The sequence below is a fragment of the Strigops habroptila genome, chromosome 12, assembly GCF_004027225.2.
Source record: "Strigops habroptila isolate Jane chromosome 12, bStrHab1.2.pri, whole genome shotgun sequence".
Taxonomy (NCBI): domain Eukaryota; kingdom Metazoa; phylum Chordata; class Aves; order Psittaciformes; family Psittacidae; genus Strigops; species Strigops habroptila.
In genome coordinates this window covers 13,434,455-13,684,721 of record NC_044288.2, presented here as the reverse complement: position 1 = coordinate 13,684,721, position 250,267 = coordinate 13,434,455, and the positions used below count along the sequence as shown (strand labels likewise).

The 250,267-nt window shown below is 43.9% G+C and overlaps 4 protein-coding genes and 1 long non-coding RNA gene across 6 annotated transcripts; 3 read left to right on the top strand and 2 right to left on the bottom strand.

Annotated features, from left to right (window-relative positions):
- Positions 1-12,029: 12,029 nt before the first annotated feature.
- LOC115615924 lies at positions 12,030-141,821 on the bottom strand. Its single transcript, XR_003994177.1, has 3 exons — positions 141,403-141,821; positions 109,204-109,352; positions 12,030-12,161 (listed from the first exon to the last, which is right to left on the bottom strand). It is a non-coding gene; the product is annotated as an uncharacterized LOC115615924 (long non-coding RNA).
- A 1,031-nt stretch (positions 141,822-142,852) lies between these two features.
- GLRA1 (glycine receptor alpha 1) lies at positions 142,853-182,904 on the top strand. The gene is made up of 11 exons (XM_030504836.1): positions 142,853-142,908; positions 158,361-158,491; positions 162,275-162,342; positions 170,921-171,144; positions 173,574-173,656; positions 174,290-174,427; positions 174,970-175,184; positions 175,860-176,006; positions 179,268-179,578; positions 180,199-180,332; positions 182,900-182,904. The coding sequence occupies exons 1-11, from the start codon at positions 142,853-142,855 to the stop codon at positions 182,902-182,904; spliced, it is 1,512 nt and encodes a 503-aa protein (XP_030360696.1).
- An 11,379-nt stretch (positions 182,905-194,283) lies between these two features.
- On the bottom strand, positions 194,284-215,764 carry G3BP1 (G3BP stress granule assembly factor 1). 2 transcript variants are annotated; one of them, XM_030504333.1, is made up of 12 exons: positions 215,632-215,764; positions 203,591-203,704; positions 203,194-203,275; positions 202,660-202,833; positions 201,910-202,000; positions 201,351-201,444; positions 200,825-201,029; positions 199,972-200,073; positions 199,272-199,383; positions 198,745-198,870; positions 198,528-198,658; positions 194,284-196,164 (listed from the first exon to the last, which is right to left on the bottom strand). In XM_030504333.1, exons 2-12 carry the CDS (start codon positions 203,683-203,685, stop codon positions 195,958-195,960), a joined length of 1,419 nt encoding a protein of 472 aa, XP_030360193.1. In that variant the 5' UTR covers positions 203,686-203,704; positions 215,632-215,764; the 3' UTR covers positions 194,284-195,957. The 2 variants fall into 2 exon arrangements, with proteins under 2 accessions (XP_030360193.1, XP_030360194.1); XM_030504334.1 differs by having other exon boundaries at positions 198,528-198,637.
- Positions 215,765-218,539: 2,775 nt separating this feature from the next.
- On the top strand, positions 218,540-223,585 carry ATOX1 (antioxidant 1 copper chaperone). The gene is made up of 4 exons (XM_030504636.1): positions 218,540-218,720; positions 219,831-219,906; positions 221,161-221,318; positions 223,362-223,585. Exons 1-3 carry the CDS (start codon positions 218,715-218,717, stop codon positions 221,292-221,294), a joined length of 216 nt encoding a protein of 71 aa, XP_030360496.1. The 5' UTR covers positions 218,540-218,714; the 3' UTR covers positions 221,295-221,318; positions 223,362-223,585.
- A 14,825-nt stretch (positions 223,586-238,410) lies between these two features.
- Positions 238,411-249,639, top strand: SPARC (secreted protein acidic and cysteine rich). The gene is made up of 10 exons (XM_030503612.1): positions 238,411-239,338; positions 245,300-245,369; positions 245,561-245,611; positions 245,777-245,861; positions 246,247-246,368; positions 246,608-246,728; positions 246,894-247,027; positions 247,184-247,332; positions 247,992-248,140; positions 248,328-249,639. The coding sequence occupies exons 2-10, from the start codon at positions 245,313-245,315 to the stop codon at positions 248,354-248,356; spliced, it is 897 nt and encodes a 298-aa protein (XP_030359472.1). The 5' UTR covers positions 238,411-239,338; positions 245,300-245,312; the 3' UTR covers positions 248,357-249,639.
- Positions 249,640-250,267: the final 628 nt, after the last annotated feature.

Genomic DNA, 250,267 nt, shown 5'->3' with positions numbered 1-250,267 from the left:
CTGATCATGCAAATCTCTAGTGCAATGAGCATGGCTGGCCATTAGGATTTCTGCAGCCTGTAAAACAGCTCCTCTGTCACCTTCCATCTGGACATGAGGCCAGAAGATTGTCTGGGAAAATTCTCAAGGCCATGTCTTCACTATGTGCTGATGATCTCTAGTTACTACAATCCTTAGTTGCTCCTGAGGGCTTTAATAGGCATACACAGAAAAACCTCAAAACCTTCCTGCTTAAGTTTACAAAAGCTGTCAGCTTGCTGCTAGAGAGACCCAGGTTTTTCAACAATGACTTCTCTCCCTCAGCAACACAGGATAACAGAGCACCACTAAAACATAACTCCACTAGACAACTGTTTTTGTGAATGTGGGCTGCCGTGCTCTGAGGAAACAGACAGCCAGCAGACCTTGGACTGACATAGCTAACATCTATGTTACTATCCCCGGGGTAACCCAGAGTAGAAAAAGAAATCCCCTCAGGGCAAATGCAGGCAAGAAAAAACTCTTTCTTGTTCCTCTTTCCCCCTTCCTCCCTCTTTGAATGCAGTTGGTCCACATAGGAAATAATCTGTGCTTTCTCACAAAAGTGTTTACACCCAGACCAATACGCTTAATGCTTTTCTGCACAGAAGAGAAGGGTGGAGGCTCCTCTTTCTCTCAGAAGAGGTCACATTAGGCAATGCAACGGCTACATCTGCCTCACAGTCCAGAGTGAGGGCTGGAAGCACGCTGCGCATCCTTAACCTGTGAACGTGCCCCAAGAGATTTGGCACTAAGTTGATGGCAAGCAAAACTACCTAGAGCCTGAGGTGTTACAGTTTGATTAACCACACATACCTTTGTGGAAGGATTAGGAGGACTCTATCATTATGATGTTTGAATCCTAATTGAAACCCAGTCCTTCCCGCACACACTGTGCTGGTCTGGGATTTGAGAGGAGAGAGGTGTGAGCATTTGCTTTTGGGCAACAAGGGGGTTTACAGCTCCAAAGACCCATGTTTACCTCCCATCGCACATCAAACCAGCAAACATCATGGGATTGTACAAGACTGATGGACACAGTGGGGATTAGAGCTAGAATTTCAATCGTCTATGCAGAGCCCATTTAGAAATCTGTCTGCTGTATGCAAGTGTCAACAAACACTCATGAAATTTCATCTCTGCATCAATTTGCAGAATAGGAAAAATGCTTTGTGAACACCAACATAGTCCTGTGTATACAGCTGCCAACAGCTGCCCTCTAGGGTGATTCATGTAATTCTCTATGCTTCTCAGCAAGATGTCATGTATCACAAAGACTATTATCCAAATATGAGCTAAGAATAAATCCCTAAGAAGGTCTATTTTCCTTAACCCTGAAACACAGAGGAGACCTGTTTCAGATATTCTTCTCTGAGTACTTAACTCCACTACGCAGCAAGGGGATCTACAGTCAAGAGAGTTGTGAACAATTCAGATTACCAGACTTTCATGCCATATACTGGTTATTACATGGTTATTACTACTATCTATGTGATCCTGCAACTAAAGACTACAAATCATAGTGCTAGACATTGTTCATGTCCCCTGAAATATATAGCTATATCATAACCTCTTTGTCAAAGGAATCACTGTCTCAGAGAAAAGGTAATGTCAGGAGGTAAAGATAGATGGGGATCATGAGATGATGAGAAAATCTTGACTGGTGTTATAGAATTTGAATGTACCAACAGCTTAACTACTGTTAACCAGCTAATTACAGATGCTAAAGAGGTAACACCCCTTCAGCTGATTCTTCAGAACCACCTGGACACATCACACACACGACTGCAAAACAGAGCTCTAGCTTGATGCATGAGGACAATGGCAGTACAAGGGGATGTGTTACAGCTCATGCATTTGCTTATGTTCTTCCTGAATGCATCTTCCTAACATTTGAGATCATTTGAGTATGAAAGTTTGCCAGTGAAAAGAGCTGAAGACCGCAGCATTTATTCTCTCTGTAAGGACAAAAGGAGGATCAAGTCCAAGTTATTTCTCCTCAAACCACGGATCAATTGAGCAGCTCTGATGATGTCACTATCCCTGGCACTGGGACCTAATTCAAAATTACCTCAAATCTGAAAGATTGATTTTCTCCATCAGTATTTAATGTATCTTTCTTTTCCCCGTAGAAGAAAAGAAAGAAAAAAAAGGGGAAAAAAGAAAGAAAGAGAGAGGGAGAAGAATTCAACTGGTTCAGATTCAACTGCAATTTAGCATTCATTTGCATTTTTAAATTAGTTAAGCTATGGACCGTTGCAAAGCAATGACAGAGAATTTTTGTAATAATTAGTCTGCTGGGAGCATAGAAATGGCTATGCAGGCAGGTTGTTCTGAAAGAGGAAGCAATACCCAAATGCTCAAACAGGGATTTTTGCACAGGCAAATTTAGTCTCACTCATATGGGTCCAGATCCAGCTCACCACAGACAGCTGCAGTTCAGACAACTTCATCTGCACTAGACACTGACTACAGTCAGTGGAGAGAAAGGAATGCTTTTAGACTATGATTCATCTTACCCTAAAGTAAAAACCTAATCAGGCCAGATGATTAGATACCTGAAGTGAGGTAAAATCAATCTCCCACTGTTGTTTTTCAGTATAATCTTAGTTTCTGCAGTCTCTTCATTGGCTTTAATCTCTCCTCAGTGAGCTCCACACATCTTACCCCCTTCTCCCTTCCTCCTGCAGTTCCTACCATGATTCTCATAGTGCCTGCAATGACATGTATCCCTCTCCTAACTCCACTGGAAAGTCATCATTGCTTCACGTCTCACAGCAAATGCTCAGGGGAGGAGGAAGTGGGGGGTCAAGTGGGAATGAAATAAAAGGCCTCCAAACTTTGCCATAGGGACCTACCTTCCCTCAGCTCATTTAGGAGGATACAAAAGTGCTTCGTTATACAGTGTAAATTGCTGCATATTCAGCAATCTGACTTGAGCTCACCTGTTTCGCAATGCATCTCATGTTTGTTGTTTGAGATGGGTGAATATTATCATGTCTCCTTCCTTGGATGGAAGGACATGGCAGCACTAATGCTCACTTTGCTCAATAATGGGAAGAGACCACTCATGACTAAGCATGACTTTAGAAACATTGCACACTCAAAAATCTTGAAAACAACTGGCCATCACCCATTTAATTCTCTCTGTCTTGCACCATTTTGCGTTTGTTGTCCTTTGCTTGCCCTGCTCCAAAAGCTGGCATCTGTTTCTCAGTGTGACTGCCACTTTTTGATTAAGTTTTTCCTCTGTGTGAACTGAAGCATAATAATCTTACAGTGAATTTCCTGAAATCCTTCATGTGAACTGAAACTTCAACCCTCAGCACATTTGTGTTTGTCCAGCTTCATCAATGCTTTGTCCAAAAATATGAATGCATTCTCTTCTAAAGAAACAATAGTCATTCCCAGCAATTTTCCATCAGCAATCAGTCAATACAAGATATATGGCATGATGATGTAATACTCTCAGTACAGACAAAAATTGAAATGGGCTAAAATATTTCTGATATCTCATTACAAATAGCATTTGGATCTGCCCCTATTCATCAGAGGTAATGAAATCTGAAGCCAAAATCACCAAATACATAAAACCCAAACACCATGTCACTAATTACATATCTATTCATCTGTAAAGGATCAACAATTCAAAGGACATATGCACTCAACTGCTGTCTGAACCTATGCTACAGAAAATTGCATGCACTATCCAGGGTAATTATTTAGAACAACAGGCTAAAGGCTGTGTCATGGAATGGTTTGTTTTCTCTCAAGCATAGTATGGAACTGCAGAGCATCAACATTTTACAGACACTTAATCCATAATGGTGTGTCATGTGGTTATGTAAGAACCAGCACTTGTTTTTCTAGAAAGTTTTAATTCTTGTCTCCTTCCAAAGAGGTCCCTATGACCTGAAAATCATTCTACCTGCATCGAATGCATTAACTCCATGACCGCAAAATAAAGACCTCATTATTCTGACAACAAAGTGAGTACAACTGGATTTCCCTGAAGGAACCCAAACCTTCATGGTTTTATTACCATGTCACTCTGAGTTTTCATAGGTGTTATTCACAGAGGTACATTTTGTTTCAGCATGGACTTAAGTGACATGATCTAAGCTATCTTTTGATAACAGAAGGGCAGGAAGAACATGAAAGCTAAAATAAATAAATGACTGTATTTGTATTATGGATACCAAGACCAAAATGTGCACTGTTCCACATCTGTTAGTAACTTGTGCAACTTTTGGGACTGGCATTTCTGGAGTGTGTTTATCCTTTCAAAGTTTCTGATATATTGTTACCAGTCTGCCTCATTCACATAAGTGAGTTTCAGCTATGACAACTAGCACTGCCTTAGAAAGTTCAAGTTTGTTGTGTGCTTACATGTCATTTTGCCACTATCACAGGTCCAAACTGAGGTGCAAGTAAGCACTTCCTAGGATCCTTTGTGCATTTTCCCTCAGAATATCGTTTATTTCTTCTTCTGGCAGAGAATAGTTGTGGGGTTCATGCTTTACAGCTGTGGCGTAGGCTCTGGAAAGGTTCTTTTAGCTTGTAGTATGCAGGGACACATGGGTATATGTAGCATACAGGGGCAGAAGGAGCAAACCTTCTGTCAATGCTGCTGAAATCTGGGTAGGATTCTTCTCAACTGAGCCTAGGCAGCTGACTGATGTCTCAGTTTCTATTGTATCACTGGAGAGAGAAACACTTCCAAGGACCATTTGTCTCTAAGACAGTTGACCAAGAGAAATAGGATCAGTTTCTGAAAGAGTCATTCTATTCTCATTATCTACAGAGCAAATCTATACACTTGTTTGGACTAGAAACCAACTTCTAGGCAGTTATATTTAGACTAACTGGAATGCACTCACAACATCTTTGTATGTTTGCCTGTGTACATAGGAGTGGATCCATTCCAACTGTTTATTCCCGAATCTTTTCACATAAGCATCACCTCAGAAATGACACTGCTTTCTGACAGAACCAAGCTGACCCAGATCTAGACTGAGGAGCAATCAGAAGACATCCACAGTCCTATGAACATAGACTCTGAGCTAGTCCTCTGGTTATGATAGGGTCTTCCCTGTAAGACAGGAGGCTGTGTAGAGACAACATTGAAAAGAGACAGAAAGGAGACAGGAAAGGACAGAAAATCTCCCTCACCAAATCCTTGGTGATGACAGATCTGTATTATAACCTCCCTTTCCAAAAGACTGAATTTTAAGAAAGCTTTTTTGAAACGTCTCTCTAACATCCAAAGTCTGCCAAAGTAGTTACAGGCAATATTACTTTGTCAAGCATCTCCTTTTGTTCCCAGTGTGCCGCTGCAGACAGGCAGACAGGCTGAACGCTGCATTGAGGTGCAGAAGGGGCTAATTCCCAGTGCCCTCTGACATGCCTTTAGACCTTCTCTCACTGATGTATAGTCATCTATAATTATCTTTGCTGGATATTTCCGTATGTGTAGCCAGCAGTTCAGATACCCCATTTCATGAAGGACTTTTCCATAAAAATAGATCCTGTAAAACTTATACCTTTAGACAACTCCCACTCCGAGATAGTCCATGTCTCCCTATTTTACAAAATAAAGGTTTGAGCATTCATTCTCCTGAGCCTCTGCTGTGTTATCTGTGCCGTGTTATCTGCATTATTTGCGATTGTCTTGGAAACCCAGCTCACCCTGAGGCCAGCTATTAACATCTTTCAGCATAACAAAATCTTTTATTGTCCCACTATTTCACATGCATCCTGTCAAGACAAGCAGATGAATGAGTTACCAGGGGGTAAGTTTGGGTATAAATTTACAAGGCCTCTACTCCATCATAATTGTCTGTATTCATATTCTCATTCTTCATGCTCATCGAGATGTACTTCGAAGTGATTTGTCCTCGGGAAAAAAAGGGGTTGGTTGCTTTGCATCTGCTCTGTAAAAACAAAGGAAAGAATGTCCTGGGGCTTCTTATGGAGAAACTGACATCCTGGGAGGTCACCCACTAACTTTTCCTGCATAACTGGTTCTTCCTTCTTTCGCCTCCATGAGGCCATTCCACATCACTAAAAAATGTTTAGTGAAAATATGAAGCAAGCTATTTAGTTTGAAAGACATTTTTCATCCAAGTAGCTGAAGTATTTCAGTTAGAAGGAAACATTATCAGGAAGAAAAGACTGAATAGGGTTTTCTACACTAAAATTCTTGACACTCTGCATATATGAGCAACCATCCATAAAGGACACGCAGTTTACATTACCATAAGACTCTTCTCCAAGCCCAGCTATAGTATTTGTCCAGAATCACAACCCGAGAACATTTGACTATCTGCATTTTTCCATGTGCCTCAAAGCTTTTGTCAGCATGACTATGAGAGCTAGAGGGTAAGATCTGCTCACATTCCCAGCTGACAGCTAGGCCAGCAAAATCTCATTGATCATACATGATCTCTGATTCTTTTTATTACTTAGTGGATTGACAAAGAATCCCTTAATGGCTCCAATGACTGTTGCGTTTTTAATGAAGCAGCAAATAATTGAAAACACTAAATACTCATTATAATTAGTAAATGACAATAAAATAATAGGCAGGCAAATATTAAAAGAACTTATCACCCAACTGAGGGCAGCCTAATAGAATAAAGATAATCTTCAGAGAAATACACCATGAAGGGCATTCATCTCTGTAAATGTGTTCAATGCACCCTCCTAACCTGTGGTGCTAATTCACCCGGAATAAAAACAAAGCTAAATAAGTTCCCTAAGTCCAGCTTGCACACACATTTAACTTACTTAGTGTTTATCTGTTATGTGAGTGTACACTGACTTTAGTCATCTTCAGGTCACGTCAGTAGCATTGCTTATTTCATTCTTTCTGGCTACTTACCCATTCCACCAATGCTGAATGCCATATGGTGTCCTAATTATTGCAGTGCTGCTTGTATTATGTTAAATAACCAAAATGTGGGGAGAGAAGCAACAAGGAGAGTCAAGCATTCTGAGGAAAAGGCTTGCTCAATGTACACCACTTAATGCAAACAACTCCAGAATGCCAAGAGCCACATCCAGGAAATGAAAAAAGCTGGGCATGAGAATACCAAAACCATCTGCCTGGGGTCTTACATCACCACTGGGATTAGATTTTGTTTCTCTTCTTGCTTCTATTTCCCCATGGCTAGAGAAGATGACTGTAGCTTATAGGAGTAGAAAAACATAATGTTATTCAAGACTCTGACATTGTTATTCTAATTTGCAAAAAAGGAGGAGGAGCAGATTCAAGGATGATACAAAACCCTTGGGCTGGATTCCCTTTCTGGCTTATATTGAAATAAATAACATGCAGGAGTGGAGAAGTCCATATTAACAAGAGAATCAAAATGCACTAACCAATTTGCATTGCTAAAGTGGTGCAAGGCTTTGGAGGCATAATCACAAAATCTAGGTCCCCCTGAATTTCCTCTTTTCTACTCAGTAACTGCCTTGGTCAAACTCTCTTCATTGTTCAGATTTCACCAATAAAAAACGACCTAGCTAAAGGCTTTAGAGTAACTGTGGGTTTGCACCATTGTAAAAGATAACAGGTTTTGCTCTAACAGCTGATGTGCCTTGTTCAGAACGGTGATGGAATTGTTGATGTTGAAGGACGGATTGGACAAACAACTGCAAGAGGAACCCACTGTGGCTTACTGAGAATCACATCAATCCTGGGGAATCCTGGGCTGAATATGCTCAGAGAGTAGAAAATGTTATGGAAGAAGATTTAACATGCTTGTCCTGTTCTTATTCTTCATAAGGTATCTGCTTATGGTCCCAGCTGAAGACCCATTACCAATGCTGTCAAGCAAAAGGCTCAAGGATATCTATTCCTCAATGGCTAATAATTTGCAGACTCAACTGTACCATGGACATCTTGTACACATCACAAGTCTGATGAGAAGATAGCTGGGGAAGATTATTTACTAGAAAGGAACTGTCTGCATTCCTGCTAATGCCCTCACAGCAGGAGACAGAGACAAAACATTATAAAAATGACAGACCTGGCCTTTGGCAGAATGATTCTCAAGGTTTTTCCACAAACTGGACATGTTTTACAAGACAGACAGAAAGAATCCCAGTGTGCCAAGTTCAGACATTTTATGGTGGAATGAGAACGTGTTCCTACCGGAGTAAAACATCTAATTGACCCATAATCTGTAAAAGCAACAAGAGAGAATAAGATTCCCAGTATAATTGGTTTATAAATCATTCCTGTGATACCAGGACCTAGCAATTTATTTTTGGTATTTGAGTGTTTATTCAGAGGAAGTACAGTGGTTTAGCTATATTTAAACTCTTTGGATGGTGGTTGGAGGGGAAAAATGACAATTGTGTACAGTGATTTATTTCTCCACTTTACTTGGATTGTAAGGGTGTGAAGACAAAGCTTTGAAAAAGCAGTCTTTCCTGTGGCCAACAAGCTCTGTGCAAGTGCTGTCTTTCCTGGCCCCAGCTTTCTGCAGAACTAGATTTCCACTCAAAGTGCTGCTGATAAGCAGTCACCTTCATCCTTCTCCTGTCATACCATGTTAGCTTTCAACTGCTGTTTGAAGATCATTTTACCAACGGAAGTTTATCAGAGTCAATTCCCTACCAAGGGAGCCCATATAGTAACAACCTGACTCACACATGTATATACAGTTTCTCAGGCCATGTATCCTACCTGTCCCTTACATTCATAACTCCTCTACATCATATGAATGTTAACACATACATTTAGCTGCACAGTGGACACAAGGCACCATCAGGGCCAGGTGAGATGGTTACACTCTAGTGCCACTGTTCGTGATGCTCAGCCTTCACTCTCTAGCCAAAGGAGCCGAAATGGTTTCCCAGTGCAGCTTCTGGAGATAGTCTTCAAAATTAGCAGCCTTCACAGGACCATGGAGTGGGATAAAGGCCAGACCTGAACTGAGGGTGAGATCAATAATCATGTTTGAAAATGTTTTCTGTAATTTTTGTCTGAGCAGAGGCATAGCAGATAGGAAAAAAAAAAAATTATACTCCCATTCTCCATGGAAGAAATAGAAAGCACCTGCCAACCCTTTCCCAAAAGCAAGCGGCCAGGACAGAGAGCATGGCTGGCAATTTCCTTTTCCTGACACATTTCCACATTCATCCTTCCACAAACAAAAAGCAGGGCCATCAGTGGATTTCTGCAGCTGTTCATGTCTCACTCTGTGCCAAAAGAGCGACCTCAGTGACAGCAGACAGAAAGCAATACAGTAATATTCTGTGCAATGGATTCACAAGTATGAACCATCTTCTGCGACTAGCTTTTCATTAGCAGAATTGCACAAAGAGAATAGCTGAGGTTCAGGCAGTATGTGCATATCCAAAGCAGACAGAGGGACCTAGCTACTTTAATCATAATGAGAGATGCTCTTAACATACAACAAGGCACTGTTAAAAGAGAAAAAGAGGGAAAGGTAAAATTTTGCACTGTGCTGTTCTTCAAAGTTATCAAAAGAAATCTGGAAACACTGGGCTCTGATTGCAAATTTGATCATGGAAACATGGCTTGGGGGGGAAGAAAAAGAAACAAGAACTAAAGCTATATCTCCCTTTGCTTTCTAAAAGTACTAAGTAGCAATGCAAAGAGATTCAAAAGAGCAATGGTCCTAGCCCCAGTGCTAGAGCCCCAGCATGACCATTTGACTGAATGGACAGACAAATAAAGATATTTCACTGCAAACATGCCTTCTCCAGACAGAAGTCCCAATGAAGGGGAGATTCCTTACATAATGACTGCAAGATCAGAAGACAAGATCAGAAAATATTTTAGCATGCATCCTGCCCCATTGCTTTAGCACATATTATTTCTCTCTTCTAAAGCTATAAGTAGAGTAATGCCTACAGTTGCCACACTACTGTGGAATGGCATCACCACACTTGAAAAGCATTAAGGAGCATCTCTGATTTAAAAAATATTTTATTTTCTAATAAAGTCATCTGTTGTCTTGATTTACATTTTATCTCAACAGCCATGAAAGCATCTGAATAAACACTTACGGAAATTAATGTTCTTTGTTTAGTTATGTATAACATGCAGTTCCTAAACCCTCCTATATCTTTACTGAAGATGGGTTTCATTGGGTCTCCTTGTTTCATGACACAGTATGTATCATGAAATGAACCTTCACTTCCAGTCCAAAGAATTTCAGCTAGCCTCTTGCTTAATGGAGGCAGGGGTAACTCAGCACAGCAATCATCATACCCTGCTATTGCCTTCTCCTCTGGCTGTAGCACATGGAGCTGGTTTTATTTTCAAAATCTTCTATTTGGTTCATCCCCTGGACACCTAGGACACCACCAGCTGGTCCCTATAGTGTAAAGACTACTTAAATGAGAATGAGATATTGTTCTTAGTCTGTTAGCTACACCTGGGTAAGCAGAGGCAGGAAGGCCCTGGGGAAGATACTTAAAGAAGGAACTTAAGCTGAAATTCTCAAGCTCATCCTAGTGTGTTCAGTAAGTAAGACACCTCATGAGCACCAATTTTACATGATCTGGAGAAAGGTTTTTGATTTTCAAACACTGGCACAAAGTTAATCTCTGCAGTCTAAGCTTTGATCTGAATTAAGATCTTGGAAAACTGGTGGGTACAAGTATGTGTATGATCTGACTAATTTTTGTTGCCCGATTTGGACATGCTGCCTAGAACTGTATTTTTAAGGCACAAAATCTTGACAGCACATCTCTTCTGATTAGCCCTTCAAAAGAATATTCATGCAAGTTGGAGCTGCAGCATCTCTGCTGAAGTATTCTAATAAAATAATAGATCATATATATATAAATACATAATTTTCCCAAGTGAAATAAGTCCAGCTACTTAGGGTAGGTCAGATCATCAAGTTTTACTATCTCTTAGATCAGAGAGATCCTGTTTAAATGCAACTACACTCTGTAATTTCAATTTGCAAAACAATGAGAGAAATATGCACAACATGGTTTGCTGATGAACCAGAATTTTGGCAGAGTAGGACAGTGTTAAAAGGTTTACCCTGAGGGCACCAGCTGTTTTCTGAAGTACTGCTAAATGACATGAAGATACACTTACACACAATACAAGGAAAGGCAAAGAATAAAACCTGGAAGCATTTTACTTGTAAATAACAGCACAAATACACAAAATCAGTGAGTCCACAGATAGGATACTGATGATAGTGAGATTCATCATCATATATGCCACTCAGTCAAGAAGGTAGCAGAGTATGAGACAGCAGCTATTTTATCCTTTATCAATATACAACAACCAAAGATGCTGATGTTCAGAATTTACCTTTTTATCTATTATTTCCAATGACTTTTTCCCCTCAATACTGCAAACAGAAACTGCTTTTTGTAACATTGTGAATGATGTTTAATACTTAGATTAAATGAGAGCCGTGGGCAGAGAAGTATTAAATGTAGAGATCATGCTGCTTTAACAGTCTGCTGGCCTTTGTTCTAAGTAAGCTATCAAACTTAGACCCAACAAAATCCATTAGGAGAATAGCAGCTTTGCCAGCAGCTGTTACAAGAGGAATAGGGAATAATTTTAAATCAAGACCAATAATTTCTATTGGGATTAGACAAATTCACAGATGGTGGAACCACCAGTGGCTATGCAAAACAGGAGTCCACATGTAACTACTCACAATATCTTTAACTAGAAAGGAAGGGTGAGCAGAAAGCAAGCCACTTGGACTTCTTTCCTTACTTGGTCTTCAAGGCGTAGCTTTTGTGGAAAGGAGGTAGCAGAAAAGGAAAGCAAAGCATGACAGTATCTTAGCTACGGCAGTAAGTTGAACTTTCTTATCCCACATCACTCAAATCTGTGGTGTTGATGCTGTGAAAGGCATGCCATTCTAGACCTGAGGGCAAGGAACCAGGAACTCAAAAGACAATGGAATAAAGATGTACAAGAGAGGCAGAAGACATGACAAGGAAAAAGGAGCAGCAATGACCTGAGCCAAAAGAAACAGAGAATCTCTTGCCTGAATGGACTTTTGGTCCGATACCATTTGTGAGTTCTGTTCACATCAGCCAGGTCTCCAGGAAAGACAACTCCTTGTGCAACATCAGCAAATTAGTCCAGTCTCCAGTTGTGACTAATGCCTGGTAGAAAGCTGTAAGGAAGGGAAAACATAAATGTAATCTGGCCAATTAAACACTGAAGAAAATAGGGAAAACAAAAAAACAGAAAGCATCTGAACCTGCAGGCGTCAATACAAACCCAAAAGACTGATAAGCTTGTTTGCTTAATGTGGGTTCTGTGGCATAGTGAGCACAGAAAATGGGAGTTAGTCCTACAGTGTCTGTTTGCAGGAGGTCAATACATGGCAGAGTGATCACCTCGAACATTATACATGAAGGCAGAGCCACAGGGGTTCCAGCACTTGGATTGTTTTCTCATTTTTTATCTGTGATGGCAGCCACATGGGAAGAGCCAATTACTTTTCTGCCAGTGATTGCACCATATCCTGTGAAATACTGTATCACTTCAGTACCTCACCTCAAGTACTCCAAAAGCCAGGTCAGAGAGTCTGAGGCTGAAGACACAGTAAACCCTGTATGCACTGAGTCACAAGAGGAAACTACTGCTTTATGGACCTATCTCAAGGGTTGGAAAACCCCCAACATATTTTATTCTCTCAATTTTTTCAGCCCACAGCACTGTGCAGGAGAAGCACAAGCGCATCAAAAAAGACTGCTGTAGTAGAGCTGAGCATCAGTGCAAGCAGTCACAGGGACTGATTCAAAACACCGGCTTTGAGGCCTGCTGTTACAAGGTACAGCTCTGTGGGTGAAACAAGAGAGACTTTAGAGAACATCTTCTTGCTGTTTGTGAAGAAATGAAGTGTTACTGCCCGCTGAGACTCTCTCTGTGTTCTGCTGTTCAAGTACAATTATTACTCCACCCTTAGCAGTGCTTCTGTGCTTGTCTCTGATAAGACCAGCGGTTTCTTTGCCTGCTGTATCTGATCTTGCACTGCCACACAATCCACAAGAACTGATCCTGCCAGACCTCAATGGGCCATATAGCACAGATCAGAGCTATAAAAAGCCAGTGCATTTCCCATCTCAGAGCAAAGGGAAAGCCTGGAGGGAAGAGAGACTGCCAGTTTTTCTCTACACTGATTCTTTTCACGCTTTCTCCCTCAAAGCTCCACAAATACCTGCAGGGTCAAAACACTCTCTTCAGGAGTTGGAGTAGTGACCTGGATGAGTGGCACAGCCAATATGAAGTCTTCTCTTTGGAAGAAATTGCCCCCAGTATAATCTATTGCTCATTCAGTCTTTCTCCTTCAAGCTAAATCTGCCAGAACTACTTCCAATTCATTTTTTTTTCCCCTTCCTCCTCTCCTTTTTATTTTGTGTGTTGTCCCAGCCTCCCCTCTCAGAGGTGCCTCCCTGGGGAAATTCATGTCCCTTGTACTTTTTACTCTGTGCGCATAATAGAACATTATCCGCATAATTTATCTTTCACTACATGTTGTCTTCCTTCTGGCTAAGTGTTTTTCTAAAATAAATATGTATATGTTCACTGTGTGCACTGAGAAAAGTGCCAACGAGCCTGTCCTATGTGAGAACTCTATGATACCCAGAACCTGAACCACCAAGAATACATTAGTTCAGTCGTTTAGGTCAAAGGCAACTCTAAAGTTGGTCTGCCTCCTGCCTCTCTCTGTATTTTTCAGTGTTCCATTCTTTCTGTTGATCTAATGAAAGCATCACTGCCCCCTTCTCCAAGGCTGAATCCAGATAAAATTTGGAATTGAAATGCAACCCACAAAACAAGGGAATTCAATGAGATAAGACAAACAACCCTCTGCCTTTCATCACACCTCTGAATGTCAGGGTATGAAATGATAGGAGATGTATGGAACTGGATAGGATATGTAAGGGTAGGAGCATTGGTCATTGACTAATTAGTATGACCATAACATCCAGACTACATGTGACAGGGATGTTGCCTCTGTACACGCCCTCCAGAAGCACAACTGCCAGTACTGCCAGCTAGTACATATTGCAGCTTACAGTATGCAGGGGAGCTGACAAAGCATTTGACCATGTCTTGAAGTTAAATGTGCTGGGGCAGTTGTGGTCCAGTCAACACAATCTTCAGTCAGCTTCTTTTACATTCTGTTAAGCATGAGGACAGCACAGTGCTTTGCTGATGCTGTTGGGATTTCCAGGTATTTATAGCTATGAACAAGAAAATTCGAAAGAAAAACATAACAAAGCAGATTCTTTTCTATTGCAGCCTGAGGTTAACATCCCTTCCAACCCAAACCATTCCATGATTCTATGACCAGTAATGGGAAGGAGTTGTCCCTATGCTATATCAGCACCGAGATAATTTTGCCAGCCTGGCTTTCCTTCAAAGCACACAAAACTATCTCCAAAAGGAAGTTCAAAGGATAAGGTGAGAAAAGCGGTCAGCTGGCTCAACTGAAAGCACTTGTCCGATATCAGCCATCTCATTGACTCTTAGGGGACAAAAATACCATAAATCCACCTCCAAACACTCTAATTTCAAAGTCAGGATCTGTGAGACTAGGCAATTATAGTGCAACTCTGATTCTTTGGGAACAGCTATCAGCACCTACTCAAATGTCAACACTCAAAGCAAAGGCTGATATGAGTATGGTCACCTTGTTAGCTGCCCTAGATACTTAATGATGTGAATAAAGAACCTGAGTTTTAATAAAACTTAATAGCATCATCTGAAAGGCATCAGTTAAGTCTAAATTGCAACAAGGAGAAAATAACTTTCCATTAATTTCTTAATTTTTGTACAAGTGTATGGTGAGGATGGGAATATGAGCTGTAATTGAATGTAACTGATTTCTCCCCCTCAACCTGTACAAGTAAAACCTCAGTCTTATCCACTTTTAGGCATTGTACTTCAAAAAAACGAAGTGGAACAATTGCAGACATTTCAGAATAGCGGTACGTGAACTGTCAAAGATCAAAGCCCATCATCTATAACGGAGCAATAAGGTAGCTGGTTGTTCTGACAAAGAAGAGTAAAATGATGGAGAGCCATCAATTGCATAAGGACTGTTGGAAAGAGAAAGGAAATAATCTGTTTGCCATGACCAGGATGGCTCAAGTGGCAGCAAGAGATATGAAGGTTAGACATCAGGAAAAACTTCCTAGCAGTGAAGGGAGTAGGGGACTGGAGTGGATTTGCCTGTGGCATGATAGAGTCTCACTGTTGGAAGCTTTTAAAGAATAAACATCCATCAGAAATTACATATACAGATAACTGATCCTTGCTAAAGGGTGAGGAAAACAAGAAACCTCTTAAAGCCCTTTCTCTCCTGTTTTTATTCTGATCCTATAAAGCTACTAAAGAGACTCCAGCCCACTCAAAATCCCAAGGACGTAGTCAAAGGCAGCTGTAACAAAGCCTCCTGAACTGAAATTGCAGAGTCCTTATAAACTTCTCAACAAACGAGAGGGTTGCCTAGAATAACCTGCATTGTTACACCAAGGCAGCAAGTGAAACTCTGCCATTTTACATGACATTTAAACAATGGACCAGCTTCCATTGATATAGTTAGTTACACTGATACCTCCAAAAGTACCTGCATGGTGAAGGTTAGGTATGTCCTTGCTGAATCAGAATCTAACTACAGCACTATGTCCTGGCCACTGAAATACACTCCTCTGCCCATGCAAAACTTTGCAGAAATTTCTATATCCTGGTGTAGCTTCATAATCTAACACACAAGGGAACAGTCCTGCCATTATCAGATAAGGCCCTATATGAGAAAGGCAACATTCCCAAGATTTGGTGCCTGTGGCCCTTTGATTACTGCAGTATAAATATGTTATTGTTTGTCAGACTGATCTTTCTCAGTCTGTTTCTTCGTATCAGTGGTAGAGACAGGAGCTCTCTAGGGTCTCTGAATGTGATTACTTTCCTTTCTGTGTGGGGGAAGAGATTTTCTTTCATTCAAGAGTGCTGTTGTGTGCAGCCTTAGTTTAGTCACTTTTATCTATATTATAAGAAATGTAGACACTAGGAGTTGTGCCAAGCATATCTTGCGAGTGAACTTCTTGAAACTTCATGCTGTCACCTATGAAGGGCAAACAAGGTTTGCTTTATCTTCTTCCAGAAGACAGGAGGTCCCTATGGAATACTCTCCAAGGTTTCTTTGACCAGTCACTGTGTTGATTTGACCACTTACACTGGCATAAACATTGTTCTACTTTACAATGGTGCTTAGGACCTGAAAGCCAACCTGTAGTCATGTCAGGGTTACAGAAACGTAAGATTATATTCCTTTGCAAGGGAGATGTTTTTCCCTTGCTTGCTAGGGGAATTATCCTCTGTCTTCAAGTTCAATGTACCTTATTTTTCTTTTTACAAGAGTTTCCTTGGAACTTGCCCTATAAGAAGCCGGGACCTGCCGCACACCCTGAAGTGCTCGTGAGACCTCTGCCATGGAAGCAGGACAGCTGGTGATCCAGGTTTCACCATCCGGTACATGAAAGGGAATACTGCACAAAGTATTAGGAAGCCAGTAGCTCTAAATATTTACATAGTTGTGTGCTTATCCCCGAGATAAATTCAACAGGACTCTACTTAAGGTCATAGACTTGCCACAGTAATATTGGAATGAAATCTTCTCCTTTTTACTTCATTAAAAGCCTCAGGCAAGAGAGATCAAGTTTGACAGTAGCATCATTTTGTTTCAAACACTGTACAGTAATGCTGAATGAGCTGGAAAGAGAGGTATTTATTTAATGTATTTATTTGTGTGGTATTATCAAATTTGAGGCCCAAAGACTGAAATCCTGCTCTTCGCAGTACTGTGTACACATTGGTTAATATAGATTTTGCTCTGGGAGGAAAAACACGTTGAGATATGCTAGATGGCAAAAGCGTTTATTATCGTGTGCAAAGCAGCAAGGGGCAAAAGAGGCAGAATGAGAGAGAGAAAAGAAGAGAAATCAAATTATATATCCAAGGACACTCAGAAAACGCATGTCACAGCAGGGAACTGAATTCACATCTGTTCTGTTCCAGCTCAGCACCTTTTCTACAAGCAGCTTTCCTCAATGCGCTTCATTTCCTTTTCCCCCTGAAGAGGGAAAAGAAGAAAAAAGAAGAGGAAATATTGCATGAACTTTAATCCCACTATTGAGTATTTTTCACTGTGTCCAGGTAGTTAAGCTTAGTCTTCAATAATGTATGACAGAAAGTAATGCAATTTAAATCAGGAGAGGCAGACAGCAGGGCAGGAGATGTAGAGGTGAGTGCTGAAGCGCACAAGCAGAAGTAGAAAAAAATCTGTGAGCAGTAATAACAGCTTTTCTTAACAGAACCTAACTAGGTTAGAGTGACCTCTAAGAGGTGCCAGAATTTTAACAGCCAAATTCTAATGTGAAGGATTATGGATATTTCTGTATAAATTGCCCTTGTTTTACAGAGACCGTTTTGCTGAGCACAATGTTAATTTTGCAGCTCCGCTGGAGCAGCAGCTTATAAGAAGATAAACAGAAAATGATGCCTTTAGCAGCTGACAGATACCTTGGCTAAGAGGGATGATAAAACTATTTACATGAAGATATTAAGGCATGAAGGTTGCACCTGCTTTTTAACAGTGCTGCTCTGAATGGGTGGGGGAAGGTGGCAATAGGTGGGAAAGGATGACTTCACTCTAATTTTTACCCAACCCACAGCTATAGCTAAAAGAAGACTTTTCTTCTTTAGCTGCATGTTCTTCTCTGAATTTCATTTCTTGCATAATTCTGAATTTCCATCAAAGGTGAAATCTGAGGTGTGATCCATGGTGCTCACAGAGAAGGAAATGGGAAGTTGAAGGGAGCAACATATTCTGGGAATGTAAACCTAACTGCACTGGAGTGGCTGGAACAGAGATTGTTCATAAATCCCCATGTTTCTAGCCCCTGAATCTATGGACTTCTTGATGTCTGTATTTCATCCAGACCCAGTAAAGATGCTGAAGGTAAAGGGAGAAAGTAAAGGGATATCAGCATCATGAGGTTCAAGCCAAGATTGAGGACTACCCAAAAGCTGTGTCAGGACATGTAGAGTCTCCAGCTGTGCCTAGGCCAGTCCTGCATTGAAAGATGTACCTACTTCTTAAGGGACAGCAGATGGGATAGAAAGAGAAAATTTGAGTCTGAAAGCAAACAGTAACTTCTCAAAGCACCACTCTCAAAAACTCTGCAGCCGTATCTCAACAGACTTAGAGTTCAGGCTGCACCAACTGTGGCACAGGGGTGGGTGAGCAATCAGGGAAGATGCTTGATGAAGCACTGGGATGTGAAGACAGAGGAAGGAAGAGGTAATCATTGTGCCTGGTGGGGTAAATGTCCCCCTGTCTCTCTGGCCTAAGTGGTTACAAGCTCCAAGGTCACTCAGCCACAAACTTTCTCCTTGACTGGTCAGCTCCACTTGGCCTAATTTCAGGTAGTAACAACCTAAAATGTGTATATTTAAGACCATCTATTTTCTTCTCTTCATACTTGCCTCTCATTATCTTTTTTAAATGTGAAACAAGTGACTTCTTTTCAAAGAGAAGAGAGTAGCATGGTAGCCACACATAGATTTACCTGCCCAAAATGGTAGAGCTCAATTCAGTGGTTCACACCAAGGTAATGTTAGCTCAGGTACAATCCCTCAGAACCCCACCTGGCCGCAGCCATAAATTCCTTCTTCTGTTATAGCTTTGCCAATACCATTTCCATGCTTGCTGCACACCAGCTTTATCGTAGTATAACACACATTTCACAGGAGTGCAGCAATAATGACAGAATGGGGTTAGGACGTTAGAAAAGCCACATTATTTTTTCATCCTAGGAGCTGCAAAAGGAGGTAGAAAAGAAAAGGGCAAAGACACCAAAGGCTCAGCTCTAGGCTGCTGCTGCAGTAGAGAGAAGAGCAAGAAAGACAGAAAAGGGCCGTGCTCACTCATCCACTGTAAGTGTAGGAAAGTTTTTCAGAGATATTTCCCACTAGTCTTTCACTTATTATGTATCAAGGGCAGAGCTGTCTCCATTTTATTGCACTCTGTCAATCAGAACTAGGCTAATCATTGCTGCTGAGAATGGAGACTGCTGGTTGCAAATCCATCTTTTCAAGTGTCCCTTGTGTTGCTCATACACATGCCGCTGCCCTGACTCGAGCTATTCTGGTGACTTTGGAAAAGTTGTGTAAAGGATACAGTGGAAAAAAGACAGGTATGTATGACAAAGGAACCAAAGGCAACGGTGCTACGTTCTGAGCTTGAGTTAAGGTATCTAGAAGCAACCTTGGCTCTGATCTCCTCAGCACAACTTTTGTACAAGTGTTGGGGCAGAGACTGCCAGGCCAAGGAGATCACCCAGTGCCACACAACCCTGTGAGGACACAGCAGATTGCGTTGGAAGCAGCACAGCCATCTTTACCTCCCCCAGGGTGAAGTTCACAGTAAGGTCTCACCATCACAGCTATTGAGAGAGATCTGGGTGTAAATTTTAAATGCGGAATTTTTCAGGCTGCTAGGAAGCAAGATTGGTTAGAGGTCATGACTTAGAAAATGTCAGGTCTGGAGGAGCCGCCTCATACCTTCTAGCTACCCAAGCAGCAATGTCGGAGGAGAGTATGAGGCCATCATCCTCTCCTGACTTTTCCAGGCAAGGAATAAATGTGCAGATTTATGTTGCCAAAGAAATAAGAGGAAAAAAAATACAGATTAGCTTCTTCAAGGGGAACAGGCACACCTTAGGGTTTAATTCACGGGAAGACAATTGCACAGAGGTTGGTATTTGTACTAGTCACTTGAGGGAGACAAAGAGCCACACTGAGTTTGCCTGGATTTCCTATGGTCAACCTTCAAGGTAGAAGGAAAGAGAACCATGAAAGCTTAATGGTGAGCACAAGGTCTGGAAAAACCTATTAGCTTCTGGAATCAAAAGAATGAATAACGAAATGGAAAAGTCTACAGGGAAATAGAGAACTAAACAGGACTTGAAAGATCTCATAAGGCACTTCAGAAAGACTACCAAATATGAGAAAGCTGGTCAGCACAGCTACAGACAGTGTTTGTTGCAGACAATAGCAATGGTTGGGATAGCTTGCCTGAAAGGATCTAAACTCACTGTAACATTTGGTGAGGGGAAGAAGGCCTGAGAACACAAAGGTCATTTCAATCAGCTCAGCATGATCAAAGTCTCTGATGCATCTGCTCAAACCAGCTGTGGTGTTTAAACATCTGCTCCAGAGTCAAAATATTGGGAAACAGAAAATATCAATGTACTGTGCTCTAGAGAAACCACAAGTAATTTCCTTGGTAAGTGCTGTGATCAGGTCTGTGTCACAAACCTAAGAGGAAATGGTAAAAAATAAACACAATTTCAAAAAGGATTGTAAGGATAATAGAGATTTTTCTCCATGGAGAAAAGCTACAAAAATGATGGCTATTGAATAGAAATCAGAAAGATGAATGAGATGATACAGCACAGGCATGCTCACAGACATTAAATACCATATTTGGCACTTCTGCTTTTCTGATGACATTTGAGAAAGCAGTTTGGGACAACCTGCACGATTAAAACAGAAATTGCTAAGACCACCTATAAAGAAAACACTTTTAAGAGTTTAAGCAAAAATAACCAGTGGAACTTTGTGCTGTGATACAACTGAAGCAACCAGCTATAGCCTTCTGTAACCTCCAAAGAATAATTGTGGCATACAATGTGATTTCTAGCATGAGAGATGGAAGAATATTTTTATTTTATTGCCTCCTATTGCCTTGTTTGGGACAAGTTTCCTTCCTCTCTTCGTGAAGATGAAACTTGGTTTGTTAACTCATCCACGAAACAGATCTTTGTGGAATGTTTAATCTGAAAGGGCTGAGCCACCTCTCAGCTCAGAGTTTTCCTGTGGAAACATCACTCACACTCAGGACTACAGAGGGAGCCTCTCTTGCCACTGACCAGCATCACCACCTAAATTCGCTGACCAACACCCTGTGCTGTGAATACCCTCAGAAAAAAAGCAAATGCATTAGAGGAACTTCATTCAGCCATTAAATTGGGATCTATTTACCTCTTTCTTAGGGGTCACAAATGAGCTCAATTTACCATAAACCTCTAGGGATTCTGCAGTACCAAGGCAGAGGTAGGTAAATGTTTCAGCTCTCTGTAGAAATTTCTGGTCTGTTTATCATTGCAGTTTCAAAGCACTTAACTGCTAAACCAAAAATAGTTTAGCAGCTCAATGGAGACAGGCAGTCACTGTATCCATGCTGGAGCAGATACGTGTGTGTTAGCTGCATCACTGACGATAATAGTGTCCTTAGATATAAGTGCAGTATTCATGTGGTCTTCCAGATGACATTTTAGTGTAATTCTACACTGGTAAAAGTACAACTGAAATATCAGTGCAGAATCCAGCTTATTCTAATCCACTGAAGCTGAAGAAACATTGTAAAAGTCCCCCTGATACTGTGGGTTAGAGCTGGGTCAGACAGAACTGTACATCAATGGGTTAGAACCCAACTGCACTGTCCACTCTGTTACTACAGGTAGTCGATCCTTGAAATGACGACAAATTGGCTTGGAAATGCTCTGATGCACCTGGATGATTTTAGAAATTTAAAGGCCTGGGTGATTCCCTTTACAACTGGAACGGGAGATATATTTTTATAAAAACCAGTCATGCTACTTTTCTTTTGTTTTCATCACTGAGAAGTCTTTGGTGACAATGAAAGCAAAAGATGGAGAGTCCTGGGGAGAGCCAGTATCCCACAGTCAGGCAATAATCAAACTTGTCTCCTGAGAGCTTAGTCCGTGGCTTCAGTACAGAACAATAACCAGTTTTCATCCTTTCCTTACCTAAGGCAATCCACTCATTACCTGTGGATGGACTTGACCTTGGTTTAGACCATTGTCCATTATCTTGGCCAATTAAATAAGCAGAGAAATGCCATAGCCTTAAGAGTGTTCCCCATGGCTTGCTGGGATTAGCAACTGGAAAGGAAAGAGCAAGTAAATACTAAACCAGATTATAAATTCCATGTCTCACTCCTAGACACTTCCAGGAAACATTCATTTCTTAGCTTTCACAGATCACCTTGTCCCTCAAGCAAATATAGCATTTTCTTTGCTAACAGAAGCATGAGTTACTTCAGGCCAATACTGGGATCAATACCAGCAGCCCTGAGACTTCCAATACAATGTTGACTGTATAACTGGGTTATTAGCCTAGTACTCTGTCTAAATCAAGGAACAGCTCCTAAACTTAAAAGTTAAATATCCTTCTGCCCAGGTGATTCACAACCAAAGATCCAGAGCTGGATGTCCAATACAGAGCTGGTTTCCTCTCAAAAGCTGTTCCTCTCCCTCTTTTGACAGCTTTTCAAGTACTGGATTGAAAAATACGAACCAGAAAGTAGTTTCGAATCCGGGGCTTACCCTGACCCAAATTATCACCTCATTCCCGCCTCTACTGCAGAAGTGAAAACCCTTCTCCTTTAGGAAGGTCACACTGGAGGAGGAGAAATTTATCCTCTTCTTTAGAAGAGACTCCTGAACGTTTAACAGCATATATAATGATCCACTGATGCACTTACTAGGACATAGCCCAAGGAAAGCAACAGAGACCTAGACCGCAATGAAGTCTCAAGGCAGAGCTCTGTGGTTTTGGCTACAAATTCTTTACATTCATGTTTTCTGCTTTATTCACACTGGAGATAACTTCAGAGACCACCACTCATTCATCTTCCCCCCACCTCCTTCCCCTTAGAGATAATTCACTGAGGGGTTTTGACTGATGTTTAAAAAAATGGGAGCAGCACGAGGTCATCTGTGACATGGTTCTTGAGGAGAATTAGTCAGGAGCTGCCTGGAGAGGCTCTTTCAAGTTTGCTGATTCTCTGAGCATGATGAGGTGCAGAAGAGAAGGATGGCAATGCAAGGCCAAACGGCCTCCTAAAATCCAATGAGCTTGGGAGGATAAAGGGTGTGTTCCTTTGCTGCCTTTATGGACACCTTTCCTCTAGCAGTGATAAAACATATGTTCGGAGCCCTATGGGGAGGTACTGTTTTCCCTTATTGTTTCACTTCTAGCCTCTGCCCAAGAGCACGACCAAACATGAAATATAATTTATGAAGAACAAGTTCCTTGGGTTGATCATCCTTCTAGATCCCACCTTTCTTCACTTACTTAGACAAAATGCTTTCGCATAGGTGCCTTCACATAATTGATGGAGCTGAACCTCTTCTCTGCTCCTGTAGAATCAAGTTAATAATGAACTGCACTCCCTCACCAGGCAAAGTTACCACGTCAGAAACTCCAATCAGACACAAGAAAGCTCAAAAGGATAAAACCAGATGTATACAAATTATATGCAATATGACTGATTTCAGCCACCACTAGGACAGGGACTCCTTACATAAACCCCTCCCTTCTTGCCTGCAGGTTCTTCATCTCCCCTGTTTGCCAGAGACAACAAGAGGAACCTGTGTTCAGCTGTTCCCTCTGTGCAGAGATTAATTCATTGACAAGGCTCCTAGGAATGTGCCAGCTCATTAATTACCATCAGAACTGTGTCAGCAAGAAGTAGGCAAGGTGACTGCAGAAAATGGTCAGAGAGAACCATCTATTAGTACTTGCTATCCTGGCCATTACATGCCAAAAACCAAACCAATAACAGTTGGCAGACGTTTCTTAACTATGAAATATCACAAATTGCACACTTTACTAATATAAAGCACTCATGTAGATCAGTGTTGGGGGAACAGACTACAAGGAAATTGGCCCTGCAAGCTAGTCAGCCTGGTTCCAAGGATGAAATTATTAGGTTACTTCCTGTGGGCACAATGGAATCCTGGGAGTATGATGGGTCTCCCAGTAGTAGGATGTGGCATGGAAAAATCCCACCAGCTTTGACATGCCACCTCATCTTTGCTTCTATCTTGCTGCTGGGAGAAAATTCATCTTTGGTAGAAGCTTCTCCTGTTATTAACAGGCAGGGTTGCTGGAAGGCTGTCTCATAACAAACTCACTGGACATAAGGCAGAGAGAGACCAGGCTCAACAGGCTAAGATCTCAAATGCAATGTCTGCTTATGCAAGCAAGTACTTGACTCACAATCCTGTGCTGTCTACAAAGGCAGAGAGATGGCCACAGTCCATATAAGATATCACAGCTGGTAGCTCTGCCTGATGCTTCCCTCAGAGAGGGAGTGTGACCACCAGGAAGTCTCTGATTTGTTATTAAAGTTCACCATTCTTCTTGTAATGCCAACACTGAGATAATGCACCTGGGATTAGACCTAGGAAATCCATCAAGGCCCATACTTAGTCACACTCAAGTGCTTTTATGCCAGAGTTGCTATGAGGAGCAGCTTCAAAAACAACCCCTTAAGAAGATCAGGAGTGCAGGGGGCCTCCCAACTGCTGTGCACCTGAAGGCAGGGCTCTTCCCCAGGCAGAGCCCATGCATTTTCAGTAAAGGGGCATTTGAATGTCAGGCAGTGGGAGGCAAAATCTTGCCAATGCATCAAAGGTTTTGCTTCCCTTGGCTCAAGGGGAGTTAAAGGAATAGAGGAAGGAATAAGCTGGAGAAACTTAAGGTTGTTTCAACTTTCACAGAGCTCAGAAGAGCTCTGGAGTATCTGTAAGAACAAAAAGGAAGATCCAGGTTACAACTTCTCTTTTCTCATGCTTGTCACAAGGCTGGTGAATTTGTACCCCGACAGGAGAGTGCTAAGAGCTATGGCAGCATTTTGCCACATTCCATATCATCTACCCATAACCCTTTCCAATCAATGCACTAAATCACTTCCTTTTGGCCTTTTTATTTCCCCCTCTCTCCCTTTTCTTTAGCCAGTCTTACTGAAGGCTGTAGGGCTAAGAAACATTATTTTCATCATCTGATATAAAAGGGATATGACAGACCCATGCTGTAAAATGCCAAGTGCCAAGCCATGAGGAATTCCACAAATAACTGGTGAGATGTCCAAAGAGGGGAAGCAGGATATGGATGGCTCCCAAGTGCATGTGTAAGTCCACCAGCACTGCAGAGAGAAATGTGCCTCTGCCCAAGCTTAAGAGGATTTCTGGAGGTCCTTGAATGAGTTGAGAACAAGACCTGCCAGAGGACAGACAGGCAATGCCACCACCCAAGACCTTTGTGAGAGGTCTTGCAGAGAACCATTGCATTGGGGTGACAGCATTAGCTGTGTCACATACCTGAAGTGATTGCCTTGAAGAAATTGGCATTTGCTGATGGAAAGCACAAAATAAGTGACCTGGTTTTCCCTAAGGGGTATGTAGTGAAGTGTGGGAAGAAATTAGTAAAGAGAGAAGCCCCTGGCAGTAATGAGGCAGGAAGAGGCTGACACTGAGCAGCTGGGGGAGGTTTGGTGCAGACCAGGGAGAAAGCAGACTGAAGTGCTGAAGGAAAGAGGAGCTGCTTTCCAGGGAGAATGGGGGACAGTGGGATGGGAGATTGAAGAGACATGTAGAATGGGGCAGGAGGGTGAAGGACGGTGGAGGGGGAAGCATAAATAGAGGCTAGCAATTCAGATAAAATGGATTAGATGGGGATAAAGGCAGCTGGGAGGAACTCAAACATGAGATTAAGCAGCACACAGGAGAGCTGATCAGTGATCAAGGGAAATGAGAAAGCAGGATCGTCTGGATCCTGCTGATGGCTTTTAGAGGAGCAGAGTCTGAATGGTTTGAGAGGGAAATGGCCACAAAGCAGAACAGATGTTCATAAAATCCCAAGGGGACCACAGAAAAGCAGGAGGACTGCTAGACCTCCTGAGTATCCACTGGGATCTGCAGATGTCAAGCTTAGAAACAGCACAGTTTGAAAAGCACAGGAACTCAGTGATACCGTGAGACCCAGCTGCATCCAGGGCTGCCAGGCACTGTACACATTCGTGGGTGATATTAAATGGGGTACAAACACTGTGCAGGAGCTTCTTACATTTCAATCTCTGTTTAGCAACATGGTCCTGGGCCAGCTGGACTTAGATCAGAGCCAGCACAGCAGACAGAGAGAGCTAAATGAGAGAGACAACTCCATCCCTGGGGACGTGCCACCACCCTGAGGGAAGGCTTCAAGTTGCCCCAGCGCAAGATTCTATTCCCAGGGGCAGCCACGTGCTGTGGCTCCTTCCATGAGCCAGACAGTGCCATGACCCTGGCATGCTAATCGTCACGTGGGCATTGCATCACTTGTCAGACACTGGGAAAAAATGGTAATTGAGAGGTCTGAATTTTGCAGTGAGCAGATGACAGAGAAATAGAAAAAGTGTTGGCTCAATTCCTTGATCTCTTTTCTGGGCTGGGAATCAACTCATATGCCAGTTTGGTCAGGCAAGAGCAACCAGGCTGCTGCACCCCAGCTCCTTCCAGCCTACATGTCTGTTTGCTTTCTCCTGCCATTCTTCAGCATTTGTTAACAGATTCTTGCACTTCAGGTCCTGTGAAATGGGCTGAGCAGGTCCTTACCTTGAGAGACCAGCTGCAAGACCACAACCTTCACATAGCAGTGAGTGGGGCTGCAGAATTCACTCCCTCATCAGGGTTGTAGACTGCTTGTGAATGGGCATGTTACCACATAGAGCAAAGGGAAAAATGCCTCTGAATTGAGCAGTAGATAGTTTGACTGTAGGCCTGCTTATAAATGCATGCACTAGCTCAAGAACCAGTGCAAGGACAGAAACAATCAGCCAAAAGCAGTAGTGCAGATGGTGCTTAAGTCCTCCTAAGATGCTGAATGAATACACATTTAACTACAGCCTAAATTAGATTAACTTGAGGTCTTTGGTGCTATGAAGATCATGTATTACCCTGTGTGAGCTGCTTTATCTGCTAACTGCCCAGCCAAGTGTGTAAATAGTTAAATCACTTTATAAAAGAGTTCATGATTCTCGTGTTGCTGAGGAAACCTAAGGAAGAGAATAACAAAGGCAAGCAGAAGCCGAATCTGCAGACCAATTAATAACTCTCCTTATTCTTATCGTAGCTGCTCCTATTTTCTAAAGGCCCTGCAGATACAGTCACATCTGAAGGGGCCAGGCAACAGCCCAGCCCAGCGGGCTGCTTCACAGGCAGGTCACATCCCAAGAGCAGCAGCCTCCTCCTTCCTCCCAGGTCCCTGAGCACACAATGTCCCACAGCCCAAACAAGCACAGAAGCTTATCTTTTCCCTTATTCCTGACAAACAAAGAAGGGAAAAGATAGGAGGAAAAAGAGAAGAAAAAGGGAAGAAAAGATGAACAAGAAGAACCTACTTCGAGCAATGGGGGTTAATCTGACTCAAAGCCTAAATCCATGTTAGCAGTTAATCCAGTTAGTAAGGCTTTCATTGGGAGCTTTGAGAAATCCTTTAACCTCTTGCAGTAAACCAGGAGCAGCTTAACAGCTCAATGTTCATGAGAAAAGCCTGTCAATAATGCTGCTAAGCAGGTGTTTAGCAGGATTTAAGAAACAAGCATGTGACAATGCTTCTTTAATGAAGCAATTGGGCTTCTCTCCAGGAACCAAGTGGTCACTATTTCCTTTAGTCTTGCCTGTGATCTGCTTTTCAGGATTCGAAAGCTGAGATGCAGCTACTGTCTCTGTCAACTTGAATAGTATTCCTTCCCGGGGAAAGCACGGTAAAAAACAGATATTGCTAGCGGTTTTTAGAAATCTCATGCATTCTTTGTCCTAAGAGATCTTCAATGAAGCAGACTGCAGTAGTCAAAAAATTAACTTCCCTGCAATTTTGTTTTTTCCCTTTCAGAGGAGTCAATGCTGTTCCAAGGAAAGCAATCTGACAAATAGCTTTAATGTTAAAGGTTTTTTACCCCAGTCTGAGTCTAGCAAGATCAACAGTAAACCAAGATTCTTACCACCTCTCTGCAAAGTCATTACATATTCAGTCTACCTGCAAAGGCTGCCTAAATATGAGTTAGCTCTAGTCCAGAACCCATGCTATCACACATAGCCTGGTGCTGCATCGTGGCTCCTGGCAAAAGTGGAGTGCAACCATGTCTGGGAGACACTGATATACTGCAAGGTAAACTTCATCCCTGCCCTGGACAGATGGGACCTGGAGGACCAGAGGCAGGTGACTGCCCAGACTCACCCACCCTTGGCTTATTCAGGTGCTCAGTTGATACAGGGCTCATGAGGATGCACAGCTATCCTCTGTGCTTACTTATCCTGCTGGCACTGGTCACAGGAATACCATCACAGAAGCTTTCGTGCACAATCACCTCAATTATCTGTGTGGGTTGCTACAAATTCTCCCAAAGATAGGTGGTCCAAGGTGGCAGTATCCAGTTTTTAATATGGGAAGCCCTTTTCAAGCTGCAAAGCCCTCTGGGAACTAGCCATGTTGGATAACAGGACAGAGATTCCCTATGCTGCCATGGTGAGGACCTCCATCAGTCTGGAAGCTCCAGTAAGAACCAAGATTTTCTGTGGTGGTATCCCAGCCACACCATTAATTCTGGAGAACAGGACAGTTCTGAGCTACAGGGAAGCAAAGACAGAAGGAAAGAGAAGGGATATGCATGTCAAAGATTTGTGACACACGTACAGTGAATGAGACACAAAACCCATGGCTTTTCTCAGCTATCCCTTCTGGTTTACACCAGGACATTCCGCTAGGGGTAGCATTTCAGTGCCTCTTGGATTCCAAACATAGACAGTCCCATTTCCATTCGCTTTCACAGATAAAAGGTCATTCTGCCTTTCTCCCCTCTCTATACCAAGGAGAAACATTACATTACCTTTGCTATCTGCTGTGTTCAGCTGGCGTGGGCTGAGAGGCCCATGCAACATTAATCAGGCTTTACCACAGCACACCCGGTGATGCTCAAAGGGAGGCAGATCATTGCGATTCTGGCTGTTACCTCTAACACGCAAGAGTTAGGAGTGCAAGCAGGGTCTTCCAGAGGAAAACACTTGGCAGCTCTCAGTGCCTGAATTCAGTCCTAGAGCAGGTTGAGAAAGCCAGTGTGTAGGAATATACAAGAGAAAATAACTCCTCTTTAAGTACCCAATCAGAATCTCAATAGTATGCAGGTTTTGAGACACTCAACAGTATTTCCACTTCTGGTCCCTTTAGTATCAGACTTTTTCTGCTGATAAGAGTAAAAAATTTCCATGCACGCAGACATATATTAAACCACTTACAGAAGGATTGTCTTTATGGGAGTCCTACCTAATGAGGCCATGATCCTTTGTGAATAACTCCGGTAGGCACAAGGACAGCGCAGATACTAATTAACCTATAACACTGCCATTAAAAAGTCATGACGTGAGTTAATGCACTGACCAAGATAGTTATTTTTCCTTTCATAAATTATATTTTCCTATAGCTCAATTAAGTGTTTTCAACCACTGCTCTTTCCTCAGTCCTGACACTGTGTCTTTTCCAAAAAGACAGTCACAAGCCGTTTTAAGAAAAAAGAAGATAATCTTTAAAATAACAAATGAGTGATAAATGCAAGTGAGCTCCCACTCAGTTCAAATTCCAGATCAGGCCTTGTTGGCCAGGTATACTGATAGAAATGGGACCTTTTATGCACCATGCAGAGGCAACTTTTCACTGAAATATGTACTTCAAACAGATGCAATGCTAGCAGAGACTGGGATACTGAGCAATTCATTATCCAGTTTACTGCAAAATAACCTGCTGCATCTAGGTTTGCTGGTGCTGTGTTTTTACACTCTGGTTTCTTATGATAAAAAAAGACAAAGTGAATAAGGGTAACATTTGTTTGACTATAGTCACAGCTGTATTGCAGCATCTGGATGCAGAAGGTAAGGTTCACGCTGAGGAATTTAACTTCATAAAAGCTGCATTAATGACACATAAGCTCTTCCTCTTTAGAGGAAAAAAAACCAAAAACCACCCAACCCTCAATTCCAGATAATTTTCGCTATGATACAGCCACCTCTGGCCCTCAACTTCCACAGAGAAACACCACCTGATTTTCATCCTTGTTACAATTCATTCCCTTTCCAGCATTCAGACATTTGTGGCTTTTCCTGCTCAGTTCATGTACTGAGCCAGCCAGGGCATGCAGAGCAGCAGCTCATGGTCTACCAGAAGCCCCAGCCACTGCTCCCAGACCTTGTCCTGCCAAGGAGGGCAGCAGCACTGGCCAGATGGTGCCTGCATCCCTCCCAGTGTCGCTACGGACCATGCTACTAGCAAGGAAGGAATGTGCTGGGGTACGCACCGCGGATGGGGTCGGTGCTGCTCCCTGCTTTCCGACGCAGACCTCTGCTTGGCTGCATCCCAGCACAGTTTGTGCTCTTTAGTCAGCGTTGCCCTAGGGGTTACCTCCAGCCATCTGCCTGACACACCATCTGAGCAGACCTTCTGCTAACCCTGCCTCCCAAGGAGGAAGCTGAATACCGCCAGGCTCCCCGTCACTCGACTCAAAATAAAGCAATAACAGGCAAACCAGAAGAGCCGCCGCTCTTTTGTTCTGATGCAGTATGGCAAGGTCAGCACCGATGCACTGCTTGGAAAGAGCCAGAAAAATGACAGGGTCCATCTAGCCTGAGAAAGCCATCCTTGCCGAGGCTTTGCAGCCAACACTATGAGGAAGGAGCAAGGATGCTGCAAGGTATTATCCCCATGGCAGCACCAGCCTGCAGAAAAGATGAACTGTGGCCATTTGGAAAGCTGCATAGGACTTCAGAGAATCTCTTCTTAGGATGGGTTGTGGTAAACACCAGGATTATCTTTCCTCAGGTAAGGACATGTTCTAACTTGGGGCCTTCAACTCCTACCAATCAAGAATGAAAAACAGGTCTGCAGAGCAGTCAGAGGACACAACATCCAGGTCATCTGCCTCCTCACCACCAAGCAGATGCTAACCATTGCCCTGTTCTGGAGAGAGGGACAGGAGAGCAAGGGAAGCGCAGATGCAGAAAAGCACTAAGCTTAGGCAAGGCTGGAAACCAGCCTGGAGGCAAACACACATCAGAGCCTGAGGCTAATTTCATAGTTATTAATGTAGATATCACATAATATGGTGATGTTACTGGAGTATTTGCACAATCAACCTCCATCACATCAGGCCTCTGTAAATCCAAGCTAATGAACTCTCTAATACATTTCTAGGGTCTCCAGTTGCCTCCAGGGACTGAGAGCCATTGCATAGGGCTGTTTATAAAAAAAACCTGTGTAGACACCCCTCAGAAAGGTGGTTCAGGAACCACCTGTCTGCTCACACCTCACAAATGAACAGCAGCCCCTTACCCCAATCCCTTTCCATCCTCTTCTGCCTAAAGAAAAACAGCCTGCAGAGCCTCAGACCGGGGCTAACTGCTGAAATGACACTCACTGAAGGGGGATCATTTTGCAGATTAGGCTGGGAAGATCTGCAGGAGATGGGCTCCAGGATGGAAAAGTTTTACAGCAAAGCTATGCAAAGGAACAGACTGAGTCAGAGCCCCTCTAAAATATCACAGTCATGCCACTTAGATCAAACACCTTGGCTATTGTTAGCAGTAACTGGCTTTCAGTCTTGCCATCATCTGGTGGCTGGCCAGCTCATCAGCCATCCTGAATGGCAGGAAAATGATGGTGGTGGAATTAATTGGACCCTTCTCATTTTGCTGCACAGCCTCCCTGCCTTCCATGATGGCCCCAACAGCCAGTCCTTCCCCCAGGAGCTGAGAATCACAGTTCTGCTGAACCATCAGAGCAGGGGACAGCACTGCAGGTGCTCAGCCTCTGCTGAAAGTAATCAGGTCAAATGCAGATTGAATGCACGAAACATGGGAGAGACAAACTGGGAGAACATCAGGTAATGCAAGGCCACAGGCAGAGACGAATGGCACAGAGTTTCCCTGCATCAGCCTTTTGGTCCCAGCAGGTTAAGGTACAGCCGCCCTGGCAGATGCTATCATCCAGCTTGAAGGGATTCAAATTAAGGTCAAAAGCGATAAAGCAATGGTGAGCAAATAAGCATGCTGTTCCTGGCTCAGAGTCATGCCCAGATGCACGTTCCTCATCATTTATGAGGATAATTAAAATGCATCATTTGCGTGTGTGTGCGCGCGCACACATTCATGCATGCACACACAATTTACTTCTTTGGAAAGGAATACAACCATAGGAACTATTTTTTTCACTCCCTCTGTAGCAGTTGTCTGGATTTTAAGTCTGGGAAGAGAAGAAGGAAAATGGGAGGGGAGTTTAACCTTACCAGGAGAGGAGGACAAAGCTGCCCACAGCTTTTCAGTCCTGAGCAGGGATTCAGTGGCACACTAACTGTTTATGAATTTTGCATTTGCAGAAAGCAGGGTCTTGTGGTGTTTGTGGATGGAATTGGGCCCAGGAGGGGCAGGTTTGCCCCATCTCCATCACTCAGCAGATTAATTAGCCATTACTCTGTAATGTAATCACAGCCCAGATCTGCAGCATCAAACTCTGAACTCATCCCAGAGAATAATGCCAGCTGTGCCCAGCTCTTGTCCAACAACCATGAAGGTCCTATATGCCAGGGATTCCTTCCCTCCTCCTCCTGGTCAGCACGGCTTGCAGCTGTGACAGATTCTCTTTGCATCCTCCTATATGCTTTCCATAGAAGCTGGTCAAATGTTCATGTCTAAAATCGGAGTCCTAGGAAACAATTTCTTCCGACGCTGGTGCCCAGAAGCATTGTCTGGACCTAAAGGCAGATGTACTCAATGCTCTATGAGGGACAGGACTATTCTGGCTCTGTGAGGCCGCTGGACATTAACAGAACCCTATTCCTCAGTCTTCCAGCTGAAGCAGTGTCTCTATGCCTTCCACAGCAGGATGTACTTTCTCCTAAGGTCGGCAGACATTTTTCCCTAGTCTCCTAAAGCAGAAGAAGAGTGTCTGAGCACTGCTTTATGCATAAGGTTTGTAAAAGCTATTTAGGCTGGCCTCAAATATTGTGTTAGTGGCTGTCTGTGGATATAAAAGCACACTGAGAGGGCTGAATGCTTTTCACTTTGTGATGCTTGGGAACTTGTTTATTCCTAGCTAGAAAATGCTAAGCCCAACAGTTATGTCCTCACTATTTTCATCATGCCATCTAATTTATACTGACCTTCCAGTCGGAGCACTGCCCTAAATTGTCACAAACAGTCAACTCTCCATTACACAGCCCAGTGGAGTGAGGGGTAGAGACATCTGTGTGCACGAACTCAGTGCTGCGGTGTTACTCAGCACAGGATCCCCAGCCATAATTAGCCCGGACATCACTCTGAATCCTGGCTGACTCTCCTGCAGGCCTGGTCTCCAGCTCATAAACCTTTCCAGAGTGCCAAGACACATGGAACAGAGATAGTGCTGCAGTCTCCTGCTCACCTCTGGCATTACCTGCATCTGCTAGTGCCACTGCCTTCACTCTATGCTGGTTGGAGGGCTACTGCCACCTTCTCACACATATCTGATGCTGCGCTGCCCATTGAGCTAGCAATGTAACTGAGGCTGCTGCAAAGCCCGTGCTCATAATTCTTGCTGGACATGGGCTGGCCCCATCCCTTAACCTAACAGCCCCTCTACACCACCTGCCTCTGCATCCTCACCTCTGGAAGCCAGGGATGAGGGACAAGCTGGGAGCTAGCAGAAGTCCCACCAGTTTTAGTAATTTAGCGTCTCACTGCTGAGTATCTGAATTATGGATTCTCCATTAGGGACTTGACCAAGATTGACTGTGAGATGAGAAACAGGCATCTTCTAAGAAGCTTGGGGCCCATCACTACTTTGGTGTACTTCAGGATTCGGTTCTCAAGCAAAGTTGTCAGCAATTAACACAGATGTATTTTAAGTCTGTTTATATACGTCTTGCAGCTGCACTGATGAGGAGCTGGGCACAAATAGCAAGTGAGAGAAATCTGTTTGGGCTCTTTACTGATGCAACTGACTCTGGATAGACTCAGACTTGTTTTTCCTTCTTCCAAAGGCTAATAGTGTCTTCAAATCTGTGAAAGCTGGGATGTGGGTAGGAGGGGAAAAGGCATCATCCTGACCTTTGAATACTCATATTGCTCAGACATCATGACTAACCCTGTCTGATAGTGGGATCAGCAGAAGCTGGCCAGAAGCTCTCTCAGAGTTCAAGCACTCATTAATGCATCATATTCACACAGGGTATTTGATCACAACGAAGACTAACAAGAAGTTAAGATCTCCAGAGACCCTACAAAATAAAGAGCATGGGGACATTTATCTTCTGTCTTTCTACTAGTGACCTTCTGCTAAACATCACATCCCAGAATTGCCTGTCAAGACCTCAGATGTTATCAATAAGTCTGTCCACCATTTGCCTTATGACATATTTATCTCCAGTGGTAAATCAGCACACCACCTTCTGACCAGCTGCACTGACCCTGGTTCCCCAAGCTTGGATCTCCTTCCCCAGGCACACCATCATACCTCAGGCACTGTCACCCAGAGTGTGCTCCCTTCTCTCTGATGCATGAAATGCTTTGACACTGTCTTTGTAAATGGAAAGCAGCCCAAGATGCAAGTCTCAAAATAAGCAGCAGAGGGTATAGCCTAGGCTGGTACCACAACATTAACATAAAAAAGAAAAGGACATATCCCTGCTGACACTCTACACAGCATCAACCTCCTTGGCTTGTTTCACTCTCCTGCTCAAGCACCTCTGTGTTTACTGGTATCTGGGAGCAGAACCTGACTTACCAGCCCCTCTCAGCTCCTCCTGCCATCCCCAGTGTACTGCTGGCTCTGTTACCACTGCCACAGCCATGTTAGCTGAGCCATGCAAGGCCCTTTTGCATCTCCCAAACCAGCACAGATGGACAAGCTGGCTTCAGCAATAGAGATAGCTTGAAAGCACTAAAAAGTGGCGAGAACAAAATGAAGCCCCCTGCAGTGCTGCTGCCATTAGGAAAGCAACAGCACCAGCAAACAAACAGAAAAGTGCATTGAAATTTTTGCCAAGGCAGCCCTGCATGGGAAATGATGTACATACACAGTGCAGCAGGAGCCAGGTGCAAAATAATTCAGGCTGCAGCTTTAAAGTGGGTCTTTTAAGCAGTGTAGGATGCTTGATCCCATGACTTAGATTAAAAGTATGTAAAAAAAGGGGCTATTGTAAAAGCCTTGTGGAATCAGGACTGGCTATTACAGGCAACTCTGCTTAAAGACACGGTTAACTGCTGCACTGAAGTAATCCTGCTGCTAAATCCAGAATTTAAATGCCTCAAGGGTTTAAGGGCTGTCAGGAGCCAGAATTCATTTCCAGAAGTTTTATTTAGTCGCAGCAGTAATTTTACCTGAGGGTGACAGTAAATTTGAGAAATATGGGACTAACAGTTCAACAGAATCTGCTGCGGTATTCTTTTAAAGACACACAAACACAAGCACACAAGCTCGATGAAATGAATTCTGCACATTGTGTGCTTGCAAGTTTCATTTGAATGAAAATGCTTTATGGGAATATAAAGAAAAAAAACCCACAGCACAGCAACCAACCAAATCTGCTCTGCCTCCTAAAGGTCAGAACAAACCTGCCTCCTGATTTGGAAATCATCTCCCAGGACATCATCAGATTGCTTCTGCATCCACCACCTTTTGCCGATCCCCGCTGACAGCTGCTGATTCCTAACACCCCAAGCAAGCGGATGGAGCAGTAATTAAACACATTCGTAGCCAGACATGCAGAACATGACCAGAAATAGTGATTTACACCACTGTCTCTCTAATTTCAGAGAACAATATTTGCCTGTCTGTTCATCACCATTATTTGTAACAAAAAAAACCTGAGATCCTTTACTCAGTACCTCAGTTCAGCTTGGAAGATGCTTCCCCTTAGCAAGAGATAGGGATTCAGCATAGCATCAATGGGGAATTCCCATCACCAGGAAGGTAAAAGAGTATAACAGCTCACAGGAGGCTCTTTTCCCATTGCCTTGGTCCCAGGCATGAGCAGAGCACACAGCTCTTCGCCCCTTTCCTCTGTGTGTAACAGCAGTTTGGCTGGGCTAAGAGATGGGAACTTCAGCAGAGTTGTCCCCACGTGCTCTTTCAGGGAGGGGAATGAGTGATCTAGGGGACTAGGCCCAAGAAGGGAACTAAACTTAGCAGCTGTGAGGCTGTCTTACAGAAAAACTCTACAGGATTTGGAATCACTGGTATCTTCCCCCCTCACCCTCCATTGTTATTGAGAAATATGTTCTATTCTGCATTTATAATTAGGACAGAACAGATGGCGAAAGCTTTTGTTTAATGAAATATGTCCATTCAATTAACCCATGCCACCAGGGATTCGGCAATGCAAAAGGAATCCACGTCCCACTGCTGTAATGGGGTCCTCCTGCCCAAACCTGTATACTTCGGTGAGGACTGAGATGCTCCAAGGCAGGACATGGAGACATAGGTCAGACCTGCTGAACCTTGCTCATGTGTCATTCCTGCTTCCCTTGTGCTCGCTCCTTCCTTAAGAGCACACATAAAAGGCAATATCTGGTCTCTATCATTATTGCAAAAGCAAAGGCTTAGGGGTCCAGTAGACATGGAGCTGTACCAAAGGGAACCAGGTCACATCGCCAGCTCTGCCACAAACCTCTGGTGAATGGAAGCCCATCTGTGCTGATGAATAGCTCTTCATATTCAATGAACACCCCAATGTGTGGTTCACCAACAGTCTGAAAATTGACCATCAATCAACACAGCTTCCAGAGGCAAAACATGACATTTTATCTCAGGTCTTTGTCTGAAAGAAAATTTGGCTCCTTTAAAGGAGGGGACAACATTTGGAAACACACATTTAAAAAAAATTCCTCTTTTTTTTTTTTTTGTTTTTGTCCCATTCCACAAATAGCACACTGACCACGACAAACAGAGCCAGAAGATACAAAAGCCTAGAATTAGATTAGTTGAATCTGAAGTATTTTTATGCAGGTAGAGAGTTTATTTCTAAACCTGCTCCCAGCTTCCACTGGTGCAGGAGCAGAGGCTCTTCAGGGCTGTGACAGGAATAGCTGCAGCTAAAGAAAATTAATTAAATGTCACCTGGACTTATTTTACCACTTTAAGACCAAGCTATTTCAGATTTTCATTCCCAGATGCTGAACTGGTACATTTGCCAGAATAAATTACTTTGGTGTTTCGGGGGTTTGGTTGGTTTTTTTTAGGTAAGTGAGGAGATCAAAAAAACCCAGAACCTGTGGGGAACGTTGTTTTGGTTTGGGTTTTTTTCTTTTCTTTTTGTTTTCATTCAGATCAGGAAGGAGAGAGAATGTTCAGCTGCTTGCCATGCTCAGACACAGTGTGTTATTGATCTCTACAACGCAGTGAGGAAAACAAAATACTTCTATGGGAAATACCTATTCTCTTCAATTCTCTCATTTTGCAGAAAACCTGAGTAGATTATTGGTCCCTTTGGTTGTGAGGAAATACCTTTGGACAGAGATTCATTCAGAAATCAGACTTATGCAGGCAGAGGAGAAATACAGCCTGTGACACCTCCCAACAGGCACCAAAGCTCCAGCTGAAGGGTGACACACATGATGACATGTAACACAAGCCTCCCTGGGGAACGTGCCAGTCAATCTGTGCACGCATGAGGGAGCACCTGACGTGCTCTCTGACATCCAGCAACCTCAATGAACCCAGATCCCTCCAGTCCTCAGCTGCAGCAGTCACTAGCAGTCCTGCCGTGGTGGGAAGGCAGCTCCTGCAGCTCTAATAGCACCTGATTCCTTTTAGGTTCCCCAAAACACATCCTTCAAACATTCCCATTTGTCTTGTGTTATGATCCAGCTGGTCTGTGTTCCGCCTCTTTTTACCCATTACAAGGGATAGGGAATACCTCTGTTGACCACCTTTGGGCTGTTTTATGGACCCATGTGCCTCCCAGCACTTATTACTACTGCTGACACCAGCCTCTCCTTGGTGGCATCACAGGCACATTTTCTAGCATTTGTGACTGTTCCCACACAGTCTTGAGTTAATCTAAACAGTTGCCAAGTGCAAAGCAGCATGACTGAAACTCCTGCTAGAGTTTCATAACGAATGAGAAGTTGTCAGACAGTAGAAATTCCTAACTTTTTTCTCCAAATCCACTTACCAATGCTAATCAGCCAAGATCAGACAAGTCTTCCCATTTAGACTTGAACTACATTCTGCTTTCTTTATTTTTTTATTACAACACCACAATTGTATATCATCATATGTGAAACTCAGTATTTTATTAACACAGTGTGCTAACTCACAACTCAGACAAGACATCAGTTGCAAAAACAACCAGGTTGACTCATCTCTGTTCATGGCAGAAGTTTTACAGATGCATCCTAGGTCCTGCTGTAAATAGTTCAGGCCTGAGCAGCCCTGGATGCAAACTCTCTTTGGGCTTTGAACACATTCTGATCTAGCTCCAAATCTTCTGGTTTGGAGGGCACAGCTTTTCCTATGGTATGTTTCAGGAGCTGAATCCAATCATTTGGTGGTTTTGTAATGTGCTCAACTGGGATACCACAGGTGGACTGTGCTAACATAACTGCTGCCTTTGACTATCACAGCTGGCTAACAATAGGACTCCAGATAAGAGGATAATTTTGCAGCTCTGAAGTGAAGGCATGCTAGATAAAATACCATAAAAAATTGAAGCCTTCTCAAAACACCAGATTCTAGGATCAAAGCTCTGCATCCACTTTCACAAAGGCTTATGGGCAGGTAGAGATGCCTCTTTGCCCAGGGTGCTGGTCTTGGCCAGAGTGAAGAGCTGGTTCTGCATTTGTATCTCCTTCATAATAATTCCAAGTAAGAGATGGTTTCTGACAGCTTGACCACCTCTCACTCTCACAAGTTGGCTGCCTCGTCATTGGCAGAGTCCTCAAGCAGATCCAGCTGCCCAGACTGAATTGGCTCGTACTTCGAAACATGGCAGGCAGCCAGAGCAGCAAAAAGACGTGCTGGTTTTTCCCTACACAATCTCTTAACAAGGAACCCTGATGTTCCTGGGCACAGATTTCTTTCCCTGGGTAGCTCACACCACCCGGCAGTCACTCTGATTATCTCTGAGACTCCCCTTAGCAGGAAAACAAGCAACCTTTTTTCTTCCTTTCTCTCTTGGGATGAGCATAAAAGAAAACATCATTAAACAGAAATTTGTCTGGAGTGGAGAGGCAACTCCAGGACACTGTTAACAGGGTGAATTCTATCCTTGCTATTTTAACATCTGGCCCTGTCAGGACTCGTGCTTTCACTTAAGCCATCCAAGTCAGACACACACACCAGCTTCCATGGGGAGTGAGCCCCGTCGAGGGTGCCTATTCATTTATCCGTTGGGGATGGACAAAAGATAATATTTCCATTTCTTTTCCAGACATCCTATTTGCTTTGACCCAGATGGTGGCCTAAACCATCTTCAGATGGTACATTCTGCCCAGATATATATCACTTCCCCTTCTCTTACAATGCCCAAGTTTTACAAAAGCTGTCTATGCGATTGCTTTCTAATCCCCTTCAGACACAACAAATGGATTACAACAAGCAGTTTAATTCAGACCTCTTTGCTAACCATTCTCACCTTTAATGGTGTAAGCAGGGAGCAATCACAGTTCAACACCATGAGTCAAAGGTTTAACAAGCCACTGCGGCAACGACCATTTCAGCCAGTTGAGAAAGACCCAGACATGTAGTCCCCAAAATCCTCACCACTTTCCCATCTCTGAATTCTAGTCCAGTATGGAGTTTAGGAAAAAATAAGCAGCAAAGACCAACTAATTGCACCCTCAAAATAGTGCTTTCAGCTTGCCACAGAGAGTCCACAGTATCAAAACACAATTAAGTAGTTGCACATCGACAGACTCTCCTAATTGCTGCAAGGAGCAATTCAATTATGTTTTCAACACTGAAATGAGTCATTATCAGTCTATAGGGGAAAATTGTGTTTGTGGGGTCGTGTTTTTTTATAGCATGTGCTATCTTCTTCCCAAAAGTTAGCTATTTTACTGCTGACAATATTAATTTTGGATAGTTTCTTCCCTCTAGAAACTGAGACATTTCTAGTTACAGGAACAATGTTGCACCATGGCTCAGAAAAGCCCAAAGCCATACTATTCTATCTAGGGTTATTAAAACAGAAATTTAAGGTCCCATCTGCCTTGTGAAATTCCATTGCTTCATAATCAGATTATGAATAATCATACTTTTACTCCTACTTCATTGTAACTCTAGTCTGGATAAGACCCTAAACACAGTTTGGCTAGTACTCCAATAGATAGTTTTCAAGAAAAGAAGATATAATTCCTATTACAAAAGCAGCTGGGATGAAAGGTGGCAAAGGTATTTTGAAGATATTCTGAATTACAGATGCTGGAAGAGTTAATACAGATGGAGTACCCTAAGAACTGAAGCAACTTACAAAATACTTAAAAGAAAGTTGAGTCAGGTTAGGTCTAGTACTTGGGTGACTGAGAATGGTTAAGAGCTACAAGAACACTTGAATCTTTCTTATAGAGAGACTTTTTTATTATTCTTATTGTTCCTATAGCAATTTGAAAGCAAGATGATTGCAGAGTGGTGAGATTCAGCTGCCCTGAGTAACTCCTGTTTTGAGAGCTCTGGGTTAAACAGCACTGATTTAGATGTTCATGCCTGCACAGTAGCTCAGCAAAGATAACAGGTTGCAGTAGCCACTTGGTAATTGACCTATGGTGATTTAAAACCTTAATTTGCTTTCATGCTTCCTGATTTAAAGTAGTGTGTGCGCTTGGGCATAACTGCCTTAAGAGGTCTAAGCAATATTTTAGCCTGGATTCCTCAGGAAACAAGGCTTAACAGAGCGTACAGACTATCCCTCCTAATAACTTCTAAATGCATTGGCCATTTTCAGCCAAATTTGTGGCAAGGTTCAGAGTCTCAGTGTTTATAACATTCTCACAGGTTTTTGTGAATAGCCAGAGCCAAAGTCTGCTCTTGCTTAGTTTGAGAGCAGATTGTTGGTTAAGCAGTGTGGGCAGCTGTGATTTGGTCACAATATGTCCTGTCTTTTCTGTGGTGGGTACATCGCACGGACATGAAGCAAGAGCTTCATGGTGGGCTACTGTGGGGCTAGGTCCAAGATGCAAAAGGGAAAATATAGAAGTCTAGGCTATATTGGACCTACTGTTTGCCAAATGCTGGTTTTAAATAGCTGTTACAATCATGACTTCATGACATTCCCTTTACATACAGCCATTGACACAGGAGCAAAATGCCATTTTTTAGTAGAGAGACAAGCAAGTAAAGGGGTGAAGCAGATCTTCCTTGTGTTAGCCAGGTAATGCAAGAGGCACTGCACGCTGCAAAGCCCTAAGTGGCATCTACAGGCAGGTAACGAAGCTCCCTGGGCGATTTGTAGGCTCTGAATAGCAAAGCTGTCACTGAGCTGCAGTGAATCTTCCTCGGGCTGCACCTTTGCTGAGCTGATTTATTGAATGTGTCAGTAACAGAAGTGGGCTGGGGAGCGGCTGTAAAGTTCAAAACATGAATTTCCTGTGTGTTCACACTCCCCTCCACCTTGAGCACTCGAAGTTTCATCTTCAAGTTAATTCAGGATCTGGCTGGCTTGCAGGGGCAAAGAGCTGCTGGAAACAAGCCTTGCTGCTTTATCTGCACTGGGTAAATCAGAGGATGCTCATTTTCACAGACTGCACACTTAATAGCTGGTTTAAGTTAGCAGGCATTAAAAGGCAGCTTGGTCAAGCAAGCAGGGAAGAGTTGGAGTCAGAACATCTAGCCTTCTGCTGTCCATTAAATAACCATATGCATCTTTGGGCCATTGCTTCCTCACTTAGAAAAAAGGGTCAGTCCCAGTGTGCTCTGGTCACAGAAGGACAGTGAGCATTTCAGAAAAGCGGTGCTGCATTTTCATTATCGTTCTTCTTATATTAAAATTTAAGTGCTGACCAAAAGCTCACTAAATTAAAAAGCTATAGACTTCAACAAAATATAAGGTACCCCTCCTTACGCTGGCTGACAAGGTCACAATAACACAGAGAGAGGTTACAAGAAACACCTAGAATGCTCCAGAACAGTTACACACTCAAAACCATGCTGCTATCTGCAACCTTGAAACAGTGTGAAGACTGTGTCTGTCCCACTAAGGCCACACTGCATGGTGGTGTGACCCCATCAAGACCAGCAGGACTCATCTTCTGGGCAGGGAGCCCAGCCCATGAAGGAAAGTGCTAATAGTTCAAAATAAAATAAAATAAAATATGTCTAGATCTTGCAGAAATAGATACTTACCCAGGAATAAAACATGACTTTGAATAAATGTTTTATTCCATTACACATTATGAAAGGCAGTGAATGTGATTTGGGGACCTGTCAGAGAGGGGAGCACAGACATTATACATGCACTGCAGACAGTATTAATAAGGTTTTTTAACTGAAACACAAGGAATTGAGATCACTGTTCATTTTAATCCCCTTTTCTTTAGGTTGTTTTTTAGTTGGTTGGGGTTTTTTTGTTGGGGGAGGGGGCCTTTTCATGTTTGCCTTCCTATATGGCTGATAGAACATGGCCATCAAAAGGTTTATTAGAAACTCTTGCACGAACCAATCCATATGCAACTACATAGAAGGTAAGGATGCATCCACTGCTCAGCATTTCCAGCAGATTAACATCAAGCTCAGCTTGCAGACAACTATTTGCTTTCAGAAGTAGCGGAAAGGAGTCACTAGGAAAAAAATTACGGACAGTTCTCTAACCCAGCAGTTGCTTGAACTGGTCTGATCCGTGGGAATACCTTTGCAGAGGAGCTTTTCATCATTGTCTGTGTATGGCTTAATAGTGGCTGTCAGGGGTATGGAAAACTGTCAGTCCTGTGTCAATCAGACCAGTTATCACCCCCTATGTTCACTAGGCAACTTGTGAGCATACTGCACAGCTTGTACCAGCACGGGGGAATAAGACCAGTGTCTGCCACATTATCTCCTTTCTGGCTGCTAAAGCCATTTTTAGGAAGGGATTTGCTCCAGGTTTCATTAATTGCTTTAATAGGCAGAGAGTATTCTTGTTGATAGATTAGTTTGTTCCTTCAGGAGGAACATGCTCCTGCTTGCCAGATAAATCTTCCCTCTACAAGGCTTGGAGAGTCCCATGTGAGCAGTCATGTGTGGTTTCACCTGGTTTACTAAAGCTACAAAGAGGCTTGTCCTGGCAAAGCAGCATTGTGGTGCTATTGAAAGAGCAGAATGGCAACAGGGCATCATCTCCAGCTAATTGTTTCATCAACTTGGAGAGCAACAACTGCTTGCTAAATAAGGTATTTTTTTTCTGCTTTGCAATTGTGCTCTTCCATCTGCCAAGAAAAGCTCTGACACTGAAGGTTTCTCAGAGCCTCTAGAAACATTGCCTTTGGTTTTAGTCCAGAAAGACAAAAAGCAAAACTAAGAGCTGCAAATCAGAAGAGACAAAAACTCTAAGGAGATTTGCCCTCCTCCCACCTATGTGAAACCCATATAATCAGTAAGCATTGTGGCTAGAAGAAATTAATTAAGAATTAATGAAACTTGTTTGCTACATCTCCCTGAGAAAATGTTAATGCTCAGCTAAAGAAAATACACTTGAGAGTTTCCTCAAATAAGTTTATGTTTTCATTTGCTTTTGGAAAAACAATCAAGATTGCATATTTTTACAAAAATATTGAAAGTGTTTGACTCTTCCACATTACAAATCAGGAAACTGAAGCTATTAAGCCAGTCCTATAAGTTCGGAGAAGAAAGAAAGAGCTATTTAGAACTAGTTATTGTTCTTCTTAATGAACTGAACCATCTTTTTTTATTATTATTTATGTTTTCCTGTTCCTGAGTTATCTAGGAATCAAACATGATGTGAGCACCTATTAGTTCAGTACATGCTCATGCATGTTGATTTCCCTTGTCTCAAGCTCAGCTTATTTGCAATTTAAAGCATCAACAGCAAAACATCCCTGCACTAAGAAGCCATATCTTTTCACCTGTAAAGCCCCTTCCTGAATACACCTCCCTTCCATTCTGGCATGTCCATTTGTTGGCTGTCTTTAAACTTTTTGCCTGAATTTCAACTTCCTTCTCTCCAAACGGGCGACCAGGGAGCAAGCCAAACATTGCTGGGTGCCAAACTTGGCATCAGTGCTATTGGTCTGCTGTCAATGGGAAAGGTTCATTGGATTACGCAGGCAGCTCCAAATCTGTAATCTTAAATTTCTGAAGCACGTCAGTCAATAAAATCATTTAAGAATCAAGGTCTCCTTGCAGGACACAAGTGCAAATGAGTAGGCATTTCTCACTCTTGCAAAAAAGAAGGGAAGAAATCATAGGGAGAGAGCCCAGGGCTACCTGTGAAGCGGCCAGCCTGCTTACCAGAACCCCAGGGGATACTGGTAAGAACAGATGTACCCAAGTGCTAGACACATCTATCAGCATGCTTAGTTCCTGTATGCTGAGTCAAGCCTACCTGCCAGATTAACTGTGTGCATGGAACAAGCCAGTCATGATGAGGAATTCCTCTGGTTCTAGTTGTGATTGACAAGAAAAGGAATAAGAAGATAGAAGCTGAAAAGCTGTGTGCAGTAACCTTTCCCTTTGTTAGAAATGTCAAACCAATTCCTAACAGCTCACTTTAAAAATGCATTTTACATCCTCCTTTTGACATCTTCCCGACCTCCCCAGCATTGCCAGAAGATACAAATTCACCCAGACAGCCAGAAGAGGAACAGAAAACAAGAAGAAAAGGAAAATAAAAGCAAATCTCTAAACCCTTCCTAACCATCATAGAGGACAACAAGAGTTAGTATAATACACTCACTGACAAATCAAGCATGAACCACCTTCTCCCCACAAAAATCAGCACTAATCAGGCAAGAAAAAGGTTATTTATCCTAGCAGGACCCAATGATTATTTCACTGCTAAACACTGACAGCACTTTGTAACATAGCTGCATCAGGAATATTTTTTTTTTTTTACTGTCTTGCTCCTATCACAAACTCCTCCATTCCCTTTCTCCATCATGTTGACTTACAGAATGAGATGCCTTTGTATCAGGAAAGCCTTGCAGCTTTAGTAATTGCTGCTGAACAAAGATGTATATCACACAAAGAGAAAAATAAAAAAGGAAAAAGATCCACAATAAAGAGAAAATGAAGAGTTTAAAAACTCTCACATCTGCACTTTGTGACTTTACAGGTGGACTCCCTTTTACCTAAACTTACATCTCTTAAAAATGAGATATCTAGTCTCATTAGCCAGGGGCAAGTCAGAAGAATGATTCACCATAGCTTCTTCAGAAAGCTATTTTGGGATGGACTAGATCATTAGAGAATTAGACAATTAATATAGACTAGATGTCCAACTTCTACACAGCTACAGTGTAAGTTGTATTATTGTCATGACACAAAGAAGGATAGTTTCAAAGACTAAAAGATAATAGACATCAGTGACAATTTGGTTTTAAAATCTCTGGGAAGGAACAGACCAGGGAGAGAAAACACTTGTTCAAGGTCACAGAGAAGGTCACTACAACTGCTTATGTCTCCTGAGTGCACTCCAATGTCCTGAATAAAACCTATTCGTTGATCATGCAGGGAATAAGGTTTAGCAAATAACAGTCCAAATGCCACATGCAAAAAATATCAGAAAGAGAAGCATGACCTTATATTGGCACGTGTTTAACTACAGTTTCATTTACATGAGCAGAAGCACACCAGTTGCCCCAAGCTTTTAAGAGTATTAGTAGTAGGAAAATAGAATCCCGTGGATTTTCAATAGCTGCTTGCATTAACAAAAAAACAAGGCACAGGGTGGTATCAATGAACACATTACCCAACCAAACCTAAAGTAAACACACTGCAGTCTAGCTAGAACAGTTCTAGCTAGAACTGGGGCAAAAGCTGTAGCTGGCTTTGGGCTAATTGATGGGAAATACTTTGAAGAAATACTGCAGGTAGCAGCTGCACACCAGTGTGGGGATGTCCAGTGGTGTGCAACTTCCACACATGAAACCAATAAGACACCACAGGAGGCATGAGAAACCCAAGGAACGTTCCAAGGACCTCTGGGAAAAAGAAGGTCATGAAACATTTGGAGTGACTACACTATGAAAAACAAATAGCCCTGCATGGACTTGCACATAAATTGCCAACTGCAGCTGTGCTCGAGACAGCAGTCAGCACTAAAAAATGCCTCTTATAATGTCATCATAGAATGAAAGAATAGTTCAAGTTGGAATGGACTTTAATATCACCTAGTTCCACAATCCCCCTGCCATGGGCAGGGACACCTTCCACTAGAGCAGGTTGCTCAAAGCCGCATCCAACCTGGCCTTGAACACTGCCGGGGATGGGGCAGCCACAGCTTCTCTGGGCACCCTGTGCCAGCGCCTCACCACCCTCACAGGGAAGAATTTTTTCCTAATATCTAATCTAAATCCCCCCTCTTTCAGCTTAAATTCATTCCTCCTTGTCCATGTCAATGTAGAAAAGACCACATGAAGCTGAAGGATGCTTTTAATCTTTATATCAGCACACCCCTTTGGACTTTCTTTTAGCTGCAGCCACTTTCTTAGAATAAGAACTGACTGCCAGCTGAAACTGTGCTTCCCCTCCTCCTCCTCCTCCAAACACTTCATAACCACAAACCTCAGCTGCACTTACTCGCTTCCTGTGTTTACCCAACAGATCATGGCAAAAAGGGACAAGACGAAGGAGTTTATAATAGGAAAATAATCAATACTGACATGCCATCACTGTCTGCAAGGCAATCATTAGCAGCTCAGGAGAGACCTCAGGGGCTTCTGTTTGCTCGGTGTGTGATTGCCTCCTGCAGAGAGCTAAGTTGCTGCAAAAGACTTCAGCAGGTGCCTTTTCCGCCTCTGTTCCTTCTCAGCCCAGGGAATTCAGTGTAAGTCAGGCAGCTAAATTACACCTCTGGGTTATTATCAGCAGTATTAATTACTGTGTTCTCCCTAATTATCCTCTCTTAACACACTCAGTTGGTTTGCAGGAACAATGCAAGGTTAGCAAACAGTGGCATTTAAAAATGACTGGGCCAGAGGCTCAACTGATATAAAGCAGCGCAGCAGGTTTATAGAAAGGTCAGTTTATGCTAGTGGTGGAGTTTAGCCACTTTTTTTATGGGGGTATGAGCTGAGTTGCGGCTAGGCTGACATGCGCTGGCCAGCTGGCATGAATGGAGACAAACAGTTTTGGGTTAGTTGTTCACTGGTCTACCTCATGACCTTGTGCAAAGCACTATTCCCTACCACAGTTCTAATGTGACTTTCTGACCTACATTAAAACAAACAACAATATCATCATCTAGAGTCAGCACATTCCTTTTGTCTCCTGTTCCATCCTGCATGAACTGCAGATAAGCTTGACAAACCCAGGGAGACGAATATGTTTCAGCTGCCTATCCTGTTCTTGAAATAACCAGACCTCAGTGGACTCATACTTGGATCACTGACACATGGAAAGTCTCATTTGCAACATAAGACAACTCAGTGGTCCCCTTCCCTAATTCCTCACTCTTCCCAGGCTGGATCCCCCCTTCTTGAATGCAACTTCTGTCTGGGGTACACAACACAACTCACCAGATTCAATCCATCTCAAATGTGGTTGACAAGGATAACTGCTCAGTGGCCTGGCAGATTTGCTGCCTTGGAGCATGACAAAGCTACCTCATCAAAATGTACACATGCCCCTATCATATACATCTATTCCTGAAACAGCACTAACAGTCAGATAAAGTGTAATAAAAAGAAGAAAATTCTACAGTCTGGAGTGCACTTTCTTAAACTGTGATCTTTCAGCAGGATCCTTTAAATGCGCACGTGTCCATAACCTTGGACCAGCACCTCTAGCTGTGGAATATTTTCTTCCTTGTCCCTCAAAACATGTTTCTGTTTTGTTCTCACTTGGTGACTGTGAAAATCATGTCTACCTGGTCTTCTGTCCTGTGGAAGACATGACATACAATATGACAGTGTTTGCACAGATGGACTCTGAAAATGTCACTCTGCTCTCTACCCAGAGCCAACTAAAGCTCTATTAGTCCCCTCTTGCCAGCCATGGGATATCAAATACTTCTTGCAAATATCATCCTACTCCTGTGCCCATCTGCCTCGAGAGTTCAGAGTTTAAATGAAGCACTCAGAAAATACAGATCCAAGCAGGCAAGATACATTTCCCAGCATATAGAGAGAACCAATAGAAATCTCATTTTAGCAAACTGTTCTCTAGCTCAGAGAATGAAATCCAGTCTGGTAAAGGTCAATTCTAACTCTGTGTATATCATTTAAGTCTTTCTTAGGCCTGTAGATGTCACAGAGGCCACACACTTTTGGAAACATTTATCCTGATAGAAGATCCCTATGTTTTTCAAGAACAGATAGCAGCTGCTACATTTTTAACACATTCTCTACAATGCAACCATAATCAGTGCAAGATGAATGACACCCTGCTCTAGGCGCTCACTGAGAGGGAACCAAATAAGTTAAATCTGCCCATTTCTTGGCTAATTCCTGTTCCTGCAGGAATCCAAGAATGTCTGCAGATCCACAGCACTGGAGAAGGAGGGGCAGAGATGTGCAGGTAGAGGGACAAACCCACAGGAGAATGAGATGGTGCCTCAAACATCAAACTCTCTCAGCCTTCCCCTGTGTTTCCATCTACTTACTTCAGTTACCATCTCTAGCATGAGCTGGTGGTACTAGAGCCAGAATCATGCTTCTTTCTGAAGGATATCAAAGGCTTTTCTTTCATTTTTGTTACATGAATGTAGTTCCAACAATGTCATGGTCAGAGGTACCTAACAGAAAACAGGGAGCAGCCATGTCCATAAGACAGAGTCAAGGCACGATTAGGATAGGAGTATTACAATGCTGAAGCAGCTGTCTCTGTGTGAATTCATTAATGACAAAAATAAATCTGTCCAACAATATAGCAAAAGAAGAAACTAGGACATAAAGAAAAACCCCCTCTCTTACCCAGCAAACCTCCAATCCTTTTAAATCCCTTCCATGAGTGCTCTCTCAGAAAATAGCACTGTCTTGTTTCACCAGCAGTTCTGCATCACAAAGGTGACCTTCTCCATGATACTGCAAAATATCCAGGGAGTAAAACGTGATACATAGGTTAGGGTCTGATTCTGACCTGCCCTGGGCCATTTTACATAGTTCCACAGCCCATTTCACTCAAAGGTAATCTTTCCAGCAAGCTTTGGATTAAGCCTGGCAAAAATTAGACCTCCCAAGGCCTCCTCAGTTTGGCTTTTTTCTGGAGGAGAGGGTGCAGGTCAGAGTTTGTGCTGATGAATAACTTGGCATTATAGTAACAAGGTGCAGGAGATCCAAAACCCTGCTGCTGTTAATATACATGAGTCACCACCATTGTGTGTGCCAAACATGCTTCCAAACAGAGCTGCAGTTTGCCCTTGGTTGTTTAGCTGGGCAAAGGCAAGTTTGCAAAACTTGGTTTTTTTCAGTGATTCAAGATACTGAGACAACAGAAATCTCTGTCTCCATCTGCTTACCGGCAAACATCAAACAAAGACAACTGTTGTGTGTTTGCTTTTTATTAATAGTTTACAACTAGAATTTTTCTTCTCTTTTGTTCCTGCTGATCTCACAAAAAACTATAAAAATACATATATACATGTCTGCCAAATAGATTTCTTGGAGGAGAGCAGAAAAGTGTGAATAATAGGTTCTGAAGTATGGATAATTAGTGGATCAAATAACCCCAAGGACTGGGGAATTTTTTCATCATCTGCAGATACTCACCGTTCCTATTTTTCTAAATAAATTATGTCTACCCTCCAGGTACATTTTTTCTTCTAGTTCATATAATAAAAAAGTGTCTACTGTGGGGGTAGGTGAGGCTATTTAATTTAAAGTAGTGCTTCTGATAGTGAAAAAATGACAGCTCTGGCTGCAGTTAGGAGTCATATGGGCTGTACAAACTTCCTGACCATAGCACATCCACCCTGACCTTTCCACTCCTACAAAAGGCCGCTGTTCAATTTAGTTCAGTAATGCCAAGAAAAAGAAGTTTGCCAACATCAGCAGGATGGTCAGTGGGTAATAGGCACACAGCAAAAGTTGTGGACCCATTTCTCTCTGGGCTGCACCTCTCCTGTAGGGTTCCTAGTCATATTCCAGTGGTTTTTTTTTGTAAATACTGCCTTACTTCTTATTTACTTGCTCTGCTTCTCAGTACACCCAGAAACAAGGAATATACAAATCTCCAGCAACACAAAATCAAAGCTAATTACTTCTCATCTGAAGCAGGGCAAGGCCAGAACACAGGAAAAGTCCTTTCCTCCTTAGCAGACAGTAGTTTGCCACTGGAGCTGCTCATCACAGCTGATATGTTCTCTGGAAGGCATGTGCAGCTCTGCCCATGCATTTTTTGAAATAAATAAATAGATTAAAGAATGGTTGCCCCACTCACATGCTCAGATGCCGATTTGTGGAAGCAGCCAGGGACTGATCCTTAAAAAAATGGATAGGACTCTGCTGCAATTTAGGAGTTCACAAGAGCAGGTTTTTCATAGCGATTCTTTTATCAAAAAGTAGAGGGACAGAACTCTGCGTTCTACTAAGATTACAAGAAAAATGATGCAACTGTTACTTATTACAAATAAACCTAATAAAGTGTTTCAAAACTCCAGCTCTCCAAATCTTTTTTTCTAATGAAACACTGACATCTTAGAGGCAAAATAAAAGCCTTCCCTTAGAGACAGTAATTTAATAGCAGGGACATTAATTAATTTCATCTTCACATCAATGCTCTGTTTTATTTAAACTCCCATCCTGCAGCCACTGGGGTGCTTGAGCATCTGCAAAACCTGCAAGAGCCCTGGACTGCAGCCAAGGGGAGGTTTGGTGTAGGTGGCAGACAGCAGACTAATGTAAACATGACAGAGCCAGCTCTAAGCTAGTTTGCTCGGGTAGCAGTAGTTACCAACATGGTGCTTAGCCCAGGAAAAGAAGGATAAATTACAACCATTCATACTTAGTTCAGGCAACAGGATGACCATGGATCTTCGTGAGTAACAATGAAATTATGGCTATTACAAATAGGCTGTAAGTACTCAGATGCCCTAAAACCATCTATTCTTCATCTTTGTTGGTGAAAATTTGCAGGAGTGGTTTACCAGTGACTCAGAATAGCGGTTCCATGTGTGAATGATGGTATTTTCCCTCCTTAGAAATCTCACTGGACTACAATAGTAAACTCAGTAAATGCACCCAACGTGCACGCAAGCTAAATCCAATACCCAGAACCACAAGGTTAGACATGATGCAGAGTTCTTTCTAAATTCTTTAGCTACAGCCTGCTGAGGCCTGAAAAACATAATTTAATAGCAAGGAAAGATGTCATGTAGCACTGTCACACAGATGTCTCTATCAGTAGCCCTATTGAAAATCAACTTGATCTTTCATTACCTCATGCAATTAACCTATGCAAATATGTGCTAATGACCACTTCACTTGTAATTCCTTTCATTCGCCCATCAAGCTACATGAAGACACAAGCAAGCACTGTTCAGAAAAAGCACATCTTTGGTGACCATTCCCTTCCAGCCTGGAAGGAAAATGCAGGAAGCCAGTGGTGGAGTAACACCATTGACAGGACAGCCATCTTACACTTCTATCTGTGAGCAATTTCTGAAAGGTAAACAGCAATTTGGTGATGCTACAACACTGGAAAACTTCTCCTGGCCATTCCAGCCAGTACTGTTGCTGTTAGCCATCTTCTTGTCACTCTGATCTGTTAATCTTCACAGTGATAAAGAAGGGGTTGGAAAGTTGCCTGTCTATGTATTGTGCTGTTGAAACAAGGAATGGCAAGTTCCACCCTAATCCCTGCCAAGTAAACATAAGTGAATGGTACAGGAAGAAGAGGGCAGCAGCGACAGTGACTACGAGGCAGCACAGAGGGTTCCTAGAAATAGGAAGCCATACTGGTTTTCCTTGACTTCACTCCCAACACATTGTTGATGCCCTGCAGCTCATGCTCCCACAGACAATATGGACTGTGTATCTTAATGTCCAGACATCCCAGACACAAAATGACCTGCTCTGAGTCTTCAAACAAGGTAGATCTGATGCATTAGCCAAAAAGCTCATACACCGTTTAGAGTAGAACTGTTTCTATCTCCAAGGCCTTAAGCAAGCACACAATGCAGGAAATAAATCATCCTCCCTCTTTTTCAGTTTCAACAGTTCAACTGTGCCAATGTGGCCAGACCAAGTTTTCACCTCATTTGAATCCTGTGTGTTTGAAAACAGGAGTGCCAACCACTTAAGTGGCACAGACCCACACACTCTCTTGCATCATCTCCCAAGCCCCTTCCAATAATGCAGTCAAAGCCAAAGGAGCTTTATCTGACCACACACTCCTTTCCCTTTCTGGGACTACCCTACAGCTGCTTAGAAAGCACTACATCAAACTTGCCCTCTCTAAAAGCAATTATTCCCTACCCAGTCCCTATACAGACAGCAGCAGGGCGATGAAGACATGAATCTCTCCATCCTACTTCACAGTAGAGCAAGAAGATACAGTGATATCTTCTCACCTAGTGAGACAAACATCAAACATTGAGATCTCAGAGGGGAATCAGAGATTTTGATGCAACCACTAATCACTCATGGTCTGGTGGGTACATTGCAAAACCCATGGCCCATCTGAACTTCACATGCAGGGAGACCTACCTGATTTTCTGATTCTTGGGGGTTTTTTTCCCTTCTAGTACAGGCAACTGGTAAACTGACAAGAAGAAAGTTAAGCATTGCAATTTTTTCTGCAGAAAAGGAATGGTACTGGGTCCAGCAGAGGCCTGCTGAAGCTTAATTTCTTAAAGAAATAGGATTTGTGTGATAAGGCTCTCTGTGTATAGATACACAGCTTTTTTTCTTTCTTGTCCACAATAACTTAAGCACAATAGCTAGTTCAAAGCCAGTTTCACTGAGCAAAATGAGTCTCCAAAATACCACATGGTTGACAAAAATGAGTAGGTTAAAGAAAGATCCTGAGAGGAAAATGAACACCTCCACCCTTTGTTTGACATTCATAGAAAGCCCAGCCACTGGAAAAGCTTTCATTAGTGCTCATCATCAAGAATGAGGCCCAATCCATCTGAAAAGCCAGTGTTATTGGTCTTATTGCTCACTGTACTGTTAGACTTTCAACTAAGGCTATTTTTACAGTGCAGCCATTTACCAGGAACAACCCCAGCTCAGAAACAGAGGCAGAGCTTTGCATCGGAGGGGTAATGCCACAGCTTTCCTATGACTTTTACCAACATACTCTAATGGCACAGCCCCAGGCAGGAGGGGGATCAGGGCTGAGCAGTCTTAAGCCTGATGCCACTTGAACTGTTTTATCTGTTACTGGCTTGGACAATATGAATGGGACTTGATTCTTAAGTATTATTCTGACATGGAAAACCATATTTCAAAATCACATGTGGGATCTGTGGGATCAGGACTGAATCTCCTCCCAGTCTCCATGACATCAAAGCATTGGATGCCAAGCATCAGGCTTCCTATTAGAAGAGATACAGCTTTGCCTGCTGAGCAGGGTTGTAGTAAAGGGATTTTATTTCCTTAAGCAACAACAGACCTTGGGAAATATCAGCCTCAGAGGGGAATAGAAGGGGAAGGGAAGACATAACAGCAGGGAAATAGCCACAAAAAAAGTGGTAAAAAGCATGAAAAGTGAGGAGCTGCATTAAGAGTATGGTTGAAAGAAACAAAAATTACAACAATGTGTTAGAGTCCATCAGGATAAAAACCAAAAGCTTACTGACCCGAGAAAGGCTTGACCCCTGAATTCCCTTCCCATTTTGGTGGTTTCCCCTGTGGAAGCCTCTAAGAAATCACTGCCAACTGTGCTGAGAGCACCACAGACGGAGCGAAAAAGGGCTTCAGTGCCTACTTTGCCACCTACCATCAAGTGGCCCACAAACAAGCTTCTCCTCACCTACCTCCAGAGCTGCCACACTCCAGTGCCTCTCCAAAGCCACAGTGTTATGGGGCACCCACAATAGCTGTAAATGAGCCCCAGTTTTATAGATTGCCAGTTGCCTTCAAGATCTCAGAACCCTCTGGAACTTCAGTGCCAGATGTGGAGTTGTCACCTGACTCTGTTACTCATCAGTAAAATAGCAATAGTAGCAACCTCTCAACCTTAGGTACTACTATTCTTGTGGTAGATGCTCACATTTCTGATAGCAGCTGGGTGCACACTCAGCAAGACAAATCCCATTCTCAGAGTTCTTTGCCATTAGCAAGTGAACTTCTTTAGTTTACTGCATAGAAACACATTGATCTGGAGAACCAAAATACCCACACACTCCACAGAACCCTCCAGAAGCACTGCAGCCTGTCATCCCTACAAACACATATCACAGACCACAGTCCTGTATCCAAGCACCACGCACTGTAACATTTTTATGTTCTGTCAATAATTCTCTCCAGCAGCTCAGCAAGTCTGGCAAAGCCCAAGGCTATAGCTGCTGGTTTTTACGAGCATAATAAGCAGAGTTTATTTCCACACCACAGACATAAACTTTTCCAGGATCCCAGCCACATACACAGGGCACCTGAGACACCAGCGGCTGTCTCCAGCTCCATTTGACCCCCTGAAAAAGGAGGCATGGAAAATGCTATCCCAGCAGGCATTAACACAGGTTAATTAAACCCAAACTGCTCAGGGGGACACAGTGAGTTGAGAAGCGGTGATTCTGCAGGCTGCCCAGTGCACCCATCCCGCTGTGGCATCATCATTAATGGTTCTCACACAAGCCTCAGGGCTCATTTGCTTGACAAGAGCAAAGCAGTAATTTTACTGTTGAACACTTGCAAAAATGATGCCCTGACTGTTATGCAAAGTGACAGGCAAGTTATGTGAGCAGTTAACTGAAGGTTACTTTTTAGGGCCAAACCTCTGAATAGATCAGACGTCAATTAGCTCATGCATGGAAGGTGGAGGGGAAAGAAAACATAAGTAAAAAAAGGAGGAAGAAAATGGGAGAGGAGAAAAGGATCAGCAGTAAAGAGATGGATTCTATTGATTTCCCTGAACCAGTGCTCTGAGGGGTAGAAAGTGGAAGACTTTAAGCATGGCAGCTGCCTGTGTTCCCCAGGGAACTCTGACCATACCAGTTGGTTGGCAGCTGCTGCAGTTCAGGCAATACAGCTGGGACAATAGGAAGAAGCTGAGGTTTCAGCACATGCAGGAGAAGCACCCTTCAATCGGTACCTCCCACAAGGTTTTGGGGCTTTTGCTTTTCTCCACATTCCTCAAGTGAAAACCTTATGAGAAAACTTTCAAAGACCAACAAATTGCTTTGTTTATGGTATGGACACTTGAAGATGAACAAAATCATTCACAGAGAGAACGTACCTGGGCACCCTCCAATGTTTGTTTTTTTGGGGGATTTTTTTTGTTTTGTTTTGTTTGTTTTTCTCCTAAAAAAAAAAGTCTTTGAGACTCTGGAAAGTGTGAAAAACTTTGGGTTTCGACAAAGTTTCCTTAGTAAAAAGAAGTGAAGTTAAATATCCCATTTGATTTGCTCTAAAGAGATGGCTTTCCACCTTAAAATGACTTTTCCTTTTGAAAATTTTAGTTATACTAGGCTAAAAAAGGGAAAACTTAAAACAAGGATGGAGTCCAAATCTGCAGCCAAAGTTAAGCCTTTGTTTAAAAATAGTGAGGGGTTTTTTTTTGCGCTTATTCAAGAGCAAAATGGAGCAATAACTTTTCTTCTGAAACACAAAATAGTGGATGGACTCACCTCTCTCCACCCCCCAAAACATCCTTTCTGTCCTGCTTCACCTGATGACAAACGTGAGGAAAAGCAAGAAAATTGAACTCACAACCTATGAGCTGACTCATGACCAAAAGCTTCGCGGAACCTGCCTGGCCCAGTCACATCCCCATCACCTGCAGGATGAGGAACCAGAGAAGTCTTGTCCCTGCCCTGTGTGTGCGTGTTACCAAAGGGGTTAGCTGCTAATAACTGTTACTGCTCCAGCTGTTAGATGGATAGACTGCTCTGCTGGAATTCTTTAAGATGGTGTAGCACGAGCCCAGTCATTCTCTGAATTTTTTGGAAAATAACATTAATGAGAGGAAGAGAACAGGGTTCCCCAGGATTGAGACCTGGAAGAATTAAGCCTGTAGACAACAAAGGTATAACTAGGGGTTTCCTTGCACTTAATGGTTTTAGAAACAATCTGGGTAATAGTTTTAGAAATGCTTTCTTTAACAGTAGGAGAAAGAAAACCAGGCTGCAGTCTTCTCTGTCTCCCTCCCAGAGCAGCTGCCAACAGTGCAGGACAATTGGTGTCAGCTAAGCTTACACAGGTGGGCTGACAGGCACTCACTGTTGCCTTGCGGGTACCCCCACGGACACAAACCCCGAGCCCCAGCTCCCACAGCCCCATACCAGGCACAGACCCAAGCCACATCCCACCTGACTGCACAGTGCTGGAGGGACACCAAGACAGCTCACTGGCAGCCAGGTTAAAGCATACTGTTATTGAAGTCCAATTCTGGACCAGTCGACCTTGACAGGACCATAAATACTCACCTGTCTGGACTCAGGCTCAGTGAGTTTGGGGTGGAAATATTGCAGTTGGGAGCTTATTTGTCTAAATTCCCCTCTTCACCCCACTGCCGATGTTTTCTGATCTTCCCAAGAAAGATCAGCATTTTGTCCTACTGGTTTGCTCCTGGAGCACACCCTGGCTTGGCTGGTGTACGCAGACTTGATGCAAGCAAGTAGTAAGCCTTACAGAGAGAGCCCGTTGGTTTTCTGAGCACATCCCAGGCTGGCTGTCAGGCTCCAAAGGCAACAGGATTTATTGCACTGAAATGCAGCAGCAGCTGCCTGTGAGGAGCCTACGGAGCTTCATGCACAGGAATAAAAATTTCAGGGCCGCTTGGAGATATGAAATATTTCTTAATTACTTTCTGTTCCAGCACAGTTCGAGGATTTTGCTGCTTGGGGCTTATTTGGTAGTTTTGACTTTTTCTTTTTTTAAAGTGTAACTGGTAGCAAAGCAGTATTAATGCCAGCTTCCTTGCTGTGTGTCAAAAAGGACTAGCTATGGCTTTGCTTAGGGACTGGCTGCTCATGGAGGATGCTGGCACAGAGAGGGTGCCAGCCTCTGTCAACATGGGATCATTTACCTCATGCTGAAGCACATTAAAATCTCCTCCCCTGAGACATTTCTCCATAATGGCTTTGTGGAGAGGTGCATCACTGTAATGCTGATAAGAAGCCTAGACAGGCACCTTCGATTGATTCCCTTCTAGCCCTGCCAGATCATGCATTTCACTAATGCCTCCCTGCTCAGTAACATTTGTCCCTTGGGCTGTGATTCTTAAGGCACAATTTTCCCAATCACCCCTAAAACTTAAGCCTTGCTCCTCTCCTCTTCCTCCTGCTTAATCTCAGACCCTTAAACAAATGAGATGTTTTCACTGTCCAGGCCAACACCTATGACAAGAAATGTCTGGTGGGTGCTAAACTAGTTTCTGGGCTGCTGATGCTCGCTGGGTCCTAGGAGAGAAAAGGGGAGAGTCTCCAAGGCAAATGAGAAAGCCCAGAAACTGAACCGCATTCCTCCCAATGTTCCCACATTCTCAGATGTTGCCTCAACACACGCAGCCCCTGCAGTCAGGTCTGCAATAGCAAAAGAAAACTGCCAGGGCACAGGGAGCTGCACCTTATTCACAGCTCTTCTCTCAAAACCAGCACAAAAATCTCCTGTTTTGCACTGGTCATTAATCAGTAAAAATCCCCACAGCTGAACTGCTTCAGTGAATGGACCTTTTGCAGTAGGTTTTTGGGGTAGATGGATGCAGGTACCAGGCTACAGGGGGTATAATGAATGATGGTTGTCTCTTCCTTGCCCCAGGATCAAGGCCAGTTGGGATGTGTCCCCAGCCAGACCAGAGGCTGCATGTCCTCTTGCTGAAGCCATTGACACACACACCTCTTTTTGCTTCCCCCACCCTGCTGCAGGACTCTATGTACCACTGCCATGGAGCCTCTTCTACCTCCCCAGAGGCCAGAGGAAAGGAGAAAGGAGCATATTGCTGTAGTATCCCCCAGTTCAACCCCTCCCAGCAATTCTCCTGGATTGTGCTTTGCACCAGTCAGATGCAATACCTAACTAAAAGACTCCAAATCCCCTCATTCTGTGCGACTGAAGGAGAATGACTTTTCATCACTTTTACACATCCTTTTTCTTCTACTTCACATGTGAACTGAGAACAAGGCAGTACTAGCAGTACAAGTCTTCCCACCCATGCCACAGTTTGTGCATCAGTTTTCAATCAGGGGAAATTGGTTCTGTGTAATTATAAAACAGCAAGCCCTAGACAAGACCTTAGAGTATTCAGCCTTCAAAAAAAAGAAGTGGCACAAGCAGGATTCGTTTCCCTGTTACCAACATACTCAGATCTTTGCTCCTAAAAGTGACACATTTTCTTCCAGCATACCAGGCTGGGGAGGACAGCAGGAGTGGGCAGCTGGATGGAAAAGAGAATGACAATTTTGCCAGGACAGCCCAATGACCATGGTAGGTCATGTTTTTTAATCTTTTCTAGGTTAAACACAGGCAGTTGTGTCTTGTTCTATTACATTATATAATATGATTTGCTGATATAGTTTGATAGGTTGAATCCAAGAACATTCTGACTCATGTAGGAAATTGGAAGCCTTCTTGTCTCCAGCATAGTGTTTCCAGAAGCTAGAGTGAATCAAATTGATTGTATTTATTTAGTTATTGTCACCGTTTAGTAAATAGCTATTTATTAAGTTATTTTTAAAGTCTGTAAGGAAAACGTCCCCAGATTGGAGAGGGGGAGGGGTGCTACAGGCTTGGGTGCAACAGATTCTTTAAAATAAAATATTTTAAGGAAATATGCCAAAAAATGGAGCAAGAGGGGAAGGGGATGTCATCAAAGGTGGGTATTGGTACTCCTGGTTTGCAGTACCGACTTCAGAGAAGGGCAGCTTTTCCCTGTGAAGCAGACTGGCTGCCAAGGAGTTCCTTGCTTTGGGAGCTGAATGCTTTTGACAAAAAAAGCCCGAGCTTTTCTAAAATCCTCCCCTCTAACATCTGGCCATCTCAGTTTGCCCAGACATAAAGATCCACTTCACAGTAGCATTGTAAATCTTAATTAAGATCTGTAAACTATAGATGAAAAGGATTACATGAGTACACAAGTATCAGTATCAGGTACCACCTCTGAGAAGCACAGGCTTTCATGCTGTACCATGCACAGCGGCATTGAGAAATGTATGAATGTCACAGCATTATTGATTTGGGAGCTACTAAAAAGCTCCAGGATCCCTGGCAATAAAAGCATGATAATGAGAAGTAGCCAGGATAGCGCTATTTCTGCAAACAGTATTTGCATTCTCTGGGACTAGAGCATAAGCTGTATGTATCAAAAGAGAGGTGAGCACTGGTTTGAATGCAAAGGATTAGCCAAGTTCATTTTGCAGAAAACGTGGTGGCTGTGGTTTATCTTTTTAGCACTGGCTGCAAGAGATCTGTAAAAAAGAGCAATTCACCCAAAACTGAATGCTGCAAAACAAAACCAAAAGCTATCAGAAGAGAGTATAACTGCTCATTCTCAACAGCTAAAATACCAAAACCTTGGTCTATTTATACTCCAGATGTGCAGCAGCACAACTTCATTCCAAGGTGAAGGAAAAGCAGAATGTTAAATCACCCTAATGAGTAGTTACTATGTAATGAAAAAGAAGATAAAGTATTACTTTAAGAAAGCCTGAAGTGTTGGAGATTTCTCTGGAGAGGGCTATATAATGTAATTAAGGCCAAGCACAGTGATGAAAAGAGCTACCTCAATGGTGTATGTCACCTAATGCTGCCTGCCCCACATTCACCCCCTCTGGTCTCTGTATAAATGAGGGCACAGTTCTAACATTCTATGAATTTACCATAAGCAGGGTATTTCCAAAAGCAGGAAGAACACTTAGTAAACACCATTCACTCTCCTACTGAGAGAAACAGGAAAGATGCTGCTGTGCTTTAACAGAAGCCATGTGAAACAAATGTCTGCTCTGCTACTGCAGGTCATTAGCATAGGTACAACCATAAATTTTGTTGTTCCTTACTGCTGCCACTGCGGTACGGCTTTCACTCATAGAGCAGAAATCCTCCTGAAACTGTCCTTGGAGCTCATGACATTTTGGAAGGAAGGCATCCTCGCCATGCACTGGGGACCCTATGAAGCCTCACTTTCCATCTTTACATGTGGGGACACATAGCTGGAACTGCATCCTCCACGTCTCCTCTGTGAGGTCCCATGTGCTTGGCCCCAGTGAAATGGTTCAGCGCTCAGGCTCTGATGGAGATGGGACAGTTTCCCTCTGATATTTCAAAGCTTGGAAACCCTATTTTGTACTCGTTGGGTTTTTTGGGCTTTTTTTTTGTTGTTGTTGTTGTTATTATTAAATGAGTTGTTCTCTCTTCACTTATCTCTTTTCTGGATGAATCTGCTCTCATGGCTGTCACTCACGTTTCACATGGCAGGACATAAAGGATAAAATTTCCTTTGGTAATGCTGTGCAGGCAAAGAACTTCTGTATTGTAAGGAAAGAATGGCAGAGAGCAAATTCCTCCAATGTTGCTTGTCTTGGAAAAGCTTGCAAATCCTGCTGGTAGAAAGTTTATAGTCCTCTGCAGAGATCCCAGCTGGGTGATATTTTCCTGTCTCTCAGACACAAATACCATGTAAATTCTCTTAAATTACTTGTTAACTAAGAAAGATATGCTTGGCAAATACCCTATCACTACATAACACAGTAATTACATATTCTGCATCCAGGTACTAATTATATTGCCTCTTGATTACTCAGTGATTACCCTTTGAAGTAATTGCCACAACACCTATGTACTCTGAGTGATAAAGTAGCAATAATTCTGTATCTGTTCTAGGGGAAACTGGCTTCCCAATAAATGCCTTCACCCAACAATTTGTATCACAAACAGCTCTAGAGATCTCCCAGGGAGTGAGGCTGTGAGAAAGGGAACATGTCCTTCCTCCCAGCATACTGGTGGGCTGCAAATATTCCTCCATTGATCAACACTTGAAGATCTCTGAAAGCGAGACACTCATGTAATGCCAAAGGGAGCCAAAAGTCACCAGGGCAAAAAGCATGGTAAGGAGACAGGAGGCTTTGAAGACTAATAAGAGATGATATGGTGGCTCCAGAGAAGTCACAGAGCAAGACAGCTAGCAAGTGTTCAGCGTGTGGCAGCACTAAGTGAGACAAACTAGCACTGTCCCACATTGCTGCTCTACTCACAGCAGCAGTCAACCCCCCATGGCTGCAGCTTAACTGCTCCAAAACCAGAGGAGTTTGAGCCACGTGGCTAAGCCTGACATGCTCCGCAGAGTGACTGATAGCATCAACTCACATGATATGTACCCATGCTATCATACAACCACAGTACAGATGAATCCCTTAACCCAGGAACACCAGGTTCAAAAAGCTCACACTTGCAAAGGCACTGCTTATAGTCATCATCCTCTCAGAATTCGAGTAACTCAATCATATTGTTAGTACATGTTCAGCAAGTAATTTCTTCAAACATGGTATTTGTCCAGCACTGCTGAATAAATCAGAGGGGAAAAGGGAAGAAATGATTTTTTTTTTTTTTAAAAACAAAGACTACTGCCACCTACTGCTCTTGCCTCGCCCATCACCTCCTGAAGCTCATTTCTGACCATATACATTACTCCAATTCCCCCTACCTCCCAGAAAGGTGATCCTTTTTAATTGCAACAAGTGTTAGAGATCCACTTCTGCAATCTTTTCAGATCAGTTCTGAAAGCTCAGAAGCAACCTGCGCAGCATTTTACGAGCTCAGAGTTCTGGCACTATCCCCTAACAACGCTTAAGCAGATGCTAATAGGTTAAATATTGCCTCTTTCTTGCCTGAACTAAATGAGAAATATTTCACTTACAGTATTCCCAAGGAAGATCCCTACCCACTCCAGTCATTACAAGCCAGGCTGCAATCATCACATACCTTCCTGCTCTAAGCTAAGATCACAGCTCTTCAGAGTGTTTGTTTTGTGATTGCACTGTGCCTGATCCAGGACAGGGGATCCTCTTGGAGATCATGACGCAAATAATAAAATCGTCCAGCTTTCCCCATTCTATGCTAGAACAGTGGTCCTCCCAGCCCATGGGACAACCTGAGCTCTTGTTTTTCCCTAATTAAGCACAAGCCTTACCTACAGTTTGTTGAAACGGATGGGAATTTTCCACCGATTTCAGAGTATACAGGTTCCAGCCCCTAGAGTAATTTCCAGCTAAATAAAGTACTCAGGGAAATCATCAGGAGAGTTTATTAATAAATCTTACGATGAGTTTATAGCAAACTGTATAGGGAGAGGGAAGGAAGAGAGAAACTGCATACTGCCTGAAAAAACATGCAATTCCCTGTTACAAATACCCTTCCCTCAAGAGCATAATAATTATCAGTGAAAACTGGCCAAGCGTGTGCTCCTGTAGAGCAAAATTATTTGATACTCTGCAGTAAAAAAAAACCTTTTACTGGGCTTGTAGTTCTGCACCTGATCACAGCTTGGTCATCTGGCATCACCATGCCTGTAGGACACGGCTCCAGGAAGAGATGTGGAAGCCAATACTTTGCATGGATGATGATACTATGATACCACTGTGAAGCTAGATAATCTAGCTTCTGCTAGAAGCTGTGAAGGTGATAATCAGGTCAGTTCAGACCTCCCTGACTTTCCTTCCTCAAATGGCAGCATCTTGTTTATATGCCTTCTCTATATGTATCTGCTTTTGCGGTTTGAGTGAGACCGTTCCTACTAAAAAAAGTTGCTAGAAGCAAGATATAATCCACATCTGGGATTTACAGAGGAAGTTCTCCATTTTGGACTTCCAAAGGAAACAATTTTCATGCAGGATTGTTTCAGGTTGGAATTCCCTTTAAGATTAAAAAATAAAGCACAGCAACCCTATCAATAGAGATACACAGTGATACTGTCTCACAAAGGCCTAATTAAGAACATTCTCCTCTGCTTTGCTGGCCATATCAAATGTAGTAAAAGTTCTGACCTTCTGCTTTGGCAAGACCTGGAGAGACTTGGCTGGCTGAATGTGAACAGTAGCTTCTTCCTGCCCCTAACTATGCTGTGAGGAATGATGAATGCTGACATCTCCTCCTGCACTTGGGATGACCTCAGCCAACATTCATCCTGCTGGGAAGCCTCATCACTTGCGGCAATGATCAGAGTTGAACACAAACCACATTTTAACCTACTGCGATGCTTTCACTGAGATCTTCCCACTCTCATGTCATAATCCTCCAGAAAAAAAAAAGAACTCGAGACCTGTCTGTAGAGAAGAAAATTTTCTCTTTATATACCCATCAACAAGAAGGTGGCATTGCTTAAGGTTCTTGCCACCAAGCTGGTGTAATTCCTGTCTGGGTTCTGTCAAGACTGAAAGCCTCCGGTCAGCTCCTCTTTAGCAAGCAAAAATGAACCGGAAGGATCCAGCCTGTGCCTCTGCAAAATGGACAGCAAAAGGCTCCGTGCCTGGAACATGCAGTTTCACCCTTTGTGTCAAATGCATTCGGCCCTATTAACGTTTTATCTGCGTGCCAGAGCAAGAGACTTGGCAACCAGCCAAGAATAATCTTTCCTGGCACACAGTACCCTGCTGCAACAGCTCTGATGAAATTAGAGACAGCTGATTGGCAGCAGGGAAGAGATGGAAGATGGAGATATGGAAGGTGGGATAGGGAGGAGGGAGTGGAAGGCTCAGAACTGGGAGCATGAGATTAAAAGACGTACACGCGCATAGCACAGGTCTAATCTGTTCAACACCAGAGAATCCTGGCTTCCTTCAGTCACTGGCTTAGTAAATGGCAGCTCCCTTTAGGTCACTGGTCTCTAAAAACAGAAGGTATTAGAACTTATCTGCTAAGTCTGATCATTGGCCAGTGTTCACACAGCACTGTGAGATGAAAAAGCTTCTCCCACCAAAATATCCCTCATCCACAAGAACCTCAAAGTATCTTAGCTCAAGAGAAATGGAAGACAGCAAGCGAAGATGAGACAGTGCAGATGCCATGGATCAGAACTGATGACATGCCCTATCTTGGACAAACTCTGTAACAAAAGGAAGGGATGGCTTGCACTCCATCATGAGATTTAGCATGGCTAAATCAAAGGAATCTGATAGAAAAAAAATACCTCGTTTTATTTACTTTCAACTGAATGTCCACAAAACATACTCACAGGAAATTATTTGGTACCCCAGAGTCAGAACAACAGAAAGTGCAAGCGATCAAATTTGAGATGCACTGGGTAAGTATCAGGAGTGAAAACAGGTTCCCCCCATCAGCTAAGGATTAGAGATTCAATTCCTCCATGGACAAGAAGAACAGGTTAAACATAACATGCACCAAAACATGCAGGCTTCTCTAGGACCCATCTTCAGAGACTTGATTCAAGGTTTCTTACATACCCAAACGTGAAATTAAAATATAAAATATATTATGAATGGTCTCTTGATATAGCCAAATACCCTGGCACTGGACTGGGTGTGATTAGTTAGCATAATTTCTATTCACATTAATTGGAACACCTAGAGTTTCAAAAAATAGCTCTGCAATTGCACTGCTTAAATAGCGTACAGTATTACCAGCTAAGGCAAAAGGGAGAAATGAAGGAAGCTAGTGATTAAAAGCTATACTTTAATGAGACAGCAGTCCAGATTTTACAGAATTTATCAGGGATAGTGGTGAAGAACACCCACATTAGAGAAGAAAAAAACAGACTACAAGGCCAAAATGAGGTGAACCATCAGTGTCAGGCATGCAGACTGTCAGCCAGGACAGCTGGGTTACAACAATGTTGTGATGACAGGAGGGTCAATACCTGCCACCAGCCGTATGGCTCCCTGAACTCGTTAGTGTAATAAGCATCACAACAGGAAATTGCAATAGACACCAAAATGTAGAAGGAGAAGAGGAAAAGCAAAAAGTTGCTTAGAAGAGCATACTGATGAGGAGAAAGAGACGAGTCTGTATAGCAATAACAGCTAGAAGCTAAAGCACACATGGCCCACTGCAGTATTTTCCTACTGGAAATAAGCTTTCATCTTGCCTGGTTTCCTAAGAAAATTACAATTACACAGTCATGCTCTGTGTGTCTGTGTCTGACCTACCTCTATCAACCCAATTCTACACAGTGGCACAGTCTCAAACATGTGGGCATCCCACTGTGTTTTGCAAAAACAGAAAGACAGGGATGTTCCTGGAGCAGCTGGATTGCAATGAGGTTACTAAGAATGAAGACCTCAGATATTCCTTACTAGTCTTCAGAGAAGCCAAACAGTTTGACTCCTGTGTTTGATTGCTTGGGGAACAATAACTTTTCTTTACAGTGATTTCTGGGAAGCTCTGCCACATCCCTGTGGCCTCATGCAAGGGATAAGAGACTCTGCTAATCTGCACCTTGGGAATCCTCAACGATACGAGGAGTCACTGCATGCTGCTGTTAGAGGACTTACTAAGCCATGGAAGTTTCAGCTTATGAAGTTGAAGAAATTACCAGGTTCTCCCAGATGAGTTTTTCCTGGTGAATTAATAATGTTCCAGCATAAGGGCAACAGAAAGTATCTGCCTTTAATTTCTTTTTCTCACTGATTTATTAACAGCACGGAAGCATAAACATGGCACAACATTATGGTGAACTCCCAAATCTCAGTTCTTCTTATAAATCAGAGAAATTACCTTTTTTTTTCCTAAGCAAGGAGGTATCAGAATCAGTTCCAGCATGTGAATGTGTGGCCTGGAGATCCCAACAGCTTCGGAGCAAGGCAAGTATGCTTAACACATAAATTACTTTTGATAGCGTGCAAGAGATCACAGACAGATTCCACCAAGCTGAATCCTCCTCTCAACACAGCTAATTCAATCCAAACACTGCAAGCTAAGTTCCTAAGAAAAGAAAATGCAGTTCCTTACCCCATCCCTAAAAAAACTGTTTGTAAACCGAATATATTTATCCTCCCGGTGAAACAGAGGAGCATCCCCTTGCCTGTTGTGCTTATCTCCTGTCTTGCAGCTCAACTAGCTTCTTAGCTCTGTACTTCAGCACGTAGGTCCCATATCATCTGTGCTGAGATGGGAAGCATCTTTGAAAACATACTTAAGCCTAGCTTACAATAGCTCCTCCTCAGCATGCCTTTTGGCTGCTTCTCCAGCCAGCTTTCCTCTATTATTTGTCCTTGTCTGTTCTTCAGGATGCAACTCTGTCCCATGCAGTGATTTCCCTGTCTAGGCTGACTTAGGGAGAAGGTCTGGAATAACAGCAAAAGGCAAGAAGTTCCTCAAAGGAGGAAGATAACATGGTGCCAAATTCAAAATTCAGTTGGCCTGAAGCTTTTTCCCATACCCTACTTGTGTGTAATGAATCTGCACCTTCCAATTGCAATTGCAGGCTCACAAAGTTTCAGTTCAGTGTTTCCCTTTTATTCACACTAATGATAATACGACTAATTGTAGTCTTCCTGCCCAGTGAAAATTGAATGAAGAAGGAAATCTGCATACTGACTGAACATGCTGCCAGTGAGAATAATAAATGAAAATCAAAGGCCCGGTTCCCAGATGACTGTATGCAAAAGAAATAGTTTGCATGAGCATTCACACTTTCAATCACCACTGGAAGTCTGCCGTTGATGGCATTTTTCTGGTGAAAATGATACAAGCATTTGATCTTCCTCAGAAGAAAATGTGTGATGTTCAAGAGCACACAAAACCATACCCCTTCTCAAAGTGCCCAGGCAGCGGGGCCAGGAAAAACCCAGCACTGGATGCATGAATTCCACATGCAGCATCCCTTGATATCAGTCTGATTGATGTGAAGACTTTCCGAAAGAGAGATAATTATGTAGATTGGGATTATTTATTTACAGAGCCTTGTCACTTTTGGAATGAAACCGGAGCCCCCAGTCTGCTTAAATTCCCTTCATAGCTGATGTAGAAGTTCCCTGTCAGAACAGATAGAACGTGCGCCTGTCACTCTGGCTCTCTCTGGAAGTGAAAGGACATTATTTAAGCATGAATCAGTTGCATCAAGGCAGTGTCTCTCTCAGAATCCTCTCCAGCTCCAAGCCAGCACGCACTGCTGCTGTCGGTCACGATGGCAGCAGCCACAGGGGTTCTATGAGGAGATTTGGAAGCATGGTTCCCTGCAGTTAGCCACATGGACGTGCTGGAGATAGATCACGCCAGCCCATGATGATCTGACAGAATCCTGGTGCTTGACTGGTCTTTCAAGAGAAAGGCAGAATAAAGCAATACCACAGCTCAAATGCAGGTTTCACAATAAGATAGCATGAATGATGTTTGTATCCCATTGCCATCTCCTAAAAGCAACATGACCAAATGCTGGTGTTGTTTTTCCCATACAGACTGGTTTCTGAAGTGTCTCTCTGCTAGTTTTTGTCAAGAGGGCACACATATAACCTTCCCAAAAGTCCTCTGGAGCCACCTTCCTCATCTAATGATCTATGTCCTGCTGTGGGATGGCTCAGAAGCAAACAGGACACTCCTCACTTTGCAAGTCTATAGCATTTCCCGTTAGTATAATTGCTCCAGAGCTACCAATTCTCCCTACTTTTGAAGGCTTCGGGCAAAAGCAGGGAGGGAACTGGAGGTGAAGTTCCTGATACAACAAAATGCAATGCTTTTTTAGGACATCTTGAATGTGAAAGGTGTTCTACAGTCATTGTTGGGTTATCTTTACACCCTTTCCATCCCTCTATCCATCATCCTGGGCATGCTGGACAGAGCAGCCATTAGGCTGTTGTGATTTGTGCTGCTGAAAAACGGCTTTTTGTGATTTCAGTATTCAGATCTGTTGAATTGCAGACTGGCCTGGACATTTTCTTCCAGCTTTCTGCTCATTTATGCAAGACAACATCTATTTAACTCTTTAGATCAGCTGTGTCTCCTCCTGGCATCACTGGAGCAGTGCCAAGGGGATAGAGCTGAGGCTACAGTCTGACCTTACACATTAAATACAAGTCACATGAGTCAGTAAACCATTTGTCTCTACAGGGGGGCCCTGCACCTGCCAGAGAGGAGCAATTAAATGAGAAAGTGCCCAGAGATCTACGGAAGAAACTGAATATATTTGGAGGTGTTGGAGTAGCCTTCTTCACGAAGTATCTGACAGTTCCATTCCTCATTAACTTTAATTCCCTCCAATCAGCCCTACAACCCAGTGAAGCAAAAGGGTGAAAAGCAGAACCAGAGCAAGAGTGAAGTGCAAGATTCCCAACAGGGAGGAAGTGTTGATCTCACACAGAACCTGCCTGCATTAGGAGGGTAACTTCACCTTGGGAGCTGGGTTCCTGTGTCCACTGACTGACATTCCCTCCTGCATCCCCTCCCGTGTTTGCTGCCCATGGGCATGCTTGCAGCCTGTTACTAATTTGGACTTGTCTTTCCAGTTCACTTCATTCATTTGCTGTGGGGGGAGATTAAAAAAAACAGAAGAAAAACAAACCTATAATGGAATATTTTTTTTACTTGGTGCTGGACAGAGCTCAAGCAGGAATGGGACATCGTCTAAACATGTATCTTTCTGGAACTAAAAGAATTGCCAACACTCTTCCCATGCACAAACATGGGTGGGGAGAGGGGGACCACACTTTCTAATAGCTAAAAGCATTTCTTTGGCTTTAAGCCCAGCATCAGGCCTATAATGAGGGTCACCAAAGGGCCAGTGTTGGTAGACATCTGTGGAGGGCATGCTTCTATCCACCTGAGAAAGCAGCACCTACCTGGCGCTTTTCCAGTCATACTCCTTTCCCCCTTGAGGGCCTACTGTCACATCCATCAAATTCTCATCACAACAAATTTCGAGCAGCCTGTTGTGACAAGATCAGTTTGAGTGCTGCATGTGATGTTCTGGGTCAGGGCTAACCTGCCTCTGACTCGGATGGAGGAGAGCCTGCTCCTGTTTTGTTCCCATCCTCCCCGGGCACATAAACATTTCGTCTAACCATGGAAATAACAATACAAACTCTCCTTCCCTGAAAGCAGATGGGGGGGGGGAATAAAATCATCAGCTACAAAACGTGTTCCTAAAACTAGCTTCTCCAAAGAGGGAAGTGTATAATTTCTGATCTTTCCTGGCAAACTCAGGAAACTATTTCCAATATATATTAAAAAAAAAAAAAAAAAAAAAAAAAGTTGATTTATTTAAATATTTTAATTCACTATTTGCCCCCCTTCCTCTCCAAAAAAATATTGATTAGGAATATGTGGTACATTTCAATTCAACACTGTATATAGATTTGGTTTTATTTTGGAACCAAAGGATGGGAGTGTTATGGATTACATTACCTATAATAAAACATGGCCTTTTCTTTTGGATAAAATCACTTGCTTCATATAGACCAAACTGAGTATTTATGAAAGGGTTTCCAAAAAAATTCTGTGAACTTATCAGCATAAGATTCTCCTTCATTCTTCTTACTCAAAACCAAAAACCTGTCCTTTTAAACCAGCCTGTTAGCTATTGTTTTCTCTTCCCACTTCCATGCAATACAATGCTTACTTGGAAGAGGCATGAATTTGTTGGTAGCACACCAGTCTGGAGAATAAGAAAAGCTTTGAAACACTAAGGGAAGAAAAAGCCTCCAGGAAGGCTTTCTGAGCTGATACCACCATAAGCTAAGAAAAAGAGTGAGCATGCAACAAAACCACACCAATAAAATAAAGGCAGGGGAAAAAGCAAATAAAAGGGGGGTGAGGGGAGTCACAAGAAAAAGGTGTGCAAAGCTTTAAAAATTCAAAACATTTCAGCTATAGCTTGAATTTTTTTTAAGAAGAATTGCATCTGAATAGGACATCCAGAACTCCCGTGAGAGTAATTCTGAATTGTGGAACATTTTATACTCTTTTGCCAGAATGCTGATTTGTACACAGAGCACTAAAACTTCTATGCCAGTTTTCATTGTGTGTTTTATCCCAAGATGGGAATGGCTAGCAAGCTTAAATTGCTAGAGCTATCTGCCAACACTTTTAATAAAGTAATTCCTGTCCTCATGACTATATGTCATCACAGTTCCATTAGTCTGAGCCAGTTGTAATAAAGTAATCTGCAGAATGATTTCCAGGCACATGCAGCTAAAAAGAAACCAATAAGTTTCTCCTCCTTTCCTCTCTTTCTCTTTCTTTTTCTCTCTAAATGAATAGACAGACAGACACACCAATATCCACCCTAGTGACTGTGATATTTCTTCTATTTTTTTTTTTTTGAAACATTTTCTTTCATATTCTTTCTGCAGTGCAAAGCAGGCCTTCCTCAGAAGCTGATAGATGGCTACTCTATTTGGGATATAACTGGGTCAGTGCCTTGTGCAATCAGACACTCTTGCACTGATCTAGTCATGATGGAAGTTAGATGTGTTGAGGGCTTCTTTCCTCCCAGTGAACATACCGGGAACCTTAGCCTAAACTCAGTGTGGAGGCATAAAGAAGAGTCTCTCCATGCAGGGTGGTCATTCTGGGTTAATGCAGCTTCAGGAGGGTGTTATTTGCTTGTTCTCCAGGGCTGGCTGAGTGATTGGATTATTTTAGTTGTGGGTCACCCCAAAGTTATCATCATAAGCCTTCATAACTAAGCAGTTCTCCAGCCATGAGGGAAGGAATGATTTTTAGTCTAATAAATCTGATCTGCATCTGCACTGAAAGAAAAGGTATTTATAATAGAACACCTAACCTAATAGGCAACCGGTCACTCCCTCTGACTCTTTCCCCGAGATGGTACAAAGTCATCTTGGCAGAGCAGAGGTTGCTGTAAGAGAAGAATGATGTGTACTAGCACTGCAGAAATTAGCTGTTGTGACCAAAATGCCAGGGGGAGCAGCGAGCTGCAAACAAAGCACCTCAGGCAAGCCATGAGTTGAAGACCAGCCCTGCAATAACAAGGGGGTGCTGCAGACCTCTGAATGACTTGACCAAGCAGTATGGGAAAAACCCCATGCAGCATTTCCCAGATGTCTAGTTGCCTCTAACTAGCACTATCAGCCTCTGAGCATCTTGAGCCAAACAGCACTTGTCTTGCTCCTGCTGCTGCTTTGCTCTGTCCCACCCAGATGATGCAGAATGCGCCAGTTAAGAGTGGAGAAGCACCATGGTTGCCTAGGCAATGCCTTTGCCATGAACAATAAATAAACTAAAAGACAACAGTTTGGGTTTGCAGCATCCAGGGGTCTGTATTGCACTTGCCACTGCAATACCTCCCTATGGAAAAGACTGCTCCTCCCTCAACACATGTACACGTAAACTCACACACACAACTGCTGGTGCATTCCTCCTTTCACTGCGGGAAACTGCCTCCTCCAGCTCACTCGCCATGTAAAAGAGCAAAAGAGGGAGAAGAAAACACATCCAAAACCACATTCAACGGAGCCCACTCATTCCTGCATCTTCACAGATGACTGACAAATCGTGGGAGGAATCCAAGACCCTAAGGCAAGGAGTTCAAGCCTCCAATAATGTGAACCACTGCAGTGCAATCTCTTATTTAAACGTAATGGGAAAGAGTCTCATATACACATATCAAAACAAAAAGCAAGCCACCAGCCCACCACTCTGCTCAAAGTGGGTTTGTAGCAAAGGAAGACACTGCAGACCAGCGCTCGCTGCGGGCAGGCAGCCATCGCCTGGCCAAGCGTGATGGTGTTGCTCGTTTTTCACTCTGACACCACTGCAGGCTCCACAAGGATCCTTGACTTGCAAGGTGATCAGAATATTGAGTATGATACTGCAGTGGCGAGCCTGGCACCCAGCACGGCAGCGGCGTGAATACTGCCTTCCCCTCCCCGCCCCCTTTCTCACTCGCATGCAAGGAAAAGAAAGGAAAAGAAGGAAGAACAATCCCCCCCACCATGACAACGAGATTCCAGGCATTCAACGCCTCCTCACAGATCTTCGGAGAAGGGACCTTGGCTCCATTGTTTCCAATCCTCCAATTCACTTCACAAATGCCAGAATGTGCCGGTCAGTCCCCATCCCCATGCACACAAACCCTTTTTAATATGCATGCTTTTGCTAGGGAAATGTAACCCCGGCAGTACATTGTAATGATGGTCTTGCTGCAGGGACACTGCAGTCCTCCTCTGCCCGTTACTATGCAAATAAAATTCCTGGACAGAGCAATAAGTCATAATCTACCCCATATGATAGATCCCATGGCTTGGGCCAGCTGCTAGGGTCAGATCCTGCAGTGGGACCAGCCTTGTCCTGCTCGCTCCATTCACCTTCAAACTCGTGACCCTCAGTACCCACTCCTGAGGTGGAAACAATACTGTCCTGATTGACAGCTTGAAATCCCACCTTAAATGTGAATCCACTCCTGACTAATACCAACAGAAACCCATGGAGGTTGAATTTTAGTCAGGGAAATATTGCCAGACTTGAATCTCAACTAGTAGGGATTGATTGCCACAAAACACACCCTAAAAGCACAACATCCATGAACCTGTTGCCCTACTTCTATGGATCTTTTCTCCCAGCCGCCACCTCTCCCCATGCTGTCCTTAGGTCTCTTGGGCCAAGCCTCCTGTCTTGTCTCCTGTCTGCAATATACTTAAGCTACAAGCTTCATTGCTGCCTGCAGCCCTCCTGCAATGGCGGTTGAGTCATCAAAAACATCTTCATGTAACATCCCTTATACTTGTGAGCTTCTCTACCTCATTCAGTTGGGCAGGTTCCATGCAGAACAAATTAAGTTTCTTATTTCTGAGATTTCTTAAGAACTCATGTTCATACTTATATTCAGGATCGGAAAGTCAGTGAAATTCAGTCCTAAAAGGGTCAAATGTCCTATAGTCTATTTTCATTTTATTTCTGAGATGCAGAAGCATCCTGAATGATCAAATGTTTTCAGGGTACTTAAGCACAGTCCCCGCTCATCTTGGTTCTTTTTACTTATTTATTTTAACCAAGATATTTCTGAAAAGCATTTAAGTGTACATAATGTGAAGAAGAAAATTTCATGCTGCTACCTGACTAATCAGTTACACGCTAGCAAACCCAGCAATAACAGCACAGCAGAGGTGCAATTCTCTTTCCCTCCCATTGTATTACTTCTTTTGGATAACTTCTTATCAATCGGCTGAACGACACAGCAGAAATTTCCATTTCAAATTAAAAAAAAAAAAAAAAATAAATTTCTAATTCAGTTTTAGAAATGTTTGTAATAGGTTTCAATGTCAAAAAAGACATCATTTCATTAACCAGTCAGTTCTAACTCAAGAATATGAAACTAATGCATTCTGCTGTTACTCCTTTCAGTGGCAAAAAAGTGTTATAGAAATGAAGACTGGAAAAATAGATCATTGTTATAAATATCTGATAGCAGGTATTCTAAGCTCATAAATGTCTCTCTGATGTGAGCTGGGGATTGACAACATAATCAGCACTCTGCCTTTCTTTGGCAAAAAGCATGTTTGTGTGCACTACAGGTCTCTGGTCTCCTCCTTCCCACCTTTGGAGTTCCTCAGGAGAGCTCATTGCTGCCTGTGGTGAATCAAAATGTGTTATCATTAGGCTCAATGTGTTATTGAGTTAATTAAATGTCACGCTTCTGATAACATTAATCAGAAGCGTTTCAGGCTCATCTGAACACACATCCTTCACAAAACCTGAAAAATCAGTGCTGATATTTTCATCTGGGTAGATTTTGTTGCTGAAAAACAATCCATCTATTTATTACTAATATTCAATGCATTTTGTACATCCTAAGGTACCAGGTTCTTCCTTACTTTTTCATTCTCTACCAGACTATAGGAAACACTTGCAGCTTTCGACTGTGTCCCATGTTTAGGGCCTCACATTCCCAAGACAAGGCTGGACTTGTACTTCTAGGACATGGCTTTCAGCATGTTGCACTCCTCAAGTCAATGACAGCAACTTTAGGCTGTGGGCTGTCCACGCCACATGGCCTGAGACCTCAGAAAGTCATCATGAAGGTTAATGTTGCACAGTTCAAGGATCTAGTCCTTTTCCTACTTAGCATGAAATTCCACACCTTGAATTTGAAATGAGGAAAGGTCCTAAATGAAACCAAATCTCAGCTCAGAAAATCAATGCCTTATTAGCTATGGATAAGACAATTTTCCAAGCCAGGTACTATACTATCCATAAATTCTATATGCACTGCAGACCTTTTCTTGGACAATACTGCATTTTCCTTTAGCTCACCAATCATTTCTTTGTTTACCTCCCACATGGCAGCTTAATGCTCACCACACAGCCATCATCCATGTTTCAGAAGCAATCTCAAGAATTTCCTTCTGAGGAATACAAACCCAAAACTTATTTCTCAGGTTTCACTTCATGATGTCTCATGCTCTCTTGAAACCCTGCCATTGCTGTTCCATCACAGATTGGAATGACATTTTGCTCCTTAGCAGAAGTCCATTTTGTCATTTGTTGCTGTATAAGGGACATGAAGTATCATGTACCTTCCACAATACATGACAGGTGGGTGCTCTAGATGTGAACCACCAGTCATACATCTACTAGTAACTGCTGGGATGCGTCCCTAAGTAGTCACTTCGGTTTCCTTGTTTTTTGAAAATCATGTGACTGGAGAACAGACAAATATCACCTTATTAAGTTATCCATGCTATGAAAGAGAAGTAAGGCTAGTAAAGTAAGATAGAAACAACCTTCGCCTCTTCTCTATTTCCCTGCCAGCTGGCCAGAGCCTCAACTGCAATGCACACTCACAGTGGACTTTTTCGTGAAAGTCCGTCATCTTTTATTTCTTCATCACCATGACATTGTTGGTTTGTTGTGGTCATTTTGTACACTGCTTTATTGTTTTGTCTTAAAGCACTGTGTCATATGGCTGACACATCAGGTGTCCCATAGCATCTTTCACTAAGCTTGACCTTGGCCTTCAAAAAAAAAATGAGAGGGAAGTGTTCCTGAAAGCTATGGCTGAAAAGAGAGGGAGAAACCGAAAGAAAAAGAGAGTCTTATGAGAGCTTTTATCAGGCAACTGTGTAAAACACGCCATTTGCTATTAAAATGATAAACTGGAATAGTTTCCAGAGATAAAGACTATGACACAATTCCTTTAAGTGCTATAGCATTGCTCTTGGCAGTAGCATACACTGAAAACAATGTAGCCGCGATAAAATGAGGAGCATAAGAAAATTTTCACCGAACTTGCTGCAAACATGAACAAGAGAGCAACACAGGCAATAATATCACAGTTTCGGCAGATTCTATGCCACATTTAAATGAGACTTTGAATAACATCATGAAATTGTGATAAATAGCAATAAAATGTGTGAACAGTAAAAATCTAAACTTTTGCATTAAAATTTGACAATAATATGACTGTTGGGAGGCCATCAGAATAATTCATTCAGCCTGAAAATGCATCCAAACACACGAGGATGAGGATTTCATGGTTCCTACATGACTTCAGAGTATGTCTTCACCACTCTAGGTTTGCTGGAAAGTTCGCGCACCTTTCAATAAGCCTTGCACAAATAACCTGACAAGCCTGTGCTTAGGTTAGACTTCCACTGCAGAAACTGCCACTGCCCTCACTGCTGTAGTTCATCAGAAGATTAGCCACTGCTTAACTGGCAGTGTTTAACTTAAGGCAGGATTTAATTGTCAGTTAAACTAACCGTTTAATAAAAGAAAAGATAATCATAAGAATCTGGAAAAGAAAAAGTTACCCTCTGAGGCAACACAGATGGTCCCCTCAGAGCAAGTCAAGTGAAGATACTGGGCCAAACATCAACAACCTAATTCAATCAAGAAAGCCACAGATGGCAGTAGTGCTGGGGGTTAGCTGGCAGCTTGGAAGTGCAAGATGTGTCTGAAAGATGTGTTTGAGAAGTCTCATTTTGACATTGTCCTCCCATGCATGCCCTGCTACAGCCTTTTTTTTTTTTCTTACAGTTTTTCACTGCCTCTGTGAAACAAATGATAAGAAAGACAAATACCCAGACTGATATCTAGAGCTAGTGAAAAGGTTCAGAATTGCAGTAATAGAAATGAATGTTTTCACATCTTTCAGAGCGGATAGAAGGTAAATCTAAGCAAGCTACCCCCATTACTGTTACCCTGTCAAGGCTAGACTCTCCACTGGTCAAGCTGGAAACACATCATTTGCACTGACAAATGATGAGCTCACGCAATACATTTCTCTGCAATCACCAGCATGATTCACAGTAACTTCACAGTCTGGCCTCAGAAGATCAGTCGAAATGGCCTATCCTATCTTTAATGTCTTCTGCAGCCTCTGAAAAGAAATACATACTGGGAAATGGGCTTTCAAGAACACTTCACAGCTACACAATCACCTACAATCTACTCTGACCTTCACCAAAAACTTCCTCTCAGGGAAGGAAAATTATATCTTTTAATTTTTTCTTATGTTCTGGTTTATTGTTTTTGCTCCTTCTCATGCAATATAATTAAAATAATGTCTTTAGAGTTGGAGGATACTTACAATAAACAGCTTCTGTGGAAGCTGAACAACTCAGCTATAGTGCTTAATCAACTGGAGAAGATGTTTATTGCTGCATAGGCTCTGCTGGTGTGAAAACTAGCCCTTAAACACTCAGTTTCTAAACAAGAGAAAATAAAAATCCAATAAGAACAAGTTAAGGTCCTTGACACACAATAGGGAAGTGAAGGCAAGAAAGAAGGATTATCTCTTGCACAATAGGAATAGTCTTAGGCCAGTTAGTGCATTGTGGAATGAATTACTAGTGATAGATGAACCACAGCATGCATAAAATACTGATTTCCTTTCAGTAAGAGTCCATGTGTAGAGATTCTTAAAGCTGCAAAATTTCATTCTCCTTCACCTCTCCCAGCGCTGACTGCTTCAGAGATCAGAAAAACCTATGGCTGCAACATAGGTCATATGCTTATGTTGCATAGGTACAATATGCATAGGTCATAGGTCCTATATGCCTACAAGAGGTCCAAACATAGCTATTTCAGTGGCTGAAGAACACATTCTAAATAAACACAAAGGGTAGAAGAGCAGATGTTAGCAGCAGTGATAAATAATTGGGAAATATGCTGAGGGTCAAATGTTCAAGAGTCCACAAGTACAAAATAAGCTTGTAACTGTAATGAGCCTTATACTTCGGAACCAAAAATGAAGACATGGGAAGAGTCGATGCCTAGTTCTGCCTCAAGTGTAAAGAATTGCATGGCTTTAAACCTTTTGAGGTCCTTCCCATTGCATACAAATAATCCAATGTAATTTCCTGAGTTTCTTGGATTAGGCAGGATTAAATGACAAAGCTTATCAGTGCTACTGTGACGATCAGTCTGCAGATCAGGCATGGCTTCATTCAGTGGGACTGAACTGGGCAAAGGCCACATGACTGTAGGAAAGATGGCAATTTAGGGTATCTGGAGAACTGGAGAGCTGTAACCCCTCAGAATGTGTTGTGTGTTCCTCTCATTGGGAACTTCTGAACCATTCAGTCAATGGTGTTTCTGAACCAGTACCTCACTTCTAAGCACGGCAACCCTGCGCATAGAAATCCGGCAAGGCTCAGCTGAGGCAGTCCTGTTCAGGAAGGCTGGCCTTTGGTGTATGTAATTTTATGAATCAGCTCCTGTATAATTAGCCAATTTTTACTGTATATGCATCTTTCCAGGGAACAGTTTTTATATCTTCCCTATCATATATTTCTGTTGGAGCCCTTAAGTTGAATAAATTACCTTATTAAAAGCACTAATAGTAACAAAGTGAGTGATTGGTAGGAATTTCATTTGGCATGCTAGAAATTACAGTTAGAGATGTGTTTTAAATGTTGATAAACACAAGCAGAGGACTTACTTCGCTAGAGAAATAGATTCTCCTTTTCCCTCCTCTTGTGACTGAGCCTGAAACATTACAGAATTATTTCTCTCTGCAATGTGCAGCCCAGTCCCCACACCTTGCCTCTTCCTTCAGCTTTGAAAAGCTTTCGTACTTTGACTTATCTTGCCTCCACTGAGCTACTGCACACCTAGATATAGTGACCCTATAAACCTCCAGCAGTAAATTGTTCTAAATCAGAAAAATATAACAGAAAGAAAAGGAGAGCATTTGATTTCTTTGGGTACCAGGGAGGAATTAACTCACATACATAACACAAAATAAGCACCTGGTTAAGGATTGCCTGTCATAAGGAGGCAATATAAACTTGCCAGAGGAATCAAAGAACCAATCATCAGATTTTATTTTCCCTAGCTGTGCAAAGTAACAAATGCATTCTCTCAGAAATCACTCAAAACATAGGGGAACAATCCTAAGGACTTATGCATTAAGAACAAGTAACAGGTCTACATTAGGAACACGCAAACACAGACACCCCTTTTTCTTTCTTTCTTTCCTTCCTCCCCCCCCCCCAATTCTTTTTTTTAAGGTGAGTTAAGAATGTTGAAAGAACATGCTGCAGACCAAACTCCAGCACTGATATAGGTGAAAAGCATCTGTATAACATGAAGAGAAACAGGAGCAAAGTGTCTGCAGTTTCTGTTATTAAACCACCTAAAACAAGGCAGGAAATGCTTTTTATTTTTTTTTTATTTTTTTTTAATGAATTCATTGAAGTCATTTTTGTGTCCTGCCATATTTAAGGGTGCTCTAAGTCAAGAAACTTGTAAGTGGTCATGTTTCTAGGACAGACACCTTTCAGACAGAGAGCAAAGAAAGCTTCCAGACAGCGCTTTCTGAACTTGTCAACAGAAACATTTGCAGTGGAAATTTTATTTCAAGAGCTGTATGCATTCAATTAGAGAACAGAAGCAGTGCTGTGTGAGCTGAGCAACCTGGAGCACAGCCTAATATTTTCAGCTCTAAGTATACAATGAAGTGGACTCTAGTACAAAACCAGTAAACAGCTTGCGAACCACGTCAAGCACAAATAATCATAAGGGAAATGCGATTTTCATGGATAAATCATGAATGAAAGCTTTCACCTACAGGAAAACAGAGATCTAGGCTCTTGCAAGAAAGTCTCACTGAAATCACAGCAACTATTTCTTCCTCTCCTGAGCATCCTTCTCCTGCCAACCAAACCCTGCCGCAATATTATTTAAACTCGAAGTATCGAAGCCTGTAAGGAATAGAGTTCTCGGGCTCCCCATCCATCACCACACATAACCACGTGCTTATTTTTAACCCATTTTGAGTGATCATGGGGAACTACCAACCTGAGTGTGTTCAAGGACCAGAGTGCCAGCACCTTGCAGGACCCTCAAGTCTGAGCCTCCACTGAATTTTTGCTTTGAGTCCTGGCAGATGGAGCTGGAAATACACCAGCAGCTCTGATACTGGCTTTCTGTTGGCTTATTCAGACATCAAAACTCCCTGACAAATCTAAAGTGCTGCCTTCTCAAACAAAATCACTACCACTACATTATTGTATTGTAATCCCCTGGGATGCCAACCATGAGTAAAAATCCAATTCAAGGATTTTCACTGGGAGATGAAAGTGTTTCCTCAAACTCACCCCATGTTCCTTCACCCTCAGGCAGGCACTGAATAACTCTGAATAGGATGTTGCAAGGAATGAAAGGAGAAAAAGATGTAAAGCCCTAGTGGTTCTCTCCGCTGCAGGCTCACACAGGGAAATGAAGGACATGAAATACAAGGGAAGAGAGGGAAATTATAAGAGAAAAAGCCTTTATGATCCTAATAACAAAAATTCATAATCCACACAGTCTTTTGTTCTGGCTCAGAAGGACATTTTCCCTAAGGGACAACATCCAGAAGAAAGAGATGCAGAAACAGAAAGAGAGGGGGAAAATTATTGAAGACGACCGAGGAAAACAAAACCTGCTTTAGGCATGCAGTTTACAGCAGAACATGCTTCACAAGCTCGTTACTAATTCTCATAGTATCAGGAAGCATTTTGGAAACATTTTTCACTGAACAGCAGACCCTCTTCTGATAAATCCACTGCAAATCCCATAGATTCTGCAGAACTCCCTTGGCCACCGAGCTACTGCAAACCTTAACATTCGCTCCCTAAGTCTCAATGGGGTACTAGTATCTGTTTGCATCTCTCTAGCAAACTGATGGCAAAGCTTTCCAGCAAGCAAACCTGTTCAACCTTCTATCTTTGATGGCTTATTTTGCTTAGGCAAGTGGATGTCAGCTCTGTACCTGCTGGAGTTTTTGGCCAAACATTTGGAAAATAGCAAGTGTGTTAACCAAAGAAAGTTCCTGCATATCTGGAAGGTTTATAAATAGTGCACAGATTTTGTGCACAACAGCTGTGTTTATAACCTTTCCTCTTTCCATTTTCCCTTTCAAACTGCCTTACCTCTATGCTTCAACGCTGCCCCAAATAGATGCCTTCTTGAGATTGGCTGTGTAATAATTGATCTATTTCATAAAGATCTTGCTGTCTGAAAGCCTATCACGCCACTCTGGTCATCCTGCCCCATTCAACTGGTAGTGAGGACAGACCACCTAAGGTACCCAGCTGCCAGCATGAACTCTGCAAATCAACTGAGTGTGTCATTCAGATGTATTTGAAAGTGAAAGAGTACTATTTAAAAAGCCAACATTACTGGCCAGTAGCCACAACCAGCTAAAGCGCATGGATGTTATTTCTAGCAATGAATGAACTTCTGTTTATCCTCAGGCCCATGGGAAACTGAAGAGGCCAAGATGTGAAACGGCCAAGACACACTTGGATTTTTTTGTCAATATTGGCGTGTCAATATTGGCTTTCACTCAGGTGCAGTAGATGGGAAAATATGGAGAGACACACACAAAATTAAATTAATTTTTTCAATGAAAGCCTGTTGCAGTTGCTGGGAATTTTAAAACTAAATTAATTGGGACGAAGATTTTGCCTTTCGGTTTCAAACATGAACCAGATATGTCAGCAGGTTTGTCTTCTTCTCTTGGGTATATCCAAACATGGAGAAGCCACTAAAAGATTAAGTGCTTGGTTCAAACAGACCGGCACATGTCTGAGTGCTCCTGTAATCCTCTTGGGCCAAAGCTGTCTGATAAAAATGTGCAGAATTTGACTCAAAACAGTACAACCTGAATGTAAATGGCTTTGAAAGAGGAAATTCTAGAATAAAGATAATTGTTCTTTAAAAGTGGCAGTGCAATACTGTTCACAAATTCTGATTGCTTATTAAATTTTAATTAAATTATGCTACTTAAAACACTGCCTGAAGGACAGTGATGGGGCTACAGCCCCTCTGAAACAACTCCTACCAGCTTCCCTGCCAAGGCAGACTCCTCACCAGATGCGGCTCTTAACCAGCAGTGGGAAATTACCACCTTCAGCAACCTCTTAGTCTGATCAGTAAGGGTCCAAACAGAAATAAGACCCTGATGCAATCATAACAAAGATGACCACAATATTATGAAGATAAGGACATTCTAGATTTGTGATTGCAGCTAAAATGAGAGTATTATGGGCTGTTATGCCTTGTTATTTTTCTTAGGATGCTGAAGAAAGGATAGAGGTAAGGTCAGATTTCTCAGACAACTCTGTATCCCAGGAAATGAGATCACAACATCCTTTGTGCTCCTTGCAACTTCAGTGTGCAATCAAAGACTGCATTCCTGAATCACAAGCTCTAATGGTCCAGCTGCTTTGTATGGCAGCAACCGATACATCTTCTCCCATTGACAAGCCACTTAGGTGGCTTTACTTCAGTAAACACCATGTGAATTGACATAATGATGACAGAGTCATCTCAGACTTCTGCCAAGCCCTGAAAGGCATGATCATCTCACTTAATTTAATCATCCAATTTTAGCTCATCCCTTTCTTCACAACCTACCAGCCAAAAAGAGTCCCCATATCTCCATCAAAAAGGATTGTGTTGGAGTGGGAACATGCCCATGGCATTGCTTTTCTCCCTCCCACAAAGCATTTGCTCAGACCCTCCGGTCCAACTAAATTTAACAAATGCTTCAGGGCACAACTGGTGCCAGCAAAAGAGGCCCACCAGCTATAAATGTTCTTGGGACTTCACACTCCTGCCTACTCGTTAATTGCACAGCTGGATCAAACCCAGAGATGTTTCCACTACAATTCAGAACACTGGTAAAGCAGATGCCTGATACTCTTCCAACTAGATTTTGGGTGCATGATCCATAACTTCAGAAGATACAGTGGTAAAATTCTGTCTGGTTTTGGTACCATCAGTCGCTGCTTATATGAGGGAATGAACGTAATGGAGAACAGGAAGAAGGCAAGATGAACTGAGCTGGTTGGAACCAGGGCTAGGAGCACTCACGGATGGACATGCTCCTCTCACAGCTTCGTTCCCTGACAGCAGTACAATCTATCATGTGCATTCAACATAACCCAGCCCAGAGCTGACTCTCCTGCATACAGATTTGCCTTCAGCCCTCAGTCTCCTGGTCCCTTGTCTGTCACCACATGCACTTTTATCACCACAGACTGGGTTACTTTCTTGCCTATAGGTCTGCCAGTGTGAGTTTCAGGTAACTATGTGAACCAATAACACTCAAATGTATAGTGAAGTCTTATAAAGACAACTTCATGCTGAAGAGACTAAGATGGGACATGAAGTTTTTTTTCTTAGCAAAATCTCTTAAAAATTAAGATTATTGCCCCCCCCCCCAAAAGGGAATGTCAGTAATGTTAGAAAAAGAAAAATCAAAGAAGCCATTCAATGGACTACAATGAAAAGCAGCTAAGTGCAATCACAGCAAATTGCACAAACTCGATCTTCTTCTCAGAAAGAGAACTTACAATTTAAAATATACACAAGGATATGTATTTTTACATATGGAGCAAAACACAGTTCTATGCAGAGAGCCACATGAACTGAACATATCATGGAAATTTTACCTTATCATGGAACTTCACTGCCCAACTGCAAGCCCAGGTGCCATATTTTGCCACCAAAATTGTTTTACATGCCCTGTTGACTTTGCAGAGGAGAAAGAGAGGGAATGGTACTGCTAGAACAGCCCAGACTGTTCTTGGGAGATCTGTGCTCCTAGAGTCGCTGTGTGACAGCAGATGGAGAGCAGGAACAAGTGGGAAATCAATTGTGCTTGCAGGAGGTTAAACAGACTTGCCCACAAAAGTATAAAAGCTGGACCAAGCAAAGCCTGCAACGCGTGCACTATGTATGAGGGTGGCCTTCTCACGGCAGTCAACTTCTAGCAGCATTCCTTCAGCAAAGGAGAACAAACTATTGCTAAAGGATATGTTTTAAAACCAGAAAGATTGTAAAAACTGCCGCAGGGGAAGGCTGCAAACAGACATACAAGAAAAGGAATTTGTACAGGCTCAGGGTACATTTTGTCTGCTTTAGACTATTCCAAAAAGGAGAACAAAACATTAATCTAATTTAGTCAGCCAGTTATATGAGGTTTAGATGCCTCCTTCATATCACCAGTCTGGCATACAGCAACTGCAAGTGCACAGGTAAATCAATCCCATAATTTCCATTTTAGCTTTAACAAGTTATTTTACTGTTTCTAGGTGCTAAACATGTGTATCTGATGACTGCAATACACATTATGCAGCGATGCATCCTAAACAGATACATGAATATTAAAGGTTGCTCTGTTCTGACAGCTTATTCTAGAGTTTGCCTTATGCTGGCTGAGATTTTCAGTTCTTCTTAAACGTAACTTGCATATCACTGTAAACTCTCTCCCTCCTTTTGACAGGGTGCCCTTGTAGATGGTAATTTCCCAAGTAGGGAAGAAGAGACTCACAATTCATCTTGGATTGGGTATCCTACAGCAAGACATTTTTGCAGAACATAAATATGTATCACTAGATATAAAGCTTAGGCCCATTCTTACAGTATGTTGTGATTAAATATGGAAGAATATTACTGATGTTATTGTGTCTACAGTAATGTGAAACTGGTACAGAAGAGGCCAAAATCAGGTGAATTTAGGAGTCCAGTACAAAGAGTTACTATTAAGGCAGAGTGAATACAAGGCAGTGATAAAAGAGAATCTGCTTTGGTGTGCTCTAAGCGATACCGTAATAGAGTAGACATAATAAAGCAAGTAACTTAAGTAAATGAACTATAAAATAACATTAACTTTGTCTGCACACAGGACTCTTCAAACAGTAGACTCTTGTCTGACTCCAGACTACAAGAAAGTTCCACTTTGATCTCATCTCTGGCATCTGCTGTCTCCCATATTCATGTCAGAGAGCATCCATGTCTTATTATTCTGCCATTCTCCTGGGGACTCGCTACACTTTCCAGTCCACCACAATGCTTCATGGACAGCAGAGCCTGCAAACCACTACTATCTTCTATATATTCTTCTTTTTCACAGGTAACAGAACTAGGTGTCAAAACCCTGTATTGTACCCAAGAGATGCAGCTATCTCATTGCTAAAGGTGCTTTTAAAAATGCCAGCCTATACCTGCAGACTTCATCAATGTTTTTAATTTCTTTCCCTTTTGTTTTCAAGAAAAACACACAAGGTAGAGCAGAAGAAAGGAAACAGAAGTTGGAAGGCCTCTGAGTGGGAGGCTTTTATGGGTGTATGACAGGACAGAACAGGGAATCCCTACTAGGAGGTCAAGAAACCTGGCACAGCCAGGAAAGAAGCAAATGAGGCTGTAAACCAGGAGACTAGTGGAAGGCTAGAGAACAGCTCAGAGAACAGACATCTGCATTTATTACATTTTTCTAGCTGGGCTTAAATTGAGTGGCTTGAGTCACCAGGACCTGTATTGCAGACACTGAGTGCAAGACAGCCCCTGCCAAGCTGAAAAGCAGATAAGCTTGGTTTGGACTAAAGCTAGAGTTAAAACCTGTGTTTAAATGTTGTGGAAAAAATCAAGCAAGTTAGAGCTGGAGGTTAAGCTACAACCCCTAGAGAACATGCCATACAAAGGCCATGCCACATGCAGTACAGCCAAGCAGACTACTGCCAATGGATGAGGCTTCTTGCAGACTGAGAAGAGGATCACTGCACAGGATAAATTTGAGGAGGGAGAAGTAGGCTAAAAAGGGAAATAATCTGTTCTTTGTCTGGCTTCATAATACTTCAGCACTTGACTGCACTGCTGCTTGAGGAGGGCACAGCTTATTTTATCCCAGACAGCTCAGGGCTTCTTTCCAGCTTTAGGAGGAATGGGGTGCTCACATTTGCTTGCAGAAAACACACAGCTCAGGCACAGCTGCCAAAGGACATGCTGTTCCACTGCAGACACTTACTTTGTACCCTGTAACATGCTGCAAAGTGCTATGGCAAATCAGCCCAGCTTCCATCCCAACATGCTCCCTTCTCCTGCCAGTACCCCAGAGCACACTTGCTACACTGTTGCAGAACAGAAAATGTCATGGAATTACTCAGCACACTGTGCAGGCCACTCTGCTGAGGCACATCCAGCAGGCAGCCTTCCTCCGCACTGCCTCTCCTCGACTACCTGCAGCACCCTGTTAACACAACTCAATGTAAGCCCTGAGGCAGCTACTGCTATGGAAAATTCAGCAAACACTGTTTGTAAGTGTGCTAGAGTTTTCCCAGTCATCTAGGATTTACATCATTTAGCATGACTCTTTCAAGCACAACTTCCAATTATTTCCTAGGCTGTAAACAGAACCTAATTGCTACCACAAAGCATCCTCTGACTTTCAAACTGAGTCACAATGAAGCCTTAGTTTCAAGATGTCGATTAAAAGCCTAGATCCAGCCCCAGACCTTGTCCTGGGACCATTGACTGGACCCAGTCTGGGGCTGGAAGAGCAACCCCCACACATGCAAATAGTGTAGAGCTCAACTGAGAACACTGATCTGGTCCTTGAGTTGGGAACATCAGGTTAAATTTCTTCCTTTGGAGGAGTTGCCTCAATCCTTTATCTCTTCCCTTAATTTGACACAAGGTCAAACAAATGACCACAAACTGCTGCATTTAGCTCCACAGCAGAAACAGAAGAACATTTTACAATAAAACATTTTACAAATCTTCTAGTGAGGGGGAAGATTAGCATAAAGTATTAAAGCTCCAAGCAATAAAGTACAGACATTCCTACAGAGTCCAGCAAGCCATGATATAAATCATATGAAATATTAAACGGCTTTGGTACAAGTAATGAAACCCACCTCGCCCCTCAAGCCACAGATGTTATCTATTTAGGGCATTATCAACAGCAGACTGAGAAAACACCAATCTTGAGACTTAGTCCGTGTTTTCAGCAACTTGAAAAGGGAAAACTGCCCTGTTATAGACTCACTTTCTCAGGAAAGTCTGCTGTCAATGATGCTGAAAACACTGTAAACCAGAAACTTCCCCTTAAAAGTGATGGAAGCATCTGTCTTTCCTCACTATATGAGGTAAATGAATCTGCCTCCTCCTTTTATACCTGTATCCATACAGCACTTAGCATCACAGCCTCAGCAAAGCAAATGATCTGCAAGATTGCTGTGTTAAGATGTCTCCACGTTTTGCTGAGAGAAAAAGCAACTTTCATTGAAGGGGAGAAGACACAAAGAGAGATTAAGCAATCTGCCCGAGGCATTACAGGAAGCCTGTGGTGCAGCAGAGAACTCCAATCTGCTCAGCACCAGTGTGAGGACCAGGAGACAACCCTCTGGGTCCCTCTCCAGGAACAAAGACCATCTCAGAGGGACTCAGCAGACTTCACTGTGGCAAAGCTGTGAGAAACCAGCTGCTCAAACAAGCGAAGCAGGTGGGAAAAGGTGCCAAGACTCTCCTCGAAGTCTCCTTTCAGGACAGCTTAATAACTGGTATTGTGTTTTCACTGCTAGAGACTGTAGGAAGCAAATGGCTTCTCCATCTCAAATACTGGGTGGCATACAATCCCTATCACCCTGCCTCTACACTAAGCACCTTCCTTCCTGCTGAATTCAGGGGAATGGGAAGCTTCTAGCATTTCTAAGAGATATTTGCTTGTGGTAGTACCAGGGACTCACCTGCTTTACCCCGGGGAAAGATTCAGTCTTTTCAGGCCAAAATTCCCAAGCAGAGCTCACTGTACTCAAGACAAGATTTTGGTTCCCAGTAATACGTAAGAAATGCAGCCTGGGCTAACAGCACTTGCTCTCTAGAGATGAGCATGAATTTCCTGAGATACAAGTAAATCCGTTAATTGTTTCAGAAGCAAAATTAATTAAATACATCCCTTAAAAGAAACTTAACATCTGTATGTCTTCTCTTTATTTTGGATGATCTTAAGAGTGAAATAACACTCTACAGATTTTCCATGTAATGAACCTTAATTGGAATCTCCTACATTTGGCTGCAATTGAAGAAAACCAGTTGTAATTAAGCCAGGTTATTAATGATTTTATATCCAATTATAATAATTAGATAAGCCAGCATGTGACTTAAGCTAACTTTGCTGAGAGGGTCTGAGATATGAAAGGTAGCCCAGCTCACTGCTGCTTTCCCTCTATCACAGCCTCCCTGTGAGCTCTGCAATCACTGCTCCACTGCAGAGGAGAGCAGGATGCAGCCTTCACTTGTGGGTAATCTGGGCTACAACTGTGGCTGTGGGGAACATCACACAGTGCTGCTACTCACCATGGGAGTTGTGGGTACCTCTGGATTCTCTCTTCTCTCTTTTCCCTGGGAATGTGGTGTTCCCCCTCATCGTTTTTGAGAGCTGCAGTTCAAACCCTCCCCACCTCTCCTGAAGAAAGCATTATAGACTGATATGAGAACTACTGAAATTCCCACTGACATGTGCAAACAGCTCATGGCATGTCACTTGGCATTTTCCACTTCATTCATTTCTCTGAAGTCACCTTGTTTAACAAAGTTTTGTGATTGCTTTTCTGAGGTTGGCATCTGCACTTGTGCCTTGCTGAGAGAAGAGGTTAGGACAGGTCATAGGGTTCCTTCCCTGGAGAACTGGAGAAACCCACAGGAAGCACAGAAGATAGGAGAGAATTTATGAAAACTTCTTTAGAAATACAGAGTCACGATGAGACAGCTCTGCAGCAGTACCTGGCAGGACGTTGAAGCCAGTGCTTTTAATGACCATAAGAAACCGAAAATCTATGTATGGCTTCCCTGCAACTAAAGGAAGCAACTAAACCCAGAACTTAAAACTCAGAGCATGTAAATTCTTCAGAGTGGTAGAATTTAAAAATCTTATTCCCTTTGGGGGACTTTTCCTATTTTAGGCGCACGCAAAACAAATTGAGTAAAATATTTTCAATTAAATCTTGGGACAGAGCCCCAAACCTCAGAGCATCTGTTTTATTTTCCCTTTGACAACAGTGCCAGTGAACAGAACACCCTCATGAAGAATAGGCAAATACCAAATAAAAGGACACATGTTTGAGCAAGTGTCCTGAACTATGGCAGAGGTGCAGAACAGAGATGCTCCCGCTGCATCCTTATCCAGAAGTCCACAATATACTGAACCTCGCATCACTCCGGGCTGAATTAAGGTTAAGTATAGGCAACTGTTAATCTATTTGGTTTTTGGAGCTACTTTTTGGTTAGTACTTCACAAAAACAGTAACCAATTGCTTTTTTAAGCAGATCTTTGAAAAACTTTGCATCTCTAACTCTTAACTAATGCTGCAGTTCAGGTCCAAGCTCCATTGTGTTGCATTTAAAACCAGCTGGACAGAGCCTTGATTCACTGATTTCCTGTTTCCAGAACTCCAGCACACACCGCTCCCCACACAAACTCAGCAAACAGGAGGGGACAAGCAAGACAGTCCCTTCAAAGCATTCCCCTTAGGCCAAACTAAAAAATCAGAGACACACCTCAAAAGGACTTTTTCAAGATAAATTCGCCTCAGATCTCTTTGTCTCCTCTACTGTAAAGAGCCTGTGAACTCCAAATTGAGATGAACAAAAAGCAAAATCACTTTTCCCCTCAGGAAAAATGGGATAATTTATGCAGGTTTCTCTGTGTTTAAGCAGCACTACTGTGGCCTTAAGCAAACATCCACTTAGCAGCCACAGCAGCACACACCAAACACTATATTACCGTGACTCTCTGGATCGTGTAAATCTGCCATAGATTTCCAAGAGGCCTCAGCAAACACCTTCGTTAAATGGATGGGAAAGGTCACACATCACTGATGATGTGCTTTGGTCCTGGCTTGCAGGACTGCTTTTCTGCCAAAACAGTGCATCATTTTCTACAGCAGCTCTAGTGCACAAGACAGCCTGCAGGTTTTTGTGGCAGCTGCAGACACTGTTAACAGGCTCTGCCGTAAAGCACACAGCCCTGGGCTATATAGTCAGGGTTAGCTAGGATACCAAAACCTCTTGTTTCTCTTGCTAGCAAACAGCAGAAAAGCTCTTGCTGACAGTGTGTGGCCACCTGGGCAGCAGGATGAGCCCTGGAACCCAATATAGGTGAAGTCAATAGTTACATTCACAGCAGAATCACATCCAGGACGATAATATCAAAAAGTCCAAGCTTACGTGTGCACAGCGCAGGACATTCAGGCATGGTTTTCTCAACCTTCCTGGCCTCATTAGCTCAAACGAGCTCCTGCAGTGGCTGGGATGGAGAGGGAAATAGTATATGACAAACACACGAGCTGTTTCTACAGACACAGGCATTCAGATCCCCAACACGACCTGGAGGAAATAAATTTAAAGCACTTCACTGGCACTTGACTTCTGCCCACAGTTGGTGAGGATCTGCTGTCAGGATTTGCTAAGAGGATGGTTTCAGCAAGAGCCTTGAGGTAGCTGATGCACATTGCAGGGTGTCTGCTGTTGGCAGGAGCCAACACGTAACTAGCTTTCCTTACAACTGCCCCGTTTTCATAAGCACTTCTCTATTGCATAAACACAACCCATAAACCAGTCCAGAGATAAAGCTTCCGTCCTCAGGTGCTTTTATGTTTCCAAATCCTTTTAGGAAAAAGCATGAAGGATCCATTTTACACACCAATTTGGATTACATTCTCCTTTTATCAGGATCTTTTCCTTAATTACTTTGGCCATTCAGTTTACAGGTCCACTCAGGTACCAGAGAGCTGAGCTTTCCTCCCTGGAGACTTCGAAACATCGTTGGGAGGAAGGCAAAAGCCTAAGTAAAATACCAGTCATGTGTGCTGGACTATTGCAAGGGAGTCATCAATTATGCAGGGTTTGGAATATGTTATACTACCCACAGCTGTTTGATAGCTGGGCGATATGATTTATGAGAACAGTCAGGATTCAATTACTGATTTCCCATAAATTATCTGTACAGTCCTTTCATCCTATGCCAGGTTATGAAGGGCTCTGAACAACAGAGGGGACTGAGGAAGGGGTTCTCTGACCATGAAATGATCTGGGATTTTCGAAGAGAAATCAAAAGGAAAGAAACAACAAGTGATGTAGAGCCAGTGGAAGGTGTCGGACTTCAGATACATGAAATTGGACTGTTGTTCCCAGGCAGGCATGGGAACACTTTGTACAGATGCACTGATTCAGCCAGTATTACAGACTCTCTATTTGTCCTTGACTTCTTATCATGTGCTTTGTGAGAGGCAGATTACAGCTAAAAGGAAACAGTGCATTTTATAAATCTGTAAATATTGAGAGAAATCGGTTAATAAGTGCCTGCGGAATTTTAGATGGATGCACTGACTTAGAAAGGATTTTTTCAGAGCACAAAAAGCAAGACCGGTCCCTAGGAATAATAACATTACAGAAGAGTCAAAATTATTCTTTTTTTTTTTCTTTTTTTTCCTTTTTTTTTTTTTTTTTTTTTTTTGAGCTAAAACTGACCATGAAATACCAGAACATGTTGGTCTTAGGAAGTATTTGGGAATCTTGCTTGGAAATTGTGAATGAAGTGCAAATGAAGTGGGAAGGAACTGAAGGAACAAACCTTGTTCTTATCACCCCACTATACCAATGGCTCTGGCCAAGGTTCTTCCCTGCACACGGCCAGTCAAAGACACAACAATGCTCCAGAGGAGAACAAAACAATTCTTTGATTACACTTTCGAGGATTGAAAGAAAAAGGGTGGAGGGATTGCAGACAAAAGAAAAGTTAAATAGGAAATATTGGCAAGACTTCTCTATGCACTCAGGGGTTATAAGCAACAATCTTCACCTCTCTATATAGCAAACGGAGAAAGACACATTTCTCAGGGCCAGTACAACTAGGCTTGAAGCCTGGGCTCCTAGTTTAAGCACACTGGTTTACTCCCCAAAGTTGGGTATTTGCATTTTTCCTGCTCCCACCATTAACTTTACTCCCACTCAAGATAACTCACACTTACTCTCATCATTGTACCTAGCAAACTATGGAAGTTCAGGATAAAATACCACTATACTCTCTCTTCTACAGCTCTTTATTTTCTCTTCTTTCTTGTATCCCTCTTTCCCTGCCCTCTTACAGCCCATCCCCATGAATGTAACAGAGGCACAACCAGCACAGCCCTAGGATTCTCTAGACCCAAAATGAAGTGACATGGCATGAGTGTCTCCAAAACTCCAGCCAACACCTCCTCCTCCATAGCACTAATGAGACCAACCTGAGCAGCATCAGGAAATTACATGTTTCTCATTATCATCTACAAGTGCATTCCATAATTCAACAGTAAAGTGCTCACTCTCCATTCAAGCCTGTGGATCTCTTCCATGTGGGGACGTAAAAGTCATCGCATCAAAAATAAGCAACACCATATGCTATGTGAGACTTTACTTTTTATCTTTTACTGGAAGACTCCTCGGGCAGGGAATGAAGCAAAGCACTGAAAAATAACTTCAAAAATGGATTTCAAGTTTTCTAGATCTCTTCTGTATTTGCTCTGGTTTTGTCTTTTTTCCCCTGAGCATATTTGTTTTATTTTGCATAGATCTGTGCCAATCCCTCCCATGCTCACATATGAGGGGGAGGAGGAGACTGAAGCGAATAGTTGTTTGTCTGTTTTTAAAATAACAGAGTGAAAATGAATGTGTTTCCTTGTTTGTGAAACAAAAGATCCAGCTGGGGCACTGCTCTAACAGAGCGGCTGAGGGAAATGGATTTTATTAGCCTGGTTTCTAATCCCTTTACTTAGCTGGTTGGTTATTACATGTCTATCCCCCTTAAATGTGCAAGCTGCTATACAAACAAATAACAGGTGAGACCCGTAATGACAGGTTGTTACAATCCAGAGCACTCAACTGGCAAAACAATTCTCAGAGCAAATTGTCTCTGCTAACCTGAGTAAACCCTGTGAGGCCTCCAAGGCTCGGAGAGGAGCATCAGCCAGACTGTGTTCTCTGTGCATGGGATGCAGCAGCCGCGTCAGGGATTGCTTTTGGCATTGCAATAGATACAGCCCAAACGTCACCATCAGCACCAGTGAGGGTCAGTCCTGCTCTGAAAGAAGCTCCCATCTCTGGCAAAGGAGAATAGAGTGGGAAATGACCCACCCCAGGTCACAGTATCAGTGTCTCCACAAACTGTGGAAAACTCCCTGCCACAGTCCAGCATCTTTACCACCAAGTGACCCATGAGGTTCTTCTCTCCTGTGCGTGCTCAAGAGAGACTTTCCAGCAGCTGTCTGTCATGGCTCTGGGATCTAGCAAGGAATAGTGGCTGGTCCCTCAGCCCATGTACTTTTTTGATGCACCTTCTCCTCAGACATTGTCCTATTGAGCATTTTACTGAGAAGTCTTTGGCCAGCACGCCTCAATGCTTAAGATCCATGGTTTGCTGATCCAGGACTAGTTCCCTAGGTCTCTCTCTCACTTTCAGACAGGGAATAGCACATAATAGTAAGGCTTTTCCTTGGGATGACCAGCCAACAGACTGCTGGAGTCTCCCTTATTCTCCAGCCTCTTGTTTTCTTCCTGTAAATGTCTGAAATAATTAATTTGAGATTTAAAGACCCAAGTTACTGTAGCGTGCCCAAAATAATAAATGTCTCAGAATTTCAATTACCCTAAATGTAGAAGTGTTGGATCCAGTTTCTGTATCTAATGCGTCACACAGAACCATTACCCCACTATCCATTAATTAGAACAAGGTCAGCATATTCCCTGATGACTCTTCATGATTACACAATGAACAAGCACTGCTTCTGCTGTGGGCAGAGTCCAGTCACAGATATACAGCTTTCCCACAGGACAGCTACACTTTGGTTACCCAAAATAAGAACAGTGCTAGGGTTTGGGGATAAATATACCAGGATAGAACAGAAGAGGACAAAGAAGACTAAGCTGCCTGTGTGTCTTTGAGCCTAAAAGAAGCAGCACAAAAACACATTGGTTTAGGAAGATGTGCAAAAGAGCCATAACTACACCAAAGAATAGATCCAAGAACAGAAAAAGAAAGATTTCCATGAAGATTTCAGGAAATAGATAGAAAGTGGGAAAAAAATTAAAAAGATGGTTTGGGCAAGGTCTAGTCCCTCTCTATTCATACATACCACAATCGTAGCTCAGATCTGCAGCCAGTTCTATCATGGTGGGCTCTTCAGCATGAAAATGTTGTGACCGAGCTCCTCAAAAATCACCCCCACCCCTCCCACAAGGAAGGAGTTACTGGACAAAGGTGGGAAGGAGGTTAGGGAATAGGCACAGTCTCTCTCTAAGCACCAGCTGTTCCTCCAAACTGTTCCCAGATATGGGGTGCATTAATACCACTAACCAATCCCTGCCATCCCCTCCTTTGTCAAAGCATTGTCTGCTTCTGTCTCACCCCATATCTGCAAAGACTCTCAAGACCTCTGTATAATCCCCAAGCTCTAGTTGCAATATGGCCGTTCTAGCACCTTAGATTTGTAAACATTCTCTCCTCCTGCCCTTTGTTTTCTGGGCTTCCTCTGCCTGGTTTTCATTTTCAAAGATTCCAGAGCTAGTATTTTATTGTAATGGGTTTTATTATGATGATGTACAACACCCTTAAGAGCTTTGGTGAAGGAAGAAAAAAAATGTTGTGCTATAAATAAAATTCTCGTCTACAATCAAATGCGCATAAATGATGGATGTATGTGGGTGCATGCACACATCTGCCTACAGGCAATTCCTCTGTTGGGTGGTAGCTGCACCAGCAAGAATGAGGGTCATTGTAAAGATGAGGGTATTTGGCAGTGGCTTAGTTCCACAATAAGTTACTTACGAGAGGAATTCCCTCATAAAAAACTACATAGCATCCTCTGGACTAGAGTCAGAAAGACCACTGAAGGCAAAGTAACATCCACAGCACTGTTACAAGACAAGACCCCGTGCTGTAATAGGTGCTTCTCTAAACTGAGCTTAAAGACTTGCAGGAATGGTGACACAGCTGTGTCAGATGCTTTGTTCTAGCACTTGTCTCACAATACCAGTTTTCCTACTAAAACCCACATTCCTTACTGTCATTTCAGCCCATTTCTGATTGTCCTGTACCAAAAAGAAATAAGGAATGGTGATCACCTTCCTTTCTGCAGCTCTTGTTCATATGTTTGAAGACCGCTGTTGTACCTCCCACCAATTTTCAGTTTTCAAAGCAAGGGAGTCATTTGACTTGTGCTCCCACACAGAACTGGCCTTTCAGCTGGTGAGAGGGAATCTTCAGGAAAGGTGAAGCACAGCAGTGTTTAAGGCTCTCAGAAATATCCATTTGATCAGGCAGCTCCCTTGGTGACCCAGCCCAAAAACTCTTCCCACAAAACTTTTCACAACAGTCCAATGGCCAACCAGGCTGGGATCCCCAGCTGCAAACACACTGTCCATGTTGTGTTTTCTGCTGTTGACTGACATAAATGTTTCTGTTTCCATTGCATTAGTTATCCACTGGGATAACTAATTCTTGCCCCTCATCTCGGTCTTCTGCCCATTCGAACTGGTCAATATACATGGTACTCCTGCTAGAATCATTCCCCAATGAAACACCTCTCTATACATCACCAACTGTATTTTAAAATAGGGTTAATTAGTTTAAAGGGTTGGAGAAATTCCTGCAGCAGGGTAGAGAGCAAAGAAAGTTTCCAACTCTTTATATTATTCTCCTCTGAGCTACACTGTGAATGAAGGGAGCCGGAGGAAGACGATGGAGAGGAAAAAAAACAAAGCCAAAATAGATATTTAACACAGAGAAGAACAGAGGAGGAGGAGGGCATCTATCCTGCAGCTTTACAGACATTAGCATCTTATTGCCTAATGAGCCATAGATGTAACAGACACCATGAAAATAAAAAAGGGAGGGAAAAGCAAGCATCAATAACACAGAAAAACAGCCACAGAGACTGCTGTTAAGTGAGTGTCACTTTCCTCACACCCTCTGAGCCTTCCCAGCCAGCTGCCCTCCTCCTTTCCCAGATGCTTCTGCTCTGACTCTCTTCTAGCTCTTTATCTCTACAATCATTTGGTTATCATTGTGTCTTGGGCTTTAGAGTTGACAGCAGCCATGGGGTAAAAATTCAAGAGTGGCTCCTCCGCAGGGTCCTTCACAAATGTTAACATCTTCTCACAGTGCAGAGGGATGCTTCAGCCTCACTAAAGTTATGAAGGGGACACAATGATGTTTACCTCTCAGTATGTTACGGGTGGGTTTTTATGCTCAGGAAAAGCAAAGAGACCAGTGCCTGTCAGCTTGGGTTAGCACAACCATGTTTGGTGAGACAGTCTTTTGATTTGAAAGCCCCATGCTCACTCACAGAAGCAACACCAAAGCTTTTAGAACAGCATCCATCATCCTTAACAGTTATTTTCCTGGTACAGCTTTTAGGCAAGAAGCTGGGCAATGATAGGAGTGACAGCCAGGCAGAGGCCTGACACTGCCCCATCCTCTCACCTAGGAACCTTTGCCAGTAACCTGGACATAAAATGCTGCTGGCTCTCAGTTAAACTACCTTTGCTCTCTTTTTGGACACAAAGGAATATGCCCTAGCCTGTTTCTTTCTCCTTCCTTAACCCATTAGTCCCGCCTCCTATCTTTTTCATCTACAGCTCCTGCACCTGCCTTCAAGGTTTATTCCTTTCCTGCGGGATTATTTGGAGGTTTGCTTGTGCAGCACAAACAGCATTTCTGTAATAAAGCCTCAGCCACATTCCATTAGTGTCATTTCCATCTGCAGAAGCGAAGTGTCAGCTAATTAAAGGTAGCACAGACCCCTTGGGCAAGATAAAATGAGAGAGCAAGAAGGAGGGGAGAAATATCTACTGTCTAATATGGGAAAATGATAAATGTCTTTCCAGAAGCAGAAGCACTTGGAATAGGAATAAGGGAGCACTGGGCAAAGGGGAGGGGAGAGGAAGAAAAGGGTATATTGTCTGTGCTGAGCTTTGTTTCCGAAAGGTCTCATTAGCTCAAAAATCACCAGCTACCCATCTTCTCTGCACACCAAGGGCAACATCCAGCCTCTGCAGGGAGGTGTTAATGTTCAATTATTGCTTGCAAGCAGTAATAGGCTGGGAGAGCCATGAGGGCTGTGCAGCAGGGTCCAGCACAGCAGGCAGAGAAATAAACGCAGGCTGTGCCCTGTACAGAGCCTCGTTCCTCCATGGGGATGAGAGAAGACAGGGTGTCACTGGCTGTGCCTGAGCTGTGAGGCCCGAAGGCATTTCTCAGCAGCCAGATACAAGTTTGTCTGACTAAGCTGTTCCCTGACTCCATGTTAACAGGTCTCCCCATTCAGATGATCCAAGGACAAGTCCCTGAGGGTGCATCACAGGGTGCACCTCCCCTGCAGCTCAGGGGCACATTTATGACCCATTTAGTCCCTGTCTACTTCCAGTACACAGAAGGGAGGTGAGTGTAATGCTGTTGTGGCCTCAGTGTTGTCTGCTAGTCCTCACCAGCCCCACATGCCTTGCAGTCAAACAGGCACATCAGTGGTAGCCCATCTCTCCATAGCACTCTTCCCTCTGGGCAAGGACAGAGAGGCCCAGATACCATAGGGAAAAAAAAAAAAAAATTTTCTTTTTAAAATAATAATTTAAAAAAAAAAAAAAAAAAAAAAAAAAAATAAGTTTAGTCAGGAACAAGGGCCCATTTTATTCCTGCAACTAAAACATGTCTACCTGATCTCAGATGATCCATGACATTCAAGCTTTCCAGGGTTTGATTACTACTACTCAACTTCACAAGCAGCTCCCAGCTCCATTAGAGAAACACAATCATAAAGAGCGTCTCTGATTAGATTTGTGCAGCAACTCCTACTACCATAACCTATGTAGCTAGCATAGGCAAACATGATCACACAAAAGAGGTCAAGTGTGCCATACCCCAGGGTTGTTGGGTCTCCCGCTGAGGTCATTGAAGCTATTGGCACATCCCAGAAGACAACAGCCTTCAGGCTTTTTACATCACCCTGAGGAATACAGTCAGTCCGGACTAAGCCCAAAGGCCATGTTACAACGTTATCATGAGCAGAAATGTGCATCTCAGCTACAGACATTTGTTCTATAATATGCAATGCGCATGCACACACACAGTTTTTCTCGAAGTATCTACCATACCTTCTTCAAGTTTGCTCTCAGAAACAGGGCTGTTGTCCATTTTGTTCTTAAACTTACCAGCACTACTTTACTGTCAACATTTTGGAAATCAATCACCACAAAAAAACCCACCATATAGGTAAACACAGAGTTGTAGTATTTAAAGGCCTCAAGTTCTCTTAGTTGATCACCCAATAAACTCACAATAAAGTGGAAACTTTCCTTTTGCTTTTAAATGGAAATATTACCACCTGGTAGCCACAATCCTCACTGCTTCGGCTGCATATGGATTTTTTCCTGCACCAGTATCGAAGCATCATCCCTGGGGACACTAACAGGGTTTTTAAGTCTGTGACAGACAACCGTGTCCCTCCAATTTCCTGGCTAAAATTGTCCTAAATTTACCTAGCTCAGCACACTAGGGAACCAACTGGATAGTGGTTTGCTTAATAAAAGTTGCCTTTATACAAAGATCTAAATCCTATTTTCCAAGAACTGCCAGGGGATTTTCAGGGTGTAATCCACCTACTGCTGACCCTCCACAGCAAAGAAACTTTTATGTTGCTGGGTAGGATTTTTTTCATTTGAGAACAACACAGGCTTTTTCGGGTGGTGCTGGGAGAGGGGGATATCAGAGCACTTGAGGATTGCCACAGGCAGAGGAAAAAGGTTGGGCAGTATTTTCCACATCTGCTGTACAGCCGGTTATCAGTTACAACAGGAGAGAGGAGGGATCGCTGGAGAGGCTGCAATTCTCTGAAATTATGCTCAGGGAAATGCCACATTCAGTGTGGAAATCTGAATGAATAGACTGGTCTCTGAAGCAGCTTTTTGCTGCTTAAGAGGCAGACTCTGCTATGATCCTATCACTGTGCAGAGCATCCAAGTTGCTCCCAGGCAAGCCCTGGGGACTCCCAAGAGCGCTGAGACATCTCCGTTCTGATGTGAATGTGCCACTATCTCATTCTCCTGCCACAAGAAACAAGCATCTGGGTAAAAATGAGGCTGTCATGACAGGAATGATTAAAGCTAGGTACAAATACCTATCAGTGATTCAAAATATTTGAGGATGATTTGCTTGTCTCTAGGGCTCACAAAACCATACTGTACAAGGCTCCTCTTCCCGAGAAGAAATTCACACTGGGCCTTTAAGCCTCCAAAACATATGGAATGGATTATTAACAAATGTGAGTGGAAGGGTAGCTCAGTTTAATGTCACCTTTGTATATACATAGGCTTCCATCCTTTCTTCACAGAAAGATTATCCTCCCCACAGATAGATGCTGGAAGTCATCCAAGAATTTAAGAACATTCTTTCATTCACAGGTGTTTTTGGAGCTTACAACAGCAGTGCTTATACTGGAAGATGATGAGGGACAGAATTGCTTTGGCCCTTCAATCAGCTTTTGCCCATTTCACACCAAATTGCAATCTGATAATACTCAGTACAAACTGAAACACTCTAACACAAACAGAAAGAGCTCCAGCAGCCAGAATAAACACTAATGACACAAATTGAAAGACACCAAATCATGCAAAACACATCGCTACCCTGGTGGACAAGTTGAACATGAGCCAGCAATGTGCCTCCATGACAAAGCAAGCCAGCAGCATCTTAAGCTGTGCTAGGCAGAGGGTTGCCAGCAGGTTGAGGGAGATGTGGTCGCTCCTTTTTGCTCAACACTGGCAAGATACGTCTGGAGTCCTATGTCCAGTGCTGAGCTCGCCAGAACAAGAGAGACATGGACATGTTGGAGGGAGTCCAACAAAGGACCATGAAGATAACCAAGGGCTTGGAGACCTTATCGATGTGTATATCTGATGGAGGAAGTAAAGATGACAGGGCCAAACTCTACTCAGTGATGCCCAGAATCAGGACAAGAGGCAAAGGGTTTAAAGTGAAACACAGTAAATGAGCACCTCCTGTGGCTCTTTCCTCCTTACAAAGCAATATCCCATGCAGCAGCAGAGACTGCCTCATGATCATGGGACTGGCACTGGAGAAATGATCTCCATTTCTCACCAAGCCATTTCCCCAAGATCAGAAATAGGGACGAGAAAGTCCCTATTCTCCTTGCTCGGAGGTTCAGGGCATGAGGTTGAATTCACCAACAAAGCTTCAGCAACAGCAGACAGAATATTTGAAAGTGCATTTAGTTGCTGACAGCAGCCTAACAAAGGATCATTACAAAGACATGCAGAAGCTGTGACAGGGATGCATCAAGTTAGTCTGGGACTGAGAGACCTTCGCTACAATAACAGGATAAAGAAGTGGGGCTAGTATCCATAGAAGGAAAAAAAAAAAAAAATATGACCTGAGTGATATCAATTCTAGAGGGACTGAGGAGGGAAGAGAAACTACAAAGCTACTTAAAGCTGTATCAAGCACACAGTACAAGGGCCATGAACTTAAAGATGTGGAAAGGTTGTGCCACAAAGGAGCAGAAGTGGAAATCAAGAGAAGCAGAAATAAAAGAAGTGCAATGGAGAGAGCAATAAGAGTGAGCAGGATTAAAAAAAAGAAGCTGGACAAGAATACTGACAAGTCAAACCCATTGATCTGTGCTTCCTTAGCCAAATAAGATTGGTAACAGTGCACTAGTTGGGCTCTGGAGAGAATGGAGAAACTTCAGACAACCCACCCACTGCTCCCTCTCCTCCAGACAAAGGCTGGGCATCAATTGCACACTGTTACGTTTGCAGTTATTGCTGCAAGGTGTAGATGTTTGACACCTTGCTGTATCTAGCACAAAAGAGGGGAAACTAAGTCACACTAGGGAAGAACCAGATTTTTAACATCTAGAGGCACCTGAAAGTACTTCACACAATGAGTCACATGCAAATAGTGCAATGACTCTGCAAACAAATACATGCTTTTTACTGTCTTATTGTTTTTTTAGTGGCAAAGAAAGATGGCCTGTGCAACCAGGGGGTTTTTATTCTCACTTATTCAGCCCCAGCAGATCCCCACTCCACCTGAGAGCTCAGTTACACCCCAACACCTCTAGTAGTCCATGTTTCCCAAGTGAGTGCCAACATAAAGAAAGAGAAGGGATAAGAAACCCATAGGATTTTCCATTCCAGGACAACTGGATTGTCTTAAAGCTAGTGTTGAGTAAGTGACATAAGCTGCCTTTTCCGGCCTGAGATATGATCTCCTCTCTCCTCTACATCTATTTCATTAGGTCTGAATTACTCCTGTTGCCAAGACATTTGGAAGCAAATTGCCAAAAAGCTTCAATTGCTATCCCCCATGTCCTGATTCCCCAACAGCACCCAGTACCCAGCCTGATTCCCATTAAGACTTGATTTGTAGACACAACATCCTAACCAGGACTCAGCAAGAGGCACTACATAAGTCAGGAAATATTTCACACAAAAAAACTCATCAAGACTTAGTAGAATCAATTCTTTTAATTCAGAGGTAACTTCTGTATTCATTTGGACCCAAAAAGTATACCAAGGAACAGGAAGCAGCAATTAGGGGCGAAGCATAGGATGAGAACACATGTGTCTGATATCGTCCCACATCAGTGACTTTGACAGGACAAAGCTTTGCAGAGCGTTTTAGCCACAGATGGAGAAAATGCTGCTCCAGTGAATCACAATATGGAGAAAATTAATTAGCTGCTGTTAAGTCAGCTATAAGCATACACAGCTCCATGCACACCCAACATTTCATCATTGTTATAGAATCACAGCATAATCTGCCACTGCAGTCTTCCCAGACCAAGGCCAGGACTGAAATAGTAGGGCCTCTGGCTGTGGGAGCATGCTGCCATGGTACATGTGCACAGGGAGGGAGGCTGCTGCAGCTGAGAACAGAGATGAACCACCCCCAGCAGCCTAGTCAGACATATCTCTGCTTCCAGAGAAGGTTTTTGACTGAGAGATAGATACAATAGCAGGACTGTGAGGGCAAGAGGCATCCAGCGTGGAAGAGGGGGAAAAAAGAGATGAATCTGGGGATAAACAGACTATAATTTCAGGAAAGCCAAAGAAGTCAAAGCTACCATACCTGCAGGTCATATCCAGAAGACAGTAATTTTGCTGCAGATGCCACAGGCTGGAGCTGAGGCATATTTGCAGACTTGAATGGGAGATTAAAGTACACTAAGAACTTGGCTCAAGCCCTTTCCAGGTAATGGAAGAAAAATCTCTCTTACTTGTGACAGTTGACTAAATGCTGTAGTTTCAAGCCTGATTTACAGAATTGAGTCATCTTCAGAGGAGACTGACAGTCCTGATTTAGATTGCTTTGGATGGGGGTCAGCTGGCTGCTCCCAGCCACTGGCAGCCTGGACTGCTGTATACCAATACGTGTGTGCATTCACTGTTGGGTAACATGTGGCTATTGTTCTACTTACATCAGAAGTCTTCCAGACTCATGGTGTATGATTACTGGGTCCAGAGTGGGGTCCTCAAACTTCCAGCTTTTGCTTGTCATAGCACTGAGGGCATCTAAAGTCTTCTTAAATCTTGTTTCGGGCAGGGAAATATATGCCTCAGGAACAGCAGTCTCCTTGCATTACAGCAGTGTGTTCACCATGCCCTGCCTCCTTCTCTTGCTGTCTAATATTTTTAGCTAACTCTGTGCACCCTTCCTCAGGAGGCAGCCATCCAGCTCTGTCCTACACCAGTGTTTAAATATGCTGACATGCAAGGCGCATGTTTCTCTGCTTTCAGGAAGCATGCTGCATAATGAAAGACTCTCCCAGCAGGAGGAACAGCACCTGTGTGCCAATTACCTTGGCACATACCATGCGATCAAATGGGGCAAAAGCACAACAGTAGATACAGCAAAGCTGAACATTCCTGCCAGCCTCTGCTCTCAGCTTAATACTGCCTAGTAAATGAAGTCATTTTGGCCTGCAAGACAGGCAAGCAGATGGGCTGTCATTTAGGGGCTATCGTCTGCACCATCTCCCTTCCTTGCGGTTTGAACTTATTAAGCTCAGAGTTTTACAAACGCAATCAAGGAAGCAAGCTTGAGAGATATTATGACAGCAATAAAAGTGTGTCCTGCTTCATCAGCACTTTTGAAAAATTAGTTTAAATGTCCTCAGTGGCAAATAGCATTTAGTGCTGCTCAGTGCCGGAGAGGGAGGCAGGAAAAAGACACTACACAGGATTTTTAAAAATAAAACTCCAAGCAAGTTTGGCACAACGAGTAAATCACAAGCAACTGTCTCCCTACAGTGCCCCGCTGCATGAAACTCCTTCCTGATATAAATCAGTGCCAGATCTAGCCAAATAAAAAAGCTGTGCCAGCCATTGCTGCATAGTTTACCTTATTCCATGATATTAGCGAAACCAGCATCTTCATCTCTTCAGACAACTGCAGCATCTCACCTTACGCTGCACCATGCAGCCATACCATGGGTTTATTGCTTATAATACCACCACAGCCACTACAATGCCCAATATCGTGGTATCATCATTCCTATTTTACATCTTTTTTGCCTGCACTGCCATAGGGACTTGAGAGCAAAGTCCATGGTGAACCTTAAAAATCAATTCCATTACAGAACCTCCTTTTCACTCCTTCCAAAATGTTTTGTTTCTAGACAGACATCCAGATTTTGCCCCAAAATGAATTTTCCTTTCTTCTTTAAAACAAAATTACAACAGATGATTTTCAAATTTGTGAAAGGGTCTGAAGAAGGACCAACAGGAGGAACAACATATATTCTCACAGCTTTTCTTAAAAATAGCCAGACAAATAAATAATAAACTCAACATCAGTCAGTGGAAAAAAAAACGCCTCAAGGCTTGAAACTGGGCAGCATGGCCCTAAAAGACTGGTTTGATTTTGCTGGGAAAAAGGGCAACTGAAGCAAAAAGAAAGTAGTTCTGCATCAGCTCTTCAGAGCATCCTTCCACTGCAACTGATCCAGTTCCCTCCTTTCCAGGTAGAAGAAATCACACCCCCCCACATTGACCTCGCTGCACCTCTCTCTGCCAATCCTTATAAGTTCATGGTCTACTGTCACTGGGCTGCTGCTGTGCCAATTTACATGAAGAAAACTGTAAATGTCACACTGAAACATGCAAATAAAGCTTAGGACCAGTAAGCAAAGAAAATTATGCCCACAAAAGCAGTTGTAAATAAGCAGCTGACTGCCCCACTTAAAAACTATTGTATTTTACCTCTTTCTATGGGAACTAACTACGACTTGTCTACATACAAATCCATTGTTGATGAGGGACCATCAGAGTCTCCACAGCTGCATCAGCCCCATAAATAAATAAGAGTCCAAACAAATAATTTCTGTTAATTGGCACAAGTCACTTAGCCCACGCTACACCAGCAGAGCACACCAGCTTTCTGACTCAGTATTCCCTTTCCTCTCAGGCTTTCCCCAGTATGTCTCCCAAGACTGAAACTTATTATGGCTCAATGGAGAGTAAAACAGGAAAAGCTTATATCAAAGTCTTGTGACCAGACTCTCAATGCTACGCACAGCCAACTGTAAAGAAAGAAGGTGTTTTATAAGACCCTGGCAAGGGCCAAAACTACCTTGAGTTAAATAATTTGTTCACCTGCTTCCTGAAAGTTGTTCTTCCAAGTCAGTGATGTTCTGAATGAGGTTTATAGTGGATATTTTTCCCCTCTCAGTGCAAGATCGCTTAGCCCTGGCAGACACATCCTGTGATTCCTCCTGCATCAGAGACAGCGTTAATAACATTGCTGCACTAGAGATCTCAGCTCAGTGGGCTCAGAAGCAAGCTAGGACAGTGAAAGGACAAGCTTAAGTGGGACAGGATGGGCCTATCCCATCTCTCCTACCAGAGGGAAGACTAATTCCTCTATATGCATCTAAGCAAGCCCAGGGTGTTAATCAGCTTCTCTCCCCAATTTCTTCATCAGTCCCTTTCCTCCTAAAAAACATCTATCTCTTCCATATCAGTTTTCCTTACAATGACATCCCATAGCTCAGCGTGTACCTAAGCTAAAAGCTCCTGAGAGCACATAAAAGCACGGGATTACATTTCAGTAAGCAATAAACTGAGATTGTGATCAAGGTTCTCCACTTTATGCAAATATACAGTGCTGGATAAGTGATTATGCAAAGCCAGCCCCAAACCGGGCAAACTATAGTGCGTATTATCACAGTGCCATTCAGGTAATGTTGAACCATGCTCTCTGTTTCTATGACCTTTCCCTCCACAGTATTCTGGTTTCCAAGCTAAAGAAGAACACACAAACAAAAAAACAGCCAAACAAGCAAAAAAAACAACCAAACACAAAAACAGAGCAATGAATCCATTCCATTTCCCCAGAACTTCCCAATATATAAATTTTGGCCCAAACCCCCTTCATGGAGCTACTGTACTGCCTTCAGCAGCTAGCAACCTCTTTGCATCTCTGGAGACATTCAGCTGCACCAAGGCCCTTCCAGCACAAGAGCCTCAGCCAAGGAAAAATAATTTCCTTGTGTCCTTCTTCACCCTCACCTTCACACTCTGAACAAGCAATAGCTTGGCCCTGAAGATGCTGCTCTGAGGAAGGAGCTTCGGCAATACAAGATTGATTCAGCAGCTTGGCGCCTCACACAGAAGCACTGGGGAAACATGACCTGTATTTGTTGGGAAAGAGGAGACTCAGAGGTGACCAAGGTAAAACATAACTCTAAAGATAATGCATGAGACAGTATGAAACTATTTAGGGCTATATCAAATGTGGGAAGCAGGTGGCATAAATGAAAAAGCTCAGGAAAGGTCAAGCCTTGGAGGAATTGAGCAAGAATCTCTTCATGAAGGGGAGAACTGATCTGAAGCAGCCTCTTGCCAGAGGCAGCCAGGGAAGAAAAATCAAGTCAATAGCTTTGAAGAAATTGAAGGATAGAATTCATCTCTTTTTAAGCATCAAATGATGAAGTATGTAACCCAGGCTTGCCATCCAGGCTCCCTCAACAGTAGAAAGAGAGAAAGACACATTAGAAGACAAGTAATCCTGACTAGCTGTGAAAGTGCCTGTTATCATGGATTCAGGAACTGGCTCAAGCATGCTCAAACAGATGAAGTTAAGTGAGGATAATCTCAGCCTTAATCACTGCAGAGCTCCTGAGAAGGTGACAAACATTTGTTAACATGAATTTAATGAGGTGTCTCCTTGAAGTGGCACCCCACCAACATGTTTTAAGAGAGACCATATGAATGTGAGGCTGGCCAAATGCCAACTTCAGCTAACCAGCAAAACTCAGCAAAAACAAAACAAAACAAAACAAGATGGTCTTTACTAGCCTTTAAATACCTGGGGTTTTTATTGAAAAAAGATGAAAAAAAAATACAGGGAAAGATGATGAATACTAATGCAATAAATGATGAAAATACACTATCTTCAATTCCTCTTTGCCTGGATCTATAATAATTTCAGAAGGAGTGATTGGATTAGGAGATAAATTTCATTTATTCCTGATATAAGAGCAATGCTACATTTTTTGACAAGTGTTCTTCAATATGCCACCTGGGTAGTTCTAGTAACAGATAATAAAAATGAAATATTATAGGATTCCTAAGAAGATCCCAGCAGTTAACAGGGGAAACCGTTTCATAACTCCTTCTTAGGAGGTACCTGGATTTCCTAGGGATAACAAGAAAATTTTAACCAGTCCTTTTACAAAGTGTGTGGGGTAAGTTTTCAGGATGCAGCTTTATTCCTATCTTAGCTGTAGACATTGCTTAAGAATCAGCAAAGTAATATCAGAGGCATTAGCTGGATAAAGGCAAATTGCCTTTAGAGCTAAGTAGCAGTGGAAAGTGATGGTGTAGGTAGTCACAGATGGAAAGACAGAGTGAAATTTACTGTGAGCAGCAAAGGCTTGAAGAGAGTTGCAGATAGGAAAAGCATATCAGCATCTGGCTTCAGAACCCAGAGTCATCGAGAAGAAATTTTCTCTGCTTTGCCACTATAGTGCCACTAGCACTATACTGGATGCAAAGGATAAAGTGTTTTCAAGCTTTCTCTTATCCTATGAATTTATCATTACTGGAAACTGGTTTTACTCCACTGTCCTGGGTCTAGTTCTTATTTTAGGTATACTGACAAATGTGGTTTTAGCTCTCTGTGACCCATGGACTGAGCCTGGTCATAGACCCACTCAGTAGACCCAGAGACCCACTGTTCTCTAAGCAAAGGTCTTGCAAAGCCCAAATTCTGTTAGCTCTCCATGGATTTACATTTGCACAGTGCCTTTTATGGGATGCCATGAGAGCTGGCTGTGAAGAAACAATATACATGAGACACTTAACCAAACCATTCTTCTATGTATCAACACTATACATTAAGATATCAAAAGAATAAAACGCATCAGATCTGCTACTTCTTCTCTTAGGTCAGCTTCTGTTTGCCTTTGGCTTTCGTATTCATTTCTCCTTGCTTTTCAAATGCATTTCCACCTTCCTAGCAGAGCTGCTCCACCACTAAAACCACAGTATGATCAGACTGTAAAGGAGCCAACAGAACAGAAATGCTGTGAAAAATGGGAATGATTGTGCAATACATAAATCATAGGGAGAATATTTTCTCTCTACCTTTGCACAGATTCCATACATCACCATGACTCAGTGCAGTTCTCCCAGTGGGGACAAATTTCAACTTCTAATGCACTTTCCATCTGATTCCTCCATGATAACAGATGGGTTGCTGTCCTAAGATGTTGCATTTTGATAGTAATATATTAAACACCTCTGTGTTTCAGAACAATTTGGTTTGGGTACCCAGTACTAATCCCATTTCCATCCTAATACCATCCCAGTGGTTTAATTGTGCATTTTACCACTGATGAGAGAAAGCCCCACCCCCCTCCATCCCAAGTCCAATGCCTCTTATCTTACCTCCCCTCTCCTCTAGTTTTCCCGATTCTTTCACCAATCTTCCAGGATGTGATAAATCATGTAAATTTAATTTAGAGATTATACCCCTGACTTTGAAGGCAGACAAGGTTAGCTCTCTGCTTGTAGCTTGTAGCCCACTAATCTTATAAAATTCCTCCATTCCTTCTTGGCTGAACTGTTACTGGGAAGTGAGGGGAGAGCAATATCTATTCTACAAAGTATTTGGGACTTCTGTTGGACACTTGCAGATGGCATCCTGGCCACCTTCCAAACTCGCATACTGCTGCATATGGACAAATGCTGTAATCCTGACGTTTTTGTAAGCCCCCCTGTATTGCAAACTTTATCTCAGCAGTACCAAGCTGGTGCTGCTGTTTCCAAACTCTTTCCAGCCTTTCTGATCAGTTACAAATTTCTCTCAGCTACAACATTTTTCCAAAGACTAAGCAGTCCCCAAGTCTGTTGCACAACCTCCTTGATTGTGCTTGTCTGTGATTGTTGCTGCCTTCTTTCTGTAAAATTGGAGGCCAGCACTCCTTCACTAAAGCACAAGCAGATCTCCAGAGGTATATGAAATAGGGGAATCCCTGCTATCTGCAAGAAAGCACTGCTTCTTGCCTGTAAGGAGAGCCTTTGGCCCCAAGCTGAGGGTCACAAACAGTGACCAAGCACATTACCCATGCAATCTTCCCTTTCTAAGTTATAAATTCCCTTCTAAGGAAACATGTAGAATCAGCAGGGGATTAAAATCAGCTGTTTCATGGGTATCCCAGGTATCCCAAGATGCCTTTCATCTCCTTTCCTAATATTTCCTTTAGGCTTGGATAGTTTCTATCGGGTTTTTTTCCTCTTTGCTCTTTCCCACGCCTGAACAGTTCTCTGCTTTGGCAGGCACAGAAACAGCAGTTTATGACATACATTTTTTAATGTAGCAAAACATGTTCTTTCATGTTCTTTTGATTCATTTTTTAAAAAGCAAATTCTGCTCACTCAAGGTTAATAACTTTCCCACTTCAGCTGAATGTGGGACAGTTCCAGATGTTGCTGAGAATTTTTAAACAAACTTCTCATCTTCAGAAATTAGCAGGGAAAAAACAGCAGCTTCTTAGATACCCCCTAAACCATGAGAAATTGCTGGATCTCTACAGGGTGGCCCAGAGTATTCCTTAGTGGTGACAGTTTGGCATATTTGATAGAAGTTTATGTGAAGTTATGATAGCTATAAGAGCTCAATAGCAGCCACACAGAAAATTCACACTAGCAGCTCTTTATGGTTTTGAGTATCATATATGCAGGAAACATTCTGAAACCAGATGGTGAGCTCAGATAAGCAGCATGTAACATTCCCCTTAACTTAGTAAGTCATGATTTGTATATCCAACACTAAGAAACAACTGTGTCCAGACAAAAATCTACATGCTCTTTGCTGGGTAACCATCTGAGGTGGCCCTTATGGAAAAAACACAAGGGAGGAAGGAAGGAAACCATCATTTCAGCCAGCCTCGACCACCCAGAACTCTTCCAGATACTGCACCAGGATAGTGCTCACTGCTGGTTTGCCACAGCCATCAGAGGAACAAGGAGATTTGCAAGAAATTCACGTTTTCTTTGATCTTTCACACAAACTGAACAATGTCACTGGATTTTAATCAAGCTCTTCAGAGCCTTAGGCCACACTTTTAATGCACTGAAGTGAGGCATCTCAGCTTGTTTCAAGCTTTACACACAAGAAGCTAAAAATTCTTTTGCTTTTTATTTTTTCCCTTTAATTTGATGAAGAAAGTTATGAATGAGGAAAAAACATTTTGTTTTACCATTTCCAAAGTGGATTTCCCTGGGATCTACCTATCTACTTTTATGACTTTTTAAGAAGGATTGGAACCTGAAAGGAAAGAGACTTACCAGACAGGACTGAAGATAGCATCTCATGGATGGGAGAAGGATGTGATCAGGCACAGTAGAGAAGTCAAATTTTGCAATGTGGTAGAGTGCAGAGGAGCACACAAGGAGCCCAGGTCAACAGCATCAGTAAGCATAGAAGGATGGAGGGCCTAGAAAACAAGAACAGGACATTTTTATTTAAATATCCACACAGCAGATTCAAAGATACAAGCCAATGTCTCAACTGAACAGGTAAACTGGCACCTTCATACATTTTCAGCCTAGCTTCCGTAGTGAAGCCAGTGGCTGAGCACATGTAGATTAGTAATCCTTCTTAAATTTTTGGACAATTTAAACCACTTTTGAAAAGAGGAGAATAATCTCAAAGATACCCAAATCTGACTTATCCCCCCTAGGGCTGGAGGCTAGGCAGAAGACAGACTTTATTGATACTCCCACTGAAGAGAAAATACAGTGCAGGTTTAGTCTTGATTAGAAGCACCCAAGAATCTGCAACAAAAAAGGGGGACTGGACCTATATATCAAGCTTAGTCAGAATTTTAAACCAAGCCCAGGACATCAATCATAGAATCATTTAGGTGGGAAAAGACCTTGAAGATAGTCCAACTGTTAAGCCAGAACTGCCAAGTCCACCGCTGAACCATGTCCATAAGTGCCACATTTACACATCTTTAAAACGCTTGCAGGGATGGGGACTCAACCGCTTTCCTGTGCAACCAATGCATGAAGAAAGACAGCTTCTAGCATCTTCTCGCTGCACAGTGCACATGACTACTGATCTAGATGCTCCCTGAGCTAGGCTAATCCCCCGTTAGTTTCAGAAAAGTTTTATAGATGTTGTAGGTCATTTGCTGACAAGGGAAGGATGATGCAAATTAACCCCAAAGCCAGAGACTGGACAGACAACAGTGCATTACTAGCCAAGCATGCTGAGAAATAAACATGACAATTTTTATCACAATACGTCACAATTTTTCATGGTAGCGCTCAGAACTAAGTTTTATGTCAAAGTTGTTCTCAGCTTCTGCTTTCTTTACTCAGAGCAGCTGATTTCTTTCAGATCCTTTGGAAAATCCCTCAGCTTTGCAGCTATCACTGCTTCTCCTATCTTCCATCCTCCTCCCTTTTTCCAGGGAGGAGGAGAAGAGCTTTTCTATCTGAGGACAGCTTTAACCAGATCATAAAACTTGAGTAAGTCATATTCTTTTCCCTTGACTCCACACTCAGCTCACCAGCAACTGGATATGATGTCACAAGTGAGGCAAGCTGAGCAATAACTGAGAAGCGGTAGCAAACCGTAAGCAGAGTAACAGGGCTAGGAAAGCCACCATGCCCTGGGCTTAAGAAGGGCTCACAAGGGATGCCAGAATTCACTCAAGACGTCACCTTTGTTGTGCAAGGAAAATAACTTCTCCTAATACCCCGAATCTTTTTTTGACACTTCAGTGTCAATAGATGCAGATAAACAGTTAGAATCTGACTAAACCAGCCTCTCTGCAAAACACATTTTCTAATACAGCAAATCATAAACTTCATAGAGAACAAAGGAATAAATCTCTGTAAAGAAAATACCAGAAAATTGTGAAACCATCCTTTAAAAAGATATCGAAGACATGAAAATAAGTCACATGAAACTGTCACAAATTACGTTTAGATCCCTTACAGAAAGGCTACTATGACCTCAGCAGCAAAGATCTCCACAAACCTGAAAGCAGAGTTAATGACTGCATGTTACCCAGCCACACTGAATTTCAAAGGGTGCTTGCACAGGATGTTACAGAAAGAGAGGGAAAAGAATAAGCAGAAAATAAACTCCTTACGTAAAAGCCGCCTCATGTAGAAATATCATCTCGAAATTAACCTGTATGAATTTTTAAAGTGGAATTTTAAGTAGCATGATAAAATTTTAAACAAATTTGGCATAAGTCTGTCTCTTGCCAGTTCAGCATTTAGACACTTTCACCTATGAAAAAGTTCTATTTTGAGTAGCAGCCCTGACAGCAATGGAGCTGAATAAGGGTAAATTTAAATTAGTCAGAAAACCATCATGCTTAGATGAGAACAAGGTTCTCCCAGGGGCTGGTGTTTAAACGGCCTCTGAGATTTCTGCAGGAAGGACACTGCTCTGCATTGCTCCTTATAGGAAAGTCAGTAGCCTGAAGAAAGATAGGTTATTGTTCATAACATCTATAAAGGCTTTTATCAAAAAGTATCATATTGACAGGGCATTTGAGGCTAAGCATCCTGAGTTTAGTTTCCTCTCTAGTCTATTTCCAATTGCTGGGAAAGCTGGATAAAAACGGAGGGGTCTGTGTGAATGCATGAAAGTCACAGAGCAAAAAAAAAAATAAAAAGAAAAAATGGGGAGTAGCACTTTTCCCGCTGCCTGGAAACCACTCAGCCTTACAAGAAACAGCCACATCCAGAATTTTGTATATAGCTGTGCCTTGTCTACTTCATATCCAATGCGAACAGAGCCTGTTTTAGGGCAAAGCCCCCAGAAGTCGAGATCACTTTAAATTTGGGTGTCCAATGCTTCACAGAACCCAGCATGGACAGCAGTTACTTGTGCCTTCCCAAGAGTTCCCTGTGATCTTTAGGGCTGTGAAGCTTCATTTTAGCAATGCCAGGAACAACAACTCAACCAGCAGAGCAGTTTCAAGTAATGTTTCAGAGCCTAAAGCCCTCCTGGGAACTGACAGTAGCTCTCTGGACCAGAGGCAGAATGGTACAAAGAACCAGATGCTCAGTACAAGAGCGGCTAGCAGATGGTCAGTAAGGGAAGGCAAGAGGGCTACATAAGAAAGTGCTCACTTTCGTGGTTTTTTTATTATATTTTTATACCCAAACTTGATGAATTTAATTTTTTGTCCTCTTACTGATGGATGCACTGTCCAGGTACAAGCTTCCTTAAGAACAGCTTGTACTGCTAACGGAGTCAGCTGTACATGAGTGAGTTTAGAAGCCAGTAAAAATTATCACCCCAATCTGTTTCACAGTTTCAATAAGCAACAATGACCACATACACTACCCAAGCCACAAAAACCCCTACTCCATCTGAATGTTTAACTAACCCAACCTATGCTTCTTGTAAGAGATCAATGTATTTGTCAGAAACAATTTCCTCAATTTCTACCCTCAAAACATCAGTGTAAAGAAGCAATACTTAAAGCGCCTATAAACATTTTGCTGATGGGGAAAAGTTGCCATAGGAATGAGGGACAAAAGAAAAAAAAAAGCCCAGGTGTGGAGCAAACCCCAGTTTGGAAGAATGATAATTCTTTAAGCAACTAATTAACTGAACACTCAAAAAAATTAGATTTCTACAGCAACTTCTGCCCTTGAGAACAGTCACAAATTGAACCGCACCAAAGTTTAGTGGAGATATTATTCCCATTTTACAGCTGGGCATGCTGAGGTACAGAGCTCTGAAATGGTCATCATCATATCTTCCTTTGTGTCCCCTTATACTCCCTTGCTTCCCCTCTTGAAAGTATGGAAAGGAGTCAAGAAAACTCTTCCCAGGCAGTCTGTGGTTCTGGATAGGTGCAGAATTAGCAAGGTAGGGATATGGTCACTGAGCACAAGCAGAAGTCCCAGAGGAGAGACTCCTCCTGTGCCTGAAAGGAAGACAGCTGCCAACAGCTGCTGGGGACAAAGCTCTACATATGGTAACACCAAAAAAATCTGCACAGGGCAATAAACACACCATGTTCATTACCCTGGAACATCCTTGAGACATGGCATTTCAGGAGGAGCAAGTCCTGTTTCTACTTTGCATTGTAATCCACCTGTAATTCCAATTAAAGAATATGGGGCAACTGGAGTGTTTGGAGGGGTTTTATTTTAACAACGTGAATCAAACTAAAGACATCTGAACCTAGCCTAAATTCACCTCAAGTCCTCAAGCCCAGTGTTTCCTACTAGCTAAGCACAGCTTTAGTAAATAGGGCCATTCAATGCCATCCTAGGGACTACTAGGCTAATAGAGATAGGTGGATCTTAAGACAGATTAACAGAGCCTAATACCCACATCTCACTAATTCCAGCATTTGGATTACTCTAAAAATGCCCCCTGTGGTATCTGCTAGCAGTGCACTGCCATGGCCCACTCTGGAAAAGGTTCATGGAACACCTGAAACAATGGCAGAGCTTGAATCACAGTCAAAAGATTTGAACACAAAAATTGGTGTTTACTACGATAGCCTGATGCCACTAGGAAGTAATGATGCATCAAGGCAGAGGACAGGGCACACAAGTACTCAAGGTGGGCGTCAAGAGGCTTAAAGAGCTTCAAGGACAGCAGGGGACTGGGCAGATTACTCTTAGTTGACATCATGACCGAAACATCACAACCTTCTGCAGCAGCTCCTCTCAGTAGTGCTGGGCCATCACAAATACATCCAAGTTCTCCTCACTCGGTCGGTACAGGTCCTTACTCCTTATCTTCAAGTTCAGTGACACACATGCATGCTACCTAACAGCCTCCTGAAGTGATCACTGCAGCTGTGATCAGCAACATGTCTTGTGTAGGTAACAACTTTCCTCTGCTCTGCTTAATCACTACAGTATTAACTCTCATATGATGTAATAATCCTCACAAACTAAAGTTTTTCTCCATTCTAGGGGGATAATTTGTTTTTGGTTTTTTTTTTTGGCCTGGCCTTTTTCTAGCAAATATTTAGCCTCCCATGTGCACGTATTTAAAAAGAATTCCTAACAAATCACTCAACTGACGATAATTTTCCCCTGAGGAGGGAATGAGTGAACAAACACCTGCCAATGTGAGTCACACTGTTCACTGCACTCCTGGATGGCACTTGGATACTGCAATGCTAAGAACAGGGAAGGAATTGAGGTAGGACACAACTACCTGTGTTACATTAACTTAATTTTCATTCTGTTTTCCTACCGGGTTCATTGCTGCAAAACCAGAACTGATGAGGTTTCATGGAAGTGGTTTGCAAGGTGAGAGGATGGCAGAACAAGGTAAAGAGAAAATACCAGTTTTGTCATTTATGTTCACATTTGTTTCAAAACTTTTGCATATCAATGGCTCTGGTTATTGTTATAAAGATATTAATACTGCTTTTTTATATCTGTCTTGTGGGAGTTTAGTTTTAGCTGGTCTCAGTCAACTTTGCAACATTTTCATTTCAACAGATTCACTTTGGGAAAGCTATTTACACAAAACTGATTTCTATGTTTCAGTAATATTGTACCAGTTTCAATGAAAAAAATAAAAACCAACACTGGATATTTTTGGAATCTGTGCTTTGGGATTATTTTTTAATTTTATTTTGAAACATTGACATTCCACTCATTTTATATTACTTCCACTTTTCTGTTTTTATATGGACATATCATGAAATCAACTACAGATAAACTTGCTGAGGATGATCATTTGTGACAAATCGTGAGGTTGGATTAAAATATTGGTTTACTGTAAATCAAAATTACAATGAAACAACACCACATTTTGAAATATCATAGATTAATATAAAAAGGCTAAGAAAAATGATTGCAAGAAAAAAAAAATGCTAAATTTCCTTCAAGGAAAAATTTCAGAATTTATTTAAGAATTTGGAGAGAAAAAATAATGAAATGTCAACACTCCCCATGAAAGAGAAATACTGAAATCATCCATGTCTCTCTTGATGCATGGCAACAGAGAGGAAAGATGTATGTTAGGGTACTAGCCTGGAACATTTCTATTCAAATTCCCAAATGGCCAGATTTTTCTGGTTAGACTGTAGGCTTTTCTGTGTTTCACTCACTAAAGTTGTGAAACTCAACTAGAAAACACACCGTCTAGTCCCCAATACGGTTACTATGATAAGAAGGAATCATAAATTCCTTGGATAAATGCCAGTTCCTTCTAGCCACACTCACCTGCTCCCAGCAGCACAATGTTTACTGATAATAATTACAAGCTGAGATTATCAAAGATGCCTGGGGCATTTGGGTGCCCACGGGAACCGGCAGCACTGAAGCTCTGATTGATTGATTTCTCCCCCCACCCCAGCAGCATTTCCAATGCATACAAGCAGAACGGCAAGAATATTTACAGAGATAACATCTTCATGTTGGCTAGGAAGAGAATTCCGTTGTGCTAGAGACTTTACAAGCAGGCAATAAGTAAGAATGTCCACTCCAAAAACACCCCCACATAATTGCAGTTCTGATACACACCTTTGAACAGGGAAGATTCCCCAACACCACTGTGCAAAAGACTTAGAAGCAGCTGAAGAGCCACACAAATTCCAACAGCTTGTTCACAGGACCTTCCTCTGCAACTATGAAAGTAGCTTTGTCCTACTTCTTTCCAAAAATAAAATCTCAAAATTCTCTATGCAGAAAAACATGTTTCTACATTATCACCTTTCTAGTACAGTATCTTCTCCTCTCCCATCAACAGAATTGTTAGGTTTGTAGCTGGTAAAAAAATCAGCTGTTGTCAAGACAGATAAGATTTTCTGTCAGGTGGAGGTACAGAGTTTTCCAATGAAGAGCAGCAGTGTGGGAAAGGCACTGACTCACAGCACTGTCCTTTGCTTGAATAAAAGCTTCCTTGAGGAATAACAGTGTCGAACTAGTGGTGCCCAGAGGTCAGGTGGAGAAAGTTTTGCTGTTGCCTGGTTATTTTTATTCTGAATCTTTAGCTCTCCTTCCCCAAACCCAGTGGCTATAAACAGAGTCTAGAAAATTCCTCCTGCAAGAGGTGAAGGGAGGGATGGTGAGAGGGAGAGCAGCGTATTCCCAACTGAGGCAGAGATTTTTTTCACTTTTCATGCACATGGATCCTGGCTCAAGTCTTCAGCAACAGCCCAGACTTTCACTACCTCAGTGACTGGTTTCCTACCAGTCCTAAAAGAAATGAGGGAGCCAATGTCCCTCAGAGAACAAGAGGAGGGGTCCTGGTTTATAATTTGTCTGCAGACAGCTTTCATTGCTCTTCCATCACAGATCCTCCCCACTCAAGATGACCTGGATGCTCCATCAGGTGTAATTAACCCTATATCCTGATTATGGGCACAAGCCAGTCACACTCTTCACAGAAGTCTTTGTCAAAGACATGAAGGCTGATGGAGTTATGTGTTCTGTTCTGATGCCCACATGCCTTTCACCCTCCACTGTGGCTATTTCACTTTAGCGGAGAGGGAAAGGACTCTCACACAATGGAAGACACCTTTTAATCCAATTTTTGTTTCCTACTCTTTCATTATTGCTATGGATTTTGGAAGTTTCTTGCTGCACTTACACAGTCCTCCAATTCTGGAGAGAAGGAAGCCTTGTCCAGGACAGCAAGTGAACAAATAAATCAAGTGCTACTTAGACCAAACAAGGGGGAAGAGAGAGAAGGCTGAAAGGAACTACACTGCCCACCCCAGCCTTGTCTCCTCCTTTGCTTCTTCTCCCTCCCAGGGAAGGCTTCTGTTCACCATATCTCCCCTGATTTTCTAGCAGAACACACAATGGCTGCTAGAAAAGAAAACAAAACCCTCCCCTTCTATGGAGGAGCAATTTGCTTACACTTCCCAGACTCTCAGAGGGTAGGAGACGGATGAGATCCTCTCTTTGTTCATTATTGCTTGGGATATTTGCATAAAAAGAGACTCTCTGTTATTTAAACACTCATCTGCTCCCACTGCTTAGTCTCATTTTGAAGTCATAAGCCTCTATTAGCTACAATCACACTGCTAGCAGGATGATGGCCTGGAGAGTAGACTCTGTAGTGCAAGAGCCGAGGTTTGAGCTTTCATATGCATGGGGATCTGCAGACTTAAAGGTCCTCCTTTTTCAATAGGTGTGTTTGAAGACTGGGACCGATACTGGTATCACTGCTATTGTGCCACAGCTAAGAAGGCTGGTGTGGAGGTAAGCAAACCCCTCCAATGGCTGGCAGAGCATTGGGTGATTGCCCATCCCCGGCAAGCTACAACGGAATAGCTCCAGAGCAAAGCGCACCCAATGCACCTCATACGCTGCACAGATGATTTCAGAGCATGTTTTTCATCACCTCAGTGACCTTGTTCAGACTGGGAACAAGCAAGGAACATTATTGGCTAGATCTAAAGATGTCTTCTCGTCTTTTCCAACACAGGCAACAACAACTTCATTTTCTTCATATGTAGACAGAAAGAGGAACAAATCCTCAGAAATTAGTGTCATGAAGTCAGTGACAGATACAAATCAGACCCCCTGAGTGCTGAGGAAAGCACCAAAAGTTTTTAAATTACTTCTTTGAAGCCTAGTAAATATTTATTCTGTATTTCATTTCACACAGGAACACTGAATAAACTTGATTTTCAATATACAGCAGAAACAGACTCAGTCCTGCTACAAGGAGATGAAATGGCTTTGCTATTGTATCTGGGATTCCTTTGTTCAAATAAGGAAGAAAAAGAAAGCTTAATTAAATGCATTAGTAATGACAGGGTAGTTAAATGTCAATTGGTTGTTAAAATATGGAGTGCAATAAAAGCCTAAATAATTTCTGAATTATAAACATAAGTGTACACATCAGAATAGGTATTTTCTGTTAAAAGGTGGCAATTTTCTTCTGGAAAACTGCCCCCATTTTGTATTTTTCTGGGGTTTGGTTTGGTTTTTTTTTTTTTTCCTTTTCATTAGGATTTTCAAAGATTTTTGCTTAAACCATTTTCAGAGTCCTGGTTTTGAATGAATATTGTTGTGCTGTGGTTGGCACATTTCTGAAAATAAAAACCATAAAGGTAGCATTTGTTTTGCTCAAAATGTTGTAGAAATTTTCACCAGAATCTAATTCTGAAAATTCAGACTAAATTCTTCATAAAATTGTTGCCCCTTTTTTGACTAGTGTTAGTTATGCATTTTATGGCATCTAAAAATTCCTTTCTCTTGGCAACTGTCAGGATAGAGTTTGAATGATCATCCCAGAGAAGGGTGATGTTTTTAAAAACACTCCATGGCATCATGGACAATTTCATCTTACATGAAGTCACACTCCCTGCAACTTCAGAGCTGCTTAACGTCTATAGCTCCATCTCCAGCATGGTGGCTATAGAAGTAGAAAAAGAAAGGGATTTTAGTGACTGATTATTATTCATCAATTCTTTCCTTTTCAATTCTACCATGCTCAGAAAGGGTTTGGGGAAAGAGGGGAGAAAAACCCACCAAAGCAACCACTATCATGTTTAGATGATTTTTAGAACAAAAGAAAATCTCCAGCCCAGAATTGACCTCTTCTAGCTATGTGCAAGCAAGTGCAACCTGGGAAATGCCAGGATAACAAATAGTTCCAGAACACTGCTTTATCCATGCGTCCCACTTTGTAGAGGATGCTTTTCCTCATAGGAAGGAGGTATTTGCCTAGTCTGAGAGTCCCCAGTTAACCTCAGAGAGAACACAGGTATTCTTGGTGTGGATTTGAACAAGATGAGCAGTGGTTTAGTAGCACCATTCCATGAAGAAATCCTGTCCATCCCCTTTCATTTTTTTACTTTAAATTAGATATAATCTTTTGCTGAGTTTTAGTGTATTTTGTTATTTGGAAGGATTTATCCCCACTTTCAAGTAGGGTATAAATGAAATCCTACCAGAAGGGGTTAATAAGGCAAAAGAATACTTCAGGACTTGGCATAACAACATGTCTTGATTTCTGATTCACTATCAGCTGATCGAACCACTAGTGTTCACTGCCTCTGAAATACCAAACAAACCATGAAATTAAAAATCCCCTGTGCCCTACCTTTAGCACACTGAAGAAATCAAAGGATCCCCACAGGGGCTTAATTCCTCACTGATAAAGGGAAATGGCTTTTATTCAAAAATTCTTTTTGAAGGAAAAATCCTGTATTTGGCATGAGGAGAAAATAAAAGGATAGCATAGTTGCTGTGATTTAGCTAAAAATATACTAACTCATAAAAGATACAAGCTTGGCATTGCTCCTTTGAAAAGTTAAATATTTTTGTCCCAGGAAAAGAAAAAACAACAAGCAAAAAAAAAAAAAAAACAACCCAAAAATCAAAACCTAAGAACATTTTGATCCCAAAGGTAGTTCTAAATTATTTTGGAATCGAAGAGTCACATAATGGCAATAAATTCCCAGTGCTGGGAAGTGTCTAAAATGGAAACTTGAAATATGACTAAATTTCCCATCACCTGACCCCAGGCAGTCCAGACACAGTCTTTCTATTTGACAGTGTGGTTTATTCACCTTTAGAAGTCATGCCTATTCCTGTGTTCAGTCTGGTCCAGTAATGAACATGTTTTTACCTTCACAAGTCATTGCTCCATTTCCCTGCATCTTGCTTCGTGCACGAGACCTATGTATGATGCTGGTAGCCAACCTCCTCTAAACGCGAGGCTGCAGTTGCTTCTATCCTCATTATGTCAAACCTACATCCTGGCCTTCACCAGTGTGTACTAAACATGGGCAGGATGCTCAGGGAAACAAAAACAACCTTTTAATACACAGAGAACTCTTCATGGTAACTTCTTGTGGCAAAGGAAATGACAAAGTTAAAAAGGTAAATAATCACATCCAAGTGGAAGGAGGCAATAAATGCAAATCTCCAGCATCAATCTCCTGATGTATAAGTGAAATCAAATACCTACTGAATTTGCTACTGCCTCTGAGTGCTCTAAGTTCTACCTTCCGTGCCACCACTAATGACTGATAGTATATTCAAATGAAACTCTGCCTATGTATAATTTAATCTTGCTCCCATGTTCGTATAAGGAAGGACTACTTAACTTTCTGATCTCCGCTGCATTCAGGGCTGCTGCATCACTTTGGCCCTTCAGTTAGTTTAAGGAGCCTGCATTGTAGGGGCTGGACTCAACACATCCGAATGACATCCAGAAACCTGGCATGGAAAAGGCTTCAAAAATATCAGCTCTTTTAATTGGGAGGGAAAAGGGGCACCACTAAGTTAAGAAAATGTAGACACAGAAGCTCGGTGGTTGGCAACATAGTAGAAGCAAGGATAAAGCAAACAATGATAGAACTGATGTTTCACAAGAGTCAAGGGAAGTGTCCTTATCTTGCAGATCATGCCCTAGGATCTGTGCTTTCACAGCCCTGCTTTACACGCATCTGTGGGATATAGCATGTACATTTAACTGCTTTAAAAGCAGCTTTTGATTCTCCTAGGAGGTTTCATGCTACCAAAAGTCATTATTGCACAGCAAAATGCCCAGTTAAAATACAATAAATCAAATCTTAGTATATTTTTTCATCATCACGGGTGCAAATTTACATGCAGACTTGGGCATTGCCTATTCCAGTTTTCCTTTCCTCAATCTGAGTTTAGGATTACCATCATGTTGCCATTTGACAAGTCGGTAGTTTGCTTGTAACTCAAGGTGTGTTTGTGATGTGCCTATGATCGAAAAGCAAAAACATAAATCCACTCCACTGACCAGCTCAGCCAAGATGAAATCTGAACCAAGCCAAAATGCAGGCACTCCACAGAGCACTGCAAAGTTAAAGACAGTATTTACCTGCACACAGAGAATTAATACTGAAACAAATAAAGAAGTCTGGTTTAGCTATGTAATGTTGAAATATTAATACTGTTGGCAGAGAGAGTACAGGAAGCTATTATTTTGCAAAGTGTGGCTAAATATAGTGAAGGCAAACATTGAATAAGTAACTAGAAAATCCAGTTCTCTAACTGGTTTTTCTGATGCCTGTAGCCAAACACACAAGATAGTTTACTCCATTCTGCTTTTATAACTGGAACAGATTTTCCATAAACAACAACCTGTTAGGCAGTTTTTAAGTGTAAAGAAAATGTATTTCAAAAACCTAGATAATTTCATTTCCAACTACGAAGGCATATCTGTTGAGCTGAGAACTAGGGGACATGGTTGTTTTCATCAATGGAAGAGGTTTGACTCGGATCTATGGAGAGTAAAATATGGCATAATTGTCCTGAATTAATTTCTTACAACAGTAATGTCAAGAGGGTTTGACTAGAGACCCCCAATCTAAACTGGTATAAAACAGAGTAGCTCCACATAACTACCACCACTGATGCTATTTTCTGACTAGATCTTCCTGCCTGTATTGCTTGCATATAAAATCTTGTAGGAAGGGATCTCTGCAGAGTATCCAAGAAATAAGATATATTTATCATTCCATACCCATGTTTATTGTTAATCTGAATTCGTTTTGAGGAGGAAAAATATTCAGTGCAGAACAAGAAAAAGTAGAATGTGGAATCTCATTATGCAATCAGTGAAAAATGCCTTGATCAATGCAACTGAGCCTTAACAATTGGATAGAGTTAAATAATTCTCAGTATCTCACCAAGTACAAATACTAAATTCATTAGCCAAACCCCTGAATTCAAAAAGAATTCATGAAAGGCAAGAACTAAACACAACAGTGGACACAGTCTATCAGGTTATCAATGATTCGAGCCATATGCTTTAGATAGGCATTAAAGGCTGCACACATCAGACAATAAGATAACAACATTGTTTGCTCTCATGTCCTAGACCGCAGACAGAGGACCGGGATTCAGTTCCCTCTTCTACCTAATAGCATTTGATTCTACCTTTCTCAAAAACACTTCAAACCACAAATTCCCCAAGGCTCTTGCTCACCAAACATGGTATCTGGGCTGCTCAGAATATGCAGAACTGCCCTACACAGGGCAGAGACACACTCTTTCCCTTGCTGAATGTTTAAGTATTGACCATGAAGTACAACTACTGAAGCAGGAGTTATTACCTTCATTCACATACAAAAATATTCTGTCTACAACCTCATCAGTAGGGAAGTCTTCTGTAAAACAACCAAAGCACGTTTGAACCCATTCAGCCAGAGGAAAGGACTGAACTTAGGTCTCTCAAACCATAGGCAGGAGGGCTGTAGGGAAAAACTGCTTATTAAAATAATCTTTTACAACCACAAAGATAAGTTCACAAGTAATTACCTAATGATCAAAGATGCATTTCAATATTTTCTCTTTTCTTACAATCACAGTGAATAAAAGAGGATTTTGTCAAAATTGGAATTTTGTATATTTGCATTAAGCCTGTAAAAGTACACAGCTGTTTGGCCATAAGGATTTGGCATTTGCTTCTCTGGAACAGAAGAAAGCTCACTATGTATATATCCAGCTTCATATATGTTTTTTCTTTTTTCATTGTTTATTGCTGCCCACAGACAGTACCTTGCATGGACAGACCTGCAGACTGTCTCTGTATAGCCATTTATTTAGGTGTTCTTACATCAACAGCAAACAGGATGGGTTGGGAAATAACAGGGAGTTGATATTCACTTTAGTTGGAAGGTAGAGTTCATAAATCATGATCCTGCAACACAGGTGTAGGGTTCATTTCTGCTGCTCGCCCTTAACCAGACCAGAAGTCCACAAAGCAACGTAGGCTAGTTTTAAGTTTCAGTAAGCAACACGAAATGACCATATGCAATTTTGAGAGGTACAAAGAGGATCTGTCACTGCTGCTGCTTGAATGCAGGCCACCTACATCCCTCATTTTCACTGTGACACAGAGGTAAATGGAGTTCCTCCCTCCCTCACATGGGGAAATAGAAAGCAGAGGATTACAGTTATTACAACCACCTCTTGTTTGAAACAAAGTTCAAAGGCTTGTCTTCTTTCATCAATATTCCAGCAGACTAACAGAGCTGTACATTTCACTTTCGTGGAACCAAAGTACTAGGGCTAAATCAGAGTTTTTCCCTCTGTTCCCCTTCTCGAAGCAAAGCACAAGCGAAAGAGCTCAGATGAGAAAGTTAACTGAACTGACAGTATAAGCCACACCACTTTCTCTGAGGAAAGCAAAAAGCAAGAGGTAGTAAAACATCTTGGCTCCAATACCATATGCTGGCAAAGCACTTTTGGCAGTCAGATATAATGAATATTCTGCAGTCTTGGGGCATTGTGGTATAGCAAAGTGCCTCTGTCAGGGGAGCCATTTCTGTGGGTGAGGTGAGAAAATAATGGATGTCCACTTGGCAGATGTAGCCACAGACATGTTAACTCGGAGCACAGAGATCTCCCTGGGTAGTGCCCTGCTGGAGATTATTAATGAGTGCATTAATGAGTCTGTTTCCACTGCAGTGGAGTGGGGAAGGAGCTTTTAGCACATGTTGCAAGTAATCCTTGGAATTCTAGGTTCAAGAAAAAAAATGAAGAGGGAAAAAGAAAAGGAACATTCACAAATTAGAGTAAGAGCGGAGACTTGTCTAAAAATATTGTGCTATTGAACAGCATCCACAAACATGCACAGAAATGTCTTCTTTCTTTTGTCCACAGAGCTAGTCACAGACAGCAAAAAGCTTACAAATCCGCAGAGATGGTTTCAGAAGCATTGCTAGCATGAAGCCATCTGAAATGCCTAATTTCTTTCACCATCTTCGTAATAGCCCAGACATAATTTAGTCTGGATTTCTTCCAGACTAGATTCACTAATGATACCATGGACTTTAAATGGCTCCTTAAACATCAAGAATAATGGATAATAGAAGACCTGGCCAAAAAGAACAGTTTGCAAATAATTTAGGGGTCTGTATAAAACTTAAAGAACAAATTTAGTTACAATATTCCCTTATGTTATCATTATTTAATTCTACACACTCATCCCTACAGAAGTGTCCCCCTCCTGCACAAAGCACTCCTCTAGCTGTTGAATTCCCAGAAGGACAAGGTAATGGCTCATATATGAATGGAGACTGAAGAAAATCTGTGTTTATTAGACTCTGATGGACTGCAGTAGAAACTTGATTAGAAAATAACAACTCTCACACAGTATACATCTGTTCTACAGAAAATCAAAACATTCAAAACTCAACCACCTTTTCCCCCTCTACAGTACCACATCATCACTACAAGTTACCTGCCATCCCACTCTGTCCCTTACAATTCCTCTGCATGGGAGCTGCATGGCAATCCTGCCTTTAGTACTGCAAGGCTCCAGGTGTTGGATCACCCTCTCTCATTTCCGGCTCATGGTCTTGAGCTGCAAATTCTTGCCTTCTAGAGGGTGAACAAGCCCCTTGACTACTGCAACATGTCCTCTCTGGATGCTTGACCCAGTAAGTGTGAGAGCAAAAATTACAGTTGCCTGATTGACATTCAGTTCCACAGAAGTTCAGCACCCAATTGTTTCTGTCCTCTGCCCCACTAGTTTGTGCAACCATCTCATAATGTGAAGAATTTAGCCTTGTTTGTATTGCACTGGGCTTTTTTCCTTCTTTTTCCTTTCTTTTTGTATAAATCAGCTCTTAACCTCATTTTCCTTGAAGGAAATATAAGAAAGCACCGAGTCATGCTCTGCTTTCCTAGAGGAGAAAGACATTTTCTGCATTACTCTCCTGTCAATTTTCAAGCATTGCACAGGAACTAGACCAATATAAACCATCAGCTCAGGCACATCCCCAGAGGTTGGGATATTTGTAGAGTTACAGATAGCTATTATCAATAAGAAACTTGTCTCCTTTCCCCCTCTCCACTGTACTCTCAGAGTATCTCTGGAAACAAACAGCTCAGTGCTGCAGAGAGACATGACTTCAGACACCAAATTGATTAGGAGTTTTGTGTTAAGCCAAGGATGGAGAGGAGGGACAGAGAAATAATGAAGGAAGCTGTAGGCTTCTCCTGGGACCACACAGGGGGATGTCTGAGCTAGTGCTGCACCCAAACCTTGCAGTAGTGCCTCTGCAGGGCACCAGGTGAGTTCCACAATGCAGCAATCACTCTGTCAAGCCTCCTGCCCCGTAGCCCACTGCAGCACAGTCACATCTCCAAACAGAAAGATGTGTCCACCACTGTGCAAACTAGATCTCACCAAGTCCTCTTAACATTAAGTAGCTAAGAAGAGACAGAAAGCTTTTCCCTGCTTATGCATTTCCTGAGCTACAAAACATCCTGAGGAAGAAGGGAACTGAACTGCAAGCTCAAGGTACTGGACTAATGTTAGAGTCAACCAAAGCACTAGGGAAGGGCTCCCATCTCTCAAGCCTGAAAACACCAGGGACGTGCAAAGTGAGAGACTTTCTCCACCCAGCACCACCCAGTTAGCAGAGAGATGATTCCACAGAGGTATCCTTGAGTATGACATACTTCATCATTTGCAAGTGCCAAACTGCAGATATAACCTTTTCTGTCCTACACATTAGAGGATTAAACCCATCTGAGGACAGTGAAGAGTTTCAAGGGTGTTCAAGAGAACTCTGTAAGGATCCTGGCATACCTATTCATGCTTCAGTGCTACCATTACCCATGCTATGGAGAACCACAAGAACTTGGGTAACATCTGCACAACCTTGCTACACAGCTCTACCTACAACTAGACTTGTGCTCTGGCAGCCAGTGAACCTGTGCTACAGTCTTACAGTCCTTGTCTGCCACAGGGTAGGGGCATTTAGAAAGGCACCATAACATGCAAGCTGTCATGCAGCAGTCCTGTTAATGCAGCAGCATGGAGACTAGCATCAAACCACTGCAAAATGTCCAACAGCTACAAAGATCTAACTAAGTTAATTTAAAGCTATCTGTGCTGCAGCACAGGCATATTCAGAGAAACAGCACCATAGGGAAATGCATGCAGTATTGACACCATCTGACATTACAAGTTCTTCCAAATTTACATCCATGGAGATAGGCCAGTGTCTCTAAGTACAGTATGCAACAGAAGAAGCACTGAGCTGTATGTCCTGATTCATACAGTCAGGTCCAGAGGATAACAGACCAGGAAGCGAACTTCACTAGAAGGAACAATAAGGTTTATTTCCCTGTTATACATATAGCCTGGTTATAGCAGGGGTTTTGTCAATCACTTTGAAGCTGTGCCTCTGTCTTCAGAATTCTGCACAAATTCTAGCATTTATCTGCTGAGAAAATCTAGTTCTTCAGTAGCACTGAAGGAGCCCAGCTGCATACCAACATCTCTGTTGAAGTTGATATCTGCTACCATAATGTTTCTCTGAGGTGAGGAGTATCTCCATCACGCGGACCTGTCAAAGGCATTGTCCAGTTACTAGGCTGGACCTTGGGAGACTTGATGCTCCTGAAGAAGTGAGGTAGAAGACTGTCTTTTATGCCGCAATCATATTCTCCATCTCTGGAAAAATTATTTTGTGAAAAAGGCAACTTCTACCACACCTCCAGCATTACCAGCCACTCCTTTGCAGTGGGCTGCAGGCATCTGTGGGTCTCCTCTGAATGATGTCAGAGACGTAGGGGGACTATGTCAGATGCTGTGGAAGGCATTCAGCTGTGACAGCAATGGGAGTTATACAAGTGGAAGACACAGAGCTAATTGAGTAGCCTTATGGATATTTATGTTATCCATAAATACCCACAAGCCTTAGTGATGGTGTCAAATCAGGTCACAATGCCAAGGAGAGCAACATGAGGCTTTGGCTCCTTTCCAGGCATGAGTGACTGAACGAGTGCCTACATGTGTCTGGCATTTCAAGGGAAACCAACCTTTAACGGGCTGGGAGAGAACTCTGTTCATACTGCTGAACAGAGACATTCCCTTCCCTCCCCCTGTGCAGATCAATGTGACATCTAGATAGAACTTACCCCTATTCCTTCCGACTACTCCATCAGAGCCAGTTACTGCCACACAGGCTCTCTGCAGCTCAGACAGCAACTGCCTCCTGGTGAGGGTGCCCCAGAAGAAGAGGAGACATAAGACAAGAAAACTCCCATCCAGCCTGTACAGCACCATTCACGCTGGCTCTGGCCAAGCCCTGTTTTACACAACACACTTTCTGCAATCTTGCTAAGCATCCTGAGCCTCTGCACAAGAAATACCTAAGCAGCCTAGCACTCAGAAGAGAAATAGCTGAGCAGGAGCATGAAATTTATGATGTTGGGCAATGTAAAGAAGGAAATCGTTCACCATCTCTCCCAGCACAGTGGTATCAGACTAGCAAGTGGCAGTTTCAAAGCAGACCAGAGAAGCTTCATATCGCACTTTGTTAAACAATGAAGCTCATGGTTTAACTGTATAAGATTATGGGAAAAAGTCCCATCAAGACAAAGACACTGTGTCTGGTTTAAAGCAGCTGCTGAGCTGCAAACCACTGTAAACCCTTGCCCTGTTCTCTTAACTCACCCACAAGCATCCATTTCTGATACTGTTGGAGACCAGCATTTCATAGCTGGACCTTTCTCTGGCTCAGAACAACTACTGTAGGATCACTAAGGAACAGAGAGCACCAGAGCAGGGGATTTCAAACCAGTCTCAGGACAGCTACTGACGTTCAGACACACAGGGAGAGCTTGCAGTGCTTTCAAACTGCCAAACCCATGGCTGGCCATTGGGCTGAGGTTCTGTGGAGAAGTAAACTTTTCAGAAGTAAACAGGTAAAGGATGGTTAGAAATTGCCAGAAGGGTAGTGTGAACTAGATTTGCAAGACAAAGAGCACAACTGCATACTGATGGGAGGTGCAGGAGAAGAGGAATGATATCAGCTTAAGTTTTATCTTATTTGCTTTAAATGCATTTTAAACAGACACTGCTAAACGCAAGATGACTTAAACTAAACTAAGCTGATTATACTGTTATCAATAATTTACATTTAAAAAAAAAAAAAAAAGGGACTTTAAAAGCCAGCTGTGAATCTCCACAGAGAGATTTACATTTCTTTGACAAAAGCAGTTCAAGTTTGCACTGTGGTTTTGATGTCCGGTCCACATCCTGGCGCATAGAAGCCTTAAATAGATCTCTGATGTTTCCTCTTCTGCTCAGGGTGTTTTGAATTACCCCGCCCCTACAAACACACTCCAAATATGCTCTACTCATGAGTCTCTGCTCAGACTCCAAGCTGGGCACCTGTGGCTCAAACACACAACTTCTGCCACTTGAAAGAAACACACCAAAAAGCCTCTTTCAAAGAAAACCCTCCAGGCAGGTGTGTTTGAAGAAGCAGAAACAAAAGCTTTTTCAACTAGTTCAGTCTTCAGAGACTTTTCTGGGCATGAGTCTAAATGGCAGTTTTCCCTGGGGAAAACAATTTTTCTCGTTTCTGCATCACTTTCTGCAAAGAACTACTTTGTTGGCTGCTCAGCCAGGACTCTTCAACTCAGGCAAATGAAGTCCAAACACATGTTCCCTGCTATGGGAGGTTATGCTCCTCTCCTTGCTGCTCTACACCAGGGCAGTTACTACAGGATACTAAGCACTCAACTGAAGTCCAGCAGAGAAGGGCCTCCTTGGAAAACAATGTGATATTCAGCATAGCTGCAGCTGAGGCTTGGGATCACTTCCACACAAGACTTTTCTCACTGAGCATATCCAGCACTGACCTCTGCCAGCCTGTTAATGGTTCCCAGAGCTAGTGTTGCTGCTAGGTCCATATGACTCAATGAAGATGTATGTGCATCTCACCAGTGTAGGTCCAAGTGCAATCCGAGTGCCAGCATACAAACATGTCCAGGCATCATTCCTCTCATTTGTCCTGCTCAAATCCCTTTAAATTTTCTCCCTCCAAGTGGTTCTGATCTACAACAGACTGCAAGAAAAGCATGGGCTCTTTCGGTGAGGTAATAGCATTGTAATCTTATTTCCTCTTTATGCAAATGTCACTTATCAACTTGAGTAATTTGGCTTTGAATAGGCCACTTTTTCTCTCTCAGCCCTTGCTTGTACCACACTCCATCCTGTTTTGGTCCTAATTACATAGAATAATAAATCCAGCTACACAGTGCTTTTCTGAAGAGCAATTTGGTTTGACTTTCCTCAGCACTAATGAGTTCATTAATAGAGGGATTTTCCCCTCTCCCTCCCTTCTTCTAATGTTTCCTTAAATAGCAGCACACACGTCAGCAGCTTCCCCATGCTGCAGCAGGTGGTGCCTCCCTGACCTATCTTCTCCCTGCCTCCAAAGAAAAGAGAGACAGAGTACTGCACCTCCCAACCTTTTCGTTCTGTCACAGGAGATGGAAAGCAAGCATGATCAATAACTATTTGTTACCTAGCACCAGGAGGATCACTCATCAGCTCACAGACAGAAATGCTGCCTGCTTTGGTCAGAACCAGCTCTGGGGCTTGGAAAGCAGCTGAGTGCTGGGGAACCTGTTTAGCTGCTGGCCCAAACAGGACAAAGACAACACACAACTCTTATAAAAATTTGGCTTTTTTTGTTCACCAAAACAGAACTTTAAAGAATCTCATTTATCTGCCAAATTAAATCTTTCAAGTGGCCTAGAGGAAAAGTGTTTCTCCTCAGTCTCTCCTGAGAAAAGAAAATGTCTTGAAGGGGTAGATGTTCTCCAAAGATTAACAGCTTCTGCCTGTCCCTTGTTCAATAAAAGCCCTGCCTGAAAGGGGGAAACACAGATTCATTTTTTCTCTCAATTTGGAGAAATAAGAACTGTGTCTTCATATCTAAGCAAAATTTCTGAACAAGGACTTTGTCAGTGACTTTGTGAAAACCTCACCCCCGATTTTTGTCCCCAGCAAGTTTAACCAGCATTTGCAGGGTCAGATGTTAAACTTGACAAGTTATTATTAACCTAAATCTAAGAGGAATCCTACTTCAAAAGGTACTGGAAGGAAATCCATTACATGGATGACTTTGCCTGCACTGTCTCTACAAAGTGGATATCAGGCCCAGGAATTCCAGATACTATTTCCCATATGAAAAATGAAGTATTTTGTATTTTTCAACTTACAGATGGGAGTTTTGTCAGAAACAATTCCATAAATTCAATGCAAATTCGTAGATAGTTTCAGTTCCCCTCACTCAGAGTATTTTCATGCCTGTTCTGGGTCTGGAGATATGTCCACTGACTTGAAAAGCATACAGAGGATCCCTGGGTATTTCTCTTCTTGGACCATTTATAGTATAAATCTAACCTAAAATAGTAAATCTGAGGTAAGGAGATAAGGTCCTTGTGGTGACGTGTGGGGTTCAAAGAGATAACAATGGTTCTGAAGATTTCAGTTCTGACTTCACACTCTGCATTTCCCCCCCCCCCAAGTCCCTTATTTGACAAAACTATTTTCTCATATCTCTCTGCAGCCCATTTATTATCCTCTTCTATTAATAAACCTTCCTTCCCTGATGAATCACTGCAATTTATCATTAAATTAGAAGATGAAATGGGTCTTTTTTTTTTTTAAAAAAAACAGAAGATTAACTACTACCAACAGGATTTCTCCATTATAAAGCTCCATCTTCCTCATCAAATGCAGGAGTAACATTGTTTAAAGCAGCCTTAAGGTGATTCAAGGTAGGAAGGACAACCAGAGGGGTGACATCTTGCTATATAAGTATATGGGTCAATCTGGAAATGGCTGTGAAAGAAAAACACATGGCATTGTAACCACAATTGGCTCTGGAGTTTTCTGATAGTACAACTGAAAAAAAGCTTAACTTGTACATAGATGAGGCTGCAAGTAACTGATGTGACAAATCACAGTCTATATAACAAAAACCATCTCTCCATGCATTTACCAGTGATTAATCACACAACAAAAGGTCCATCAGGAAAAGCATTCCATTAAATATGAAGCAATTTTCTGCTGGAAACTCATGCCAGCCTTGTCCCTTAACAGACTACTGAAATTTAACAGAAGTGCAAGCAGAGAACGTATCCTAGCTCTGCTGTGGCCAGGCAAGCAGGTTTGGTCCTTGCGAGCTCCTCTGCACCATTTCATCCATTGGACACCATACCTCCATGAAATTAAAACTGCGTTTACCACAATGGCTTGGGTACGATCTGCTGTATGAGGGCAGTGGCAAAGCCATAATGTTTCCTGGGGCCTGTTTATGTCCCAGAAATGGTGCCAACAAGAGGTAGATCAAAGCTTGAGAGGATGAGGGCCCCTGCACATCACATGCTTCTCTCCAGGAAACCACTTCACTGCAAGGGCTACACTTGGCTGCTTGCCTTTCCTCCTACATCCAAACACCTTTACTGCAAAGGACAGCCTTGGTAGGGCTTAACAGAAGTCAGTCAGCACTAGGCACTACAGAAAGCAAAGATCTCCAGTGTCATTCCCTATCAACCCTCAGATCCAGCCTCTTCACAGACCTCATTACTTGATTTCTATCTCCAGAATTTAGGAAGTTACTTTCATTCTCAGATGCTAAGGAGATAATCCAGGTCTGCAGTACAGCGACAAGAAAGAATTAGGATTTTATGTCACTGCTTCTCTGTGATGAACTTTCTATTATAAGGAACGCAGCCAAATCGGGGCAAAACCAGCCCCACCGGTACCCTTTCTACGTATCATTATTACACATCCGTATTCCTCTGCTCCAGATGTGATCTCTTCTGGAAAAACACACTCTGGCTAGGCCATTCACAGGCCTGTGTCAGATTCCTGCAATGAAGGAATCTATCAATTCCAAGTAGGGGCTCATTCTCTAAATAACTGCTGGTAAAAAGGAACTGATAAAATTGATGTAATTTAAAGGTCAGATGAAATACATTCTTGTTCATTCTACTTAAAAGGAACATCACTGAGATGCTTCATCAGCAAAAGGGCATTTATATGTTTTGAGTTTGTAGTGTGTGGGGTTTTGTTTTCTTTTGTTTTAAGAAAAACTGCTGATCTGTAACAGAAACTCTAAACATCTGATAGGAAACCTTCCCACATTAATCTACTCAACAGCTGGCATCTTGCTGCCTGCCTGGGTGTCCCTTTCTGGAAATTAAATCTCCTCTCAGCTTTTTATCACAATTTGGAGAAAAGAAATGGGAACCAAATGCAGTGCTCACATGAGCACCAGAAGCAACAGCTGAAACTGATAGGACTGCATTAATCGAAGCATACAAGCGATGAGTATGAGACAAATTACTGCCACACCTGGACATATTCTCCCCCTTCTCTCTGTGCCAGCCCAGTTCAGCTGCCCACACCTTTTGCTTGACATTGGGCCCACAAGGCATACAAATTGGCCATGGAACAAAATATCATGTATCTTTTACATCTGTGTTATATTAGGTTACTAAATGAAAATAAATAAGTTTTCTCCCTTTTTTTCAACAGATAAGTTATATCAGAGAAGAGTATTTAGTACTGCAACAGAAACAAGCTTTCATGGTAGGCATGAGCTGATGCCACCAAGGAATCTAAACACAAAGGAAAAAACTCCAAGGTATTGAATATGTTGGACCAGAGTTTTTCCCCCCTAGTACCCCGGTTTTGGATCAGAACTGAAATACATGATTGTTGGCAGGCAACCACTTCCAGGGTATTTGGCTAACATTGTCAAATAGCCCATTGAAACCCTGAAGTAGTAATATGCTGAAGAAGCCTTTTCACATTCAGAAGGATGTGGCAACATTATTGCACCAAAGTAACCTAAACTCCATGTGCTCTGTTAAACTTAGTTTTGTTCCCACCATTTGCATTCTTTTGAACATCTAGAGGCAGTCCATATGCAATGTCAGGTTCCCTGGGTGTCTGGTAATCTGGAGAAGCCAGCTGACCCTCTTCGTTCCACCTTTTCCTTCTTCATCTAGAGGTCAGTGATGTTCTGTGTGCTCATCTTGCCCAGGACATAGTAACTGTTGACCATCACCTGATAAAATCCACCACTGTCATGCAAAGACTTGAGTGGCTGATGGTCGTTAAATCCACCTTGGGGTGTTTGTTTGGGAATTGGGCCTAAGGACAATTAGGCTTTTTGGAAGCATTCAAACAGACAAAGCACTGGGACAAAGGATAAACAAGACCACAAAGAGAAGTAACAGTAGCTGCAAATTGACGCATCTCGAGGCAAAGTGTCCCGATGCAAACGAAAAGCAGCAGAAAGCAGCACAACAAAAGGGGCCAAGGGACAACAGTTGGTATCCCTTTGAGCACTGGAATCACTAGGATTTTTGCCTTACACCCTTTAGATTGTCACACATATTTCTCCAGGAATCCTGCAGATTTCAGGCAGTACCTTGAATTGACTGCCTGCTTCATACTCCCCTGCCTTGGCATCCACTATTGGCACCTGGTTGAGACAGAAGTCTAGGCTAAAGTTGGACTTAGTATAGTGCTTCCAATGTGATACGGTTGTGTGTGTTGAGATACACCAGAGCCCAAGCAAACAGACTTTCCATGCCATGAAATCCAATCAACACAGTTTTCCTCATCTTTTAGACACCCTATTATTTGCTAACTGAAGTCAGCAATCTCCAATAACCCCCTCAGGAATACACAGAGAAACAGGGTCTGTCTGCAACACATGAAGGTTCTCTGCTACCAGAGTTCAACTTGTATGAGATCCAGATAAACCCACCGTCACTGATCGAAGAGACAGGGCTCATCTGGCTGCTTTGTTTCCCACTGCAGCAAGAGACAGTTGCAATCGAATTGCTCCTTCCCTCCAGACTATTCTCTGCCTCCATCCTTCCCATGCTCCTCCCCAAATCCCTGTAATTAATATTAAATGTTACAGTTTTGTCCTATTAACACAAATTGCCCTTTCCAGAGGCAGATTAAAGAATTTCCACTAGGGATTTCTTCTCTTCTTTACAGTTTTGCTTCTGCGATCAGTGCTAGCTGTGTCTCTCACTAGCTCCTGGGGGAAAGGAGTGGGAGGGAAAGAGAAGACAAACACTTATTAGCAACTCCTTTGAAGAGCTGGAGATTGTGAATTAAACTGATTATTAACCCCATCTTTATCAGTGAGGCAAGGTTCCTCTTTTCTCCCTCCTTCTGCTCCTCCTACGGGAATGGTAACTGGGAATTGCACAAATCACATGCATGAACTTTCACCTAAGTGATTTATTGGGCAGCATAGCATATAGACATGCAAGCGCAGGGGTGCACATGCATTCCCATTTGCATGACCCTCACAATTTAATTCTTGGAACAGGAAAGAAACACATAAGTTGGCCCGGAGACAGCTGTAGTTCCCTTCCTAGCTAGAGATACTTTATCCCTGAATTTTTAAAGGGCATTTAGGGACAGACCTGACTCATCAGACATATCACCTGCATCCAGCTGGTGAAGGGCTGAATGAAAGCCCTTCTGCCAAGGGCTGGCAGAAAACACCCATACTACCATCATCAGCACACACACTACCACACCCTGTGCACCACCACAGCCAAACTGCTCCAAATCCTCACTCTGACTCCTCATTAACAGTAGTGTCCAGAGGTACCACAAATCGAAAAGAGCAAGAAGTGCTGGTACCTGTTAAAAAATCCCATTTGCCACAAAATTCTTTGGCCCCCTGCAAATTTGGTAATCTGTCAAACTCCCCACTCACATCACTTGTGCTTTTCCAGAGACAGCTGGGAGACAGCCGAGATTCTCCTTCCTAAAAGCACCAGCCCCAGGGGAGAATCTGACCAGCTGATGTCATTGAGGGCTTGGACAGAGAGTAACACAATTCTGAGCCTGTCAAGCCAAGTGAAAAGCAGCATGTATGCTATCTGGTTTATTAAAAGACTCCATAAGTAAATGACTGTTTAAGGGGCTGTGATGGTAAATGGATAACTGAATTTAGACACACCACCACCAAGAAAATCTGGACAATGAAAATTCACTATGAGAGCTCAAACTAAAAACCAGTATTATCATGAGATTTAAAATCTACGAAATAAGATGCATGCTTATTTCTAATAAAATAAGCTATTGACAATCAAGATGCATTTATTTAATGTACAGCAACCCTCTTATAAAATCTGAATTAAACGCAGAGCTACCTGTAGACACATAGCATATATTTAAAATATTTAAAAGAAGCTTTTTCAGCAAAGAGAACTGAATCAGTCCTTTGAGCTTTCCCTTCTCCTGCTAGGACAAGGAAAGTGCAGCTGTATTGATTTCAAACATTCAGCATTGCCACATGAGCTGTTTTATTGGGCCAACAAACTGCTTAACCGACAAGGTCTCAGAAGTCTCAGGTTTTATAGAGGAGCATAGACACACCCTCTATAGATAGCTGATGTAACGTTAACTTGAATTTACCAGACAATACATCATATACCCAGTGCCAGGAGCAGAGCTTATACTTCAGATTGCCTGAAGTTCATTCATAACACCCTCTTTAATTGCTTATTCCTTTGTCCACCTTCCTTCTGTTACAGCAATTTCTATATTGGATTTCTCCTTAGATTTCCACCAAAACAGTGCAGACTTTTTGAGGAAAATATGTTGGTTTTACCAGTGCTAATAAAGCACTAACCTGTTCCAAATAATTCTGAGTGAAGATTTAGATTCAGTAGGGCTGGGAGATGTGCCTCTTGCACTTCCAGTGAGATCTGCCCAACTTCAGCCAAGTTTTGAGTCCTTGGAAAGCCTCAGTTCCCATAAGCTCAAAGCAGTTCTCATTGATTTCTACTCAGCTGAAATCAGACAGATGCTTGGGCACATTCTTAGGACAGCAAAGTCACACCCAGATGTAGGCACAGATGTAGACATTCCAGCAGTCTTTAAGTTCTCATATCCAAGACATTTGGGGCTTTCTGGAATGCTGAGACTTGCAAGAAATTTTTCTAGGATTCCCTGGATTTGCCAGGAATTTCAGTAAATAAGCTCTGGCCTTTGACAGAATTCTTCCACTTCAAACAACGTAAGTTGTACAAAGAGTGTAATATGAGAAATATCTCCAATGCTTTGCCCATACAGAAGTCTGGTGATTGTCACCTCAGTTCTGTTTCTCCCTAATATTTGCACTTCCATGTGCAAGTAGAAACGTGCATGGACAGACTTTAGCATCTGCCACATTCGGACAACGAGCCAAAGGAGAGTATGACATCGCCAGCTTCTTTGGTTCCCATTGAAAGATGCCCATTTATTTGATTTATTGGCTTTTGTTTCCAGACGACAGCTTCATAGATTTGGTAATCAAGCAGAAAATGCAAAGTGAGGCCATGTCTGGTCATAGGCATGGAGATTTAATGAGAGGATTGTGATTCCCCATGTCTCAGCCAAGCTGTTTCTCACCCTCAGTGTTCCATGTCTTCCCTGAAACCTAACAAAGCCTTTTCTCTCTGCACAGCCTACATAAATCACTTTTGTCCAATTCAATTGCCTTGGTAGAGAACTACTTTCATGGGGAGGGAAAGCTATATAAAAGAAAAATGCTGGCATGGTGCAACATCATGAATCGGCTGCAATTTATTTTCTGACTTGTCCGAAGGAAATGCATGATTACACTTTCATTTTTTACCATAAAGAATTGTATTGATGTTTTTGGGGAGTGATATCAGAACTAGCATTTTTACCCCCAAAAAAATCCATGCTGTTTACACCCTGGGTTTTATACTTCCATTCGTTTTAATAAATACAGATCACTGATGCTTACAGGAATTTGCAAAGGCTTTGCAACTTTCATCTTTGCCAGGCATGCAGCAGGCGAAGACAGCAACACAACAACATTCCAAAACTTGTAAGCACTAATACTTTAGTGCCTTTGCATTAGCTGAACTATAGACAGATCCTTTAGATGTCTGACATAGAAATATTTCCATTGCCAAAGCTTAAAAAAAATAAAAAAAAAATAAAATTGCACCTTATTTCTTTTACTCTAGCATAAATTTCTACTTGGTCCTGTGAATTAATTGGGGCATGTAAAAGGATGTTTCAGTATCTAAACACGGACACTGAGAAGCCACTTCAGCATCACTGGCTGTTGTCTCCTGACTTGCTTTCTGAGCCTGCTCTTTGCAATCAAAGTTTTCCTCTAAAGGGTTCTACTTCATGGTGTCTCTCACACACAACCCTGTTGAATTTGCAAGACAAATGAAGCGATGAAAGCATGCAACATATTTGTTTCGCTCTTTCTCTTTTATAGTTTTTGGTTGTTTTTTTTTTAAAAACACATGACAACAGGAATGAAGAGGGTGATGTGAATAGCTCTAGGTCTGCCCGGCATGCTTCTGCCTCTCTGTAAACATGTCACAAAATCTGGCTCTTGCTCACCTCAAAATAAATAGACGGTTTCTTTCATTTACAAGCAAGGTACAGAGTAGAGAAGTTCCATTTCCCACAGCACTTGAGGGCTGCTAAGGCAGGAGCAATGGGCTTTGCAAACAAGGCTAAAATAGTATCTCCAACAACTGCACGATGTTCAGCACCTGGCAAGTTCTGGCAAGGCTGGCTGTAAAAGCAACTTTCACTTATTTTATATTCACACAATAATGTAACCAACAAAGTTTTATTGGCCAAGATCTTTGAAAGAAATAGTACTTCTGGGTTCTCTGGGATTGCCTTGTAATTATTCTGTACAGGTCGTAAAATAATTAACTTATGACCTGCAAATCAAGCTTTTAATGAAAGTAGCAGCGAGGTTTTTTAGGGCTATGAGGCCCATGCTGCTTGCTTTCTTTCATACGTAAATTATAGTGGTGACAAGCTGATGATATGCAGCAAGACTATTCACAGCTCAAGTCAGATGTCATTATATGACATCTGAGACACAGAAATTAATTAATAAATCAGTAATGCTATGGGGAAAATGACCATTTGTTCTTTATTTCCTCTTCTTCAAGGATTACTGCCCTAACCCGATTAATGCACCTGACATGGGAGGCAAACAAGCATTCAGGGGTCAGGAAGACCCTAATGCTGCGCTCAGCATGTACTTCACTTTGCTTTCTACAAACATATAGTCAGTCTGACATGAAGTCATCCTAGCACAGGGCCTCACACCGTTTCTAAAGAGTCTACGATCACAGGTTGGGTACCACTAGACTCATGTGTACTGTTTCCAGCAATGAGAAATCAATGCATTCCTTAATATACTTGTCAAGAAATGTATTGCACAAAAGCCAACGACAATCTAAATAGCTGTTCTTTTTGTAGACAAAGACATAGGGCAGGAATCTTCATGTTTAAGACATTCAGCTTACACTGTATATATGCCCTTACATGAAGGAAAAACTTATGTGCACTGGTACAAACAGGGCAACGAACTTAAATGCACCATGTAGATACTTCAAATGAGTACCTCCTCAGAAAGAAGAGGATATGGAGACCTCAGCAGTTCTGTACAGGTCACTTCCACTTGACTATTACACATATTTCTGAGAACACAAATATTGTATATAGCAACAACGCACCTTGGGTGGGTGGATGTGGGTGTACTGGCTCAAAGTACACCTCAGAGTTTTGCACCTCTCAACATTTCTCATCCTGGGTGCAGCTCCTAAGAAAGGGTCCTTATGAAATCAGGAGATAATCTTATAAGGATATACCATGCACGATGGAGTATTTCATAACCAATAAGTTCCAGCGTATTGACCAAATTCAGCTTTGTTCCTTTTTCTAAGAAAAGCTCTATTTCTATGGTTAGACCTATCATTATTTAAACAAACGGGGCAAAAGGACTGTTAACAGTGATATTAGGTGTAAATTTCAGCCAAAAATATCAATCATCTACACCACAAATCCCTCAGCTTCTTCCATAGTGGCCTTCTAACCATAGCCTGCAAGTTCTTCTGTATTTCCTATGCAAAACTCTCCAGTGCTTGTTTTCCACAGATCCACTGCTTATCAAAACTGAATTTACCCAAATTTTCAGAGTTCAGTTTTAAACATATTTATGGAAATATGGATAAGATGAACCTTTGCATTAGTTCCAGAGATATCTTTTTCATCTATATATATTTCCAGTAAAAAAACTTCACCAAACACTTAACTTTACAAAACATTGCAGAAATATTAGTGGTGTTATTCTAACAACAATTATTAAAAAAGAGTGTCCCAGGTTCTCAAGTTTCTAAGAAAATTGTATTTAGTTGAACAATCTTGAGCAAAAATTGCTTGCTACATATGGAAATCAACTAAATAGGAATTTACTTTATAGAATATTCTGTAAAAATTCCCTGAACTTTAATTTAAAATTTGTTTTTCATTTGTCTAGCATCAAAAGGCAAGTAGTGCTACTGTAGCAATTTGAACCCGTGTCTTGGGAAGCACAATCCAAGTTCTCAGGGCACTGCTTCCTCTTTAGCCATTGTCCAAAAACCAAACTGACAATAATGGATTTAGTATTCCCAAGATAAGTTGAGCGCACTTTCCTGCTATGCTAGCCACTTCTTCACTGAAAATCCTGGAGTTTATCTGTGGGAGGACAGCAGTGTGTGTGCATGTTCCACTTGAAAAAGTTTACCCTCATATACGAATTTATTGCCAAAATTTTAATTCTAAAGAGGCAAGGAAAAGAAACTAAAAATGACTCTACTTGCTGTAAAATACAGAGGTGAAAAACAGATCAAGAATGAAATCAACTTGCAGTTGTGAATGAGGCCTTAGGTTAATTCTCAGCACAGGGTGCATATTCACCAAAGATGAAGCAGAAGCTTCCCAGACAACTTCACCTACAGCGAGTTTTACAAGACTCATCCACTTTGAAACAAACTCATGAAAACAACAAGGTTTATTCACAGCAGGTAATTCTAATTTTAAGAGCCTCATTTGACATCATGATAAGTTATCTTCAACTCTGTCATTTGTATAAATGCACCAGATAAAGATAAACCACCTTTCAAAACAACTTGTACTCTGCTGGAAAAATAAGAGACCTGCAAGTAAAGCCTCCCCACCCAAAAAACAAACAAAAAAACACTGCTTAAAAACAAAGCAGAGAGCAAAACCCAATATATGAGCAAGCCATGACAGATCCAGGGAGAGGAGATCTGCCGACCAATACCAGATGACAAGGGTTACTTAGAATTTCAGCAATAAAAATGACTTCCAGACATTATTAGATCTCCAGACCTGATTTCTGGTTTATCTGCCTTTAGCTTCTTGGAAACAAAAAGAAAAATAAAAACCAGGCAACATACAGAACCAACATGGGTAACTTCACCACAGATATCCCTATAGACGGGTTCCAGGGGGACTGGTTGGCTGTTTCTTGAATCACCTGGGTTAAATCAGAGGATGGGAACTCCAAGAACCTGGATCCACCCCAACCAAGGTCTGACACATGCGAGTAGCATATACAGGACACTGTACCAAGGCAAGCTAGTAACAATTGCATTAGCACCAGGAGGAGATACAAGTGCATATTTTCTAGAGGCAAATATCTGCTTTCTTGATCTAATGGACAGGCACCCTGCTCCTCTAACCCAATGGAAGTTATGGGAACACAAGCTGGGACAAAATGAAACAAGTCCAGATTCTTTTGGCATAACGGAGATCAAACTTACAGCCAATGGAGAAATCATATGAGACAATCATATCTTACACAGCCCATTTCTAAAGAAACCAAAAGACTGACTAGCCTCCAGCTTTAACCCACAGATGCCAAGAGATGATTCTGCCTCCTGCTCTTTGTCCTGCTCCCCAATAAACACACAGGGAAACAGCAGTTCTCTCCTGCTGTGCTGGTCCTGTTAACACTCCCAGTGTGGATCTCCTCCTCTGCTCTGTCAGCACACTGGGGGCTGGAGAAGCACAGTGGCAGAGGCTCATCATCCATATGGAGATAACTATTAGGAGAGAAAGTACAGAGAGGACCCAGCAAGCAGCAGGCAGGAAACACTGCGTGAAATCACGTCCCCAGGAATCTTCATGAATTGAAATCAGAGCCTATTATTAATCTGGCTAGACACTGAGACCCAGTAGCTGGAGTAAATCAGATTAAACTCCTTCAGTATCAATGGCTAGAAGCCAAGCAGGTCTTTCTTCCCTGTTTTTATTGAATGATAACCCAAAGGATATTTCTGTCATCTTAGCTAAGTAAATATCCTGCTTTAAAACAAACAAACAAAAAAAAAAAACCAAGAAAACACCAAACAAACAAACAAACAAAAAAAACAACAGGCGATGAAAAACATCAGGTGAATTTTAGTGTAGCAGGAGGGTCCTTTGAGATACAACCCAAAGTGAGAAGAAAAACTTGATTACCTCCTAGCCTGGAGGGGTACGGTAGTGGTGGAGCAAGCAGCCCATTTCACCTCCACCCACCCAACAACGTGGGATAGGACAAGCCTTTGAACAGATTAAAAACAGCTAAAAAGGGGTTAAAAGCGATTCTTTCTTTGCCGTGGGGAGTTTTGCAAAGCACAGGACAAGTAAAAAGAACGGAACTTAAAAGAAGAAACAATCCCATTTCACTGGGACAAAAAGAAAGAAATCCTAGATTGTTTAGGAGAGCTAAGTTTTAATTTCAGTTCTCAGAAGTTGAGAAGCCGAGCAGAGCGACACGCTGCTGAAGTGACTAAAGAGCCCATTCTTCCCCACCTTCCACCCGACCACCACACTCAGCACCCTGCGAGCACAGCTGGAGCTGAGCTAAGTAACTGCTAAATGCTCCTTACCTGCCCTGACCTTGATGGCTCTGGTATTTGCCAAACTTCTCTGCAAAACCAAATGGAAAAGGGAACAAAAATGATCAAATAAAACAAAAAGAGGAAAAAAGAAAAAAAAAAAAAAGAAGAAAAAGAAAAACAACCAACGAACCAAAGAAACAAAAAAAAAGAACCAAACGCAGAGATGTTCCTTAAAAGCCAACAGCAACACATAGCAACTGCTAACCAAGCAGATCTTCCACGAGATGGAGACTTAAGGCACGCTATGCTTGCCCTGTCAAGGGAGACGATTTCAGAGACTTCTTAAAAAAACAGCAAATCGTGTAAAAAAAAAAAATTGAAATAAACCAAAACGTATCAGCGCTTTAAAGGTTAACAGCTGCTGCCGAACAACATGCGTTTATCCAACCGCGTCCTAGAGTAGGTTTTTCAGCCCCGAGACCAATGAGCACAGCTAAGAGGAGGGCCTCGGGATGGTGGAGAGATCGAGTTCCCCCCTCCCCTTCCCTCTTCTCCACCTCCTCCTCCTCCTCCCCCCCCCCCTTTTTTTTTTCCCTTTTCTTTTTTTTAGTTTAGTAAATTAATGCAGCAAGAAACTCCCAAGATCTGGCGAGTCCTGGCAAGGGAGAGGGGGCAGAGGGGAAATGAGATGCATTAGGAGGACACTGAGCCACTTTCTTTCTGAGCACAATGGGAGTGCTTCCCAAGAAACTTCCCCTTCGCTCCCCTCCGCTCTAGCCCTGAGCAATGGGACACCTTCCCTACAGCAGCAATAACTTATTCGGGAGAAAAATAGCCCAGGAAGCAGGAATCAACAGCAGCCAAACGGCGGGCAGGAAAGCGCCACAACCGCGACTGCAGCACGGCTCCACACTGACAAATTCCTGTGGATGTAATTAGGAAGACACCCCGGCTAGCAGCGGAGATTAAAGCCCTGGGTTGTTGAGGGTTGCCGTCCACCCACCCCCTCCCATTTTACCCCTCTCCACCCTGATGGCAAACCTACACTCCCTGCCTCTCCCTCTCTCGCCAGCCTGATGTCCGGAGAGAGATCCCGCTGAAGGGAGATTTCGGTGCGGGAAGCCTGGTCCTCCGGCCCCGAGCACCACTGCAGTGGCGGTGGCACCGCCGGAGCGGAGGGACGAGCCGAGGCAGCGCCGGAGCGGAGCCGCCGGCAGCCCCCGGCCACTCGCGGAGCGCCGCGCACGGCCGCTGTCCCGGGTGCTGACCGGGGAGCGCGCCAGACTCTGTCCAGGGTTCTGATTGCAGCCAACCTCCCCTGTTACTCTCCAAGGTGCTGAGCAGAGCCCTCGGCCTTCCTCTGCCCAGCCTGCTTCGGGAGGGGTGGCTCGCTTCCCCTACCAATTCTCCCCAAGTGCCGGGTTACTTTATTGGCCAACCCCACCGGCCCACCCCTCACGGAGTACAAAAAAAAAAACCTACAGCGAGAGCTGGAAAAATGTGCAACGTCAACGCGCTTGGAGTCTACGTGTGGGAGACTATCGTTTTCTTCAGGTAAGGCTCGGCTTTACGGGAGGAATGCGAGTACACCGGGCGCTGCCGGGCTGGACTGCCGTGCCCACCCCGAGCTCGGGGCACAGCCCCTAGGCAGAGCCTCAGGCTTAGGACGGCGGCTTTCCGCCTTTCTCGAGGGGCCTTTTCACCTCCCCTCGGTTCCCCGAGGCTGTCTATCGCACAGCCCCGGGCTCGGGACTTTCCGCGGCTTTGGGAGTTACTCCGTTTAATTAGCACCGCAATCTCTCTAACCGCAGTGCTGAAAACACCGACCCCGGCTGGTTGCAAAGTGACAGCTAGTGGTGGCTGGGAATGCTGCACTTGAATTTGCCCGGGTAAATATTCCCACCTCGCCCCCTCCCCATCCTCAGATTGCAGGTTAAGGTGAGTTCCATGGGATTCTTTCACTGCTTAGGTGTGTTCATGTGGGAAATCACAGGACTCCTTTTCAAAGAGGGCTCACCCTCTCTCCTCGGCTTGCTATGCTTAAAGTCACAGAAAGCAAAGAAATTCTTCCCAACTTTTTTTTCTTTCATGTTGTTTTCAACATCTTTACCTTGCAGAATCTAAATGAAAGCCAAAGGAGATGTGGGGAGCTTTTTGCAATTATATCCATTATTACTTAGCTGTATGTTGATTCTGGTTGAAGTATGTTCAGTTTCTTATGAAGTCTAAGGTAGAAGAGGAACAGGTTTATCCTTAAATAATGTTTCTGGTCCATCTCTCCCTGCACTGCTTTTATTCAATGGACAAAAGCAACGCTATTGGAAGTTAGCTCTTCTGTCTTTGCATGAATAATGCAGCCTGCTGTAGTAAGTGTTAGATGCCAGATACATGCAACTGGAAAAAACCTTCTTTCATGACATGAACTTGCTCAGTCTTTGACTTATTTCAGTTGCATGGCTCTTATTTCTGCATTTTCGTATTTTAACAAAGTCTCATCTTATATTTTAATGTGAAAGAACAAAAATTATTTACACAGGCATCAGTGGTGCAATACTTATTATTTAATGAAACATAGTAGCAGACCTGCTGATACTGGCCAGACTTTTCTAGCTAGCAGCATCTTTCCTTTTGAACACTAAAGTCTTTCCAGGCATAAAAATTAAGACGACCCTACTTTTTATGTAATTCCACTGAAAAATCAAAGGTAGCAAGATCATGACATGAATTCAAAGCATTTAGATGTTTATCTGTTAGGTAAACCAAGAAAGAATTTCTAGAAATTGCTACAGTCACCAGTATCTGAAAAACAATGCACAACACACAATATTTCAGAGCCATCCTTTCCCATTTTAGTCAGCCACAACTGTATAGCAGCACTGCACAGTACTGTGAGGTGGACTAAAAGGAAGCATGTATATGTGCAAAAAACTCTTTAGTTAAATGATGTTGAAGGGTACAGATTAAACAAGATTAAACAAACAAATGCTCTGGAATGTTGTCCATAAATAAGCTACAAGGCAAAAGGAAAATAATGAAAATTAAGAGCATTTACAGGCTGGAGTTTCTTATGGCCCTGGCACTAAAGCATCTGTCTGGCTTTCCTCTGAACTGCCTTAACAAGGGAAATTGATTGACACTTATCTTGCTGATCCTGTTCTATGATGCATGCTTACGCATCACAATACATGTGAGCACTTACAGGTTCTCAGCACATCAGTTAAAATCCTGGGCATTCAAAATCTTGGTAAGCCAGTCACTTCAGGTTCTAATGGTGATATTTATACTGTTAAAAATTATATACATACGCATACATATATGCTATATACAATTATGTCATATTGCATATAAAAGCTATTTCTGGAAGTCTAATTTTCCTCAATTTAAGAAAATTTGAAAATGCTTTAATTCAATTACAGGGAGATGTTGAAATCAAATAGTTTTCTGTAATGCAATCATTTTCCAAACAAGACACAGGCAATAAGATCAAAAACCAAAAAACTAAACCAAAACCAAAGCAATTCCTGTTCAGAACTGACTAAGCAATGTTTTTCTTTTTACTCCCACTTTGTGTTATGCGTTTAGTTTATAACAGGCCAAAAATCTACCAGCCTTTCTGGTCCAGGAATAGCTTTGCTATTTCAGTTTCAGTAAGAGAAGTTTATTCATTAACAGTCATTCATAAATTTAGTGTGCCAATTACTCCTGCACTCAGTCATATACAACACTTAAAAAAAACAACCACACAAGCTGATAATCCAATAAACCATAATATGAGCATGCATTACTTTAAATTATGGTGCGTATCACACTATTGTCAGCCTGTCAAAAATATTATGGAAAGAGAATCCATTATATTTTAGCACATACACTGCAAAAATAAAGGAAAATCCAAAGTCCCACAGGAGAATATAGAAAGTAAGACTCGACCTGTTGCTTTAGAAAAAAAGATGTCCTTCACCAGGCTTTTATAAAAAAAGATCCTACGGGAAAGAGTAATGGTTAGCCTGTGACTGCAAATGTTATGGCACTACCAATACGATATTTATTTGTTATAGTTGGGGTGTTTTAGAAGGCATTTGCACCAACAGGCTTATTCTGACATGCCTTTATTTATGGAAGAGCATTTCCCATTTTGCTACCTACCTTCTCAGACTGCAGTCACTTAGCTGTGACTAAAACATTTACTAAGAACCTGAATAGAGGTAGGATGGAAACTGGGTTTGGGTGGGAGGTGAAGAGTGTTCTGACAGGCTGCTTGACCAACATTTGCTTACACATATCTGTGTAAGGCAAAATGCTTTCTTGAGAATAAAAATAGCTTGTGCATTATTTACACAGGGACTTCCAGATGTCCTGCTTATATCTGTGGAGACATACAAACATTTTCCCAGAGTCTAACTACATACACTGCACGTTCATACCCTGGATCAGTTGAGAATTCTTTCATGGAGAAACAAAAGTTGTCTCTACCCTGTGATGATCTTGCCTGGACTTTCTGTTGTACCATCATATTTTAACAGCTGCTGTGGTCCAGAAACACCACCGCATAAGCCTGGGGGTAAGAATGCACCTTGCACAAGTTAGGAGCTAAAAGATAGCCTAGAACTGGGACCTTGCCCAAGTGAAGACTGTCCTGTGAGGCTTTGAAGTTGTTTGGGCCTGATTCTTGTCCTAATTGCACTCCTGTATATGAGGAATCAGCAGCATGACCTTCACCAAATCAAGAACAGAGTTGGCCCCTCCTGAACAGCAATCTGTCAGCTAGGAGGAGTGATTCAAGGCTACTGCTCTAAGTGACTCACAGGCTAGAAGTTGCTGCCAGCCTCAGACCTTATTGGAAGGCTCTGACTGACATTTTCATGCTCCCTCCTGTCAGTAACAGGACTATTTGATTCAGGTTTTTAAAACAATAAGATGTCATTGTGGATATGCCGCCTTAACTTTCAGGAAAAAGTGCCTGTCTTTCCATAAACAGACTTGACAAGTAGGTGATTGGAAAGCTGCTGATTTCAGCCCCTTGAAAATAAAATCAAAAACAGAGGAAGAAAAAATGCGAGTAAAGTGCATGTTATCTCTAAACTTTCTGCTATAGTTCTGCAGTGTTAAATAACATTAGAGATGCACCTGTGAACGAAGCACTCATCAGAGACATTCAGAGCCACAAGCTAAGCAAAGTAGCAGATATTCTCCACAGTTAACAAGTATTTTCCTCACACTAACTAAAATCTACTGCAAGTTGTGCCTTTTGACCTGTTGTGCTTCTGATGAGTCTGTCAGCTCCTCCACGAAGTAAAAATGACTTAGCAAAGGCTTGGACTAGATAGCTAGCTATAAGGACACTCTTCGGCTTCTTCGGTCTGCCGAAGAACCTGTAATAGTCCCATTAGAGACCCTGGTAAAAGCCTTTCATATTCAAGGTTTGAGAACATGATGAAAAAAATCATCATTAAATCATTCCACAAGGAAAAATTAATTTGGTGTCATCACAGTAGAAGCACAAAATGTTCAGGATCCTGCCTTCTGCTGGGACTTTGATACACACTTCCATCCCTCCATAAACAACTCATTTGCATGTAAGGCAATAAACACAAAGCAAAGTATGCAAAACATTTTCTAACGCAGTCTAAACTTAACTCTCCTCTCTAAACAGCTGCCTGCCTCCAGACCAGCAATTTGGATAGACCAGAACGAAAGAAAGGCTCCACAGATGTCTAGGCAAAAAACATATTCCCTCCTTACCTTAGATACAAGGAACAGGAAACCTATAGATAATCATCTTGTTTAAAAACATTACAAATAACGATGCTGTTTCTCGTATGCGCTAATAAAATACCCTTTGCCTCTGAGGAAGTGGTGCTGTGCAGATTTTAGGTAGTACTGGCTTTCCACCTTGATTCCCACTGAACGTTAGCTTATACTGCAGCAAGTCCCTCTGGCAGAACATGTATTTACTGTTCAAATACCCGAAGGGAGCTGCTTTGGGAAAGAGAACAATATGTGGAGGGAACAGTAGGGTCCTGCCCTTATCTGTGACAGCAATAAATCATATGAATTGTCTGCAGAGACTTCCTTCAAGAATTTAAGCATGGGAATTTTATCCCCCCTCATTCCTCTTCTGCCATGAAAGAGGTGTTGGACACCCTGATGTATGAAGCAAGTCAGCAGCAAAGGGCTCTCTGACTCTAAGTGTCTCAGGTTTAATAGCACAACCTAAAGGCTAAGAAGTTCATTCTGCTACTGACCAAGAGATTGAAGTCAAAAAGGAAAGCACTTGTAAGCAACAGCACACTGCAGTTGCCCTGGTCTTGGACAAACACTTTCCTTGGTGGCTTGTGAAATTCATCTTACCAAATCCTCATGAGCTGACCTGGATAGAAGAGGATCCCAACACCTGAATTAAGATGTTAATCAATGTCCAAAATTAAATTACTTTATTATCCCAGCACCAACCAGTGATCATTCATCTGTGATAGAAAACCAGCAGAGAAGTCTATTCTCATTTCATCCTAGCATGCAGGTTAAAAGGGCTCTCCAAATTTCAGTGCTGAGAACAAGATGTTAGATCACCTAACGAATATAATTGCTATTTAGGTACTGATGAAAGACAAGGGTTTAAAAAAAAAAAAAATAAAATAAAAATCATGCTTAAAAAAAGAATGAAAACATCCACATCAATCCCACAACATTTAAATATGTCAAATCATCTAAATCTATTCACCAAGTTTCTACTGCTCATTTTCTATAACCTGGAGCTTTTCCAGGAATCCCAAAGTGACTGCTAGTATTATGACGACAGACAGGCTGATAATGCATTTTGACGTCTATCTGTTTTATTTACCTGTATCAGCTCTCACTGTTGAGGCACATTAAATGAGGGTTTCACTATTTCCAGTAAATTACCCTTTTGCTACTGTTACCTTGCATACTTTGTATTGACCTTTATCTGTCAGCAAGAGCACAATGATTTCTATCCTTATGAAGGATGGTTACACCTGTGCATCTCACACCTTTCAAGAAAAATGGCTCATCATATTCTTTCACATGCTTCATGTCATTCCAGCACACCCTCCCCACCATGGCTTGATTCAATTTGTTGATTGAAAGTCATTCCAAGCACTTATGATCATTTCAGTTTGGAGAAAAATAAAAATTGGGATAAATGAAGCAAAAAGGAAGGAGTGAGAGAAGCAGGAACTCCTGCTGCTGCTTCAGTGCAAGACACTGGAAGGATCGTTAGCAGCCGTGACCAGACAAATCAACACCAGACTGTCTGGCTGTTGACTTCTAGACCTACTTGCACAGCCCAGAAAAGAGCAGCTTTTGCATTGCACTCAGCATAAGATACTGCTCCTTCAGCAGGTCAGTTCCCCTTATAGAGGCAATTAAAAAAACCAGCACCTCTTCTGTTTCTCTTACCCTTCCCTCAAATTATCCAAAAAATTTGCATTTGTGTTTATAAAGCCAGACAACAGAAACCATTTCCCTCTAGGGGAGGTGGTTTACATTGCCATTTCTTAGCTAAGAATATGAATGGTTTGTTCACAATTACATTGGACCCTTAACCTCTTGGGAAACTGCTGATGTGCTCTAGCTGATCCGGGCCTGATGGTCTGCATGCTTTGATCCCACTGGTGCTATAGATCAGATAGACATACCTCCAAGCTACTCCCAAATATCTCCCGATACTTCAAGAGACTGATGCACAGAAACTCAAAAACCCAGAATATAGCTTTTATCCCCTCAGTAGGGACAAAGCCCAGAGAGGGCCTGCAGAGAACAAAAATAGATGGAGACAGATGCACCCATCATTTACACATGCTGAGCGGTCCCCATTATGAGGACAATTATTTCATCCATATAATGCACCACAGTAAGCTGCTGATTTGGGGACTGCACCACATCTGGCTGGTACATAAGCACAGTTGGCATCCTGTAAATACATCTCTGCTGGATTTAAGTGCCAGCTGAGAAAAGCAGGAGAAATCTTAATTTACTAACCCCCATGAAATTTGGATTTTGAGAGGGAGGGGGAAAGAAAAGAACACACTTTTGCACCTGCTTTCCTTTTGATTTCTCCCTCTTCATCCTTCCACTGTGGCTCACAGCCTGCTAAGGAAAAACTAGAAGGCAAAAAAAGACAAAAATCCCAAATGCCTCAGCAGACAGCCAGGGAACTCTCTTGTTTTCATCAGTGCTTCATTGCAGGGTGGGTGAGGAGGGAAAACACTACCAAAAGGTTGCCAAGACAAGGAGTGTCGCATGCATGGAGCGGCAGGGCTTGCAGTGCAATCAATCATCGCACACACCGCCTTCAGCTGAAAGCTGCCGGCAGCAGCCCCCTCATGAGCCTGCCCTGCAAGCAATGCCTGTCCCTACAGTCACCCGCCCAGCATGCAGATCCTGTCCCCCAGCCGCAGCAGGGCTGGAGCAAACACACAAATCAATAACAAAATCAAAACCAACAGCAACAGAAGTGGGATCAACGGTGGGTAGGACCATTATCGCATGCGACTGGTTCAGCAGCAAGATGGAGCCGAGCCAGGAATCATGCAGAAAATACAACAAGATTCGTGACTTCTCACTTTTACTCCATTTCCTTTCTATTTTTCCCTTATTTTAGATGACGCAAGTAAAAAGATGCTTTGTACAAAGCCCCAAGCACAAAGCCCTTCTCCCCTTTCTTATGGGGGAGGTACAAAATCTCAAAAGCATATGATGGTCAGCTGTTATCAGCACCCTTTAAGAAATCCTTAGCTCCAAATGTCCTTGTTGGTGCCAGAAGCCTCTAAGCAAGATGGGCCAAGTCCCCCATTCCAGCAGAATCTGTGCACCACATGCATTAGCACAGCTGGGATTAGGGATTCAGATGCTCTGAATCCCCAGGTGAGGCAGCCTTTTCTTATCTTTTAAAAACCACAAAGACAGGCTGTGGACAAAAATGTGACTTTTTTATGAGGTATCTTTACAGTCTTGCCCCTTTGTTCACTCGCAGTGTTTTCACTCTCAAGAAGCACTCCTGAGCAGGGCAATAGTTCCTGCATATCCACATACACACATACACACACACAGGGATTCCCCCCCCCACCTCCCCCACTGCACCAGAGCTCCACAGATCTGATTTACAGACCAAAATGCATGCATCCCACCTCTCCTGCCACCCCATGTGCCTGAGAATTGCAAGCATCCTCCAGCTTCCAGCCCCATCCATCACACCCTGACGTGGAGTTATGGCCTTAGAAATCATCTCCCAGCGACATGGCTGACAAAGCATAAGCTTCGTCAAACAACCTACTCTCCTGCACCAACATGGGCCCTGCAGCACTGCCAGGGTTGAAGAAATAGGGGTTTTATGAGGGAGCTGAAGAAACTAAAGTCAGAGGACAGCTGGGGTCGAACAGAGAAAAGCCATCCTGGGTAGGGGACCTAGAGTTTAGCCATTTATTTCAGAAGTTACATTTCATTATAATTCATGAATAAACTGATAAATTACACCTGGAATCAGACAGCACAGAGAGAACATTCATCTCCAGCAGGGTATTTTTCTTGCAATGATAACTAATTCCATCAGAAAATATCATTTTACACAGCACAAAATACACACAGAGCACCCCAGTTTTACTGTAGGACCCGCAATTTTGTAGGCAGATTTTGCACATTAAGTCAGGAGGCCTTTCAAAGGATCTGCAGCAAAAAGTTTCATAAAATAAACCCCACAACCACTCTGCACTGCATGTTCTAGCTCTCAAAAAAGAATTCTATTCATATCACCTCTGATTTATCAAGAAAAAAGCAGTTACAATATTCATAGCCAATCTTAACAAGCAACATAAATCCTTACACTAAAAACTAATTTTTAAAAAGCTGCAGCAGCAAGTTATTTGAACTGATGAAAACACGACTGATAGTGCAACTGCAGAGCTATAGATAGAAGAGGATCCACGATTTCTCGTAGATCTGACACTTGTCTGATCTGTGATCTAAAAACCTGACGTCAATTGAGGTTACCACCGCAGCGCTCTCTGTCCAAACACTAAATTGAGAACACATCAGTGTAAAGAAGATTACTACCTGGAATATGAAGCCTTGTCTTGTAAAGACATTTCCCCCCCTTTGTTTACTGCATTTAGGAAGGCTGTTTATGCACAAGTTTAAATATCCGATTAGACCCCTTGACTTTAAAGGGAATATTCAGTGTGTGTGAAGCTAGACACATGCCTTTGTCTTTGTAGGGACTTTTTTCCTTTGTTTTTTCCAATGAAAAAATGCATTTATAACTTTTTCCTTTTTAAACCCTTCAGTATATGCACATATAAGAGTCAACACTGGTGTTTGCTGGCTTTATTTCAAAGTGATTAAAACCTGAGCATTGACTTGTGCTTCTCCAATGTTTGAGTTAGGTTTTCAAACCTGTCTCAGTGGCTTAGGATCATACCTTTCCAGAAAGTCACTACTTGCGCTCCAAGAGCTGTAGATGCTTCTGGAAGAGGGATTAGTTGGGAATGCTGCTAGAGAGAATGCCTGCGGCTCAAAACGGGGTTTGACACACACTTTTTTTTTTTCAATATGTAATAAGCAAGAGTGACCATGCACTATGAGAGAGTTTTGAACAACAACTCTTGTAAGAGCAGGGATCTTGCAAGTAACTGAGCGCTATTCCCATGCAATTTGTTGGTCTCCCTGTGCTCTTCCCATCTCAGCTATAAAAAAATGTGCAGATTTCTCCCACCCAGCTGTCTAGTCATTTATTATTTTCTTATTCCTCTGTTCAGGCAGCGTCAGCAATTGTTCCAAGTGCTGGTGTCTTTCCATAGAGTTAATCAGTATAATTGGGATGTTTTATAGTTCTGGACAGGGTGTTTTGCCATGTGGCATAGGAGCCATGGGCTGCAGGAACGTGACAGTGGAACACAGACATCAGAATACTGCAGTCTGAAGAAGAGGTTTTTTTCCCCTCACTCCAGTAAAGTTGTTGCAGCTTTCCCAGGTGGGAATAATCACAGAGGGTTAATTCCCTGAGGGTCGTGGAAAAGCACCTCCCAGCTCCTCTCCTCTTGTACAGCCACAGGGACAAGCAGTAACATGTTGTGCAGGACCTCAGAGTGTTTTGGGATCCTTTGAGTTAAAACTTTAACTGATTACATTCTGCCACTACTGCAATGCAGTTACTTCTGGTGGAAAAGCTAGAATTGGTTTAAACAGCTCACAGCAACAGAGCACAACCAGCCAGGACAGAGACAGCAGCATTAACAAGCCTACTTTTTCTTTCCCGTCCCCATGCTCCCTCCACGAATAGAGATAAATCATAGCTTATTGCCCATTTCTTTCTCAGAGCGAGATTGCTTTCTTGCAGGTTCTCAGAGTCCATATTACACCAGTTTCACTGTACATGACCATTTTCTTATCCTGTCCCAACATCCAGCTCTGCTCCATGCCTTGCTGCATAAGGTCTCAGCTGAATAAAGAAAACAACCAAATCCAAATTTCCTCCCCATCTCTGAGAATTAGTTCTGCAAATTCACCCCTGTAGCACACCCCGTATCTACACTGCAGGGACAGTAACTACCAGCAGTTGAGCACGACCACATGGATTATAATCAGTACTGTGCAACCAGCACATCTTGAACACTCAAAGCTCCTTGTACTCTGCTCCATGTCAGGTCAAAAATGAAGCATCGGGGCTCTCTTCTCCCCACACACCTTCACTCTTTATCCTGTCCACCTCTGCCGCTGTAGGCCAGGAATTCAGATGTGGCAGAAAAACACACAATGAGTTTCATCTTTTTTAATTGAATTGCATATCAATATTGATTGTGCTATTAATTTTGATAGTAAATTTAATAATTTAAAAAAGTCTGCTTGCAGTCTCTGCCAAGCTTTCCCAGGCCAGTGTCTGACAGCATTTCCCTCCAGATAACATGATGTGCAGTCAGAAATAACAGTCTGGGTAGTTTAGAGCTGCCTCTTTTCCTTTTCACTTGGAAAATGTCTCATCTGTCCCTCTTCCCTGTATCTGTCTGCTGAGGACAAGATGGAGACAGGCAGCGTCAGCAGAGATTGAATACAGACTGGGCTCTGCTGAGCTCCAGTCCCTGCTCAGGGGGTTCCTCAGGTGCCATTCCCAAAAGGCACCACCTCAGGGACAAGGGAGATGGATAAGGAAGAGTGGAGAGAGTTACCACGGTTAACACTCATTAATCATGGACAACACTATGCCTTTCTATACCCAGCCATCTGATGTTCTCTTTGTGACTACTCCTCTCAGTTTTAGTGACTCCAACAGGCTCCAAGCTGATTAATTCTCCTGTGTCCCCAAAATCTCATGCTGCTTTAGCCCGGCTTTGAAGGTAACGAAGGAAACAATTATACCAGATACCTCAGCCTGCCTCAAAGGCCCGATGGCTATTCCGCTTGCCTGGGATACCTACTCAGAGAAACCATCACGTTTGAAGAATGCTACTCCCAACACATCCCTTCCAAGTCTTCTGGTTTGAATTGTGTTTCAAAAATAAACAAACCACTTCAGAAACCTTTGCTGAGCAGCACTGAACCAGGGTAAAGCAATCGGGTATCTATTTCCCAGCATGCAAAGCCCAAGCACAGGAATAACTCAGCACTGTTCAAGGCACTGATGTTGCAGCAGTTTACCTTCACAGGGACCTGAGCCTTCCACACTTTGCAGAGAGGTATTTCCTCTGCAAACACTTGTTTTCCGACAATTTGTGCTTCTGCTGCCAGACATTGTTTTTCACCTTCAGAATTAATGATTAACAGTTAAATAATTTGACAAGGGAATAGAGGCCCTGTGCTAATTAAATTCCTTCATCATTTCTCTTTGAAAAGAGGAAAAATTGGTGTTTCTCAGTATCAGCATTCAACCAGAACAGGGCAGTTTGTGATGTTTGACTTAATTAGATGGACAACCATGGGCACAGCAAAAAAAAAAAAAAAAAAAAAAAAGAAAAAAAAGCAAGAAAATATTGCACAGGAGCCATAAACAGCCAACTGGGGAGCTGGAAACCAAGCAAACCAACATGAGCCACTTTCTAAACCAAATTACTTTTTATAAGAGTATAACATCTGTTCAGCTGAAACAAAAATAAGCAGTGCCTCTATAGGGTGGGAGAAACCAGTAATAAGTGTCCTGCAAAGCTTGACTTCTCCATTTTAAGGAATGCAATTCTGAGTAGCTGGGCTGTTCATCTCCACCAGCTTTCACCTTCACATGCCTGCTAGCAGGCTGGACCTCCTAGGGGCTCAGTGGTGCCCGCCTTCATGCCAGCATTAATACCACAAAAGATTATGCTAGTTCATCGACCCTTTGAAGAGATCCTTCCCATTGTTGTTGCTGTGATGATTGCCTGATAGCACTTTCTCTGCCAGATCCGCTAGGGATTACACCAGCATAAATAAGATAAGCCGCTGTCTGGCTGCTATTAAAATGCACCAAGAGGCTCTTGGCTCAGACAACATTCTTGCACCAATGCAAACTACATCCTCAGTGGTTTTGTTACATGTTTTTCCTCCTTTTGCTTATTCAGAGAAGGAATTTTCTTTCTGAAAAACACAACAACACACCCTAACATTCCAATTCTCTCCTATTGCAAATAATTTTCAAATCACTTGCTAATTTCCCTTGTTTCCATTGGGACAAGAGAGGAACACTCCTATGGAATATTCAAGGGTGCTTCTGTAAGAACAAAGGGATACAGAAAATCCCAGGAAGCTCCCAAGGCAGCACACACAGAAGGTCAAGATAGACCTGAAAAAGAGCAGAAGCCAACAGATTTTTTGGGTGCTGTCTGAGCTAAACTGCTGTAGCAAAGCTCAGTTGTCACAACCAGAATGAACATTTCAGAGTTGTGTTAGACGCAATCCATCCTTCTGAAACATGGTGGGGGACAGCCTCCCTGTAGCTCCCAGTGGCATTTTCTACTCTTACTTCTGAGCTAGAGAGTAGATACATCTGCCTGCTGCCCATAGAGCCTGCTGCTGGAAAGGCTTTGCTATGCCCTCATCTCCTGCTTTCTTGCCTTTTCTATTAAATCTAGGGTGGGAAGTTGTTTTAGGAAAACATTTAGTTACTAACAGAAGAAACGCTGAACTCATCATTCCTGGGTCACTTGGGTAACACCACGCAGCAGCCAAACAGAGCTTCTAAAACATGCACCAGGAGGAAGGAAACCTTCCATTTGACATTTGACAGTTTCAGTACATTCCCAAAGGTGCTCACAGAAATCGCTCATGGGGATGGGCATGAAGCTGCAGAAAGTAGTGGGGCTGTGAGAGGGTGGTCCTCTCCCAGGTGCTTATGGGATTCATTTATCCAAGTATACACTTTCAGGTAGGAACAGAGCCCATCAAACTCATTCACTTGCAACTTCAGTGCAGAAAAAAAAAAACCAAACCAGAAAGTGGCACCCAGGAAACACCAGCAGACCCACTTATTGGGACTGGAGTGAACATATTCAGCATAGGCTTTCACACTGAATTGACAGGAAGGCTGAGCACCAATTTCCGCTTTTAAAACAAATGCCAGGAAAATTACAGTTTCTAATTATCTTGTTGCACTTAAAGCCTATTAGATTTGTACTGTCTCTTCCCCCCCACTTTTTCACTTCCATATACTTCCTCCAGTCTACAGTTAATAAGAAATCAGTGTATTGCACTATTTGGCATCTTGCTGCTGAAGTGGCAGGAGTCTTTGGTTACCAAGTCATTTGCTGCTTAATTGAAAGCTTTCCTCTCAACTCATTGCCATGCAGACACTCTATTGGAATGCAGTAGTCAAGCCTAGTATTGATTGTCTTCCCACTCCCAGCTTTCCTCTTCTGAGTTTCCAAATCAATTGCACCCTGTTGTTTTCCTTCTAAGAAAAAAAAAAAAACCACAAAAAAAAAAAACCAAAACACATCACCCATTCCACAACCCCATTTACCCCTGAAACACACCGGTTTGGCTTTGTATAGTTTCTTAGAGAAGAGACAGGAACAAGACAAGGAATGGCACATGGCTACAGTAAAAGCTAGATTCACACCATGTCAGATCATCTCCAAGCATGAGTGTGCATCAGCCAGGTCCAGTGTGGGAGTGGATTGTGGGCATATAAACGGTGAATGAAATCGTAGTTTTATACTCTCACTGGAAGCAATCTGGAATTTATCTCCCTTCCTATTGCAGAAATTAAACCATTTTTAACAGTTAAAAATCTAGTAATCAGAGAACCCTAATGCAGTAGCAGCTTGCAAAAGTAGCCAGACTGCAGTTGTGAGTTTGCAGGACTGAAAACCAAGGCTTGGCAAGCCATCACTGCTAACACTAGAGGAGAGTCAATGAAATACAGGTTACTACAGACATCCGATTTTCAAGTTATGGTTCCCAAGTGCTTTTGAATCCCACCCATTTTTAAAGTCCTGAGGAACTTGGTGGATTAAAATGCTCTTGTCAAGGCCTTGTATAGATAATAGTTGTCTCAGCTCAAACTTGCACTGTAGGAACAGGTCTTCAAGGGCAGGGTCACATTAAGGCCACGCACAGTAACTGCCCCTAAATTCTTCTTGGTAGGTCTTGTGTCAGTACTCAGCACTACTCTTCTGAAAGACAGCAGGTTTGACTACTGCAGTCTCTCAAGACAGGTAATGCAGAACTTCAAGATGAGGTCCTCATGCTGTAAGAGGACTCCATGATATCATTTGTGAGAGCATACATAGCTAAATATTTTGTGCCTGTTGTAAACATGCTTAGGCCTCCCAGCTGCTCTGCCACAGTGGCTTCTCACTGTTCCCACATAGCCTTTGTACTTTAAAAAAATTCAGGGGGGTTGCAAAGCATGAATCAATGAGCCTCACTTCCTCCTGAGCAGCTTTCTCTCACTTACACATTTTCATTGCAATACTGCCTTTAGGCTTCATCCATCAGCAGGCACCTGAACCCACAGGCAGAGACAGCTTTTGCCCTAAACACACTGCATGTCACTTATGGATACATTCTTTTTGCTAATCTAGGCAATTTTACACCATACTTTCAGCCTAGGAACAGATCTGTGTTTGAGCAGAAGCCTAATAACCATAAGGAAAGAACTGAATAATATCTATGCCCACCCTGAAAAAAAATCAAACCTTTCCGCAAAGTTGAGAATGAGCACCTAATACCAGGGGCCACTTATTCCTTCATAAATGGCAACAACTGAGACTTCCTAAGCCCAAATCATCACCCTGTAGATCTTGTGGACTCCCTTAGAGTTAGAAGGCACATTGCCAGCCTCAGATTTTCATCTTCTGCAGATAAATTGGTAATTTTACTCTTTCTGCCCCAGAGGCCATACAGGTCCCAAAAAGATTTTATTCCCTTTCATCCTCAACCCAATATGAGTATCATTTCAGGGTCACACTCCAGACACCTCCCAGTACAGAGACCGTGTTGCTGTATTGAACTCAGACTCCTGCATTGCAGGTACCAATAGCAAATGCCAGACTGGCCAACAGGAGGGAAGCAAAAATACATTTATCCCCTGCAGACCCACAGTCTCTGTAGCAGCTATACGGTCCTCATGACACTCATTTAAGCCTTGAATTCCAGATTGCTCTAATCCTACCTGCCTTTGGGAAAATTAGGCTGTCAGGATACAAAATATGCTCCTTGCTATTTGCCATGTAATTAAGCAGAAATTGCTGCCCAAGGCTAATCTCAGAGTATATTTTACTGTGGAGCTCAGTGCCAGAGTTCAGATTTGTAATTTAGTGGCATGCCAAGGAGCTATACCTGAACTCACAAAAGGATTTTCTCCACTCATCATCTCTCTGCTACTTTGGTGGCAGCTGGGATTCTGTATTCAGAGATGTTTGGGCTGGGCAAACAAATTAGCAGAGACCAGCCTCATTAGGAATTCACATGGGTACCCATCTTGCCTCACAGCAGGAATGAGATGCTGACTGCTCCGTTTCTGGACCCCAAACCCTCCCCAATATGGGATGTTCACTAAAATCTCCTCTTTCTTTCTACTCACGCAGCCTGGCAGCCTCCAAAGAAGCTGAAGCAGCTGCACGATCTGCCCCCAAACCCATGTCTCCTTCTGATTTCTTGGATAAGTTGATGGGGCGAACTTCAGGATATGATGCCAGGATCAGGCCAAATTTTAAAGGTATGCAAAAAACTCTGCTTTGTGGCTTTGTTTCAACTTGGGACTGAAAACTGCATGCAATCTTCATGAATGCCTCCCTAGCTGCATATGGAATACGAACAATTGTAATTCATATGAAATATGTATGATAATGAGAGATTTGGCACATGGATCTCTTCTAGATGCCTGGTAAGGCACTTCTACTCAGAATGAAAACAACCTTGTAACAACTTTACATGCAGGAAGAACTTCAACAGAGAGATCAGGGATCCTGCCAAACCAGGTAGTGACTGGCAGGGAGCAGAACATCTCACAGATAAGGAGAAAGTTGAAGTTTTTCTCTGAAAGTCACTGCCCACAGCACCTTCTAATAGTGGGCAATGCTCCCTCCTTTGACCCACTGAAGCCAAAAGGAGTCTTTCCCAGAAAGGAATCCAGTAAGATGCTGGGGCAGCTCTGACCCACCACTGTCCCCACAGTAACAGGGCTATAAATTAGTACCCAACACAGCTCCATTTCACACCTGGATTCCCCAGTTCACTCTACAGCCAAGCAGCATAGAAGGAGACCCCGGGAGAGGCAACAGAGCCTCTCTTTACTCCTCAAAACACCTCTTCTAACAGGGTGGGATTTATGGACTCTTTTTGGTGGGTTTTTACGCCTGGTCTAGTGGAAGCTGTCCCTGCCTGTAGCAGGGGGCTTGGAACTAGATGATCTTTAGGGTCCCTTTCCAACCCACACTACTCACTGGGGTTTTTTTGTTTTCTGAGCTCATTTTTCCAGAGCTATTTGCCCTTGCATTGCACCCAGATATAAAGTGGGACCTGCTCCCTCTCAGCCACTGTCCAGCCCTCTTCAATGCTCATTTCATTCACTTCTTTTGTTAACCTACTACCAATTCCTCCTCCCTCCTGAGAGTCACAGGTAGTGCTAACATAGGACTCCTAGGACCCATTAATCACAGTGACAATACTTGTTATCCAGCTTCAAACAGTGAGCTCTATACTGGGCTTTTAAACCCAAATACAGGTGGGATTCTTATGTCTTAGTAATCAATTAGGCAACAGAGAACACTACTGGTTTTGACCCAAATCACAGAGAGTTAAAAAAAACCACCCTGTAAACATGCCTACCACCAAATTATGCACACACAAAAGAAATTAAACTTTAATATTTAATGAAATGTATACATTATCTTCCTGCTGAAGGCAGCTGTATTGCATTTTTATTTGAGATAATTTAATTTCAGTTTTATTTCAATGAACCACACCTTCCCCACAGGGCAATTTTGCTGGCTTAGCCTCCTACACATAAATCAGTCTCCAATTTATATGGGAGGCATAGGAGGTGTTTTACAGAGCTTGGGGTTGTAGCTCTCAAAAGCACATCATTTAAATTAACTGCAGTAACTCATAAGGGCATTTTAATGGCTTAGATCTAAATGAAAATAATACCAAAGATCTGCATCGGATTGATTTTTGAGGAGGGGAAGATTAACAAAAAGAAGATTGCAGCTTTTCCTTAAATGCTGCAAGGTCTGGACTTAGCTGTGGATTCACATTCTGAGAACAAGGAAGAAGCACTTGGGCTTTGGTTTAGGTTGGAGGAGGAAGCCAGCAACTCAGACAGGGACAGAGTTGAACCCAGCAGGCGTGGACAGGGGACCTATCACCCAGGCTGTACTCTTAACCCCACCGTTGGTAAGCTATACTCCTTCACAGCTGCATCCCCCTGCAGAGGTGGCACATTTCAGTGGTAAGAAGGGAAGTTTCTAGAGCCTCATACAACCAGCCAAACTCTGCAGAATCCTCACAGCTCCCTTTGGACACAATGGGAAGGGCACAATGTCTCAACAAGAGCTGACCCAAGGAGAGCCTTCTTCATGTGCACTGGGTCGAGTTCATCCCACACTCAGCTTCACATCAGCACAAGAGAAGGAGCAAGACAGCCAAAATCCTCTATGCATGTCAGTCATGAGTACATGCAGTCATCCAGGAGGTCAGCTTAATATTCTGGATAAGCCGTTTGGAGAAGATAGGCTGGTGAAGGGAGAGATAGAAAAGACACCATTTTGTACCTAATATTTTCACCCATACCTACGTTTAAGTCTGAATGAAGAGATGCGCAGATTGAACAGAGCTGCTACTGAGCTGGCAAATGCCTGTCTGGGAGCTGGATAGACAGAAGCCTACTTGGATTGCCTGGGACTCACACCAAGAGAATCCCAGCCATAGAGAGTATCACTGTTCTGTGGCTGCGATCCTACTCCTGCAGAGGACAGGCACAAAGTTTCAGAAGAGGCCAAAACAGGAGAGAAGGAAAGGGAAATGAAGAGGAACAAACCAGGCTCCAAATGTTACTTAGTAATCAGAAAATTCCATTAATTTCCACACAGGAGGAAGTTTGCACTGATTAGAGGCACAAGCCTCTCGTTAAAGCCATTCCTCCACCCCCACCCCCCCCCAGTATTTTATCTTGCAGCAACTGCCAGACTGCAGATGTGGCCTTATAACTGGCAAGCATCACTCCCCCAGTCAGGCTGAGCCATCAGGCTGTTTGAAATGCTGACACCATCCCTGTTTCCAGAAAGGATGGGGGAATAATCTAAATATCCAACCTTGCCACTTCCACATATCTTATCTTCCCAAAAGCATCTGTCACAGGGATGATACAAGATTAGTTCACCCAGCATTAAAGGGGGACCTTGGTTCCTGGGAGGGGTGTTCTCTGGTCTCTGCTTTGGCTACCTTTCCCCACCACACACGGGGCAGTAGAAAGGCCCCTTTTGCTTCACCCCTCTAAGGCTTTAGATATCTTCTCTTTATATGTGGGTAAGCCACTGGTTTGTCAGGCACCAGATGTGGCTCTCCTTCCAGAATGTTCTCCAGCTTCCTGAATTGCACTGAACTGCAGCTCTTGGCATCACCCTTGGTGCAAATGCAACATTTGACCTCAGATTCACCAGGCAATATTGTGATCCACTTCCAGTCATACCAATACCTTTGGGCACCAGCACCACATGAACAGACTAACCCCCATGCCCTCTAATCGCAGTCTTTTAATCCCTTAATCTCCACTCCTCTCCTTTGGTGGCCCCCTAACTTTTCTAATATGAGCAGGCTAAGCAAAGCTTCTGTCTGAAAGGAAGTAGAGCCCAGGAGAAGCATGGTCCAAAGCCTGGGAGAACTCTCTCCCAAAACAGGACAGGCAGAGAATTTCCGCTGGCAGAGTCCCAAAATCTCTTATCCAGCTGTGAGCCTTAGCAGACACCACTATTACCACATGGGGTACTTACTCCTTTACCCAGCCTGATCCCTACAGCACAGGCTTCTGTACTGACTCTGAAGGGAGCAGATAGTCCTAGTTCAGAAACATTTAGATGCTTTATATGAGTATTTTAAGAATATAGAGCTCTAAACAAGAGGGTCTGACAATAGTCTATCAGCTCTTTTCTGGGTTACATTGCTGTTGTGTTCAAGGTGAGCTTGCCACGCATACAGCAATGCCAAGATAGCTGGAGAGCTACCCTGCCTGGCTGTGATCTATTCCTTTTCATCAAAACAATTCACAAAACAGATATATAAACACTATCCTAAACAAGGGAACAGAGGTGAAACAAGAGCATTGTTTGATGTCAGACTGGCATCAGAACCAAGATAATTAAGCTAGGTCATCCAGATTGTATTCCCATACCCACCCCTCAGTGACCCTGCTCCCACAATATGTTTTAATGCTACAGAGTGGAAATATTTTGTCTTATAAGCACACGGTAAACTGCTATTCCAATCTGTATTTGTCATGCAGGCCCACCAGTGAATGTCAGCTGCAACATTTTCATCAACAGCTTTGGTTCGATTGCAGAAACAACTATGGTAAGTACAAATCACAGCACAGCTGCTCAGCTACTGGCTCAGCCTCATTGCACTCCCAGCTAATGCAGCATCACCCTCTTCTTTAGTGTGACCAGAGGAAAACATTGTCTCAGTGTTTCCAAGTTTATCTAAGCTTAGAATAAATTAATGGTCAACACAAAAGACTCTCATTGCATGTAGTTGAGGATCACACAGTCTCTATCTGCATCTCTACAAAAACACCGTACAAAGTATAAGAGTCAGAAAGGGAAACAAATAGTCTTTTCTGAAGATATGCCTAAGCTTCCAAGCTCAGAGACATTTGCAGACACTTTTTGTTTAAATGCCTATAAACCCAGAAGTATGAATCAACACTGTGTGAAGGGAAATCAGCTGAACTCAGATTCAGTCTGCACCAGATTTCAGATCCCCAGAGATTACAAGAATCACTAGATTACTTTCTTGGAGAAATTCTGTAGACAATGATTTTTTTAATAAAAAATTCAAAACCAATATTTGCAAGTTCAGGCTCACTTCAGACAAAAATCAGGGAACATGTCTAAAGGCTGCATTTAATTGGCAAGATCCGAGGAACAGAGTATCACTAGAACAGAAGATAATTACTCCATCTGAAAACTATTAAAGATTGGTTGTGACATAATCAGTGAACAGCAAAGGAAAAACTCTGGAGGTACAGTGCCTTACCTCTGTGCTAATTAAAGCTAATACAGAAAGATGGTATTTAATTACTCTTTGGTAATTCTTTTCCTAGAAAGATGTTGAATTAAGAATGCAAGACTCCAGTTCAGGTGTTTTGTGCTTTCAGGCAGGACGTTGTAGGCTTTACATATAGATCACACTCTAGACTTGAACAAGTTATTTGCCATGCATGCCACTGTCAGAGGAGTAAATAGCTTTATATCTGAGGTTGTAAGTCTCTTCTGACACAATACCCTTCTTCTGGAAATGTTTGGGGTTGGGGAGAGTTCAGTTACAATAGTAGGAAAAACCCTGTTACTCTGTCCAAGCACAAAGAAATACATTTTTACAGTTGGATTGCAGAGTTCATAGATGAGAAGCATATTCATTTGTATATAAAGCAAAAAAAGAACTAGAACCAAAATACACATCTGTTCCTAACGTACTATTCTATTAGATACCTCCTTTGGTGTTACAAGCAATAAGTATTCTGTTCCTGCACAATCTAGCAGAGATGATCCAGAGTGCAAGGGAGAGAGGCAGGCCCACAAGGGATCCCTGTGTAACACACAGAGCACATTACAATGACATGTTTTTTAATATATCTGTTCTACATTGCAAGATGCATTGGAGCACTCATACAAAGACACCACAGGATCCCTGTAAACAAGATGCTTCATAAAATCAGCATAGACTAGCATGAGAAAGATATGCAGTTTACCTCTAAGACATGCTGCAGGGACTTGGTATCCTCTCTAGATGCCACTCATTTCATAGTCTATCTTCCATAGAAAAAATTCCCATGGGAACCCAAAAACACCCTGTGGGCACATTGCTTTGTCTAGAAATACCCAAGCCGGCTCTGACAAGCTAGTCCAGATGTCAGGCTGACACAGCATTGCACACAACCTAATATAATGCACTTCTTTGGGGACAGCAGTTCCGCTTGTAAACACTGACAAGAGCACAAGCAACACAAGTACTGAAACATCTAAAAACGAGAGCTCAGCAAGTTAGAGCAGTCTCTGAGATTTGCTAACCTGGGATTTATTCTGCAGAGAAGCCAGTCTCTCCCCAGTGTTTGAGGATGCAGCAGGTCAAACAGGCAGCATCAGCTCCCACCGCAGATTCTATTGGATAGAGAAGGTCCTGTCATGAAGAGAGACAGACCTGACTACTTTGAATTCAAACAAGTGATCAAATATCTGGGGGGAATAGAGGGAGGAGGGCAGCTGAGTTGGAAGGGAAGAGGCAATTCGACCTTTTACTATGAAGAAAGCAGTAGTCTATGATTGACCCCTGAGACTGACTGTAACACTCCCACAGCTGCTTCACTTGCCAGAAGACGAACAACAACATTATGGTTTAAACCTCAATCATTAGGCATTCTAAGCCTAGCCAAGTTCAGGTTCTGAGTGCTACATCATCTTATACTTGGTTATTATTGCACTACTACCTGCAGGGGAGGAATCATAGGTTTTTATGGATATTACACATGGAATTAGAGAAGATTTTAAAATGTCTCTCTAGTGAGGCTGGCAGTTTCTGCAGACAATATCACTGTTACCATTTATGTTCACACTGCCTGAATCTCACAAATCAGTGTAAATCATGGAGGTTACCATGCTGAGGATTAGAGAAATTGGAGGTGAATGCTCATTTACAGCTTTAAGCATCATGGAAGGTAGAGAAAGAGAAGTGAATACAGGAAAATAGAAGAGGCTTTTGATGGAGCCACTTGGGTCTACAAGCCTCAGAAGGAAGGATAGTGACTTGGGACTGAGAGAAGGCATAGACTTCCCAGAGCAGGGAGAAAGCTGATGGATGCCTCACAATGGTTCAAAATGAACAAGGCAAAAAAAACTGAGATAGAAAACTGCTGCAAGGTTAGACAAAGTCATCCACCAAACTGAATTCCCCAAAGCAGAGCTGACTTAAAGCAGGGAAAGTAAACTCCTTTAAGCATCCTGCAGAACCGGAGACCCAACATAAGAGCCTCTAGTAGTGCACATAATTGATTGGACACTTATGCTAGATTGCAGCTCATAGTTTTATCCATCAGCATCACTTGTTATCAGCTCTAAGGACAAGAGAGGCTACGGCTGGGAATATATCCTCATGAACCCAGTAAGTCCCTTCAAGGGGAAGGATACTACCAACTACCAGACAAGTGCAGACAGCCTCCTTCCATCCCAAAGCATTACTGCAATGATGCAAAGGATTCCAGAGGACAAACGCAAGATGCATCCACTCTACCTGCTTATTTCTATTAACACCTAACAACCCCCAACCACAAGTTGTTAAGTCCCTTTTCACTCTTCAAAAGCATAAAACACCTTCCCCACCAGGTATATCAGAGCAGGAAACCTACAGCAAAGCTACAAATTCTTTATTCAAAATGAAACAGAAGTCATGCTCCTAGGGAATAGGGTCTTGGTTTTAACTGAATGAACTGTACCAGCTTTGGTTTTGCTTTGTAGTATAAGACAACTAGTAGCATTATCTGCTCATTCATCTAACAAGTTTCCTGGTGTAAACAGCAAGCTTGGAATTAAACAATGTCCTCAATCTCTCTTCTAATGGAAGCTGCAGTTTCATGGCACTCCCACTAGCTTAGGCAGTTGGAAGCATTTCGTATAGAGAAGGCACATGGAGAAGGAATATTTTTATATCATTACCCAGACTTGCTAAGAGCTGAACTCAATGCTCAAGATGGCCCCTCCTAATCTCCTGTTTTAAAAAGGACCTATGCACAGCAAACAAGAGAGTGTGAAAGAAACCCACAAAACAGCCAGCACAGGCTCCCCAAGGCACAGCGTATACATGCAAAGTTATTTTTGCTGCTTTCTTGCCATAGTTATCTCATCTGAAGCAAGCAAACCAAATGTGACCTTCCAGCCAGCTACAACACAGCTACAACTGGTCTCCCAGCATCTCCTAAGGACAGGAGGAGCTGAAGGCTGCAAATGCCCAAATGTTATATACTTTTTCAGACATCAGCATAGTATATTTCCAGTGAGATAAACCATCCTGCAACATAAACAGATTGAGCAACTCACTCCAGGCTCACAAGCCAGAGTGCAGCAAATAGCAAATATGACTGATTAAGCATACGGGTCACACATTTAATACTGGACCCACGCACCCCAAGATATAAAGATGCACATCAACATACAAAGCCTGCAGCAAAGCTAGATTTTGAGCTCAATTTTCTGCAGTCATTCTTAAAACCAACCATCAGTCTCACAGAGATGATGAGCACATAACAAGTCACACAACACAAAATGAAAAGGTCTTGCACAACTTCCCACAGTCTGCAGCAATTTCAATATTAGACCTGCAGTGTTTTGACTATCTACGTGCTTGGAGTTTAGTTTTGCACCAAATGGAGAAGGAAGGAAAAAAAGCCACCATAATTCAAACACACGTACGCACAAAAGCTGAAGAATAAGACCTCAATAGCAGATTCCTGAACTTCAAATTCAGGATGCTGGCTACAGCCCACCTTCCAGCAGCTCCATCCTTGGCCCAGAGACATATACTTTCCCCTCCTTTTGTAGGGAGACCTTGAAAATATTCCCCCTTTAGATTCCAGCACAAACCCCCACATCTACTAAACACTAGGATACTACTCCCACCCCTCAACACATGCCTACCTTCCTTAAGCACCAGTCTTCTTTCTCCTCCTCCTCCTCCTCACCAGCAGCACCTCCAACACAACAACTATTCGCAGCACCTTCTCCCCTGCCCCAGCTGTGACTTTCACACCAGGCTGCAAATTGGCTTCTTGGCTACAGCTGTGACAAGGTGACAAGGTCTCTGATTAACCCTTCCAAGGTGAATATGATCCTGGTGTGTTTAGGGTTTGTTTGTGGGGGTTTTGGGGGGTGGGATTTTTTTGGTGGGTTTTGTTCGCTTGTTTTTTTCCCTAATCAGTCACTTGTAGTGCTCTTTTGCAGGGCAAGTAGCCTTAAAAATTTTGTTATTCCCTTGCTAGAGAATTAACTTAATGCTAATAAAGCCCATTGTGTTCTGCTGCCCAGGTGGATAACAGAATCCCCACCTGAAGGAGTTCAGTCTTTACCCTGTTTTTTTTCCATCAGCAAAATGTAGATGTATCAAAGTGAAGCCTCTCATCAAAACTGTTCAGAGCAGAGGCTGGTCTGACAGAACCCCTGAGTCAGGAGCTGGAACCTATTGAGTTTCCTGACAGCCTCCGTCCCTTCCTCACAGCACTACCTCCAGCCTGCTGCTGCTTTCACCAGCTCACACCTCATCAGATGCCAAGACTGTGGTGTCTTGGGAAGAAGAGACGTCAAATGATCTTCCATTTCGCCAGCTCCTTGCGAGGTCATTAACTAGAATTTCATTTCAGTATTATCAAACTGAACTATTTTGATCACTTCAGTCACTTTCTTCCCACCCTGCGTCACCTCCCCCTGGGGAGTGAAATGCCTTTGTGCCAAATTGCAAAGCTCCTGAATGCTTTCACAACACAGAGCTGCTGTTCTTCACTTCCAAGACAGCCAGAGGAGCAGGCTGCACAAGACAATCAATGCCTGGATATGACTGGCACACAAATGAGGAACTCAAATAATAATGATATAAAGAGATTTTTTTTGCTGAGTTTGCAGGCCCAGTAAAACCTTTTTTTTTTCTTTTTGCTTGAAAGTTCACATCAGAAATTGGTCCATTCTGTCCATCATTTAGGAATAACTGTGGATTTCTTGGTGGTGCTAATTAAGATCTCATACGATAGCATCCAGGAGAAATGCCGTATATCTCCAGGTAGCCAATAAATGAGTGTTTGTTTGGCTCATCACCTCTCAGCTTGGCTGCTATGCCTAGGCTCACAGCTTTCAACACACAGGATCCTTCAGCTGCTACAGAATACTGTGACCCTTATCTTAGGCAATGGCACAGCCACAGACATACCCCATTTGCTCTCCATGCCTTCTGCTGACTCCTCAGGCAGTGCCATGTCCAGTTTGCTGTCACAGAGTTTGTTTTCTCATTTATGTTCAAATAAGCCTGGACATAAAATATCTAAAAGGCTGCTCAGCACATTCAATACTATAGTGCAATGCAGCTGTTTGTCATAAGGGAAAAAGCGTCTGGGAGAAAACAACCATTCTCAGTGACCAGGCTAAGATTGTGGAATAAACCTACTGGGAAGGAAGATCTTCATAAACACACACACAGGTGAAATATTAATGCCATAAAATGGCAAAGCAGGAGTATTGCATTCAGTCCATGTATTCTATTTCTTTGTCCTTGCCTTTTTTTGTATCACAACATAAATGCTCAGTTGTCTATATTCCAAAGCAAAAAATACCCACCATAAACACTTGTCTCTAAAGAAGGAGCACAAAGAGTAGCATGCACCAGAGTTACCACACTGCTGAGCATCTCCTGGACCAAGGCAGTGCAGTCTCTCACACCATACACTCATGACATGACCTTGGACATGAGTACAAGACACTTGGTCTCTGGAGATGAGTTAGAAGGAGCCTTCTCACACCCATCTACTGTGAGAAGTTAATTTTCATTTGTCCCACAAGCATGTGATTAAGATCCCTCATCATGGTGACGAAGACTGTGGCAGTTGTTCTGTCTATGGCCTCTTATGCCTGCTGTGGTGGCAATGTAAACCACACTACACCTCCCTTCTACCCTTTCGTTCAGCAAGGTTTGGAGCTGAAGCAGTGAATTTAGTCCAGCAACAAAGCTTACCCGTGGCAACACAGGCTATTGCAGGAAGAGTGGTTCCATTTTCCCCTGCTTCCAACACTCCGTCAGGCTGAGAACACTCCTGGGCAGCTACCACTGTTTGGAATTTTCTTCCAAACATGAGTTTAATTTGTGTTGTACATGACATAAGCGCCCATCTGGAGCTGACCTGCTAACATCTAGCTGAATAAACATAACAACCTTTCGCTTTCTACCTGTTAGGTCAGTGACATTGATTTCCCTTGACTGCAGTGGTGGCAGATCTTAACACACAGAGAAAGGGAGAATTGAAAGCATACAGGTTGTTCAGGGAGCTGCTGTGTGCCATGGGAGGTGGAAATTCAGGGTTGCTTTCCTTTTTCACGTTTGTGGGACTTGCCAATCCTGCACTAAGGCACTGGTTCCTGTCCACAGCTATTCACATTTTCTCAAGACACATTATCCAGGGTCAGCAGAGATGAATAATTTAGTCAGAGAGATGCACTAGGACTTGTGAAGGTGACATTTGGAATATCAGCAGAAGGAGAGAGTGTTGCAACTCTTTTTCATGTTCAGAGGTCTGGTCCTTTTAGCATCAAGTCCTTGGTCCATTTGCTGTTGTCACAATCATTAATGTCATTAGCAGCTTCTGTGCTCCAAGGATGTAGATGGCACTAAGTGGCCTGAAAAAGATTCTAGATCATGGGCTTGGCTATGGACTGTCCCATCAAAAACACAAGGCTCCCAAGATGTGGGAGAGGCACATCTTTTCCCAGCCTTCCAGTGGACTCCACAAGAGTCACATCCTCCAGGACAAGAGGGTGCAGGTTTATAGTCAAGCAAGCACTTGAGGCAGCAACTTCAGAAAGACTGTCCTCTACATGCTTCTTTTCACCTCCAGAGCTTTGTGTTCTCCAAATGGAAAGAACAGACCTGATGGCAGAGTCAGGGACATCCCCTCAGAGGTGCCAAACAGTCTCACTGAAAGAAAGGTCCTAGTGCCTGCAGCAAATATTAGATATCGGCAAGCATGTGAGACACCCTCCAGTAACTGTCTCCTAGTAAAAGTCTTCGAAGGACATTACTATTAGAAAGGCATCAAAGAAACTCTTCAGCATGATAGTAACTATTAGTTTGGGCCAGGGCAGTAAAATTGGTTTATGATATGCTGCTCTTCAGACACAGTCTGCTTCTGTACTTGGTAAATGTCAATTAATTTATGGACATGGAGGTTTTATCACTCTCCTCATAGTTGGCACATCCTCTTCCCATTTAATTCTGTTGGTTCACTTTCTTATGTGAAAGTCAGCAGAGAAGGGGCATGCAGGTCACCCTGGGAAGCTATTGGTCAGACAGGGAGAAAAGAAACTACCTTTAATTGTCTAGGAGAGTGTCAGAGGTCAACCTCAGCAGCCGGCCTTGGCTTGGGGAGCTCCAGGGAGCTGTAAGACACGGTTATAAAGCAGATATAATTTTGCATAGTGCTATGGGACCAGCTTCAATTAAAGATGGCCATCCAACAAAATCTGTAGCATTTATGGCGGTTTGACATTAGAGAGGGGAACCCAGACCACTCACTTAGAATTAGGAGAGCAGACTTCATGCACATCCCTCTCATGTTCACATACTCTCACCAAGGTCAGCTGCTTCCATCAGTTCATACGAGTTACCCTTATATTAGTGGTCACACACGGAATATCCCTTCCATTGACTGCCAGTCTCACTGTGCCTTTTCCTTTCACGAGTCTGGAGGAAACATAGATAGACACAATATGGGATGGTTCAACACTGAAAGGAAGTTAGCTTCAGTCTCCTTTTCCCCTTAATCCTCTGCAAGAGTTTTCTTGCTGACACTAGCCTTTACAACCTCTGCAACTGAGCATCGCTTCTCCAGCCCCAGGGTTCAGACTAGAGGCCTTGACACTTCACACACAGCTGACAATTACTGTGACAGGGGGATGCAAGGATAGGCAGCTGCTCCTGCTATGAGATAGCTGTAAGCTACAAAGCTAAAAATCAACAACAGCTCCTTGAGAAATAATGTCTAAAATGCTTGCCATAGCTTGGGAACATAGGCCTAAACATGGTTTGGTTTTGACAATCATTTTAGTACATGCTCCCCAGCTCTCAGCACTTCCAGCCTGCTTTGAGCACTAACAGTGTTTCTCTGCTCCCTGCTTACACCGCACAGGATTACAGGGTGAACATCTTCCTGCGACAGCAATGGAATGACCCACGGCTGGCGTACAATGAATACCCTGATGACTCCCTGGACCTGGACCCCTCTATGCTGGACTCCATCTGGAAGCCTGACTTGTTCTTTGCTAATGAGAAAGGGGCCCATTTCCATGAGATTACCACAGACAACAAGCTCCTGAGGATTTCCAGAAATGGCAATGTCCTCTACAGCATCAGGTGAGGTGACTCAATGGGAAGAGCTCCACCAAGGTAGGGGAGGACAGAGCTAAACTTTCACTGTTCAAGCCTAAAATGAAAATGTGGACTTTGAGCATGACATTGGGTAAAAAAATTTAGGGTTTTTTAAAATAGGAAATCATACAATTCGCAGTATCATAGCAACATGGTGGGAAGGGACCCTCTGGAGGTCTCCCAGGTAACCTCATCCTGATGATTGACAACAACAGACCAGGTAAGCTGTGGCTTTTCCTGGCCAAATTGAGATATTTCACTTCCAAACTCATCCACTCTTTATTTTAAACTAATGAAATTCAGATCAAACTTCATGAGCTTAAAGAGGGAAAGTTTAAGTATATTTTGAAGATTTTTTTTCACCTCCTGTATAACGTAAGTTTGCCTAAGATATGCACACTGCATCTCACACTGCAGCTCCCAGTGGCAGCCATGGGGAAGAAAAACCAGCATGGAGCTATAAACTGGAAAATAGACAGCTTAATGCTGCAATGTAGGCAGCTTCCATCAAACATCAATGTGGTTCCAGCCCAAAGACCACCTCCCTGATGGCCAAAGCAGTAAGAGAATTGCCATGCGTGTCGGCTGAATGCGGAAACCTCACATTTCTCAATTTCTAAAAACAGGCAGGCAGTAAAACTGACACCAGCAGCTTGGCAGAGAGCACAGGGTCCTGTTCCAGGTGGGTTTGCAGGAGCACAGAGGGGGAATACTGGGTCACCCCAGCGCTGAGGATGCTCTGCAAGACAGAGCAATAACTCAGCAGGGGACATCAGCAAATGGCTGATCCCCATTTTCAAGGCAAAAACTTGAAAACACTTCGGTTATTGTTTTAAAAAAAGAATTTTCCCATCTATCTCCCTCATCTCCAGATGAAAATATAGGTTTCTTTTTAAGTACATTTTCCTGTGAAAACCAAAAAGAAAGAGGACATTCATGATGGAAAAGCACAATGTAAACGCAAAGTTTCTAAAAGGAGAAACAGTCCTTCCCTTTTAAAAAAAGCTTCCATCTCAAGTGCGCTGCTTTTTTCTAACTGGCTTTTTGCTACTACCATGTGCAATACTCAAACTCTAGTCAAGGTACTTACAAGAAGGTGGACTTTGTCCCATGGACCCAAGACTCAGCATGTTCAAGAACTGGGTTCACCCAAAATCACCGTTTAGAATTTCACTCTTTGACCGCTTCTCAGCGCACACTTCTCCAGCATGTGCTCAGCATCTCCAGGCCTAGTCATAGCCACAGTCACCCATTTCACATCCAGCAGTAAATTCTTCTCAAGGGGCTTGTCTGAAATTGAAGGTTTGTCTCTCTGATTGATCAGAGGTGGAGTCCCCTGCCAGAGATGTGATGAGAGAAACGAAGTGAGCAAATGCTACGAGTGACTCTCTATGGTAAGGTGTTTGTTTAAATACAGAAAATGCAGTTGCTTAAAGAGGAAACTTGAGCAGATTGATTCTTTCTGCTGTCACATCTTCTGTCCCAACATGCCTCTAAACTTAAGCGAGAATTTCTTCTAACATTAGGATTCAAGTTAAAGTATCTTTCCCTCCTGCTAAGTTTCTTGTAGGTCTGAAGATTGAAAAATTCAATTCCTGTCCCCCCGCAGGCGATTCCTCTATTTCTACATCAAGGCACAAAGCTGAAAAATCTAAACACTTCAGGGAACAGCATTTTCAGTATTATCAAACCAAATAGTCTAGCTATCTGAATCAAATCATTTAAAATCAGCTTGTTGAACCAAACAAACACTTTGAGTATAGATCATGATATGGGCAGAACAGCAATATACCACAGAAAATGCAGGCTGCACCTAGTGAAAAACGGAGCTTGACAGAAAAAAATTGGGGTCTCAAGTTGCATAGCAGGAATTCAGGAAGGTACAGAGGTTTATATTGACTTACCACAGGGCATTTTCCCTTCAGAAAAGTCTTTCCCACCAGTCTCTCTTTTCCCCCACAGCAACGTGTGATTTTGACCAAACTTCTCTTTTTTTTCTGACACAGAAGTGTTCTGTTCAAAGATTTTGAAACAGTCCCAGTCTCTAGAAATGAGATGTCCAGAGGATGGGTTTCTCTTGATGCTAATCCAGACTGTTGTGAATCTGAGGCAAGAAATGAAGACCAAAGCAGCAAAACTGCTGTGGGAACTCTTAGCACAATCCAAAACAACATAACAAGGAAATGCCATCTGCAGCAGGCAGCTCTGCTGGCACTTATATCACAGACCCAAATGCTCAGCATTTGGTGCTTTCCAGCAGCACATATGAAAACACAGGCAGGGAAGAGGTGAATGATCAGTCATTCCCGCAGCACACCAGTGTGTCTTGGGCAAGGTACCTGTTTGGAACATAGGGTGTCTGAGAAGGTTCACCCCCTCACCAGTACCACAAACTGTCTGTCTTCTCTCCTCAGGATCACGCTGACTCTGGCCTGCCCCATGGACCTGAAGAACTTCCCCATGGATGTACAGACTTGCATCATGCAGTTAGAAAGCTGTGAGTCCTGAGCACATCTCCATCCCTACCATCTCCCTCCCCAGCTGCAGCCAATTCCCAGTTCAGCCTTCCCTGAAGGTTTGCTCAAGAACCACTTGTTCAGGATTTTCCATTCATTCAGCACATGTGACATCTCCTAAAGAAGCCAAACCTTAAAAGATCCCTCATGAGGAGCCCTGGCTTGCTGGTATTTACATTGGCCTTTCACTTTGGAGGAGAAAGGTGAAAGTCTTTTCAGCCGTAAACAGGGTTTTTCCTCCCTGGATGAACATTTGCCCCTTGTACATGTTGCTTGTTGCAAAGGAGGGAAAGATGATGAGCAACTTCTTTCAGAGAAAGAGGTCAGGTTTGAAAAAATAGCAAACAGCTCAACAAGCCAAATTCAAGAAAAAATGTGATTTATTGCAGACGATTCATTGCACACCATCTCAGCTCCAGTGCAGGTCATTACCCTGGCTTTTGTCACATGCACAAGCAGTTTTGCCTCAACCCAAGTGCTATTCATTACAACATTGCCAAGGAAGGCCAGGATAGGCCCCTTCCTCCAAGCATAGCTCTCTTCTACAATCTGACCCTTTCCAGATCAGTGTTTAATATGTGTTTCACATGGTGTTTGTCTCTTCCTCTCAATAGTTGGCTACACAATGAATGATCTCATATTTGAGTGGCAAGAAAAAGGAGCCGTGCAAGTTGCTGATGGGCTGACATTGCCTCAGTTTATCCTCAAAGAAGAAAAAGACTTGAGATACTGCACAAAGCACTACAACACAGGTCAGTGCTGGTTACCTTTTACTGCTGGGATCATTAGAGAGGAATTCAGAACTCTGTATTTGTCAGAGTCTTTTGCTATATCCGATGGTACTCTGGTGATACAAGCCTCGTCCTACACTTCTAGGGACAACACACATATAAATACACATAGATATGTTGCCAGTAAATATGCACATATATAGCCAGATATGTGTGTAAACAAAAAAAGCTAACAGATACAAATCTGTGGAACCCTCCTGCCCCCAGGAACATCTGCATCACTTCAAGGGTGTTTGGTCTGGACCTTCTGTCCCAGCATCTTCTTTTGTCTTTGATACAAGGGAGCTGATGAAACTTAAGTGACAAAGGACATACTGCCAAGAGCTTTCTTTTCTATGACGATGTTGAACATTCATATTTCAGAACTGGGCAACAGCTATTAATTTCCTTATTTAACAAGATTCTGGTTCTAGGCAATGCAAGGGAAGTCCCCAGACAATAGCTGAAAACAGGAGGCTCACCATTCTTTATCAATAATCCCATGTATCTCTCATCCTTCCCAGGCAAGTTCACCTGTATAGAAGCTCGTTTTCACCTGGAGAGGCAGATGGGCTATTACTTGATTCAGATGTACATTCCCAGCCTCCTTATTGTCATTCTGTCCTGGATCTCCTTCTGGATCAATATGGATGCTGCACCTGCTCGTGTTGGCCTGGGGATCACCACAGTGCTCACTATGACCACGCAGAGCTCTGGTTCCCGAGCATCACTGCCCAAGGTAGGGAACCCGCTCATCTTTGCAGAGGGACAAAATGTGCACTCTCTGGGGACAGCACACAAGTAAGTCACCACACAGATCCTCCTGCTCAACCCAAGAGGCATTTAGCTGCCACTGCACTATTCCAGTTTAAGGGCAAGCAGAACAAATTCCAGTCCCCTCCTGCAATTTTAGCAGTGTTTCTCTGTCTAGCAGCAAAACTTCCCTTGAGATTCAGCACTCACCCCAAGATCCACCACAGCTCCCAGTAGCCAGGAGATCTGTACCTTGCCAATCCCTGCAACAACCACACATAGATATGTACTCTACTTTCTAGCCTTTTATTCACTTGACCATCATACTTTTAAAATAATACTCAATTTCCCTGTTATGAAGGGCTTCTGGTACGATCAGATTGGATTACTATTTTCCTTGCACATAAAGCATTACAATCAAGACCAGGATAAATTAAAAAATGGGTAATTATTGCTACTTAAGAGCCCAGGAGCAGTTTCAGTGGCTTGATAATAAATTCATGGTAAATGAGCTAAATTTTGGTATGGAAGAGCAGTTGTCAACCATATCATGGCTTCGTCAATGCCCTCCAAAGTCCTGGGAGAAACATGTAAAATGGCAAGCAAAAAGGCATTTTGGTGAAGAAGCCACCCCATCTCAGCCTCTCTCTCTGGCTCCTAGGTGTCCTATGTGAAGGCCATAGACATCTGGATGGCTGTATGCTTGCTGTTTGTGTTCTCTGCACTGCTAGAGTATGCTGCCGTCAACTTCGTATCTCGGCAGCACAAAGAGCTGCTCAGGTTCAGAAGGAAGAGGAGGCATCATAAGGTAATACATAAAGCATGAAGGACACTGCTGAAATCTGTCCCAGCAGAACATCACTACATGGTCAATTGAGCTGAGCCTCTAGCTCCCAGGGGAGTCCTTAGTATATGGTCAGGTGTCAAAGAGGGTCACACAACAAAAAGCAGGGCTACCTCAATGAATTGTGTCTCTTCTAACAGTCTGCTGACCCCAGGAGTCTAGCAAGCTGGTTTTTATTAGCTAGCCAAGTGGCCTAAGCCAAAAAGGTTGTTCTCAACTGAACAGCTGTCACACAGCAAAGTTCTGGCCTGAGTTCTCCTCAGAAGACACAGGGAGGGCTGTGGGGAGGCGGGCAGGGAGGTGTGAGGGATGTCTATCAGAGAAAGAACAGCATCCCCCAACAAGACAGCCTACATTAGCCTGGAGGTAAGTGTCACCTCTTTTGTCTCTGTCCTCTCTGTGTTCAAAAGCATCTGCTTCTCAGACTGACTGCAAATTCCTTTCAGAAGGAAAGAGCATTATTCTCAGCCTTAGCCTTGCTCCATGCTTACTCGCCATAACTGACGCCAATCCAAGCATGCATGCCTCATATAGACACACATCTCCTGCAGCCTGGACTCTACTAGCTTTTAGGTTGAGGTACCACAGCAAAGATTTTACCTCACAGGATGCACTAGAAAGAAACATTAAGGGGACTGTGATGACAAGACCAAAGGCACTTAAAAATTTTCCTTAATTAACTGGTAGAATCGGGTAGGTGGTATCACATTTTCTGCCCCAGGCTGATAGGCTGCTCTCAAGCTGGCATGTTAAAACGGTACACTTGCTAAGGAAAAAAAATATAGAAAATTTTGCTGATGGAAATCTCAAGAGAGCCCTTAGGAGAATGCCAGGCTCTGCCTAAAATATTCCTCATAGGTATTTGTCTAGCCTCTATTTTAAAGAGTCCTCTGTGATCCCTCCTATTCAGAGACCTCCCCATTCCATGACTTCACTGTCCCAGCCATTAAAAGTCTTTCTCTTGGGTCTAACTTGTCCCACAGCAGTTCACAGGGTGTGCTTGGAGAACAAGTTAAGGAGCAGAAGTTCCTGTCTTTTTATAGATTCGCCTCTCTCTGCTTCAGTTATCCTACATGCAAAGCAGGAGATAGCTGTTCACTTGTACCCAACCCAGACAGGACCAGGGATGAAAAGTGCTGGCAAACACAAGGAAAAAGAAGTAACAGATGAGACCATCAGCACCCTGCCATCTCAAAACCAGCTGAGGCAGTTTTGGTTCAGAAGATGCAGCCTGCTTGATAGAGCCAAAGTAAAACCACCCAACACAGGTGCCTCATAGTGCTTTTATCTCTTAATCTAGACTCAGGCATCCTGTCTCTGGAGCTATGCTGTTGTATGCAGATCGGTCTGTTGATAAAACAATAAGAAGAGAAGAAACACTAATACACAGATGAGTTTAAAAGGTATTTTCCAGAGATGTTCCATTGAACACAAGGCTGCTATTACAATCCCTGCTCAATCTCACAGCAATTTGATTGGAACAAAGCATAAACAAAAACACTTGCGAGAGCAAAATGAACAAGATTTGCAGGCTTATCAGAAAACTAGGAGCTGGCTTCAAATATGCAAATGGATTAGTGCAGCTGCCAAAGAACCTAATTGCTCTGTCCTGATGTCCTCACTTGTCTGTGTAACTCTGCCTTGTTTAGGCATGACACGCCAGGCTGAAAACAAGTGAGAAGTTGCAGTGCTCCATGATAGTGGAGGCAGCTGGGGAGAGGATCAGCCCATGCCCACATTTATTAAGTCTGCCCAAATCAAACCCTACTAGCCATTCTTCACACCTCAATGTGCTGGACAACGTGCCATGGTCTGGCATCAATACGAGTGAAACCAGACAAATCTGTTTCTTAATTTCCTCAGACTCAGATGTAAGCTGCTAGCTTATTCTCATCATTAAGAGTCTTTTTTTCTCTCTAAAAAATCAAAATCTAATCAATAAATGTTTGTTGCCAGGTTTCAATTGACTCTTTCCATTTCTGAGCCACCTCTTGCCTCCTTCCCTCTGAAAGAACACAACCAGAACAGGGAAGGACAAGACTTAGAAATATGTAAGCCAGTTGGTAGGTCGCACAACTCACCAGATTGCCACCCTCTCCCAAAAAATACAAAAAAAGAAGGCTTAAATTTATTTGGGTTGTTTTGCTTTGCTCAGATATGCCAGCGTGCTCTCCCTTCTGCTCCTGTCCCCACCACAGTGCCTCCATCCCACGCAGCTACCTGCTCCATACAGAGGCCATCCAGAAAAGACCCTGCAAAGGAGGGCAAAAGGGGCAGCAGAGCACATTTGGCAGGCAGGTTACGAGGGAGGGGGCTGGTAGGTCAGTGTTGGGGGCCTCTGTGACAGTTCATTAGTGCCATTGGTCTAACAATTAGCCTTGGTGACCTCTAGTCAGGAGACACGGGTTGCTGACCCTGCCTCTGCAACTCACTGGTTGCGTTACTTTGGTCAGACTTGGTTTTCCCTGTGATTACATCCCCGTGTTCAATAAAATAGGGCTGAATCATCCTGAGAAGCCTGGAAGGCCTTCACCAAAACAGCAATAGCATTTGCCATCAGACTGGAAAGTAAATTAGTCTTTTGCACAATAACTGGAATTAATACAATGTCTTGTGTTACCATTGTCTTACCATTGACTCGCTGAAGGGCACTTCGGTTCCTTACCTAAAAGATGGCTTGTGGGGAGGTGCTGTGGGGTTTGGAGTGTCCCATGGCTGGCAAGCAGAGGGCTGGTGGCACGCTGCCCGCAGAGGTCTTTTGCTGGACAGGTCTCGGTGCCTGCACATCCATGTAACTCTGTAGGAAGTCTTGCACTGCAGCTTCAACTACGTGAGTTACATGGAGCCCACTCCTTCTGGGCAAGCTGGTACAGCACAGGCAAAGCAAAGAAGGTGCTGACAGGAGCAGGGGCTGGGGGGGAAGAGGCAGAAGCAAAACAGGGGATGCAATTGGAAAAATAAAAGCAGTACCATAAACCCTCAAGTATGTCAAAGATCCCAGTGGGGTGGAAGTCAGTCATGTTCTTCATGGGGTGCCTGGATCCCCTGATTTGCATCTGTGCATCACACAGCTGGCACCCCTCTATAAGGCTGATCTCCCAAGAGCAGAGGGTTTATCAAAGGGCACTGGGGTCGAGACATGAAGGAGACATCTTTCCCTTGTAGGAAGCTGTCAGTGGAGAGCCTTATAGTGAGGGTGCACTGTCTATATCTCATTTTAAGTAGAGTCCCATGCTGAATCTGTTTCAGGAGGATGAAGCTGGTGAAGGCAGGTTCAACTTCACTGCCTACGGGATGGGACCAGCTTGCCTACAAGCCAAGGATGGCATCTCTGTCAAGGGTGCCAACAACAACAACACAGCCAACCCCGTTCCCCCGCCATCCCGCTCCCCGGAGGAGATGCGGAAGCTCTTCATTCAGCGAGCCAAGAAGATCGACAAGATCTCCCGCATAGCCTTCCCCATGGCATTCCTCATCTTCAACATTTTCTACTGGATCATCTACAAGATCGTCCGCAGAGAGGATGTGCACAACCAGTGAGGGAAGGGGAGCAGCTGGGAGGGAGCGAGCAATCCTTTATATATGTGCAATAGCAATGCAGCAATGCATGAATTTAAGAATGCGGCAATATCTACTAAAACAAAAGGGGGAGGGGGGCTGGGAGGGACTTTTAATCATGTGAACTGAGGATAACAGGCACAGGGAGGAGAAAAAAAAAAGCTCTTGATCTGGGGATTGCAGGGTGGGGGTTAGTTTTACAGCATAGGAAGGTTTGGATTGCTCCAGCTGCAATCCAAGCAGTGTAATATAGTAATATATATTCATGCTTAATTATAATGCAAAAAGAAAACAATCAAAAAAAGATAAACAAAAAAAATCCTTTTTTTTTAGCCTATTAACAGCTTAGATTCTCAAGTCACTGGAATGATTCATAATTCCATGTGCAGAAATGACTGCAATTATGCTTTATCTGACTTTTGCTATAGAAAGGCCATACCAGTCAAGCACGTGGGGAAAGCAAGCCCTAACAAAAGGGAAAAAAGCCCAAAAAACCAGGAAAATCATTCTATGCTTCTCTAGGTTTTGCACTTTGAAAACTGGAAACTTAAGAAAGAGGCCGTGGGTTGTTGTTTGTTTTATATGTTTACTTTTTTAGTCACAGGTTTGCCGATCAAACACTTTGTGACTTTTGGATAGAGGAAAGCAAATACATTATCTCTCTCATTCCCATCAGAGAGCACCCAACGGGAAACTCGAGCAGGACATCAGGGCCTTCATCAGAAATTGCAGGTACCTTCTGTCCTTTTAAATGACCTGGCAGGATTTGAGACCCAGGAGACAGAAATACTATTCAGAACATGAGAAATGCTGACTAGAAAAGATGAAGGATTTTGAACACAGCTCTTTCTTTTTTTATGTTTTTCCAACCCCCTTTCTGCCATGTTTGGTTACAATGGGGGGGTGGAAGTAATTATATTTAAAATATAAAGAAAACAGGCATATTCATGCCTTGTTGCAACAGGGCCGGGCAAGTGGCAATACTGTCAGTAGGGGAGGGGGGGGAGATGTGTATAGAGAGAGCAGTTCTTATTTTCAGACATTTCATAGCAGTAATATTAATAGCAAAGCTGGGCAAATGGACCCAAAACTCTATTTTTGTATCTATTTTAGTGCTGCATTTAGCTTTAACGCAGCTGGGAAGATAGAGCAGCTGCTTTGCCCCTGTCTGCTGCCCAGCAGAGCCCTGGGGGAGGCTGGCACAGTTTGGTGGGGATAGGGAATTGAGGGAGGGAGGTGGGAATGGGTGAGCAAAGGGTTGGTTCCACTTTGAACAAGTGGTAGCACAGGCTGGCGTTAGAGTTTGGGGAGGGACGGACACGCCAAATGCCTCTAGGGTGTTACTTGGAGGCCTAGCTTGGGGCTGGCATGGGCAGGTCAAGGGCTTGATGTCCCCCTTGCCTCTCCAGGACCCTGGGTGTGAGCCAGGCCGAAGCACCCAGGGCAGTTCAGTCGTGTTTGTTTGCACTTTAGCAAGGAAAGTAAAAGACAGCTTGAAGGAAGAGACAATCAGTCTGCACTGAAGCACTTGGGGTCAGGTCTGGATTAGGCGCTAAATGAAGGCAGAAAGAAAAGTAGCACCCAAGGGGTGCTTCCGCTCTCCCATCTCCTGCTCAGGACCAGGCCATAGCTGATCTCGGCTGCAGCTCTGATGCACTGGGAACAGATGGGCTCCTGTTTGCAGAAGGTGCATCCTCCATGGCAACTGGAACAGCTCAAAGTACAGGTCCAGTCTGGGCCAGGTCAGCAGGGTCCAAGCCTGGGACAGGAGGTGAGAGTATGTGCTCAGCCATGGGTGTCCCAACCAGCACAGTGAGAGGCAGCTATGGGAGAGGATAGGAGAGCATAGGGGCCTGTGAGGTCTCCTAGTGCAGGGATTGTGCCAAGAAGATAAAGCCCAGAGAAAGCAGCAGGGCTTTTCTGGGCTGGGTAGAGGGACACCCATCTCCACGGCTGCCAATTCAGCACCTTTCACCAGCACTAAATACACTTTATTTAAAGAAGAAAAAAAAAAAAAAAAAACAAAACAAAACAAAAAAAGAGTAAAGAAATAACCAAGGATAAGAACAAAAAGGAAGAAAAAAAAAAGGGGGGGGAGAAAACAGAAAAACATGGTGGGCATGGTGTGGACTAGGGCAAATAGCAGTATTTCCTAATGTTTTGGCAAAGGCCACCTAGCTTTGAGTCCCCTTGCACTGTTGAGACAAGGAAAGGTCATGCGATACCAGAGCGAACCGGTACATCAGTCCCTTCCCTCTACTGGAGGAGCAGAAAACCTGAGGATTGCTCCTTCCCCTGGCAGACTGCACTTTCCCAAGCAGGGAGATCTCAAGCTGAGGAGCAGAGGCGTTATCTGCTCCTAGGACAACTTTCCAAGCCTTGGCTGGGGTCCAGGGCTGCTGCTGGCTCTGGTTTTGCTTGCTGAATTATCGAACTCTCCCTGCGTGCGCGACAGCCAGTCGTGCCAACCGCGCGTTGTGCAACTGCTTTCAACGGCGCGTCCTTGTCTGAGATGAAAGGCAAATCCAGGGAATTCCCCTCCCTGCCCAGCAGCAGGGATTGGCTTGGCAGCCCATGCACTGCAGCTCCTTGCTCACTCAAGTGAATAACCGCACATGGATGGCATCTGGGGAGAAAGGTCCTGCTCCGATGCCCAGACATTGCACTTCGGAGTCAGGTAATTTGGTTGTGGTCCACATGACTTCTCAGTCTCCCCAGGCTACCTGGGATGGCTCATGGGGCACAGCCAGCTGCAGGGCTGTAGGTTTCCTTCTTAAGGAGAGCTGTTCTAAGGAGTTGCCTGCAAATTGTTAACAAATCTCATGCAGCATCCTCCCACCCAGGGTGAGTTTTGACCCTACATCCGAAGGGCAAGACCAGAGCAAGGAGAAGTAGTACATTCCCTCCTCATTTCATTCTGTTCCAGCTTAGAGAAAGGCCTTGAGACCAAAGAGGAAGCCTATGTTCATCCTAGATCTACTGCTTGGAGATGTAGATAAGCTCACAGTTACTGCTTCACTAGAGCTCCAGTGTCACTTCTTGGCACTGAGTAAGGCCAGAGGAAGGCAAATTAGGGACTAGAAAACATCAGAAAGATGCTTATGGTTCCTGCTAGTGGAGCCCATGGGAGTTTAGGGACTGAAACAAGAATTACGCACTTATCATCCTACCTTTACATCCAGTTTGATCCTGCCAACCACTAGGCACTTTTGACACTCTCCATAGGCTGTGTTATTTTCTCTTCATTAAGCAGCCAGTTTCCATTCTGGACATTTTCCAGCCCCAGGGCTGCCTGCAACGGTGACAACGAGCAGCACTCACATGCCAACATGAAACATGCTGGGGTCTTGGCAAGTGTCTGGTGCTGCTGAGGTAGCTGTCCCACGGAAGTCCTGCCAGACAGCTCCACCACACACGCGAGACCTTAGACTCTCCTAGGAGCCCCTGGCAAGTCTGTGCAGTTCTCAAACTCAAACATTTTTCTCCATCTGTTCTAGGCTGTGTTTAGCCTCTGTATTGCAACAGAACTTGCTTTGATAACCTATCTCATCTTCAAAGTAGGCTGCTTTAACAGTGCCAGCAATTATATTTATTAGTAAGAACATAAAGGATTTGATATTGCTGGATAGCTTCCAGGCATACTGATGCAATTTAATGCGGTAATTGTTAGCTTTTGTTAAGAGCAAGACTCAGAAGCAAAACCTCTGATTAAGAGACAGCGGTTGGTCTGGCAGTAAAGAGAAAAAACGGGGACCTAATTCACTTGGACTATTTGGAGAAACAGGGCTTTATCCCATCTAGTGTTATTTCCAGGTGGAAATGTATCACTTCATGAGCAGGAATTATTTTTCCTTATATATAAATAGAACTGTGGGGAAAAAAAGGTAGGATAAACTTACTATTTTTTGGTCAGGTAGATGAGTGCTTCCCGCTAATTCCATCCCAGTAGCATGGAAATCCAAAAGAGATGCTGAAGAGGGTCCAGGATAGGCCAGGAAGTACGTTGTCTGCTACAGACTGCGAGGCTGAGCCTTGACCCTGGCCAATCACCAGCTTGCCTTTAAACACTAAAGGCAGGGTCATTGGCTTCATGGGCCTGGTAGCGCTCTCATTCCTCCTGTCCTAGAGGATGGGAACTGGGGAACTCTGTTCCTTAAAGCATCAAACAATTTCAGATGCTGAATATTCTCATGTGCTGCAAACAGAAAACTTTTTGCTTTGGTCATTGTTTTCCCCAGACTTTTCTAGAAGGATTTTTTTCTTCTGCCTCTTCTGAAGATCTTTAGTTTTAAGGCAAATCCAAAAAAATTCAAATTACACTATTGGTTGTCCTTTATCTCAACTGTAATTTGATGACCTTGTTTTGTTTCCTAATGCTGCTGAAAAAAAGATTAGAAGTACTTACAATATATATATTTTTAAAAAGAAAGGAACATATGAAAGGAGCAGAGACTATTATAAATGGTGCCATATTTTTCACAGATTTTATACAATCATATTTTTGTACTGTACTACCATTCCTTAATAAAGCATAGCTCTTATCCCTGTGCCAAAGACAGACAATCTCTTTCAATATCCCATTCCTTACTCCAAAACCTTGTTATGGGCAGCAATGGATAACATAATATGGATCCCTTCTCCCTCAAAACCCAACCCTACCAGTGCAGCTGCAGGTCTGGGGTCCCTGCCCTCCCCATGACATTGTGCATCTCCTGTCTGGGTACCTGTGAGCATCAGGTCCTGCCCTGCTGGAACATCCCACAGGCTCAGTTCAGCAAGAGAAGTATCTGACCTCTTCTCTGTTAGGAAACACATGATGCTCTCCTGTCTTGTTCTCAGTAATGGGTATCTTGTGCTGCTCCTGCTTCAATAGATTTCCATCACTTGTATGGAAACAGTATATTTAAGTAGAAGATTAAGATACTTGATCATTCTTCAGGGTGCTAGGATGAGCACCAAACCAGAAGCTAATATTCATTAATTTTAGCATCTTCAAAATCACTTCAGGCCCTTTTAAGTCTTCTGATCACTTTATCTCCTCCTTAATTATTACTTAAGGGCAGTTGTACATCTCTTACTCAAATTAATCTACACAAGTCTCTTACTTCATTCAAGTATCTTGCATTTTTCTGCATTTGTCTCCTTTCACCACCTGAACTTCCATTTCTATGGGGCTAAGCGCCTCAGCTCTGCAATCTTTGAAGGGGCTGGTACGGACAAGTGTCTTGAGAAACACAGGGCAAAATAGGTGAATAAACCCACTCCTCCCAAGTGGGCAGGGTAATAGTTACCAGGGAATCACATTCATAGAAAAGCATTCATGAAGAGGACTCCTGGGGAATGTAAGGGTGGCTACAGGGTCTTTTTTTGACTGTGTTGTATGCAAAACCAAAGCAGCATAAGTCAGAAGGCAGGCAGGTGTTTTGGTTATTATCCTTGTAAGGTTCCATGTTTTTCAGTCATCCAGCTATATAACAGTTGTTTACTGGAAATCGGGTTCTTACATTCCCAGTCTCCTTCTACTGTGGTGTGCAGTAGAGGGCCCCAGAAGAAATAATCTGTTGTGAAGTAGGCAACATGTAAGGAGCTGTTGCATGTTTTGCACATGGCATGTGCTCAGAGTTCCTCCAGGCTCCACCCACAGTTGATGGGGAGATGCTGGTTCTTGCACTAGGTGAGTCATTCTCCTTTGAGAACTACTGGATGAGCAGCCCTGGGGTGATGTCCTTAGGTGATCCCACACTGAGGGAGCATGCAAGTGCACAGCCCAGGCTAGTGACACTGGAGTTAGTTTAGGAATAGGAAGCACAGGCTGAGCCAGGCAAGGAATCCCAACCTGTGATCTTCCATGCACAGGAAGACCAAACCAAACCAACCCAACCTTTTCGTTTGCAGGGGCTACGGCTTTCCAGGTTCATCTCTACTTTCACTCACCCTATCATATTGTCCCAGTATCATGCTGCCAGCAAAGGACCAAAGCTCCTGGTACTGTGTTATAGTAAAGGACACAAACCACATGGTTTGTATAAAGAGAAGGATGATTTCAGTACCTAGCAGAGGAAATTAGTGGTTAAATTGTCAAATGAGGATCCTGACAGAGAAGGAAAAGGAAAAGCAATATGAGAGGTTTGCTTGCATGCCACATCACTGTCTTCTCCTGGCATTCAAGGCAGACAATGCTAACAGGTATGATGCAAGAGTCAAAGCTGGCAGCAGGAGTTAAGAGATTGTATCAAGTAATTGTGACCATTAAGTATAGCAAACCTAAGTTACAGTCCTCATGAACTTTACTGCCAGGCTTCTAAGTGGAAATTGTAAGAGAATCTTAGGTTTGTGATATTCCTGCTCCTGGGTCTACCACCGACAGCATGCAGGAGCCCATCCTGGGATAGGGCAGGCTCCCAGCAGTGCTGAAGATGGGCTAGCCAGGGTTGATCCAGGCCATGTACAGGGATAGTATATAGACTGGGAAAAGATTCAGCACAAGGGCATGTTGCCACTTTAGGGGAAGGTAGAGATGGCTTCATTGTTGGCTTCATTCCATCAGCACCCAAATCATCACTGCTGAGGCATGCAGGCTGTGCTTAGTGCTGCTACTGCTCCTACCAACACTAAGAAGCCAGCAACAAGAAGCACAAGGGAGAGGGACACCTCAGCAGCTTCTCAACAGTAGTTCTCAGCAAGAAGAGAGGATACAAAACCCTAGTACCTGTTCCCAGCCTGAGGTTCAAGTATGCTGGCACTTCTAGTATAGCCATCCATCTTTTCCCGGGCATAGGATAATATGACCATAAATAAGCCATCAGCCTGGCTTGAAATTAGCTTTTATTTATAGATTTGCCACTTAAATTGCATAAGTAGCTTAAGCCAAACAAGGACACCTTCTGTCACCTACCCAGGGAATATGGCTGAGCCTGGCTGGGGCACAAGGTACTGTCATTAACTATGTGCACTGGCTTAAAGCTGTAAGTATGTCATTGCTATGCAGGTGAGTCAAGCTTGGCACAAGCAGGGACAGGTAGAGCTGGCCTGAAGCCGTCAGGTCTGAGGTGCACAGAGCTCTCAAGTAGCTTTTGCTGCGTGAATCAAGCTTTAGGCTGCAGGCAGCTGAGCCAGCTGGCCGGGGTTGAGCACACCACAGAATTTGGGCACTAAATTACAGCTCCAAGTTCAAGCCTGAATCAACCTTGCAGTGAAGACACCCTCAGTCACAATTATAGCAGAGGCTTGATAGTGGTCTTGCTTAAATCAGCATTGCCCTGTCATAGCCCTGTGGAGATCAACACACCATTACTTCCAACAATAGCAGGAATGGGGACTCTTTCAGTGTTTCTTGCTTGACCTAATGCCCAGACACTGACCTTTATTGAACTAGAACTATGCAATAGTGAAGAGATGGTGCCAAGGGCATTGCCTCAGCCACCTCTCCTGGATATCCACTTTCATGTTTCTAAAGGTGTCCTCATCACAGTTCTTGAGGTAAGGTAAAGAACCAACACACGAGCCCCTGAGGAGCAGGGCCAGCTGGGGAGCTTGTGATGTGCCATGAGTGGAAACAACAATGTTGTGACCACAGCTTTAGGCCAGCTCTGCTCCTCCAAGGCTGCAGTGTTAGAAGTAGAGCCCTAGAAATTGAGCTCTCTACCCAAGAGTAGAGTGAGGGCAGGAATCAGAGAGGAGAATGGAGGAGCATGGAAGAGTAGATCAAGACTACTGTAAGGCACAGGAGCTTGTAGTACTTACTCCTCACTGTAGCAAGTGCAGTCACACTTTAATGTGTTTAATGCACACACCAGCAGCATTAAAACTGCAATCCCAGTCCATGTGGTCCTCCTGGGAGTTGAGGCTTTAAATGCTGCTTCTTGTTCTTTGAGGGGTTGGAAAGAAAAGTCACAAAGCTTGACTTGTCCCATGGAGGAAGAGGTACAGTACAGCATAGGCAGTGTCACCTGTAACAACAAAGCTCAATAAACCAGAAAGTAAAGAAAGTGGAGAAGGGGCAGCCTCTGTAATGTAAGGTGCTGGAATGCATCTCACTGACCAACTGCAACAACTAAGTTGAGGGACAGCTGTATGTCCTTCACAGGCATGAATATAACAAACAGCCTCTACTTGCCAACATTCCCACTTTTTAATCAGGAAAAAACATCACCAAAAGAAAACCCAACCAGAAAACTACACCACTAATGGGTTATTCTATTGTTATACCCTCTCATTGTGGTTTTAAGTAACAGTGGCCAGTGCTAAGGGTCACAGCAGTAGAGCTCAGCTCTACAAGAAACTCTCAGTTAGAGGCTAACCCAACATCTTAGCAGAAGGGAGCACAAGTTCCTTTACCTCATGCTTGCCTAGGCTGGGGAAATAGCTTAACAAGGGTTTTGAAACACTCTGCTCTGCCTACACAGAACTTGTATTGTTTCATTTCTGTCCCTTTCTTCCCAGACCTGTTTCTGCCCAAAACATTTGTATTCTTTCACTTAGATCAGAAACAAGTAGGGAAAAATCAGCATGGACCAAGCTGACAAATCCCTAAATTAACCTACTCGAAGTGGAGAACTGTAAAAACAACCTGTGAGGCCTGATAATCCTTTCACAGTGCTCCAGCACTGAGCAGGGTTACTAAACTGGACAGGGCAGCTGAAAGACACATGCATCTCAAAGATATGGGCGATATAACCCTCCTTAAATCAGGTCAAGACAGGAGGTTAATTTAGGGATCTGCCAGCTGTGGGAGAATCCAAAATGGAATACTTGTGAAATAAACACTAAAGGCCAAACAATGATGTTTATGTGAGAATTTGAGAGCCATGTATGTGATCCATCTTCCCCTCGCTGGGAAGAGCGACCTGTTGTGCTTGAGCTCTGCCTTTGAGCTCCATCTTGCTGCTCACTGCAACATCAGAGCATCTTCACCATACAATCAGCACTGCACTCCCTGCGATGACTGATGCAGCAGGCCAGGAGGTGACAGACAGAGACATTAAGGCGCAAAGGCCAAGTGACTCACCACACACATGTGGAATTGATTATCTTGGAAAAATGCACCCCCTAGAGCATCTCAAGCCTACTGTGAAACGGAATGCATACACAAGAAGAAAAGTCTGTGTGGTTCCCGAGTCTGGCTGTGACATACTGACAGCACAGACCATGGCCAGGACTCACCTCTTCTTTCACAGACTTACTGAGCTGCAGTAAGGAGACGACCGTTTCAAAAGAACTGAAATAGATTGCAACTGTGCTAAAAGCCATTCACGCACGCTTAAAGAGTAAAACTTCAGTGAATTAAGAGATCTAGAGAGACGTAAAGATGAAGTAACACACTAAGGACTTCACCCAAAAATGGCCTGACATGCAAAGGTCAGTGCATTTCATTGCAGTTTTCCATCCCTGCGGCATTGGTGAACACCATTCTGGAAGCAGCCTTTGAATCCTGAAGATGCACAAGCCTGTCCCAAGCAGCTGTTTGTAACCACCTACCCAAGATCAAACAACAGCCATAAGCAGGCTAACATCATTGTGGACTGTGACATACTATGGACTGTGTTGTCTACTTACATCCTACCATGGTGTACAGCATATCATGCTTATTATATTAAAACTGAGGAGTAATGAAAAACTTACACTTAAATGATATAAAAAAAAGGAGGGGAGGATCCAGGAATTTCTCCCTTCCAATAAACGCACACCCATTTACATCATTTTGTAAATGAATTTATCTTTAGAAGAAAAATAAAAATACTTAAGCTATTTCTCTTCAGGACAACCATTGCACATTTGGTTTTTACTTTGGAGGGGAGATACACACACAGACACAGCAATTTTCTAGTTGAAAACATACAAAACAAATAGAAGTGGGAACAGTTCAGCACCTTGAGAGGGTTTTCCTTGTGTCCTTGATAAACAGTGTTTCCATTTCCCAGAAGCATCCACCTCACTAGTCAAACTCCCCAAAATCTGGTATCTAGGAAGAATACTTCCCCAAAAACTTTGAAAAAAGCCTATTAAGTGCAGTCTTTGTTTTGTCCTATTTTCTGTCTCTCCCATCTGTAAGCCATTTGTATGAAGAAAATCTTTGTCTCCAAAGCTCTACTTTAAAGCTCGTTTGTTCCAAAATACAACAGCGCCTTGATGCTGTTTGTATCAGGGACAGACAGGGCTCTGACAAACGACTTGGGTTGGGTTTAGCAGCCATAGTATGAGATGTTACAGGCTGCCCCATCCCTCTGTCAGCAGTCACTGTTCCTCCAGAAAGGGCAATACCTGGCACCCTACACTCCCTAGGGTAGCTCAGGGTAAAAACATGGGGTTTGCCAACACAGATAAACCCTCCCACAGAGGACTATACCCTCCTGACACACCCATCCATCAGAGCCCATTATCACTGTTCTTCTGTAAATACTAAATCCAGATTTGAATTACTTTTGCATTTTGTGTGCTTGTTAAAAACTTACCAGGATACAGGTATCTCTCAAGTCTGTTCATGATCAGGCCAGGACTGGCAAAGCCAGAGCATTTTCCTTCTTCAGTCTTATTGAGACTTCAGAAGGAAGCAGCAGCATTAAAACTGCCCCAGGCTGACCAACTCTCTTAAGCATAGGAAAAAGAGCTGCTGTTAAAAGGACAAAACTCACCTCCCTCTAGCTTCAAATTACCTTAAAACAGGCACTGAAATAGTTCATATTCAGCTGGTTAACTTTTCTTCCTTAGAGATGGGTGCTAAAATATCAGCATCTCACAGGAGATAATTGGAAAAGTATTCAGAGTAAGAATTAACCACTGGAGTTAAGGTAAAAAAAAAAAAGAGAGAAGTGGGCACCTTAAGTGCTCTCTGAGTAGTTCTACTGGTTCATTAACACAAGTCTGAAAAAATAATGGAAAAAGTCAATGTTTATTAACTTTCATGCTACTTTCCCCTAAAGAACAGAGGAGAGACTAGAGAAAGAACATTAAGTGTACCTATATTTAAAACTTTGGATGTAAAACCCTTCAAAGAGAATAAACTAGCTTAATCATGAAGTGCTTACGTATCTTCTCCCTACTCCCCTTAAAAAGGGACCTCCCTGTCTTTTCTATATAGATTTATAATATACAAATATATACATATACAAAATTGGTATGGCCTTACACTCCATTTAAGGATATTTTGCTACATCGGTTAGAGTGCAAAGCAACTGCTTCCTTAAAAGCACCGTTTTTACATCATGATGAAATAACCTATAACTTAGACAATTTGCATGACCACACAAACAGTGGCAGATTATTTTTCTGTCTTGTAAAAAGATTTTAAAAGAAAAGTTTATTTCAGCAGTTTGAAGATGGAATGTAAAGTTTCTGCTGTTATATGTACATAAAATCTATTTATTGAGTCATACATTCATGCCGATTCCAATAAAAGATTTTTCTGAAGTTCTCTCCATGGGTTTTCAGTGCCAGAGGTTCTACACTGCAAGCCCATACTGCTGCTGCATTTGTGCTAACATAACATTTCCTGGAAATAAGGCAGAGGATCAGTTTTACTGTTAAGCCTTTTATTCTGAAGAATAATCTCTCCCATCTGTGACCTCCTGAGCTCCACCTCACAAAGGAATTCCTACAGCAGCAGTATCAGCCACAGGATTCAGCCTCCTGAACTGTTTCCTATTGTTTCAGACTCTTGCAAGGTTAAACACATTTAGCTAACACACTGTTAGCCATCCTCCCCAGGATTCAAGATCAAGTCCAGGCAGAAGCAGCAAGTTTTATCTCCCCCCAAGAGGGACGTATCTGTAGTCTCTATGGAACATCTCTTGATTTGCTCTGGCCTTTCACATAGCAATGACAAGTACCCAAAGAGAAAGCTCTGTTGGTGGTGTCTTTGCAATACCCTGGGTTTTAAAATCAGACACAAATGAACAGCAATACTTCCAGTAGAGCCAAAATATGCCTTAAATTCTCATGCAAATTGAAACAGGTCCCGGCAAGGAGTTTAGCTGCTTGGGTGTAGGGTTCATATAAAGAAAAACAAAAGGTATTTCATGCACCATTTTTCAAGCTCTGACATGGCATTATTTATACTTAGCCTTAAAATTCTTTGGTAGATGAACTGACCTTCAGACACCCAAAATGACATTTCAGAATGTTAAACGACAGCCACTCATGCTGAATCTCCAAGATGGACATGATTAAGTGTTTTTCCTTCCACAATCAGGTGCTTTGTCAAGTTTGAAATATCATCAGTGGAACAGCAGATCCCACTTGGCTTGGCAAGCAGCATTTTGTAACGGAAAATAGAAGGGCAACATCCTGCCCTCCCTGTCTATTCTGAGAACACACCATTACTCTAAAATCTGCTGTCTTTGAGGAATGGAGTTTGAAAGCATTTTACTCAATTGTTTCATGTCTCATAACCAGATAAGCTATTAACAAATCCCCTTGTCCCATCTTCCACACAATATGCAAGAGATCATCAAGATCTTAGGAGAGCAGTTTTTCAAGTTACCAGCTGGTGTAGAATGGTACTGGTGGGAGATGAAATAACCACCAAGATAATTACCTCCTGCTAAAGCACACACAACTTAAAACTGCTAGTGTGCCATGTCCTCTTATAGCCCCAGGCAGCAGTGTGTAAAGAAACTGTTAAAAACCATGTTTTGTTCAAAAAAGTCCCTCCACAATGTGCAGAATCAGCCGCTGTAGAGATCAACTCCAAATCTTCATACCTGCACCCAGAACCATCCTTTTCATCAAGGTAAACACACATCTAAAGGGAATCACTTCCATGTGGCACTGGTGAAGAATGTTTCTCATTCAGATTCAAGTCAGAAGTCACTGTTACAACAAAGGCTGTTTCCTACTCCAGGTGTAAATCCTCTCTGCAAAGCCCAATTTCCAACAGCATGGCCACCACCTCCACACTGTATATGGCTAGTGTACACCCAGGAACACTAGAGCTTCAGCTCTGAGCAAATGATTCTTAAAAAAAAAAAAAAGCAAGCAAAAAGAACCTTTAAAGAGGTCCCTGTGGAGCAAGCAAGTGATCCCTGCCTGAATCCTCAACTGCACAACACCTGAAGTCCTGAACACAAAAACATTTCAGTTCAGCTTTACGCAACAGCACCTTGTAAGTCTGCTGGTACCTAGGAGTACTCCAGGAGGTTTCCCCTGCACAAGGGATAAACTAGGTCTACTTAACTGTACAGTGCACTTAACCAAAGAAAGGGCAGCAAAGGCAGTATGGCTTCCAGTTTTGGTTCAGGTGGTATGAAACACTACTATAAATGAAACAGTCTTATTTCTACTTGTCTTATACTATTAAGATCAGCCAGATCACTAGTCATACATGAACCCCTCTGTGCTCTCTTCTGAGGGCAGATTATTAAGATATAAGGATCAATGTTCCCTACATTGTCTATGTGGTTTTTGTGGGTGCAAAAGCAGCTGATGGTGGGTCTGACCAACTTTTCTCCACTTCCTACTACCTGCAGAGCACTGGGACATCAAAAGCACTTCAGCAACTGCCACCTCAATCTCAACTGAAGTGGAGGTGCTAGCAGGCAGACCACAGTCTTAGTCATTTGAGACTTCCCTGTAGTAATTTCTTTCTGGAAAGAATTGAGACTACCTTGGTTATTACAGGTTGGCCATCCTGGAACTATCTAACTCGCTGCAGCCAGCTGAGGCGAATCAAATCATGACTTCTTCATAGTCATCTTTCACCATTAATGCATGCAAAGCATTGAAGACCTTAGACAAGAGATGCTGAGGTTTTGCACAGCAATGAGGAAACAGAAGGGCTTGAGGCTTAAACAAAAAAGGCAGTGTGACATTTTACAGTATACCTGGCTATTAACTAGTCACAGAACAACAAAAATGCAAATACTGAGTCACTACATTTTGTTCAAGATGCTTCCAATGTAACTTGCTTTTGAAAAGTATTTCTTTACAAGACATTCCAAGAAATTTTTCTGTAAATATTTTATTTTGCCTGTCATCTTGGACAAGAATATCGCTTTCTGGGTCAACATATTGAGAGTAGGATTCATATGAAAACAAGCATACACTTCACCTCATAGGCTTTTCAATTCTTCACTGACATTTCTCAGCTCCTTCTTAAAACAGACAATGAACCAGAACTGTCCAACCCCCACTACAGAAATGGTGTTTCAGGCTTACAGGTGCTTTTGCAGATTTGGTTAAAAGCTATAAAAGCTTCCATTAATAGCACTTTGATAAGTCTGAAGCGCAACCTGTTACTGCAGTCTTGGTTTTAACATCAAGAACACTAGAAACTCAACAAATGAGAAGGAAAAAACATCACAAGCAAAGGACAGAGATTCAGCAAAAGACTTCCATTGCATAGCTTCACCTCACAGTCATTCCTGATACGAAAAATGCAGAGCTTCTTAATTAATACCAGTTACCACCACAAGAGGAAGCAGTATGTATTTCCAGTATGCTGGCTGTGAGAGCATACCACAGCGATTGATGTCACACTTTGCTCTTCTCCAATTCACTAAGATATTTGGGTCTTCAGGAATAGATTGTAAGCAAGTCAATCTGAGAAACATTTGTAAGGAGGAAAAGGACAAATAGTTTAACAACTCTGAAGATAAAACAGAAACCAAAACTCTACTGACATTTAGTACAACCGGGCTCGACCACTAATTTTCTAAGTAAAAGGCAAAAATTTACTGTTCTGGAACAGGTAATACCTACCTGCCCTTTGAGCAAGGGCAGCTTTGCTCAAGCTTTAAAGCAAGCAAAGCTCAAGAGAGATATACTGCATATGCACAGCGATTATATTAATAAATCAAGAAAACAGAAACAATGAGCCCTGATACAGTTAAGCAAACTCACTAAGCAGCTCTTTTGTACCACCAAGAGCTCTGAAGGTCTGGTGTAGACTCAAACCTGCCATTTCCATCCAGCTGGTTAATACCACACATTACAGAAATAGTACTGCTTTGTGCAGTACAATTTACAAGACCTTTAGTTGAAATTACCCAGTTTTGCATTTTATTTTCAGTTTCTTTCAGAGACAGTGGAAAGCATTTAACATTTTTAACACCAGGACAGACAAGCACCTCCTGTATTTCTGATAGAAATGCCATCCATTCACTTCAGATCTGGTAGAAACAAGGGATGAAATTCATGCCTGAACTGCAAAACTAACTATTCCATACAGCAGCTTGAACTGTAAAGGATGTGACAGAGGTATTTCTGCTTCAGTTGTACTTTTGTAACATTTGTAATGGGGCCTGCCCAGCCTCAAGTCATTCAATTCAGCATCCAAAAAGTACTTGTTTTCAGTTATTTAAACGCAGCCAAACTGATGAACAGAACGTATTAAAAACCATCAGCTATAACCCACCTTTACCTAGTAAACCTAGTGACTGAAAGAACAACCTCGGAAAACCCTTGGAAAAACTCCAACATACTCTTGACTTGATAAAGCAAATCTAGACCTTTTTTATTTTTTTTTTTTTGTTTGTTTGTTTCTTTTTTTTCTTTTTTTTCTTTTTTTAACAATTTGCCAAGACTGGAATGAGAGATAAATAGAAGGCACAACAATTTTGCTTTTTTTCTTTTTTTTTTATACAAATACAAACTAAACATGAAAAAAACCTCCCTATTTCAATAAAAAATTTCACAAGTTCAGGAAAAGTGTTTTAAGAGTCAAGTTCTAGACATTTAAAACCTATCCCACAATCCAAAATTTTAAAGTGGTAAAGCAGTAGTTCCAATTCCTTTCCATGATCATGTATCAAAAGAAAAAAAAAAAAAAGGATTCTACAGATACCCATTATTCCACTTTTACAGCGCCACAAAGAGAAAGGTGAACGTCAATTTTTCAAGTGGCAGTATCCCCGGATCAGAGGATGTTCACATGACCCTCAAAGAATAAAACAATAGTTTTGTTTTTCTGCCCTTGAAATACTTGCCAAGTACTAAGTTTTCCTACAGGCTCGTGAACGCATGCACGTGAAATAATATTCCACTGACTGAAATGCACCCAAATTCAGTAGAAAGGGGGGAGGAAAAAAAAAAGAAAGAAAAAAAAATAAAGAGACATTCCTTTAGGAAAAACCACTGGTACCAAAAAAATCCAGTCCGTAAGTTTGAGGTGAACAAGAAAATTCAGTTCTTTTCTTTTTAAAATCCACTTTTCCTAAAGCGTTGTTCCACAAAGCTGGAATCTGGGACAAGGACTAGAAAAAAATAAATCACAAAACCGTAACACAAACAAAAAGGGGCCAAAATAGTATCAAACGTAGCAGTCTATAACAGGCTAGGGCCACATTCCAAGATACCCAAGGCTGAAATTCACAAATCTGCAGGAAAAAGGGTTTGCGCCACCACGTCAACATCCGCGATGCATTCACTGGCGTTGCCCGATCCCCCTTCCAGCTCCAAATCCTGGCTTCTGGGACATTCCTCCACGTGGAGGACCTCGAATCCCACCTCCCAGCCCCCCACGAGTGCCTCCAGGTCCACGTGGTCTGTTATCTCTGCGGTCACCCTCCCTGGCAGCTCTTGTTTTCTTCTCCTCCACGTTCAGGCGCACCTCTCCCCTGAACATGATGGGCTGCAACAAAAGCAGAAAAGGTACTTTCATTAATGACTCACCAGTAACTGCCCAATGGCAAGCAGATTTCTGCAACCTTGTCTTACATCCTCCTCTCCAAGAGAGAGAACTGAAGTGCTTTATGGTGGCAACAGTCAAGCAAAATAGTCAAATAGTCATCCAGACTTTACAGGAGAAGGTATAAAAACAGATGTGAAAGTGACACTTGAAAAGCAATCTCCGTTCACACTGAGTATTCTAACACCTTTTAGAAAAGAAATGGAACTATTAAGAGTAATCTCCTTTCAGCAATACGTGGCAATTCACTCTGCCACCATGCAGCATCCCAGCTGATTTTTCTTACAGCGTGAACAACGTCAGATCCTCTCTGCCACCTCACAGGCCAGTGAAGTCTTTCACTTCAGTCAAGTTCTATTTCTTAGAATTCCAGTGACAAGCGGTCACTTGACTGGGAAGCCTCAATGAAACAAGAACAGAGAGGAGCAGGACTGCAACATCCCACAAACCTCACTGAGGACAAAAAGTTGAAATCTGAAAGAATCCACAAAATACAGGAATAAGGACTCACTTGTTTCAAATTATTCCTGCAGTTACATAACAAGCAAGAACATGAAAGACAGGATCCATCGCTGGCACAGGCACAATGCTTTCTCATCGAATGGAAAGACTAGTCATTCAGTTCTGCTTCTACAGTCGATTCAGAAGAACAGATCTAAGGATGAAACATGTTGCTCTCCTCTAGCCATCACCTAGATCCAAGCATCATGTTACAGCCTCATTACTAACTCTAGCGTAAACTCCCACATTTCACAGCAAGCAGCAGGTTTAGCTTCACTGGCAAACAGTCTACCAAAGCCTTTTAAACTCATTTATAGCAAAGTGTATCCTGAAAAGAGTTCTATTGTTTCAAAACATGTTTACTCAAAGTACTGAGCCAATTTGCAAAACCATTCACACAGTGGACACTACAAACAGAATTTAGGGCTGTTCAAAGAGTAAGGAGGTGTGGGTGCGTAAACTGCTTTTATAGGACTCAAGTCCATATAAAATAAATACCTTATTTCAGAAAGCCATGCCCATCCATTATAACATAAGCAATTACACAGGCTTGTAAAAAAGATACTTTGAGTGCACCAACTGTTACACATTCAAAGTCTAACCTGGAAGCCAGCACTCACTCTCTTCTCTGGCTCCAGTTACACAGGGTGGCACAGTTGAACACGTAAGCAAGCAAAAGGCCACAAAAATCCCTCAGCTAAGCATGTCTTTGGTGCTCCCTGGACATGAAGTCTGGAACTTGGAGAAGTTGTGAGTGAAAATTTTAGTTCTCAAAAATGCAAGTCTAAGTCACTGCTGAAGATATGCACACATTACCTACAGCTAAGAAATGGCTTAAGGACCCACTGTTGCTGTATTGTTCCCACACCAATTCAGGCCAAAATCAACCAGATTTACTCAACCTACTTTTAGCACTGGTTTCAAATCACCTGGTTTAAACTTCGCCCTAGACCACACTGGACTGCTCAGCCCACAATAGCAGGACAGCACTTAAGGAAGCAACTCTCCATCAGCACTCTGATCTTGAATCGCCAGCTTCCTGCAGGACTTCTAGGACTGCTGGGCTTCACGCACACTAACTCATCAAGCACTGCCACAAATGCTGCTGGCATCCAACAGCCAAAGGTGTCTAGCCACAGGAAATAGACCAAACTCAGACCAAATCTCAAGGCTTAAAAATCTGCACCCAAGTTACCTTTCAGCTGAAGAACAGAAATATACTGTCAAATCTGCTGTATAGTAAGAAAAGAAAGGATGTCCCAGTCTGGTGAAAAGCTAGACTACAAGGACACTGCACAGGTGTTAGAGTGCATCCAGATTTGTTGCCTACCACACTATACAGTCATGCAATGCACATTTTGCATTAGCAATCACTGGTAACAAGCTGAGCAAGTACCTCCTGCCTTTGTTAGCAGAAATTCTTTTCAACTCACACACTAGTATAGCTCTTCGCTTTCAACCTCTTTGACAAACAAGATCCTACTTGTCTATAGGGTCAGGCTCTCTACCTTGCCTTCCTGAAAATTATTTACCTGCTTCTGCATAGAGTTCAGCAGTTCCCTATTGGAAAAAGGCTCTATAATGAATAAATTCATGTTCACCTAAGTTGTTATAAGCTACACCAATGACAAAAGACTCAATCTGTTCAAACGCTGCAAAGTCTTGGAATAGGAGGGAAAGACATCACACCTACTTCAATATGCTCAAGAAAGGCCAAAGGGACCAAGTAGAATCTTTTCTTGTTAACCTGAAGAACAATGCTTGTTATTAACAGATCGAAACTCACTGACTAGAAGTTTATTTACCCTGCTGCTAAGGATCTTCTGAACTGGTTCAGGATCATCAAACACCACAAACCCAAAATTGGGGAGCTTTCCACCACTGTTGATGCGGAGTTCAACAACATTGCCATAGCCTGCAAGAGAAAAGCCAAGTTCTTGGGTCATACATTAGAATGCTCTGTTGACCACACTGATGGCTACAACCCCCATACCCTGAGACACAGCAAAGAAACTAACTTACTTTGGAAAAAGTCTTTAAGCTCAGATTTATCCACATCATGGGGAAGGTTCCCAACAAACAGCTGATGACTGTCTGGGTATCTCACAATCCGTCTGGTTTCCACATCGCCTTGTTCACCCTCACGAACTTGAACACAAGAGTAAAACTTGTTTAAGAAAAGCCAGTCCCCACAACATACAAAAAACAAGCTACGGTCAGAATTAGCACCTTATAAAAATCAGAATTCACAGTGTAGCTATCCATTCTTATATTAAAAATAAGCATTTTACACTAGCAAGTTTGTAACTGTTTCCTTTTTATCACCTGAAGCCAAACACTTGAGTAGAAACCTAGATACCTCAACAGAATGCTAAATTCAGCTCTAAAGTTTGCCATTCAGATTGATAATCTAAAAGAATGATATGAACGATCGTAGTAGAAATCATTACTGAAAGAATTAGTGAGATTTTAAAAGCTTTAATCATGATATTGCTTCCCCCAAACCATCAAATAGCAAAACCCAGCTTATTCTTTGTAGTGTCTCTTACTTGGTCTAGGACCCCTCTGTGGTGGGATGCTTGTTCGCTGCTCCCTCACTCGCTGATCCCTCTGAGGTCTCTGAGGTGGGGTCTGAGATTCAGGCTTTGCCTCAGGGCGGGGCTGCATCAGACAATGGTAGAGTTCAGCTTTTAACAGCTCACTATCAAGTTGTTGATAAAATAAATTGAAAATACAGGAAAAAACCCTGTATTTTTTAGTTCTTTCCACCTGTGACTAAAACGCGTGTTAATGCATGTTGGTTTACACACTAACAGCAAGCATGCCATTTGACTAAAACAGAATTTCAAAGTCACCCCATTCACAGTTATGTACAATAAATCGTGTCTGCCCAAAGTGCAGTGGCAGATACACAGACAGAACGTGTTACAAACTGATTTGTGACAAAACCTCATTCACAAATAGGCTGTAACAGGCAGGAAAGAAAGAGTTGCCTCTTTTGTTAAGAGGGTGCAATCATTTTTGATGGCAGATACTCAGCACTCACATGGACATTCCCTGTTTTGCCTCCATGAGAAACAATTCCTTCTCAACACAAAAGCCAAGGAATAACATTCCTATGAAGTCTATCAGGAAACACTGAATTTTAAATTCAAATCATAAGCAAGTAGATTTCACTATGTTTTTCCCCACCTCAGTTTACTGTCAGCCAGTTTAGCATTTTTAGTTTTCTAAGTGCTGGATTCCTACCTGCGAGGCCGGTACTTTCACAACATGAGGTGGTATTCCTGATACTGGAACAGCTCCACTGGGAGGGAGGTTCTTACTCGTTACTGATGCCCAGGAAAAAGTCTTAAAAGAAGAGAAGATTGTAACTCAACTCCAGATGTTTTTATCCTTCTGAAATATATTCCTCATAGTACAGCTAACAGGCAGAATGACAGTAACTAATTTTAACCTGTCCTTGAAATCTGGGATCCAGCCACTAGCAGTTTCCCCACAAACTCCTTCAAATCATTTACATTCAAAAAGACTTAGTTTGACCCTATTTCTAAATTCTATGTGCAGTTGAAACAGGACCCTAAGAACAAGTATCACATCAACATTAACCAAAGTATTGGTTTCTTGTACACTCGTTTGTCCACTTTTGCCTCCTTTAATACTGAAGGGTGACAAAAATCCCCAGGTAGAAATACAGTTGCATTTCATCCCTTTTCCCAATTCAGCATGTTGGTTGCAGTCTGTTGAGAATTTCAGCAGCTCTGTTTACAAACAAAGAATCTGAGCCTCTCACTGCTGTCACAGTTCCCATACCCACCAAACACACAAAGCCTCACCTTACCTCCTGGTATTCTAACCAACTAGTTACTAGCTAGAATTTTAACTATCTGTTGGTGTATACGAACTAATGTGAAGGAGGCAACTGGTCATAAGAACAAGTTGGGCTTGCAGGGAGGGGGGAAATACAGAGCATTTAAATGCTTCTAATGCAAGCTATCTTTCCTCTTGCCAGAAAGCAGATCATGCTCTGTAAGACAACAGGAGAGTCAAACATACTGATGAAACTACATCATCACAGAAAAAAGCCACCCGCTGTCATTACCCTGGAGTCCTCTTGCACTGCAGGAGCTGGATCAGCAGGAGCTGGAGAAGGACTTTTTTCCACAGTCTCTTCTTGAGCCGACTCCTCTAATACTGGCTCAGATTTTTCTTCCTGCACCTCTGGTTCAGCTTCCTGTTCAGGTTCTGGCTCTGGCTCAGGCTCTGCCTCTGCAGCAGTCTCTTCCAGGTGTTCCTCAATGTCATTGCTATCATACAACATCATAAAAACAAACAAAAGAGGTGGTATTCTATTGATTCTACTACTGGGTGGTAAGACATGCTACTTGTCTAGTACTGAAGTCAGGCACATTGCATTCAAGAGGAAGAACAAAGCTAATCTGTCTAAACAAGGCCACACTACACAGGGATGCAAGTTCCTCATTGTTATACTAGATACTAAAGATTGTTATACTGACAATCTTTGGACTGTCAAAAAGGAAAATCAGAAGTAGCAATAAATTCATTTGAGCTGTTCTACAAGCAGTCTGTCTTACAGAACACCTGATTTCATAATAAGGTATTATTACCTGACAGCCTGCTCGTAATAAGCACCAGTATCATCAGGAACAGCCTCAGGTGTCTGCTGTCTTTCCTCAGGTTCCTCCCCTTCTTCCTCTGATTCTAAATGAAGATAGAAAAGGAAAAAACCAAAAAAGACACACGCATCTTTAATACTTGGTTCAAATGCAAGGCATCTTCCACAACATGCAGGTGAAAGCCAAAAAGGCCATGGGAAGCACTATTAGGATGTGACATGGAACACAGACATTTTCTCATACTTCTGCTGTCATTTCAGTTACTCAGTTTTGACCAAGCTCAAATATTTCAGAGAAGCAGATTTATAGCCTACAAATCTGACTGTGACTGCTAAACTAAGCCTCATGGTTCCTTTAATAGAAACAAAATATGCCAGAAAAATAATCATCAGCATGTCACAACTCCTTGTAGAGCAAGGAGAAAGCCTTGAAGAACATGAAGCTTAATGCTGATTTGCCTTCTCCAGCAAGATTTCCACTTGTCTGGGAATACTGATAGAGACCCAGAAACAAATACCAGTAGAACCATCCAACAATTCCTTCTACTTACCCTCTGGAGGCTCAGTGTCAGAGTCACCAAAAACCTCATCTTGATAGCGGAAGATATCATTGTGGACATAAAACTTGTTCGCAACAGAACCCTAGAAGCAAATCAAAGGAGGAACCAGTTTAATTACATCAACTGCAGTAATGTACTAGTGCTTTTAATTCTGATAGCTCACAACACTGAAAAGGTAGGAGCGAGAACCTTCTGGGGTCTAAAGTATCAATTCTTAGCTCCAAGTGAAGCTGAAAAGTAAGTGATCTTGCAATACTACTTTTTCTTTATCATTTTTAATTATGTGATCTCTTTTGTTCAAAAAAAAGCATCTACCTAAAGAGCCACCTCAAATGCTAAGTCGTCACTTTATACAACAAGAAAGTCTGGAACCCATTTCTTCAAACAACAGGAAGCATCTTCCTCTTTCTACTAGTTCTTCTCAATAAGAGGACCAGTTGCTAGGAGGGCAAATCAAAGATAAAGTAACTTTAAAAATGCTTAAGGAAAAATAAGCATTGCACGTACCTAGTAGCCAAAAGTTAGGATATTTACAATTGTAATTATGATATTCAAGGTTAATGTACGACCATACAGAAGCAGTGTATTTCCTAAGAAATTTGCAGAACTCTACTGCTGAATTTTGTAATAAATTACCTTCCCAGTCTAACCCTGAATTCTAACACCGAACCAGAAAGGTGTTGTTAATCCTGACATGGTATTAGAAGCACTGTAATAGCAGTAGCACTCACTACAGCATACCTCAGGTGCAAGTACAAATGTTTGCATGAATCTGCGCACAGGCTGCATGTTGTTGGAGAGCTCTCCCATCACCTGGACTACAACACCATCGTTAAGAGTAGCATGGGCATCCACATGACGAATCTTCGTGTGGCAATCCTTGAAGTTTAATGACAGCACCTTCTTGTGGATATCCTATGAAAGAATGGCATACAGGTTGAACTGCAGAAGCTACTTGTGCCAAATTAGCAGCTTTCAAAGAAAGCAAAAACATTAAGTATTGTTTCAGAATATTCCCCCTAACTCTAGAGAAAAAGCTTTGCAGCGTGCTCTTAAAGTCTGCTTTGCAAGCAATTTTACATTATTAATTTCAATAAAGAAAGTATATCTTGCCTAACTAATGCTGTTTACAGTTAGATAGTTTTCTCTCCCTATTTTTGACAGAAAGCACTTGGACAAAGGGGTATGAATCACAGGTGGATGCGTGTCTCTTCTTAACCACAAAGGTGACAAAAAAAGAAGGAAAGAATGACAAGGTTTTCTAGAAGTACTTACAGATTGCCCGTAGACTGCATCAGCTGGTTTTCCATTGGAATCCAAGCCACCATGAACATAGGAAGAGTTCTTTCCATAAAACCTGTTGGAAAGAAATATTATAACACTAAGCTTTGTTATGTAAGAACACTGAGCCTCTACATTAGAGTGCACTATGCATAATACACTCTTAAGCATATTTTCCATCTGAATTATTGAAATGCAGCCATACAATCAGAAGTAGCAAGCAATACACTTTTTTTTTTTGTTTAGAATACGTACCTAGCAGCATTCCACTAGCAACCAGAACACAGATACTCAGCAAGCCAAGACATGGTAATAAGCTTATTCACCAATTTTAACATACAAACTAAGGCATTCACAAAGAAAACCAGCTCAAAGTGAAGCAGAGCTTTACCTGTGCAAATAGTCAGGTGCTTGGTTCAGCAGAGTATAGTACTGCCTCACGAACTCCCGCCCGACCAGCAGGGGACTTGGCTTCTCCATCACCATTTCTTTGGTCAACTGAAAACTGTGGAAGAATCAAAAGCTCCATAAAACACGAGCATTTCACATTGCTGATCACATTGATAGCATAAGCCACATAATCTTAGTGGAAAGCACACACCAAAACCTATCAGCTGTTTTACCACAGTAAGCAATTTAACCAATGTGTTTTCAGAGTCATCAGTCTTCAGTGCTGAGGAGAGGACTGCTGGGTACCAAACCCGCGGTAGGAGAGGCTGCATGGGTGAGGGAGGTTACCCCAACATGCCAGCATTTAATCATCCCTACACACCCTCAGTAAAGTAGGTGGCAAGCAAGTATGGTTCTTCAAGAGGATTTGCTAAGTGGCTAAGTCATTTACAGTCGATCCAAGTTCTACTTACCTCACTTGACTTCACAATCAGAATTAAAAGTCAGATGTTCTAAGGCAAAGCCTGTGCTAGTGTATTAGGGGCATTTTTAAAAGGTCAGAATGAGTCCAATCTATTTTTACAGCAGTGCAGCACTCCTTGGTTGACAGTGACAAACACTGTAGAGAACTATCAGATGATATAAAAATTACTATGCTACAAAAAAATACATGCTGCTCTTCCCTTGCTTCCAAACTCAGCAAGTCACCTCTTACTTAAATCCAGACAACCAGCCAAGTGAACAGCACCACCCATACGTAGGCCCAGAGACAAAGCAATCTAGCTACCTTCTACCTCATTTCCATGGATCTAAGTTACAAAAGGGAAGTCTCTGCAGGTGGATTACACAATGTGTGCATCTTCAGTCCAGGTCAGTCAAAACTAAAGCGCATTCCTGTGTTTCCTTGTTTTCACATACTCATACACACTGTTTGAACTCATACAAAATACGTTCAAACTGGTAACAAAACACACTGAAATCAGATCATTGCTACCTAATACAGAAACAAAAGTAGATTTTCTGCTTCATACTCCATTATACCAAGAGGTAGCAGAACAGGTGCTTAGTTTTGCTGTTGATGTATCACAGATAATATACAAGAACTAACTTTCCTGCACTATTCAGGCCCTGTAGTGCTGACAGCAAAGAGCTAGGAAAGTGCTATCTGCACTAAGTCAAGCAGGTCTTAACCAAAAGGGCATTAAAAGGCCACATGCAGCAGCTGGAAGAACTTTCTCCCCATTACTGACCCCAAATCCCTTCTTCCCAAACACATGGCATACAAAGTCAATATGCACATACTTCAGGTGTGTTGTGCAAATCAAATCCAGGACACTACTAACTCTGCAAAACAACTCAGGAGTCATCATTTACTGATCTCCTTTCATATCTAAGACTGCACAACTATAAATAGCTCCAAGAAGTGGCAGCATCAACTAAAAAAAAGTCTAAGTAAGTGGATTCATGCCCAGGCAGTTATGTTGGGACAAGCTTTCTCTTGTCACTATACACAACAGCATCCTGTATCTGGGTAAACAGAGTTGCCCACAACTATCATCTAAACAAAGTAAGGGGGAAAGGAAAACAGGCTGTCTCTCCCTTGTACTAAAGCCTTGTCTCAGTTCATCCAAGGGTCTTGCTTGACACCTTCACTACATTTACTGAATTTCAGAGTAGTCCTTTGAACACTAAGAAATGACAACAGACTATAGCTTCAAAAGACAGAGGCGACCTCCTGGGTTAGCGTTATTACAGTGACAGTTTCAAATGCACACCAAATATAGGCCTGCAAAGAAAGCTACAACCATACTGCTGGATGTACACAGAATGCAAAGCAGAAGCTCCAAACCCCAAAGAGAACATACAAAAAAGATTACATGGAAACTAGTCTTTTGGACAAAGCCAAGTCCAAATAAACTTGGCAAATTCTTTACATCTCAAACTGTGGTCTAACATCCAACATACCGTAATCACAAGAAAATGTTTAACCATACTGGCAGAATATATTTGAGGATGTGATCACACCCAAACTCCCAGCAGTGGTCAGCATGCACTGCATCCAGCTTAGCCGGAGATACAGTACACAAATTCCTACCCTGGGAGGTATACAGCTTAAGGTTCAAAAAAGAAGCCTCTGGAATTATGAGCATAATGTATTACAGATACATATTTCCAAGAACAAGCACAGTCTGAAGGAACAAAAACCTCAAGGATATGAACTTGTTTGCTTTCTAGTGCATGTTAAATTAGATCCCCACAAAATATTATCAGATGGTAAGAAAATACACCACAGGCAAAGTAAGGGTAAGTTGTGGGTACCACTGCCAACTTCCTCATGTAACTTTGCTTCCTCTCAACCACTTGTGAGGCTCAATCATTACAAGGGGCAGGATGACCCTAAAGCAGCAGGAGTAGAAACGGCAGACGGGCAAGACCTGTAAGTTTAGATCCAGTCGGCTTAACTGACACTGTCAGACTTAATTGCTCCACAACAGCTAAAGACTTGCCTCTGTGCTTTGAGTTTACAGTTAGAAAGTCAGACCTACCATATCCCCCAAGACCACAGTTCAGAGTACAACAAGAGCACTACACAGAAGAGCATACGTATTTGCTTTTTCACTCTTTTCCGCTTGTTTGGGGTTTTTTTTAGGGATGGGAAGGGGGGGAGCAAAGAAGGTGCACAGGGTACATTTCATTTCTTTCTAGTTTCCCCTGGAATTCAAGCTTATTCCTATAGATGTCAATAGGCAGGTTTTCTACTCAATTCTATTAAATACTGCATCAAGCTATTTTGAGAATTATTTTCAATTGCTTCTAGAGTATGAACGTACAAAGCTTGACATCCTCACATAATGGGTAAACTGTTACCTGCAGCACTTAAAGCTCAGCAGCTCATTCACCAAAAGCTCTTTCAGATTTCCCTTCAGTGAAAGAGTCCTCACCTGCATTACTCCACTAGCGCATCATCTTCAACACTGTTTTGAGGTCTCCCAATGCTGTACTGAAGACATTAAAAGTGAAGCGTCTGGTGCTGCTTATGTCTGTCTTATTTACATGCTAAAAAAAATAATCAAAGGACTTCACTACTGATAAGGATGACAAATTTATAAGAACTCACTCTTACCATGGAAGGAGGAATAGCAAAGTGTCTAGTTTTCATTAAGCAGATCTGAAATGAAATGGGGAAAAACCTTTCCATGACCTAATCAGAGAACAACAATCTGGTTTTACTCCTGCTGCACCTGCTGCTACACTGCCAGTTGCCATCTGTTCCTGTTCTCCAGCCAGCACAACCTGAATGATAGAAGCCAAGCATCTCCAGAGGGTATATTTGCTCCCTACCACTCAGAAGCAATTTATTACTCCACAACTCCTTGACCCAAGAATAACTGTGAATATTTTATACTGCATTTCTTCTGCACAGAGCATAATAGTACCAAATGCTTGAACTGTCACGGCATTGCTCCTGACAGAAGCTTATCCACACATTTTCATGTCATTTGAGGTAATGATGAAAGGGTGCAAATTGACAGGAAATACTGAAAAGTAGATGATTTAAGATTCACTCATAAACATGCATTTATATTACTTCATATATGTAAAACAAATTGGATAAATCAAATTATAACAAATACACTAGAGTAATTCTGTAACATAACTGAGCCCTTTAAGCCAAGAGACTTAAGGGAAGACAAATACCTCCTTTACAGTGGTTATCACCTGGCTGGTGGAAAATTCCACCATCTGTTACAATGCTCCTACTTGGCAGAAAATCAATGCTGGGCACTGAATTTCTAAAGTCTGGTTATGTAAATTAGAGCCATTTATGTAAATTCTGTATCAGCAAACCCAGATTTAAGGCCATAAAAACCTATTAGCATATTAGTATTCAGAGAAAGAATACTCACAGAACACCTAACAGCCACCATTGCTTAGTATTTCATCACCAAACTGCTATACAGGGAAAGTGAACTAACCATTGCTGTCTCAAGTCATTTTTAAAACAGACAAGGCATTTAGTCTGAATCTTGTTTTTACCAAACTTCCTACACAACAAAAAGCTCTCTACATCACACCACATTCAGGCTCCCAGAACAACTAGTGACTGCGGAACCGCCATCACCCGATTTAACAAGCCAGAGGACCAGATCCCATTGAAACAAAACAGGTCAGAAAATCCCAAAATTCACTTCCTGAAGTGTGGCAATTTTAGACAACTTCTATCAAGAAAATTTTTAGTACTAACAGAAAGACAAAGTTAAAACTTACACTGAAGCATACTCTAAACAGGCCATGGTTTCCAACATTATCCTTGTCTTTGCTCTCTGCCATCTTAATTTCCAGATTTTTTACTTGCATTTCAATACAAGAGAGTCTCAAACCCCCGAAGTTACTGCAATATATGATAATTGTTTGATCTGTGGAATGTAATGCAGCAGCTACAGGTAATACCCCTATGGCAGTTCACGTATTCTCTTTTGGCTATTCCTGTGCTATAAGGGGACTCATTTGATACTACACTCCTGCCTACCTCTACCAACTGGTAGAGTTTACAGAGTACCAGAATGACAGTGTGTCCCCATCCTTTTACAGGTTTAACTAAGATATTCTCATAGAGCTGTAACACCGTTTCCAACAACCTAATCAGATTCTATGAAATACAGTTCAGATCTTTCATTTCTAACTATAGAAAAGCAACTCTGAAAGCACCATTGACATGTTACCAGGAAGATATTTTTCCCCCTAAACCAGAGCGTCAAAATTTTCACACAACGCTACTCCCTCATTTTGATATCAATGAATTCCTTAACACAAAAAGGCTTTTTGAAAACTTAATAAACAATTGGAGAAGCTCACATGGAAGAGAGGTGTCTCTATCTAAGCACATCACGTTACAAAGCTGGCAAACAGCAATTTTGGTAGACATTAAATGTCTGGTCAATAGTTAATAGGATCGTGTAATTAAGTGTCATTTGGGATTTCTGCAAGTTGCTTAGCAACAGGTGAGCATGTTCAAAGCCACAAACCATGTATCTATACAGAGTTACCAGCACCAGCAGCAGTTACTACTGCTGCTTTGAACAAGAGAAAAATAGCCAGTACAAATAAAGTCCTGAAGAAAACTCCTAATATGGCTCCAGCAGCATGATATAGATTAGAAGTGAAATAAGAAAAACAATTCCAGTTAACTCCAACTCTCCATGCATTTTACATGTTGAGCATCTGCTAGTGCTGCTGACTAAGAAAAATAAATCACCATAAGAGAAGCTGGTACCTGTGTGTGAACTGTGATACAAAACGTTAGAGGGTGAACAATGAAACACAAACAAGCTAAATTTGCATCACTAGGCATATTCCAGTGCCCATTACAACTGGGGATTTGTGTCATTACACCAGCTTACTCTCCAGTAGGAAGAGTAATGTAAGAGTAAGGTTTTAAATAGCATTTCCTTGAAAAGGAACACTAGAAGATAGCAGACAGACTGAGGTGTGACATACCCTTCTCATTTTAATACAGCCTTAACTATATGAGGGGAACACAAAAAAGAAAAACCCCATCAGTTGTTGACCCAAAGCCTAAACTATGAAGGCCTGAAAAAACACCCCAAATAAGTGGGCAACCCAAGCCTCAAACACTAATCTCCTTCAAAAAAATGGGTCTCTTTGCCTCCCTATTTCTGGATGCAGAAATAGACAATGTCTCTGCAGTGTCACACAGCAATACATCCTGTGTTTTACACAGAAGCCATCACAGACAGTTGCCTGCCTGCAATCAGTTAAACTTATTTGTACTTTGACAGATTCAGAGGGAAAGTATTCTGTCTGAAAGAAGTTATCTTACAGGCAGCACTCTTTCACAGAAGGCAAGATGTTTGGAAGCCAAAGCCTGAAAACTAAGTGATGGGATAACTTATCCAACAAATAATGAAATATTTGAAGATCAGATGGGAACAAGTTGTGAGGTTACCATCATTCTCTTACTAGTATCTCCTGGAATACAGCCAATTCTCCATTCACTACAGCAACTAGTGTCTAGTGTATGACAACCACACAACCAACAAGGACAAGCAGTGCCTTGGTTCATAGGGTACTTGAGGTGTTACAAAGAGCTGGATCCTAAACAAATTACACAGCAACCAGAATGTGCACCCTTGGGCAAACAGCTTGCTTTGTGCTTAGTTATCCCAATGCTGCAGACATGTATCTGCAGAAAGGCGTACCTGAACCCCTTTCTAAAGCTCTTCGAGACAAACTGATGAGGAACAAGAAAAGCCAGAAATTACACCAACATATGGGTAAGAAAAATCAAATTAGAAGCTTAATTTTCTAATCAAGGTATCCAAGAAATCAATCCAAATTTAACTGCAAGAAAAACATTTTCATTACAAGATTAATAATTCAGAATTGCATATTTAATACTGCCCATGCTAGTACTGAAAACCCCTCTGCTTGCCAGTGGCAGATGGGAAGCCTTACTCAGCAACAACGCACACCAGAAGAATACAAATAAACAAACCAGGAATTGCTGCAGAAGAGCTGTCACTGTAGAACTCAGCCTGTGTTTTTGCTAACAAACCTAAGTGTGATCCACAAGTTGATGCATACGATGGAGTCTGCCAGTTTGTAGATAAAATTCAGTGCTTCTTGTATTGTTCAGCTGTGCCAAGAAAGAGACAAATTGAAGATCTCTGCTGCTACCATTCAGAATTTAGAAGAACAGTGACCACTTCTGAGAAATATGGTTTCTAGAGTATTACACAAAAATACCCTGGAGAAACAAAATACAAACAGGACCACCTAAAGTCTAAGTTAAGGCAGTTGAGACCAGGGCCTATACCTGTACAGTAAGGAATGTTCATCAGGGGAAGGAAGAAGATACTAGATATTATTCCTGTAGTTAGGAGCATAAAGGTCCAAAGACAAACAGCATATTAAGTCCTGTTTAAAAAGGGGAAAAAAAGAATCCAACCTAGAACAATCTTAAGAATTTGTTATTAGAAGTAAGTGGTGTCACAAGAGTTTCTCACTAAGTTGTTATTCTTAGATTCTCCCCTCAAAACACTGCCTTCCCCAACTGCTGGGCCTATTCTGGTGTGGGCTTGGGTTTCTTTATCTTCCAATTTTCTACTTCTTATCACACAATCATCACACCCACTAAGCAATACAAAGAGGAGGAGGGTAGCATTTCTGCAGAAGCAGCATAAGCATTCGAGTCTTTGCTTAGAATTAGCAGCAAGAAACAGATTTTATTGTACATTAATGTTTGTAACAGCTGCTCTATGCCCACGACCCTGCAAGGGTCACCCTTCAGTAGCCAAATATCTGGAGTTTCCCTTCAGAGTACAGCTAAGGTATTTAGCACTACTTTCTGGAAAGTTCTGCTGTACTGTGTCACAGGAAAAGAAATACTCAAACTTAAAAGATAGATATCTAAGTTCTTTCTTATGTTACAGATTAACGTACCATGTTTCACATGCAGTTCATTACTTTTTGTTTCAATTCGCTATAGATCCATGATAGGGGAAGCGAAATATTTTCTTCTGTTCTCAGATGTCTCAATACAGCTTTGCATCTCTCAACAAGTCACCAGAATTTCCTACTCATTACACAACAGCAATACAGAGTAAGCAAGGTGGAAGCTCTAGAACTAAACACACAAATTTAAGTTCCATTACTTTAGGTTTATTGCCTAACAAACAAACAAAAAACCCATCAAAGCACCAAATTAGACATCTTCTTCATCTCTGGTACTTCTAGATGTTCAAAAGGCAAAACAGAGTCCTGGATGGACAACTCCTTTGCTAAATTCCTCCTGTAGCAGGACTCATGACATAAAATAGACTTGTGCACACCCTCAGAAGTACAACCTGAAGCTCAATTACTATTTGGGGATTTATCATGAGACAACTTCACCTGCAATAGATCTCACCATACAGGTCACTTGAGCTGCTCATATCCTGCTTCAGTTCGATAGAGAAAAGCAGGAAATAATCTTGCCGCTGCAAAAAAGTTAGGCAAGGCTGCTGTAGAGAGACCTGCTGGAACACTAAGCTAAGATGATCTGCCTTGAGCCTAATAACACTTGGTATCATCACAAAAAGATGCTATGTTGCATTCAGCATTACAGGAAAAGAAACGGTCCTTGTGATTTGATAGAAGTCCAAAATTAACTCCTTTTGAGAATCAGAGTTTTCTCAAAACCGAAAGCCTTGAGAATCCACAGAAATATCCCCACACTTTTTAAAATAATCAATTTACATCAGATACTCCTAACCAGGCTTTCCCCTACCCCTGGGTGAACGACTTGCTCATTTCTCACTGGACCTATTCCAACCTCATTTACCCTACAATTAAAAGCAATGGTTTTTTCTGTAAAATTACATTTTAACCATGTACATTTCAGCCTAAAGGGTGGCAGGATTAGTGCTAGTCTCAATGGTTTGCTTACTCAATTTCTTGATGAAAACTAAGTCAGCTTTATGCCTATACTGCTCTCCAGACTGCTTCATGATAAAGCAGCTACTTAGACCCTATGATTTTGCCATTAGAACAGGTTTTGTTTTGACATCCAAGAGCTGCTCCAACAACTTGATGAAGTTGGCAGCAGGTCCAGCCTTCTTCCCTCTTAGGTCTGCAATTTTTCCATTTGGCTCCACTGCAGCTTCTTAAAGTAAAAAGCAAAAGTTATTCATAAGCAGTTAGAAGAGGCAGATCACAATACCTAGCTACACAGGCATTACAGTGAAACTCAATATCACTCCCACTTGGATTAAAATTACCAGGATTAAGATTTTAACAAAATATTTTCTGCATGCTAAGCAACCTGGACCTGCAACAGATACCTGTAAAGAGAGACAACTCTTTCACCTCTACCCATTCTAGCCACAGAAAACTCTCAACCTTCATGTATTGACTGGATCCGAGCACTTAATACTGATCCAGCACTTAAGACTGATGCATCCTGGCATTGTTACATTGTGTGAAACTTCAAAACCAAACAGAAAGTCAGCCTAATGGCAGTCATAAGTGAAACAAAAAAAAGTACAGGGCAATGCAGAAGAAATGGAAGATGGCCACCAGCATTCCAGAATGCTGCATTTCACATTTGCCTCAGCAAGGAATCAGGTTCATAGCAGATTCTTTGTACTTAACTGACAGCTCACCATCTTCTAGCTCTGAAATCAGTACTCCACCAGCTATGTCTTTCTGGAAGAAGTCCAGACTTAATATAGCAAAACTAGGACCTCACACCAGTGTAACATTCACTGCCTGCAAAGGTTTAGGGATTCTTTTCAGCTACTCCAAAATCAGACTTATTTTATTACTCAGCTGAAGTAGGCAGGTGAAGATTATCAAGTCTACGAGGAATTTCACCAAAAATTAAATAGTTACTTAAACTCTGGAGATTATATAGAGGAACCTGTAAAAAAATTATCCAGTCTTCTAGACAAAACTATCACTTTCACCTCTGGTTTGTTTCAAGCACAGCAGACTAAGGCCAGCAGCACAACCAGCACCACCCTGCTAGAGCCCTGCTCCACTTTGATTTTTCATTCTTCACATTAATCAAACAAAAATGCCCAGGTTCTAATATTAAAAACTGGAATAATCAAGTCAAATGTTTTCTAACTCAAAGGCGATTTATGCCAACCTTAGGAGTGCTCTCTCAACAGCTACTACTGTTATGAACAGAAATATCAATATGTACTTGCAGTAACATCATTCTTGCTTATTTTCATTAGAAAGTGTTCCTCTTTTGTAAGGTAAATATGTTCACCTTGCAATTTTCAAGGTGGAAAAGAAAACAGTATCTTCCTGAGCCAACAGAGCTTGCTGTTTCATCAGGTGCAGAAAGATTTAATGTTTAAAATTAAGATGTTCAAACTTCTATCATCAGTTGTGGTGAACTATACTGATGCTATTGTGCAAGCAGCAAAACAAACAGTAGAGCAGGGGTCTTAAAATCACAGTACAAACAAGTCTTATTATGCTTTTGTTGGTTCTTAGACTGCAAATGCAAAGAATCCCTACAGAAGATCCTGATGTTTACACTTGACCCACACAAAGGAAATCTTGTCCACCAGGTCTTCTAGCTTAACTTCAATTATGTTTTCTAGCCTTTAACTGAAGAAGTTCACACTTAAAAGAATACAACCCAGCAAAAAAGGTAGTTGTCTAATTCACACAAGTCAAGGACTGGAGACCACCATGTAGCATCTGATGTATAGAAGATTCTTTTAAGATTTTTAAAGAAGATTTACATTTAAAAATAAATTTGAAAAGTTTCCAATGTCGATTAGATTATTTTTTCTAATAGATTTTGTATAGTTACACTTTATAGTATGGTTTAACACTGCCTTTTGTGCAAACTAGTCCCTGGAACATGTGAACCTATAAAAAAAGTTGAGAGATCTTCATCCTAAAGATGCTCTGTGACTATTAGGACATAAGACCTTAAGCATGTCAATAATTATAGCTAGCCTTCAGTTTAGCTATATATGCTATCCACAACTTCACAATATGAAGCATATTAACTGAACCACCCCAGCAAAAGGTGAGTCCATTTCACAGGACATGAACATGCTACCACCAGCACCACAGGAGTATTGAAGAACTATCTATTTAGCAAAGTCATTAGGCTTATTCTTTATAGAGAGGGAATAATAGAAGTGAAAACTTGGTCAAAGGGAAGATTTCAGAAAAGGTTTGAAATGCAGTTTTTGTCTGTTAATTTCTGCACTACCTTCCCATTACAAAACCAATCTAGAAAGTCTTGGTAGCTAAAACCAATCCAACACACAGTATGTCCGATTTACAGCACGTGGAAGCATTAGCTTTCAGAGCTCGACAGTGGTGTCCACATTTCCTAACGCTGTCACTCCTGGCTGTGAGAGCACAGGCTGGACAAAAATAGCACACACTGGAAACATGGCGGCTTGCTGCAAATGCTGCTTCCAACCAATGGTGGGGGAAAAATAAGTATCATTTTCTTTGTAAAGAATACTTACTGTATACATGCAACCCTTAAAATAAAAGGGAACCAGCTAAGCCCATTGAGAATTAATAACACATTAGATCATCCTGATCAAGACTAAAATGTATCTGAAAGATGTATGTGAGCCTTTTCTCTGTTTTTCCTCTAGGAAATATATCCAGGGCCTTACAAGAGGCTGGAAAGTCTTCACAGAAGCCCTAGTTCGCATTTAAATCTTGGTTTAACCTCGCATCCAGCCAAGGTCATGCGGTAAGTCAGGGTAAGATACATACTGCTCTGCTTGAATTACGGCTCTCCATCTATAAAGTTACAGCAAGGGACACACCTACAATCTGATACACCGGTACGGGCGACCTCAACAACACGTAAGCACCCAGAACCAGTCCCTCAAGCAACAACTATTGAAAGGGGCTGTCTCAGCTGCATGCCAGGCGTTGGGTCATTTCATACCTAATCCCCACCCCGCTCACAAACAAACCACCCCAACAAAACCCTCACAAAACCAGCGGGCGAAGAACCACCACCCTGCAAAGCAGAGAACAAAGCTCGCAGCTCCGCATCTCCACATCTCCACTCGCACAATGAAGGAATGGCCGATACCCCCCCCCCGCCCCGCGCAAATAACGCTCCCTTCTAAGTAACCGCTCGCCAAGCAGCGCACCGTTGTACCCCGCTCCCGCCGCGGAAGCCCCCGAAGGCGCCGTGGGGACCCCGGGAGGTTCCTCCCGCCCGAGGGCCTCGCTCCGGAGCCCCGCAGGGGGCTGCGAAAGGCCGGCCACGGCGCCGCACGGGAGGGCGCTCGCCACAAAGCGCCGCCAGGACCGGGCGGGCCTCGCACGCCGGACAAGGACGGCGGGAGCCGCCTCAGCGGCGGGGGCGCACCGGGAGCCCCCCGCCCACAACCGACCGCGGCCTACCAAGGTGATGGTGCAGGGGGGACCGGGACGCCTCAGGCCAGGCCCGCAGCCGTCCCCAGGAGGACATGACCCCGGCGGTGGGTCCCGCCCGGTCCCCCCCGCGGCCGCACGGCCCCCCCATGCCCTCACCTGCGGGCTGAGCGGGACGGGAGCGGGAGGCGTCGCTTCACCACAGGCCTGCCCGGCGGACGACAAGCACCTCACGCAACGGCGTGCTCTGCCGCCGGCTAGATATATCCGGCGCGCAGCCTACCCCGACGGGAGGCGGCTCAGCCAATCAGAGAACGGCGGTAGCTTTCACTCGGATGCTAATTGGCCCATAGACGGAAAAGAGGCGGGCGGAGAGCTGAGAGGCAGCTCAGTCTACCAACCACGCGGCCTGGCTCCGCGGAGGCTCTAAGAGTGAGCGGCACCGAGCAGAACCAATGAGCGGCGGCGCTGCCGCTGCCGGGGTGGGACGAGACGCGATAGACGTCCCCTGCAGCCAATAGGGCGACGCTACCCGCGCTGCCCGGCGCGCAGGGCGGGGCAGGCGTGACGCGTAGTGCGGTTGAGCCGCAAGGCAGCGCCCTTGAGAAGGTGCTGGTAAACCCCGTTATAGATCGGGGCGGAGCCCGGCGGGCCGCACCGAGCGCGGAGGCCAATGGGGGAGCGCGGCGGGCTCTGACGGACAGGCGCTGTTAAAGGGACAAGGACCCGCAGTGGTGTTCCGCGCCCAGCACCGCCCCCTGCTGGAGGGGAGGGCAGGGGATGGCGCCCAACATGGCGGCGAGGCATGTGTTGGTGCCTCAGCCGACATAGGCGCACCCAGTCCTTGGCCGGGGGGTCTGGCCATATGGCTCTGTAACAGTGAACAACCCCCTTAATGGCTGTGGCCATCCCCCTTAATGGCTGCACCACATCCAGCCACCACGGGTGTGCACCCAAGCAGAGGTCAGGGCACCGGCAGTACCACTGCTGACACACTCACCTGAGAGAAACCACTGGTGTGGGTGGGTAAAAAGAGCTTTTTACACTCAAGGGCTCCTGCCCGGGCAAAGGCCACCTCCAACAGAAACAAGCCCAGCACACAGGCAAGGAGAAGGTGGTGGGCACCATCTCCCATCATGGGTTGGCATCCCCTGCCTGTCACCAGGCACCACAGGCAGCACTGGGAGACTCATCCTGCTGCTTTTCCTTCATCCTGCTGCTTTTCCTTCGCAAAGGAAGGAGCAAAGCAGACAGGCAGATCATCTGCCCCAGAGGAAAAGCAATCCAAGCATGGATGTATTATTCTAACCCACCTTGCAAAGCCTAGGTAGTTCTGCAAAGGAGAAGAGCCTCAATGTTCACATTGAGATACTGGTCCGGGGAGCCTGAGGAGAGCAGGAGGGAGAGGAAGCAGACAGAGGAGCCAGCCGGCTCCCGGAAGGCCATAGCTTTCCATTTGTTTGTGTCACATCCCAAATGTATCCCTGACATGAAGCACTCAGAGATAGAGTTCACCCTATAAAAGTGACTTCCTCCCCACCACCGTATCCCTAAACGCTGCCTAAAACCCTCCCTGCTATGCCTTGCAGCTAGAGATACAGTAAGTGGACTGGCATGGGGCCATGCTCCGCATTAATATCCTTCCCCCCCCTGCAAACCCAGCTATTTATAGACTAAACCACATCGCAATCTGCCAGTTCATAAATCAGTAGAACAGACTTTTATAAAGTTTAATGTGAGACCAGTGACCCAGCACTACAGCCATCCAAAATAAACGCTGCTGGGGGGATCTTGACATCTCTCCCCAGAGCAGCAGGGGGACAGGTAATTCCTCTCTTATTAAAAGGTCATGACAACAACAGGGTGCTATGCATGTCAAAATGAACACCCTCATTCCCCCCATGCAACAGAAGCTCACTAGGAAAGGCATTCATATCACCTTCATCTCAGGCTTCCTGGCAGGGGATCAGCCTGTTCAGTATCAATGCAGAGCAAGGGGAAGGGGTTAGCAAGCCGCATCCCAGGGTACAGCTCCATTTGGTGTGGTAGCAAGTAACCAGAAACACGCTGGTTATTTTTCCTGCTACAGGGTTGCCTGCTTAACAGGAAGATACCAAAGCCTAGCACGTGGTCAGGAAGCATCATCCCACACACAGCTCTGGCAGCTCTTCTCAGCCCTGATGTACAGCACAGTCCCTTTTCCTGGTCATCCACAGCCTTCCAAAGCTGCTCCTGGCTCCCACCACAGCCATCTCCACCTCCAGTTTGTAAGAAAGAAGCCCATTCTCCTTCCGAGGGCCAAACAGCCAGAGAAGGCCAGGTTGGACAGGTCATTGAGCTACCTGCTCTAGTGGCAGGGGGTTGGAACTGGATGAGCTTTAAGGTCCCTTCCAACTCAAACCATTCTATGCTTAAAAATCCAACCAACCAGCCCAGAGCAGACACACAAACATCTTCAGGGACCAGCATCCTTTCTCTCAACCTACACTGCAGTAGAGACCCCCTCCAAACCTCCCTTATTCAATAATCCAGCCTACCAGAGCTCTCCCAAACCAGTAAATCTCAAAGCCTTGAAAGACAGAGAGGAACAAGCTTTCTGAAGCTGCCCAGTCAACCCTCACCTCCTGCCCTATCTTCATGGTTCTTCCCACCTCCCTCTTGCAGCCACTTCCCTGTGCTGATCCAGGGTGCTGAAAGCTCTTAGGGATCCACAGATCCACAACAGTAAAAGCTTTCTCCACTGCTTTCTCCTTATCCCTTTCTGGCATCTCATGCCTTCCAATGGCCTCAGCCTTACTCCTACCTCAGGCTTCATTCTATCGGGGATGGTATCGCTGCACCCGCAGCCTGGAGCACCTCCTCACAAGGAGCATCAGTATCAGAAACTGATCACGAGGAGCATTAGTATCAGAAAACAGTATCACGAGGAGCATTTTAGTACCAGAAAAATGGGAAAAAATAAGCGTAGGAAGCGTTTCAGCAACACACACTCCTAAGAATTAAATCACCACCCCCAAAAGGCTACTAAAAGCAATTCGGTCAGTGTTAAGAACAGGCCAGAGATGGTTTCAGCGACTCCCCGGTGTGGGCTGCGCGGGGCCGCCGAGCTCTGCGCGGCTCCGGGGGCGCTGTGCGGGGCCGGCGCTCAGGGCCCGGCATCGGCCTGGAGGAGCCGGGCGCGGCCCGCCCCTTCCGCCGCGCCGGGCTGCGCCGGGAGCCGGGAGCCGCCGCAGCGCTCCGCCATGCCGGTGGGTGCCGGGCACGGGGGCGCGGGATGGCTCATCGCGGCCCCCGGCCCGCTCCGCACAGCGCCGGGGCCCGGGGCATCGGGGCGGGCCGGGGGACGTGGCGGGGCTGGCCCCAGCGCCAGCGGAGCCGGCGGGGCAGGGAGGGAGCTGGCCGGTACCGAGAGGAGCCACCGGGCCGGGGCGGGGGGGACCCTGCGCTGGGAGCCTCCTGCCGCTCCGATCCGATCCCCCCTTCCCCGGAGCACGCAGAGCATTTGTAGCATAAAAATCAGGAAAATGCTGATTACGCTGCAAAATCCCAATGGGAACCGCCATTCCCGAACTGCTTTTCCGGGCGGATTGTGCCACTGAAGGTTTTTCAGCCTCTCGATGAAAGGGGGCAGAGGGTGGTTTGGAACAGAAAGAAATACGGGTTGCAGGTAACAAATAATAATAATTATAAAGCTTTACTTTTCTAAGGAAAGTAAATATGTGCAAGAAAAGGGAATTAGGATCCGTCTGGTGCCAAAGGTTGAAGGCAATGGTTAGTGCAGGCAAGCACGTTTATGTTGACCCAGTAGTGACCCAGTGTTGACTAGTAGTGAAGATAACACTGGGGGCCCAGTGGAGTGAAGGGATGAAAAAACAGCACTAATGTTCCTTAAATTTCAGGTTGATATTTCGATGAGTTTATTATGTTGGGGACAAGGTGCCTTGAAGGCACAAGAAGAATAGGGTGGGCAAGCACTGAAAACCTTGCAGACCAAGTTAGGGCAGTGGGTCACTGGAGGCAGAAGACTTGCTGCTCTGGAGCTCTCCAGGACAAGTGGAGTGAGTCTATCAGAGACCCACAGAGACGGGAACCTGCGCGGGCTCTGAAGGTGGCCCTGCTCTGAGTGGGGGCCAGGCAGTCTCCAAAGGGTCCTCATGATTATCCTGTGATGGACAGCACAAGGATTCCATAGGGAGGGCTACCAAGAGCTCTTGGTTTCCCTTAGTGGCATGTGTGGACTTTTTGGTCAGGGAGGATTTATGCCCATGTCCCCAAGGAAAATGGCTAGTGTGGAGAATGAGTGCTCGTGGTGTGTTGCCAGCTTCACCCTTCCTGACCCCTCGTCTGCCTCTTTTCAGAAACACGAGTTTTTTGTGGACATGACCTGTGAAGGCTGCTCCAATGCGGTCACCCGTGTCCTGCAGAAGCTGGGAGGTGAGTCTGTGCTGGGTGTGTGACAACGCCAGCTGCGGGGCAGGATGTCAGTGCCCAGGGATCCTCCATCTCGCAAGGGTAAAAAGCCGAAAAGTGGCAGATTGGAAACCTCTGCTCCCACTCTGCTCTGAGCCTGCTGCTTAGTCAATAATGAGTCACTGATTGTTCACAGGACTCATGTGACCCTTGGAGAAATGTCCAGGGAAGGAGAAGCTGCCATGGCTGCAGGGGGCTCTGCAGCACCAGGGCCTCATCCTGAACCATCTGGGAATGATACTGGTAGACCCCTACTTAGTCTGCCAGAAGAAAGGGACCTCCCTGGATGTCCTGCTGGGTGGTGTTTCCAAGGAAGCCTGGGGTGTCTGTGGTGCTTCTCTAGATGTGTCATCAGCAGTCACAGTAAAGAGCTGCTGAGCAGAATGTTTGGTGGTTGCTTGCATAGCCTGTTTTTAATACCACCTGGAAAATTATAGCCTATACCTCCTTCATGCTGACATTACCAAGAGAGAAGGATCTAGCCTGCACTCACCTGTTGTGAGGACCTGTCATCCTGCTCCCCTCTCCTTACTATGTGGAAACAGCTTTCAGTCACCAAGGTGAAGGCTTTGCAACTTCTTTCAGATCTCAGTTACCAGGCTGTAGCGATCCCACTTCCTCTGTGTGTGGTTGCCACAACCTCCATCACTCTTCAATATGCTGGCCAATACCAGCCTCGTAATAGAGACTTCATGTCCTTTCACTGCGCTGAGTGGCTCACTCTTACTAGCCGCTGGGGAATCCACATGTGAAAATGTCTTTTCCCTCCTCCTACTTACAGCTCTTAGCTGGTGCCACCACTGAGGAAAACTGTCCTGACCCTATCCTAACCCTACACTATCAGTTAGTGCCTATCCATGCTAAACCACAGCACAGGTTGAGCTGGTTGGAGATTATAATGGTCGGTTTAAACTCAGCTCATTCTGGTTATTGCGTGAGTGATTGTGTTGATCCAAGGTGGAGTGAGCAGATAAAAGCAGTCGAGAAACTGCAGTGCCCAGTGCACATCTGCAGGAGATCTGGCTTCCTTCATACCATTGCTGGCAGGACACCAGTTTGGTTTTGCTGGCTGGTGGTGGTATCAGGGTTAGCTGGCAGGAGGCACGTGTACATTTGACTGATCGCCTTGGGAGCACAAATGTGTGAAGGTGAGCTTTTGCTGTACTCACACCATTTGGCTGCTTCTAGCTGTGTAGGCTTTTTTCCCTTTGCTCATAGGTGTCCAGTTTGATATTGACCTGCCCAACAAGAAGGTGTGCATCGACTCAGAGCACAACGTTGACACCCTACTGGAAACCTTAAAGAAGACTGGAAAGAACGCTTCCTACATTGGGGAGAAGTCCGCACAGTAGCCTTGCCTGGTGTGAGGACGCTAGGTATATACCAGGTGTATGAAATGCTGAAGAGAGAGATCTGAGGTTTTTCCATCTCTCCCAGTAAAACAGGCTGCTTCCTGGGAAGCACAAAGTCGTAAAGACCTGCAGGTCCAGCTTCAGCACACCCCTCCTATTGGAGAAGCAGCTGGACCATATACAGCCAGCACCACTTCTGTGTGGGACCCCTTAGCTACACTGCAAAGCCCGTGTGATCCCAACTGTGGCTGCAGTGGAAAGGTAGAACACAGCCTCTGTGCCATGCCCAGGTCAACCTAGAGTTTGCCAGAGCATATCACGCATGAAAACAAATCCCAAAGACATTCACCAACTTACCAGAGAGAGTGGTGGCCCCCAACAGTACCAGGGAGGGTGATGGGACACAAAGACCCCTGGGGGTACATGAAGCAGGGGGTTGGTTGGTAGCACATGGACCTCCAACATCTGGTTCTGTTGATAGCACTGTTAATCCTCCACTAAACTCAAGGAAAAAGAGCAGCACCCTGCTACTCTCAGGGATGTGAAATGTTGGGTGTCAGAATAGCTCCCAGAGCACACAGCCCCTGGATATCTATCTCAAAGACAGCCTGATCGTTGCAGCCTGTCCATTTTCCTAGAGGCTCAGCACTACATCTGGAGAGGGACTTTTTATGAGGGCATGTAGTGACAGGACAAGGGGGAATGGCTTTAAACTGAAAGAGATTAGTCATTAGGAAAAAATTCTTCACTATGCGGGTGCTGAGGCGCTGGCACAAGGTTCCCAGAGAAGCTGTGGCTGCCCCATCCCTAGCAGTGTTCAAGAACATATTGGATGGGGCTTGGAGCAACCTTGATAATGGAAGACTAAACCAGGTTGCTGACCGTGGCAGGGGCTTGGAACCAGATGATCTTTAAGGTCTCTTCCAACCCAAACTGTTCTGTGATTCCATATACAAAATTCTTGTGACCATGAAAATGTTTTTGCAGACAGGGTTCAATTTCAGTGGAAAAGACTGAAGTAGGAGGAGAGGGCTGCCCACTCACTGTATGTACTGTTCTTTAATGTCCAAGATTATTATACTGCATCTCTTAAGAGCTTGTTTCTGCCAGTGGAGCTTTCTAATCCAACAACATTGTTTTAAAATGGTCTAGTTTGATCGTCACAAATACCCAGCACAGATGCACTGAAACCAGTTCATGCTGATTTAATTCCCAGTCAGTAAATTAAATCAGGGATTTACACCAGCAGGAATTAAACTGATACAAGAAAGAGTTGAGCTGAGACTGATATGCCTGTGCAATAAATCTGCATTTTTTTTCATAGAGTGCTTTAACAGATTTAAAGTCTGTCATTTGTATCATTTGAGCAAGCTCTCAATACTTAGAAATAGTTTAAAATCATAGCTATAATCAAATAACATTGCTATTTGAAACAGAGGGAGAAACATGCTCTGAATTGATGGGTGCCTCAAATAGTTTTGAGCTCGCAGCACTGACTGCAAGAGCTGTTTTCAACTTGCAGAGACTTGTGGACTATGTCTTAAATGCCTGCAAAAGTTAACCATTCCAGCAAAGCCAGTCTCAAATCATGTGGATGTGGCACTTTTTTCCCTGGCCCTATGTTCTGACCACTTTCCTTATATTCCAGCAAGGCAGCTAGTGAGTCAGTTCAGCTGGTCGACCTGGCAGAACATTTCTATCAATGCATTTGGCTTCTAATTGGATTTTAACTGAAGCTAGCTGACTTACCCAAGGATTGTAAGATCCAAGCCAAAGGAGAGGGGTGGCTGAACTGTCCTTGCTAGTAGTCTGCTGCAGGATCACTTCAACTGTCATGGGGAAAAATACCAAGTTTAAGTTTTACAGCACATTTCCCTCCATAGGGAATATTTGTAGGGCTTCCTGTATAAAAGAAAGGGGAAAGTTGCAAATCCTTGGCATAGAGCCCAGATGGATGGCTTTCCTTTGGCTGGTGACCGGCAGAGGGCATCTTTGTATAACGTTTTTTCTCCTCTGTGCCTTGGTATTTGTTCCATTTATTTACTTACTTACTTAATTATTTTGCAGGAACTCAAACATGACTTCAGCAAAAAGATGGCTTAACTGTTTGCATATCTCCCAACTTGCTCTGGCATTTGACCTTTACTGCCCTGCCAGATGTTGGAAAGCAGAGGGCTGGCAGGAGAAGACAGCTGCATCTTGGGCTTTATATCTGGAGAACTCCAGGGGAGGTTATATCCTGTTTCTAGTCCCACAGTAAATCAAGGTGCTTCTTCTGTTTTTTCAGTGCATGTCTATGTGTCTTGTGTGTCTTTGTACTGCTTTAAGTGGTTTTCTGTAAAAGAGATGGCTCTTAGGGATGGGAAACTACCCATTACATGCAAGGCAGGTCTTCCCAGAAATTGCACCTATTTTAGGAGTTGAATGCAACCTCTGCCTGAGGGGCATGTCTCAGGAGAACTGAGATTGAATGTCACTTAGATTCAGGGAATCTGTGTCTTGGCAGATGTCTTTCCATTACAGAATAAACTCCATTTGGGTTGCAAATGCTGGGAAGAAGGGACTCTTGCAGCCCCTCTGAGGATCACCAAGTGCCCTTTTGAGCTAGATGGGGCCACAAGGCAGAGGCGTGCAGAAGACAATGCCTGTGCTGATGAGAAATGCAGAAGATGGAGGAAGGAGAAGGGTGTGGGAATCAATCCAAGATCTCTGATCTCTCAGCCCAGTCACCAGTGTTGTGGGCTGTACTGTTGCTTTGCCCCACTCCCATCCATTTCGTGCAGGTTTCAGGCCAGTGAAAGGATTGCATGTGTCTGTCCCAGTCTGCTGTCTCTCATTTCACCTGGACGATGTCTCCCATACCTACATGTGACTTGTTCCATAGAAAGAAAAAATAACTAAAATTTGAAGGAAAATATTACTCTTTGTTTAAGAGATTTTTCACACTTGTACGATGAGATTACTTTTGACATAGTTGCAATTTATTCTTTCCTAGAGTGGTTTAGTACTTCCAAGTCCTTTACCATTACAGTAATGGTATTACCATCTACAGCACAGATAATTGGCATAGATGCACTTGCAGGGGCTGGAGACACTTTGAGGAATCTGTTTCAGACACTTTTAATTGCTTTTTAGTTTAAGGGAAACTAAAGGATAAATATGTAACATCACTGCCTTATTTTCTTGCATTAAAATCTCCCAGTGGCAGGAAGTTTCCAGAGCCAAGGCCCAGAACCACAACCTATTTCTGCTTTGTGCCCATACACTCAGGTGCACAGCATGACACCTCCAGGGTCCGGGGTGCGTGAGTAAATCCCTTTCCCTAGCTCCCCCTTGCTGGTCAGAGGTGGTGTTTGCCAATGTTAGTTATTATTTACTGCTTTCAGCTTCCTCCCAGGCATGGCCAGTGCATCCATCAGCAGCTGGCTGCCCAGTGGCCCAGCTCTGGTGGCAGTGGGCTGGGAGAGGACGTGTGCTGTTTGGCATGGAGCTGGAGGGCACACGGAGGCACGGCCGGCCTTGGAGCCAGCAGTCCTTGTGGCACTTGCTCTCTGCCAAACAGGACTGGCAGTGCTGTGCCCATAGAGGATAACTTCCACTCTGGTTTTGCTGTAAACTAGGCTGCTTGTCATTGATGTGTGGGCTGCAGCTTACGTTATCCACACTCCCCCGGCTGCTCTGCTCCCTTCTCCCTGCTCTGCTGAACTGTCTGTTTTGGTTAAAGCCTGCTTATCTCTGAGCCAGACAAGGAAAGGTTTCTACCCACAGCCAGCCAGGAGGTTTGTGCAGATACCTGAAGTTTTAGCACCCATCTGCAGGGCTGCAGCGTCCCAGGCCTCCCCTGTGCCATTCATTGATGGAGGGGCTGGACACTGCTTTAAGCTCTTGTCTGCTGCAAAAATGACATTGCAGCTTTGGGTGGAAATTGGCTGTAGTGACGAGATGTGGTCACCCCGAGCTGGCTGCAGAGTGTGGTGGGGATACACACTGCCCAGAGAGGAGAGGAGCAGCCTTTCACGAAGTGCCAGGAGCTGGTCTCCATCCACCAGAGTGATGTCCAGACAAGGGAGTCTTCCCCTCCTGGTCCCTGCCCTGCACTTTAAGAAATACCTCTAACTGTCCCTCACAGCAAGTAATCATTAAACTAGGCTGCTGAGCTCTACCTGGCCATTGGTGTCATTTACAGCCCCTATAATTTCCCTGTGTGCACAGGGGCTGCCCCCAGCTGCTTCCCTGAGGTATCCCTGCCACTTGCCTTCCAATGGAGACTGTGTGTGCAGGGTTTGTAGGCTTTTATACCTCATGGCTCATGGCGTTTGATGTCCTGCTCCTCACTCGCTGTTCCAGAGCGGAGGGGACAGGGGGATGACACGTCTGCGTAGGTCACATCTTTCTGGTGCCATACCCTGAGGATGCTGATGGGAGCGAAGCCTTCCTTCAGTGGCCCCAGTGTTCAGATCTTCCCATCACATTCCTCTTCCTTTCCCCTCATCCACTGGAGGAGGGAAGGAAGCTGCCATGGTTTCTTCTCCAGCCGAGAAGAGGGAAGTGCTGTGATGGTTGCTAACCCCAGCACTCCAGGGACATTTAGTGAAAATACCAAAGAACTGGGACAATTCCTGTTAGAGCAGGGCTGGAGGATGATACCCAACTGCTGCTTGTTTTCTCCACCAAAAGCCCAGCAGGACAGCACTGTGTGTGCTCCCTCATCAACCTTGAAGGCTTATCGAGGGAACAGGGCATTTCAACCAGACCAGGCAATCTGCAGAATGCTCTCTTTCTCCCTGCTTTCCTTTCCTTTGGATAAGATAAGGTGTTTGGGGAAGCTGACCTGCTAGTCCTGCCTCCTCAGCCCTCCTGAATCAGTGGCTCTGCAGGAGCACAGAGTGCATCCCAGAAGGCCACGTCTCCAGGAACACACAGCCAGAGCTGGCTAATGACACCCTGAGACTGTCCTTGCTTTTGTGTGTGGGCTGCCTTTGGGCTGGTTACAGCTGGGCTGGGGAAGTTAAGGAAGGATGGTCCAGTCTGAACAGAGCAGCAGACCTGCAGGGTGGCTGTCTGAGAGGCTTATGGAAAATCACTGGGAGAAAAAACTCCTTCATACAGTCTAAAAGGGTAAGACAAGGACCTAAGCAGTCTCTTTGCTCTACAACTGCCCAACTTCAAGTCCTTCAAAATCTTTGTTCATCAGGTTGGCCTGAAATTGTCCCCTAGGTTGCATGTCCTAGAGAAGGACCCCAAAGAGTCTGCACAGGTTACCTGGTCGCAATAATTTCCACAGGAAACAATATACCAGGCACTGAGGCTGTGTGGCTGTTTTCAGACACGGAAATGCTCAGTTTGCAATGCAAACAGGAAAGGGTGGCACTTGGAAAAGGAGCTTTCCTGTACCACAGACACCCTGGCTCTGCAGGACATCCCAGTGACCTGCTGGTAGAGGAACGTGTCAGGACAAGCAGCTGGTGAGGTGCAGTTTGGTGCTTTGCCATCCATGAAGATGATCCCCAGCAGCAGGATCTCACTTCTGGTTTCTTCATGAGGTTCTCAGCCCAGCTCCAGCTGAACTGTGAGAATCCATGAACTGCCTCTAGCTGCAGCACCAGTAAGAACTGGGCAAACCCAGACGGATGGGCTTTAAAAGTTCCTTTGTTTCCCATGCCTCAAAATTATCTTTGCTTCCCCTCCCCATGGTGTTTCCACAGGGCATTTGATTTTCTCCTCCACCTCATTGCATTGCAGCATTGCCCTTCTCATAGTGATGCTCTGCTTCTGGGTGTCATTTTTATCCAGTGCCACCTTCCTCCACTTTTTAACCCAAAATCTCATTTCAGTGCAAAATGTACAGCCTCAAAAGCTCAGTACTTGATCTACAAAAGAGCTGCCGTGCTTATCCCAGAGCTGCCTTAAGCACCACTGGCTTTTGGGCACTTTGTAATTACCAGATGGCAGGCAGGGGATGATTTTAGCCAAAGGAGCAGTTGTACTCATTTGAACCACCCAGTAAATGAGAGAATCTCCAAAATAGCACCGCAGGCTGCAGAAAGCAGACAAGGGATGGGAGATCCCCCTCTGTGCCTGCAAATGGTGATCCCTGATGGCTTGGAGAGGCAAATTGCTGTGAAATTTCAGGGTGGGAAAGAAGGGTTCAGTTTGCAACAATCCCAGGAATTTCACAGGCGTGTCGTGTCTGGATGTTAAGACTGTTACATGAGGGATTCATTACCAAAAGATGGGGATTTTCTAGTCTTACACTGCTTCTAAACGCTTGCTGTAAGAAACAACCTGCCTCAGGCTTCCTCCTTGCCTCGCCTGCCCGCTCCCAGCCCAGGCATGGCGGTAGCTGGGAGATGGATGAGCACCATGACTAATATTTGCCTTACAGGGATCATACCCCCATGGTTTCAGGGTTAACATCTGCAATGTTGCCCTAGCTTTGAGCTAGAGCCATGCAGCTGGACCTGGAGGTCCCCATTGCACTGGACTGGGTGTCTGTAGTCACGAGCATCACTCTAAGTGGTCGTACATCTCTGCCAATGGAGGACAAGCATGATGAACAGGCAGATAACGTGGTCTTTTGGAGGGACTTAAGCTCCCAGACTGTCTGGAAAAGGCTTGGTGGTCTCTCTGAACTGAATGTGCTGGTCTTGCATCTTTTCAATAAGGTCTATAAAGACTCAATCTTCCTTGTCATGAGGCCACAGCTAAGCTGAGGCCACTGTCATGGGTGATGCACTGAGCTGTCGTGATGCTTGCTGCACTGACGTACAGAGCAACGCCGAAGGCCCTTGTTGGCTCCCACTCTCCTGTTGATACCAGCAGGTTCCTTGTGTGACCATCCCAGCTTTCCACATTGCAGCTTCCAAACCAGCAAAACACACAGGGCCCTGATAGACTCCCCCTCCAAGACTGTGGCAGTGTAAATAGAAAAAACCCCAAACAAACAACAAAACCCAAACAAAACCCAGGCTTAATGAAGGACTTCAAGGGCAGGAAGTGTGCACGTGTCTGCTAGCCAGAGCACAAATATTTTCTTTCGAAGCTGCTTTCTTCAAGGGTTCAGCAAGGTGATGGAGGCTGGATTACAGAGCGAGGGTAGCAAACAGTTCCCAGCCCCTCCGGAAGGCAGCGGCCACAGGACACTGCTGTTCTGCATCCTTCCCTGGTGCTCCAGCCTTTGGCTTCAGCCTCCCACAGTATATACTGAAGCTATTCAACCCTTTAGCTAAAAGCAGATGGGGAGGGAGAGAAAACAAAGTCAAGTGAGAGGGAGAAAGGCAGCTTTTGTGCTGCCTCTGTTTGCAAAAGACAGCTCAAGCCCCTTTTGGACTAAGGTTTAATTTATTGGACTCTGGAGAGCTGAGGTTCACAGCCCCACAGCTGCTGCAGGCAGTGGCATTTTGGGACAGCAACAGGGAGCAGGGAGAAGCTCTTGTGAGTGGGGAGCTCCCTCAGAGGGGCTGTGGGATACCGGGACACAAGGCAAAGTCCCCGGCTGCTCTGGGAAAGCACATCTGCTCTGTGACTGTTCTGCTACATGGACCTGTCCCAAGTCACCTGGAAGAGACAAGGGAAACTGGTCTGTGTAGGCAGGAGCCTTCAGCCTGGCCCTTCCTGCTATTGTCCCTCTGCTCATCATGCCTGTTCCTGAATACCTCCTGAAAGGCTGCTGGGTGCTACATAGCTGGGTTTGGGTTTCCACTGCACCAGGCCAGCCCAGTGTTGTGCTGTCCCTGAGGCAGAGCACAGCCAGAAGAGAGATGCTGCAGCATTTCAGACTTCCCCACAGTTCCCAGCTGGTGTGAAATTCCCAGGGCAGGACCGTCTCTCTCAGCCCATCCGAGAGCTGCTCACCCATTCTCAACAGATGGATCAGAAAAGAGTAAAACAACAAACAAGGCTCATTCCCTTGTAAATGAGACGCTCGAATGGAGCAGGAATCCTCTGTGCCCAAGTACCCTCCTGCCCCATTGCACATGAACCAAATTCCCCCCCCCAAAGCTCCTGCTTGGCGGTGGGCAGAGCTTGGCCACACAGAAGCCGATGTCAGCACGGTGCACAATGCCCAGCAATCACAACAGGGGCCGCTGGCTTAATCTGTTGTGCACAGCCTTAAAAATGAAACAACCCACACAGCTATTGTCAGGGTGATCCCACCAATTGCATCAGAAGTCTGCATGGGACACGAGGCTGTCTGGAGGGCAGGCAGGGCTCACTAGGGGGGAGCTGGTGGGGGTTACTTCTTTGTATCATCCCCACAAAGGCATGGGGCAAAGAGCTTAGGGTGTACCTTCGATGAAGAAAACCCCTATATGAGTATTTGCATCTATATTTCCCTTTATTTTTCCCTTTCCCACTTCCCGTGCCTCCGACCAGTGCTAAATGCTTGTGCCTTCCCAGGAGCAGCCAGCAAAGCAGGCGGCTCAGTGGGAACCATCCAATTTCCAGGGCAACTGGGATGGGACTGAGTCCAGAGCGTCCTCGACTCACAGTGCTGCTCTTATTTCTCTACGGTTTCCTCTCCATTTGCTTTCTTAATTCAGCCTGTACTTCGCCAGAGGAGAAGCCAAAAAAGCAGAGATGTGGCACATCCAGCGTCCTCCCTGCTGGCTTTACAACTGCTGGGGGATTTTTAGCTTTCCAGTTTCAGGAGCAGCCGTCCAAGCTTGATCTGCCCTGAGGTCAAAATATGTCAAAGTATGGTCAAAGCAAGAGCATAGGAAGCCAAGAAGCTCTGACTCTTTAAACGCCCTGTGCTGAGCTGTTGGCTTCTCACCAAGGGTCCATGTGCTGAAGACACGGACATGTATCCCCAGGTAAAGGCTTGCCATCCTTTGCCACTGCCACTGGCCACCCGGGGCCACCTCCACCGTGAACCCATTGGGGACAGCTGGAACTACAATTCCTGGTGTTTTCCAGAGCAAAACCAGAAATGATGGGCCCCTTTTCCTCACCAATCATCTCAGCTAAGTGCCTCAAATCCCCCCCTTCCATCCACTTGCTTCCCTTCTCCCTGGCAGAGCCAGTCTGTCCACAGATGTAAAGAGGGTCTCAGCATGCCAGTGGGGCGGTGGGTGCTCAGCTGCATGCCAGGCAGCTCAGCAGAGAGGCTGCATTAGCAAGAAGCCAGCAAACCATCCCTGTGGGCTGCCCAAAGCTCCAACAAACAGCAGGAGCTGCGCTTGGGATAGATGCTGTAAGAGTCACTTTGAGGCAAAGGGAGCTGGGTGCGAACCACTCTGCCATGGAAAACAATAGACCCAACCCAATGCAACCCAGCACAGGAGGGGTTTAAAATTCATCCCTAAAGGAGGATCACGCAGAAAACCTCCAGATGTTATTTCCATATTTACAAACCCAACAGAGTAGCTGCCAGTTCCTGCCAGAGAAGCAAACTTGTTTGTGTGTGTTTGCATAGAAATGAAAGCCAGGCGTTGCTCCCCATGCCTGGCATTGTCTGTCTGCCCCCTGGCTGGGCAGTGGCTCAGCCCCACAGCATGGGGGAGAGTGGGGTGGAAAGTGTCCCTGTCCCACACTGAAACGGGCCCTCCCAGGCTGGCAGAGCAGAGCTTGCTTCTGGGCTGAGGGTGAATGGCTGGAGCCACTGGGAGAGCAAATCTCACTCCCGGTTAGTGTCTCCCTTCCTTTCTTCCACAGAGCTCCAGAAAAATCAGAGGGAGGGATGCATGATTCCACTGGCAAAGGTTGAACATGGAGGAATTTGGAGAGGAGAAAGAGAAAGAGATGTCCTTTCTCATCCAGCCTTTTCACCCACACTTCCCTTCCAGAAGCAGCACAGATTCCCTCAGTACCAGTCACAATTTCTAATTCCTTGGAGGAAAACCAGCATGGATAGCCCAGTCTTGAGCAAGATGACATCACTGTCAGCCCAGGCACACCTCGGGCAGTGAGGACCTTCGCTCTTGGGGGTTGGACTGGGTGACCTTTAAAGGTCCCTTCCAATCCAGACTATTCTATGATACTTTAGAGTTATTTGGGGGCAGAGGAGCAGGAAAGGAGCCCTTAGGCACACAGAGGAACCAAGCTCTGTCACCCACTGCAGGGATGCTCTTGCTGTCCCAGCTGCATCAGCCCCTGTGTGCATTAGAAAAGGAAATAGCTGACCACCCCCATGGCAAGTATGGTGCGAGCTGCCAGGATCCAGCCGGGTGACCATTGATAATCCTAAAGCACAGTGTGGTCTCCCTCCTGCTTTACAGCAGGGTATCGCTAGAGAGGCCCACACAATTCCCTGCACCATTCCACTCATTGAGAAAGCTGGTGTTTCCCTAATTTCCCAATTCCCACCTTTTCCCCTCAAGTGAACAACAGAATTCCTTTGAACATTCATGCCACTAAAAATCCACTCCATTAATCCTGGTAGTAAATCCTGTGTGAGCTCTCTGCCTGGAGTGACATGGGCCAGCACAGCAGACAAGGTATGATGGACACCTTTGGGCAAGTCTAGAATTAAGGGGTTGGGGGAATGACATTGCCAATGCTGATGTCTCATCGCTGTCACTGTTTTCAAGTTACTCGTTGCAGATACCTGATACAATCAATGTTCATTAGAAGTCTCAGCACCACACAGGAAAGAGTCCAAGGGCCCCTCCCCAGGGCTCCCACTTCAGGGAAGAATTTTTTCCATCAGCTTTTCCCATAAAAGAGAAGCTTAAAAGAGAGTTCTCCAAACCTGATGTTTTTCCAAACTGTGGTTCTGGCCCCTCCATCTCCTTACATAGCTGCTGATAACAGACACAGGGCATTCAGCACAGGGAAATCTGCTAATTTTAGTAGAGGATCCCAAGGGAATGACCCAGCTCTGGGCCAGGCGCAGGATGGAAAGTCCCAGCGCTCGCCCAGGGCCCCGCACGACCTCACTATTTTGGGGCTGACCACGTCCCACCTTGCCCCAAGCCCACAGTCACGGTGCAGCATCAGCCCGGAGCCTTCCCACAGCCCAGCTATTGCTGCCCGCAGCGCCGCTCCTGCCAAACCCTGGGCAAACTGGATGGTGGTTTTTGAAGGGAAGTAAACACGTTTCAGGGCTAAATCGAGATCTCCAGAACTCATCACATTGAAGCAATGACACACGAGGTATTTTCTGCATATGCCCTCATATGGCGGCTGTATTTTCATCCAGCTAGGGGGGTTGTACCCTCTTTGGTTTCTTTTACCCTCTGACCAGTGAAATCCCGTCAAACTCTAAAGATGAAGTGGAGATTCCTCCACTGACCACCCCTTGCAAGGAGCAGAATATTTATGCATGGCCATAAAGATCTAAGGTAGGAAGATTTTAACTCCCCAGGGAGTTCATAAAGGCTCAGTATTACACTTGGAGATGATTTGGAGGGGCACAGGAAGCAGACATGGTAGGGAGGTCAGTGCTTCTGCTGCTGGTGCTGGTCTGGAGCAGCTGTGTTTGTAAATCACAGAGTCATCAGATGCTAAAATCCTCAAGCAGTTGTCAGCACTGCCCCTACCAGCCTGACCTACCCTGTCCCAACCATCCTCCACATGGCATGGCTCAGTTTCCCGCTCCAAAACCTTGCTGTCAAAAAGCATTTCCTACTGTCCCTCCATATCAACTTTGCCAGCTTCTAAGCCTACTTGTGTACAGGATCCTCCCCAATGCACGTTGCCAAAATCAATCCCATTTTGTCTCCTTTAAGGGACACCCTGTTTATGGAGCCTCCTGCATCCAGCAGCCTGGCTCATTCGTCTGGTACATCTCAAGCTGAGGCTTATTCTGAAGCGAGTTCAAGCAGAAAATGCCAGAGCAATAGATTGAAATATGTGAATTTTTTAGGCTGGATACAAGCAGGCTCAGCTGGGGTGGCCTCAGCACCCCCATGCTGCACCGTGCTTCCTGCACTGGGATGCAGGCACAGCTCCAGCACGGCTCGATTCCCATCCAGGGATGCTGAGCTCATCTGCGAGCAGTACTAGAGGGGACGTGGCCTCTTGGGATCCCTCTGCACGGCGTGAAGCTGCATTTCCTGGCTTATGCAACAGCAGGACAGCAGGGCTGTACAGCTGGCAGGGGATGGGGGTGGTCCTGGGAGCACCGAGCCATACACAGGCTGAGTTACTGTGGGGCAGGGCTGGCTGGGAGGGGGGATATTTTGATAGGGTTTTGCCAGCAAGGAGGGTTAATATGAGGACAATGAAGTCCTGTGCTTCAGCCTCCACAGGGAACTGCTAAACTTTCCAGGCTTTAATTCAACAAGCAGCCCAGCCTCCTGGTCACTACGTGCCTTGCCCTCCCCAAGACCATGTTTCCCTCTTCCTCTTTGCAGTGCACAAGCCTGGAGCGAAAGCAGCCATCGCTTAAAGCCCATGTTCTCAGCTGCCAGGCTCCTGGAGGCAGAGAATTATGCTGAGGGCAACACCAAACCCTGCTGCCTGCTTTGCCTCAGCTGTGATCCCCACCCGTGGCAGCTCTGCCCCTTCACTGCTCAGCCTCACTGAACACTCATGGGTCTGCTCCCTGCACCACGTCCCCAGCAGAGATGTCTAAATGGTCTTCCAGAAAATCACTAAGAGGCTTCCAGCAAAGACATGGCCCAGGAAAAATGCTGCTTTCATTCCTAAGATGTAAAGCTGTGGGGCTGAATAAACTGAATTAAAAGGGGTCTGATTATCAGTGGTTGTGGAGTCAGTAGCCAACTTATCTGAGAATCAAGCTTTTCTTAGAGGAGCTCATCACACTCATGACCCCCAAAACAAAGGCAGCTGGCCCCAGAGAGCCTTGTGAACCCTGGCATTTGCCTTTCTGGTCTTTTCCTCATCCATGGTTATCGCCACTGCTTCCCAGATCGCATTTGGACATCCTGGAGCTGGCACAGCTTCATGTGGGTACTTCCATAAAGGCTACCTTTTAGGAGAGACTTTTAGGCTGTTTATCCATGAAAAAAAATGCTGCCATTGCAGCCCAGGAGCTTCCCTCTCCCCACATATCCCAGGGGCCTGAAGGTGAAGGTGAATTCCTGTTTATTTCCTTAAGCAGCTCTATTCATAGCCTTCAAAAGCTGCCAAGCCCCATCTGTCAGGCCCAAGAGGACTCGAAAGTGCATCTTAGGTAAACACCAGCAGCAAGGTGGGACTGCCCAGAGTTAGCGGTTCTCCCTTGGAAGCTTTATTGCATCTTCTGAAAGTCATGGGCACATCTCCAAAACAAGTCTTGAGCAAAAGTGAGGCTGAGACACCAGGCTGTAGTTCAGGCACGCAACATCCCCGTGTCCAGGATTATTAGAGAGCAGCCCACTGCAGCAGGGGAAAAGGCAGGGAGGTTATTTGGATATTGGAGGTATTGGATCTAGATGTGCCCAGATCGCGCATGGGAGCTTCAAAGTGGATAAGACCTGTCCCATCTGGTGGTGCCTGGTGTGACAGCTCCAGGGGATTCTGCCATAGGGACACAGCGGGGGGCTACAGCCAGAGGGGTTCTATCTACCACCCACTCTGTGTGTAGCTGGGGGCAGGCACAGCTGAGATGTTCAGACCTGATGCCCACGAGAGGCACCCAGGGCAGAGTAGGGCTAGCTGCAGCATGTATTGCTCCCTACTTGCACCACAGCTGAGGAAGGTGATGGATTATTTTGTCCCTGCTGCTTTGGGCTCAGTTTGGTTTCAGGGAGGACGGATAGGCTTCTCCCAAGCCTGCAGCCCCACATGCTTCCATGTGAGTGAGGTGATCATCGCAGGGGTAGTCTGAAAGAGGTGGGGGAAAGCTCTCTCCCATGGGCATGGGAATTGCATTCCACCAGAGACACCAGGACAGCTGTGAGAGCCCACGCACACCATGGAAAGAACAAGTCATCCTATAGCAAGTGTGTTCTGTGTCCTGGCTCTGCAGCCTGACTCACCACAGAGCCATGCACAGCTGGATTTCACCCCCAGCCCCACAGACCTGTGGTGTACACTGGAAATCCACAATGACATGCACTGCTCCTTCTCCGTCTGCTTCTGACAGGGCCAGCACCCTGTTTGCCTGCATTGCCCACTGAGCCAGCTCACCCCCAGTCCATCTGCAGGGCACTGGGGCTCAGGCTGTCCCGGTCCAGGCACTGGAAGAGACCTTGGCTGGGTGTCAGTCTGTTCCGTCTGATCTAGGCAGAAGTCCTATTGCTGAGTGCAGGGAGAGAGTCCTATCCCACTGGGGAGAAATCTTTGGCCCACATAGGACAAAGACAGCCACTCTTGGACAAGTTCCCAGGACAGTTCAGGTTCATCGTGCCCTGTGCAGGTGGTGCTTTCAGCATCCATGCATCTGCTTAGTGTGAGTCTAGAGAGCACGGCCTTTCTGCCTCTGATCTGCTTCTGAAATGGAAAAAACCAGAAACCCTCCTGCAGGACCTGCTGACACACTCCCAGATAGCAGGAGAGCTGCGACATTCCTCGGATAAGCAGATTCCTGTCTGCTCTGCGCTTAGTCATCTCACTTGCCTTTTCCTCAGCTGGGTGCTGGGCTCCCACGCCAGCAGCCATTGCCTTTCCCCAAGCTGCCCTGTGCCTGTGAGGAGCTCACACCCAGCAAAGAAGACAGTAAATGATATTCCCAGAGTGGTTCTGGGGCATCCTGTTTATTTATATGCACTTTGGGTTCATTGTTTTGCAGCAGCATCCACCAGCAATTAATGCAGAAATATCCTCTGCAGAAAAACTCATTAGAGAATCTCTCCCAGAGCTGAGAGGAGGAAAGGCTTCTCACACTGACAGATTATTGTATAGGAGACAGCAGGATTATTAATCCACACTTGTATTGCTTTCACCAAGCTGCTTGCTCACCTTTCTCTCCTTCTTTTGCAGAATTCTTCCCCTCTTGGAGAGCACTGGGCTTTTCTCAACTGCTCCAGCCCAGATCTGCCCAACCTGGCTTAAAATGGGATGAAGAAACTTGGATTTTGAACTGGGGTTAGCTGCAGTTCAAACCTCAGCCTGCAAACCCCTTGACTCTGCTGTGAACTGAACTCAAGGCTTGAGGGGTCTTCTCCTGTTTGCCATTTCCATCGGAGTTTGTGTAGATGGTTGACCTGGGAGCGAGTGCTGGGAGCCCTGGGGTGCATCAGTTATGCCCAAACCACCCTGCTGGCATGTGGTTGGAGCTGGACCTGTGAGGCTGGCAGCAATGGGAAAGCTCCTGGGGCTGATGAGGCCCTTAGGCGATCTCCTGCCCATCCAGTGCTCCAGACAGCATAAGACAACATTGCAAGCATGTGTGAGGTCCAGTTTTCCTCCTGGCAGCCTCACACCAAAATCTCCTCTTTGACGACCCTACTAAGCCTTGTAAGTGTGGAGAGGACTTCTCAGGACTTCCTCTGCAAGCTCCGGAGCTCCTTAAAGCTGCTGAGATCAAAGAGCCAGCCAGTTGCTCCAGACTCATTTCCTTCCCTGTGCAATCCCCCTCCATCCCACTGCTGACAAGGCACACCCAGGGCTGGCACTGTGGCCCTCACACAACATGCAGGTCCTGGCTGTCCCCACCATGTGCATGGAGGACCTTGAAGACCCCTCACTCCCACCCAGCCTGGGCTCGCCACTGTGAGCTCGAGGGCCGTTTCCAGATGTGGCTGCATCACTGCGCAGGCTGCTTTTTGCTTTCACCCAAAACCAGGGTTTAAGCCACCACATATATAAAGAAATCCCCGTTATAATTATCTTCCTGGCACTATCATTTATCTAAGCCCTTAGAATAGGGCTTAGCTTCACGCTATGGTGAAGAGCACTAAGCAATTGCCACGTTGTCAGTTAGAAAAGACGTGGTTTCTTTTCTCTTCTTTTTTTTTTTCCCCCTCCCTAAAATTTTTTCCAGATGTCTTTTTGGCTTCTTTTCCCTTCGGAGCAGCACCAGCAGCTGTATAATTTCAATGTGAGCCGTGACTAATCCAGCTCAGAGAGCATTCAACAGGAGCATTCAGCTCCTCGGGGTGTGAATCAAGCAAATGAAACTTTGGCTTAGGGGATGTGTGACCTCTGGAGCCAGACTGGACCTATGAGTGACACTGAGCTACATGTAGGAGCTATGGACACTGGTCATGGGAGAAGATGCTCCAGATTTCACAAGTAATTGGCTGTGCTAGAAGGACCTATGGGGTCTTAGACACAAAACTAGGCTCCACATGGACCCAAGAGGCTCGTGTTGGGTATTTATGGATGTCTCTCTGAGCGATATCAATAACCACATACCAGCACTCAGGGATGGGTTTTGAGTGGTGTGTAGCCAAGTAATGGGTGAAGAAGACTTTCTTCTCTTTGCCAACAGCCTCCCAAGCTGCCCGATCACAGAGATCGACCGTCTCACTGGGAAGTGATGACGGTTCTCACAGTCACCTCCACTCTCTTTCCCCTCCCCTTTCCCTTTCTGTTTTGTTTGGGTTTTGTTTCTTGCTGGCCATGTGGATATTTAGTTTAGAAAGAAACATCTGTTTCTTTCACATGCAGTAGAAGTGCCACAAGGCCAGATGAGGGGTGGCCTGATAAAATAATCACAGATCACGAAGCAACAAGAATCCTACAGAGCAAGGAGCCAGCACAGCCCAGCAGGTCATCACAGGCCAGTTCCTATGTTGACATCTAAAGCCTCAGCAACATCGGTGGGAAGAGTTAAGCACCCTGGTTGGTGTCTCAGCCCCTCTCAAAGAGTGTGTAATCACGAGGAATAAACCCAAATCCCAGGCAGCCGAGACAAAAGATGATGCTGCATCTTGTTATGGTCTTGGGTATCCTTCACCCAGCATCCACATCACACTGCTGGTGCCCAGATGACTTGTCCTCAGTCCTGCAGGCTACATGAGCCGCCACCTTTCCGGCAGCCCCTGCAGAGCAACCTTGCATTGCCTGGATGGGTGAGGGTTGGTGCCAGAGGTGATCACAAGCTGCAAAGAGCTGGACTCCATGTGTTGCTCAGGACAGCCCTGTATGTCATGGAGACACTCTTCAGGGATGCCCAAATCCCAGCAAATTGAAAGCATCTCTTTTTGGCCACTGGTTTTACTTTGCAAGCAGTGCCATGGCCATGCTGGTGCATAAAGGCATGCTGTCTGGTTCTACCAGGGCAGCAGGTGAGCTTTAAATCCTCTTGGTCATGGTAAGATGCAAGGAGAGAGGAGCTGGGTTTTCACGCTGGGCATAGAGAGGAACAGATGGGAAAAGTCAACTCCAAACAGCTTTGCTGTCTGGCTGCCTCTGGCTGGCTAACTCCAGCTGAGTTACGAGCTGTAAGGTCAGAACACTTTGTGATGTCCAAAGACACCGTCAGATTCGACTGACCAGCAATTTTGACTGTGGGTTTTGCTCAGTCAGTCCAGATCTGCTGGACAGTGGCCACAGCAGAGAGTCCAATCTACTGAGGGTCACATCTGCCAGCCCAGCATTTCTCTGCCTATTTGGAGCATATTTCAGACATGTCATAACTCTCCACACTCTCTGGATCATTCTTTCCCCTCCCTTCCCGCAAGGCAGCCCCAGATGGCATCAGTGCTAAAAGAGAGGATGGAGGAACAAGAAATCTCCTGCCTTTCTCTGCAACCCCCTGAGGATGGGAAACACCAGCTCTGGGACAGAACTACACTGTTGTGAAATGACAGCATTTAACATGTTAACTGCAATAGGCTAAGGTGCCAGGAGGTGCCCAAACTGAGCAGAGATGGCATTCCTCCCTGCTCCCACCGTGTTCTTAATCCAAGAGAGCCAGAGAACTGACAAACTCATTGCAGCAGTGCAGGGAGCTGCTGTGACAATGACTCTATGTGGAAGGCTGTGCTGGGGGGCTGCAAGAAACCCCCTTGATCTCCAGCCCCGCTTGATTTCTCTGGTCTACCCCTTGGACCCAAGCTGTGCCTCAGCCCTGGGTGGGACTGCCCACTGGGGAGAGAGGGAGAGGAAGAGCCCCATTTGAAAAGATAGCGAGGAGGAGGAGGAGGAGAGGCAGCAGGAAACCCAGCCCACCCTTTGGCTTCCTCCTGCCTCCTTCTAAAACCTGCAGACTCCTCCAGCCCGTCCAAGCGCCTGAAGTTCCCTCAGCCCTGCTGCCGGACTGTGAGGTATGGCCCGAGAGCTCCGCGTTGGCCTTTGCTGTGCTCTTTCTCCCACCATAGGGGTCCTGATATAGCCCCTCTCATGGGGGGTCCCTGCTCTGGGAGGTGCTCTCTCAGCCCATGGGGTGCACCCTGTGCTCGGCAACACATTGCTGGGGATGGGGAGGTGGGCGCTCCCCACTCCGAGTGATGCATTTAGAGACCCCTCCTGCCGCCTTCTCTTTCTCCTCTTTGCAGCATCTCCACTCCTAAACTGAGGCTGTTACTGTATTTCACTGCTGGATTACTAGTTTTAACACTGATGGCATCCCTAAAGGGTTAACCTGCCCTAAGTTTTTCTCTTTTCTCCCTTTTTTCCCCTCTGGATTTTCATCTGTGGGGTATTTCCTCAGCAAGATGTGCAAGACAAATGCCTGTGCACATCAAACTGACCTGCAGAGCAAATCAGATCTAGTTACAGACCGGTCCCGAGGTGTGTTGGCAGGTGAAGTTTTACTCACCGGAGTATCGAGAGGTAGAACAAAGGAGCTGTCGACTTCATCTCAGCATTTTTATTTTTTTCAGTACAGCTGCTCTTGTTTCTCCTAAAAAAAAAAAACAAACCAAAAAAAGACACTCAGCTTTTTGTTCCAAGCAGGCTTTGAAACCGTTTCAAGTCCTGCTGCCTTGGTTTGTTTAACTCCAGCTGATCGACTGTTAGAGAGATGAAGGCTGCAGGAAAGGAGAAACAAAGCTCTCTTGGGGTTTCTTTTTCAGTTTTAAGAACTTGGGCTCAGTCAGGCACGATTTTAGGTCCACGCAGAAGGAGTTAAGAGCTTGTTGCCTTTAAAGGCAGCCGCTGTCCTTGCTGTCCAGTGACATGTGTGGCAGGCTAACTCTGCTCTTTGTGTCCCTCCTCTGTTGCACCCAGCCCAGAGAAGGAAACTTCACAGGATGGGGGCTAAATTCCCACCCAAACCAAAAGGCACCGTTCAGGGGCACCGGGAAGGTCGCCAGTGATCTGAGCCCTCGGTTACCACCAACTTGAAACAGCCCAAAATCTCTGCAACACGCCGAAAGGGCAAAAGTAAATCACAGCCATTTGTTAGGCTCGAACAGGCGAGTTTTAAGAGGACATAAAAGGCTGTTGCGTCCTGCACAGCAGCTAAAGCCAAGCTATTGTCTGCCACATAGGCAGGAGCAGGGATGCGGGCGGTGTCGGGAGGGGGAAGAGGAGAAATAAACTTTTTGAGCTTTTTTTTTTTCAAGCCCCTCCTTCCACAACTCTCTGCTCTTCCATGACTCAGCCCCAGAGGAATGTCGGCTCCCATGGAAACCCTTTCTGGGTCCTCTGGTCGGAGGGATGTCGGGGCTGCTATCGCTGGGCGAGCCCAGAGAATGCTTTGAAGAGGGTTTGCGTTTTTGCAGAATATTTCGTGACCAGTTTCTTCTCTCTCTGCTCTATGGAGCTGTGTGAGATCAGCTCGCTGTGTCCCCCGGGAGCCAGGGGGACCGCTCGCACTGACACAGAAATATCCCGGCTGCTTTTGGCACTGTCCCGCATCCAGACCAAGCAAAAGAAAGACCTCAGGCAGGTCAGGAAAATGCTTTATCGCCTGTTCTTCCCACTGAGGTGTGCAAAGGGCTCACCAGTGCACCTCTGCTTGCAGCCCAGGTCTCATTCATGCTCTTTTCTTGCTACTAATTTAATAGTTTCCCATTATGGATGCAATTTACAACCTGGACAAACTGTGACAGCATCAAGCCAGCACACAACTTTAGTGGCGTACAGGCTCTTGCCCTTATAACGATAGCCCTGTAAGATCTAGAGCATTTACAAGCACAGAGCTGTTCAACCCCTTGCAAGGGGAATGGGTTAATGCAGCAGTGTGGTGTAGATGTGTCTTTAGTGACTCTGCATGGACAGATGTGGTACATAGATTTTTTCCCCCATGTTTTACTCAGAATGTGTAAGTGTGTGCATGAGCTAAAGGGAATTTCACTCCCATCTAAACTTAGCCTGGCTTTCTAAGCCTGCATGCTGCATGCCAGGGCACTGAGAAACAGCCAAGCTGGTTTCTGTCCTCTGCTCATGTCCTGCTCCCCTGGGTCCCAATGCAGCTGCAGCACATCTGGGTAAGCCAGCACCCCCAGCAGCACACCCTGACACACAGGGACCTGTTCAGCAGGGAACATTATTGGGATTCACACAAACAACTTTGATTTCAAATGGAATTTTAGCCTGGGAGTTGACTTTTAGCCCTCGCCCTGTGTCAGCCACATGTGGTCACCCATCTGCACCTTGAAAACTATGGCCCACGGTGGGGTTTGTAGCAGAAGCTTTTTTCTGGGCTGGTCCTGCCTTTACATTCAGTGCTGGGGCACGTCAGGCCCTGCAGAGCCTTGGAAGAGCAATGAGCAAATGGAAGGTGGATGCAGGACACCCTGCTGCTCAGGCTGGCTGCCTCCTGCATGGCCAGGCTGGGTGCTGGTGGGGAGCTGAGACATGGGGAGGGGTTCCTCCCAACAGTTACCCGCTCCTGCTCCTCACTGCTGGTGTTGGGAGGTGATAACTGGGCCCCTCGCCTGGGTAAGCCATGGAGGCGTCTGGGGTTATCCCAGTGGCCTCAGGGAGGAGCTGTCAAAGTGGCCAAGCAGAGACTCCTCCCCACGCGAACGTGGCATCCCAAAGGGCTTATGCAACCCTGGCCAGGGCCACTGCCACATGGGCCACGCTCCATCATCCACAGAACCTCCTCCAGAGGCTGCACCCCTGGTCCTTGTGCTCCTCCAGCCCACAAAGGGCCCCAGGCTGGGTAGGAGGAGACAAGAGGGACCCACAGAACCCAGGAGCACAGACTCTCCTCCGTGCATCACTCTGGGGTGTTTTCGCCAACAGGAGAAACCTATGATGGTGCTACAGGATTGGGGTGAGGGTGGTAAAGAGTTGACCAGAATAGCCTGCTTTGAACTTATGCAGGTGTTGAGGATCAGCCTCAGACCTTTCTACACCCTGTGATTCTCTTATTAGGGACGTGTCTGCAAAGTGCAATGAGCAACAGGCGCTGAGGGGTAGCCTGGGCCATGGTAGAAAGGTAAACCTTTGAGAGGGGTTTATGGGAGCCACAGGACTCCATTTACAAAGCAACTAGGAGCTGAAGTTCCCACTTAGGATGCAAGTGTGGTCAAGCATTAGAAAGGCAGTGCAGGCCATGGGTCCTACAGCCCATGGGTGCCAGGATCTCTTCTCCAACATCAGCAGTTAGGAGGGCAGGCCTGAGGAGGGGATGGTGACCGTGGAGGCTTCTCTTACTTTATATTCAACATCCCTCTCTGTGCCCACAACATCCTGGTTTCCAGAATCTTATAAAGTGCTGACTACTGTTAATTCTTTTAGAATGCAGAAGGGTATAAGTCCCTGCTTGCTAAAATCTCACAGGAATATCCCCAAGCCCCTCTGGCTGGGGGATGGATGCTGAGCTCATGGTATGGCCCAGCTGCCAGCTCCAGAGAGCATCCTCTTGGACAGCAGGACCACAGTAGGCCTATACACAGATTGGCACCATGGGCCAGGTTCTTCTGACGGCACAGCTCTGTGCCCAGGGCTCCTGAGCTGTTATTTCAGGACTTTGGCCACCAGACATTCAGGAATGACCATGCCTTTGCAAAGCAGCCAGGGGCTCACAGACACTGCAATGTGCTCTGTGCACAGGCTCTGCCTCCAAAAGGATGTTGTTTTTCAAACAAACTTGTTTTCCCATCTCTGGTGCGAGACAGCTCTGCAGAGCTTGTTTGCTCAGACTCTTTCATGCTCTTTCTTCCTCCAAACACAACACTGGCAGCTCAGACTGACTGCTGGCTCCCAGCAAGCATGTAATGCCCTGACCCCAGCTTACTGCATGCCCAGACTTTGAAATTCAAGGATTTGGGGGGGCCTGAGGAAATGAGCTGGGATGGCCTTGGTTTGGAGTTGGGTTCTTAAAGCCATCTTCCACATGTACATCTCCTGAAGGCTGGGCACTGCCATGTTTCTGCCCAACAAGCATCACTGAACCTCAGAGCATCTTCCAAAGCAAACAAGCCCCTTGGGAGAAGCCCAAGAGGAGCCTTTACAAGCCAGGGGATGGCAGCAAAGGAGGAGATGGACAGATTCACTGGTACTTTTCCACCTCCCCACCACAAACCACCCTTCCAGAAGTGAAGAACCAGTGATCTCTCCTGGCAAATGCTGGGAGAGCTCTCAGCAGCCTCCAGAGTAAATAAAGGCGCGGGGAAGGGACAGCATGTACCAAGTGGGAGAGGAGGGAGCTGCTCAGCTGCAGTCCCTCTCCCCACAGATCCTCCATCCCACTGCAGCAGCCATCCCCACCGCTTCCAGCCCCCCATCATCCCTTGGGAAACTGCCCTCCATGCCCTGACACCCACTTTGCATGGGCACCCTGCCGAGGCTGGGTGAGGCGCTGAGATTGGAAGGAGATTTCAGCCTCTGTGTGGCCAAATCTTGCTAAATTAGGAAGCAAAGCTCAGCCTGGCTGGTGCCCTGGCAGCACAGTGTTGGCGTGGTTTTATACCCAGAGAGCTGCTGTGCACAGGGAGGATGGGAAAGGATGCACTGACAAATCAGATATCCATCCATGCTCACTGGGAGAGACGACACCTTATCATAGGATCATAGAACAATTTGAGTTGGAAGGGACCATCAAAGCTCATCCAGTCCAACCCCCCTGCAGTGAGCAGGCACATCTTCAACTAGACCAGGTTGCCCAGAACCACATCCAGCCTGGCCAGGTGGAGAGGAGGAGGGCAAGCGGAAGGGGGGCAGCGGAAGCCTTGGCACAGGGACAAGTCCCCTCGCTGTCAGGAGACAAACCAGGGGTGTTTGGCTCTCCCGGCGGGCGGAAGGGAGAGGGCAGCCCTCGCTGTCAGGAGCAGGATGCCACTGGCATATTAAGCTGCCATCTGAGCTCCTCTCTGCCCTCACACAGAGGGGCTCAATCCTGCCAAACAGGAACTGGGGGGGTGACAAGGACAGGGTGATTTCACCAGCTGCACTCTCCTTCTGGCTCGCATTGCAGCCAGCATTAGCTGGGCTGCCTGGATCTCTCATCCTATATAGTCCCTGCAACAGCCCAGATTAGGAGGGCGCAAAGGGATCACCCTCCTGGAGCTCAAATCACAGACTGGTTTGGGTTGAAAGGACCTTAAAGCTCATCCAGTTCCAACCCCCTGCCACAGGCAGGGACATCTTCCACTAGAGCAGGTTGCTCCAAGCCCCTGTGTCCAGCCTGGCCTTGAACACTGCCAGGGATGGGGCATCTCCCAGCAGGACAGAACCCCAAAGCATCCCAGATCCCTCGAACCCAGCTGGGGGACCCTCAGTTCTGAGTAGGAAAGGGAAAAACTATAGTAAGGACCCCAACATTTAGGGGTGCTGGGGAGGGGAGACTGGTCCCTGATGACCCGTAGATATGTCTGTGTCCATGTGGAAAGGGTTTTCTAAAGGAATGAATTCTCAAATGCCCCATCTCACTGTCTCTCTGCTCTTTTCTTCCCCCACTTTCATTTTTCATCTGATTGACAAATAAAATGGTAGAGTTTCATTGCTTGTACCTGGGGCTCATATCAGGGCCTTTTAACATTAAAAATTGAGGGTTTCTCAAAAAAAATTGGTTCTTTTCCAATTTCCCTGAAAAAGGGAACTGTCATTTTGACTGCTTATTTTCTAAAGGCATCCAGGAAAGCAACAGAAATTTAAACCCCTGCGGTCCCATTTTGCAAAATCAAAAGAATTTGTGTTGGAAACATGATTTAGCTTAAGGTTTTGGCTAGAAAAGCCGGCATGTGGCTCTGTAATATGAAGCAGATGAGGCAGGAAACAAGAGAACACCCTTTTCTAAGTGCCTGACTGCCAACCATGAGCTCGGCCTGGAGCCCAGCGGCACATAGTGGCCTCCTTCCTCATCCCTCCTTTTCCTCTCCTTTATTCAGGGTCTGCTGAAAGATGAGGGCCTGGATCTTTTTCCTTCTCTGCCTGGCAGGCAAAGCCCTGGCAGCTCCGGTAAGTACAGGACACAATGGAACCTCTTGCTGTCAGGGCTGTCAATGTGATGTATCTGATGGGGATTTTCTTCTGTAAGGAATAAAACCCTGAGGGATGGGGGGGAGTAGTGGAAGAGGAAACCCAGTGGGTCATCCCCCTTGGGACCACCCTCCCCACAGACCCCAGCTCATGGTCCCTTTTCCCTACAGCAGGAGGCTTTGCCCGATGAGACAGAGGTCATTGAAGATCCCACCACAGAGGTAGGTGACTCTGCTTCTCCTCCTCATCCCATCCCACCCACTGCTCTGGGAAGAGAATCTCCAAAGCATGGAGGAGCAGGGGCAACAATGGGGCTGCTCTGCCCCCCAGGATCTGGTACTGAGCTCTTTGTGCACCCCCAGCAGAAACACTGATCTCTTTTGCAGGAGCCCGTGGGGGCTAACCCTGTCCAGGTGGAGGTGGGAGAGTTCGAGGAACCCACAGAGGATGTAGAGGAGATTGTCGCAGAGAGTAAGTTGCTCTTCCTCTGTCCTCCAGCAGGCAAAGACATTGTCCCTTCCCTGGGGGACCTTTAGCCACCCCTAACAGTGAGAGACTTCTTTGGGAAAGGTGAAGCACAAGGACAATGCCAACATAGACGCATACTTAAAAGTAAGAGAGGTATTCTCTGTAAGCTCCTTTTTGCAACATTGCCATTGCATTGTGTTGCTATAGAAGGGAGCCCTTAGGGCTAACATGGGCTTCTGTAAACCCTCGCATCTTCCCAGTGCAAGAAGAGATGCTCAGGGCTGTCCCTGGTGAAGTCTCTGTCTTCCCTCTGTGCTGAGATACCCTGGGCAGCTCATGGGAGGTGAGGATGGGGCGGGCTCTGACTTCGCTCCCTGCCCTCTCCCAGATCCCTGCCAGAACCACCACTGCAAGCATGGCAAGGTGTGCGAGGTGGACGACAACAACTCGCCCATGTGTGTGTGCCAGGACCCCTCCAGCTGCCCAGCCACTGCCGGCGTCTTCGAGAAGGTGAGGGCAAAAGCTGCTTGATGGACCAGAACAGGGAGAGACACCACATAACACATTGCCAAAGATGGGGGGAGACAAGTCAGGGTGGTAGGTCCCCATTTGGCCTCAGCCAGTGGTGACCAAGAGCCATTGTTCACCCCAAAAAGCAAGTTAAACATCTCATTTGGATGCTCTCTGCTGACTCCCCAGCAAGACTGGGCTTCGCTGCCTCTCACGCAGCATCTCCCCATCCTGTGCAGGTTTGCGGCACTGACAACAAGACCTACGACTCCTCCTGCCATTTCTTTGCCACCAAGTGCACCTTGGAGGGAACCAAGAAGGGACACAAGCTGCACCTGGACTACATTGGGCCTTGCAAATGTAAGTGGAGTCATTCCCTTAGACAAGGGGACCCCTAACCTGAGCACAGCCCTCTTGTCCGTGGGCTGAGGGAGAGCAAAGATCCAGGCAGGCTTAGGGATGAAGTGGGAGGGCTCCGGGACTCCATGTCCAGACAGTGCATTGACCACCACGTATGGTTTCCAGTCATCCCCGCCTGCCTGGACACAGAGCTGACCGAGTTCCCCCTGCGCATGCGGGACTGGCTCAAGAACGTGCTGATCACCCTGTACGAGCGCGATGAGGACAACAACCTGCTGACCGAGAAGCAGAAGCTCAAGGTGAGGGACTGAGGTGGGGGGGTCCTGGGAGCTCATCTCACCAATGGAACCCAGCACATCTGGGAGCCCATCAGAATGAGCTGCAGGCACCTCCCAGGGCTGCCCTTGTGCCCCATTCTCTTGCTGACAAGGTGTCCCCGGCCTCTCCTACGACAGGTGAAGAAGATCCATGAGAACGAGAAGCGCCTGGAGGCTGGTGACCACACCGTGGAGCTGCTGGCCCGTGACTTTGAGAAGAACTACAACATGTACATCTTCCCCGTGCACTGGCAGTTCGGGCAGCTGGACCAGCACCCCATCGATGGGTGAGTGTCAGCAGAGCAGGATGGGGACCCTTTCCTGCCCAAGGACCAGGGTGATTCGGTGGCAGAAGGTGTCAAGGCAGGCTGGAAATGTGACACGAGTGGATGGTTGCAGAGGCACAGGCAAAGGGACAACCCCTGCACACATCGGGCAGGGGTTGGGGCAAACCAGGCTCGGGTAGAGGCAGTTTTGCCTTCATTTCTGCAGAAAGAGAGGCCTCTCCCAGCCCCAGCTGTTCCCATCTCCCTTGGGTGTGGAGTTTCTGCCTTCTCAGATTTAGTGTCGTATGATAGTTCCCTAAAATATCTTAGTCCGAAGGCCCTGGGATAACTTCAGCAGCTGAAATAGCAGCTGCTGGCTTAGCTGGGAGCTGGAGATGGGCATGAGCGTGATCACACACACAGACCCAGGGGGTAGAGGTGAGGGGGGACCCTCAGCTGCTGCCTATTTTGTGACTAACACAGCAGGTTCAAAAGCAGACACCAGTCCTTGACCTTCATGACACCCAGTGGCAGATACTGGGAGGGCACTGGGACAGAAGTCAAAACAGAGAGCTGGTGCCAGCATCTTGCCCTGTGCTGGCCCCCTCACACAGCAAAGCATCTCCCTTCCCATGGCTGGTGCTGGCAGGCAATGCACTGACCATGCGGTCACCTTGCAGGTACCTGTCTCACACTGAGCTGGCCCCGCTCCGTGCCCCCCTCATCCCCATGGAGCACTGCACCACCCGCTTCTTTGAGGCTTGCGACCTGGACAACGACAAGTACATCGCCCTGGAGGAGTGGGCCAGCTGCTTCGGCATCAAGGAGCGTAAGTACTGAGCCAGGAAGGAATGGGGGTGGAAAGGACATGGAAAAGCACCCCCAAAGCCCACATAAAGCAACGCATTACAGCCGGTCCTGGGGAGGGAAAAACAGTGGAGAACAGGGATTGCAGGAGCAGTGGGACCTTGTCAGTATCCACCTCCTAACCTTGTCTCTCTCTTTTCCTTCCACAGAGGACATTGACAAAGATCTTGTGATCTAAACCCCCAGCTTCCTTCTCTGCTGCCAACTTTGTCTTATTTTAACCTTCCCACTTCCTTTGGTTTTTAAACCGCTTTTGTTTTGTTTTGTTTTTCCCTGGGAACAAGGTGCTAATATAGACCTAAACATATGTAGTAATGGTGCTAAGAGAAATAACAGTCCTCGTTCATAGCCTAATCTATTACCACTAGATTACTCACTCGGCTGTTTCCACAAGCTTCCACCAGCTCTTTCTCTCTCCAACGTGTCTTTACCATTGACTGACCCTGTTCCTGTCCTAAATATCCTGTCTCCGCTCTCAGATCGACTTCTCTTAACATCTTACTAACAGCACATTCTTTGACACATCTGCATAGACACAAAGACCTCTCAGCTGATTCACCACCCGATATCGACCACCAGCAAGGGAAGGCAGAGCAGAGGATGTAGAAGGATTGGGCTTTTCGAGGAGAGTGGCTGTGGGTGACACTGTGGTCACGCAGCTCGTGGTAGGGGGGATGGAGAGGGATGAGAAAGATACAGATTGGTAGGATTTTGTTTTCCCCCTTTTTTCCTCCCATTCCCAGGGCTTGAATTGAACAATCATTGGGCACAAAAAGAAGGGCTAATCAACCAAATGGACAGGAAAGCGCACAAAAATTAAAACCAATAAGATGAAATGCATCCCATCCTGTAAAATCCCCTCCACAAATAAAGGTTTGAAAGTGCTATGTGCTTTACCATTACTCGGTGACCGTACTGCTGTTGTGTTTTCTGTGCTGCAAAGGGCAAGCGGGTATAGCTGCCTGTTCCTCTGGGTGTGTGGGGCTGACCTTGCTGTTGTGATTCTGCTGTCACTGAGATAAAGCTCTTGGCTCTCCCCAAATCACAGTGCCCCCGATCACTTCCCTCCTCTGCCTTGGTTGTGCTTAAATTCCAGCCCTGCTATCCCAGGGAAGCTGTGTCAGTCTTGGAAGGGACATTTCTGCATAGAGAGAGGTGTGCTTGCCACGTGCTCGAGGGAAAGGCTGTGATATATTTTTTCTGTTGTAGATTTTGGGGTTTAAGGGATGGGTGGGAGGAAAGTGAGAAGGTATTAAGGTATTTGGATTTTGCTTTATAGAGAGTGTCCTGACAGGAGCGAAGGGATGGTTACGTCTCGCAGGCTGAGAACTCCTTTTTTACCTCTGAATGTTCCCTGTGCCTTATATTATTAAATTCCTGCCACAGTGTGAGCAACCTGATGAGCCTCTGTAATAAAAAATACTGATTTGAAACACTGACAATAAATGAGCTTGCAATGTTCCTCTGTTTCGTCCCATCCTGACAAGGGGGATTGCACGTGCATCACCAACCTCATGCATGTGTTCAAGTTTAATACAAGTATCCCAGCCCCAGGGAAGAGTCTGGTCAAGGTAAACAGAGGTGCTCCTGCCAGTCACAGCTAGTCACCTCACTGTAAATGGGCTCTTTGGGGTATATCGGATGGGTAACACATGGGCAGATGGAGGCAGACAGGGTCACTGCAGCAGCCAGCAGAGACACACACACAGCTCTAAGGCGTTTGCTTTCATGAGCAATAAAATCCCTGGGAAAGGTGAAAAGGCACAACAGTAGAAAAACAAACACCACCATTTGCATGGCTAAAAATATCCACATAGCAAGAGCTCTGGTAAAGCTGTGAGTTCCTCTGCTAACAGCCCCCGGTGGGATGTGCCATGGTACAGGCACCTGCAGGTCAGATCCTGCTCAGGGTTGCTCCTGCCTGCAGATCCCTGAGCAGGTCCCATTGGGGATGGTCACCATGCCGGTGCTGTGCCAAGCTGTTTGAACCCAGTGGGAAAGCTGATGCCCAGAGGGGCCAAGCAAAGGTTTTTCCCTCCCTGCCTTAAACGCCAGTGCTCATTCCACCCAGCCACACTGCTTCCCAGTG

Bases quoted from the DNA above. Each gene is read 5' to 3' on its own strand.
- SPARC (XM_030503612.1), top strand. From the start codon at position 245,313: ATGAGGGCCTGGATCTTTTTCCTTCTCTGCCTGGCAGGCAAAGCCCTG. The intron at 245,862-246,246 runs GTAAGTTGCTCT...GCCCTCTCCCAG, and splicing joins AGAGGAGATTGTCGCAGAGA to ATCCCTGCCAGAACCACCAC. The intron at 248,141-248,327 runs GTAAGTACTGAG...TTCCTTCCACAG, and splicing joins CTGCTTCGGCATCAAGGAGC to AGGACATTGACAAAGATCTT.
- G3BP1 (XM_030504333.1), bottom strand. From the start codon at position 203,685: ATGGTGATGGAGAAGCCAAGTCCCCTGCTGGTCGGGCGGGAGTTCGTG. The intron at 202,001-202,659 runs GTATGCTGTAGT...ATTTGCTTCTAG, and splicing joins CATTTGTACTTGCACCTGAG to GGTTCTGTTGCGAACAAGTT. The intron at 198,871-199,271 runs GTAAGAGACACT...CTTGTGTTCAAG, and splicing joins ACAGAGGGGTCCTAGACCAA to TTCGTGAGGGTGAACAAGGC.
- ATOX1 (XM_030504636.1), top strand. The intron at 219,907-221,160 runs GTGAGTCTGTGC...CTTTGCTCATAG, and splicing joins TGTCCTGCAGAAGCTGGGAG to GTGTCCAGTTTGATATTGAC.
- GLRA1 (XM_030504836.1), top strand. From the start codon at position 142,853: ATGTGCAACGTCAACGCGCTTGGAGTCTACGTGTGGGAGACTATCGTT. The intron at 171,145-173,573 runs GTGAGGTGACTC...TTCTCTCCTCAG, and splicing joins AATGTCCTCTACAGCATCAG to GATCACGCTGACTCTGGCCT. The intron at 174,428-174,969 runs GTCAGTGCTGGT...CATCCTTCCCAG, and splicing joins CACAAAGCACTACAACACAG to GCAAGTTCACCTGTATAGAA.